Source organism: Bubalus kerabau, chromosome 2, assembly GCF_029407905.1.
Source record: "Bubalus kerabau isolate K-KA32 ecotype Philippines breed swamp buffalo chromosome 2, PCC_UOA_SB_1v2, whole genome shotgun sequence".
NCBI classification, from domain to species: Eukaryota; Metazoa; Chordata; class Mammalia; order Artiodactyla; family Bovidae; genus Bubalus; species Bubalus kerabau.
The window spans coordinates 53323870-53599895 of record NC_073625.1 but is presented as its reverse complement, the minus strand read 5'-3'; the positions used below and the strand labels follow the sequence as shown (position 1 = coordinate 53599895).

At 40.3% G+C, this 276026-nt stretch overlaps 5 protein-coding genes, 2 long non-coding RNA genes, 2 other non-coding genes and 1 pseudogene across 21 annotated transcripts; 6 read left to right on the top strand and 4 right to left on the bottom strand.

Moving 5' to 3' along the window:
* Nucleotides 1-13604: 13604 nt before the first annotated feature.
* Nucleotides 13605-72764, bottom strand: LTN1 (listerin E3 ubiquitin protein ligase 1). Its single transcript, XM_055567746.1, has 30 exons — nucleotides 72610-72764; nucleotides 67008-67211; nucleotides 66308-66406; nucleotides 65069-65299; nucleotides 62746-62798; nucleotides 61814-61994; nucleotides 56827-57000; nucleotides 55696-55886; nucleotides 54483-54618; nucleotides 52805-53614; nucleotides 52044-52085; nucleotides 49275-49464; nucleotides 48366-48605; nucleotides 47597-47750; nucleotides 46655-46799; nucleotides 46005-46191; nucleotides 44234-44393; nucleotides 43167-43271; nucleotides 39421-39563; nucleotides 35055-35190; nucleotides 34720-34864; nucleotides 33606-33819; nucleotides 32872-33109; nucleotides 32243-32317; nucleotides 26105-26291; nucleotides 21599-21770; nucleotides 20293-20513; nucleotides 18564-18758; nucleotides 17029-17196; nucleotides 13605-16127 (listed from the first exon to the last, which is right to left on the bottom strand). Exons 1-30 carry the CDS (start codon nucleotides 72649-72651, stop codon nucleotides 16065-16067), a joined length of 5301 nt encoding a protein of 1766 aa, XP_055423721.1. The 5' UTR covers nucleotides 72652-72764; the 3' UTR covers nucleotides 13605-16064.
* Nucleotides 72765-85110: 12346 nt separating this feature from the next.
* On the bottom strand, nucleotides 85111-97809 carry RWDD2B (RWD domain containing 2B). Of its 5 annotated transcripts, XM_055567744.1 has the most exons (9): nucleotides 97648-97809; nucleotides 93767-93937; nucleotides 93630-93694; nucleotides 93103-93156; nucleotides 88965-89191; nucleotides 88808-88875; nucleotides 88329-88691; nucleotides 86259-86416; nucleotides 85111-85698 (listed from the first exon to the last, which is right to left on the bottom strand). In XM_055567744.1, the coding sequence occupies exons 5-9, from the start codon at nucleotides 89169-89171 to the stop codon at nucleotides 85550-85552; spliced, it is 945 nt and encodes a 314-aa protein (XP_055423719.1). In that variant the 5' UTR covers nucleotides 89172-89191; nucleotides 93103-93156; nucleotides 93630-93694; nucleotides 93767-93937; nucleotides 97648-97809; the 3' UTR covers nucleotides 85111-85549. The 5 variants fall into 5 exon arrangements, with proteins under 5 accessions (XP_055423719.1, XP_055423718.1, XP_055423717.1 ...); XM_055567743.1 differs by lacking the exon at nucleotides 93630-93694; XM_055567742.1 differs by lacking the exons at nucleotides 93103-93156; nucleotides 93630-93694 and adding an exon at nucleotides 94555-94675 and having other exon boundaries at nucleotides 97648-97785.
* Nucleotides 97810-100262: 2453 nt separating this feature from the next.
* Nucleotides 100263-125931, top strand: USP16 (ubiquitin specific peptidase 16). 4 transcript variants are annotated; one of them, XM_055567734.1, is made up of 19 exons: nucleotides 100293-100443; nucleotides 101233-101422; nucleotides 103506-103607; nucleotides 105657-105835; nucleotides 108763-108866; nucleotides 110061-110164; nucleotides 111348-111535; nucleotides 112107-112202; nucleotides 112762-112892; nucleotides 113172-113259; nucleotides 114561-114639; nucleotides 116064-116155; nucleotides 116493-116549; nucleotides 117499-117675; nucleotides 120071-120734; nucleotides 121824-121918; nucleotides 124942-125028; nucleotides 125470-125626; nucleotides 125736-125931. In XM_055567734.1, the coding sequence occupies exons 3-19, from the start codon at nucleotides 103547-103549 to the stop codon at nucleotides 125858-125860; spliced, it is 2484 nt and encodes an 827-aa protein (XP_055423709.1). In that variant the 5' UTR covers nucleotides 100293-100443; nucleotides 101233-101422; nucleotides 103506-103546; the 3' UTR covers nucleotides 125861-125931. The 4 variants fall into 4 exon arrangements, with proteins under 4 accessions (XP_055423711.1, XP_055423710.1, XP_055423708.1 ...); XM_055567735.1 differs by lacking the exon at nucleotides 101233-101422 and having other exon boundaries at nucleotides 100285-100443; nucleotides 111354-111535; XM_055567733.1 differs by lacking the exon at nucleotides 101233-101422 and having other exon boundaries at nucleotides 100285-100443.
* Nucleotides 125932-127138: 1207 nt separating this feature from the next.
* On the bottom strand, nucleotides 127139-140912 carry CCT8 (chaperonin containing TCP1 subunit 8). 2 transcript variants are annotated; one of them, XM_055567739.1, is made up of 16 exons: nucleotides 140711-140912; nucleotides 138250-138340; nucleotides 137479-137558; nucleotides 135783-135932; nucleotides 135137-135317; nucleotides 134962-135023; nucleotides 133933-134070; nucleotides 133042-133220; nucleotides 132262-132328; nucleotides 132105-132192; nucleotides 131901-132016; nucleotides 131283-131354; nucleotides 131037-131201; nucleotides 130626-130745; nucleotides 127690-127794; nucleotides 127139-127367 (listed from the first exon to the last, which is right to left on the bottom strand). In XM_055567739.1, the coding sequence occupies exons 1-15, from the start codon at nucleotides 140768-140770 to the stop codon at nucleotides 127702-127704; spliced, it is 1662 nt and encodes a 553-aa protein (XP_055423714.1). In that variant the 5' UTR covers nucleotides 140771-140912; the 3' UTR covers nucleotides 127139-127367; nucleotides 127690-127701. The 2 variants fall into 2 exon arrangements, with proteins under 2 accessions (XP_055423714.1, XP_055423715.1); XM_055567740.1 differs by lacking the exon at nucleotides 127690-127794 and having other exon boundaries at nucleotides 140711-140910.
* Nucleotides 140913-140926: 14 nt separating this feature from the next.
* On the top strand, nucleotides 140927-151823 carry LOC129643350 (uncharacterized). Its single transcript, XR_008710248.1, has 3 exons — nucleotides 140927-141077; nucleotides 146121-146279; nucleotides 150038-151823. It is a non-coding gene; the product is annotated as an uncharacterized LOC129643350 (long non-coding RNA).
* A 6067-nt stretch (nucleotides 151824-157890) lies between these two features.
* On the top strand, nucleotides 157891-249205 carry MAP3K7CL (MAP3K7 C-terminal like). 5 transcript variants are annotated; one of them, XM_055567732.1, is made up of 6 exons: nucleotides 200799-200987; nucleotides 201519-201572; nucleotides 203034-203142; nucleotides 219179-219240; nucleotides 231549-231664; nucleotides 248092-249205. In XM_055567732.1, the coding sequence occupies exons 2-6, from the start codon at nucleotides 201537-201539 to the stop codon at nucleotides 248270-248272; spliced, it is 504 nt and encodes a 167-aa protein (XP_055423707.1). In that variant the 5' UTR covers nucleotides 200799-200987; nucleotides 201519-201536; the 3' UTR covers nucleotides 248273-249205. The 5 variants fall into 5 exon arrangements, with proteins under 5 accessions (XP_055423703.1, XP_055423707.1, XP_055423706.1 ...); XM_055567728.1 differs by lacking the exons at nucleotides 200799-200987; nucleotides 201519-201572; nucleotides 203034-203142 and adding exons at nucleotides 157891-158057; nucleotides 179215-179240; XM_055567731.1 differs by lacking the exons at nucleotides 200799-200987; nucleotides 201519-201572; nucleotides 203034-203142; nucleotides 219179-219240 and adding an exon at nucleotides 229484-229630.
* On the top strand, nucleotides 196386-200641 carry LOC129643347 (uncharacterized). Its single transcript, XR_008710247.1, has 2 exons — nucleotides 196386-196437; nucleotides 200237-200641. It is a non-coding gene; the product is annotated as an uncharacterized LOC129643347 (long non-coding RNA).
* TRNAC-GCA (transfer RNA cysteine (anticodon GCA)) lies at nucleotides 235152-235223 on the top strand. The gene has a single exon. It is a non-coding gene; the product is annotated as a tRNA-Cys (tRNA).
* Nucleotides 243811-243882, top strand: TRNAC-ACA (transfer RNA cysteine (anticodon ACA)). The gene has a single exon. It is a non-coding gene; the product is annotated as a tRNA-Cys (tRNA).
* Nucleotides 249206-273886: 24681 nt separating the features above from the next.
* LOC129644421 (ubiquitin-conjugating enzyme E2 C-like) lies at nucleotides 273887-274311 on the bottom strand (annotated as a pseudogene).
* Nucleotides 274312-276026: the final 1715 nt, after the last annotated feature.

Below are 276026 nucleotides of genomic sequence, written 5' to 3'. Positions count from 1 at the left end.
AAGTTAGCTTAAAGCTCAACATTCAGAAAATGAAGATCATGGCATCCGGTCCCATCACTTCATGGGAAATAGATGGGGAAACAGCGGAAACAGTGTCAGACTTTATTTTTCTGGGCTCCAAAATCACTACAGATGGTGACTGCAGCCATGCAATTAAAAGACGCTTACTCCTTGGAAGGAAAGTTATGACCAACCTAGATAGTATATTCAAAAGCAGAGACATTACTTTGCCAAGAAAGGTTCATCTAGTCAAGGCTATGGTTTTTCCTGTGGTCATGTATGGATGTGAGAGTTGGACTGTGAAGAAGGCTGAGCGCCAAAGAATTGATACTTTTGAACTGTGGTGTTGGAGAAGACTCTTGAGAGTCCCTTGGACTGCAAGGAGATCCAACCAGTCCATTCTGAAGGAGATCAGCCCTGGGATTTCTTTGGAAGGAATGATGCTAAAGCTGAAACTCCAGTACTTTGGCCACCTCATGCGACGAGTTGACTCATTGGAAAAGACTCTGATGCTAGGAGGGATTGGGGGCAAGAAGAGAAGGGGACGACAGAGGATGAGGTGGCTGGATGGCATCACTGACTTGATGGACGTGAGTCTGAGTGAACTCCGGGAGTTGGTGATGGACAGGGAGGCCTGGTGTGCTGCGATTCATGGGGTCGCAAAGAGTTGGACACGACCGAGCGACTGATCTGATCTGATCTGAAGGGTATTTACTGTCTCACATTTAGGAGTAAATATAGTATCAATGAGGGTCTCTGCTTATGAATTAAAATGCAGTCACTTCTGCATATTGTCCAAAGTTATACTGATGAATTTATCTGAAAGAGAGTTGGAGGGTGTGGACAGTGAGTCACCTATCATTCAGAAAGCCTTCACACTGGTGAGCATTTGGGAGAAGAAAAGAAACAAAGTTTAACTCAAGGATTGACTTGGTATATCTGTGTATGTTCTTACTCTGCAAAAGTCTGAATATTATATAGTCTCTTAATGTGAGTCACTTTGTAGACACAGAATCTACAAAGTATCCAGATGAAAAGACTAACCTAAATTCAAACTAAAACACAGTGAAAGTTCCTGAACCAAGACAGATCAGATTCTAGTTTGAGATCAAATAAAAAGGGAAAGTATGATCTATAGCTCGCTTCACCAGTGTTTCTACCACACAGCCTCTCTCCATCCAAGCGTGAGATGGTGAAGGCGTGTGAAAGCTCTACATAGACCGAGACATGACAGAGCGATAAGGGGTCCTGAAAAGTGCTCAAGCAGAGATACCAAAATGCTATGTGTGTATATAGTATTGCTTTGAAGGTTATAAAGTTTCTAAAAGGAGAGGAGAAAATGAACAGAACTGATATTCTAGGAATAATCTAGGTAACTGCTTTCCCCTAGTGGGAGCTTTGGTCACGCAACAGATTGTGGGGACATCTGATTTTGGCTATTGTAGACTAACATTTTATCAGGCCAACTGTCCTGGCCAAATATTAGATGTAGTTATAGATACAAAATCCACCTGCAATGCAGGAGACCCAGCTTCAGTCCTTGGGTTGGCAAGATCCCCTGGAGAAGGAAATGGCAACTCACTCCAGAATTCTTGCTGGGGAAATCCCAAGGACGAAGGAGGCTGGCGAGCTACAATCCATGCAGTCGCAAGAGTCGGACATGACTTAGCAACTAAACCAGCACCATACATACCAATATAAAGATGGAGAAATCTTTATGGTCTACTTGAAAAGACCAGGGCTACCGAAGCAGTAAGGACTGAAGGCTCAAGACCATGCCCAGAAGGGAAGTACAGAAATGAGGCTATTTAGCATTTGTTTTCCCCTTATGGTAACTGCCAATTCATAAGCAGTGGCCCAAGACTGAAAAGTATGAAAAGGCAAAAAGATAGGACACTGAAAGATGAACTCCCCAGGTCAGTAGGTCCCAATATGCTACTGGAGAAGAGTGGAGAAATAGCTCCAGAAAGAATGAAGGGGCTCTGAGCCAAAGTGAAAACAACGCCCAGTTGTGGATGTGACAGGTGATGGAAGTAAAGTCTGATGCTGTAAAGAACAATACTGCATAGGAACCTGGAATGTTAGGCCCATAAACCAAGGTAAATTGGAAGTGGTCAAACAGGAAATGGCAAGAGGGAATATTGACATTTTAGGAATCAGTGAATTAAAATGGACTAGAATGGGTGAATTTAATTCAGATGACCATTACTTCTACTACTGTGGGCAAGAATCCCTTAGAGGAAATGGAGCAGCCCTCATAGTCAACAAAAGAGTTCAAAATGTGGTACTTGGATGCAATCTCAAAAACGACAGAATGATCTCTGTTCATTTCCAAGGCAAACCATTCAATATCATACTATGCCCCAACCACAAAGCTGAAGTTGAACGGTTCTATGAAGACCTACAGGACCTTCTAGAAAAAGATGTATTTTTCATCATAGGGGACTGGAATGCAAAAGTAGGAAGTCAAGAGAAACCTCGTGTAACAGGAAAATTTGGCCTTGGAGTACAAAATGAAGCAGGGCAAAGGCTAACAGTTTTGCCAAGGAACACACTGGTCATACCAAACACTCTTTTCTAACAGCATAAAGAACGACTCTACACGTGGACATCACCAGATGGTCAACACCAAAATCAGACTGATTATATTCTTTGCAGCCAAAGATGGAGAAGCTCTATACAGTGAGCAAAAACAAGACTGTGAGCTGACTGTGGCTCAGACCATGAACTCCTTATTGCAAAAGTCAGACTTAAATTGAAGAAAGGAAAACCACTAGATCATTCAGGTATGACCTAAATCCAATCCCTTACGATTATACAGTGGCAGTGAGAAATAGACTCAAGGGATTAGATCTGATCGGCAGAGTGCCTGATGAACTATGGACAGAGGTTCATAACACTGTACAAGAGGCGGTGATCAAAACCATTCCCAAGAAAAAGAAATGCAAAATGGCAAAATGGTTGTCTAAGGAGGCCTCACAAATAGCTCAGAAAAGAGAAGCAACACACAAAGGAGAAAAGGAAAGATATACCCATTTGAATACAGAGTTCCAAAGAATAGCAAGGAGAAATAAGAAAGCCTTCCTAAGTGATCAATGCAAAGAAACAGAGGAAAAACAATAGAATGGGAAAGACTAGAGATCTCTTCAAGAAAATAAGAGGTACCCAGGGAACATTTCATACAAAGATGGGCACAATAAAGGGCAGAAATGGTATGGACCTAACAGAAGCAGAAGATATTAGGAAGAGGTGGCAAGAATACACAGAACTATACAAAAAAGATCTTAATGACCCAAATAACCACGACAGTGTGATCACTCACCTAGAGTCAGACATCCTGAAGTGCGAAGTTAAGTGAGCCTTAGGAAGCATCACTACAAACAAAGCTAGTGGAGATGACAGAATTCCAGCTGAGGTATTTCAAATCCTAAAAGATGATGCTGTGAAAATGCTGTACTCAATATGCCCATAAACTTGGAAAACTCAGCAGTGGCCACGGGACTGGAAAAGGTCAGTTTTCATTCCAATTCCAAAGAAAGGCAATGCCAAAGAATGTTCCAACTACCACATGATTGCACTCATCTCACACGCTAGCAAAGTAATGGTCAAAATTCTCTAAGCCAGGCTTCAACAGTATGGGAACTGTGAACTTCCAGATGTTCAGGCTGGATTAAGAAAAGGCAGAGGAACCAGAGTTCCAATTGCCAACATCCATTGGATCACAAAAACAGAGAGTTCCAGAAAAACATCTATTTCTGCTTTATTGACTATGCCAAAGCCTTTGACTCGGTGGATCACAATAAACTGTGGAAAATTCTGAAAGAGATGAGAATACCAGACTATCTTGCCTGCCTCCTGAGATATCTGTATGCAGGTCAAGAAGCAACAGTTAGAACTGGACATGGAACAACGTACTGGTTTCAAATTGGGGAAAGAGTATATCAATGCAGCATATTGCCACTCTGCTTATTTAACTTATATGCAGAGTACATCATGAGAAACGCTGGGCTGGATGAAGCACAAGCTGGAATCAAGATTGCCGGGAGACATATCAGTAACCTCAGATATGCAGATGACACCACCCTTATGGCAGAAAGTGAAGACTAAAGAGCCTCTTGATGAAAGTGAAAGAGGAGAGTGAAAAAGTTAGCTTAAAACTCAACATTCAGAAAACTAAGATCATTGGTATTGGGTCCCATCACTTCATGGCAAAGAGATGGGGAAATGATGGAAATAGTGACAGACTTTATTTTCTTGGGCTCCAAAATCACTGAAGATGGTGACTAGAGCCATGAAATTAAAAGATGCTTGCTCCTTGGAAGAAAAGCTATGACCAACCCAGAGAGCATATTGAAAAACGGAGACATTACTTTGCCAACAAAGGTCCGTCTAGTCAAAACTATCGTTTTTCCAGTAGTCATGTATGGATGTGAGAGTTGAACCATAAAGAAAGTTGAGCACCAAAGAGTTGATGCTTTTGAATTGTGGTGTTGGAGAAGACTCTTGAGAGTCCCTTGGACTGCAAGACGACCCAACCAATCCATCCTAAAGGAGATCAGTCCTGAGTGTTCATTGGAAGAACTGATGTTGAAGCTGAAGCTCCAATACTTTGGCCACCAGATGCGAAGAACTGACTCATTGGAAAAGACCCTGATGCTGGGAAAGATTGAAGGCAGGAGGAGAAGGGGACGACAGAGGATGAGACAGTTGGATGGTATCACTGACTCGATGGACATGAGTTTGAGCAAGCTCCAGGAGTTGGTGATGGACAGGGAAGCCTGGCATGCTGCAGTCCATGAGGTCTCAAACAGTCTGATATGACTGAGCAACTGAACTGAATGGAACTGAAGACTGAAAAGCTAAAGGTGGGAAAAGCTGAGCAGAAAATGGTAGTCCAGAGGTTGATAAGGTAAATAGAGTTGAACACAGTCTTATAGGTATGGGGATAAACCAAAACTGAAGTTCAAGATCAGCTGAGGTGAAAGAATGCTGGATGAAATGTAACTATACCAACCCTCAAAAGGACTGAAAATCAGTCATGAACCAGTTAATTCTCCCAGTGATCTGTTTTTATGCAAACTACCTGCTGCTGGAGTCAAAAAGTAAATCCTTTCTGGACTTCCCTGGTGGCACAGAGGATAAGAATCCTTGTGCCAAAGCAGGGGACATGGGTTCAATCCCTGGTCCAGGAACATTCCACATGCCACAGAGCAACAAAGCCTGTGTGCCACAACTAATGAGCCCACGTGCTAGAGCCCATGGTCTGCAGCAAGAGAAGCCGCCACAGTGAGAAGCCTGTGCACTGCAACAAAGAGCTGGCCCTGGCTCACCACAACTAGAGAAAGCCCTCACAAAGCAAGGAGACTTGGTGCTGAGTGTAAAGTACCCAAAATGGCTGGAGCCTGAGCAGGCACCTTGGACAATGGAGTGGAGTCACATGTTGAGGATAGTGGAGCAATGACATAAGAAACCTAGGTCTATACACATACATAGGAAACCTAGGTCCATCTTCATACACAAGAAACCTAGGTCTATACACATACATAGGAAACCTAGGTCCATCTTCATACACAAGAAAGCTAGGGCCCCAAACTGCTTATATTTAGACTTCATTTACAAAAGAGAGAAATTTCTTTCTTGTGTAAACCACATTTATTTTGGATTTTTTGTCATGCAGAACCAAACCTAATCAATACTGAATTCACAAGAACTTCTCCTAAAACTGAGGAATATTAATATCCTTCTAATACTAAACTAGATCTTGTCTAGTATCCAGAGAATAATTTAAAAAAAAATGTTAACAGCAACAACAAAATTTTATCCCAATTTAAAAATGAGCAGGGCTTCCCAGGTGGTCCAGTGATTAAAGAATCCGCCTTGAAATGCAGGGGATACTGGTTCAATCCCTGGTCCAGGAAGATCCCACATGCCACAGGGCAACTAAGCCTGTGTGCCACGACTGCTGAGCCTGCACTCTGGAGAGTCCACAAGCTGCAACCACTGAGCGCATATGCCACGACTGCTGAGCCTGCGCCCTGGAGCCCATGCTCTGCAACGAGAAGCCACCGCAAAATGAAGCCCTCACACTGCAACTAGAGTAGTCCCTGTGCACAACTACAGAAAGCCCACGTGCAGCAATGAAGACCCAACCGAGCACAGGCAAAAATGAATAAATTTGAAAAAAGGCTAGACAAGGGTTTAAATGAAATAAAAATGAATAAGATATTTCTCCAAAGAAGATACACAATCAACAAGTATATGAAAAGATGCTCAACATCATTAGTCACGTGAGAAATTCTATTCAAAACCACGAGATAATACTATCTACCCACTAGGACGGCTATAATGTTTAAAAATGCAAAATAACAAGTATTGGAGAGACTGTGAAGAGAGTGGATCCCTCAATGACCTTGTTCAAGCAGAATGTAAAATTTGGCAGCTGCTGTGGAAAACCGTTTGGTATTTCCTTAAAAAGTTAAATACAGAATTACCAGCAATTCTACTTCGATGTATGGACTTCCCTGGTGGCTCAGAGGTAAAGAATCTGCTCACAATGCAGGAGACCTGGGTTCGATCCCTGGGTCAGGAAGATCCCCTAGAGAAGGAAATGGCAACCCACTCCAGTATTCTTGCCTGGAAAATCCGATGGACAGAGGAGCCTGGCGGGCTATAGTTCATGGGGTCACCAAGAGTCAGACACGACTGAGCAACGAACACTTTACTTCACTTTCCTACTCCTATGTACATACCCCAAAGAACTGAAAACAGATAATCATAAGAATAATTGAACACAAGTGTCCATAGATGAAGCACTATTCACAACAGTGAAAAAATAGAAACAACCCAAGTGTCCATCAAAGAAGATTGATAATCAAGTTGTGGTATATACATGCCATGGAATGTTATTCAGCCATAAAAAAAAAATGAAGTACTGATACATGGTACAACCTCAAAAGCATGCTAAGTCCAAGAAGACAGGCATAAAAGGTCACGTGTTGTACAATGCAATTTATATGAAATGCCCAGAATAGGTAAATCCATAGAGACAGAAAGCAGGTTGGTAGTCACCAGGGGCAGCGTGGGAGGTTGGGGAGTAATTGTTTAATGTACCAAATGCTACTAAACTGTTCATTTAAAATAGTTAATTTTATGTTACATGCATTTTGCTTTATTAGAAAAAGAAGTAAATTCAGCAAAAGCTATTTAACTAACAAATCCAGTAAGAATAAAAAAGCCTCTCTCTCCACAGTCCTGATAAAAGACTGTTCTACAGCCAGTAAAAAGTGAATTAGAACCAACTCAGAATCTATTTAATCAACAATAACTTGATCAAGTAACCTTGCCTCTGGAAGCCAATCATTCAGTGAGTCTCACACTTTTGAAAGTCAACCAGTCAACAAGCTTTTCAGTAAATCTTCTGACAGCCAGCTGGCCAATGTGTCTTACCAGAATAACCATGTTTGTAAGGGTGACGTCAACCCACTCCACCTCTATAACCAACATAACACGAAAACAATACCCAAATCAAAAACCTTACGTAAAATTAGCAGTTGGATTTACTCAAAATGACAGGCCTAACCAGCATAACTTTCCCTTAAATAATACAGATTTTGTTTCAGATATCAAGTGGTAATCTTGACCTCTCCCTTGGACAACCCTCAAATCAAGATTTTTTTATAAGACCTCACTGACAGTATCCCAGGGGACCGTTGGACCAACAAGGAAGACCAGTGGCCTCTGGAATCCCAAACTCCAATAGTTCTCACATCTGTTGCCAGGTGAGTCCCTCAAAAACAATCTGAACTTTGACTAGGTTCTTCGAGATCCAACTGCTGCATTTATCTAAGAGTTTTAAACAAATAACAGATCTTCGTATAAAGTTACTGAGTACATTTAGATATGAATTTATGATGATCAGACCCACTGCTTGGTTTGGTTTCACTTTCTTGTTGATCTATTTATATACATTCTTATCTTGTATATTCTTATTTTGTCCCTTACTGTCTTGTGTCCATCGAACATACAAGGAAGTGCTTCAGAGGGAACAGATGGAGGCGTAAGCTAGGTCTCCAAGTCAACACAAGTTGGCCCTAAAGACTAATGGTTCATTAGTTGGATGAAAACAGGCTGCTAAAATGACTGGGTCAAACTTTGCTTTGAGTCCCTGATGAGATCCCCTTAAGAGTACTCTGCAAGGCCTGGCAATTTGTGAAAGAAGTTCATTTTGTTTAGTCCGTATTTCAGGACCAATTGCTGGGATCCCTGATCACGTGGCTCCTTCCTATCCTCTGCTTCACTGAATTAACAAGCAGCGCTGTTAACTGGCAAACACACCTCGCTGTCATTAACAAACGCGCTTGACTGACATAGCGCCTCTTCCTTGCTGTCGTTGAGTAGTCTACGTCAGAGGCATGGCGTTCTCCTGGCGGCATTCTCACAATAATCCAAGCCCCTGTGCTTACCTTGATAAAGGGAGATTTTTGCTAAAACTGTTTTAGAATTACAATAACCATTATAGGGAACTTCTGATAGGTCAAAGTTTATATATTTCAAAGGAGCTCTAGAAAAATCAGGGGGGAAAAGGCTAAAGCATTCAACAGTCAACTGCTGAGGCCTCAAATGAAACAAAGACTCTTAGAAAGCCTCTCTGAAAGAAATACCAGTTAATTCCTCTTTTAACCTTCTGAAACCCACCCTGCTTGCACCTTTCTCTCTACCCAGCTGTATCTCTACCACTAAAATCCGTTCTATCCTTCTGCACCTTCTTTTACCTCCCAAACAAGTAATCATTTCCTGCAAGTTTTTCTTAACACAGATCATTTACATTATACATATCCCTTCAAAACTAATACACCAGAATACAGATCTAAAGAAACTGATCTTTGAACCTTGATCTAGAATCAAGTTGAGAGCTTTCATCAAGGATTTTTCTTAACCTTAGAAAGAGAGGTTTATACAAAGTTCAGATTTTGTAAGCTTTTTATTGTCCTGGACTACTAAGTTTGTACCAAACAGTTCACTTAATTATCAGCCAGCCCCTAAGATGAGGGCAAAAGAGTCAAAACCAGCAAAAACAATGACAACAAAAACAACACAAAAAGCTAGGAGATGGCTTAAATATTCAGCTCTTCATAATTCAAGGAATGACCTGGAAGGAGAAAGCAAACAGGAAATGTATGATTAAGGCATTTCAGGTGCCTTTGCTTTAGGAAAAGTCTTAATGAAAAGCAAAACTATAAACAAACAAACATAAAACGATGAGGTGAGTAAGCAGTAGATTCCAAAACAAATCCAGAAAAAATTTCAAACAACATTCTAGAGTATCCTCAAAAGCAAACGTGAAGACAGGCTTGCCTATTTTTTGAAAATCGACTCCAGAAGTACCAACTGCGATGATCTTCAACATGTCACTAACACGTCAAAAATCTAGAAATCAAAACAAACTTCTGACCTTCAAGATAAAGCAGATGATATACAAAACAAAAATAAGACCAAAAGGTTCTCTGTTCTATGAGAAATGGGCAGCTGTGTTAATAATACCATAAGCAGGAAGGCCAGGGGAAGAATTCACGTTCTGTAATGACTAAAAAACAGGACAACTAGCCAAAATCTCCCCAGTAACTTACTCCAGGAAACATTAGTTAGTGTTAATCCCTCAGTCGTGTCCAATTCTTTGCGACCCCATGGACTGTGGCCCACCAGGCTCCTCTGTCCATGGAATTCTCCAGGCAAGAATACTGGAGTGGGTTGCCATTCCCTTCTCCAGGGCCCTGGCCTTTTAAATATAGATGAACAACAATATACAGATATGGGTAACTTTACATACTAATAATTCTAGAACCACAGAACATCAGATTCCTCGGAGTACTAAAACCACTCAATAGTGGAAATGCCCAACAATCTTTAATGATTATTTTGGGACCGTTATCAGAATTTAGTACTTTCCTCACGATACAACAATTTAATAGGTAAGGTTTTGTTTCATAAATGAAACTGCCACGTAAAATTTACCACAGAATTATTTTTCAAAATTCTGGAAAATGCTACGTATGACCAAAGTATAGCTGGTTTTGACATACAACTACACTATGCATGATTCAAAAATTAACCAAGGATAAGCTACAATCCCAGAATTTTATGGGCAAAAGGCTCTCAAGACACAGGTAAAGTATTTGGAGGTGAATTTAAGGGTCTAGGCTGATTCTTTCTCGAGTATCATAAGCTGTTCTTTTTGTGCAGACATGTAAGCTTAAGCCTGTACTGTCCAATGCAATAGCCACTAGCAACATGTAGTTAGTGATCTCTTGAAATGTGGCAAATGTGATTGAAAAACAAAATTTCAAATTTTTATTTAATTAATGAAAATATCAAAAGGGACACCAGATCCAGTTATTGGAAGACCTTCAAGTGCATTTGGGAAAAACCTGGGCACATGAATTTATTTTTTAACAGTAAATTTTCTGAAATCAAATAAAGGATTTCTGATGAAAATTTCCTATCTAAATTGGAATGTGCTATAAATTTAAAATACATTGAATTTCAAAGACAATGTGAGAAAAGAACATAAAGTACCTAATTCTTATTGATTAAATATTGAAATAGTACTATGGATAGCAAGTTAAACAAAATGTGTTTTTAAAATTTCACCTATTCTTAAATTTTAGGCTACAAGAGAACTGAAAATAGCATATGTGGCTCACACTGTATTTCTATTGAATGGTGCCTACTTAGTCCATGTTATAAGGCAATGACTGTCACCGAGGGACAATTTTACCACCTGGAGAACGTTTAGCAATGCCTGGACATTTCTGGTTCTCAAAAGGATGGTGCACTGGCATTGAACAAATATAGAGGCCAGGGATGCAGATAAACATCCTACAATGCCCAGGACAGTCCCCAAAACAAAGAATTTTGCAGCCCAAAATGCTAACAGTAGTGAGGCTGAGAATTTCTGCTCTAATGGTTTTTCAAGAGCATGACAAAAATAAAAAATCTGTTGCCTCCTACAGCCCATCCTTTGAGCCACCAGCTTATTTTCTCTTGCACCAAAAAACTGCAGCCTAGATTAATTAGTTGAAGTATCTTCAGAACTTGTACTCAGGTCACCTTTAAGTTTGACTGTATCAACCACAGCTTAGCATCATAATGCTGAAAGACTGAAAGCTTACCCTCTAAGATCAGGAATGAAACAAATATTATCTGTTCTCCCCACTGCTATTCAATACTGGAGTTTCTAGTCAGATGTCTAATAAAAGGCATCCAGACTGGAGAAGAAATAAACCATCACTATTGCCAATGCTAAGACCTTATATATAGAAAATTCTAAGTTATAAACACACACACACACACACACACACACACACACACACTATTAGAACTAGTAAACAAGTTCAGCAAGGTCGCAGGGTACAAGATCAATGTGCAAAAGTAAATCTGATGATACTATATAATGTATATCTTCACTTTCTCCTTCTCATTTTACTATCAACTATACACTAGAAATGTATGCCTTCTCATATTGAGAAATTCTCTTAACTTTAGCTGATGAAATAAATTCCCATGGTTATACATACACAGTTAAAGAAACCCACGCTCAGAATAGACGTGTTGAACGCTCCACTCCTAAGTTCTTATAGATAACCGATTGTTAATGGGTCTTAAAGAATGAAAAGGAGCAATACCCTCTGGCTATACAATAACTACACTAGAGTGTTTTAGTATCCAATACTTAACTAGGTAGACTCCAGTGGTCAAACTTATGGTCTTCTATAGGGTACATAATATTCCTAAATACAAAAGAGTAAATTGTATACTGCAGCCAGTATTTTTGAGATAACACGTCAATTTGGAATGCCATGGAAACTGAGGTTTCTTAACCTCCTCAGGTACCTCCATAAAATCTGGACAACAAATATACAAATTATTCATGCTTTTGTGCTACCCAAAGAAGTTGCTCTCTTTAAAAAGAAAATCAGTTTAAAAAAAAAAAAAAACACTGTCAAAGCTACTGGAACTAGCTGACCCTCATGCTAAACACTCTCCTTGGCCCAAAAGTCCTTTTGCAGAAATTTGTGTAAAACAGGTATCAACCCACTCCAGTATTCTTGTCTGGGAAATCCCATGGACAGAAGAGCCTGGCAGGCTACAGTCCATGGCATTGCAAAGAGTCAGACACAACTACACGACTAAAACTTTCTTCTTATAAAACAGAAAGAAAAATTCATGGTGAGGTTCAAGGATTTCATTCATAAACATACAAAATTTTTGCCTAATTTTAAAAACCATACAGAGAATAACTGGACTGTAAAACCTTAAATATAAAATTTGGCAAAGCCAAAAGAGCCTCCTGGTCCCACCAGTTAAAGCCTAGGGTGGACACCTACCAGATTCTTCCATAAGATGACTCATTATAGTAAGGGCAAATTGGCCATGAGAGAACACAGCAGGGGAAAAGGGAGTTAAGAGAGTTCTTGGACAGTAGAGGACATGTCTATCTAAGAAAAGTCTTAAAGAAGAATAAGACTAGACTACTCGCCTACTCTGCAAGATTAACTGTAAAGCTATTTTTTAAAGAAAAAATATATATTCATAGAATTAATACAGATAAACAGACCAATGGAATAGAATAGAGACTGGAAACTAATACACATACAAGATTTGGTACTGTAAATGAGGAGGCACTGTGAAGTCAAAGGGTAATGGATAGACTATTTAATAAATAATATTATGAAAACTGGCTACCAATATGGGATAGGATTTCTAGCTAACAGTCACAAAATTGCGTTTCAGGTAAATTAGGTATATGTTGAAATTCGTAACTTTTAGAACAAAATATGTAATATACACATATATATTTTTAAACCTCAGGGAAGGAACCAGTTTTTAAAAACGAACACAGAAAAGCCTCAGTCATAAAGAAAAAGAATGATCAATCTGACTAAATTTAACTGAAAAATTCTGTATAATTACAGACAGCCAAAGACCATGTTAATGTCAAGCCACCTGCCAGAATCCCTGTAAGAGATAAAACATTAGGATCCATAACGTGCAATCTGCAAGGAAAACAGGCATACAGATGATATATTCACAAAATAAGGACCAATAAACATATGGAATAAAGCTAAGATTCATGGTAGCCAGGGAAATACAAATGAAAACAAAGAGCTACTATCTCACAGCTCTGACTGGAAAACTTTAAAAGTGATAAGACTAAGTGTTTTGGTGATGACCTGGGAAAACCAGAATCCTCTTGTACTGCCTTTGAGAGCACAAAGTTACACGCCACTTTGGAGAGCAATCTGTCAACATGTACGAGTCAGACACAACTTAGCGACTGAACAACAACAAAGTCACAGAGCACACATCTAAAATCAGAATATCTATTACCTGAAATTCCATTTGGGGGCATGTGTTCAGAATACCTAGCACGTTTCATCTGCATAAGAAAATATTATCAAGAGTGTCCACTGGCAGCGCTGTTCAAAAGGGCAAAGAGTAACAACTGAAATGACCATCAGTGAGCGAAATGATAAGCAAACTGCCATAGTGATACAAAACAGCAGTAATGTTGAACGAAAAGGGAAACTACAAAAGAACACATCACAAAATTTTGAAAAACTGCTGTATTATTTATGGACAGAAACGTGGTAAAAATATAAAATCTTAAGCAGGAAGGAGTCATACCAACTTCAGGAGGGTGGGTGAGCACCAATGAGGGAAGGAGGAGATGGTCTCAGGGAAGAGTACAAAAGAGTAACATTTTATTTCTTTAAAAATCAGAAGCAAATATGGCAAAATAGTTTATGAAGAGTACAAGGGCATTTATATTATTATTAGTTATGTATATTTGAAATATTTTGCAATTAAAAAGAATTTTAATGGGCACATATGGTATTGACAATCAAATAATTATTCACACCACACAAACTCAAGTAATGACATTGCTTTAAGCCACAGAAACTTATATACATACATTACAGCATGTGATAAATAAGAGTTAAAAATAAATTCTAAAATTTGCAATTTACATCAGGGCTTTAAATTAACAATTTTACTAATGGGCTCTGAATTTCATGCAATTTTAAAATGTCCTTAATGCTAGAATTTTAAGGGATGCTCTCGAGTTGTCAAAGCTATATAAACAAACTTTAATTATAATGTGATATTCTGAATTTCAGTTTTATTTTGGAAAGCTTCTTCTTTAATGTATAAACAATAACAAGCTTTACATTTGTATTTACAAGTCTAAAAGAAATGTGCCAAGTGTCCTAAGTATGACGAGTAGGCATCTCACTTAATTATACTCTTTCACCGGAGAACCTGATGCCCTGAAGAATAATGTGGAAAAACAATGCTCCATTATTCCCTTTTCTTTTCTACTTGGGGTATGGGTCAGAAGCAAGATGTACCAATACTGGAAAAGTTATAAACAAAGCCTTACTATAAAACAATTTTAAAGGAAAAGTGTGTAATTTTCACAGAGGAGTAACACAATCTTTTGGGTTTACTATGTCAGAGAGAGACATAGGAAAAAGAGAGAATATTTTAAGAAAGGGGTTAAGAAGAGGTAGTAGAATTTTGCTATCTGTATTCCTTGAGCCTAAGGCTATAAGGTAATAAATACTACAGAGAAAATTTTAGGAGACAGATAAAACTGGGCAGGACACTGCATCTACAATACAACTCAAGATCTTTAACTCACACAGAATACTTCAGTCTCCACTACAATGCTCTGACCACATTCATATTATTTCAATAATAACCGTTTTACCCAGCTGATAGTATACAGTAATTTTATTTAACACGAGTTGCTTTTTGCCAATTAAACATTTGCAATAGAGATGATTAGCTGAGTCTTCACGTAACCTTGCAATGAGATAGGTTAATTATTTCCCATGTGATGGAAGACTGCAATAAAATTATTCCAAGTTCCAAACTTTCACACTTTTATATTTTGGGCACAGTTTTTAAGGGCAGTAATGCTGTAGCAAAACTCAGGTCTTCACCTACCTCATTTCAGCCTGTTATACTGAATTATACTTAGTATTAAAATGTCTAACTCGCACTTATGAAGGCTAGAAAAAATTAGCTCCCCTCAACTCTCTCTAATTTAGTGTAATTCTGACCAGTAAGAATAGCAAAATTTGCTTACAAAATTTAAAGCCTCCTACAATGTTTTTATATTTTTTGCTTCTTCCACCACTCTTAAGTTTCAGAAATAACTATTTCTTTGCTCTTGACAGAAGAATAGAAACCACTCTGCTTCATGAATAAAATAAGGTGACTTCTGTTTCTCTCAAATTCTCACCCTCTGGAGACTCACTGCAACTGAGTAATAAATTCACTGACACGTCTGCAATCCAAATTTCACTAGCACAAGGAAATTCTTTTACAGTAAAAAGGTCAGTGTTCTGAATTTAATTTTCTGAATTTCAAAACCCTTAGTAAATGGAGGCACCTTAAAGTTCAGTTTATACTCTTTTACACAGGCTTTCAGAGCATGCTTTAAATAGCTTAAGATAAGCTATATTAATAGCTTAATGTCATTTTATCATTAAAATAATCTACAAATATCAGAATACTAATTACTTTTGTTGTTGTAACTAATAAATAAGTCTCAAAATATCTGTGGATGTAAATCAACCCTCTCAATTCATTACCTCACTCGGACTGTTCTAAACATAGATAAACTAACTGAATGAGTTTATCAGTATAATACACTTGTGCAATGCTTTCACCAATTCCCACTCTGTACTTTAGGGTTTTTCCACATTTATTTTTAAATGTACAAAGCGATTAAACTATTAATATAAATATTTTTCTCTCCAATATGTAATATTTTTATGTAAAAGAAAAGGTTTCCAAACATTTACAAAGCAATCTAAAGATAAGTAAACCTGATTTTAGGATCATTACATGAACAAAAATAATTTTCCAGAGAAGGCCCTATTTGAAAGTAATGCTCAGCTGCCTCCTCACATCAGCACTTCAAGATGAATCCAAATCCACCGCCTTTGCTTGAATTTCTTCAGGGATCAATTCCATTGAGGGGGAAAAAAAAAATCTCAGAAAAAGGTCTCGCGACAGAGTGGACAAGTGGATTTGTTGCTGGATGTAAACCATTTGTACTGAAAAAGAAAAATCTAAGTGTTAAAAACGTTTTACACTGCCATTTTACATATACGTCTAAAGTAACAATTTTTTAATATAAAAATTTACTTTAGTAATTACACAAAATGGAAGTTAAAGCAAATGTTTCTTATCAAACTGGCCAAGTTGAAAAGACAATATTATCTTTTTTAAAAAATAAAACAAGATGAATACAGCAATCCTTTATTGAACAATGATGCTCAGCTTTGCATATTCCATTTAAATAGTGGTAGGTTTTACATAAATCTTCTTCTTTTAATCCTTTCAACAGCCTTCAGAAAAGTATTATTATCTCCATTTTACAGATGAGAAAACTGGAACTCAGGCCAGCAAGCTGGTGCTTTGCAGACTAAAGTAACTTTAAAATGATTAAAGTAAGAAAAGGGAGACTACTGAAATGTCTGTTCTTTACATTCATCTCCAAATCAACACGGTTCAGTGCTCCTTCCAAAGGCCAGTGGTTCTCTGCACTCAGGCTCACGCTCACAAAAACGGAGGAGTGTAAAGAAAGCTGCTGGGATGGACTGAGCACAGTGAGATTTCCTTTATGATGTCTGAACAGAGCAAAAAGCTCTGATGCCAGACAGCTCTCAGTTCCAATTTGTTCAGTCTCCTTTACTGTATACCTCTTACAAAGCCATCCATTTTTTAAGTGCCAAGAGCTATTTTAGAAACTTCCATTTATTAAAGTGCTTTGATGCCACCAGTCTCAGTAAATTACTAATTTTATTTTACAGATTTTGAAAAATCATTTTTAATATGTCTCCCATTAACCACAATTAAGAGTTTAACATCCACAGTTTTCTAAGGTTAGATATCATCCATATATAATATTAATATATGTAAGATATAAATAAGCTAGTTTCTCTTTAGACTTACCAAACAAGCTGAATGGAACTTTTTTTTGCATGTTCTACAGGCTTTTTTGGGAAGAGAATAGTTGAAACCGTGAATGACTGAGAAACAAATCATGCAATCTTCAACACCCTCAAAACGTTTGTCTACATTATTTTTCCATAATGCTAAGCCTTCCATAATACTTCCATTCTGTTAACAAGGAAAAAATAAATAAATAAATAAATACACACTTTAAATCACCAATATTATCTTTATTCAATTTCACAAATTTTAAAATTGTATTATAATCTGGAAAGAAGAGAATCAATCTGCTTGGCTATATCACAATTCTAAATTTTATGAATACTGGTTTTCAAAATGACCTCCCACGTTTTAGGAACCAGGTATGTTTCTTCCTTAAATGTCGACTTGAATGAAAGGCTTCTGACCCAATTTTCAATTTTTATAGTCTTAGCTTGTTATTTGATGAAACTTTTTAAATAATTAAGTTGTTTGGATCAGTTCTCCTAACTTTTAACTAAAAATGATGAGATTAACTATCTCACCTACTCAAATGCTGATTTGTTCCAGCTCTACAATACTAGTGAATAGACCTGTTTTAACATACTTTTCCTGTACTATAGAATGCCTGACAAACAAAAACTAGAGAAGGTGCAAACAAAACTAGAGAAGACTTAACAATTTGTTTAAAATGCAAAAAGGTCTTTGAAAGTACTGGGATTTCTCTAACCACAGGAGGAGAGGTGAAATGTTAAAAGTAAAAGTAGCTCAGAAGACATTCAGCTGTCCGAGACTTACAAAAAGATTCCCTCTCAACTTTAATACCAGGTATTGTTCTATAACACCTACAAGGTCAATGAAGAAGAGTCGATTCTTTTCAAACACCAAGGAAAAACGCTACAGAGCCTTAAAAATTAAAATAAGCTTGGCAGGGTCAAATAATTTAGACATATATCTGTTTCAGTTTCTGTTCAGTCACTCAGTCGTATCTGACTCTGTTAAACCATGGACTGGAGCATGCCAGGCTTCCTTGTCCATCACCAACTCCTGGAGCTTGCTCAAACTCATGTCCATCGAGTCGGTGATGCCATCCAACCATCTCATCCTCTGTCGTCCCCTTCTCCTCCTGCCCTCAATCTTTCCCAGCATCAGGGTCTATTCAAATGAGTTGGTTCTTCGCATCAGGTGGCCAAAGTATGGGAGCGTCAGCTTCAGCATCAGTCCTTCCAATGAATATTCAGGACTGATTTCCTTTAGGATTGATTAGTTTGATCTCCTTGCAGTCCAAGGGAGTCTCAATAGTCTTCGCCAGGACCACAGTTCAAAAGCATCAATTCTTCAGTTCTCAACCTTTCTTTTTGGTCCAACTCTCACATCCATAATGACTACTGGAAAAACCATAGCCTTGACTATATGGACCTTTGTCAGATTTAACAAAATATAGTATCCATTTCTACTTAAGCAGAAGAGAGAAAGTTTTACTGCCCTTTCACACAGTATAGCAGCGACTTCTCTCTAGTTCATAAAGCCTAACAAGCATGTATGTGGACACTTACTTGATGGGTAAGGTAAGTGCTCAGCTGAAGCATCCAGTTTCGCCACTGCTGCACGGCCACTCCAACTCTTTTCCCACTTTCCACTGTTATTGAGCCCAATGGATAATTTGAAGGCAGCTGTATTATAAGTTCAATCACTATATCCTCAATACTGTAAGTGGCCATGACTTCTCGAGTAGTAGCTCGAGCTTTAACCTGCAACACATGAAAAGTAATTTTTTTTTTTGCCAATTTTCTTTTCTTCCCTTTTATTCAAAAACCATCTTGACAGGTTGACAGATAGCAGCCAGTCCTCATTCAAACAAAACACGGGTTAAACATATTCACTTATCTAATGTGAGATATTTAAGAAATAGATTCAAATAGCTGACATGTTTCATAGTGATGTTATGACAAAGATGTTTTAAAAAGAAATGCACTGAAAAAGTATGTTTTTATTATACTAGGTTTATCATATTGTAGTTTTTGAATAGAAGTGTATAGAATGGGTTATTATTAATTATCCCTTCTCTTCCAAAGTCAGTGTATCAAATATCACTTCTATTTAGATGTCTTCCAAGTCTTTCCCTACCACAGAATTCCCCTGAGCTTTAGAACCAACCATCAACTGCCAGAATATTTATACCTGATCTTGATTTTCTTCCTAGCACTGCAAACTCAACAGAGAATACAAATCACCATCCTTTAAAAATTAATTCTTCTGACTTTAGTATTCTATGCTATAAAGTGTAGCATCATCTTAAATTTCTCTTTCAGATATTAATTAGCTGTAAGTTTGGTTAAATCACCACAGAATTTCTCACATCCCTCCCCTTTTAAGGACTAGTCTCACTGTTTCCCGCAGGCCCTCCTCATAATGTCTACACCTTATGAGCCTCTCTAACTACTCACGTGAACCCACGCCCCGCACCAGCAGCCCATGCTGTAGGACTTCAGTCAGAACAATTTCACTGTTTAACTCTGACACCGTCACTGCCTCAGAAGAAAAAATACAGTGGCTACACAGCACTAAATATTTTAGAATGTTAGTTGATGCCTTTTCCAGTATGGACTCAATTCATCACAGAAGCCATCTGTTCTCTATTTACCTTCATGAAAACTACTCTATATGAATACTGGGCTACTCATTATTTCTTAAGCAATCACAGAAATTATTAATACATTCTCATCTTCAAACTTTTTGCTTTTGCTGTGCTGTTTTCTCTATATTAAATGCTGTAACCCACAGCAGCATCCTGCCAACCTCAAAATAACCCCCCCTCCATCAAGTCTTACCTAGGCCCCCAAGCCGGATGACCTTTTCCCACCCTGACTGCAGAACACTCTTCCTCTTAATGTGCCACTTTCCAGTCTCCAATGCAAAATACATTACCAATATCACCCTCTTTCCTTTATCGGACTGTATGTTATTACACGACAGGAATGAGACCCTTCTAAGCTGTCTATTTTGCAGGTGACTGGCACAAAGCGCCTGGCATCTATAGGTATTCCAATGTATATTTTGAATTAACTAATGAATGTTCAAAAACTATTTAGCATAGGTAAATGAAATTATAACATCACTTCAATCAATGCATTAATTTGAGATCTGATGTCCAAGAATCAGAAAATAGACAATTTCTTTAATTTCTGAACCAAGAGCTACAATTGTGATCATACTGACTACAACGGATAGGCATAACCAATACTGAGACAACTTTTCTAGAAAAAAATTCAAGATAATACTAACCGTCATGCCATTAAACAGCTGTGTACTTGTTTGCACAGAAGATATTTCTTGAAAAGAAAGAACACTGCTAACATACTTGCTGGTAAATCTATCTACGATATTGAACACACGCTTCTCACTACTGTTCCACCACAGCCTAACCATGGCTGGCAAGTCTTTTAGTGTCATGTGATAGACTGAACAAGCCAAGTGTGGAATATGGTAGGGAAGAGCTGAGGTATCTGAGGAAAAAACAAATTCTTCGTTAGTAACATGTATCTCTTACACAGAACACACTAATATGAGTACTTTCCTTGGAAAATCATTTTCAGTTCCTTAACACTAGCGCTAGAGCTCATAGAACAGACATGCCAAGGAAACCAGAACTCTGTAGAATATTAGCTTTTTCTCCCACATTCAAAATGAACAATTAGAATGGTAGAAAGAAGATCTTGAAGGATATGGAAAAATCTGCCCCCAAATAGCACTATTTTGCAGGGAAGATCATAAATAAAATGAAGCACACACACTTCAAAGAGGAGGAAAAATTAAAGATTTTTTTTCTTATGAAAGTGGAAGTGAAGTCGCTCAGTTGTGTCCGACTCTTTGAGACCACATGCACTGCAGCCTACCAGGCTCTTCCATCCATGGGATTTTCCAGGCAAGAGTACTGGAGTGGGTTGCCATTCCCTTCTCCAGGGGATCTTCCCAACCCAGGGATCAAACCTGGGTCTCCTGCATTGCAGGCAGAGGCTTTACCATCTGGACTGCCAGGGAAGCCCCAAATTATGAAAAAAAAACTGGCGGCCTTTACTTTCCCCAGAGCTCACTGATGTGTTATGCAGAAGTTCTAGAGTCCTACTGTACTACCCACAAGACAAAGCTCCAACCTCAGATCTCCAAGGCATTTAAAACAATTCCTATTCTCAGGAAATCCTTTTTAACACTGAGGCGTAGCTAGATGCATGCACGTCTACCCCTTCAACTAAAATGTGAGCTCCCGGAGTGAAAAAATAATACATTTTACTCATCTTCGTTTCCCCAACAGAAGACCATCCACGGGCCTACAAAACATTATTGTCTACAGAGTAAAAGATAACAGTAATCTAGAAACTAAGCTTCAAACATGAATTAAATTCCTAAGAACTTTACCCATAAGATCTAATTACTTATTCTATGTAGAGAAATAGGGAAAATCTGGCACTTCAACAATGTCATAGAGGGGACCCACATTTGGGGTTACTCTCCATGTCCTCATGGTAAAGAGTCATACAACCTGAGTTGAGCCTCGTCCCCGGGAAGAAATACACACACACATCATACTGACCTCTAATACCCAACTGGAGCTCTTCTGTAAAGAAAGTTCGAGGGTCCTTATTGGAGAGCTCAACGGCTGTCTCTGCAAAGGCTGGATTTTCTGGCATAAGCCTGAACAGGTGATAAAGCAATTTATTCAAACTTTTTGTTTTTCGAAGGTACATTGAATACAGAGCTCGAAGCTGGTGGAAATGAGAGAATTTTTGTTAGTAAACCCAATTAAATAGGACATTCAGCAGACTTGGAACGAATTAAAGTATAAACAGATTGGGACTTCCCTGGGAGTAGTCCAGCGGCTGAGACTCCGTCCTCCCTATGCAGGGGGCCCAGGTGTGATCCCTGGTCGGGGAAACTAGATCCCACATGCTGCAACTAAGATCCAGCACAGCCAAATAAATAAATAAATATTTTAAAAAATATATATATATTACCTATATATATAGTACAATGTATATGTGTGTGTGTATATATACATATATAGTACAAGAACACAATGAATGGAGAAGGAAATGGCAACGCACTCCAGTGTTCTTGCCTGGAAAATCCCAGGGACAGGGGAGCCTGGTGGGCTGCCGTCTATGGGGTCGCACAGAGTCGGACATGACTGAAGTGACTTAGCAGCAGCAACACAATGAAAAAATGCATTTATCTGAACACTGAGAATGACATGGAAGAGTCTTACAAAATACATGGCACAGTGTCACTCTCCAGGCGGGCCGTCTGATGACACTGCTCCCCCTCTCATACACTAGCAGAAGTTCTCACCACCCCTTCGTTACTAGACATATGCCTCTAACATCTTTCCCAAACTGTCTCCTGTTGATAAGTTCACTGCCACTTGGGAGTCTGAGCTGAGAAAAATCTATTTGCCACTGCCCACAGATGCTTCACTCATTCTCCTCCCAAATCTTCCACACCACAATCTCTAATCTTTCAAATTCTGCTCAAAACTAATCCCATTGCTATGGCTGCCCTCACCCTATACCAAACATTCCAGCATCCCTTTATGACAGCACAATCCGCTGGCTCAAAACGTCCTGGAGTTGTTTTATAAATCAAGAAATTTCACATAATAATATGGCTTTTTTTTCTGCTTTCTTTCTTAAAAATAGGAAAAATCTGGCACCACTGGGTATACTACAGGTATCTACATGAGACATGTGCTTTAGAAACTCGTTCCTCAATAATGTAGTTTTCATTTGTTCATATTTACCTTGCAGTTCTTTGGTATTTGTACCTGTTTGAAAATTACTTTTTCCACTATGCCATATTGTCTCCTCAGAGTACACAGACACCATTTTCTGGACACAATGAATGCTCAAATACAAAGATCAAGCTATAGGATTTGGCATTTGGGATTCTTAAAAAATTGACCACGAAGAAATCGGGAGGACACTACCTTTACCAAGTAACCAAACTTAACATCGCCAAATAAGAGGACACATGATATTTTGTGCTCCTAAGGTGACCGTAAAAACACAGCACCACTGTGCAATAAATCCCCTTGCTGAAAAATAACTAGAATATAACTACGAGAAAACTATCAGACAAATCCCAACTGGAAGACAGTTTACAAAATAACTGACTTGGTGAATGACAAGCAAGAAAAGTAGAGGAATTATAAGCTAAGGAAATATGATAGACAAATACAAACATAATCCTTGACTGAATCCTCAACAGAAAAGGAAATAAAACTATAAAGGACATTACTGGGAAAAATGGGAAATTTTTATTTTTTTAGGGGGCAAATTTTAAATACAAATTAGATAATATTATTGCATCAAAATTAAAGTGTAATATCTGTATTACATTTATGATAAACATGTTCTTATCTTAGGAGTTTATGTGTATGTAAATGTGTGCTTGGTTATGTCTGACTCTTTGTGACCCCATGGACTGTAGCTGGCCAGGCTCCTCTGTTCATGAGATTTCCCAGGTAAGAATACTGGAATGGGCTGCCATTTCCTACTCCAGTAGATCTTCCTGACCCAGGGATCAAACCCGAGTCTCTTGTGCCTCCTGTGTTGGCAGGCAGATTCTTTACCACTGCACCATCTGGGAAAGCCATTTCTAGCATATTCATGTTTAAATACTTTTGGCAAAGCATCATGATGTCTGCTGTCTACCATCTCTGTAAATCTGAATATTTTTCAAAATAAAAAGTTGGAAGGAAAGTAGAATTTTTTTTAAAAAATGTATTGCATATATCAATGGGCTTTTAAAAAACACATGTCTACTAGCCAGCAGTCCCACTCATAGGTATACAACACAAGAGAAATGAAAATAAACGTACACACAAAAACTAAGGCATAAGCCTTCATAGCAGCTTTATTCACAATAGGCAAAAAGTAGAAGCAACCTAAACGCCCATTGGATGACTTGATAAGCAAAATGTGTTATAGTCACACAATGAACTATTTTTCGGACATAAAAAACAATGCATACTAACACATGCTGCATTATGAACAAACCTGGAAACCATTGTGCTATAAGAAATAAGCCAGACACAAAAGGCCATGTATGTGAAAAGTCCACAGTGGGCAAATCATAGAGACAGAAAATAGACTAGTGGTTGCCAGTGGCCAGGGGGTTTGAAAGGAAAAGGAACAGCAGGTGGGTAAGGGTGTTTTTTTTTGGGGGGGGGGGGGGTGGTTGGGAGGGGAGCTGGGTGTTGATGTGTGTAGATACTGAAAATGTTCTAAAATTAGATGGCAGTGATGGTGTACAATTCTGTAAATACACTAGAAACACCAAACTGTACTCTTTATCTTTTTTTTTGGCCACACTGGGATCTGAAGTTCCCCGACCAGGGATCAAACCTGCACCTCCTGCAGTAGAGGCACAGAGCCTTAACCACTGGACCACCAGAGGAGTCCCCAAAACTGCATCCTTTAATTAAGCAAATTTGATGATATGTGAAATACATCTCAGCCAAACTATAAGACACAGACACAGACACACACACACACACACACACACACACACACACACACACTTGTTTTCAATTCAATTTAATTCACTAATTCTTTTGAGACGAATGTTAAAAACAACCCAGATTAAGGGCCAAAAATTTATTTAAAAAATGGTCTGCTTTAGGATTCTTCTAATTACTGTTATTTACTGAGTTATGATGGTTTACTTGTTGACAGTTCAGTTCAACTTCTAGGCTCAATAAATGCTGATCTAATTGTGCCCCTCCCCCACTCTGGCTTAATGAAAAAGATGATGTATTCATAATTTCTGCATATAAGAATTACATAATTATTCCTAATATCTGAGCATAACAAGACCAAAATTCTTAGATATAAGGCCTCAATATGCTGCAATTTTTTAGAGATCAACAATATTCTAAGAAACAAATGCAGAAGCCTAACAAGTAGTTCTTGAAATACATAATCAGTGAATTAAGACAACCTCAAATCACAAACCTAAGTGGTAAGACTGAAAATAAATACAACAATCTGAACATCTAGATCAGTGTTGCCTCTGTGATTTCATTTTCTCCTTAGATAAACAAATGCAAAAATGTATATGTTGATATATTTGTACCAAGAAACTAGATTATTGAGCTTTCCTGGTGGCTCCGGGGCAAAGAACCCACCTGCCATCGCAGGATACATGGGTTTGATCCCCAGTCCGGGAAGATCTCCTGGAGAAGGAAAGCAAAACCCACTCCAGTACTCTTGCCTAGAGAATCCCATGGGCTACAGTCCATGGGGTCGCAAAGAGTCAGGACTAAGTGACTAAACAACTACATGGGTTATTAGTAACAACGTAAGTTATAACTTAAGGATTCTGAAAAATCACATTGAAAATGAATGCCATGATATTTAGTCACACTTTAAATATGTAGCGATTTAAGTCTTGTTGTATTAACCTGACAAAGAAGTGACCTACTTTATTAAACTGATTCAATGTTTGAAACTTTTTTAAAAGCAGGCATCTGTCTAAAAGAATTTTTTAAACTGGAGCAGAGCTTTCCAGCTTCCTTGTTAAACGTGAGACAACAGAGACATCTAGTGGCTGCTAAAATAATTTGGGCAAAATAATTACTATAGGATATTTTCATTATTTAGTGATAACAGCTTGAATTACATATGGTAATATTTCATAGATCTTTCTTTAAACACTGATTTTCAAATAAGGTGAATTTCCATTGATATTCCCACAAGTCAGAAGTTGACCAAAGGGAAAAAGAAAATAGCAAGATCCGGTTCTTTAGAAACTGTTGTTATGATAGCACAAAAGTAAATTATAGAAACCTGGTTTCCTGCAATAAACAGACTTGGTGGATACATTCAGTTAGAAAAAAACTGATCCAAGCATAGAACTGTGGGAGGGTGACAAAGTAAAGACAGAAATAAATTTAGCAGAATGTCTGCAATGAGCCAGATAAGATCAGATTAAAATGTGAGGCATGTCCTCATTTTACTCCAAAACGAGGGGAAGGAAAGGGTTTAAGATAGTAAGAGAAACATACTTTTGACAGAACTTTTTTTGGTCTCATTTTATTTACCTGAGATGAAGCAGCTTTGAAGAAAGTAAGTATTAATTTCCAAGTGAGGAGGTACCCCAGAACATAACAGAAGTCTTCACTCAGTGGCTTGATAGTAACTATCTGTCCAACAGGAATACATCCCAAAACATTTTCTAGTAAGTCCTCTTGAGTGCCAAGAAGAGACATCAGTGCAGCCGGTGGCGACCTAAGAATCAATGATTAAACACCACAGTTTTCTTCATAATTTGTCCCTTAACAAACTGACAGCATGTATAAATTTGAAGCATTTTAGAAAAATCTTTCTCTTCCTCTATTTTCCAAAAACCATTTTAAAAGTTCCCCTTTATAGGTTCAATTTTGACCCTTAATTTTATATAAAGGCAATTATAGAATCTGAAAGGCATAAAATGATATAGAAATACATATACATGTTTTCATATTTATAAATATGTAAGATATGCTATAAAATTTACTCTAGAAATTAGTACTTAAAGGAAAAACTTTTCAGTTCAGTGTGGTCGCTCAGTCATGTTCAACTCTTTGCAACCCCATGGACCATGGCATACCAGGCCTCCCTGTCCATCACCAACTCCTGGAGTTTACCCAAACTCATGTCCATTAAGTCAGTGCCAGGCAACCATCTCATCCTCTGTCATCCCCTTCTCCTCACGCCTTCAGTCTTGCCAAGAATCATGGTCTTTTCAAATGAGTCAGCTCTTCACATCAGGTGGCCAAAGTGTTGGAGTTTCAGCTTCAACATCAGTCCTTCCAATGAATATTCAGGACTGATCTCCTTTAGGATGGACTGGTTGGATCTCCTTGCAGTTCAAGGGAATCTGAAGAGTCTTCTCCAATACCACAATTCAAAGGCATCAATTCTTCTGTGCTCAACTTTCTTTACAGTCCAACTCTCACATCCACACATGACAACTGGAAAAATCATAGCCTTGACTAGACAGACCTGTTTTTTAATATGCTGTCTAGGTTGGTCATAACTTTCCTTCCAAGGAGTAAGCGTCTTTTAATTTCATGGCTGCAATCACCATCTGCAGTGATTTTAGAGCCCCCAAAAATAAAGTCAGCCACTGTTTCCACTGTTTCCCCATCTATTTCCCATGAAGTGATGGGACCAGATGCCATGATCTTCGTTTTCTGAATGTTGAGCTTTAAGCCAACTTTTTCACTCTCCTCCTTCATCAAGAGGCTCTTCAGTTCTTCGCTTTCTGCCATAAGGGTGGTGTCATCTGCATTATCTGAGGTTATTGATATTTCTTCCGGCAATCTTGATTCCAGCTTGTGCTTCATCCAGCCCAGCATTTCTCATGATGTACTGTGCATATAAGTTAAATAAGCAGGATGACAATATACAGCTTTGATGTACTCCTTTTCCTATTTGGAACCAGTCTGTTGTTCCATGTACAGTTCTAACCGTTGCTTCCTGACCTGCATACAGATTTTTCAAGAGGCAGGTCAGGTGGTCTGGTATTCCCATCTCTTTCAGAATTTTCCACAGTTTCTTGTGATCCACACAGTCAAAGGCTTTGGCATAGTCAATAAAGCAGAAATAGATGTTTTTCTGGAACTCTCTTGCCTTTTCAATGATCCAGCAGAAAACGTATATTTCTACCTTTCATTTTATAGATGAAAAAAAATCATACACCCAGAGAGGCTAACTGATTAGTCTGAAGTCCCTGCCTAGCCAGGGGAACAATTAGGGCTAACAAATCCTATCAGGTCCTTTATCAACCAACAAAGGGTTAGAAGATCATAAGACTATATTGTCTTTCAATACAGTTAAAGGAATGTTAAAGGAAATTTAACATTCATATTAACTCATGGCAATGTAAGGTAATTTTCTTCTTTATGGAAGCAGTGTACTTATTAACACTTTTAGACAAGCTTGTAAGAGTCTCAAGAAGTGAAATACTTGTGTGTGTTGTTGCTGTTCAGTTGCCAAGTCATGTCTGACTCCTGGACCCCATGAACTGCAGCATACCAGGCTTCCCTGTCCCTCATCATCTCCTGGAGTTTGCCCAAGTTCATGTCCACTGAATCAGTGATGCTGTCCAACCATCTCATCCTGTCACCCTCTTCTCTTGCCTTCAATCTCACCCAGCATCAGGGTCTTTTCCAAAGACTTGTGTGTATCTCCAGTCAAATTCTCTCTGACATTCTGACTTCAGTCTCTTCTTTTACCTCTGTGATCTTTCTTTCCTTGTGGTTTCCTACTACCAGCCCATAAGTAAAAGTTCTCTCCAACTTCTGTCCTTAAGTTTTTACCTTCAGCATCACCATCTCATGTACCAACCCTTCTCCATTCCATACCAACCATCAGCAGATTTTACAAAGAACAACTCTCCACTTTACACACTAACCTCCATTCACTTTGGAACTTCTAGAATGGCCTCCAGCTCTGCTTGCTACCTGTACAGTTTATGCTTCAGACTTCTGCCAGAATCAGCTGATGGTATCCCACCTTCTACCAAACAATGCCCCGATCTCTAGAAAATGTCATTTTGAAGGCCCTTCATTACCCTCCAGCTTTATCTTTCACTCTACCCTCCCTGCCTACTCTGCACATACTCATTTATTTGGCTGCATTGGGTCACAGTTGCGGCACGTGGAAACGTCACTGCATCTGGTGGATCGCTCATTGTGGCACAGGGACTCTCTAGTTGTGGCACGTGGGCTCAGCTGTTTCAGCACGTAGGTTTAGCTGCTCCCCAGAATGTGGGATCTTAGTTCCCAAACCAGGGATCAAACTCACATCTCCTGCATTGCAAGGCAAATTCTTAACCACTGGATCACCAGGGGAGTCCCTCATTCATTCTTTTACTCAACAAATGAGGATTATTTATAACTATTTAAGGCCAACAACTGGGTGCTGGGGAAAAAAAAGTCAGAAATAAAAGACTGAAAGCCTCACAGAGCTTATATTCCAGTGGAAGAAGATCTAGAAAATTAAAAAATATGTCACATGGCAACAACTCGATATTCCCCAAGCATATCATGAGCAGTCATGCCTCAATGCCTTTGCACATGGTGTTCCTGTAACTTTCCCCTGCCTGCTGAAATGCTCCCTAATCTGAAAAGTCTTCCCTTTCATCAATGTCTTCCCTTCTTGGCACAGCAGTTGTGTCTCACTAACATCATCCTTTTTCTTAGCACTTGTCACACACTGTCTTCTATTATAGGGTGGTTGTTTAGTCACTTAATCGTGTCCCACTCTTTTGTGACCCTATGGATCATAGCCCACCAGGCGCCTCTGTCCATGAAATTTCCCAGACAAGAATACCAGAGCAAGCTGCCATTTCCTTCTCCAAGGGATATTCCCAACGTGGAGATCAAACCTACATCTCCTACATTGGCAGGTGGATTCTCTACTGCTGAGCCACCAGAGAAGCCCACTCAGTTTTAGGGCAATACATCTAAATTAGTTTATAAGCTCCTTAAGAAAACAGCTTACTTAACACTATATTCTCCCCTCACCATTTAATTAACACTTGCACAAAGGGGTGCTCAATACATTTTTGAACAGGTATACTCTTTCCCCAGTTACTATGTGGCCAAAGAAAGTTTTACTAAACAGTAGCAAACTGAAAATGACTTAGAAACAACTAGAAGAGAGAGTAACTATCTCTTCAAGTGAGCTCTAAAATTCATTTATATCTTACAGATAAACGTACAAGATTTGTGGAATGAATGTATTCACTAAATTTAGAGCTTTTGCATTGCCTCAGTCTTCTAAAGTCATCATGATGGATTATGAGAATTTAATGAAGCAATCCCAACTTATGATGGTTTGACTTTTAATTTTTCAACATTACAATAGTGTCAAAGCAATGAGTGTTCAGTAGAAACTATACTACAAATTGTGACCTTTTCCCAGACTGGCTATATGCAGAATGATACTCTCTCACAATGCTGGGCAGTGGTGGTGAAATGCAGCTCCCAGTCAGCCACGCAATCTCAAAGGTTTAACAACCAAACCACTCACAACCATTCTTACCCAGACAACCATTCTGCTTTTCACATTTGGTACAGTACTCAATAAATTACAGGAGACAGCTAACACTTTATCAATACAAATAGCTGTAAAAAGAAGAGAAGCGAAAAGCAAAGGAGAAAAGGAAAGATATAAGCATCTGAATGCAGAGTTCCAAAGAATAGCAAGAAGAGATAAGAAAGCCTTCCTCAGCGATCAATGCAAAGAAATAGTGGAAAACAACAGAATGGGAAAGACTAGAGATCTCTTCAAGAAAATTAGAGATACCAAGGGAACATTTCATGCAAAGATGGGCTTGATAAAGGACAGAAATGGTATGGACCTAACAGAAGCAGAAGATATCAAGAAGAGATGGCAAGAATACACAGAAGAACTGTACAAAAAAGATCTTCACGATCCAGATAATCATGATGGTGTGATCACTGACTCACCTAGAGCCAGACATCCTGGAATGTGAAGTCAAGTGGGCCTTAGAAAGCATTACTACAAACAAAGCTAGTGGAGGTGATGGGATTCCAGTTGAGCTAAAAGATGATGCTGTGAAAGTGCTGCACTCAATATGCCAGCAAATTTGGAAAACTCAGCAGTGGCCACAGGACTGGAAAAGGTCAGTTTTCATTCCAATCCCAAAGAAAGGCAATGCCAAAGAATGCTCAAACTACCGCACAATTGCACTCATCTCATATGCTAGTAAAGTAATGCTCAAAGTTCTCCAAGCCAGGCTTCAGCAATACGTGAACAGTGAACTTCCAGATGTTCAAGCTGATTTTAGAAAAGGCAGAGGAACCAGAGATCAAATTGCCAACATCCGCTGGATCATCAAAAAAGCAAGAGAGTTCCAGAAAAACATCTATTTCTGCTTTATTGACTATGCCAAACCCTTTGACTGTGTGGATCATAATAAACTGCGGAAAATTCTGACAGAAATGAGAATACCAGACCACCTGACCCTGCCCCTTGAGAAACCTATATGCAGGTCAGGAAGCACCAGTTAGAACTGGACATGGAACAACAGACTGGTTCCAAATAGGAAAGGCAGTACATCAAGGCTGTATATTGTCACCCTGCTTATTTAACTTATATGCAGAGTACATCGTGAGAAACGCTAGGCTGGAAGAAGCACAAGCTGGAATCAAGATTGCTGGGAGAAATATCAATAACCTCAGATATGCAGATGACACCACACTTATGGCAGAAAGTGAAGAGGAACTCAAAAGCCTCTTGATGAAAGTGAAAGAAGGGAGTGAAAAAGTTGGCTTAAAGCTCAACATTCAGAAAAAGAAGATCATGGCATCTGGTCCCATCACTTCATGGGAAATAGATGTGGAAACAGTGTCAGACTTTATTTTTCTGGGCTCCAAAATCACTGCAGATGGTGACTGCAGCCATGAAATTAAAAGATGCTTACTCCTTGGAAGGAAAGTTATGACCAACTAGATAGCATATTCAAAAGCAGAGACATTAATTTGCAACAAAGGTCCGTCTAGTCAGGCTATGGTTTTTCCTGTGGTCATGTATGGATGTGAGAGTTGGACTGTGAGGAAAGCTGAGCACTGAAGAATTGATGCTTTTGAACTGTGGTGTTGGAGAGGACTCTTGAGAGTCCCTTGGACTGCAAGGAGATCCAACCAGTCCATTCTGAAGGAGATCAGCCCTGGGATTTCTTTGGAAGGAATGATGCTAAAGCTGAAATTCCAGTACTTTGGCCACCTCATGCGAAGAGTTGATTCATTGGAAAAGACTGTGATGCTGGGAGGGATTGGGGGCAGGAGGAGAAGGGGACGACAGAGGATGAGATGGCTGGATGGCATCACTGACTCGATGGACGTGAGTCTGAGTGAACTCCGGGAGTTGGTGATGGACAGGGAGGCCTGGCGTGCTGCGATTCATGGGGTCGCAAAGAGTCGGACACGACTGAGCAACTGAACTGAACTGAACTGAACACTTTATCATAAAACAGACTTTGTGTTGGATGACTTTGCCCAACTGTAGGCTGATGGAAATGTTCTGAACACGCTTCAGTAGGCTAGTATAAACTGATGTTCAGCAGGTTACATGTATCAAATGTATCTTTGACTCAACATGTGTTCAACTTACAATGAGGATGTAACCCTGTAAATTGAGGAAGACTTGTATTAAAAATAACTTACAAGGCTGGTTCTTCTTCTTCATCTCCATATGACTTTAGATTATCTTGATCATATTGTGGGAATTCAGGCATCAATCTGAAAGTCAGAATATTAAGTTACATGAAATGGTTCACTGTTAAGTCATGCTTAGCAATAGAAAGTCCAATACTGATTTTGTAATGAGTATATCCTTTTACTGAGCTTATTCTGAAATAATCCACTATGGCCAGGACTATATAAATGTAAACTGTGCATGGAGAACCGTGACCATTCCTGTTACTGAAACGCTTAGTCAAGCTTACTCTGTTGCTTTGACTTTTTTTTTTTTTTTTAATTTTTGGTAACTTCTTTCTTTTTGACTTTTTTTTAATGACCCAAAATTAAAACTACATATGTGAAAGTGAAAGTCACTCAGTCTTGTCCAATTCTTTGCGACCACATGGACTATACAGTCCATGGAATTCCCCAGGCTAGAATACTGGAGTGCAGTCTTTCCCTTCTCCAGGAGATCTTCCCAACCCAGGGATTGAACCCAAGTCTCCAGCACTGCAGGCAGATTCTTTACCAACTTAGCTATCAGGGAAGGCCAAAACTATATTTCATTTTTTAAAAAACCACCACAATACTGATTCAAGTGAAAGAATTCTTACTTGTATAGCATATGATAGATAGCAATTTGCACAGGCCGAGCTCTATAAAGGAGTAATGGGGCTAATGTATTTAACAAAGTCTGGAGGTATTCTGGCAAGTTTGTTTTCTGACCAGCAATCAATCTTGCAGGGAGTTTCTGACTCAATAGCTGATCCTTTGGGATATAAGTTAATGTTTCACACATGGGCTTCAGCATTGCATTCTGAAATGATGTTTCAGATGTATCTCTGTTTTCTCCTGATGACAAAAAGGAAAAAAAGAGTCATACCCCAAACAAAGTGAGTAATACAACTTGACCGATTCACAGACAACCAAATGTTATTTAAGAAAATGAAATAAAAACTTGACAAACATTAAAGCAGTCCAAACTAGAAGCATGAACTGAATATATATTTCAGATAATCTCAACTATTTGATGACTTCTATTATCTCATCCTTTTAAAAAAAAGAAGTTTGAGTTAAAATAATTTATTCATATTCTCTGAATTAGTATGATTCTAATTTTCAGTGGTCTTTAGGTATCTTGTGATGTTTCAATTCTTGTCTGTAAAGCAGAAGAATATACGATGATTCTGAGATGCTAAACTTTCTCTCTGGCTCTTTTACTATTTTGTGTTGTGTGACCTAAACATCCAAAGTTGATTTTGGGGTGTTTTGTGTTTTGTTTTGTTTTTTAATTTTTCAAAACAAGTTCCTTTCAATGACTCTCACTATTACTCCCTTTTTCACTTGCCTGTAGTAGTCACCAAAAGAGGTAAAAGCAAACTGTGGATGCCAGGAGAAAAAAATTCTTTCCATTCGCTGATTAGATTTACAGGAAGGCTGCCAGTGGTGACCAGAGTTGTGGAATCAAAAAACGCGCTGAGTTCACAGGCCAAATCACAGCTGACATAGGCAAACAGTTGTACAAGTGGAACAGAATACAGTGCCTGATTCTCATTTGTTGTCTGAGAAAACAAAAATTAAATAGGTAAGCAGACCTCCTGTAGAATATTACAAGTCAAGGCAATAAAGAGAAGTCCCTTTCATTTCTCTAAATGTGAAAATAAAAAACAGTTTGAATGTATAGTCTCAGGAGACATTTATATCAAAATAACTTATTTTCAGAATTAAATGTTAGGAATCAGAATTAACCCACTTATTGTGAACTGTTCTTTTTTATTTCTGCAACCATGAAGGAAAATAATATCAATTACCATATACCAAGTTAAATATATTAAAAGCACATTTATAATCTTCTCAGGAGCCCTACTAATTGGGCATTATTAAGTTATTTTAAAATGAGGGAACTGAGGCTCAATTAGATAAACTTTAATACCCTAAGCCACACAGTAAACAGCAGGCAGAGTAGAGCTTCAGACCAATTCAACACTGACTGACTTGCTGCATGACTTGCTACCTAATACCCATAGGTATTACACAGCTGGTTGCTTGGGGTCATAAAAAGAACCCTAATTCCCTCTGAATTTGTTTAACCTTTACTGCACTGGTCTGGCAATAATGAAACAGCACACTGTAAGAATAGAAGCAAAAGACCAAAAACCTTGTCATGAAAAGATAAAACCTTAAAGGACTATGCTACAAATATTACATTAAAATGAGCTAACGGAGAGACCATTTTAAAAGCAGTTAGCAGAATGGCTGCTGAATGATATTGGCAAACATTAAACCTCAGTCATTTTACTGATCTGTCAAGCAGCAGTCGGCAAGGACTATATCTATAAAGTGTTCAAATGTTTGCAAAGGAGCTAACTACAATCATTACTTAAAGAGGATGAGAAAATACTTCTGGCACACAGATATGCACAAAAACCCAACAGCAGTGATGATGCAGAAGGTTAATTTACCTCCAACCAAGCCAACATGGAACACATGATGAAGTCCCATTCGCTCTCTGCCAAAGGAGATGAGCAGTATTTCAGAAACAGGGAAAGGAAACGGATTATTTCTATATTTACAGCCAGTATCTCTGGACTTACTTCTGACAGATTACTGTGATAAAGACAAAAACAAAACATTGACGAATTATACAGACATTCAATGAGAAAAATTTAAATCTTATATACTTATAACAGACTGACTTAAATGCCTACCATCCTATTACTCTAAGAAATAGTGACTATAAGATACATAATCTGAGTCCACATCATACACAGAGGGAAAAATATAAAGTATTACCTACCAACTGAAAAGAAAAATATCTTCGTGATCTTTTTTCCACGTTATCAGAATTTTTAATAGACCATGTAATAGCTCTCCATCATCTATGCTTTTGGTCTGCAGACAAGAATTGAAAATGGCAAGATGTCCAAAACCTCCTATAGCAAAATTAAAACATTTTTAAATTGTATTGCTACTATAAGAAAAGAAAGCCTATGCTGAGATAGGTTAAAAACTTTCTTCAAAAGTGTCCAGGATGATAATTCTAAAATTAGGGCTTGTAAGAAAGAGTCAACAAATGAGCTTATAAACTCCATAGGCAGGGACCTGCCAATATACTCAGCACCCAACACAGAGAAGAAAGTGTGGCAGGGCAGGCAGAGGGAAGCAAGTGAATGACACTGCATTAAACTAGCCTATGCCGTTATTTTCTTTGTTTCCTTACGTATAGGACATATTCAGCATACCCACCTCTCAAAAAACAGACAAATCTCTAGCTAGAGTACAAAGTTAAATAAAGTTGGAAAATAGAGCATACTGTTTTATAATTCATACGTTCACTCAGTAAGCATCTATGTTGGGAAAGCTCCTGTGGGTTCCCTACTCTTTAGACTCCCTGATTCCTCCTTATTCTTCAATTCTCAGCTTAAATACTGCCTCCACTCTGAAATTCCCAAGTACATCAAGTACGCCCCTCCTCATTCCTCTAGTATCACTTGTTTGTTGCCTTTACAGCACTAATGTTTGTTATTATCTCATCAGGAAGTAAGCTCCATGAAAGCAGGAACCTTGTCAGTTCTACCCATCACTGTATATGGCCCCCTAACACAGTGCCCGAGATACATTTATTTTGACTGACTAAATAAAGAACGAATAAATGAATGCATACAAGGTACACTGCTAGACAGATACCAGGGAGAAAGCTGGACAAAATCCAGTCCCTGAAGGGTCTTATTCAGCAGTACTGGTAGACTTAAAAACAAATTAGAATAATATGGACAAAAACTGAGAACCCAGAGCAGGAAACTATACTGAGTTAGAAAAGGCTTCCCAAAGTTGGTGTGTGAACGGGGATTTATCAAAAGATGAAAGTCTGCAAGACTAGAAAAGGGATGCTCCAAGGAGTGCTAAGGCACAAAGCGGTAAGAAAGTATGGACTGATCAAAATTCATGACAATTTAGCATGGTCAGGGTCCAGAGTGGAAGCAAAAGAGGTGAAACTGGAGAAATTGGTTGCAATAAAATTTTAAAACATCTTACAGGCCAAACTAAGGACTTAGGTTTTTATCCTGTAGGCAAAAGAGAACCAACAAAGAAAGCAAAAATTAATTAACTAATAACAATGTAGTCTTCCTTTAAAGGCAGAGGAAGAATTTTTTTTAAATCTTCCTGACAAAATATCAATAGAAGAGGCTTCAAGTTTAATCAGAAACAACTCATGTTCTAATAACTGAAAAGTATTCGTTAGCTAATTCTGCTTCATCACTTGGGCTAGAAGAGAAAAACCGATTGTCAAACCTTAAAAAAAACACTCCTCTTCCTGGGCCTCTGCACAGCTGGGTACCTTGTGACCTGTGTGAACAGCACACAGCTGTGTGAACACAGTCCTGTCTTCAGCCACCTTTCAGTTGTAACCTGTGCTGGAGATACCACCTGCTCTCCCATTAGGTAATCCTCTCTTCCATGAACAATTCATTCAACTGCATCCCTTTCCTGCAAATCCCATCCCAAGCCCACAGTTTAACTATGCAAGTGAACTCAACAGTAAAGCTTAATGCCACAAAAATTTATTTTGATATCATGCTATCAAGGCAATTGTTTCACTGCGTTTGCTAATGGCATATTCTTCTTCCACTATCTCAAACTTTCACTACCTTTCTTAAAAAACACAATCCCATTGCCACTCATCAGACAACCTAAAGAGACATGATTCCATGAAGTTCCCAACCCCTTCTATACTCTCTGTATCTACATCTGCATCTGCCCAACAGCTCTCCTTACCTAAGCTCCACTTATACATGGTTGATATCTTCTTTTTTCCCTTTATTTATTTAACATTGTATGTCACATTGGACTACAGTTGATTAACAATGTTGTGTGAGTTTCGGGTGTACAGCAAAGTGCTTTAGTTGTACATGTTACATACGTCTATTCTTTTTCACATCCTTTTCCCTTCTAGGTTGCTACGTAATACTGAGCAGAGTTCCCTGTGCTTTACAGTAGGTCCTTGATGGTTATCCATTTTACATACAGTGGTGTGTTTATGTCAGCCCTAAACTCTCTCCCTCCCCACCTTTCCCCCTGGTAGCCATAAGTTTGCTCTCTAAATCTGTCTTCGTCATGGTGATTTTTTTCTAACTGCTCTCGATCCAATCCTACACGCCCTCCTCTCTTCTTCTCAGTGGGAACTACCATACATTATTCTGTCTTCTATTCCTCCCTCTCCCTCTTTGACTGTATTCATGTCCAGCTTTCACTTCTTTCCACTTCCCCTCCTTTTTTTTTCTTCAAATTTTATTTGTTGCTGTGCTGGGTCTTCATTGGGGCACAGGCTTTTCTCTAGTTGCAGTGACTGAAGGCTTCTAATTGCTGTGTGTGGGCTTCTCAGTGGGTTGGCTTCTCTTGTTGTGGAGCAGGGGCTCTAGGGCACGCAAGCTTCAGCAGTTGCAGCTCCCGGCTCAAGAGCACAGGCTCAACAGCTGTGGCACATGGGCTTAGTTGCTCCGCAGCATGTGGGATCTTCCGGGATCAGGGATTGAACCCGTGTCTCCTGCATTGGCAGGCGGATCCTTTACCACTGAGCCATCAGGGAAGCCCCCTATGTCCCTTTCTACCAAACCCTTAAGAACAGACATGTGGCCCTACTTTTTCACCACTGTTCATTCCACATTTCAGTCTCTAATTTCATCTGAGCTGTGGCATTTAACAGGTGATGAATGTTACCTAAACTCTTGCTTCCATTTTTTTAACCTTCAGTCCTTATTCTCAAGTGTCCCTTTACCTACATACCTCTTAAATCTACATACTGGTGTTCCCTTGATATTCTTTTCACGCTTCACTCTCCCCAACAAGCTCTTCATTTACAGATTATACTACCCCCTACCTGGCATGGACTCTGAAAGCAGTATTTCCATCTAGCCAACAGCCTACTGCTTACTGACAATCCCCATTTGAGTCCTTATTCCATAGCGATCTTAATCGTAATCTCATGCGTCCAAACCTTAACATCAGCTCCCTTCACACTCCTTCGCCACCCTGCGTCCAGCCCTGAAGTCTCCTGGCAGGGTTTCCTATAAGGCCTCATGGTACTTCCATCTGCCCAATCGAGAAATATAACTACAGAACCCCAGCAATTCTACTTCCTACCTCTCTCAATTCCATCTCCACTCTTCCATCTGTGCCTTGACTCAAGAGTTCTTATCTCTCATTTTGATTATTCGAATGGCTCTCTATCTATATAGTCTTCTAACCCTAATTTCTCTCTTCTCCCATATCCACCCTTCACACAGCTGTCAAGATAATCTTTCTAATGTGAATATGATAGTCTGACTACTTTCCTACCTAATTTGGGCCAATAGTTCCTTACCTCCTACCGCTTAAAGTCCAAACTCCTTAACTGACAAAATGAGGCCTTTATGATCTGTGCCCTACCATTCTCAAGATCCATATTCTTGTGCACCCTAATACTCTTTGTCCCAACTTTCTACCTTAAATCCAACCAAAATGAAGCTACCCGCACTCTTCTAGTTTCTGTGAACCTGGAATGCCTTTCTCTAACTTTAAGGAAAAGTACCTTTTACCACTACTAAAATATTTCTTTTTGTGAAATAGCCACTGCTATCTCAAAGCAAAGTGGAAAATCCTTTTCTGCACTTCTGCACATAAGATGTATTTTTGCTATATCAGTTATCATATAAGTTTACATCTATCTTGTTCTCTACAAAAGAGACTGCCACATGGTCAGGGCTCAATAAGTGCTTGTTAAATTAGCAAGTAAAGGAACTAAGAAGAGTACAGAACGTCCGAAAAGTTTAAAACACAACAAAAGCTGTTTCCTCTTTTGCTTTTGTAAGTTCACTCATCGATTGACTAGGGGGAAATGACGTATAGCTAAGAAGAGCTACACACAACACAGAAATCATGAGACGGTACCTGTGGTTATACACCTTCCCTTAGGCTGCAGCATTTCCATACTGCAAAGTAACAGTCACTCTCCAATGAACGACACTTACCCTATTGAGTCAACTTGTTCTGTAGCAAGAATATTAACTAGGAAAAAAATAAGCTATAATTTATCTCTGTCAGATTTGGATTTGGATGTTAAGAAACACTTCTTTCATCTCAAGCAATAATTAAATTAATGAAATGTTTATTACCAAGTAACTAACCATTAATATGGCAAACATCTTCCTTGGTCCAGGCCAAAAGGGCAGGTATACACTGAGCAATGAATTCTTTCTTGTCTTCTTTTGACAAAAATGGACAGAGACTTTGAATAGTATGCATATTACCTTCTGTTAGTGGAAAAAAACTGTTTAAAGAGGGGAAAAAAAGGTGTGAATTATATTTATCTTAAATATTTAGTTATTTCAGAAAATTCCTTATTCATACAATTTAAAAAGACTAAAATTTCCACTATATAAAATAACTGAATAGAAAAAGAATAAAAGAAACTATGAAAGAGGTTGACACTTGCTGATTCTGTTTGATGAAACTGTGGACAATTATTTTTTTCTGCTTCTCTTTTTCACGTTTCTGATTTTCAAAAAATAAGCATATATAACTTTCCCCAAAGATGATTTTTTAAAATTATACAAACAGTACATGATTAAGCTGTCATTAAGAGCCAACTGATTCAAAGAGGACCAGTTACATACTGCTCATATGAAATGATACTCATATATATGCATATATATACTTGGGTTTTATGTATCTAAATTTTATATTACCTGATACTTATATACTTTCTAGACCACTTTACAGCAGAACATATAGGTACAAAGTATTCTATTTTAAAACTACATATCTAAATAAAAAACAAAACCAAAATATTTCATACAATCATAATTTAACTATTTTTCTATTAGTGAACATTTAGGTTTTTTCCATCAAATTTTTGCTCTTACAAATAACACTATAATAACTGTCCTTGAACAAGTACTATTCTGTATATGTGCAAACACCTCTTTAGGCTAGATTCCTGGAAGTAGAACTTCAAAATCAAAGGATCTGCATGTATTATATTTTGATAATCTCAAGTTTTTCTTCAAAGAAGAATAATCAATTCACATTTTCACCAAAAATGTACAAGTTTGACTTTTCTGCTGCACACCTAATAATCCTTTTTAATTCCTGGCAGTAAGGTAGATAAACTATATACTCCTTTGTATTTGTCATTATCAACAAAGCAAATCCTTTCCTATTCCACATTTCATAAATGAATTACCTTTGACTATTTCATCTATGAATTACTTGTTCAAGTCCTTGACACATTCTTCAGTTTGACTAGTTTAATTACTAGAAGCTATTTATATTATGAACATTAATTCTTTATTAATTAACAAGTATTTTCCTCTATTTTTCCACCTATCCTTTATACTGTATTTTTATCATACAGAAGTTTTCTTTTTTAACTGTGGTAAAATATGTAAAATTATGTAAAATTTACCATACTATTTTAATTTAAAAAAAAATTCTTTTTGGTCATGCTGTGCAGCATGAGGGATCAGTTCCCCGACCAGGGGTAGAACACATGCCTCCTGCATTGGAAGCATGGAGTCTTAACCACTGGACCATCAGGGAAGTCCCCCAGATTAACTATTTTTAAGTCTACAGTTCAGTGATGTTAAGTTCATTCACACTGTTGTGCAACCAACCTCCAGAACTTTTTCATTTTACAAAACTGAAACTCTGTCCATTAAATAAGAACTCCCCATCTTCCTTCCATTCAGCCCCTGACAACCACCATTTGACTTTCCGTCTCTATGAATATGCCTAAGTACCTCATATAAGTGGAATCACACAGTATTTGTCTTTTCGTGACTGCTTTATTTCACTTACATAATGTCCTCAAGGTTCACCTACATTTCAGTATGTCAAAATTTCCTTCCTTTTTAAGGCAGAATAATACTTCATTATAATGCATACATTTTTGTTTATCCATTCATCTGTTGATGGACACAAAGGTTTTTGTTTTACAAAGTCAGGTACCTACTATTTCTTCTATGGATTCTGGGTTTGTGCTATGCTTAAGATCTTCCCTGTGCCAAGGCTATAGTTTCTTATTTTCCCAAAAACTTTTATAAGATTTAATTTTCATCTGGACCTTACTTTAATGTATAATGTAAGGGACTGGGTCTCACTTTTTTTTTCAAACATAGGCCCAATTTTCCTATCTCATTCATCTGAAAGACCACCTGTATCAAAAACTAAATTTTCATTTACGTGTGCATTGGTTTTTGGACTCCATACTTTGATCCAAGGATATATCTATCCACCAATTTCATACTGCTTAATCACTGTGTTGGTAGGGCAAGTCCTTTTCACTTTTCTCTTTCATAAATTTCCTAGCTATTCTTGAGCATTTTTTCCTTTAAATGCATACCATGTTTAGAAGAGTTTGTGAAGTTTTTCAAAAATTGCTGCTGAAATTTTGACTAACATTACACTGAAATTAGATACAACAATTTTTACAATTTATCTTCCCACTTTGTTTTGTGATCTTTATTTAAGTTTTACAGTTGTAATTTTTCGTTAAATTTATTTCTAAATATTTACAGTTTTGTCGTCAATGTGAAAAGAATCTCTTTTTCCCTATGGCATTTTTAAATTGATTATAACTGGTGAATAAGAAAGATACTGACTTTTGTATGTCAAGTATATATCCATCTCACTTGTAATTAGTTCCAGCAGTTCTTTAGTTAATTCCCTATGACTCATGTAAACAGAAAAAAATTTTTAATTATGCTGAATAAAAAAAGCTAAATATCAAAAGATCATATGCTGTATGACTCCATTTATATAACATTCCTAAAATGGTAAAAATTATAGAAAGAATAGATTACTGGTTGCCAGAGAGGAAGAGAATGGCAGGAGGGCAGGTGGCTGTGGCAAGAAAGGGTACCACAAGGGATCCTTACGATACAACTATTCTGTGTCTTGGAATGTGGTGGTAACACGTGTGTGCTCTGATCTACAGAGCACACACGTGGGTGCAAGTTGACCCAGTCAATGAACTATATCAATGTCATTTCTTGGTTGTGAAATTGCACGAAAGTTATTCAAAATGGCACCGTTTGGAAGAAACTAAGTGAAAGGTACACAGAATTTCTTTGTGTTTCTTATAATTGCATGTAAACCTATAATCCACATTAACTGAACTCAAAACAGTAAATTTCAAAAAGACTTAAAAATCAAAATTTAGCTTACAATTTTACTGTGCCAGAACATATATATATATATATATATATATATACACACACACACACATATACATATATGTATACACACACACACACACACACACACACACACACGTATAAACATATATATAGTTTCCAAATTCTTTTTGATAAATCTGTAAATTCAAAATGCCTCTTGGTAAATTTCAGGTAAGTGTTTAATCTGAATGCTCAGCTTCTCTAATATAATCAACTCTAGTAAATCTCTAGTATGTCCAACCTCACTATTTCTTTGCCTTAGGAATATATTTATTGTCTTTTTAGAATTCACTTCAGTGGGATGATCGTTCTTTTGAAGAGTAAGTAACTTTCCTTATCACTTCCCTTTAGCTAAATAAAGGGATAGAAGGATGTTAGAGAGAGGGAAAAAGATTCTACCCGATAGATTTCCGAGTAAAAGAGAATAAGCTATCAAACGCTAATTATTTAAAGCACATATTAAATTCTTCAACAAAATGTTTTAAGGTTAAAAACACCTATTAAAAAAGTATGGGTCCTAAACCTAAAATGATTGGAACTGTTTTATACTCTTTAAGTCTCATATTTTTTCATTTAATTTCCTCATGTCCTAAAACCTGTTTTCCTGATTCATTACACACTGTTTGTTAGTCAAGGGTTGGCAGAGTGACCAATCATAATAAATTTCAAAGTAAAAGCATTTAAAATAAAAATACCCGTCTTTTCTCCTATAATGCTGTTTTACTTCATCAGATGAAACACTTCGGGAAAGGATCAACTTAGCAATAATAAGAGACCAAAGGGTGCCGTTTTTCCTGGATCTAAAAAAGAAAAAAAAATTCTGTTTTGAAAGTATACTTAATGTTTTGACACAGTTGCTTACCTGGAGTCCTTTTACAGAACTAAATAAAACACCTTGTCAGGGTATCAATCCACACAGTACTTTTGCACGTAAATAACTGCCGTTACCAAAAGGACTGGCAACTTAGGCTTCTGAAACTCCTTTACTGAGCTCTCATCAAGGCAATCCCAAAGCCCCTTCGTCCCAAAAGGGGAAAGGACCTTAAGGATTAAGCTGGAGCATCAGAAGCTGCAGCCGGAAAGAGGACAGAGAAGACCCAGAGGAGACCAAGGATTGCTGAAGCTGAGGAACCGAGGAGGGTATTAACATCCACTGAGGAAAGTTCTGCGAGTCAAGTAAGTGGAGGGGGACTGGAGAAGAAGACCTGTTCAGTCTGAGGCTTCTGATACTGCAAAGCATATGAAAAATACTACAGGCAAATGTAAAACTCTTCAGGAGAAAGCAGTTCAACAGGATAATTTCAACCAACTAAACATCAGACCACTATAACCTCTATGGCGACTCTGTTTTCATACCTATTTCCTCATCAAGGGGCAAGGGTTTTGTGGTTATGATATTAAGCCAAACCTGCAGGAAATAACATACAAGGTAAAAGGCTAAATTTTACCTTGGAAATTTTAAGTGGAAGGATGGGTCACATATGACAAATTAAAACAACTTCTACAGGACTCTCTCTCTTTCACTGTCATCTGCCCCTTGCATCATATTCATGGATTTAATAACACAGGCAAAGTACAAATATCTCCCAGAGGCAGAAATCAAGTACTTAGTACCCATAAAGTATTTATCATCAACAACTGGGATTAATTTACAACAACCCTCTGATTCAAAGATTAGCATGAAGTGGGCTTACATTTTACAGACACAAAACCATAAACTAGCAAAATACTCATGAAATAGAAATTGAAAAGAGGTTCCCACCTGTCAAATAACAGCTGCAGAAGGCCAGAAGTATTACCAAGTCCACGTAAGTTATCATACGTGATATTCATTTTCTGAAGCATTTCACAAAATCCAGTTAGGAAAATAGGTGGATTGTCTAATTCTTCATACCACTGCAATGAATAGAGCAGTTCTGCAACTAACAGAATGGAGAGCACATTATCGGGTGCACTTTGTGAACAGCACTTCCAGTTGCCCTCACTTGTCTACTGTTCTCTAACACCGCTGTGCCCACCAATTCTAAAATATCTATGAACTGATTTCCAGCTCCTTGATATACAATTATAATGAAAACTGAGCATATCGGATACAAAATACCACTCCTCTCCCAAACCTTACTTGGTCCCTTTTCTGGCGAGTTAAGAAAGTGACAGGAACCGAAGTTATCAGAGATGCTACAAGAATCTTCCTACTGTTTTTGCCACAAATGGTAAGAAGCTGCATCCAGGATAAACAACTACAGGACCCAAGACCTGAGAAGTTCAAGTCAATGTGTTAAGGAAGAGAGCATGACCCAGTACACAGGGAAGGGCCTCGGTGACAGACCAGTCTGGATTCAAAAGAGCTGCATACACTGTTATCAACCAGGATAAGATAAATCTACCTCAGGGGACTGCTGCGAGAATGACTGAGTCTCACGAAATCTGGCCATACCACAGGTTCTTAATACATAATCAGTCACAACTCTCCAGGTATGGATTTTGGAGTCGAGAGACTTGAAACCTGGTTCAAAATCTAACCCTGTCCCTTGAAAGCTCCAGACTAAGAAAAACAACAAAAATTATTACCCTAATTCCCAGTGTTGTTTTTGGACAAATTCACTGAGTAAACAGCAGGCTAAGCTCCTTGATCTTAACTGCACGTGGAGCTGGCTCACCATAAAAGGTGTTTCCAGCTCTCTTTCATAGGCATATATTCTCCTCTGCTAGCAACCGTACTCCATTGAGGGCTTACAACCAAGCTTGACACAGGAATTATTCAAGTCCTCCACCTTTCAAATTATTTTGTACAGGTCACATGGCTACCTACAATGCTATACCATTTCCTAGAATGGGGGGGATTTTCCAAATTCTTTTGAAATTCAACATCTGAATGACCACTTGCCAGGGAAAAAATTTTAGCCCTATACAAAAGGACTGATCCAAAAATTAACTGAAAAAAAATTAACTGAAAATTCAGAATCCCTGATGAAACACCAGACTTGTTTAACCATTTTCCTCAGGGTTATGTGCTACAGGGTTTGCTTTTATTCACCTCATGCCAGCTAAAGGAACTGTGGTGGTGGTGTACTCGCTCAGTCGTGTCCGCCTCTTTGCGACCCCATGGGCTGCAGCCTGCCAGCTCCTCTGTCCATGGGATTTTCCAGGAAAGAATACTGGAGTGGGTTGCCGTTTCTTTCTCTAGGGGATCTTCCCCACCCACAGATCGAACCTGGGTCTCCCGTATTGCAGGCGGATTCTGTACCGACTGAGCCACCAAATTCTGCTCTACTGATAACAAGACTGTAGCAAGATTTTTTGGTATGATTTCATCTGATTTGCAATTTAACATTCATCTCTTGAGAGGCCTCAATTTCTCATCACTGAAATAATTAAAAGGAGCTGAAGATTTTTCGTTCTTTAAAAACTTAAAGTATAATCAAAATTATTTCAAAATTTTAATTAATTTTAATTAAATTCAAGATTTTAATTAATTTAATTTTAACTAATTCGACTTATATGTATTTATCTGAATGCTCATATATACTTACTTATTTTCTCAAGTTCATTATTTTCTAGGACTGTTTCCTTTTTCAGTGCAACTAATATCATTTTGCTCAATAATGCTGAAGTACACAAATGGCTGGGAAGTTTCTTTGTATCTTGCTCTTTAAAATCTGTTTTGAAACCCTCATAATTCAAACTCAATCTTCCTTCTAAAAGAGGCCTATGCAACCACTGTAAAAAAAAAAACAACAAACATTAAATTATATACAAAATCATTCAACAATCTAAATTATTTACTACCTACACAATTAAGGCAGGGAACAACAATGAAGTTAGTAGACTATCTTCAAAATGTTCTTAGAATAATTTCAAAAAGGAAGCTATTGTTAGTTTACTAGTAAAAGCACAGAAGCCTAGAAATTCGGTTTCTACTAGCAGAAATTATCAACGTGTATATTTTAGGGTACCTTCAGGACAGAACTATGTCCTATTCACTGTCAACTGTCAACTGTCGTGTCAACTGCTGTCTTGTAAAGATCAAATGTCCAATATACGAGCATTCAAAGGCAGAAAGGGAAAGTAAGATACGCATTTCATTTACATTTTTTCTTTCCCAGAATAAAAATAAAATATTTAAGCCTGCATGAAATACAAACTTCAGAATGATATGAGCACTCTCCAATATCAAACACACCTGTACGGGAAGAGACTGTCTCATTTTTTCCCATTCACTGTTGTCTGGCATTACACTTCCAATATAAGCTCCCAGGAGATTAGCATCTTTACTCTCTAGAAGAGCATTTAGCAAATCATCAACAGCAGACAAAAGCACCTGAAGACTGAAAATAAAGCAAGGAACTTAACTGCTGTGGTTATGCTACAACCAATCGGAACACCCAGGTAAACATTAAATACCCTATCAGATAACAGTTTACCTTAGCAAAAAGACAAATAAAAATAAAGGTAAGTGACACCTCCACCCTCCTGTCGTGAATGACACACAATTGAACAGGGGATTTCATCCAACATTCATAATTTGAAATTAAGTGCTGTTTCTATTTCAGAATGAAGGAGACCTATTTCAGATCAGGTATTTCTGAAATACAGATACTTCATTTCATGAAAAGAGCATGATACTCAGAGAAAGATTTAACCCAACCATGGCAGCTCTGGACGTGTTCTCTTAATTTTCATTTTTTTATATATTTGTGGATTTAAGTACGAGATGTGAAAAACACCTGCAATTTCAATTACTTACAACAGTGTCTATCAGACCCCCCCAAGAAACCAACAATGAAGGACAATCAGTGTCCGTGGTGGCCATGAGAAGTTACAGAGTTACAGTCCACACCAGTGCAAGACCAGGACAGAAACCTATCACATCAGTGACCGTAAGTCAGGAGTTCGGCAGGTAAGTGAAAACAAATCATTCTTCAATTACTTGAGTTCAAACGGATGTTCATTAAAACAAAATCCTTTTGGAAAAACCTATTTGGATCTTCTCTTAGAATCCTGTAGGTTTCTTACGTAACAAGTCATTTTTCACAGGTACTCACACTAATCATGAAAACTTATTTAAGGACAATGATCAGTTATTAAAGAGATATTCTGCAAATGAGCATCAAAAAAAGGTTACCTTATGACATCCAAAGTCGAAGACTGAACTTGGTTCTTCAGCCACAGAGCAGATAAATGTAGGAAGGTGCTCTGTTTAAATGTGTCACCAGTTCGATGAACCAATAAATTCACACCAGAGAGCCAAGTATTTTTCAGTTTACTGATGATAAAGTCTAAAATCAAGATGTCAACAGTAATTTGTAGTCCCTCTAAACTAACTATAAGCAATACAAAATGCTTTAAAGCACTCACTGCAGATCTGAGATTTTTAAGGTACCATTAAGAAAACATAAAACTATTATTTGCTTGCCAAAACAAAATAACTATGTCATAAATATGTGATGATACAAGCTAGTTCATGCCATACAAATGTAAAAATGGTAAGAACCTCAATTTCATTTTAATATATACCAAGATTCAATGTTTCTAAATATTAAGAGAATGAGATATTAATACATCCCTTTATGAATATGGAAACTGAGGCATCAAGAAATTAGCAACTTGCCAGAGATACTGAGTGAAGGGGTAAGGACTAATTCATCTATCACAGCTGCTTCTAAACGGTTCCCTCAACATCAAGTCAGAACTTGAGACAAAAGGTCTACATTCATCTTGGTTTAGAAACCTGGGTTTCTAAAGCTCAAAATGTTTTAAGATTTGTAGCCCTTTACTCGAAATGCTTTCAACTCGCAAACACATTATTATTCAATTAATAAAGCCTGGGCACTTACACTATGAAGGTCAGAGCCGGAGAATCCCAACAAAACATTTGAGCAGTAGGCTATTACCTGGCAAATGTGTTTTTTCTTTGCTCTCAGCACATAACTGAAAGAGAGTTAATAATAAATCTTCAGATGATGGCATTAGCAAGCATCCTTTCGCTGAGCTGAAATAGTTATAGGCCACATCACAGATAAAAGACACTGATGAGTCATTATTTTCAGCTTCTGACAATTTCTTTGCTTTGGATAAAGTTTCATGAAGTTTAACAATAATTCTTTCAACATAAACTTCTCCAATCAAGTAATCTAGGGAAAAAAATTCAGACAGACAAAATAAATAATATGAACAGTGAATTTTCTTTTTTTCAATTTTCATTTTTAATTTTCCAATCGGTGTATTTTAGTACTTTACTTTGGGTTAACATTCCACCTTGTCTTTCCATGTGTTTTTTAAAAAACACATCGTTGTTTTAAAAAACAAGGTATTTATGTATTAGATAGAATAAAATTACATCAATAAATCAATCTGTTCCATCACACATAAAAGCCTTCACATAAAAGTTTTAAATTAAGGAAAAAATACAAAATTAGAGTGAACAGTTAAATTCAAATCCCTTTAAAATATAAAAGTAAAAGCATTAAACACCTCAAATCATGTTATAAAGGAGAAAGGGACGACAGAGGACAGATGGTTGGATGGCATCCCTGATTCAACAGACATGAGTTTGAGCAAACTCCTGGAGATGGTGAAGGACAGGGAAGCCTGGCGTGCTGCAGTCCACAGGGTTGCAAAGAGCCGGGCACAACTGAGCGACTGAACAACAACAGGGTGTTTACAAGATTAAGATATCTGAATGAACTAAATCCTGCTATTCTCAACTAAAACTATGCTAACTAAAAACATGGAATCCCCCAAAAAAGGTGAAAAAGAATGACTCCCTTCCTACTGAAAAAACAAGCCATACTTTTACCTACCGTTTTTAACATGTTGGGATAACACCATGCTTAAAAGAGTCCATCTTTCTGAGAAGTAAGGTTCAGAAGATACTGTGGATTCCAAGTCTTTGTTACAAAGATGCTCTGCCATGGTTACCAATTTCTCTCCAAGGATATCTCCTTTGAGCCAAGGTGTTACTAAAGCATGATTATCTGAACTAGAGCATGCCTAAAACCATAAAAATTGTACCAAAGATTAGGATCAAGATTAAAAAAACAAAGTGCACCTGCCCAAAATATTACCTGCAACTTAGTACCTCCCTTCATCAGCATGGCCCCAACTTTATCCCCAACTCCTCCTCCTCAAGTGCTTAAGAAAGCTGGTATTTTCCCTACTCCCCACTACGTCTCGCTTATGTACACTTCCATGCTTTGTTCATGCTAGCTTCCCAACCATAAATATTCCCTCTCTCTTTTATTTATCAAAATTACATCCGTTACTAGATTCAGTATAAATCCCACCTGCTTTGTGAAGTCTCCCATAACAGCCCACACTCATCATTGTTTTTCTCTGAATTTCTAGAGCAAATAATGTTTCATCTGTGTATGTCTTGTTTCCAATGAAACTGTAAGTTCCTTGAGAGCAGAGACTGTCTTAAACTTCTTTGATACCTGCTATCAACACTGTAGATATGTTCAACGAATAATGAATGGATGAACTTTAAAGACAGATTTTAAAATGCTTTACAAATATTAAACTGTTGTTCATTAATTTTGTTAAAATTAAAGAATAATTAACATATAATAGTGGCAAATTAATTCAATATGAACAATGGGACTTATTATTTGCCCAAATTTTATGAAATAGTTACTGAGGCCAGATATCTGACAGCAACTGGTTTATTTTCAGGGGGTGAGGAAGGCAAGAAAAAAAACTGTAAATCCACCCCCAAAAGCATGGTGATCCATGTTCCCAGAGCTTCTTTTGGTATAAGGGCTGAGAAGAAAGGAATTTGCAACCTGGTTCATTTCAAAGCAATCTGGAAAAAAAAATCCAAATGGAGATTGGGTAGTGTCTGAAAAACTATTTTATCTCCTTATTTAAAATATTGTAGGTAACGAGAGCTTTTATTTTAGCCCAAGCTTTATCACTATTCTGGCTTTATGACCTTATACAAAGCTCTTAACCTATTTCTTAATTTAAAGCCGGACCTATTTCTTAATTTAAAAAATAAACATTAACTTAGAAAATCTCTAAGGTCCTTTCCAGTTACAAAATTCAGGTTTGTTTTTAAAGAAGCTGGCTTTAGGATTCTGCTCATAAAGTATGAGATTGCATAAAAACATAAGAAAAACTAGAATTTAGATGGATATTAATATTGGCTTTCCTAAGATAGCTTACCAAATAAAACCAATCTATAGAATTCTATAGAATCCAGAAAGTAAAATCCTGAATAAAAAGTCTCTCAGGTTATCAAGACATGAAGTCCAACTTCTCAATGTTTTAACACTTTCACAGAAAGAATCTGACCAGAGGATAGGGAAGCTAGTCAGGCATGGAAGTACAGAGGTTAACACTGGCTATGAACTCCCAAACCCTGCCCAAGCCTTCCAAACAGAGATATCTGAACTATGCCACAGGTACCTCCCTAAGTTGGAAACAGATGTATCAATCTTCTCTTATCAAATTAACTACTTTTGCTCTGATTTTAGACTTATCCAGAAGCTTTATCAGAATTTGGCTTTTCATGTCGCCTACCTATAGGGAAAGAGGTAATGGATAAAGTAATTCAAATGGTGTGCCTAATAAATTATATTTCTCATTGAAAAAGAGTAAATCAACACTCAGTGTTTATTTTGTACAAAATAAACTGTTGGGGGAAATGGGGAGTTTTTGCTTAATGGGTATAGAGTTTCAATGTTGCAAGGTGAAAAGGTACTAGAGATTAGTTGCACAATAATGTAAATATTAACACTTAACACTTCTAATATTCACTTAATATTAACACAACACTTCTAACACTACTAAACTGTACTTAGAAATGGTTAAAGATGATAGAGTTTATGTGTTTTTTTACCGTAACTTTAAAAGACAGGAAAAAAGAAAAATTTTCATAAACTAGAGTTATGTATGTAAAATTTTAAAATAATGGAAAAATGCTTTTAAAAAAGGAAAACTTTTAGGTAACTAGTCATAATATTTCTTTGGTTGGAAAATGTTACATCATATAATTTACAACTTCATTAGGAAAGAATACTTAAGTCATTTAGAAAATTTTCTAAATTGTTTATGTTCCTTGACTTCTTTTTATTATTCTCATCACTCATTTTCTTCCTTAGTCAAATGGCAATTAAATAAAAGTGGGAAGACTTTAGTTTGCCTGTATAGTACTCTAGGGCAAAACAAACTTAATTTACTGGTGCGTTCTACTTAAAGCTAGAAACACTCAATCCATCTCTATAGACGAAAAAATAACTAGGGCAACAAGAGAAAACCTTAGCTTAAAATATAAACTAAGATAAAAGATAAAGCATTTAACTCTTCCTTTGTTACCCACTAGGGAAGAAACATTAGATTTTCAGGAATCTGATCATTCTTCCCTGATATTCCTAACCAGAAAAATAATTCTATAGAAAGGTGAACACCGTTAAGTCTTCCCAAATTATGAGAAGAAAGTTACAATAATAAGCAAGTTCTTTAACAGAGACACCTGATCACATACTAGTACATGAATATGGCTGTAGTGTTTGTTTTTTTTCTCCCCCTACACCTATAAATACAGAAAAAGGAGAGTATTTCTAAGGTACCTTTTCAATGATCTGAAGAATAGAGTTCCATTTCAGCTCCACCTAAAAGAAGAAAAAGAGAAACAATCTGCTAGAACAAACAGTAACTGGTAAAACTTTTTACAAGTTAAGTGAATGTGGAATCACTACAAAACTAAAATGCTTTTTAGCTAGTCCAAACTAAGAGTCCAACTTTAAAGACTCCAAGAACCTACCCTTTCATTTACAAGTTTTTGTCTTCCTAACATATTTACTCTTAACTGGACAGCGACCCAGAAGTCTCACATACTTCTTAATCCCAATCAAGAAGACACTGTCGGCAAACTGACATTCACAGTCAAAGAAACGATTCCAAATACCCCCATCCGGGCCTCACCTACTCACACGCTATCAGTGCGCCAGTGTAAACCACCACAGTTTAAAGAGAACAGGAGCTTCCCAGGTGACTCGGCGGCAAAGAATCCACCTGCCAATGCAGGGGACACGGGTTCCCTCGCATCTAGGACTCCACACGCCGTGGAGCAACTAAGCCCTTGCACCACAACTACTGAGCCTGTGCTCTAGAGCCTGGGAGCCACAACTGTTGGGCCCGTGAGCCACAGCTACTGAGGCCCGAGTGCCTAGAGCCTGTGCTCCTCCAGAGAAGCCGCTGCAGTGAGAAGCCCGCGCACCACCAGAGAGTAGCCCCTCCTCCCCGCAACTAGAGAGAAGTCCGCGCAGCAATGAAGACCCAGCACAGCCAAAAATAAATAAAATTTTTAAATGGTACAGAACAGTAATACCTCAATAAGATCATCCAGAATAGCTTTTCTTTCCACATGACTATCACAGCAACAGAGGGCACTGTACAGAATGTCCACCAAGAAACCGGCATCCTTCCTTTGATCTTCATTTAGCCAACCTGTTATTTTCTGGTATAGAAATTGTACCGCGGGATTTTTTTGTACAAGTTTGGCTATTTCAAGACGCTTGCCTTTGACAGTGCTCTGTTTTTCATCACCTAGCAGCACTTTAAACACTTGGGTTGACGAGAACGAGTTGAGCAGGGTGGAAAGAAACCTGAGATGTTGCTCCGACTTTTGTTCATTGACGTAATTAATGCTCACCTCTGCCAGTTTACAGACTAAGTCTTCCAAAGGTTTTTTCCTCAGCGGGGATATAACGTCGGAGCAACTCGGAGAGACAGAAGGTTCAGCCATTAACTCAGAGCCTTCACTGTTCTCTCCCTCTGAGGAGACACATTTTTCATTCTCCTTATTATTTTCAGGCATCTCATCAGCAAATCTAACCTTGCCAACTTTTTTTTTATTCAACTTCAAGGAGCTCTTCGGCTTTTGAAGGACCTGCAATAGGTTAGAAACACCCAAAACTGACTTAACATCGGCTTCCGGCTCATTGATTTTCTCAACACAGATCTCGGATAGTTTTTCCCAGAAATTCAGCAGCACTTTCTCCAAGTTGCAGGCTGTTTTATCATCTTTTTCCAAATCGGCTCTGGCTTCCCAGGAACTTAAAGTTTCTGCCAAATGGTTAAATAGCTGCACATCTTGCAACTTTGGGTCTTTGAGAACTGCATCAATAAAAGGAATCAACTGAAAGAGAGGGCAGAAATATAGAAGTTCACTTTTCAGGAGAAATAAAATGTGAACCGTATTTGAAAAGCATTATAAATTTTCTTATTTAATAACTGAAAAACATGATTTTCCCCCCAAACTCTGACAAGAGTTAAGCTGAACTGGAAAATAATTTTCGCATCATTCAAAGAGCCTAATGATTTCACTGTTTCTCCTGTGAATTGCTTTTTATGATATAACTGACCAAAATTATTAGTCATCAACAAGTAATACAGTTTTCTTTGTATCTTCTGATTTTACTCAAGTTTTTTGCTTTTTTCTAAACCAATATGAAAGAAATATAGGACCTACAGAATTCAGAATGCTTTCCATTAAATTACAAAGGTAAGGAAAATTAAATATCTGAGATCAACTAGAACTGGGCTTCTATAATCACAGTAATTAATTTCCTGCCTTAAAGAACCTTATTCCAGAGCCTGCTCTTATCACTAGCTCTAAAAGCTAAGCACAATTATTCACAAAAGGATAGATGTACTACATATTTTAGAAGGAACAAGATGATTATTATATAATTTAAACTAAAACACAAAAGACTGAAAATCAAATCTTCTAAATTGTTTTGCATTTCAGCTCTCTAAAACAGGGTTTGCACAACCAGAGAATAACTAGCCCTTAGACATTATGGTATTATGCTTGTAACTAATAATACAGAAATTTTTATTTATCTGGTCAGTAATACACATTACTGTATAAAAATATGCAAATCATAAAAAATGAAATCTTTACAAGGAAGGCTAATTAATAAAAAGGACAGAAACACACACAATGAGCTTGATTCTTTACACGTAGTATGCAAAGGCACTGATGAGTTTTACAATATAAATACCTGATCATTGACAAGCATCTCTTCTATCTCTTCCTCCCCTAAGTTTTGTTGCATTATAAAACGTAAGCATTCAAAAAAAGCAGATATCACTGCTGAGCACTCTGAAAAGCTGGTTTTGGTTCTTTCTGTTGATAGCCTAAGAAATAATAAATATGTGTGGCTTATTCTTTCATGAAAAAGAAAACAAGCAATTCAAAAACACCAAACTAAAGACATGGAAAACAATTTCCAAAAAATAAAATTCTTAAATGAAAAACTAAGGCCAACCAACCAAAATATAGCCCAACTAGAATATAAACTTAAACTGAAAAAAAGCATATTTTCAAAAATAGGGCAACAGAAGATAACATTTATTTTCTATTCATGAACCAACCCACCTGCAAATTTCAAAGAGAAGACTTAACCAAATAAAGATAGTAGTATTGTGAAAAAAAAATGTTTAATCATGAATAAAACTGGGTATCTTTTACTAATTTCAATAAACACACTGAAATGACATTTTAAGTGTGAGTTTAAAGAGCTATTATATTTAAGTTAATGGAAAACCTGTCACCAGTTGATTTTCTGCATTTGGGCATTTGTATTTATCAATATACAAAAAAATGGGTCATTGACAAAGCGCCTATTCCACCTAAAGGGTCTTACAATACTTCACCTCACTTTCTGCTATAGTCTATCACTGAAGACTTGAAAGCATCACAAAAAAGAATTCCAATTATAACTGTCTGAAAACTTCAGAAGTGTTTAATGAACAGCAAAACAATTTGAGAAAATTTAAGTATGACAATAACTACGTCATTCTGTCCATTTATAAAAATAAGAAAAAAAAAATCTATTCAGCTTTAAAGGTCAAGAATTTAAATTCCTGGGGCTTCCCTGGTGGCTCAGTGGTAAAGTATCTACCTGTCAATGTAGGAGACACAAGTTCGATCCCTGATCCGGGAAGATCCCACATGTCGCAGAGCAATTAGCTTGTATGCCACAACTGCTGAGCCTATGTGCTACAACTGCTGAAGCTGGTGCTCCCGAGAGCCCACGCTCCGCAAGGACAGAAGCCACTGCAATAGGAAACCCACGCACCACGACTAGAGAGTGGCCCCCACAACTAGAGAAAAGCCTGAGCAGCAATGAAGACCCAGCACAGCCAAAACGAACTACATAAACAAAATTATTAAAAAAACACAGACACACACACAAAACTTAAATTCCTTACCCTGCAACTAGGGAGGTGAGAAAATTCTTGAAGAAATCCAACTTTGGATCTGTAATGGACTGAGGGAGTTTGCTGATGAAGGGCAGAAGATAAGGATATATGACAGTAGCCAGACCCCGACCTCCTTCACGAACCACAGCTGACAGCTTGGGAAACACACTTTTTTTTGCATTTACATGAAGCCAACAGTCCTTACCAAATTAAAAAAAAAAAAAAAAAAGATTATAATAGTAATTAGATATCATAAACAGAGAGAAAAGACACAGAGACTCTCAAAAATAAAATTCAAGTATTTTACCTAAAGGGGGTAAAAAAATCTATCCTACAAACTAAAAATTTGAAATTATATAAGAAATTTATTATATATGGTAATCAGGTATCCAACATGCTTCCAGGACAATATGGATCAAAAATAATTATTTAACTTGAAAGATTCCTTAAAAAGCTGCTTTCTAAACAACGTAAGAAAAAAAAAAGCTGCTTTCTAAAAGTGACAGCAATTATTGTTGCTGTTTAGCCTCTAAGTTGTGTCCAACTTTTGCGACCTCATGGACTGTCGCAAAACAGGCTGCCCCGTCCTTCACTATCTCCCAGAGTCTTAAATGTAAGATTCAGATATGTTGACTTCGTTAAGCCGTATAAGAATTGATATTGACTAAACTAAAAATAAAATAAAAACTCTATTTCATTTTATACTCAGTTTAAGATTTACACCAAGTTTTGGATTAAAGTATTTGATGTCCAAAAAAGCACTTTTCTAGCAAGTTTAAAAAATTATAACCTGATAGGCTCTCTTGCATGGTATGTAAGGCTTCTAAAACACAATTAAAGGAACTTCCCCGGCGGTCCAGTGGTTAAGACTCTATGCTCCCAAAGCCAAGGACCCAGGGTCCCATCCCTGGTCAGGGGACTAGATCCCACAAGAGGCAACTAAGAGTTCATGTGCCTCAACTCAAGATCCCAACTAAAACACCTCACATGCTGCAACTGAAGATCCTGCGTGCACAACAAAGGTCAAAGATCCTGCATGCTGCAACCAAGACCCAGCGCAGCCAAATAACTATCTGAAAAAAAAATATAATTAAGAAGACAAGTATTCCCGGATATACTAAACGTACCTCTCTTACTTACCTCAACGGTTGTAAGTGTATAAAGTACAGCTTCCCAGAGAGCTGGGCATACAATGGGGTCACTGTCATCGATGCTAAGAAGAACGGACGGGCTCACTTTGGATGCTTCATCTTTCATCAACTGTGGAATACGCTGGCACAAAGCAGAAACCAACTCAAAATAGGCTGAACGGATCTGAAAGAAAAAGTGGAAAGCTGACTTAAAGTCTAGTAAAGATATGACAAAAAATTTTTTTATTTACGGCCATGGCAGGTAGGTTATTTATACTAACCTTCCATATATAAAACTAAAAGGGTTAGAAAAAACTTTTTAAGAATCTTAACATTAAAAAAAAAAGCCTTAAGGACACCACATGGCTGAAAAGACATTAGGATTTACCAAGCCAAAAGTGAAGGCACAAAGAATTCAACTTTCTTCTTCGTTGGCTCAAGCAAATAGAAATCTTCTCCAGTCTCAGAAGCCTTCATTTGGGGACTCATATCCTACGAATATACTAGTCAGCAAAAAGTTGAATACAGCCAAACGAAAAATAAGATACTATAAGCCACTATGAGCAGAAACAAAAGATAACACAGAGACCTGAGACTTTAAAGTTTAGAATTATCTGTCAGTTACAAACTTCGTATCAACAACCTTTGTTACATTTAAAGAAACAAAAGTTTAAAGAAATTTGAGGGGAAAAGGATCTTAGAAAAAGCACAGCAGATCTGGAAAAGAACCAAGTACAATTTCTAAACTAAAAGTAAATACACAAATAAATAGTGCATAATTCATAGTTTAAGAGCATCATGCCACCACCACTTCTATTCAACACAGTACTGAGAACACAATAAATACAGAGGAAAAAAGGGGGCGGGGGGAAGAACTGGAAAGCAACCCAAGTTACTATCTATAATCATAGTAAAATAATAGGCTATAAAAATATCTAAAAAAAGAATTTAAAGGCAAGAGTTGCTGGATACAAAATTAACAAAACCACAGCATTCCTATACAACAGTAGAAACAAAACAGAATGTGGAATTAAAAAAAAATTCACAATAGTAACAAAAACCACATTCAGTAAGCAGCGTATTATAAAATATTATTCCAGGATGCCAAGGGCCTTATATAGCCTAAAGAATTCTGAAAAAGAAGAGCAAAGTTGGAGGGTTTCAAGACTTACCATAAAACAATAATAAGAGTATGGTACTGGTATAAAGATAGGCATAAGATGTAATGGGAGAAGAGCCCAAAATTAAAATCCCACACATATGTTCAATTTAATTTTGACAAAGAAGCCAGGGCTGGGGTGGGGGGAAGCAGGGAGTTACTAGTCTTTCAACAAATAGATACCTATACAAAAATAAATCTGACTCTCACCTTTATGCCTATACAAAAATTAACTCTAAATGGACCTAAACTATAAAACTTCTCGAATAAAATATTAAAAAATCTTTGTAACTTCCAAGTAGGCAAAGATTCCTTAGATAAGACATCAAAAGTATGACGTGTAAAAGAAAAAAAATTGATAAAAGGACTTCAAAATCATCTACTCTACAAAACCATGAAAAAAGTGAAAAGGCAAGCTATATACTAGAAGAAAACATTCATGATGTTTTATCTGACATAATACTTGTATACAGGATAAATAAAGCACATTCATAACTCAAAAATAAAGACCAAAAACCCAACTTACAAATAGGCAAAAGAATATGGAATAGTGAAATTGATATGATCTTCCTGCAAAGAACAACTACAGACTCTGTGAACCAGACCCAAAAAACTATCTGAGGTCTCTGAAGACTGAAATACACATTTTGGAGGAGGAGACATCACTTGGAGGAAGCAGTCCACACATACTGAGTTCCCATTTTGTTCAGCTTTGCCCTGAAGGTGGTACAGTCACGAGCACAGAGGCACAGGGGCAGCTACAGCTGCCTGAATCCCTCTGGGTGGAGGAACTGAAGGAACTAGGAAAAGGAGCCCAGGGCAAACAAGACGCCAAGAGAGCGGCAGGGAACTGCAGAGAGAAGACAACCCCCTCATTCTGTGTTTAAACAGCCTGAATCTACAGCTGACGCTTGAACCACGCCCACTGCAGGCAGGAGTTTGCTGTTGAGTCTGACCAGGTTGATTGCCCACTAACACAAACGTATCAACACCCTTTGGAGCAATGTAACATAATCCTGTCTCCAAAACATAATATTCAAGGCTATAATCTAAATATTTATATCCAAGATAAAATCTAACATCACTCAACATACAAAAGTCAAGAAAATGCGATCCCATCTCAAAGCATAAGATAATTAACTGATGCTAATCCCAAGATGATCCCTATGTTATTATCAGACAGGGACTTTAAAGCAGCTATTATAACTATACTCAGCAAGGTAAAGGAAACTCTAACAATGAACGGAAAAACACGAGGTAAATGTCATTATACATCTGTCCAAACCTACAGAACATTCAGCATCAACATGAACCTTAATGCAAATTATAGATTCTGGGTAATAGGTTCATCAGTTGTGGGAAAAAAAACAACAACAAAGGTTTCACTCTGGTAAGGGGATGTTGATAATGGGGGAAACTATGTATGTGAGGGTCAGGAGGTATATTTGAAATATCTGCACTTTTCCCTCAATTTTGCTGTGAACCTAAAACTGCTCTTTAAAAAGTATAAAATTTCATCAAAGAAACAATATACAGAAATCAAGTAGAAATTTTAGGTATAAAAGATACAACATATTAAATTTAAAATGAGCAAAATGGTTAAAGAGACACCTCAAAAAAAAAAAAAAAAGTGGAGGCGGGAATTTCCTGGAAATCCAGTGGTAAGGACTCAGCACTTTCACCGCAGGGGCCTGGGTTTGATCTCTGGTTACAGAACTAAGATTCTGTAATTCTTTCCCACTTGCCACATGATATGGCCAAAAAAAAAAAAAAAGATATACAATGGCCAATAAGCACATTAAAAGATGTTCAATATCATCAGCCCTGAAGGAAATGCAAATTAAAACCACAATGAAAAGTCTCTACTCCAGAGGTCAGCAAACATTTTCTTTAAAGAGCCAGAAAAGAAACATTTAAAACTGTGCAAACCATATGGTCTCTGTTACTACTTTGCTCTGCCATGGTAGCATAAAGCAGCCACAAACAATACAAAAATGATTCACAAAAACAGGTCAGCTGTACCAGATTTTGATCCATGAGCTCTAAGTTGCTGATCCCCAATACCACATCTGAGAGCATGACTTAAAATAATGGACAATATCAAAGTAAGGAGATAGAACTAAAAACCTCATACACTGCTGATTAGAGTGGAAACAGTACAACTACTTTGAAATACTGATATAAACAACAACAAAGAATCTTCAAAACGTTATGCTGAGCAAAAGAAGCCAGATAGAGGGAACTCCCTGGTGGTCTAGTGGTTAGGAACAAAGTGCTCACTGCCAAGGGCCCGGGTTCAGTCCCTGGCCGGGGGAACTAAAATCCAACAAGCTGTGTGGCATGGTCCAAAAAAACCCTAGCCAAATACAAAGCAATAAATAAATAATTAAAAAAAATTTTTTTAAGTGAGAAAGGACTTCATAAGGCAAAACCAGTGGTTTTGATTATATCGAAATTAAGATTTTTAAATAAAAGAGGACACATGAAAGGTAACAGGATGGGAGATAATTTACAATGCCTGAAAGTGACAAAAGGACTAATACTGAAAATATACAAGGAACTCCTGTAGAATAAGAAAAAGAGAATTCTAGTAGAAAAAAGGGGAGAAAGATATGAACAAGGAGTTTACAGAAGATACACAAACATTTCAAAAGCTTATGAGAGATGGTAAGTCACCAGTCAGCAGAGTAATGAAAATTAAAGACAGCTTCATTTGAGACTGATAAAAAAAATAAGAAGTTGAATGATGCCTAGCCCTGGCTACAATATAAGATACACATTAATAGTATTCATCATGTATTGCTGGTTGAGCCTAGAGCAATGCAGCCCATTAGGTGAGCACTCTGGTGCTACTTTAGAAAATTAAGTATGCATATACTCTCTGACTCAGCAATTTAAAAATTAAGAGGATTTCAGAAAAAGAAATTCTCACAGATCCGGGGATACATAAATTAAGATGCTAACTGCTGCCTTATTTGTGGGAGCAGGGAGTCCGAGGCAACCAGGGTGTCTATCACTGCGGAAGTGAATAGGTGTAAAATGGAACAAATGCAAACTTCTGAGTACTTCCCATCAGTGAGAAGCCACGGACCAACTATACACATACAGGAATGTGAAATAGTCCAGTACTTTAAAAAAAATTACTAAGTAAAAAGCAATAAACGAGATGAAATATAACACAGAAATCGTTCATGTGAATTAAAAACACATAGGTTGGGACATGCCTAACAAAGATTAGATAAACTTCATTCAGGCATGAATGCTGTGAGGGAGTTCAAAGTTAGCAAACTAACAATGTATATTAATTAAGGTGTCTTTAAACAGACAAATATAAAATAAGGTAATGTACTGAACAATTACCAAAACTTTTGTGACCAGAGACTCACAGGAACCCTAAGACCAATACTTCAGTATTCAGGGTTTGTGCACTTCACAGAATGTAATTATCATAAACAATGAGACAACTACCCAAGCAAAAGCACACAGATTAATCACAGTTAGAATGGTCAGCTGGTGGAGGCGGAGAATGGAGAAAGACAAAAAGGAAAAAAAAAATACATTAAATGAAAAAGCCTTACACACACACACATAAAAGTTTTAAGGTGCCATGAACAGAGGAAAACGATGATTCAACTCTGCATCTGAGGTCCAAATAACTAAGTAAAAAAATGAAAATACAATTAACATTCTAGTAAGAGAGGCGATTCAGTCCCAGCACAAAAATGTGTTTGCAGAGTTTTAAACATAAACAATAAACATTAAGCATAAATAAAAACTAACAAGATCAGGGGAGAAAAAGGAATCAGAGAAATGTCTTAAAACCAAAAGTTTAAGATACCTGAGGTATACTATGTTTTCCATACTTCCAAAACTTATTCTGTGATAAAAGAGACTTAAATTTCTCCTCCAGCGAGTCAAGCTCATTATCAGGTAACAGGCAAAGCAATTTCTTTAACGCCAGTAAGGAACAAGTTACGACTCGATAGAATTTAGCATCTCTCTCTTCCTCTGGAACAGTTCTTAATGTAAAAAGAAAATAAATATACATAAGGACTGAGGATAAGACAAGCTATGTATGCAGCACTTCTATTTTAAATGTTTTATCACTGAATATCTACCAAAGTTACTTTATTTCTATATTCATTCTCCCTGTGTCAAACCCCCACACAAAATACAAATACACATGCAATTTTAATCACATATTTTTTTAATAATACCAGGTTAAAGCAGATGAAAAGGAGTGGCCTGATATAAGTGTATATGTATATATCACTCTCAGCAGCAGTTAACTGGATGTTTCTGGAGAATAAATAATACTGTATCTAAGGTTGCTCTCCCTTACAGACTCTTAATAGCTTGATTAGAACACAAGAGTAAAAAGTAAATGGAACATCTCAGTATCCTTTCAATAGAACTATTCACAGTTCTTCAGTTATTTTCATCCAGACCTTAAAATGATTCCTGCTATGACTGTCAAAAGGCAGATGTGGAAAAAAAAAAAAATCTAAAAACATCTCTTCGTAAAAGAACCAAACGTGTGAGCTCCCAGATAATTCAAATTAAATACAGGGACAACTTGCAAGTAAAAACACTTAAAATTGCACCTGACAAATAGTATTGCATTAAGTATCTTCATCTCTACATTCCGAATCCTTTTTCTTTTTTTAAAGAATCCCTTTTTTCAACTTCACATTGAAATTATCCTCGTGTTACCTATGAGTGCAACAGAGTTTCACTTAACCTGAGTCACACAGACACAATACAACTTACTGTGGGTCACTGAGGGTAGCAGGTGTTTCTTTGATAAGATGATCCTGTAGCACCTACAGAGGGGGATTGAGATCTTATTGAACTGTCGATGGTGAAGAGACAAGAGTATAAACCACATCTTACATAAAAGTTCTTAATCCTCTTCCTCACAAAAGAAGCAAAACTAAAAGGTCTGAATTTCACCAATTTTTTCCCCTTACTAATTCCCAAGGTTGGCAGCTGTTAGGGTGAAGAAGGATAAGGTACTTCTTTCAAACATCTCTAGTTTCTGCCAAGAGGACTTTCTCCCTAAATACTCTTGTCCTCTTGCGTTTTCATTCCTCTCTGCACGGAGCTGTGAGGTGAAAGGACCCCCGATGAGCAGGTCTGGGACAGAATCAGGCTTTGCTTCCCTCGCCCCGCTTTTTTGAACACCTCCCTCCTCCCAGGAAAGAACACACATCGTGTCCTGCTCCATCACAGAGGAAGACCTAAGGTTCTATTTGAAATGCAGAGGAAGGCTGCTTATTTCTGGGGTGGAGTACAGGCAAGTCCACTGCTCCAGTATCAGTTTTATCAGCAATAACAATAGCCAGCTAAATTTACTGAGGTTTTCCACCCACCTTGTAGCCCACGCATTAACTAAATGAATCCTCACAGCAACTCAGTGAAGTACCAGTGAATTCCTACTTTAACAGATGAGGAAATGGAGGCACAGACACTTGCTCGTGGCCAAACACCCCAGCTAACGGCAGAGAGGGGCAGGGCCCAATGGTGTGAGCCAGAGCCCATGACCTCTGCCAGACACTGTCTTACTCCTCTCTAATACACTGATTCTGAACTCAGAAAAGTTCAAACCAATATCCGTATAGCTGTGACACAACCAACTAAAGGTGAAATAATACAGGAGCTAATCCACATATTCAATGATCAGTTATCCAATCATAACAAAGCCAAGGAAAAAAAAAACTATGAAGAGCCAAATTAATTGTCTCAAAACCCATTTTCTAAAACTCTTAAGTGTCCAAACTCATGATACTTCACTCATAACATTTATGCTTGATATTTTAAATAAACCAATGATTCCTAACTTACAGTTGGGTCAGAGAACTCCCTTTGAGAATATGATTAAAGCTACAAACCCTCATCCTAAAAAAAGAACTTTGGTACCCCAGAAAAATAAACAATGGAAGAACCAAGAATAAGGAACTAGAATGCATATGTGTGCCTGTGTAGAGATATGCTGGGTGAAGAGAACAGATATGTAATAAGAGATCATGCAGAATCCTGTAGGCCAAGAGAAGCAATTTCAATTTGTAAGGGTACTGGGAACCACAGAAAGGCTGATTAATTTAAAGAAGGCAGGAAGGGAAGGAGGGAGGGAGGTAAGGAGAGGGGGGATGTTTAAGTAGGATTATACACAGGGTGCTAAACAAGAGTACTAAATAGGGGAATGAATGAAAGCACGATTTTTTTTTTAAACATCATCTCTCCTCAATGGACTCACAGCTCATTCTTACTTCTTGCTATAAAACTAACAAGTCTGGAATTTACTTTTTCTAGTTCATATTTTAGGAATGGCAAATGAGGGAAAAAATGAAAAAAGGGACAGTATTACACACGAACTGGAAGTCACAAAAGCTACAGCCATTATCAATTTGGTAAAGGTGTTGGCCAAGTGTTGGAGAAATGTATACCTGTTAATGGGAGTATAAATTTGGATGGCCTTTTGAAGGGCAGTTTATCCATATCCATAAAAATTCTAAATGTTCTCATCCTTTGACCCAACATATTGAATTACTAGAAGTTCTTGTAACTCCCATCCCTACAGAGTATGAAGAGATCTATTAGAAAATGTTCACTGAAGCAGTGTTCGCTACCATAAAAAACTGGGGAAAAACCCCAAATGTATACTAATGTGAAAGATGTTAAATAAACTGTAGTATATTAATACAAAGGATTATCAGGATTAAATATATCTGTATACATGTACTGATTTGAAAATATGGGAGAAAAGAAGTTTAGTTTTTAGATGGATTCTTTTTTTAGTTTATATATTACAAAGCACATACCTCAAGTTTTTTAGACGTGGTAAGTTAGATATTAAAATAAAGAAGGGAAAACCTAAATAATATAAGAATGGTCCAATCTGAAAAGTTAATTAAGTTTAAAAAGCCAAAATGGTCAATTTTGTTATACACCATTTAAAAAAGGCAATATTCCACTGAAAATGTTTTCATTTCTCATTCCTTCACAATGCTGGGTGAAAGAGGTACCTTTGTAATATGCCTCATATCCCTTAAATACTTTGAAAAACAGGTATGGAATGGTTCCCAGGACTTACACTTGTGATTTCATCCTTACAAAATGCTATGGCTTCAGGTTGCTTGCTCGGAGGGAAAGCTGCTTCAAAGGCATCTTTTGCTGCAGAGGCAGCTGGTGTGTAAGTATCACACTGAGCCATCAGCCAATAACCCATTAAACTTTTTAAATAAGGAGCCAAGTGTTTCTTTACTTTAAGGATAAGTTTTTCAAAAGCTTGCTGTGTGGCTTCTCGAACCCGGCGGTCATGATCCTATTGAAAACACAGTAAGGTTTAAAACAGTTCTAACCCATAAAAACAAATACAGACATTTCTGGGTATGCTATGAAGACCCATTAATAAGAATTCACCTATGTGCAGAGCTAAAGGAAAATCCATAATTATATAGAAAAATTGATTAATTCTTCCTTTTTCCCAATGAGATAAAAAGAACTACATTCAAGATGGAGTCAAGGCTACTCCGGGGATAATGAAATAATTCATTCTCATTCTTCCAGAGCAAGTACACAAAGAAATTACATTGTCAAAATTTGTTGCTGTTTAGTCACTAAGTTGCCTCCAACTCTTTTGAACCCTGTGGACTATAGCCCACTATTCTCCTGTCCTTGGGATTTCCCAAGCATGAATACTGGATAAGGTTGCCATTCTCCAGGGGATCTTTCAGACCCAGAGATCTAACCTGAGTCTCCTTCATTAGCAGGCGGATTCTTTACTGCTGAGCCACCAGGGAAGCCCTGTCAAAATTTACTATGACTTAAAAGTGTCTAGGGGGGCTTCCCTGATAGCTCAGTTGGTAAAGAATCCACCTGCAATGCAGGATACCCTAGTTTGATGCCAGGGTTGGGAAGATCCGCTGGAGAAGGGTTAGGCTATCCACTCCAGTATTCTTGGACCCCCTTGTGGCTCAGTTGGTAAAGAATCCGCCTGGAATGCAGGAGACCTGGGCTCGACCCCTAAGCTGGGAAGATCCCTTGGAGAAGGGAAAGGCTACCCACTCTAGTATTCTGGCCTGGAGAACAAAGATTTGGACATGACTTACATTTTCAAAAGTATCCAGGTAATTCTATAGTAACGACCTATTTTCTGAAAACACATACTCCTTTGCACAACCTACATAATCTAATCTGTTTAACCATACTGACATAACAATCCATAACCCTCAGCAAAAATGAATCATATAAATTTGACAGTCCTCATAACTTCAAACAAAAACAAAACATCAACACAACAGAAATAAAATAGGAAAGTCTGAATACTTACAAGAGAAATTTTGCAGAAAATTCTTGGCCAGTATGGAAGAACTCCTTTTACAATTTCTGTGTCTCTCTCTGTACACATGGTTCCAAATTCCTGCATAGCCTAAAAGTAAATTATTAAAATCATTAGCCAATGAATCAACAGCCATAATATTAACTACTGATTATATTTCTGGTTTTTAAAATTGCAGAAATATTTTATGTAACATGAGAATACTTTGTTTGTTTGTGCCATATAATACTAATCTTAGGACTTCCATCACAGATTACTGTGAGAGAAACTTCATTTTTTTTTCCTCTTTTTAAAAAATATAAAACATATACAAACAAAAAAACCCATTTACAATTATGGGGTCAAAATTACATTATCTAATAGGAAAAAATGTAAAGCCAGAATTCCAAAGTGATTCTAAGTGCAGAACAAGAAACTAACTTATAATCCAGAAGACAAGTATAAAATGTGTCAGAAAAAAAGTACAATTGTAGAAGTATTTATTAGTGGTAAATGATTTCGCTGTTCTTTATATAACATATGCTAATGATGGAAATTCCCTGGCGGTTCAGTGGTTAGGACTCCATGCTTCCAATACAGGGGTCACAGGTTAGATGTCTGGTTGTGCAATTTGACCAGGGGGAAAAAAAAAAAACCAATGCCATCTTAACAAAAAGATTTTCTTGATCATTTTAATGAAAACAAAACTTGCTTTTAGTTTTGTTGTGACATCTTTCTTAGAAAGTTTCCGCAGCACCATTCGGAAATCAGAATCCACAAGACTGTCTATTTCTTCAGCTCCTTGAATAGCAGGAACATAGCCTAGGTCACTGTGAAATGTTCCAAAACCAATAAATCCAGGCACCGTTCCCTGTTCCTTGGCAAGGAGTTCTGCAGCTCGGCCACTGTTTGAAGGCTGGTAAGAGAGTAGGGAGAAAAACAGAGTTCAGGAAGAGTTCAAAATTTAACTTTGAGTTCTTTAGAATAATTCCCTGACAATTCCCACAAGGAAGCAAACTCATTTGAGGACATTTTCCCCCTGGCCTATGCCTCTATTGTAATGTCCCCCAAAGAGGAATACTTCTGTCACAAGTACTTAATGATCCTAGGAGCTATTTCCCGGTTTCCTAAACATCAGAACAATGTTTTTTAAGTTATGACTTATGACAAGCCATTAGGGGCTTCCCAGATGGCTCAGTGGGTAAAGGATCCGCCTGCAATGCAAGAGACATGGGTAGACATGAGTTTGATCCCTGGACTGGGAATATCCCCTGGAGGAGGGCATAGCAACCCACTCCAGTATTCTCGTCTGAAGAATCCCATGGGCAGAGGAGCCTGGTGGGCTACAGTCCATAGGGTCGTAAAGAGTCAGAAACACTAAAGTGACTCAGCATGCACACATACCCAAGTCATTAGAGGTTCCCGATATCAACTTAACAGCCCGTACGTCATTTTAAAGAAACAGAACAAAATTTTAAAAATCAGAACACATCACATGTGGTAAGGATAAGTACTATTTTGTGAAATTTTTTATTTCAAATTTTTTTATAAATAGTATGTATACACATATGTGTGCTGTGTAGTGATGCAAAACTAACTCATAAATGGATTATATCTTTTCATTCATTCACTCATTCAAGAAATAACTAAGCAACTATCACAGGACAAGTCTAATGACAGCAACTTCTAGACCAGGAGTTCCCTGTGGGCAGACACAGGCATTTCCACATACCAAAGCCTAGCCTAATGGGCTAAAATGGTTACAAAGTACATTAGTTATGGACATAAAAATAAATACAGTGGTCAGGATATAAGATACATTCTTTCATTCTGAATGATAGTCAGTGGTTTGTTGGAAGCTACATAGTATGGTAGCTTCCAGTAGGATTCTTTGTACAGATACAGAAAATATCTAAACTGATGAAAGAAATTAATATATTCACTGTCATCTAATAAGAAAATGCCTCAGTTCAATGTCCAGGATGACATCACAACCCATCTAAACTCATCTGTGTATTTCTCTGTTAAGAATGGCTGAAAATACAAATATGTGATTTAGTTTGCTGATACCCAGAAAAACTGTGTTTGGGAAACTCATTTATCAAGAAATTATTATCTGGACTACTTTCTGAACTGAAATGAGTGACCAGAAATGAAAATGATGGACTCATTTTTTTCCCCCAAACAGAAGCATTTAAGACTAATTTCAAAAAGGTTCTCTATTTTGAGACTTTATTAAAATGAACTAACATTATTCAGTCCACCTTTCTCAATACTGATACATGAATAAAGAGCTACAGAGAAGGACTTAAGCATCCACCTGCCAGTGCAGGGCACATGCGTGCATTCAAGCCCTGGTCCAGCAAAAGCCCACATCCTGCAGGGCAACCCAGCCTCAGCGCCACAACTGACCCTCCGGTGAGAAGTCCACCTGGGAGAACTGGGAAAAGCCCATGTGTAGCAGCGAAGCCCCAGCACAGCCAAAAAGAAAACACAAGTAATTAATTTTTTAAAAGACCTACAGAGGAGGTCAGTGAAGTACAATTCTGAAAACCAACAGTGATGACACTAAGACACTGGAATTTTCTCTATTATCTCATGAGTGAAGTTTCATTGTGAAACACAATAATGAAGTAGTATAAAAAGCTGAAGGAGTCAAGGCTGAACTGACCTTAAGGTCAGAGCTGACAGTGCAGAAGGAAAGGTATCAGATGTCTAGTTTCAAAAATAACAAACTATTCTTAACTAACTATATCTTTTTCAAGGTCTACTTTGAATTTAAAATGTAGTTACTGTTTCTCATTACTTTCTCCATTGTGGATTAGCTACTTGTACCCACAGTTCAAAAATTAAGAACTGGGATTCTATTTCTGGCAGTTCATTTTCTTATACCACACCTACTTCATTCTTTTGTGCCCGGCTTCTAGAGGCATTTGAGGTGGCAACCTGGAGTCTACCGTTTAAAGACCAAATTCAAGATGACTTTCAAGATTTTCACCATCTGGACCCAACCTCTCCAGTCACCTTCTTGCCACTCTTTTCTTCCCTCGTCCCACTTCCCTCCTCCCCTCTCTTAATTTTGTTCCCACCATGTGTGTTCCAGTCCCAAATTCAATACAAAGGTCCCTGCATATGTCATGCCTTTTCACAATTTGATCTTTTTTTTTCTTAACAGCAACCTTAAAAAAAAAATTCTTTTTTATTGGAGTATAGATGATTTACAATGTTTTGCCATTTTCAGGTATACAGCAAAGGAAATCGGTTATCCAGTTTACTCGCTCAGTCGTGTCCTACTCTTTGCGGCCCCAAGGACTGCAGCATGCCAGGCTTTCCTGTTCATCACCAACTCCGGGAGCTTGCTCAAACTCATGTCCATCAAGTCGGTGATGCCATCCATCTCATGCTCTGTTTTCCCCTTCTCCTTCTCCCTTCAATCTTTCCAATGAGTCAGTTCTTCACATCAGGTGGCCAAAGTATAGGAGCTTCAGCTTCAGCATCAGTCCTTCCAATGAATATTCAGGACTGATTTCCTTGAGGATTGACTGGTTTGATCTCCTTGCAGTCTAAGGGTCTCTCAAGAGTCTTCTCCAACACCGCAGTTCAAAAGCATCAATTCTTCGGCGCTCAGCTTTCTTTATGGTCCAACTCCCACATCCATACATGACTACTAGAAAAACTATAGCTTTGACTCAACTCTTCGAGACCCAATGGACTGTAGCCTGCCAGGCTCCTCCATCCATGGGCTTTTCCAGCCAAGCATACTGGAGTGGGTTGCCATTTCCTTCTCCAGGGCATCTTCCCGACTTAGGGATCAAAGCCAGGTCATCTGAATTGCAGGCAGACTCTTTACCTTCTGAGCCACCAGGGAATGTGGCTTAAAATGAGGTAACAGTAACTAAATCATTACTTAGGGTGACCATGGACGGAGGAGCCTGGTAGGCTGCAGTCCATGGGGTCACTAAGAGTTGGACACAACTGAGCGACTTCACTTCACTCCATGATTAAACATAAAGTTTTCAAACTACCATAATAATAATTGATTCCAGCAAGAATCATCAAAGGATGCTCAAAACCATTAAGTGAAATTCTGTAAGAGGTTAGTCCTAATCTCAAACTACCATTCCACAGATTATTTGTTGTTAGTCAGTGGAAAAAGAAACCTATACAATGAACATCAGCTTAATCAAGTGACTAAACATATACCACCCATAATGGGACAGGCAGGCACCATGTGTCTCCACAGTGTGAGAGGCACTAAGAAAGACACATCACCAAGGAAGTATTTCTGTCAAAAACTGTTTAACCTGAATCTAATTATGAGGAACAATTAGACAAATCTAAGTTAAACAAGTCAATTGCCTACATTCTGCCAAATTGTTCATACTATGAAAGAATGCTCCTCCAAAAAAACAAACCAAAAAAAGGCACTAAGAAAATGCCTAGATCTAAATGGAATGAATGATCCTTCAATGGATCTCCAATGTTTTTAAAAGTGTTGTATCTAAAATAAAAGTTATAGAGAACAATACTGAGATGACTACAGAAACGTGAATATATTATTGTATATTATTAGATAATAGTATTATATTGAAATTAAATTTTCTGCATGTGATAATTTCTCATGGCTATGAAGAAGAATGTTGCTGTTTTTAGAATGTACACGCTGAAGTATTTAGGAATTAAGGGTCATGATTTCTGCCCCTAATTGTCATATGGTTAGGCAAAATACATATATTTAGAAAGAGAAAGCAATCGTGACCAGATTACCAACTGGTTCGTGTGTGTGTCTTAAGCTGCTTCAGTTGTGTCCGACTCTGCAACCCTATGGACTGCAGTCCGCCAGGCTCCTCTGTTCATGGGATCACAGGCCAGAATAATGGAGTGGGTTGCCATGCCCTCCTCCAGGGGATCTTTCCTACCCAGAAATCGAACCCGCATCTCTTGTGGCTCCTCCATTGGAAGGCCGGTTCTTTACCACCAGTGGCACCTGGGAAGCCCTACCAATTGGTATTTCTAGGTAAAGAATTTATGAGTTGTTGCTCCAATATTCTTGCAACTTTTCCTCATATTTGGAATACTTCAAAACTAAACATTGAGAAAAAAATTTAAATAAAAAATTAAAATTAAATGAGGATGCAAGTAAAGTATATAAGAGTACTGACACAGGCTAGTTACTGTTATTATTGTTGATATTATTAACCACGAAAGAAGACTGACAGATCTAAAGAAACCGTGGTACTGAAATCACTAGAACTGGATCAGAAAGAAGCATCTTCATGAAATTAGGCTGCGCCATTAAAAACCTAAAGTACCATAAAAAAATCTTTATAAAAAATACACCATTATGACATTCTCAGTCTTGTATCTTTAGTCCACTCTGGAGTTTAAACAAGTATTTAGAGAACTTCTGCTATATGCCAGTCCTTGTTCTAGGTTCCAAAGATAATAAATAGCAGCAGATAAAAACACCTACCTTCATAAAATACTTATGTCCTATACTAATATTCTAACGAAGCAAGACAGTAAATGAAGCAGGACAATCAACAAATAGTATGTGAGAAGTCAGATATGCAATGGGATAAAATAAAGCAGGAAAAGAGAACAGGGAGCGGTGGAGGGGGTGGGGGTGGAGGGGAAGGCTATAGCTGAAAATAGGGTGATCATGGGAGACCTCACTAAGCTGTCTCGGGCAAAGAGCGTCGGGAGCCTGCCATGCAAGGTCAAGGTTCTGGAAGAGATCAGTGTGGCCTGATGGAGTGAGAGACAAGGAAGCTGAAGATGGGGTCGGAGATGGAAAGGGGACGGAGCAGACTCCATATCCCGTATATATATCATCGTAAGAGCTTTGCCTATACCCTGATGGATGTGGGGAGCCACAGCAGATTTTTGAGCGAAGAAGCGACGTGATCCGAGACTCCGTGCACTCCAGGCTCACCTTAACTATCTCCCACTCCACTCCCTTGTTCACGATGCTACCCGCTGCTACCCTGGCCAGGTAACCTTCCAGGGGAAGCTGACACTGAACCAATTCTTAATGAAAACGGGGGGGAGTGGGGGGTGGCTAGGAAGTGTGCTCAGCTAGGGACAGCTGGGCACGGTAACATCTTTCCTCTCTGCTTAACATCCCCATTCTGCTCAGAGATATCCCACCCCGCCCGCAGGGACGCACACACAACAGAGAGGTCACACTGGACACGCAAACACATGCCACTCCACAGTCGCGCTCCACACAACCTCCGGCCACGCGCCGGGCAGACAGAGCCAGCCGCAGCGATGAGAGGATTCCCGCGCCGACTGGCTCACCCTGCACTCACCCTCAGATTCCCCTTGGTCCTCTGCTTGTTCTTCCCGCCCATGGTCGCGGTCTCAGCCGCACTCTCAGCCCGCAGCTCCCGAGTTGACACAGCCGGGCCACAACTTCCGGCCCCTGGCACCGGAAAAGGGTTCACAGGAACAACCTCCCCCGGCCCGCCCCTTCCGCCACCCACCCCGCCCATCTCCCGCCCTACTCCACCCCCGCCACCTCCAGCCGCTTCCGGGACCATCCGCTGCGGGATACGTCACACTTGGAGCCACGCCCATCCTAGTGACGTAATTCCTGCGCAGTAGGAAGCCACGCCTTGGAGACCCAAGGCTCCAAATGCTGCTATTCTCGCTTTGCTAAGACAAGATTTGTTCCCTCCTTAGCGGTAGGAGAATTTCTAAAATTCCTGCATGTTCCCAACTCCTCTGATTCTAGTCAGTTCTGCATTTAATTTTGCTTTCTCTTATCCCCACCAGCTTCCTGCTTATTTAGAACTTGAAAACACGTGTTTCATACCAGTAGTCATATATGGATGTGAGAGTTGGACCATAAAGAAAGCTGAGCGCTGAAGAATTGATGCTTTTGAACTGTGGTGTTGGAGAAGACTCTTGAGAGTCCCTTGGACTACAAGGAGATCCAATCAGTCCATCCTAAAGGAAATCAGTCCTGAATATTCATTGGAAGGACTGGTGCTAAAGCTGAAGCTCCAATCCTTTGGCCGCCTGATGCGAAGAGCTGACACATTTGAAAAGACCCTGATGCTGGGAAAGATTGAAGGCGGGAGGAGAAGGGGACGACAGAGAATGAGATGGTTGGATGGCATCACTGACTGGATGGACCTGAGTTTGAGTAAATTCTGGGAGTTGGTGATGGACAGGGAGGCCATGGGGTCACAAAGAGTCGAACACGACTGAGCGACTGAACTGAACTGAACACTAAAGCTAGGTACCATTTATTGAAGGCCTGCTGAGTGCCGTGTGTGTACAGTTTTAGGACATTTGCAAACGTCTCGTTTAATCTTTCCAGCGTCCTTTGAGATAAGCACGATCCCATCCATGTTTATAAACGGAGCGAGGGTCAGCAGAGTAAAGCCTCTTGCCCTGGCTCCTGCTGCCAATGCACAGTGTAGACAGGACTCGAATGCAGCTTTTTCTGACTCTGCTCCTAGATGTTAACTACCTGCGCCCTGTCCCAAGCAACACAGGGCTGAGAGCCACTCGGGCTTACTTGTATTTCCAAGTGGCCTCACATCACAGTGGCGGAGTTCACTCTGGTGACGTCCACTCTGTAAGGATGTGTTCCTTCCCTTTTCCCCTTTTGCTTAAGCAAAGGAAGCTGCTAGAGGAGAGTCTGAGCCCTTGATCCTCCATAACTGCTCACTTATAAGTAAAATGAGGGCTTCCCTCGTGGCTCAGCTGGTAAAGAATCTGTCTATAATGCGGGAGACCTGGGTTCGATCCTTGGGTTGGGAAGGTCCCCTGGAGAAGGTAATGGCTACCCATTCCAGTATTGTGACCTGGAGAATTTCATGGACTGAATAGTCCCCGGGGTTGCAAAGAGTTGGACATGACTAAGCAACTTTTCACTAGCAGTAGGAGCCAAACGGGAGGTATTTGCACACAAGGGTAGCAATAGAATGACATGGTAGTGGCTGAAGGAAGATGGGAAAATGTTCAGTTCAGTTCAGTCACCCAGTCATGTCCGATTTTGAGACCCCATGGACTGCAGCACACCAAGCTTCCCTGTCCATCACCAACTCCCAGAACTTGCTCAAACTCATGTCCATCAAGTCGGTGATGCCATCCAACCATCTCATCCTCTGTCATCCCCTTCTGCCTTCAATCTTTCCAGCATCAGGGTCTTTTCCAATGAAAATTTTCCATTTTGAAAATGTTAGACCTTTCAAAATGCAATTATCACCATCTCATCTGGATGTTTTTAGAAATGAAGACTGTCAGGCCCACTTTGGGGCTATTAAATGAGATTTTGCATTTTTAACAATGTTCCCAGGTCTTGTTCAAATTTGAAAAGGACCAGAGTGATTAGCTATGTTTACTAAATTCTACTTATTCTTACTTCAAAATAACTAATGATTTTATTTCTATTTCCTTGACACTATCCACATTTCATAACAAGGATCCATACCTCTTGATGTGGACCTTCAAACTATTCCAACCAACACAGGACAGGTCTCTGTTTGATTTTCCTAAAGCACCATTTTATTATTGATTTGAGCGTTTGAAAAGAGTTTACATTATGTAACAGTTCCCAGTGCTCGTCTTTTTCAGCATTACCTAATCTTTTTAAGAAAAGACCCTTTTAAAAAAGAGTTCTCTAAACAGTCCCTACCAAAAGAGGTAATATTATGTCATGGTCAATCATTTCAATCATGTCCAACTCTTTGCGACCCCGTGGACTGTAGTTGCCCAGGCTCCCCAGAGTCCATGAGATTCTCCAAGCAAGAATACTGGAGTGGGTCGCCATTGCCTTCTCCAAATATTATGTCAATTCCAATCAAAATATCCATAACTAATGTAATCCAAAGAATTAATGAACTTTGGAAATATGATTTAAAAGTTTACTTGGAAGAATAAAAGAATTAAAAGGATATTTTTTGTAAGTAACAGAAGTTTGCCATGTCAGATTATAACATCTATTTTGACATTATCAAATAATAAACAAGTTTTAAAGTAAAAGACCTAATTAAAAATAATTGTCTAATCCAAAATGCATAAAAATTAAAACAATGTAGATGCAGTACCTAGGGGAAAAAGGCTACAAAAACTTAGGCTCATAAGTAGAAAGAGGATGGGAAATTACAGTAGCGGAGATGTCAACTCTCAAAAGCTAAGTTTGAAACCTGTATACTCCCAACAGCATTCTCAGTGAGATTTTTGTTTTCAGATATCTCAAAACTATCTCAAAAGCTCATATGAAAGAATAAGGAAAGATACTTTGGAAATCAGGCATAATAACGGTTTGTCCTAATAAACTTCAAAACTTAAGATATTGCCAATACAATCCTAATGGTGGTGTTAGGACTAAACTGAAATAGAATAGCAAATCTGGAACTCACACTCAGGCTCTGATGAAAGTGGCATGTCCTATGTCTGAAGAATATAGATTATTCAAAAAAAAATATCACTGAAACAACTGCTTACCTTTTGAAGAAATAATTTGAGTACGTACTTCATGAAAGTGTTAGTTGTTCAGTCCTGTCTGACTATTTGCGACCCCATGGACTGTTATGTAGCCTGCCAGTCTCCTCTGTCCACGAGATTCTCCAGGCAAGAATACTGGAGTGGGTTGCTGTTCCCTTCAACAGGGGATCTTCCCAACCCAGGAATCAAACCCAGGTCTCCTGCATTGTAGGCAGATTCATCACCTACTTCATGCAGCACTCTAAAATGAATTGCTGATGACTGAATGTTAAACATAAAGCCATAGGGACTTCCCTGGGGGCCCAGTGGCTATGATTCCGAGCTCCCAATGCAGGGGCCCAGGTTCGATCCCTGGTCAGGGAATTAGATTCACATGCTGCAGGTGAGACGTGATGGAGCTAAATAAATAATTTTTTAAAAATGAAGCCATAAGATATGGCATAGGAACACATACATTATAGAAGTACAAAGAGATATATGGGAATGATAAATTCCTTAGGGTGGGGTTAATATTGCCAAGGAATATGATTGTAATCAGCAAAAGTACACAAGAGGCTTTCATCCACACTTGTGTAATAGAATGGTAAAGTTTTGCTTGTCGGCAAAGTTCTCTTAAAGGAGTTGGTGACTATGACTTCATTTTTTACTTCTTTTTACCTTTTTCAATAAGGTAAATGTTCATAGTAAAATAAATAGTGTGGATGTTACATATCAAATTCACAATAAGATTTTTTAAAACAAACAAAAAATTATGAGGTTCTATAGATACATTTTCAAATTATCCTGGAGTAGGGAAGTATTCTTCCCAGTCAATGTGCCAAAGACAGAAGACCATAAAGAAAATGAATGATACATTTTAGTAACATTAATTTGAAAGTTTTTTTTTTCTATGTCAGAAAAAAAAAATAGACAAACTTGGAGGAATATCTGTAACATTAACTAGTTGTTAATAGGCTTACCATTAAAAAAATTCTTACAGGGAGCTCCCTGGTGGTCCAGGCTTAAGACTTGGCCTCCCAACACAGAGGCTCTGGGTTCAATCCCTGGTTGGGGAGCTAAGATACTTGTAGGCTAAAAAACCAAAACATAAAACAGAAGCAATATTGTAGTGAATTCAATAAAGACTTGAAAAAACAAATGGTCCACATGTAAAAAGAAAATCTGAAAGAGAAGGAAATAACTAAGGTTAAAATAGTTCTATTTTTAAAATTCTTACAAAAAATATTTTAAGGCTGTCCATTTAAATAAAAATTAAGTAAGGCATAAACAGGCAATTCACAGCAAAAGAAATATAACTGACCAGTACACATATAAAAAGTTATTAACTCACACTAAAAGTCAAATGAGGTGAAGTGCTAAGTCACTTCCTTCGTGTCTGACTCTGCGACCCTATGGGCTGCAGTCTTCCAGGTTCCTCTGTCCATGGGATTCTCCAGGCAAGAATATATGTACCTTACCTGGGGGCATATGTATACCTATTGCTGAATCATGTTGATGTTTGACAGAAAACAACAAAATTATGTAAGGCAATTATCCTTAAATTTAAAAATAAGAAATTTTTTAAAAAACTAAAAAAAAGGAATACTGAAGTGGGTTACCATGGCCTACTCCAGGTGATCTTCCTGACCAAGATCAAGTGTCAAATCAGTTCAGTTCAGTTCAGTCACTCAGTCATGTCTGACTCTTTGGGACCTCATGAATCACAGCACTCCAGGCCTCCCTGTCCATCACCAACTCCCAGAATTCATTCAAACTCACATCCCTCGAGTCGGTGATACCATACCCAGCCATCTCATCCTCTGTTGTCCCCTTTTCCTCCTGCCCCCAATCCCTCCCAGCATCAGAGTCTTTCCCAATGAGTTAACTTTTCACACGAGGTGGCCAAAGTACTGGAGTTTCAGCTTTAGTATCATTCCTTCCAAAGAACACCCAGGGCTGATCTCCTTTAGAATGGACTGTTTGGATCTCCTTGAAGTCCAAGGGACTCTCAAGAGTCTTCTCCAACACCACAGTTGAAAAGCATCAATTCTTCAGTGCTCAGCTTTCTTCACAGTCCAACTCTCACATCCATACATTACCACTGGAAAAACCATAGCCTCGACTAGATGGACCTTTGTTGGCAAAGTAAAGTCTCTGCTTTTCAATATGCTATCTGCTGCTGCTGCTGCTAAGTCGCTTCAGTCGTGTCCAACTCTGTGCGACCACATAGACGGCAGCCCACCAGGCTCCCCCGTCCCTGGGATTCTCCAGGCAAGAACATTGGAGTGGGTTGCCATTTCCTTCTCCAAAGCATGAAAGTGAAAAGTGAAAGTGAAGTTGCTCGGTTGTGTCTGACTCTTCGAGAACCCATGGACTGCAGCCTACCAGGCTCCTATATCCACGGGATTTTCCAGGCAAGAGTACTGGAGTGGGTTGCCATTGCCTAGGTTGGTCATAACTTTTCTTTCAAGGAGTAAGCGTCTTTTAATTTCATGGCTGCAGTCACCATCTGCAGTGATTTTGGAGCACAAAAAATAAAGTTTGACACTGTTTCCACTGTTTCCCCATCTACTTCTCATGAAGTGATGGGACCGGATGCCATGATCTTCGTTTTCTGAATGTTGAACTTTAAGCCAACTTTTTCACTCTCCTCTTTCACTTTCATCAAGAGGCTTTTGAGTTCCTCTTCACTTTCTGCCATAACGGTGGTGTCATCTGCATATCTGAGGTTACTGATATTTCTCCCGGCAATCTTGATTCCAGCTTGTGTTTCTTCCAGTCCAGCGTTTCTCATGATGTATTCTGCATATAAGTTAAATAAGCAGTGTGACAATATACAGCCTTGATGTACTCCTTTTCCTATTTGGAACCAGTCTGTTGTTTCATGTCCAGTTCTCACTTTGCTTCCTGACCTGCATACAATTTCTCAAGAGGCTGGTCAGGTGGTCTGGTATTCCCATCTCTTTCAGAATTTTCCACAGTTTATTATGATCCACATAGTCAAAGGCTTTGGCATAGTAAATAAAGCAGAAATACATGTTTTTCTGGAACTCTTTTGCTTTTTCCATGATCCAGTGGATGTTGGGAATTTGATCTCTGGTTCCTCTGCCTTTTCTAAAATCAGCTTGAACATCTGGAAGTTCACGGTTCACGTATTGCTGAGGCCTGGCCTGGAAAATTTTGAGCATTACTTTACTAGCGTGTGAGATGAGTGCAATTGTGCAGCAGTTTGAGCATTCTTTGGCATTGCCTTTCTTTGGGATTGGAATGAAAATAGACCTTTTCCAGTCCTGTGGCCACTGCTGAGTTTTCCAAATTTGCTGGCGTATTGAGTGCAGCACTTTCACAGCATCATCTTTCAGGATTTGAAATAGCTCCACTGGAATTCCATCACCTCCACTAGCTTTGTTCATAGTGATGCTTTCTAAGGCCCACTAGACTTCACATTCCAGGATGTCTGGCTTTAGGTGAAATAAAGATAACATAAAACAATATAGATTTTTTTTCCATCTATTGGCAAAAGGATAATAACCAGTGTTGGTAAAAATCTAGGGCAAAGGAAATTTTATGTCTTTGCAATTTTCATTTCTCAACCTTTCACAAGTACAATTGGCAAGACAAATCCAGAATTTCAGAGTGAAATTCCACTTCTTGAAATCTAACTTGAAAAGATAATAATGGATGCTCAAAGCAGCTTTGTTTTTGAAACTACACCAAACCAGTGAACTGCTGAAATCAATTACAGTACACTCAGACAACTGAATACAATTCTTGAAAATATTTAATTTCATGGGAATGTTTATAACTGATTGTTTTATCAAAGAAGGCATATAACAAAGCAACACACAGACACTATGACTTTTGTAAATAAAACAAAGACCACATATACAAAAATAATATACTAAAAAAACAAAACAAAAATTTTTCTTCCTGGGCACAAGGTTCGGAGAAGGCAATGGCAACCCACTCCAGTACTCTTGCCTGGAAAATCCCATGGACGGAGGAGCCTGGTAGGCTACAGTCCATGGGGTCGCTAAGAGTTGGGCATGACTGAGTGACTTCACTTTCACTTTTCACTTTCATGCATTGGAGAAGGAAATGGCAACCCACTCCAGTATTCTTGCCGGAGAATCCCATGGACAGAGGAGCCTGATAGGCTGCAGTCCATGGGGTCGCTAAGAGTCGGGCACGACTGAGCGACTTCACTTTCACTTTTCACTATCATGCATTGGAGAAGGAAATGGCAACTCGCTCCAGTGTTCTTGCCTGGAAAATTCCATGGACGGAGGAGCCTAGTGGGCTGCCGTCTATGGGGTCGCACAGAGTCGGACACAACTGAAGCGACTTAGCGGTAGCTGCAGGGCACAAGGTTATGGGTGAGTTTTATATCCAGTTATTTGTACGTTTTATACAATGGTCACATTTCCAGTAAAAATGTATTGCACAGATTTACTTGCATATATTTTGGGATGTGGGGAGAAAAGAAAACAAGTTTACAAAACTCAAAATGCCAAATACCCCAGAGGAAAAAAATTAAGTCTCCATATTGCATGAGCAAAACTTGTATATGTAATCATCCAAAGCAAATGATTCTTCAGGGACTATTTGAAAATAGATAGTCTGAAAATATTTTAAGAAAAGTGATGGTCTATCAAAATTTACTTTTTCTAAGAAAGTATATATTTGTATAATTGTATCACTTTACTGTAATAGAGTTCACACATTGTAAATCAATTATATTTTGATAAATTTTTTAAAAAGAACTCCAATAAAACAAACTTTAGGTCAATAAACAAGAATTTTTTTTCTAAATAAATTACTTTTTTCTATCATATTTTAGTTTTGATTAAATTTCGTGTTATTTAAAGAATCATTAATTCAAACTTCAAAATATCTCAAGACGACAATATTGTTGAACACTCGGGTCATTTAAATTTCTCTGAAACGACTTCGATTTGTTTCAAACAATAGAGTATTAGTTTAAAACGAAATAAAAATATTTTTAATATTAAAAAAATAGTTAAGCCTCCATTTCAGTAATCCCTTGGTTAAGATCTAGGGACACCCTGGTCCTCGAAGACCCCATTCAGGTCCCTGGAGCATCATGCCTCCAATTATTCCAGCTGTTAGCAACACCTGGGTAATCCCAAGAGAATGTGGATCGATGCCATTTTTTTCCCCCAAAAGATAAATACTAAAAAGAAAAAAAGCGCATCTCAACATCAGAGAAGCCGCTGGCAGGGTTAGAGGATGCCCGCCTGAAGGACGAGCCCACAGGCAGGACAGGAGCCAGGGTCAGCACCCTGCCGACAGATCAGAAACCAGCGACCCCTGCCAGACAGCCTCAATACGCCTTTGCCCCTAAGAGGGAGCGTGCTTCCGGGGCGCATGCGTGAAGTCACCGTAGGGGCAGCTGCACAGGCAGAGGTCCGGTGACTGAACGCTGCGAGCGTGTGAGCGAAGCGCGTGAACTCTGTCCAGGTGCACTTGGGAGCATCTCGGGACCCTGGTGTCCGTAGGTAGCCAGTCACCTGCTTTACGCCGATGAGCAGGAGTCTTCCCTCCCCGGGTTCTGCTCCTCCAAGGAGCAGATGTCTGCCTTTGACATTTCGTAGAGATGGCAGAGGCAGAGGACTTGAAGGCGTACATCCCTTCTACGACACGGTGGGGTCAGATTGCCAGATGGTGCTAAAGGGGAAGGCTCCTGGTGATCCTTTGCAGAATTTTTGTGGGCTTGGCTCTTCCCTGGTGGCTCAGGAGGTAAAACGTTTGCCTATAATGCGGGTAGAGCCGGGTTCAATCCCTGGGTCGGGAAGATCCCCTGGAGAAGGAACTGGCAACCCACTCCAGTATTCTTGCCTGGAAAATCCCATGGACGGAGGAGCCTGAAGGGCTACAGTCCATGGGGTCGCAACGAGTCGGACACGACTAAGCGACTTCACTTTCTTTTTTAAAGTAGTTGTGATCATTGTTTCAGGGGGACAGGGGACTGGCAAGTAATGTGCCTGTCCTTCAGTTCAGTTCAGTCGCTCAGTCGTGTCCGACTCTTTGCAATTCCCTGTCCATCACCAACTCCTGGAGTTCACCCAAACTCATGTCCATTGAGTCGTTGATGCCATCCAACCATCTCATTCTCTGTTGTTCCCTTCTCCTCCCGCCTTCAATCTTTCCCAGCATCACGGTCTTTTCAAATGAGTCAGCTCTTCCCATCAGGTGGCCAAAGTATTGGAATTTCAGCTTCAGCATCAGTCCTTCGACTGAATATTCGGGACTGATCTTCTTTAGGATGGACTGGTTGGATTTCCTTGCAGTCCAAGGGACTCTCAAGAGTTTTCTCCAACACCACAGTTCAAAAGCATCAATACTTTGGCGCTCAGCTTTCTTTATAGTCCAACTCTCACATCCATACATGACCACTGGAAAAACCATAGCCTTGACTAGACAGACCTTTGTTGGCAAAGTAATGTCTCTGCTTTTTAATATGCTGTCTAGGTTGGTCATAACTTTCCTTCCAAGGAGTAAGCGTCTTTTAATTTCATGGCTGTAGTCACCATCTACAGTCATTTTGGAGCCCCAAATAACAAAGTCTGACACTGTTTCCACTGTTTCCCCATCTATTTACCATGAAGTGATGGGACCAGATGCCATGATCTTCGTTTTCTGAATACTGGGCTTTAAGCCAACTTTTTCACTCTCCACTTTCACTTTCATCAAGAGGCTCTTTAGTTCTTCTTCACTTTCTACCATAAGGGTGGTGTCATCTGCATATCTAGGGTTACTGATATTTCTCCCAGCAATCTTGATTCCAGCTTGTGCTTCTTCCAGCCCAGTGTTTCTCATGATGTACTCTGCACAGAAGTCAAATAAGCAGGGTGACAATATACAGCCTTGACATACTCCTTTTCCTAATTGGAACCATTCTGTTGTTCCATGTCCAGTTGCTTCCTGATCTGCATACAGATTTCTCAAGAGGCCGGTCAGGTGTTCTGGTATTCCCATCTCTTTCAGAATTTTCCACAGTTTCGGTGATTCACACAAAGGCTTTGGCATAGTCAATAAAGCAGAAATAGATGTTTTTCTGGAATTCTTGCTTTTTTGATGATCCAGCGGATGTTGGCAATTTGATCTCTGGTTCCTCTGCCTTTTCTAAAATCAGCTTGAACATCTGCAAGTTCACAGTTCACGTATTGCTGAGGCCTGGCTTGGAGAGTTTGAGCATTACTTTACTGGCGTGTGAGATGAGTGCAATTGTGCGGTAGTTTGAGCATTCTTTGGCATTGCATCAGTTCCTTTTATGTTCTATTAACTCTTGGCTGCCTGGTAGCTTTAGTGGAATTTCACGAATGATACATTGTTAGGTTTCCCTGATATACATTTTCTTTAAAAAAGAAATCTGTGCTTGTTACTTTTATATAGGTGCCAAAAGTAATCATCAGTTCTGCTGGATAGCAGATAAGTTTTTTGCTTTTTTAATGTACTCTGTGAAATTTCCCTGATATACAACTTCCTTTAAGAAAAAAATCTGTGCTTGTTACTTCTATATAAGTGCCAAAAGTAATCATCAGTTCTGTTGGACAGCAGATAAGTTTTGTTTTTTTTTAATGCACTCTGTCAAATTAATATACAGGGGGTAGGGCTGGCTTTGACTTTGTTAATCCAAACTTAGTTTGGTTTTATGAGGTTAAATTTAGAATTTTTGATTCTGTTTTGACTTAAGAAAACTATTGTTTGTACCAGAATTACTTTTACAAATAAAAATGGCTATGTAGCCAATGTTTCCTGCCAACACTGGTGCTTTCTATAGAGTCTACCGATTATGTTAAACATAACTTGAGACTAAGACTTTGTTTTAAAGATTTATCATTTCTTTATAGATGATTTCAGTTCAAGATATTTTTCAGATTAATACATTGACAAACTCTTATTATGGAATAAACATCATGCAATCATACTGAATAATTTTATGTTTGCTGCTGCTACTGCCAAGTCACTTCAGTCGTGTCCAACTCTGTGCGACCCCAGAGATGGCAGCCGGCCAGGCTCCCCCGTCCCTGGGATTCTCCAGGCAAGAACACTGGAGTGGGTTGCCAGTTCCTTCTCCAATGCATGAAAGTGAAAAGTGAAAGTGAAGTCGCTCAGTCGTGTCCGACTCCTAGCAACCTCATGGACTGCAGCCTACCAGGCTCCTCCGTCCATGGGATTTTCCAGGCAAGAGTACTGGAGTGGGGTTCCATTGCGTTTAAGGATGTCTATATACATAGTACATTGGTTTGGTTGATTAGTCACTAAGTCATGTCTGACTCTTGTGACCCCATGGACTGTATCCTGCCAGGCTCCTCTGTCCATGAGACTTCCCAGGCAAGAACACTGGAGTAGGTTGCCATCTCATTCTCCAGTGAATCCTTCCAACCCAGGGATCACACCTCTGTCTTGGCATTGGCAGGCAGGTTCTTTACCACTGAGCCACCCAGGGAAGCCTGTAATCATTGGTAAAAGTCTAAAAAACCTATATTGCCTATTACATTTAACTTTAGTTTCTTAAGTTTTTACTGTGTCTTTTACATAATATAATGTAGGCAGACTATCTAACTTGCTGTTTTCTTTATTGATGACTAATACTTCGATTCATTTTCAAAGAAAATTTCTTACTTATGAGGTTGAAAACTCTGTACTTCTCTTGGCCACTGTGTTAATAGTTCAATGTCTAAATTTGACAGTTGTCTGTGAAGAAAGCTTATAAAGCTACATTATTGTAGTCTATGTTTTTATATTACACTTGAGATCTATATATTTATATACAATGTGTTTTTCATTAAAATAATATACAACGATTAAAGAAGTTTTAGCAGTTTGGCCCTGCTGAAAGTAACATGGGCATCAGCTGGCCCCCTTGGGGCAACAGACAAAGCCTGTTGCCATGTCGGTATCACGTTTGGTGGGGTACTGCATCCAAATCTGGAAGTGGCTGGGGAAGTCAGAAACTAAGGTACAGCTGGCCCATCCAGCTGTGTGGTGGCAACAGAGGAGGGCCTGGCATTTTCCAGGCAGCTGACAGGGCACCAGGGAGGTGGGCAGCAGGGAGGGAACCTGAGAAGGCACGTAAGACTTGTATCCATGCATACATTTGGATTCTTCCTTGTGTGTATATCCAAGATCTATCCACGTTTCCTTGTAGTTCTACTTTATCCCTTTTGTCTTCTACCTAGCACTGAGTAATATGTAGCATAATGTACTTATTGATTGGCTTAGTGATGGCCACATAAGTTGCCTCCGACTGTTTTACTAAGATAAACAATGTATTGTGCCCCCAACTCCCACCCGTTCCTCTATCCGAGTCTGACTCCTCAAGGAACACCCAACACACAGGATCAACCTGAGTGGTAGCAATTAGTAAATATTTAATCATCACTTTTGAAACTGGTTTATGCAGGGTCTCGAAAACCAGGTTGTGTGTTTATTTGAGTGGGTCAACTTGCTGAAAGTAGATTTACAGAAAGCCACTTGCAGAATGAAAAAAATTTGTCAAAATCCAATTTGCCAAAAACGAATGCTCTAAATTACCAATTCCATGCACGCTTGAGACCTATTAAAAAGTCTTTAAAGCCTTCTGTGAGGTAAGCCAAGGAGCAGGGGCAGAGCGTGAGCATACAGAAATAGAGATGAACTGCAAACTCTGTTTAAGAAAAATCCCCCCTGTCTTTGTACCAAATGGCTGGGGTACATGCAAAACTAATGCTCTGAAAAAAATCTAACTGGCAAACTCACTTTCAGCTGCTAGTAACAGGCACAGAAATACAAATAAAACTGGTTTTATTTCCTAATAAGCTGTCTAGAGATAGGCAGGTGCTCGTGTTGGATCAGTGGTTCAACTGCTTGAGGACTGGCATCTCTGTGGCTCTCTTCAGCCCTCCTTCCTTCATGGCTGAGGACTACTGCAGCTCCAGTGATCACTTTGATGCCTGTGACAGAGGAGAGGGAAGAGGTGCCCTAGTTGTACCTATCACTTTAATCAGGGAAGCAAAAGTCTTCCCAGAGGTTCCATGCTCAAAGCTGTGTCCCCCGGCCACCCTAGCTGCAAGAGAGTCTGAGACAGTGAGCATTTATAGCTTTTCCAGGTTCTTTAGTGGAGACAGATACAGGGGATAGGGGTTGGGAATGGGTGGCAAGTTGGACCACCAATGTTATAATTAAATATAATTAACTTCTCTTTCAAAATAGGTAGCTTGTAAGTCAAGAAATGTCTATCAACAATTTTAAGATTATAACTTAAAACAGTTCTAATCATGACATATTTTTAACAGATGCGTTTCCACTACATTGCTTTTCCTTTTTTTCCTCCCTAACATTCTAGAGTGGGACTAGAGTCAAATTAATCTTTCAAGCAAAAGAGAGGAAAAATCAAAAGACCAACAGTGGCAAAACGCTTTCAGCCACTCCCCTGCTCACTGTCCTTCCACACCAAACAACATCTGGAAAACATTCCCACATTCGTTGGCATTCAAAAACTGATACAGCTGACCAAAGTCCATGTGGTTTCCTCTGGCTCCATTGACACTGAATACTTTTTCTTCAAAACCTGAAAATTTTCTTTGTCTCTCCATGTCCTCACTTGTACCATCAAAAGGAATGTCTTCTCGATGGCGAATTAAAATTCTCTTCCAGTTTAATTTTCTGAGCCTGAAAAGAAATTTTCAGAGTAGAAATTGTGAAGATGTGTATTCTAAAGCCCTGAAAGTACAAGTTATAAAATAGATTTATCAATGCTTTTTCCTAGAAGAAATGTCCTTTAATCTCACATGGATTTTATTTTAATCTAATATGATTCCAGTAATGCATGATCAGTCATGTCTGTTTTGCAATGCTATGGACTGTAAGCCCGTCAGGCTCCTCTGTCCAAGGGCTTTTCCAGGCAAGAATACTGGAGTGGGTTGCCATTTCCTCCATATCCCATCCCCAAACTCATTTACTGCTATTATCACTGCCTGGTATCAGCATTTTACAAATGTACGAATTCCTGAATCTCAACCTCTTGAAGGGGCTTGTCATTTAGGGCATCAGTAGAGAAATAAGGTTCCCTGGTGGCTCAGACAGTAAAGAATTTGCTGCAATGCAGGAGACCCGGATTCAGTTTCTGGGTCAGGAAGATTCCCTGGAGAAGGGAATGGCAACCCACTCCAGTATTCTTGCCTGGAGAATTCCATGGACGCAGAAGCCTGGCAGGCTACAGCCCATGGGGTCGCTAAGAGTCGGACATGACTGAGCGACCGATACTTTTCATTTCTCACTTTCAGAGAAATAAAATTAGAAATCTTGTTCCACAGGGTACACACAACTTACAGCATCGCTAAGATGAGAGAAGAATCAGATCCATAGAAATGGAGGGGACAGTAGACAGTGTTGTGGGCAGGGGCGGGATTTAATGTCTATCTACAGAACATCTTCTCTGTGCCATGTGTCAGGTGAGGTGAGTACGCTGACCAAATGTGAGTGCTGTTTTAGACTAAATCCTGTTATGACTTCAGGGACACACAGATTTCCACATCTCTAGTATCATGTGATACATGACACAGTGACAGACTTTTTTCCTGGGCTCCAAAATCACTGCAGATGGTGACTGCAGGCATGAAATTAAGAGACACTTACTCTTTGGAAGGAAAGCTATGACCAACCTAGATAGCATATTGAAAAGCAGAGACGTTACTTTGCCAACAAAGGTCCGTCTAGTCAAAGCTATGGTTTTTCCAGTAGTCATGTATGAATGTGAGAGTTGGACCATAAAGAAAACTGAGTGCTGAAGAATTGATGCTTTGGAACTGCGGTGCTGGAGAAGACTCTTGAGAGTCCCTTGGACTGCAAGGAGATCCAACCAGTCTATCTTAAAGGAAATCAGTCCTGAATATTCATTGGAAGGATGGATGCTGAAGCTGAAGCTCCAATACTTCGGCCAACAGATGCAAAGAACTGACTCATTGAAAAAGACCCTGATGCTGGGAAAGATTGAAGGAAGGAGGAGAAGGGGACGACAGAGGATGAGAGGGCTGGATGGCATCACCAGGTCTATAAACGTGAGTTTGAGTAGATTCTAGGAGTTGGTGATGGACAGAGAAGCCTGGCGTGCTACAGTCCATGGGGTCGCAAAGAGTCAGACATGACTGAGCGACTGAACTAAACTGAACTGAGTATCATGTTGCATACTGTAATAATTGACAAGGCATACAGAAGTTGTGAAAACCTTGGACTTCTCTGGTGATACAGTGGATAAGAATCCACCTGCCAGTGCAGGAGACATGGGTTTGATTGCTGGTCCAGTGAGATTCCACGTACTGTGAAGCCACTAAGCCCATGAGGCACAACTCCAGAAGCCTGCATGCTTTAGGGCCTGCAAACCACAACTCCTGAAGCCCCTGCCTGGCGCCCTAGAGCCAGCAAGTCACAACTCCTGAGCCCGTGTGTCTAAAGCCTGTGCTCTGCTACAAGAGAGCAGACCACAACTAGAGAGTAGTGCCCACTCGCTATAAGAGGAGAGAAAGCCCGCACATAGCAACGAAGACCCAGCGCAACAACAACAAAAAAGGTTGTGATAGCCAACCTTGACCAGAATTCTTCACAGGTGCTCTGTGGGCCTTCCACACAAACAACACCAGGTTTCCCAGGCATGCTGAACCCAGAGAGGGAAAGCTCCTTTGCCCACTCGAGAATACTCTTTCTTTTGTATTTGTTGTAGATGTGATGGCTGTAGATCCAGAGCCTTGTGAGAACGCAGTCGCCTGGCTGGACTATACTTCCTGGAGCAGGGGATGGGGTGACGTCTTTGCTGATGTAGCCAGAAGCACGTTCTCGAACCCACTCTGTGGCATTCAGGATACAGACATCTCCGAGACAGTTCTTTTGTAGGTATGTAGTCAGATCCATATTCAGCCGAGCCTGCTCGGATCTACTTAATAATTCTGACCTGATGGAAGACATATGGGATTAAACATTAAATCAATTTTCTCAGAACAAACTTGAGAAGTGCTTTTGTTCTCAGATTAGTTTTTCCTCTAAAGTTGGCCAGGGTCTGTAACGTACCTGACAGTAATTTCAGGCAGAACTGCAGGGTATTTAAAAGGAAGAATACAGGCCAGAGAAAACATCACCTGATTAAAAAAACAGAGAGAAAAATTGCCCTAAGTGCTGTTTTAAGTTGAGACATATTTCAGTGCTTCCAAAAGTAACACTGAATTACCATTGCTTCCTCAGATACGTCCAGGTTCATACTGATTGTAAAGTAAACTTTTGAAGATCGTCCTTCCATGGTCCTCTTTTCAATGCATTCTTTCAGTTCTGCTAAAGCCAGCTGGTCATTCACGATGAGCTCGTTCTCACTGGGGAACATACTGGCCAGCAGGTCTAACTCAGAGAGTTGGGCCTCTGCCTGTTCAATCTCAGTCATTTCGCGGTACCTGTAAGTTTCTAAGAAGGTAAGGATAAGAGAGACATTTATAAATACAGTCTTGGGAGAACTCACCATCGGTACATATTGAATATGGGTACTTAATGAAAATCTGATTTCTTAATAAAATATGACATTTAATCAGAATACCTTCTGTGTTACTTTCAGATGTAATATACTAAGGATCAAAAGGGGTTTCCCTGGTAGCTCAGTGGGTGAAGAATCTGCCTGCAATGCGGGAGACCCAGGTTTGATCCTTGGGTCAGGAAGATCCCCTGGAGAAAGGAATAGCAATCTACTCCAGTATTCCTGCCTGGGAAATCCCATGGATAGAGGAGCCTGGCGGGCTACAATCCATGAGGTGGCAAAAAGTTGGATGCGATTGAGTGACTAAACCACCTCCAAGGATCCAAACTATAGGACAACCCAATGACAGTGATAAAACTCCAAAGAAACCCAGGCACCAAATTTCTCTATATGTAGATAGTTGATGTGGCATCTTGAGATACCACAATGAGCAATTACATGGAAGTAAACATGGAACAACAGACTGGTCCCAAATAGGAAAAGGAGTACATCAAGGCTGTATATTGTCACCCTGCTTATTTAACTTATATGCAGACTACATCATGAGAAATGCTGGGCTGGAAGAAGCACAAGCTGGAATCAAGATTGCTGGGAGAAATATCAGTAACCCTAGATATGCAGATGACACCACCCTTATGGTAGAAAGTGAAGAGGAACTCAAAAGCCTCTTGATGAAAGTGAAAGTGGAGAGTGAAAAAGTTGGCTTAAAGCTCAACATTCAGAAAACGAAGATCATGGCATCCGGTCCCATCACTTCATGGGAAATAGATGGGGAAACAGTGGAAACAGTGTCAGACTTTATTTTTTGGGGCTCCAAAATCACTGCAGATGGTGACTGCAGCCATTAAATTAAAAGACACTTACTCCTTGGAAGAAAAGTTATGACCAACCTAGATAGCATATTCTAAAGCAGAGATATTACTTTGCCAACAAAGGTTTGTCTAGTCAAGGCTATGGTTTTTCCTGTGGTCATATATGGATGTAAGAGTTGGACTGTGAAGAAGGCTGAGCACTGAAGAACTGATGCTTTTGAACTGTGGTGTTGGAGAGGACTCTTGAGAGTCCCTTGGACTGCAAGGAGATCCAACCAGTCCATTCTAAGAGATTAGTTCTGGGTGTTCTTTGGAAGGAATGATGCTAAAGCTGAAACTGCAGTACTTTGGCCACCTCATGCGAAGAGTTGACTCATTGGAAAAGACTCTGATGCTGGGAGGGATTGGGGGCAAGAGGAGAAGGGGACGACAGAGGATGAGATGGCTGGATGGCATCATTGACTTGATGGACATGAATCTGAGTGAACTCCGGGGCAGGGAGGCCTGGCGTGCTGCGATTCATGGGGTCGCAAAGAGTCAGACACGACTGAGCGACTGAACTGAACTGAACTGAACTGAAACTAATTGTGTAGTCAAAAGTCATATCAATGATATAACCAGTAGAGAGGCTCTGATTGGTTACCTTGGAAACTCAGAATTAAAAGAATAAGGAAGAAAGTTAGATGTGTGGTCATTTTTTTTTCTTCATATTCATTAGTTTTTTAAAAATAGAAGAATGTGAAAAACAGAAAATAAAGGCTAATTATCCCACAGCTCAAGTAACACAGGTCAACAACAGCAAAAAATTTACAAGATTATAAAATTCAAATGACGGAGAAAGGTTTAAAAAGTGAAGACACAGTTTGCTGCTGGTGACTGCTTCCCCTAGCTAGTCCCCTATCCAAGGCAGAGATTTTGGTGTTTCAGAAACATTTTAGGTATTACACATATACATATATGGAACACACATGGTGGTATAATGTGTAAATAAAGGTAGAGAATGAAATATATAATTAAAATGTATCTACAAGGGGTGATATTTACAAATCTTTTGTCCTTACTTCCTAACTCTCTCCCCACCAAATATATTTTGGAGATCTATTCACTGTCAGCACATGGATTGATCTATCTCATTCTTTCTGGTGGTTGACTATCATAGTGAATCAGATAGATATGTCATAATTTATTGCATTCCTTATCTACTGATGGCCACTGGGTTTTTTCCCACAGTTTTGCTATTACGAACACTTCTGTAATGGAATTTTATGTATACACACACCCACACAAACACACACCAGTTTGGTGAGCTGTGAATAATATATACACAAGAATAAGTTTGCAGAGGTGGCTGACTGGTACAGCATTTTAAAAGTTTTAGGCATTTAAAAGTTTTAGACAATATTTAGAATATTGTCAAGTTGCCTTCCAGAAAGTTGCTACATGGAAGTTTAAAATTTTCACACAGTCCCCTGCTTTAAAAAAAATTCTTGGCATAAAGTCTTTATATGGTGTTCCATATCTGTGTGAGCCATTCATTAGTTTTTATTTTTAAGGAGGCAGACTCACCAGCCTTTCCTTTCACAGCTTCTGGACTTTGAATCTTTGTTGGAAAAGATTCTTCCCCACTCCAAGGTTATAAAGATTACAAGATGCTAACCAAAATAGGATTTTAAAACATTTTTTAGAATTTAATAACTTGATTTTCATTTGCAAGAAAGTGCTGCTGCTGCTGCTAAGTCACTTCAGTCGTGTCCGACTCTATGTGACCCCATAGACGGCAGCCCACCAGGCTCCCCTGTCCCTGGGATTCTCCAGGCAAGAACACTGGAGTGGCTTGCCATTTTCTTCTCCGCAAGAAAGTGCAGGGCCATCTAATAAAACATGGAGGCTGAGCACATGTATTTGTTTCTCTTTCTCTCTTTTCCCTCCATTAAAATTAGAGTAAAGGAATAGATTCTTAAATATAAAGGGACAGGAAATGACAGATAAAAGCTGTCAACAAAATACGGGAAGATGGAAAAGGGGTGAATGAATCACAGCTAACTTAGATTTCAGCTTTCTTCCCTTTATTAACTGCTTGGTTGGGTGGGGAAGGGAACTGCAGAACTTCAGAAGGGCTCAGAACTGTCAACTCCAGCTACTTTGGAAAGCTGCTCTGTGTATGCCATAGAAAACATGAATTTGTTGAAACTCTAGAGTCTAGACTTTAGACTCTCTTTCAGGGTTTCTTAATATTGGCACTACATATCTGATGGCTGAATCACAAATTATAAGACTGTTGTTCTAAATGTATGTAGAAGAAAAATTTAAGATTATTATATCATTGAATTAAAAGTGACAAGGTTTCTGTATTTTACTGACACCGGTAAAATATGACACCAGCAGACTATAGTGGGTTGCTACTTCTTCAGTGTCAAGTCTGGGCTATTTGAGGCAAAAAAAAAAATCCAAAGGAGTGATCATCATGTCCTTTCTTGGGTCCTGAGGTCCTTTGCTGATCTGCCACCCTCTCTCCACCTTTCAGAATATTTTTGTGTTTTTTATATATATATATATATATATATATATATCACGATTCTTTTGGGGAAGACTAGGAAAAATATCCTGAAAAGTGGAAGTCCCTCTAACACAATATTTTTAATTTATCAAGTTGGCATTAAAAAAAAAGAAAAAGGGGGAAATGTTGTTATAAGGAAAGCTGATCTAAAAATGCCAATCTTATGAAGCTGACCTGAAGAAAAACAAACACATAAATATGTGTTTCTAAGGATGGTCACTGTTAATAATAATAAAAAATTTCAGAAATGGCTTAATTGTTCAGCAACAGTACAGTAGTTAAGTAAATACATAGGCATACCTTGGAGATACTGCAGGTTTAATTCTAGAACACCATAATAAAGTGAGTATCACAATAAAGTGAATGACACAAATATTTTGATTTCTCAGTGCATATAAGTCATGTTTATACTACACTGTATTCTGTTAAGTATGCAATAGAATTATGTCTGAAAAAAAAAAAACAATGCACGTACCTTAATGATAATCTTTTTGTAATAATGACATCAAAGATCACTGGTCACAGATCACTATAACCAATATAGTAATAATGAAAAGTTTTAAATATTGTGAGAATTACCAAAATGTGAGAGCAAGACATAAAGGGAGCAGATGCTGTGGGAAAAATACCACCAGGAGATGTGCTCAAGAGTTGCAACAAACCTTCAATTTGTAAAGAACAAAAAAACATACTATCTGCAAAGTGCAATAAAATGAGATATGCCTGTACACCCAAACAGTAGAATATTATGAAATAACTTAAAAAATGGGTATTGACATTGATGTTCATGATGTATGGTTACTTAAAATAGTATATTGTAAAAATAAAAAAAAATGAAAATAGTAGATTGTAGAACAATATAAATAATCTTAATCAATAAATAATATTACTGTTCCTTCTTATACCATCACACATACATGAAAAAAAAAATCACAAAGAGAATTCACAAAACAATTAACAATTGGCTAATGTGGGTTGACAGAAGAAGAGAAGGATTTTCACCTTTTAATTTGTATGCTTCTATATTGCTTGAAGTTCATGATTAGCATGTAGTACCTCTAAATTCACTAGAAAGGAATAAGAGTTATGCTTCTGAATGGCAACCTGAAACCCACTGATGCAGAGGAAACACGGCTTACCTTCTCAACAAGAATTTACTCTGGGGAATCAAACACCATTATTTCAGTTGGTGGTGTCTTCATGGACTTCCTTTTCATCTTTGGTAAAGGTTGTTTGGGCAGCTATTATCTGTAGAGCTTCATCCTTCCTTCCTTCCTGGAACTATTTAGTTTGAAGATCAGGACTTATATCTAATAAAATATAGAAGAGTGAAGGTAAAAAGGCCAAGTGTTCAGTGACCAGTATTATCACAAGGATTAAAATGAGGACATGATCAATAAAATGGGTCATCAAAAAAAGATTTGAGGAAAGTGGCACAATTTGACTTGAGTCTTAAAGGAAGGGTAAGACTTAGACACGGAGAAGGCAATGGCACCCCACTCCAGTACTCTTGCCTGGAAAATCCCATGGGTGGAGGAGCCTGGTGGGCTGCAGTCCATGAGGTTGCCAAGAGTCGGACACGACTGAGTGACTTCACTTTCACTTTTCACTTTCATGCATTGGAGAAGGAACTGGCAACCCACTCCAGTGTTCTTGCCTGGAGAATCCCAGGGACGGGGGAGCCTGGTGGGCTGCCATCCATGGGGTCGCACAGAGTCAGACACGACTGAAGTGACTTAGCAGTAGCAGCAGCAAGACTTAGACAAGGGAGGAGGAGGCATAATGTGGTAAGGGAAGAAAGGTGTGCAGGGCAAAAAAGCACAAGAAAAACAGCAAGAGCCTGAACCTGTCCCTTCTTCCCAAGTCCAACTGCCCAGGTATAATTCAGGGAGTCATCGTTTGGAATATTTTCCCTTATGCTACTTACTGTTTGTCCTCTAAACCCATCCTTGGTCCTTCTTTACCCTTCCCTGGACTCTGGACAGCTGACCTCCACAGCCTATAGCACCCAAGTCTTCTGCATTTCTTGTGGTTGGCCAATGCTCTGGCTGGAAGTGGGAGGATGAGAGGAGAAAGAGGCCAGGGTATTTCTTCATTATTCTTTCCCTGCTTTGGTGGGATTCTGACAATGACCTATGACCAAGCTCCTGCAAGCAGCCCTTCACTTCTTTAGCTTCAGTAGAGCTTTCAGCCTAGAGAAAGTCAGAGTTCCTTTAAATCTGGCCATACCTTGGGACCTCCCCTGGTGGTCTAGTGGTTAAGACTCTGTGTTTCCACTGCAGGGGGTGTACGTTTGATCCCTGGTCAGGGAACTAAGATCCCCTTGTACCGTGCTGCTGCTGCTGCTGCTGCTAAGTCGCTTCAGTCGTGTCCAACTCTGTGCGACCCCATGGACAGCAGCCCACCCAGCTCCCCTGACCCTGGGATTCTCCAGGCAAGAACACTGGAGTGGGTTGCCATTTCCTTCTCCAGTGCATGAAAGTGAAAAGTGAAAGTGAAGTCGCTCAGTCGTGTCTGACTCTTTGTGACCCCATGGACTGCAGCCCACCAGGCTCCTCTGTCCACGGGATTTTCCAGGCAAGAGTGCTGGAGTGGGGTGCCATTGCCTTCTCTGCTCGTACCATGTGATAAGGCCAAAAGATATATATGTAGGTGTGTGTGTGTGTCTGTGTGCACTTAGTCGCTCAGTCATGTCTGACTCTTTGTGACCCCATGGACTGTGGCCCACCAGGCTCCTTTGTCCATGGAATTTTCCATGCAAGAATAGTGGAGTGGGTTGCCATTCCCTTCTCCAGGAAATACACACACACATATATCTTCAGAATATATATATATATCTTCAGAAATATTTAAAATCCCTGGATTATTAGAATTCCTTATCTTTTCTAGTCCTGTTGGAGTTGGGGAACTAGGAAACAACTCGTTAGATGGTTATTAGAGGAGGTGAATTTACTTTGGATTTATCATAGTGGTTAAGTATACTCTGTTGCCAGACTGCCAAGATGCAACTCCTGGCTCTGCCACTTTCCAACTGTGTGACCTGAGGCAGGTGGCTTAATTTTCTGTGCCTTACTCTTCCCATCTCCAGAATGGGCATGACAGGGCTGCTGTAAGTTATTAAGTGAGGATGTGTGGGAAGTACTTAAAATGATGCCTGGCAACAGAGTAAGTGCCATAAAGAGCTTGCTATTTTTATATTCAATCAACAAATATTTCTTGAGCACCTATTGTATGTCAAGCACTAAGACTGCAATGATGGACTAAAGTAACAACAACAAAAAAATCTCTGCTGTCAGAGATTTAACCTAGTGGGAGCAGCCTATGTTAACAGAACACACACACACATTGCCATGCTCTCTTCCTCTTCCTGGGGATCTTCCCGACCCAGGGATTGAACATACGTCTCCTGCAGCTCCTGCATTGCAGGTTGATCCTTTACCACTGAGGCACTGGGGAAGCACCACATACATTGCTCCCCCACACCCCACATATATGTCCAGTGAATAACTGTTATGAAGAAGATAAATAAGAGAAGGTGCAAGTTGCTGGGAGCGGTTCAATTATACACAGGCTGGCCAGGGACAGCCTTTTTGCTAAGGTGACTGTGGGGGAACGAGACCTGAAGGCACTGAAGGAGAAAGCCATGTGTTGAAATGAGCAAAAAGTCTTCCAGGCAAAAGGAACAGCATGTCCATAGGCCAGGAAGCAGGATGATGCTACACGAGGTGTCTGGAGCAGTGAGCCAGGGGCAGGGTTTTAGGACAAAACGTTAGAGAGGAAATCAGGGGCAGTCATGTTGGAACTCAGGGAATGGCTAGGATTTAGGATTTTTTTTAAATATATATCTATTATTTATTCAGCTGTGCCAGGTCTTAATTGCAGCACTGGGGATCTTGTAGCATTTGATCACCAAGGAAGTCCCAGGATTTGGGGTTTTATCCTGACTGATATGGAAGGCCATTGAAGGGGTCTGACTTATTAAAGGCCCACACTCACTGCTGGGAAGAAGGATGGAAGCAGAGTTAGCAGGTAGGCACTACGATGATAGGAGAGATGATGGTGGCTTGGATTAGGGTATGGTGGAAATGGTGAGCAACTGTTCGTGTTCTAGACATGTATTAAGAGTAGACACAACAGGATCATTTTTGAATTATATGTGATATGTAAGAATAACTCCGAGGCTTCGAGAAAACTCGAAGAATGGACCTACCATTTACTTGGATGGGGAAGATGGTGTAAATCTGAAGCTTGGTCTTAGACATTCTAGGTAATGAAATGTCTGTCAAGTCACCTAGTAAGTACAGACGTCCAGCAGGCAGCTAGATGAACAACTACGGTGTTTATAAGAGATCTGGCTGAAGATGTAATTTGGGGAGTACTGAGCATTTCTCTAAAAGCACGTTTGTTTAGTCAGTGAGGGAGTGAGTTAATTCGGGAACAGGCCTCATTGAGTTTAGAGGTCTGGGTCTCAGCGACACATGGGTGGACAGCTACCGGAGTGATGTCACAAATAAGTGATTTGTCCAGTTGTTTTCGTAGACGAGGCTTCAGTCCCAGAAACACCTTGAACAGGATATTCTGACTCAAGGTTTTAGTGAATATCACTGTAAGAACGTAGAATGACACGACCTTCCTTTTTCCCTTGCAGTTTTTTTTCTTTTTATTTTGACTATTAACTTACTTAGAAAGTTTCCCCTGACCCCAACCTTAACGACAGACCATGTTCAGGATGCGTGTGGTGTGTTTGTGTTTGGGGGGGGGGGGGCGGGGCGGGTGTTTGGAGAGGGGGGGGCGGGTGCGGAATGGGGATTACGGGGGGTTGGGGGCGGTGGGGCGCGCGGTGGAGAGGAGACGAGGGTGGGCGGGGCCAGGAAACGCGAAGCTAGTTCTAACCAATGAGCGGTGAGAAGTTGGTGGGAAGTCGGGGCCACCAAGTCGCCGAGTTACCGAGCGACGGACTGGGCCGCCGCAGCCCAGGAACTCCCGGTCCGCAGGTGCCACCGGTGGACAGAAGACTCACCTCGAGCCATGGACCCACTCAGTGCTGTAACCCCGCGTTTCCTGGCTGCACAAACGTCTCGATTCTTATTCGGAGACACCCTCAAGGATCCCAGGGCTAGCGAACCGGAATCCGACAAACAGCCTAGGTCCGGCCGCCTGAGTAGAGTGAGACACCTCCCTCCCGGACGGCCGCATGCGCGTTCTCAAGCCCGCGCGTCCCGGAAGTCGGAGCTGAGAAAACCGGGATCCCTGGGCCTGGTTTCGTTTCTGTCAGCCGGATAGTTTTTGTTTTTGCCTATTCGCGTTTCCCAGCTGCTGCCACTGTCAGTGAGAAGCATGGCCGGCAAGTTTCCTGGGTTAGGATATGGTCCATTGAAGTAACGCTCCTCAAATTCGAACTTGCGGCGGAGTCCTTCGGGGATCTTGGTATAACGCAGATGGGATTCGCAAGGTAGCCTTGGAGTCCCACGTTTTGCATTCCTAAGATCTTCCCAGGTAGTAGCGGTCCTGCTGGCCCCTGAACGACGCTGAGTAGCTAGGCAGTAGGGACAGGTGAGCGTGGATGGTGGCCGTGGCGACTCTAGAAAGGACCCTGTGCCAACACAGAAATTTATCTCCGCGAATCAAGGACAGTTTTAAGCTGACTCCCCAACACGAGAGTAATTAAAAGATGTTTTTCTTAACCAACTAAATGTACGCAATGTACCTTTTCCTCTATGTTACACATTCATTGTAGAAATCTCATAAATAAGATTTATCGCCTGATATTGGGTCTTCCCTGGTGGCTCAAACGGCAAAGAATTTGCCTGCAATACTGGGGACCTGAGTTTGATCCCTGGGATGGGAAGATCCCCTGGAGGAGGGCTTGGCAACGAGCTCCAGTATTCTTGCCTGGAGAGACCACATAGACAGAGATGCTTGGCGGGCTACAGTCCATAAGGTCGCAGAGTTGGACACGACAGCGACTAAGCCCAGTACAGCACAAGCTGGTATTGATATTAGGTACTATCATTGCTGAATTTTTTTTTTCTTTTTACAAAAATGTGTTTAAAGGTCTTCATAGCTGCATCTTCTACATGGTGTTTTGTGAGCATTTTTCAGTGTCAATAATCTTTCTCCAACTTTTATGGGACATTTCAAGCATTACAGCAAAGTTGAGAGAATTTCACAGTGAAGCAATTCACAAAGAAAGGAGAAGGAGGAAGTTGATTTTGCTCCCCAAAGGATTTTTGGAATGTCTGAAGACGTTTTGAGTTGTAACAACTGGAAGCGTGTGTGCTTTGGGCACCTAATGGGTAGAATGTGAGTGATAGGGTAGCCATGTTACCTATGTTTTTCAGACAATTTCTTTATGTCAAAGTGACTTTTAAAGTGTGAACAGAATTAAAAGATCAAAAGTGAATGGCATTCTAGGTGTGGTACAATGGCCCTAAGGCCATTTTAGAAAAGAGGGGAAAAAAACAAGGCCTTTGTGCTAAATGATGAAAACTTAAAAAATTATATAAGCAGTATAGAGCAGGAGAGCCATTTACCCTCCAAATTTAACCATCATTACTCTGGCTAATTCGACAGGTTAGGGTGCCACTTTCTTAACCTACTTTTATCAGATTACTAATAACGATGACTATTTATTTGTATCATGTTTTTATTGTGAATTACTTGTTTATATCCTTTGCCTGCTTTTCTATTGGGACCTGCATCTTTTCCCCTAGCGATTATTGTGTCTTCTGCATAGGACTAAACTCCAAGGCGACGAAAGCCTATGTTTATTTCACTTTACAGAGGGCTTGGCACTTAACCTATTTCTAACGCATAAACAGTAAATATTTGTAAATTTTACCTTGTCAGCAAGGTTAGTTCAAGACTATATACTTAACTTTAGAAGTCGGCTGGTCAGAATTCGAGAAAATGAGTAAAATATAAACGTCCCCCTTCAAATGTGACGTGTTTGAGTAAGGTAACCATCCAGGAGACTACAAATGTCTGACCACGCCCAGGTACCCATACTTTGCTGCTAAGTCGCTTCAGTCGTGTCCGACTCTGTGCGACCCCATAGACGGCAGCCCATCAGGCTCCCCCGTCCCTGGGATTCTCCAGGCAAGAACGCTGGAGTGGGTTGCCATTTCCTTCTCCAATGCATGAAAGTGAAAAGTGAAAGTGAAGTCGCTCAGTCGTGTCCGACTCCTAGCGACCCCATGGACTGCAGCCTACCAGGCTCCTCCGTCCATGGGATTTTCCAGACAAGAGTACTGGAGTGGGGTGCCATTGCCTTCTCCGACCCATACTTTAGAACTATTTAAATAACTCAATAACCACAGTGGGGCCAGTGGTAAAGAACCCGCCTGCCAATGCCGGAGACACAAGAGACATGGGTTTGATTCCTTGATTGGGAAGATCCCTTGAGTAGGAAATGGCAACCACTTCGGTATTCTTGCCTGGAAAATTCCATGGACGAAAGGAACCTGGTGAACTGCAGTCCACGGAGTCGCAAAGAGTCCACAGGACTGAGCGCACATGCACCTAATTACCGGAAGCGGGGGGGGGGGGGTGGGAATCATTGAGAACCAAGTCAGTCACAAGCCACCGCTTTCAGACTTCCGGCGCGAGTCCCGCGCAGGCGCCGATTAACTAGCGTCAGTTCCGCCGGGCCTCACAGCCGCTTCCCATAATGCCGCGTACCGGAAGTTGTTGCTTTCCAGGGGTCACGCTGGCTTCTGCTCCGTCGCTCTCAATTCGTCACCGGGGAGGAAGACGGAGCAGGCTGCCCGGCCCGAGGGCCCAGTAGGTGATGCAGCAATGGGCGCTGTCGCCGTGGGTGAGTTCCGCTCCCACTGCCTTCGCAGTCACCACTCGCATGACTTCCTGCGCGCCCGGGAGCCCGAATTTTCCTGCCCCGACCTCGTTCTCTCCTCGAAGGCCCCTCTGCCTTTAAGCACGTTACCTGGCCTCGGCCCAGTACCGCGTTCTCATTGGCCTCACGTCCTGTCAGTTCCAGGAGCTGACCAATGAGTTGTCGGTGCTGGCGCCCTCCTCGACCCAGTGGACCCCGAGGTTCCCCCCGTGGGTGCGGAGCAGTTGAAAGGGAAGGGGAGGTGTGGCGGACTTCGCGCGGCCGGGGACTCTTCTTACGAGTTGGCGCTGAGTTTGCCACCGCGTCCGCTTGTTGGTTATTAGGACAGGCAGGAGCTGTCGTCTAGACGATTCAGTGCTCCCAGGGTAGGACACATCTTCGCGAAACTTGAAAGCCCTGTTTTAGCCCCGCTGACAGAAGTTTTCCAAACTCATGCATGTTTAATGGATCCCAGGCAGGCGTGGGAAATACTTGAAGGGCGGAGAGGGAAGGGAACTGGGTTAATAGGAGAGCCGGCAAGACCAGCTATGATTTATGTTTTGCGTGGAGCCCTGCAAAGAGTAATTTGGCCCAGAAGGTAACGCTCATCTGAAGACTCGCCTGAAAAATTGAGATTTATGGATGTTTTATAGATGATGATGCAGTACTGTTTTCACAACTCATTAGATGCCCTTTATAGTTGTCAGAAATTTATTGGGAGCTCTTTTTTTCCCACATCATTGAAGCAGTCCCCCTACTGTCCTCTGCCTGCAGCAATTACAGTTCGTCTTTCAAGTTTTCCTTTGGCGTCTGAGCGACTAGCAGGTCCAAAACCAGATTTGCTAGTGCTGTCTTCACTGCTGCAGATTTCTTCGTTCTTTACCTTTTTCTTTCTCACCGGAATTTGTGTGCTTCATTCTTGTATACCTACCTTTGCACCTTATAATCATCCTTAATGCCACAGGTACTATTCTCTTTTTCTGTTTCAATGCAAGAAGTATTTCTGGATCTGCTATATGTTAACACTATTCTAAATGCTGTAGGTGATTCAGAAGTAAGGCCTAAAACACTTTCTTGCTCTTAGAACTTTAGATTCCAGGTAGAGAAATGACACATGTCCAGGGAAAAGATTTAAGAAGCAGCTCACTTAGGTATCTGATTAGGGTACAAGATGAATAGCACACACTGAACGCTGGGAAAGCCGAGTTGAGTGGTTTATTTAAAGTCAACTGGTTGCGTAAGGCTCCATTGAAATGAACATCTTGGAGGAATTGGGAAAATTTGGATAGATGAGCGAACTCCCAGCTAGAGAGTAAAGGCTTAGAGGTGGAAGGCAAGGTGTTTTGGAGTGGAGGGTACAGAAGAGTCCGTAGGATTCTGCTTTGGAACCAAAAGATCTATGATTTAAGTTCCATTTCTGCCACCCTGTGATCTTTCATCGTTTTGAGTTTACTTCTTTAGCACAATACTTCATGTAAAGGCTTTTGTGAAAATCAAATGAGATAATATTTAGGAAAAGGCTTTGAAAATCCGAAGCACTGTATGACTAAAGATTAGTGGCTCTTTTCTGAGACATAATGAGAGTCAGGGTTACCAGGGTGTTGAGGACAATTTATAAGGGACCACGAGTGCACGGCACAGGAGAGTGGGTTGAAAAACTGTCAAGTGCTTAGAATCAGGAGAGTGATTTGATGAAAATGGCATCATTGGAAGATAATGTCTGTACTAGAATGCAGCACAGATTAGAGGGAGTTGGATTGGAGTGAGGCAAGAACTTGGGTGCTGTTCCTCCCCCCGCTCACCCAAATCAGAATACACCCTCATTTTGTATATAACTATATAGTGTGTTCTGTTAATACATACATTGGTTTTGTAAACATGAAACTTTGTTAATGTTTTATCTTTGAAAAGGGTAACAGTTAATGATTTGGCACTCATTTTTCTTATAAACCTTGTGGGATTACCTTGAATTACCCTCACATTAAGAACTAAAGGAGGAATATTTTTAAGACTGTAAGCCAGAGCAAGATGACAGCTACCTTTCAGAAATAATTGGGAAGTGTTTTAAAAATATATGTCCCACATCCTACTTTCCACTTATGCAATCAGAATTTTCATAAAGCATCCCAGGTAAAATAATTATTATAGTCATTTAAGTAATTTTGACACTAAGTTATTCTAATGTATGTAAACTATAACTTTTCAACATCATTATTAGGTAGACTTATATGTACTTTCAGTATTTTTCATGTTTTCTGATTTTTAATTGTTGACTAAAGAGGTGATTTGATATGAGCTAGATTTGTCATTCTTGCCTGGAAAAATCCCATGGATGGAGGAGCCTGGCAGGCTACAGTCCATGGGGTCACAAAGAGTTGGACACGACTGAGTGACTTCACTTCACTTGAGATTTGTCATTATTTCAAACTGATTTTGTCAAGAATATGATAATGTAAATGGTCAAGAATACAGATGTAGTCAGTTTTCAGTTAACATCTGTAGGAAGTTCTGGTGTGGGAAGATGCAGAACAGTGTATCATGCTATGTTACTTGGCTTTGAAACTATTTTGCACATTTTCTGACTCCCTCTAGGAGATTGTTTTCAGAATTATTTTAATTTTCTTTGAGAAATTATAGATCTAATTGCATTGCCTGCAAGAACTTTCTTAGATAGCTTTGAAGAAAGGGAAATTAAAGTTTCAAAGTGCTACCACCATTCCACATTTATGGTGTGAGAAGTTGAGTTCCTAATAGTGTAAAGTGTTAAGACTTCAAGATCTATGTAAGAAGATACAGATTCTTTACAGACCTTTACATTTATTGAAAACCTCTTAACATTACTAAGAATCAGTTTCCTAACCTATGAAAAACAGAGGTAATACTCTACTTACGGGGTTCTTATTGAAAACAATGATACATATGAATGGTCTTTGTAACTTATAAAGTATGATAGATACACAAAATGATGTGGTTTAGTTACGTTTCTGTATCCTAGAGAACTGTAAAACTTTTTTTTTTGGTCAAGCTAACTTTATCTTGTTTTCTAGATTGTTATTTTGTGTCAGTAAGTAACCCCTAAAGTGCCAACATGGGAAAGAAACGGACAAAGGGAAAAACTGTTCCAATTGATGATTCTTCTGAATCTTTAGGTATATTTCACCAATTAAATCTTTAAAGTAATGTTTGTATCCCTAAATGGACATCTATTTTAATACGTAAAAATGGGATCAAAGTGTTTTGATTATGTTATTTTGTAATTTGCATTTTAACTTAATGTTTGTATAGACATGTAATTTAATAGTCTGCACAACATTTTTATGGCGTGATATTTATTCCATTGATATAAAAGACTGTGGGTGTGTATTTCATGATTTATTTGGGCAATCCTCCACTGTTATAAATGTAGGTAATCTTCAACTTTTCAGTGTTATGAATGGAGTGATACTGAATATTTTTGTAGCTCAAACTGTGCACATCTGGTTATCTTCTTGGTACAGATCCTATAATTAGAATTGCTGAATTAAGAGGTATAAATATTTTCTAGATTCTTTTGGATCTATTGCTATTCAGAGATGTATTACTAATGTAGAGGCCCCCTAGCAGCATAACAGAGTACACATTTCTCTGAACCTTTATTGACACAGGTTGGTATCATTTGTAAAAATCTTTGCTGATTTGCTAGTTGAAAAAGAATATTTTCTTTTTTCAGTTTGTGTTGTTTTTGACAACTTACTGGGCTTTAGTAGTTTTTCACATGATCTCATTTGCATTTGTATTCTCTTGGTGCATATTCATTGGACATAAAGCTAATTGTACCACTTGATGAGTTTCTAAACCTCTAGGAGCCCTGAAAGAACTGAAGCCCTTTAGAGTGGCTTACATAGCCTGTTACTGATCTGGCCCCAGTGGGGTTTTCAGTCTCAGGTCCTGCTGCTCATTATTTCACTTGTGACTGCCATTCTGAGAAGAGAGCATGCACTTTTACATTTTATACGTCCATCCCTTTGTTAATGGGATGTGGCCTTTTCTGGGTCAGGAAGATCCCCTGGAAGAGGAAATGGTAACACGTTCCAGTATTCTTGCCTGGAGAATCCCATGGACAGAGGAGCCTAATGGGCTACCGTCAATGGGGTTGCAAAGAGTTAGACACGACTAAGCAACTAAGCACAAGGCCTTTTCAGATTGTTTACTCCATGAAGTCATAGTTTAAACTATGAGCTTGAAATTAAAAAGACTTAAATCCAAATTCTAGTACAGCCACTCAGTAGTTATGTGACCTTGGGCACTAACTTTAAGGTTTCTCATCTATCATTGGGGGTAGTACAGTCTGCTTTTCGTGGTGGTTGTGTAGATTAAATGAGATAATGTGTGTGAACGCTTAGCACAGTGTCATGCTCATAGTAACTGCCTAATCAGTATGAGAAATTTTTATGACTATACATATCTCCCCAGATTGTACAGTCATTACCTCTTGTGTGAACTTCCGTTGACTTTAGCCTTCTCTTCTTGTGCTGCTGTAGTATGTCTATAGCACTGCTCCCTAGGTGGTGCGGTGGTAAAGAATTCGCCTGCCAGTGCAGGAGACATAGGAGATGGGTGTTCAATCCCTGGGTCGGGAAGATCCCCTGGAGAAGGAAATGGCAACCTACTCCAGTATTCTTGCCTGGAGAATCCCATGGATAGAGGAGCCTGGCAGACTACAATTCAAGGGGTCGCAAAGAGTTGGACGTGATTGAGCAACTAAACACCCAAGCATATGTATAGAGCATGTCTAGAGATTCTTGTGCATTCACTTATTTGCTTCTGCAAGAATGTGAGCTGCTCAAAGAAAGAGCTGTGAGTTGGTCACTTTTTCAGTTGTATTGTCTATTACAGTGCCAGACATGCAGCAGTTGTATTGTTGACTGAATGAGTGACCTTCTCTGCAACCTTATAAAATAAAGAAGATAATAGATACAATTAATAAATTGAAGTGAATTTAGGGTGGTGGTGGTTATACCTAGAACTTCAAAGCTTGTATAAGATCTTTCTTACATAATCATCTCATAATCAAATATCAGGCAAAAATTTAAGTTTTTAGGTTATCTAACAATTAGTTTATAGAGTAAATTCATTTTTGAAGTTCAAATCAGGTGTAAGTTTTGAGATTAACTGAAGAAAGTCATATTCTACCTCATATTTGTTATTTGTTTTAATAGAACCTGTGTGCAGACACATTAGAAAAGGATTGGAACAAGGTAATTTGAAAAAAGCTTTAGTGAATGTGGAATGGAATATTTGCCAAGATTGTAAGACGGACAATAAAGTAAAAGATAAATCTGAAGAAGAAACAGAAGAAAATCCTTCAGTTTGGCTGTGTCTTAAATGTGGCCATCAGGTATGCTTAGATTCTGATCGATTCGGGATTGTATTAAACTCTCTGAACTTATTTTAGAAGATATTACCTAAAAGCACGGTATGGGTGGCCAGAATATGTGTTGGTGTAGTTTGTGTTCGCTGGGGAATAGGTACTGAGACTCACTCGTATGTAGGGAGTTTATTGGGGAGTATTCTCTGGTACTGTACCAGGAAAACAGGGAGAGAAGCAAGCTTAGGCGGAGGCAGTGCTTCAGGGCTTCAGCTGAACCCACAGTGGAGTCTGGTCTTCAGAGAGGTCCTGAACTGCGGCACGGGGCGAAGCCTGTGTCCTTGTGCCTAGACCAGTCATTGGATGTTGGTTGCTTCTGGGGAATGGAACTGATGGTGAGGAAGGCAGCTTCGTTCCACTGAGGATAATTCTTGGGGATGGACAGACAGAGCAGTGACCTGTCCCCAGGCCACATTTCTGGCCTCTGGGGAATGAATACCTTGGGTCTGGTGGTATCTGGGTGGCAGAACGGCTCACAGGTATCATCATGATACTAAAGGTCAAGAGGGCCTCTTAATCAACCTTGGTGGTGGTAAGTTTACCTGTTAGGAAACTGGACTGAGCGGTGGTAACGTTTTCTAAAACTACAATGTAGTATCACAACCAGGATATTAACATAGATACAATCCAACAGTCTTAATCAGGTCTCCCCAGCGTTATTGCTCTTAGTTTGTGTGGGGGTGTATGTGTGTAGTGTATGTATTAAGTGCTGTTCGGTTCGGCACCTGTGTAGATTCGTATCCACCACCACAGTCAAGGCATTGAAAAGTTCCGACATCACATGGAGCTGTCATGTTGCCTTTTAAAAATCATGCCCACCTCTGGACTGCCACCCTTCCTCCCAGCCCCTCACAACTTCTAGTCTGTTCCCTATTCCTAAAATTTTGTCGTTTCAAAAATGCTGCATAAGTGGGATCATGTGATACACAACGTGTTGGGACTGACTTTTTTTACTTACACTTCTGAAGGTTTTCCCAAGTCCTGTGTCTCAATGGTTGCTTCTTTTTATTGCTAAGTGGTATTCCATGGTAGGGTGTACCACGGTTTGTTCACCCGTTGAAGGACATCTGGGCTGATCTCAGTTTTTGGTGATCATGAGTAAAGCTGCTATGAACGTTTGTGTACACATTTTTGTGTGAATTTAAGATTTGATTTCTCTGGGGAAAATGTCTAAGATTGCAATTGCTGGGTAATATGATAATTAAATGTTTGGTTTTTAAGATACTTCCAAGCTTTTCCAGAATGGCTGTCCCATTTTGTATTCCTCCCAGTAGTGTTTGAGTGATCCACTCTCTCCATCCTTGCCAGCATTTAGTATTGTCACAGTTTTTTATTTTACCATTCTGATAGGTAAGATCTCACTGTGGCCAGACAGTTACAAAATTTTATGTTAGCATTTTTATTTATTTGTATTTGAAAAGTTGTCATTTAACCTGTTTGATACTTATGATGAGCATGAATATATTTTACTACTACAAATTTTCCATAATGCATTTCCTATTATAAATTTTATTTATTTTGCTAGTTTTTTAATTCCTTGGGGTAAGACAGTATCGGTATTAACTGTTAACTTTCATCCCAATAGTTATGCTTTACAGTGTTAGCACAGGATTCTCAGTTATTAGATACCTCACGTTTGTTTCAGATAGCCTCAGTTGGTATTAGAATTTTCAAAATCAATACCAAATTGCAGTTCATCTATTTTAGAACTAAATGTTGAATGGGATAAATTAATCAGTAGGTTTGATATCATAGTTAAAGGGTTAGAAGCCATTGATGGATATTGCACCCCCAAAGTAATATTTTTTAGTAGCTGCAGTAGAGACAGGACCACTTATGGTAGTGTTGTCGGAGAGTTGAAGGCCTGGTTCACATAGATACACAGTGAAGCTGTGCTTCTTAGCTGTGGCTGATCAGCTGCAGGTGAACAATCTGGTCATGTTCTCCTGTGAATACGCCTATGCAGATGTAGGTGGAAGTCTCTCGCTTAACTTGTTCAGTTAATGCTTGTTGACCTCCCTCATTTTGCTAGTCTTTGGTAATAGATTCATTCAGTTTTTCATGCCTTCAGGATTTACACTCCTGCAGAAGGGGTGTGAAAGGGAAGAAAGGATAGCAACATTAACAGCTTCACTGTAAGGTAGAAAATAAGGCATGCCCTCAGGAACCTACACCATATTTTGTGGGAGTTTGTCTATAGGAGGAACAGTGTTTTCTCATCTGGGAAGCTGGGCATAGGCTTCTAAGAGGAAGTGGCCTCTGAGCAAGATCCTGAGGACCAAGTGGGATTTGATCCACGGCAGTAATGGTAAAGAATTTCAAGACAGATGGAATAATGTGAACAAAACTGTATTGTGGAAGCGAGGTGGTTTTAGCTACTAGATGGTACTCAAATAGGAGAATATGGGCGCTAACCCTGGAAAGGTGGATTGGGGTCCGAAGGTATCAGGTTTGCTGAGTAGGTTTGCTGAGAGCAGTTCATCACTTTTGAATTGAGTATATTAACAGAACTTTATTTTAGGACTATTAAACTGAAAAAATAAGTATGTGAAGAAAGGTTGAAGTTAGGAAAATATTAAGGAAGATGTTAAGGAGTCTAAACTAGAACTAGTGAATGATTGCATTAGCATGGTTTAGCTAGGACTGGAAAGGACAAGCTGGAGCAAGAGAGTACTTCTAGTGTGTGGTTTTCTAAGTACCTTCTTCCTTAAATGTCCTCAGATGCCTCTTTGTATTTAAGTTCTAACGAAGTCTGGACTCGGCCACAGTCTAAAGTTTTAATTTTAAAATTGTAAGAATGGCAGGATTTCTTGATCCACTTCCTTATTCATTGTAGATTGTGAATTCTCTCCTGGTGAGTTTTTGTGGCTTTGAGTTTTATGATTATGATTCTCTAGGGCTGTGGCAGAAATTCTCAGGAGCAACATGCTTTGAAGCACTACATGAAACCAAGATCAGAACCTCATTGCCTGGTTCTTAGTTTGGACAACTGGAGTGTATGGTGAGTTTCAACTCCTGTGCCCATTTGCTGGAAATTATTTGAAATGTTGGGGAATGGAGGTGTTTGAACTGTTTTAAAGAGCAAGAAAGTTTAAATTTTTTAGTATTTGTTTACATACCGTCACTTTCAGGCTTCCCCATTGGCTCAGTGGTAAAGAATCTGCCTGCAAGCCGGAGATGCAGGAGACTTGGGTTTGATCCTTGGGTTGGGAAAATCCCCTGGAGAAGGAGTTGGCAACCCATTCCAGCATGCTGGCCTGGAAAATCCCACGGACAGAGGAGCCTGGCAGGCTGCAGTCCACGGGGCCACAAAGAGCGACACAACTGAGCTACTGAGCTGACACGCACGCATCACTTTCAGAAGGCTAGAGAGTGTGATGTTGTGAGAAGCTCTTGCTTAGTATTGTACAAACACAACAATTACAATATGTAGAAGACATAGGAATTTTTACCCTTTGTTTTTCTCTCGTGATATTACAAAGCATATGGTAGAGTTGGGACACTAGGAACAAATTCCAGATAAACTGAGATAATAAATTTTGGCAATGAATTTGCATGAAAATGTTAGGCTGGTATTTTTTGTCTTTTAACATCATTAAAATTTTACATCTTTAAAAACCATTTACATAGCACTGTTCACTGAACGTGCACGTGTGCCGTCACTTCAGTCGTGTCCGACTCTGTGACCCTGTGGACTGTAGCCCACCAGGCTCTTCTGCCCATGGCATTCTCCAGGCAGGAATACTGGACTGGGTTGCCTTGCCCTCCTCCAGGAGATCATCCCCAGGTCTCTCATGTCTACTGCCTTGGCAGGCAGCTTCTTTACCACTAGCGCCACCTGGGAAGTCCATTCACTGAACATCATTTGGCAGTTGTAAAATTTATTAATTTTGATAATGTAGATCTGTAATTTAACATATGATTAGAAAAAACTTTAATGTTATAAACAATCATTTCTATAACACGTTTGGAGTATTTTCACAGTATTTATATGGAGTTGTAATTCAGGCTAACTCTAACAGTACAGCAGAGTTAATATGTATAGTCTTCTTCAAGAAAACATAGCGTTTTATTTTCAGTTTCTTTACTGGAGTGGTTTGAGGGTTACACATTTTGGGCCTCCTTTATTAAAATTAGCCTCCTTTTGTGGCTGTCAGTCTGTCACTTTTCTTCTCTGGGATCTTTTGGGACACAGGTGTTACCTATGTGATGATGAAGTCCAGTATTGTAATTCAAACCGATTGGGTCAGGTGGTTGATTATGTTAGAAAGCAGGCTGGCAATACAACTCCAGAATCAGGTAAAATCATTTGTTTCTTAATATAGACTGTAATGTTGATATATATTATCTGTGGGTATTTAGTTTCACTTACTGTATCATTGCATATAGCTGAATACCATTATTAATGATTGATTTCAAACTATGAAACTATCTTTGGTTAACAATGTAAAACAGTAAGAACATAGATAATTATAAGGAGTTAGAATTAGAAGGGAATCTGAGAAATAATATAGTCATATGTGATGAAGAGTCTGGGTTAGTGATGAGCAGTAACGCCACACTCCCATACCCTGGCACAGGGCTTAAGGCAGACCTGCTTTATAATGGATTTTTCTTTCTACATCATTTGGATGATGTGAAAGTTGGTGATGGACAGGGAAGCCTGGCATGCTGTAGTTCATGGGGTGGTGAAGAGTAGGACTGGACTGATTGAACTGAACTGAACTGCTACATTGTTCGGATGACGTGAAAGTAAAGTGCCTATGATTCCTTCAAAAGGCCAGATACTTCTTGGGTTTTTTTTCATTCATTATTAAGTTAATAGGGTTGATTTTCATCATCTACTTTAAAGGCTTCTTTAGATTTTTACATTCCCAGAGGTATCTTTTGTGGAGCCAGAGTTGTTTGTTCCTCACTTGAAGATTAGTTTTTTTAGTTAATGTAATTGGCTGCACCGGGTCTTAGTTGCGGCATATGGCACCTTTGATCTTGGTTGCACTATGCTGGAACTTGTAGTTCTGGCATATGGGATCTAGTTTCCTGATCAGGGATTGAACCCAGGCCCCTGCATTGGGAGTGCAGACTCTTAACCAACGAACCACCAGGGAAGTCTCCAGGGTTAGTTTTCCACTCTCAGACTTCATTTAAAAATTTACTTTATGTCCATGTTCTTTGCTTGATTGCTTTATACTCTGATTTCACAGGGTAAGATTGCTCATTTGTAAAAAACATTTGTTCAGGTAAAAGGGGATTTATACTGAATACTGTTTGGTTTGCCTATGTCAGTTCTGAATATTTTTGGTTTATTGGTTTTTTCTCTTGATGGTAATTTATTTGTAATAAAACATTTAAAATCAAACATGTGGCAAATCATGTTATTACGTAAAATTCACAAATTCTGGTCCCAAGTATATCTTTGCATTTGGTTTGGGTGTCGTGCACATTTTGCTAAATATTTCTTTTTCTTCTTTTTTTTTTTAAGGAGCAGAAGATAATGGTAATATTGAACTTGAAAACAAAAAGCTAGAAAAGGAGAGTAAAAATGAGCAAGAGAGAGAAAAAAAGGAAAACATGGCGAGAGAAAATCCTTCCATGAATTCGACTTCCCAAATAACTGTGAAAGGACTCAGTAATTTGGGAAATACATGTTTCTTCAATGCAGTTATGCAGGTGCCAATGTTAATATTTCTCCTCTTTAAAAAGATCTTAGTATTTTCCTCATTACGCTAGGATGTTTTTGCATATTTGCTACTGATGACATTGAGCTCTTCCCTCACACGTAGTTTCTTCCTGTGTTTTCAAAGAAAATTCAAGGGAATGTTTACTTTGCATGACAGTAAAACCCTGTGCTAAGCACTGGCATGCGAAGGGGTTCAAAACAACCATGGCCCATGCCCTCATAGAACTCTCACTTGGGTGTTAGAAGCACAAGGGAACCAAGTACAGAAATAAATTCCTGGTTGCATGTGGGGGGGTGGTGGTGGTGGTAGGGGTAGGATAGCTATCATAGTAGGTGCTTGCGAGAAGGACCTGACGTGATGACTAAACTCAGGACTGAAGTACTTGTGAACCAGTTAGAGTGGGGGGAAGAGCATGATGTTACTTTGCGTGTAACAGACACAATAAAAGTTGCAGTGTTGATGGTGTTTTTCTGTTTTGGAAGAATAGACACTTAAAAGTATTTGACTGAATTGGTTTGCCTGTAAATAATTTTTCCTTTCTTTTCCATCCTGCATTCCAGAATTTGTCACAAACACCAGTGCTTAGAGAACTATTAAAAGAAGTAAAAATGTCCGGAACAATCGTAAAAATTGAACCACCTGATTTGGCACTAACAGTATGTACTTTAAAATTTTCTTTTTTTCTTTTCCTCTCTGAGTAGCAGCATTTTAAATTATTTTTAAGAACTGGTGCTCATTTTCACCTTTTTTGTTTGTTTTAAGCTACCAAGTTAAATTTTCAGGCTAATGGATATTTATGAGGGGCCTTTACATGTGTTTGCTCCTGAAAGCCCTTCTGCTGTGCTGAGTGTTTGGCTTCCTTCTGGGGAATGCTGCGTATGAAGCTCTGAGCACGCATTATCATTTTGAACTTCTTTTAAAGTGACTGATATGCTATGTAGCGAAATGAGTTTTACCTTCTCCATTTTTATTATTTACATTTTGATTTAGCTCTTTCAGTTCCTAGGCAGTAAGTTCCTGATAAGATAAAACAGTAAAACTGAATTCTTTATCAAAATAGTTTAGGACTAAAAAGTTTCTCCATCTTTTGATGTACATTTTGAACTTTTAATTGGAACAGCTCTATCAGGAACAGGAATATAGGTTGACGAGTTACATTTTGATAAACAATTCTAAAGTTTGACTGAAGAAAGTAATTTTTATTCCCATATTCAGGAACCCTTAGAAATAAATCTTGAGCCACCAGGCCCTCTTACGTTAGCCATGAGCCAGTTTCTTAACGAGATGCAAGAGACCAAAAAGGGAATCGTGACACCTAGAGAACTCTTTTCTCAGGTCTGTAAAAAGTGAGTATCCATATTGATTGTGCTTTCAGTGCATCAGTAAGAAGCTGGGAAATAATATGAAAAATTAATAGGATTAGAGTGAATTCAGTAGATAATATTAAAGCATGGTTTAAAAAACATATACTTTGTGTGAAAATTAAATCTGCCAAGAGTGTTGTTGGACTAAACAAAAATTTTGAGAAACTGAAACATGCCAAAATTTGGGATATGATCCTAAGATTTTATAAAAAATAGTTTCATTTTAGTGGACTCACCATAGTTTTTCTTTCTTCCCTGTAGAGCAGTGCGATTTAAAGGCTACCAGCAACAGGACAGTCAGGAGCTGCTTCGCTATTTATTGGATGGAATGAGAGCAGAAGAACATCAGGTTAGCACATTTTGACGAGTGTATTTTGTAATCTCATCTTCATTAACTTGTCTGTCATTTGATGTTTTAAGGGTTATTAGAGCAATGAAAACTAGTTGTTGAGGCCATTATATTAAAGTTTTTTTTCTTCACCAGCCTTTCAACCAGTGTATTTTCTTTGCTTATTTATTTATTTTTCTTTTCTTTTTCTTGGCTAGTATATTTTAATTATTAAATGAATGAAGGGAATTAAAAATGATTCTTTTCATGATGCTTTATTTTGCTCGCTGTTTGCATCATTATTGTTCTCTAAGGGTTGACATTGTAGCCTGTCAGGAGAGATACAGGTATGGAAAATATTCCTCCCCAGACGATTCCCAGTTGCAGTGCAGCCTTACTCTTACTCTGAGTGTGATTTAACACTTTTTATTATGGGAAGTATTTTTATTTTGTAAGAGTCAGGGAGCATTTGTTGCATTGTAAAATTTTTATTAATTGCCAGTATGTAAAGTAATTTTGGGGAGGGTGTGTGTAGATATAATTAGTAATAGTAATAACAGTGATAACGATACTTATTTTGCTTTTATGTTTTGTTAAGCACTGTTCTCAGTATTTTATGAATTACCTTACTCAGTCCTTACAGCCATTCTGTGAGGTACATGCTACTGTCATTTTTCTCACTCCATAGATTCTGAAGCTAGGATATCTAGAAGTTCATTGCCTGGTTCAGGGTCACCCAGTAGCGATGGAGCTGGGCTTTGAGCACTGGAGTCTGTCCCTATAGTTCTCTGCTTCTGGGATTTCAGGTGGCTCAGGAATCCGCCTGCCAATGCAGGAGAGGCAAGAGATGCAGGTTTGATCCCTGGGTCTGGAAGATGGCAAAATTTTGCATGGGAATTTTGCACAAGTATTCTAGCATGGGAAATCCCATGGACAGAGGAGTCTGGCAGTCTGTAATCCATGGGTTCACAAAGAGTCGGACACAGCTTAGCAACTGAGCACACGTGCACTCTGCTTCTAGAACATGATATTTCAGTGGTCTTTTTCAAAGGAGGTGGGCATGTTCTGAGAAACTTTGGTTAGAGTAGGTTAAAATCTTGAAATGATAATACAATGCTTTTGCTCAAGGGTTAGTTATTGTTTTTTAAAGTATATTTCTTTTTAGCTCCTGGAATTAATTTTGAAAATGTGATTTAAAAAATACCAATTTTTATTTGGTAATTTTGGGGTGCTAATGTTTGATCATTTTCTTTACTTGATTACATATTTCTAAGGAAAATAACTATATTTAATAGTATATATATTTATTTTATTACTTTTAGAGAGTGAGCAAAGGAATTCTTAAAGCATTTGATAATTCTACTGAAAAAGTGGATGAAGAACTGAAAAATAAAGTTAAAGGTAATGTCTGACTTCTTGAACTAAAACAGTATAGTTGAAATCCTGTGTACATTAAAACAGGATTGCTGACACATGTATTTCAAATCCACAGTTATTAGTGTATAATTGTTCTTTATCTCTGTTGATTTAAAAAGATTATTCAGTACTCCAAAGGTAAATAGGAGAATTTAACCTAGGTGTATTCTTTTTATGTAGTATTATGGTAAAATTTATAAACACAGAGCTAAGATGATAAGATGACATCCCAATTTTATTTTTTAAAAACTTAGACTTTATTTATTTGGCCCCGCCACGTGGCTCAAGGGATCTTAGTTCTCCAACCAGGAACTGAACCCAGGCCTCAGCAGTGAAAGCCAGGGGTCCAAGTCCTAACCACTGGACTGCCAGAGAATTGCCTCAAAAGCTTAGACTTTAATTTTTAGTGATTTACACTTGTCTTTGCTAGTTGTCAGCTGGTTTATTAATCACGGAACTGACTTGATTCTTATCGTTGTGTAACATTTAATGATTTAGGAAAGGTTTGTTGAGTAGAACTGTCTGTGATGATGGATTACTTCAGTATTTCTGCTGTCCGATACAGTAGTCGTATGTGGCAGTTGAGCACTTGAAATGTGACTGGTGCAAAAGGAGCTGAATTTTTATTTTCATTTGATTTTAACCAGTTTAAATGGCTCCAATGACTAGCAACTACTGAATTGTGAAGCATAGCTTGGAATCTACACAGAGCAACTGTTTGCCTCCTCAGGGCCCTTGGTGCTGGCCTGGCCATTAACGGAGAGAATCTAGCCTGCTCAACTGTCTGTCATAAAATGTGTTTCTGTATAAATGACACGTGTCGTTTGAACAAGGCTTATACATTTCATATAGTTAGAAAATTGGATGACTAGGTAGTAAAATTCCATCATCTTATGCGAAGCTTACCAAGGTTGTTTCTGGGGACATAGAGAAAGAAAAGGAGGATTTTGTCTGAAATACTTTCCTAAGGGCTTTTTGTTTTTGTTTTGATTTTGAATGAAGTTCACAAAGCAAGTTACTCTCAAATTTGCTGGCAGTGTTAGAATACTAGAGCTAGAAGTGAGCTAAATTATTATCCTGTGTAGCCCAGTCTGCTCATTTTACTTTTGATAGTTAAAATATTGATGCACAGAAAGTCTCACTGACTTGCACAATTCATTTTGCACTGACTAGACCTTAGATAAGAATTTTTGTGTGTGTGTGCAAGATGTGTTAAATTGTATCCTGCTTAGAATGCTGGAGTACATTCTGCCGACTGTAGTATAAAAATAAAATTATGGTAATTATGAGTAGAGAAAAACAAGTCAATAGGAAATTAAAAATAAAATTTCAGGGTTAGATAGGTAAGTAAGTAGTTTCATCTTCATTAATTGTGTACAGGTAATTGATAGCCTTTTTTCCCCTTATAGAGTACGAAAAGAAAAAATCAGTACCAAGTTTTGTGGACCGAATATTTGGTGGTGAGCTGACGAGTACAATCATGTGTGATGAATGCAGAACTGTAAGTAGATGCAGTGCAGACTGGATTTATGCATATTAATGGAGTTCATGAGTTGTTTCTTTTGGAAACAGAAATATCTGGTTAGTTTTGTAAGATACTCTTTTTGAACTAAGTATGCATAGTTTTTTGCTAGAACTATGAACATTCCTTAAATCAGGAAGAAGTTAGTGTAATATTTTAATTGCTTATACTTAACCCAAAGTCCTCAACACTGTGTAGTTTTTCATATTCTTAAGCCTTTATTTTAAAATTTAGCTCCCCTCCCCAAGATTTTACTATATGATGTTTAAAGTGAATCTTTTCCTCCTTTTTTCATCTTCTTTTTTGGTTGGTTAAGGTCTCCTTGGTTCATGAATCTTTCCTTGATTTGTCTCTACCGGTTTTAGATGATCAGGTAAGATTATTGAGTTTATTTTATGTAAGTAGATAGTTTTCTTTCCTGAGCTAAATTTTGTGAGGGAGGGCTTGTTACCGTTTCCAGGTTGGTACTTTACTAGGCCTTGCATGAAAAAACTTTTCTTAATATATGTGAGATAGAAGAGTTTTAAGATTTGAAAAGATAATGAATAAATATATGTATTTGTGTGTATATATATTTTTTATGTGTGTGTATATATGTGCATTTTAAAGACTATGTTTTGAATTGTTTATGGATGACTAACTTGGTTAGTTTGTATATAGGGAAGTATTTACTTCATATAAGTCATTATTTTCATTATTTAAGACTAACCACAAATCCCTTAAAGTTTAAGTTCATAAATATTAACAGAGTAAGCCATATAAATTTAGTTCTTATCAAGTAATAGTAGGGAAAAAAATAACATTATGAGTATTGGATAAATCATTATTCAACTTAATATGAATTGGGGCGGTCCCTTTAAATCACTGTTACTAAGTGATTACCAAATTTACTATGTGTTACCAAACATACTCTATTTTTTCTTTTCTTTAAAACTGTCGCTTGCATGAGAAGAAAAGAATAGAAAGGAATACCTGTAGTTGAACATGTAAATCACTTACCAACAGAAAGTGCATTTAGAAATAGACGTAATTACAGCATGGTACAGCATGTATCTATTACAACTCACTGTATTCCTTTCTGTTACACTCATATGTTAAATTGCCTTTTTTTACCATTTTGTTTGTTTGCTTGTTTTCTCAGTATGTGAAGATTGTTTTCTAGTGTCTCAGATGAATGAATTTTGTCCTGGATATGTTTCCAAACAGTATGAAAAGTAAATCTGGTGTAAATTAGGAATAGAAAACTGTTTAGGTAACATGAAATCTCTTTACAAGCAGTAATAAAGTTTTATTTTTGGTCCATATTCTCTCCATATTTTAAGAGTGGTAAGAAAAGTATAAATGATAAAAATCTGAAAAAGACAATGGAAGATGAAGATAAAGATAGTGAGGAAGAAAAAGATAATGACAGTTACTTAAAGGAGAGAAACGATATTCCTTCAGGAACAAGTAAGCACTTGCAGAAAAAAGCAAAGAAGCAAGCCAAGAAGCAAGCCAAGGTGGGTAATTAGGAGGAAAACCATCCTTGTCTAATTTTAACTTTTGGACTATTGAGTTTGAAGTCTGAATGACAGTGGTAGACATGTCTGTTATTTTATATATAGCACTTTAATTTGACAGGCTTCCCCGTTGTCTCAGAATCTGCCTGCAATTCGGGAGACCTGGGTTGGGAAGATCCCTTGGAGGAGGGCATGGCAACCCACTCCAGTATTCTGGCCTGGAGAATCCCATGGACAGAGGAGCCTGGCAGGCTGTAGTCCATGGGATCACAAACAGTCAGACACGACGTGACTTTCACTTTTACTCGATTTGGCAGTTATAGAATTAGCTCATGTGATATTCTCTGCAGTGAATTTCTTTGAGAATATGTGAAGAAAATGTTGTGCTTTAAAAAAAAACTGCATTACTTGTTATGATTTAAAAAAAATTTATTTTCAAGAATTTTTTAAGTTTCTAATACATTAACATTTAAAAATATATAAAGGTGTACAATAAAGGTCTTCCTCCTTGTATGATATAATATTACTCTCATTAGTGTCTTATTTGTGCTGGAGATTTTTTGGGAAAATACAATCAAGTACAAATACGTGGTTTTGTGTTTTCCTGGTTTTAAAAATTATGCATACTGTTCTGGTCCTTTTTTTTCCTACTTAATTAGATTCTTGGAGATCTTTACATTTCTTCATGTTTCAGGACGCAACGATTCTTTTTTTTAAACAATCATATAAAGAAACTACTTGATGCTCTGTGGTGACCTAAATAGGAAGGAAATCCAGAAAAAAGAGATATATGTATAGCTGATTCACTTTGCTGTAGGATTAAAACTAACCCAACATTATAAAGCTACTATACCCCAATAAATTTCTTTTTAAAAAGTTATGTAGAATTCTGTTTTAGTAGTAAATGTTGTTCAGTCACTCAGTCATGTCCAACTCTTTGCAACCCCACGGACTGCAGCATGCTAGGCTTCCCTGTCCTTCACTATCTCCTGGAGTTTACTCAAACTCACGTCCATTGAATCAGTGATGCCATCCAACCATCTCATCCTCTGTCATCCCCTTCTCCTGCCTTCAATCTTTCCCAGCATCAGGGTCTTTTCCAATGAATTGGCTGTTTGCATCAGGTAGCCAAAGTCTTGGAGCTTTATCATCAGCATCAGTCCTTCCAGTGAATATTCAGGGTTGATTTCCTTTAGGATTGACTGGTTTGATCTCCTTGCAGTCCAAGGGACTCTCACGAGTCTTCTCCAACACCACAGTTCAAAAGCATCAATTCTTCAGCACTCAGCCTTCTACAAAATACAGTTTAAAAGATGTACTCTTAAAGGATGTGCTATAGTTCATCTAACCATTTCTTTATTGATTTAGATGTACAAACACGTATACTCTTTTGCTATAATGGCCAGTGCTTCTCTGAATAACCCTATACATATGTCATCTATAGGGTATATTTTGAGAAGAGGGATTGTATTTGTAGTTTTGCTAAAATAATTGCCCTCCACAAAAGCTGTACCAATTTATGTTCCCACCAGCAACATATGAAAGTGAAGTTAAGCATATTTTTATGTTTAAGGGCCATTTGTGTTTCTATTCCTTTGAAGTATTCGCTCATCTCCTTTCTTCATTTTTCTTTCATGTGTAACTATTTTTAACTGAAGCGTCTCAGAAAATGTTTGTGTCCAGGGCCCTGGATGTGGCCCTTTAACTTTCTGGTATTACAAATTAGCCTCATGGGACTGTCCTTTTATGACAGCTCAAGTGCTAACCCTTTGAGTCTTCAGCCATTCCAGTAACAGGAATCTCAGTGAAACCCTCCCTCCAGCAACCCCACACCCCCGTGCTGGGACAGAGGCAGCAAACAGCAAAGAAGGTGGTTAAGTGGGTAGTGCTTTAAATGTCCTCTGCACGTGTCGTTTCCTTGCTTCTCCTCTGATTTGGGGCTGTTTGTTTCCTGGAATTTTATCCTCCATCCCTCTGCTTGTCCTTGAGTTTTCAGTTTGTTTTTTATCTCTTAAGTGAAGCCTTGATTGTGTAATTATAACTCACATGGATACATCCCTTCCTGATGTATGTGTCGTCACTTGCCCCCCGCCTTCACACATGGCTGCTTGGGTTCAGCAGCCTCGCTGCTCTGTTTAGATCTAGACTGCTCTGTCTAAATCGTGCCCATTTTTATTTGCCCCTGTGTGACAGTTTTTTGAATATTGGTGATGGTTTACCCCTCCTTTCAAAGAACTTTTCTTCATAATTATTTAATCTCTGACAGTAAAGGAACTTTTCTGGGAGTGAACTCTTCCTTATTATTTATTTTTGATTGATAAATAAGAAATCTAATGTGGTACATGTATGCTTTTTTTCTCTCTCTCTTTTTTAATGTTTTGTACTTTTTACACAGAACCAACGAAGACAACAGAAAATTCAAGGGAAAGTTCTTCATTTAAATGATGTCTGTGCCATTGACCATCCTGAAGATAATGAATGTGAAGTTGAAATGTCACTTCAGGGAGAAGCAGATACTAAATCCAACCATATCTCACAAGAGGAAGTTGCACCTAAAGAATATTGTGTTAATCAGAAAGATTTGAATGGCCATGAAAAAATGATAGAAAGTATAACTGACAATCAAAAATCCACAGAGGAAGCAGCTATGAAAAATGTCAGTGTGGATAATGATCTGGAGGTTTTGGCATCGTCTGCCACTGAATGTCCTAGGAATTTAAACGGTGCCTACCTGAAGGAAGGGAGCAATGGAGAAGTGGACATTTCCAGTGGTTTTGAGAACCTTAACTTGAATGCTGCTCTGCAACCTGACGAAATAAATATAGAGATTCTGGATGACAATCCTACTCCCGGGACGAAGGTATATGAGGTTGTAAACGAAGATCCAGAGACTGCTTTCTGTACACTCGCAAATAGGGAGGCTTTCAACACCGATGAGTGTTCAGTCCAACATTGTTTGTATCAGTTCACTCGAAACGAGAAACTTCGGGATGCTAATAAACTGCTTTGTGAAGTGTGCACGCGGAGACAATACAGTGGACCAAAGGCAAATATGAAAGGTATTTAGATGGTTTCACAGAAAGTAAAGTTAACGTTCAGGGGAACAGTTTGCACTGCATGAGTAGACTGTTCCTGTTTTAATTGTGTCGGGATTTGGATGGAGTCACTTAAGTCCTTTCCTGTGTAAACATTTTCACAGAAGGGTGGGTAAGCGGAGCTCACTGGCGTCCCAGCAGTTGGGTGGGGCAGTCCGCACTCTGCCAGCAGCCGCTCCCTGTGAGGAAGGCGTCCCGCTGAGGTGTCTCACAGGCCCCTCACCAGGGGCTGTTTCTGTGTGTCCTCGGCTCCCTCTCATTGTGATGGCCCTCATGCCCCCGCGCCCAGGAAAACACACCTGAACTCTTGAGTGTGGTGACATCCCAGTGCACGGTCCTGAGGCGCAGTGCTTCCTTCTTACAGGCTGCTTCAGATACAGACAGAAAGATACTAGTAATTCCTCTCCTACCCCAGCCCCCACCTTATTTTGTTTTTATGGATAGGGTAAGTAGGACAGGGAGGGACCATAGATGCCTAAGGATTCTCACTTGAATTGTTGAAACACTTGACAAGTCTTTTTCTCTATGTTGTTTTTGTTTTATTTATTTACAAACAGTGAATTGTGTTGATTTTACAGCATTTCTTTTTGCTTTAGTGCAAAAAGCATGAAGAATAAGGTGAAGAATGCTTTAATGCTGGTGTCAGTGGACTATGGATTGTATTCTAAACTTGGCTCACCTTTTTTTGTGATCTCTGAGCTAAAAATATTTTTTATAGAACATTTGAAAATGATTTTGATAGAAAACGTTAACTTTGAACTCCAGTTAATTACCTCTCCAAAAATAAGTCTATTCTTCTTTTCAGTAGACTGCAATTCTACTCAATTATAATAGTAAAAATTTGTGGAAATTTTCTCTTGTGTATTAATACATATAAAATATCCTTGATTTTTGCTTCTTGGTCCAAAAACCTAAAATATTTATTATTTGGTTCTTTCCAGAAAGCTCACTAATCTTTGATTTAAATGTTTTGAAATGATTTTATAGAAGGTGAAGAATGCTAAAGAAGTCTAAAATGATGCTCACACTGCTAACATTTGGTTCTTTCTATAGGCGAAAGGAAGCATATTTACACCAATGCTAAGAAGCAGATGCTAATTTCTCTTGCTCCTCCAGTTCTCACTCTTCATTTCAAGAGATTTCAGCAGGTACCCCTTGTTTTCTTACAAAAACTTTGTTTCAGATATGTAACACCTGCTTTATCTGTTATTGTCTCTACACGTTAAGTGTGGTGTGTGGTTTTTGTTTTCTGTTATTCTTAGTTCTGACTTCAAAGAGGTAGGAAAGTAAAACAGTACTTATGTGTGCGTGCTAATTGCTCAGTCTTGTCTGACTTTTTGTGACCCCATAGACTGTAGCCCATCAGGGTCCTCTGTCCATGGGCTTATTCTGGCAAGAAGACTGGAGTGGGTTGCCATTTCCTCCTCCAGGGCATCTTCCCACCCCAGGGATTGAAACTGAGTCTCCTGACTCCTACATTAGCAGGTGGATTGTTTACCACTGAGCCACCTGGGAAGCCAAAACAGTATACATATGGGTAACACAAAAGGGTTTGATGAAGATAATGTCAAGTTGGAAGAGAAATTTAGGCACAGTCCCTCCTCAGTCTTACTACATGTTGCTCTTTTTAGATATCAGTTCAGTTCAGTCGCTCAGTTGTGTCCGACTCTTTGTGACCCCATGGACTGCAGCACACCAGGCCTCCCTGTCTATCACCAACTGCCGGAGTTTGCTCAAACTCATGTCCATTGAGTCGGTGATGCCATCCAACCATCTCATCCTCTGTCATCTCCTTCTCCTCCTGCCTTCAATCTTTCCCAGCATCAGGGTCTTTTCCATTGAGTCAGTTCTTTGCATCAAGTGGCCAAAGTATTGGAATTTCCTCTTCAGCATCACTCCTTCCAATGAACACTCAGGTCTGATCTCTTTATGATGGACTGGTTGGATCTCCTTGCAGCCCAAGGGCCTTTCAAGAGTCTTCTCCAACACCACAGTTCAAAAGCATCAATTCTTCGGCGCTCAGCTTTCTTTATGGTCCAACTCTCACATCCATACATGACCGCTGGAAAAACGATAGCTTTGACTACGTGGACCTTTGTTGGCCAAGTAATGTCTCTGCTTTTTAATATGCTGTCTAGGTTGGTCAAAGCTTTTCTTCCAAGGAGCAAGTGTCTTTTAATTTCATGACTCCAGTCATCATCTGCAGTGATTTTGGAGCCCCCAAAATAAAGCCAGCCACTGTTTCCACTGTTTCCCCATCTATTTGCCATGAAGTGATGGGACCAGATGCCATAATCTTAGTTTTCTGAATGTTGAGTTTTAAGCCAGCTTTTTCACTCTCCTTTCACTTTCATCAAGAGGCTCTTTAGTTCTTCTTCACTTTTTGCCATAAGGGTGGTGTCATCTGCCTCTCTGAGGTTATTGGTATTTCTCCCAGCAGTCTTGATTCCAGCTTGTGCTTCATCCAGCCCGGCATTTCACATGACATACTCTGTATATATAAGTTAAATAAGCAGGGTGACAGTATATAGTCTTGATGTACTCCTTTCCCAGTTTTGAACCAGTCCATTGTTCCATGTCCAGTTGCTTCTTGACCTGCATACAGATTTCTCAGGAGAGAGGTAAGGTGCTCTGGTATTCCCATCTCTTGAAGAATTTTCCAGTTTGTTGTCATCCACACAGAGGCTTTGTTGTAGTCAATAAAGCAGATGTTTTTCTGGAACTCCCTTGCTTTTTCTGTGATGCAAAAGATGTTGGCAGTTTGATTTTGGGTTCCTTTCGGGTTCTTCTCCTCAGGTTTTTTCTAAATCCTGCTTGAACATCTGGAAGTTCTCGGTTCATGTACTGTTGAAGCCTTGCTTGGACAATTTTGAGCATTACTTTGCTAGTGTGTGAAAGTAAAGTGAAGTTGCTCAGTTGTGTCCCACTCTTTGTGACCCCACAGACTGTAGCCTATCAGGCTCCTCCATCCATGGGATTTTCCAGGCAAGAATACTGGAGTGGGTTGCCACTTCCTTCTCCAGAGGATCTTCCTGACCCAGGGATTGAACCCGGGTCTCACGCATTGTAGGCAGACACTTTACTGTCTGAGCCACCAGGGAAGTCCACTAGCGTGTGAGATGAGTGCAATTGTGCGGTAGTTTGAGCATTCTTTGGCATTGCCTTTCTTTGGTATTGGAATGAAAACTGACCTTTTCCAGTCCTATGGCCACTGCTGACTTTTGCCAATTTGCTGGCATGTTGAGTGCAGCACTTTCACAGCATCATCCTTTAGGATTTGAAACAGTTCAGTTGGAATTCCATCACCTCTGCTAGCTTTGTTCCTAGTGATGCTTCCTAAGACCCACTTGACTTTGCATTCTAGGATGTCTGGCTCTTTGAGTGATCACACCATCATGGTTATCTGGGTCATTAAGCATCTTTTTTGTATCATTCTTTTGTGGTTTTGCCACCTCTTCCTAGTATCTTCTGCTTCTGTTAGGTCCATACCATCTGTGTCCTTTATTATATTAGCATCTTACTCTAACCTTAATTTCAGGTATAACGAAAAAAGACCACTTTACTAGTTGTATCTCACACTTGGGAAATTTAGCAATATGTGTGTAGTATCTTATTTTTACTGATCCTTAATAAGGCATTAGTACCTTGGATTTCCATCTTTTTGATGACTCCATCTTTTCTGAAAAGGCTTTTAACCATGAGCAGTTCCAGTTGTAAATTCAGTTCTAGATTCCCTAAGTATTTTCAGAGCATTTTCTCTTCTGTGCTTGGTGTGAGTTTGACTTACCTGGGTGCGTGTTTACAAATAGTTTGCCAGGCTTGGTTAGAGTGAGGCTGAGAGAGTGTGCTTCACAGAATTCTGCTATTGCTGAGTTTTAAGCACTCAGTCTCTTGTCTAATTTGTCTTTTCTGGATGGTTGAAGCAGAAACATTGAGAATGTTCTTACAGGAACAGTTTACTCAATCTGGACTCTGTGTGGATCTGGACTGTGTGTAGGTACACTTAGCAAAAACCAGTCAACTGGAAGTCAGCAGTGAGGAACTAGAGTTTTCTGAGACAGCTGAACTGGGCCTGGGTTATTGTTCTTCTGGGCATTGTGGTGGGTCGACAGTTCTCTTATGTACAGTTTTTCCGGGAAAAGAACTTAAATCTACTATCCTTCTTTTTCAGGCTGGTTTTAACCTTCGCAAAGTTAACAAACACATAAAATTTCCAGAAATATTAGATTTGGCTCCTTTTTGTACCCTTAAGTGTAAGGTAGGTGAAACTTGCCTTTTTGGGGAAATCTTTGAGGAAATCAGCTTATTACCAAATACTTATGTATTGGTAACTCACATAAGTATGAAGTTGATTAAGAGCTGCTGAGTACACTGAGTCTTTGTACCTTTGTAATTTCAAGATCTGTGATCAATCATCTTCAACATAGGTTGTTTCTTCAATATATTTTTAAACCCCCATTTGGCCAGGAAACTGATTATAGCAGGTGGCCTCTGGTTTATGGTTCTTCCAGCAGGGCAAGGGCAGTGGCAGCTTTCTAATAAAATCTTAAGTGTGATTCCACAGAGTAGGCTGAGAAAAGGGAGAAAATTCCAGTTCAGACTCAATGATTTCTGCATTCTCAAAGGTTAGAGACCTTTGGCATAGTTTACAGTTATCTTGCCCAGAAATAACTTTTCTGAATTCTGTTCACCTTTAAAGAATGTTGCTGAAGAACATACACGGGTACTGTATTCCTTATATGGAGTCGTCGAACACAGTGGTACCATGAGGTCAGGGCATTATACTGCCTACGCCAAGACAAGAACTGCAAACACTCATCTCTCTAACCTTGTTCTCCATGGTGATATTCCACAAGGTAAAAGGTTTTACAGAATTCTAGTATTCAGCAGATATTTATGGCAAAACCAAAAAAGGCTGAACTTGAATTTTTCCAGTTCTATTTAATTTTACATTTCTTTTGACAGATTTTGAAATGGAATCAACCAAAGGGCAGTGGTTTCACATCAGCGACACTCACGTGCAAGCTGTGCCTACAACTAAAGTACTAAATTCACAGGCTTACCTCCTATTTTATGAGAGAATACTGTAACAATTTCAAAGTGCTTTCTCTGGAAACATTTATTGCTTTTATAATTGCTATAATAAAAAAGTAAAGACTAACTGTAAATCATGTTCACTTAAAATTAAATACATGCCAGAAGAAATCACGTTTACTGAAATACTGAAAGGAGAATACCTAAAAATTTAGTGGTTTTGTGTTGTCACAGTGGTTTTTATCCCTGCTTCCAATTTCTGGAAAGGATTCTGAATTACTTTAGTGCTCAATAATATATGTCTGCGTGGTGGTTTGCAACACATCAATAAAATTAATTACCCCCAAAATTTGCTTTATCAGTTAAGTTGTACTGACATACACTACTAGAAAACATTAAAAAAAGTTCCAGACTGGCTAACAAAATTTGAAGTGTGTTAGTTAAAATGAAAACTATTAATTTTATAACCATAGGATATTTGATTTGGCAATAACATACATGTAGTTCTTCTGATGCCAAGCAGTATGCATACGCTGGGGTGTTGGTTGAACTCAAGCCAGTTTCCAAGGCACATACAACCCATAGAGCCTTAAGAACACCAAAACTGTCTAAATTTCCTGTAAGGTTCTCTATTAGAATTTCTTTTGATGAGTTTATATAAGGCCCAGTCAGCCATATTGCATCTAAATTCCTTTGAAATGCCAAAAAAAGTATAAAAGTGTTATTCAGTGACCTCATATAACCAACACATAGTAGCACATGTTCTGTAAAGTAAGTTTACTTTTTACAGTGTTCTTTGCTTTTTTCAAACCTCCATGGTATAAAAATTGACTTGCTTAGTTTATACGTCAAGAAGCATATTTTCAGTTGCATTTTAAGTATCTTTTGTTCTCTGCTGCTAAAATATAAGTATTTTAAGTCATCCATTCAACACATCATTCAGTGCTAGTGAAACAAGTTACTTGTCTTAGGGATTTTCTGAGCTGTGAAAAAATACTAAAAATCTAGTCCAGGGACTGACAGACTTCCTATAGAGCACTTCCTATAATTAGTAAATGTCTCAGAGGCCTTGCAAGCCACTTCGTCTCTGTCATAAGTCTCCAACTCTGCCTTTCCCTTGTAGAAAGCAGTCATAGACAGGATGTAAATACCTGATCACATCTGTGTTCCAATAAAACTTACATAAAAAGACAAAGAGCAGGCCAGATTTATACTGCAAACAGACCCCCTGATAACTTGGGTGACTTCCCTTAAGTGCCACAGTTTTTCATTAACAAGGCTGAGACAAAACAGGTCATCAAGATCTAAAAACAGTGGTCCTCAGACAAAGAGGCTTCGATAGTAATATGTTTATTGCATCATCCATTTAAGGATACAAGATACAAACACACAACACTTCTTAATTTAAGGAGAATATGAAAACATCAGGCAATTCCTATAGTACTACTACAAATACAACCTTCACCTACAGTAAAATGAAACCATTCAGTCATTTTGGTCTTCATCCCAGTCTTTCTTCCCACTTGGAGGCTTGGGCCCACCCGCTGGTTTTGCCATGATGATCTGCAAAACAAAATTCACAAGAGTACACTTACAAACTCAAGCTTTAGAATGAAGAGAATATTTTTCTGAGCCTGCTTTGTTATTAAGCAATCATCATCAATGAGCAATCTGTTATTACATTGCATATGGAACACTAGCGTAATGTTGGTTATCATCCAGCAGGTGAGCTTTCTGTTTTGTGGACATTAACAGCGACAAAATTCACATTCAACAAAATTCACATTCATTAGCGGGAGGCCTTCTAAGACATGCATTTCAACAACCCAATGTGCGGAATGTGAGCAACATCTGCATGCATCACTGTCATCAATCAGTTTGGCACCTGATTTGCTATTTATATATGAGATTCATCTTGCCAACCATCTTTATCCCAATTTCCTTGTGGTTTAGGAGCTTTAGGTCCACCTGCCAGTTTTGCCATTATAATCTAAAGTGGTCGATAGGTAAAATATATATATATATATTAAAGTTCAACAATGGTATTTCCTAGTAACCTTCAAGTACAAGAATTGTGTTCATAAACAAAAGTCCTAGCACCTAGCTGCCTAGAAACTTACACGCCAGAAGCCTCATTTATCTAGAATGCACTAACCCACCATTTTATAAGTATAACCATCTAGCGTTTTTAAAGGATTTATGTTTGGATAGAAAAAAGGTGGTGGTTGCAGCTTTGGGCTTAAATGAATTTGGTAGAAGTTAGTTGGCTTTCCACAGAGTAGAACTTCTAAAACCCTGAGAGAAAGAGAGATATATATAAATAAAGGAATTTAGCTTGAGTCTCATGCAACACAAATCGTATCTTCACTACAACCTTCAGTGGAGTCCCCACCCCTTTTTAGAAGCTGCTTTCATGAAGAACTTGAAATTCCTGCAATAACATTTTACCAGTGAGTTAAGTGTTAGTTGCTCAGTCGTGTCCAACTCTTTGCAACCCCATGGACTGCAGCCCATCAGGCTCCTCTATCCATGAGATTTTCCAGGCAAGGATACTGGAGTGGCTTGCCATTTCCTTCTCCAGGGGATCTTCCCAACCCAGGGATTGAACCTGGGTCTTCTGCACTGCAGGCAGATTCTTTACCTACTGAGCTACAAGGGAAGCCCTTATAACTACTGGGGATAAATTCAGATTGTATTAAAAGCAGTAAGTATAATTTTAGAACCTAAGTATACTTCAGTTAAGAAAACAGACTGATGGGCCTCTTTTCAGAGTTTCTGATTCAGTGGATCTGGGAATTTGTATTTTTAACAAGTTGTGAGTTGATGATGATACTATGGATTAGGGAACAATTTGAGAACTAGTGAATTAAACACCTGAACAAACACTAATCTGGCCCTACTACACTGTCCAATGCTGAAAACTTTTCTTTTCTAAAATCCATACTATGCAAAATTAGGTACAACTATACTTAAGAGTACAAGCTCGTTACAGTTGGATGGGTTCCTCAAGATGTATGTAGAGTGCTAACGGCAAAAACAATGAACATCCTCCCTTAGGGTAAAAGGTAACACAACCTTCCTAGGTTAAACCCCCAAATCTAAGTACCTGTGTGAGAAAGGCACTTGTTATTAATACTACTGTCTTGCTTGGCTAACTGGCATGCAAAATATTCCTTAGAAACTTTTACTGTGAGACTTTCTGCTTATCTCATGCTTCAGTCTATTTAGCTTCTCCTGTCCCCTTCTACTTTTTCTTGGGGCCCCCATTATCTCTGCTTACAAACTCCAAAACCATTTTTTTCCTAAAAACTGTATGATGCACTGACGTAAAAATGCAGTTACTAAATCCAGTCCATGGATATCCAGTTCCATTTCTGGTCATCTCACATAGGAAAGAGTTCTTTACTGAAGTGAAATCTGTTTTGCTATAATTACAACCAACTGGTCCTTGCTTAGAGTAAGTCCCATCTCCTTTCCATTTCTATGTAAAACTCTATTTCCTTTCCATTTCTACCTAAATTTGCTTCTCCCAAGATTAATTTGGCATGATCTTCATTTAATGGATTTACACTATGGCTCTAGCAATTAAAATTTTCAACTCAGTATTTAAAAATTATTCATTGGTTAATAATCACTCCTAGAATTCTAGAAAAAATAAATTTCATTAAGTCTACTAGAAAACACTTTTGAAAAATTGTGTTTTCTGATTTAACTCAATTCGAAATAGTCTTCACTCCTTTTCTTCTTTGCCTAATTCCTCAAAAATATTAGCAGAAATACTATGATAATTTTAACACCTGAGGACCTTAAAACCCCCAAGACAACATCTGTCACAGAAGAATGCTCTTAACCACCAGGCCGGCCCTGTCATCTTCACATTTCCTTGATGGTAGTGCAGATAGTGGTCCAGACCTTCCAAGAACCTGAGTGGACGCCTGAAACAGCACAGTAAGAACCCTATACATAACAACACCCTGCTTTTTCTCACCCTTACAAGTTTATCAATCAGGTACAGTAAGAGTGTATTCAAGTTGGCAGCATCACTACTCCTCTACTTTGGGACTGTGTGCTAAATCACTTCAGTCATGTCTGACTCTTTGCGACCCCATGGACTGTAGTCCACCAGGCTCTTCTGCCCACGGGATTCTCCAGGCAAGAATCCTGGAGTGCGTTGCCATTTCCTTCTCCAACTTTGGGACCAGGAAATAAAATATGTTGATCTGATCACTGAAATGGCTGAGAGACAGTGTACACAGCGTGGATATGCTGGATGAAGGGACAGTTCATGTCCTGGAGCAGGACAGCATGAGATTTTTCATCATGCTACTGATAACGGCGTGCAATCTGAAATATATGAATTACATTTTTCTAGAATTTTCCATACAGTAGTCTGGCATAACAGATGACTTGTGGGTAAAATGAAACCACAGAAAGCAAAACTGCAAACAAGGGAGAGAATACTGTAGTCTGTAATGTCTGCTTCAGGGTTTTATGACCCTTCCATATTCCATATGGAACTTCCTCTCTTAAAAAGGGTTTTAAGATAAAAAGTCTTGAAAACTATGAATCTAAATGAGATTTATTTTACCCGTTTCAGTTCCCAAGTGGCAAAGGAGTCTTTCATTGGAAAAATAATTTTAAATTAGCTGAATCAATAATTTCAATACAATGTATAACAGAAAAACTTTTTTGGGGGGAAGGAAGAGTACTTTACTTTGAATAGAAAGAGAATATATTTTCATGTTTTAGTCCCATTAACATATACTTTGAACTACATAAAAATTATTATTTTTAAAGATCAATATTTCATTTCTGACTCACCTGATCCACTCGGAGAACAGTGACAGCAGCATTAGTAGCCAGTTTAATAGCCCAGTATTTTCCCAGGTAAGTATCTAGAACACCAGCTTCCAACATGTCCTTTACAGCAGGAACTTCAGCCTGTCAACACAGAACTGTTTTTATGCTTTCATTCTAAAGGTTTATGTGAAAATATTTATATTTAATAACAGAAACATGGCTACTTAAATAAAACTAGAATAAGAGCTAGGCAAAGTACTACCCTATGTACACAATAAAGCAGGATAACTAAATTCTCTATCAGACAAACTGAAAAGGCTGTTAAGAAAATCCTGTGCTCACAAATCAGAACATTTTCTGATTTTCCTTTTAATGTCTATTTTTACATTGTACATTCACAAAATAAAGTTCACTTTTTTTTCTCCCAAATACCTCAATATCTAATCCAACGTTTTTATTTCCTTCTTGATGTACTGCATAGAGTTTAGAGATTACTTCATTGGCCTTAACTCCAGAGTTTTCTGCCAGTGCCCGGGGAATAGCTTCAAATGCCTCTGCAAACTTCTTAATGGCATACTGTTCAAGTCCAGGGCACGTCTAAAACAAAAATGTACTCATTACTCAATTTTAATTCAAACAAAAACAAGACAGTCAGTTTATACACAGAAAGCCATGTACCTCTCCATACGATGTGATCTGTTTGGCTAATTCAATTTCTGTTGCTCCACCTCCAGGTACAAGACGTTTATCCTATAAGATATGGTTAAAAAAAGTCACCAAGAAGCAATGTCCAGTTTCCTAAATCTTTTCAGATTCCAGCACTCCACCAGACTTAGAGGGTTAAATCTGATTCAATTACAATTTTATAAAACTTGAATTCCAATTAAAAAATGGAGTGGTCTGGACAAGCTATCTTACCTCACCGTAGGGTCTGGCATACTAAAAAGAAGAATCAAAGTGAAGAATGGGAACAACTGTGCAGTTATCTACATTTTCACAGATCCAGCACCAATAATTTACTGAATAGAAGCTGAAGTGCAATGGAAGAAAAACCACCATAAACTCTTTTAAAAGACAGTTAAAAAAGGAAGCCTTGATTAGCTACTCCTTTTCATATTCCATTTTAGAAAATTCATCAGCAACAAACACTTAAATGGAGTCTTAAGGGAAAAGGTGCTGTGCTTTACACAAGCCACTCATGTTTTTCATTTTGAAGTTCTCAGGATGTTTAGGACTCTGCCAACTGTGTTTTTGAGGACTTAAAATTACTAAGTTATGATGAATGCTAATACTGACCCTTGTTAGAACTTTGAAAGTATTAACACCATCATCTACTGCCCTCTCTATATCATCCATCAGGTTGTCTGTGGAGCCTCGAAGCACTATGGTAGAAATGGCACCATCTTCCTTTTCTGTCAATAAATTAAATATGTATTAGATTAGTAAAAGAAAATGAACTCCCTACACATTAAATATGTACATTTTACCATGACTACTCACCATGCTTAAACACAACCACTTGTGTATCTCCCACCTCTGACAGGTAAACACTGTCACAATGCCCCATTTCTTCAAGGACAGGAGGATTCTGTGAGAAAATGATTCTTGTAATAATCTAAATAGGTTCAACTATCTTAATAGTGCCCCAAATACATACCAATCTAGGAAGAGCTGTAGCACCAACTGTTTTGCATAATCTTCTGAGATCCCATTTTGAGTTCAGCCTTTAAAAAACAAAACAAACACCTTAATAGAAGGAGATACCATAGTAAAACACCAGAGATTAAACAGGAAACTGTTCATAGGGCCTCAAGTCACCTTCTTTCTTCCATGAAGGTTCAAGCTCAGAACAGGTTTGGACTGCACTGTGCAATCCAGCCACTTATGTTTATGGAATTATTCTAGAATTGAGAAAGTTTTCAAGTCTCCTTAGGATGTCAAGGGTTTGTAGTTGTAAAACACAAAGGAAGCCCTGGCACACAGAAAACTTATGCTTTACTTTGGGCAACTGAATGTTCTGTGAGAAAGAGAACAGTGATTTCCTCTGCCCATTATATTAAGAAAGGTGGGAACGGTTAAGTTGTCCACTGTAATCCATAAACAAAGTTTGTTCCTAACCCCACACTCTAGCTAACAGTGTGTACCAGATTTGTGTCTGGTCTCTTAAGCTCTTCCTCTTGCCTGGAACACTCTTCCCTTGCTCTCTTCAACTAACATCTGTTAACTGGTCCTTCAGCTCTCAGTCTAAAGGTAGGTTTTCTCAGAGATATTTCCTATTCCCCTAGACCAAGTGAAGTCCACTTGCTACATTATCTAATACCTCATACTCCCCCCTTTTAATATGCTTAACAGTCTTTATGGTGTGCTGAATTTATTTGTTGTTTCACCACCCAAAGTCATTTACAGTCTGGAATAATAGAATGCAGTCCTCTCTTACCTCACCAACATGATATTGTATTTGTTTGCATAGTGAAGAGCCATGTCTGCCACTCTGCCACCTGTTACTACGACATTTGCACCAGTATCAGCAATAGCTTTGACTTGCGCATCCATGAGATTTTCTTCTCCCTTACTAAAATTCATCAATTCTTCAGCACTCTTTATCAACACCGTTCCCTAGCAAAATAAGCAAAGATTTTCTTTAAAACCATTTCATCACTTTGGTGTTCAAAGTCACAGAATAACATTAAAGAAACAATTTAAACATGCACATATTATGAAACAGAATACAAAATCTGTACTAAACTAACAGAAATGCAGCTTGCTCCTAGACCAACAACCTCTCCCTCCGCCACACTCAGCACTAATATATTTGCTCTCTGACAGGCACTTTTCATGGAAAAATTAGAGAAACTATACTATGAGAGATCAAGCAGGTGTCCTGACCATCTGTCTTCTGATGTCAACTAGTGTACTGAAACAACACAGTGATTCTCAAACTTCCTCTAAAATGTGGACTAAATGACCAGGCCCATCACCCCAAACCTGTGTAATTTTAAAAGCCACCAACTGCTCAAGATCTCAAGAATTGCAGGGATGAAATCAACAGTGACTTATAAACTTCAGACTTACTATGTATTTTCAAATACAAACTCCCAATTATAACTGTTACTAACTTCAAATTATGTTAGCCTATTTTTGTTTCAGGATGCTCCAGAATTTCAACGTTATTTAAAAAATTGCAATGAACAGCACACAAATACTCATTTTTTCATTGAACATTTAACCTGGTGAATGCCATATTCACTGGATTAAGAGCAAACTCCACCTCAATGCTACTGAAAAGGAAGCCCAAATTTTTACCTTCAAGATTCTGAAATCTACCTACCTTAGTTTCTGTTATCATGCCATCAAAAGGACAAGAGTACACTGCTATTTTTGCATCTTTGACAGATGTTACATCACCTTCAGTCTCCTTCTTAAAAACCATGCCATGCAGTACCGAAGAGGAATGCACACCAGAGCCCTGAGGAGTTAGATATCAAAATCATCAATGATTTCATGAAAATAACATCAGGGCTAATTGACTGCTTCTGCATGTACCAAAAATATTCATTACTAAATAATGTACTACAGCAAGGCAGGGACTCTCGGGGATGATACAGTGGTGGACAGTAAAGCACAGCAGTCTGTCCATTGTAGGGATCACTGTGGCAATGAGCCACAGTTACGGACCGGGATCCTGCAGTATACTTGGGGAAAAATCAAAGAACAACTGCTCAAAGCCATTCATTCACTCAGCACCAATATACCAGGCTGGACTGTCAGCGACAGGGACAGAACAGGGATCAACGCCAAGTTTCTGATTTTACACGCACACCAGGTAACAGAGAAGGGGAGGCAGTGCATAGATGGTCAGAACACACAGCATGTATATCACAGACACAGCTAGCGCATGTACTTTTATGTAAGTTAAATTTGACTATGTTAACAATCACATGTCAATGTGTAAAACCAATAGTTACAGGTTTTACTGTATCAATCATAATTTTTATCAAGTATATACCTTTTAGATATTAAAAGTATGAATTTTATTATAGAGCAACAGAAAAACTTGAACCACATTCAAAATTTCCTTCTAAGCTCATTTTTATAAGTCAGCATATATGAAGAATACAAATATTAGTATTTTGTTTATGCACTAAACCTTCCAACTGTTAAGTGATGACAAGAGTATGTTGATATCCTTTTAAATTCAAAGTATTACAATCTAGCAATATCAAAATCTTAAATGAAGCCAGGAAGTCTTTAAGTGTCTAAAACTTACAAGGTAAAATTTAGATTAATCGTTTTTGGGGAGGGGCAGGAGGAGGAAAAAAGACCTATCTAGGTAACACTGATGCGTTTCTAAACTTACCAGAATCTTACAAACTCTGATGTTATCAACATTGAAATGGCCAGAGTCAGGAAAAATGGATACTGTTAAGAAAACAAAGACATATCAAAAGATATATTGGGAAAACAGAGAAAATATCTTAGCCACATGAAAACATTTTAATTTTGGATTTTTTCATTTACTGATATATACTCACCACATGCCTGAGCTATAAGCTTGGCCAGAAACACTTCATTACCATATTGTTTACTCATTACAGAGGTATGAAGTAGAGACGACACTTCATCAACATCCCGTAGATTTTTTGCAGAACAACATACCAAGTCAGGAAGAATCTCATGAGCTTTTTTGCAGGCTATTTCATAACCTTCAATGACCTTAAATGTAAAGAGCAAAAATACTTCCTCAAAGGACATAATTTTGACGTGTCTTAAAGTATCTCATTTTGGTAACCCAATGGATACGGTATTTTCAATAGAAAAAGACAAAGCACGCTCTCAGAGTAACATTCATGGCAAAGCCTACTATTTAAGAGCACAGGCTTTGGTGACAGCCCACATTTGAACCCCAAATGCCATTATTAGCTACTCGAGCAAGGTTTTTCTAACTTAAGGCTCACTTTCCTTATCTGAAACAAATTGGGATTACTTTTAATAGGCCCCACTCACAGGGTTCTTGTAAGGACAGAATGAGACATTGCATGGGAAGCACATGTACTACAAACCCTGACACAGAGAAAAGTGCACAGTACTAGCTATTCCTATAGTACTGACTTAAGTTTCAAACAGTAGGTATACATACACAAATTTGAAACAGGGGTAGGTTATAAAATGGACAGTCACCTCTGAAACTGACAGGCCAAGTCTGAGAAGCTCTTCAGCTAATTCCAGAAGAGCTCCAGCAAAAACCAGAACAAAGTTTGTGCCATCTCCAACCTCTTGCTCTTGCATGTGAGAGGCCATTACAATCATTTTTGCAGCAGGATGCTGTACCTGGTAGAAGGGGTTCGAATTTAAATAGTAAGTTAAACATTTGACCCTTAGAGCAATATGAAAATTTTCCTTTCCATTTCTTCTTAAACTAACAGACTCCAATCTCCTATGGGTGAAGTAACTCTTCTGATCTCACCTATAGTGTGGTCACAAAAAGACAATCCAGGTCCCCTTATACCCATCAGCACGAATGCACCACCATAAATGACAGTAACTTCGCAGGGCACTTTCTTTCAACGGTCAGTCACTCAGTATGTACACTGTATACATAAGGTTCCTAACACTATTACAGGTTCACTAAATTAAAAAAGTAATTCCAACCTAAGGCACTTTTAAAAAAAGGCTTAAGGGGTGCTAAAGTAGATGTCATTTAGCTTGGTGATAAGTCTCAATATTTATGTATCTCCTCATTGAAAGGGGTTATCAATTATGGTCTAAAAAAAGAAAAATATAAAATATTTCTTGAAGTGTATCAAAATTTTAAGTGGTCCTTCCCTAGAATTTAAGAAGCTTTTTAAAGAAATAAGCAAGGAGTGACAACTGACAGCACTGAGAAAACTAAACAGCTGACACTGGTTTATTATGAAGACACTATCCCCATCATACTTAAATAACTCCTGAGAACATCATGGAGTACAATGTTAACCTTCATATGACAAGTCGCTCTACAAATACCTCGTCCATCTGTTTGTTCAATATTATTATTTTAACACTATATTATTATTTGCGCTTCCCTTGTGGCTCAGATGGTAAAGAAATCTGCCTGCCATGTGGGAGACCCAGGTTCGATCCCTGGGTTGGGAAGATCCCTTGGGGAAGGGTATGGCAACCCACTCCAGTATTCCCGCTTGAAGAATCCCATGGACAGAGGAGCCTGGTGGGCTATAGTCCATGGGGTCGCAAACAGTCGGATACAACTGAGCCAGTGACACTCTCATATCATTATTTAAGAAGCTGGAGAAACGTTAACTTATCTATGGAGTTCTGACTAAAGAATTAATCCTGGTGCTTTAAGAAAAATTCCCTAAGACTGAACATATCCTTCAATCAGCAGCTGGCTGAGGAGTGGTTCTCCATGTGTGATCAGGCGCCAGACTGTCCTCATAAACCCGCTGGCAGTTATCTATTCTACAGACTCTATACCATCAAAACTGTAAGTGAACAAAATTCCACCAACTGATTTCACAAACACAATTAAAACAAACCCATCTTAAAATATCAGCAGTTTCTACATTATAGAATACTTCACTTTAGTGTCACGCTCTAAAGACAACATTCAATTTGATATTATCGGCAAATATATATGTATATTTTATCACAACCAACCTCTCCATAAATAATAGGAGATTTTAACAGGAGCAAAGATGTTAAACATAAAGAAGATTCTCTATAATTAGGAATATCTATATAATGAATTTTCAAGTTGGAAATAAAAAAAAACCCTTATTATCCAATGTGAATGAAATAAAGGTTATTCGATGTTAGAATACACTGAATTTTTGACATCATCAAAACATTTCTTGGGTTTTTAAAAGAAATAACTTACTTCTAGCTCTCTTAAAATAGTCGCTGCATCATTTGTCACAAACAATTTCTCCAGGTGGTTGATAACCATTTTGTTCATTCCTCAAAAATAGTTAGAAAAAGAAATCCATCATCACTCAAACCCTTCTCCAGACACCAAAGAAAATCCAGTGAAGAAACACAAATTTGTTATCCGTTCTCTGAAATAACTTTGTAAGAACTCAAAACATATTACCTATGCTTAAAGCCACAACCCAATGGCTTCCCCTGGCCTGCACACCTATATTATTTCTTTCCTGCCAATTTCATCATATTTTTGTTCAATCAATTCAAATTATATTGACATGTACAAAGACTAAAATTATTTACTTGAAAGTATATTTGTTTTGCTTATTCCATAAATTTGTATCAATTAATTCAGTTGATGGTGGGAAGCAAGAGAGAATTTTTCTCCCTTAAATTATGTCATTTTACATAAGAGAACTGATCTACAGCTCTAACAATGAACACTAGGTACTACCTCAAAGGTGAAAGCACCATAACTTTTCTATCCTCTCAGTAAGACAAAAAGTAACATTTTGATTCCTACTTTTCTAAAAAGATCTGAACTGCTGATTTAAGATTAGGAAAACTGTACAAAAGTTACTGAACTGTGAAATAGTTTTCAACACCATACTGTATTATGGCTAAAACTGTCAATTTACATATAATATCCTCAAACAAGTCTCAAAGAACTACTACACAAAATTCTATTATAGTACTGTATTTTTTAAAACATGAATTTAGAAATTACCATTTGGTCCATACGCTGTACGAGTTGTTTGGGCCAGCTCCTTGCAAGCCTGTATGTTCCTGTACACAGCCTCTTCTAATCCTGAAAAATGCTGTAGAAGAAAACTTCTGATTAGGCAGGACAGTGAATCTCAATAATTTCTTCATCTTTAAAATGGGAGTAATATAATAGTACCTGTCTCAAAAGACTGTTGATATTATCAAGCAAAATTTATGTACGTAAAGCATGGTGTTTGGTGTTCCTATGATACCACAGATACCATCATAATCTATGATCCATAGATTTGTCCACAAATTGAATGAATAAAGCATGACATTTTTAGGGACCATGGGTACCTACTTACACATCAAAACATAAAGCCTAATTTTTTTCAAGTGTAGTGAAAAGTGCAGAGAAGAGTGCTAAGACTGATTAGAGAAAGCATATGAACCATTGCAGATAAAAATACCTTTCCAGAGTCTACCAATTCTTTCTAAAAGCTGAAATGTGGTATGAATGTGATAAAACCTGAGCACTGTAGAGTCAACAGGTCTATGTTCAAAGGGAATTAACGTATTTGCCTTATACATTTTTAGAACTAAAGCATACAGATTTTGAATTCTTATTTGAACTGAAACAAACTGCTCGTTTGTACATATTAATTTCAGCATGTATATACTGAAAACTGAACTGCTCACAGTACTCAAATTTTCAAGTTTTACAATGAACTTCTTTTAGACATGGGATTTACTTGTGAGTCTCAGATAAATTTCAAGAGCCTACTGTTCATGTGAACATTTTTTAGAGCCGCTTTGCCTGACAAGAGTAGGCATTTGCCACAAGTGGTTATTTAAAATTTAAGTAATTAAAAACTCAGTCCCACAATTGCACTAGACACAGTTCAATTGCCCAGTACCTACATGTGACTAGTGGATACCACACTGGATAATGCTGATACAGAACATTTCCATCACAGCAGACAGACAAAACTGCCTTACACTCTCCTTTTTTCCCTCACTCCCATTCTCTGAGGAACAGCCACTCTGATCATAAATCAGATCCTACCCAACAGTTCATTGACTTCCCCTCACTCTGAGGATAAAATGTAAATCCCCTGTAAAGGCTACAAGGTCCTACACCCTCTAATCCTTGCCAACAACTCTTCTAATTTCATCTCTTACCATTCTTGTCTTCCCTTGCTAAGCTTCAGTCTCATCTTTTGTCTTACTGTTTTAACAGTCAAGCTCACTTCATCCTCACTGAGTTTGGTCCCTTACTGGTCCCTTGGCCTGAAACATTTCTGCCTTTAATCTTGGCCACTAAGCACAGAGCTGAGAGTTCTTTCCTTAACATCTTATTTATTGTTCTACCCCAAACTTTCCCTTTTAAATTTTTTTTAGAGGCGCACTTTCAATTTCCTTTATCATTATTTGAAATTATCCTTTTGCTTATTTGGTCAGTTATTTCTGCCTCAGAAGAAAAAAAAAATATGGACACTTCCCAGCCTTTTAATAAAAGTGAGTTCATGTCATTTTCAGCAAAGCTCTTTCACCAATACTTACAGTAAACCTCCTTACCTACTAGAGTCACGTTATCCCCAAAGTGCATCCTTGCCAACAAGAAACCTAGCTTCCTCCAACTGTTACCACAAAGGGAACCACACTACCTACATTCCTTTAAGCACAGAAAGTCCGGGGGACAATAAGGGAACACAACTATTTGAACATAAGAGACAGACTTACAATAGTGTGTCTAAGACATTAAAAAAAAAATGCTGTTCAAATTACTTTCAGGATCTCGCCATAAAACAAAAGCTTTACTTAGGTCAGGGGGTCCCTTACTCTGTTGGTTACAACTATTTCTGTCCAATCTCCCCAACTGAAAGATGAGGAAAGTTAAGACCCAGAGGATTAAGTTTTACCTCAAGCTGGCTAAGTTCAGACCAGAACCCACTGGGATTGTAACTAAGGTTTATCCTATTACAATGCACTATTTCTGCGAACTAAATGGGGAGCCCGCCGTTTCTCATTTGCAAGAGTTGCCTCGTCCCTCTCCTCCCCGGACCACCCGCTCCTGGAGCCGTTTCGCAGTACTCAAAGCAACTTCACCTACGTTATTTCACCTACTTCGCGCCCGGCAAAGGAGAGCCTCCTCACTCCCGTTTTACTGACGGAGGAAAAATGCAAAGAGCGGCCTTCACACCCTGTGCGGCTACAAAGCACAGAACACGCTGCCTGAGGCCTCGTCGCCCACTCGCCGTTTCTGGCCGCTTGTCCCCTCTCCTGGGTTCGTTAAAAAAAAAAAAAAACCGAAATGCCCGCGGCCCTCGGCGGCCGAGCGCTCCCGAGAACACCTCCCTTTCTGGAATCTTCTTTCCCTCCGACCGCTATGTCGGGTGGGCACGCCGGGCCCGTTCGTAGGTTTTTCTTGGCTGCGGCCGCCGCGGCTCTCCCACCTCACTCTCCCTTCTTCCTTTTCTTACCTTCGCTCCCTCCTTGAGCATCTGGGCAAAGCCCGGGGCCTTGGGGACGTGGAGCGCCATGACCAGTCTGCAGGGAGCCGTTCACGCGCCCTCGCAGAAGATCCTGGAGGAAGTGAGAAGCGCGCACAGCTTCCTGGGAACGTAGCGTGCGGTCGGCTCACACTCCTCCTCTCTCTTCAGCCGGACCCGCCCTTCCCCCGGCGGCCTAGTCTGTGAAGTCTCGCGAGAAGGAGCAGTTCGCGCCGCCAGAACTGAATTGACGATTCTCGATCTGGTCGATGGATGGGGCGGCTCGATCGGGCTGGACCTTCTGTCTTCCGGCCGACGCACGCGTAGGCTGCCTGGCGGATGTGGCTCGCTGGCGGAGGTTTGTTCCCTTCGCTTAGACTCACAGGCTCTGTGCTGGGGACTTTTGAGTTTTGTCAGTTTTGTCCTTGAGTTTTGCCACTCCTTCCAAGAGTAGCTTCTGTGTAAATCTTCCAGAGCTTCCCACGATATCAGCCAGCTGGGCACCCCTTTTTTTCCGAGTCCGACCACCTGCCTTCATCCTCCAAATCTGTGGTTGAACTTGCGCTCAGACTTGGGCCCTGTAGCAGCTCTGGGGACTTGAAGGTGATAAATGAAAAGCTGAAAGGAAAACTACGTACTGAGTGCTCATATGTGCCAGGCCCCGTTATTTCCTTTATGTGCGGTATCTTAGCTAGTGGTCAATCTTTTATTAATTACTTCCTTTTGCAATTTACAAAAGGTAGTTTGTACAAGAACACAGCGCTAGTAGTGTTAAAACTAGGATTTCTACCCAGATTAGATTGCAAAATGCACGTTGTTAGACAACTGTATTCCTCTTTTCCTCCTTTTCTTTTCCGTCTGTTTTTTGGCTGCCCCTGCAGTGGAAGCATGATGTCTTAACCACTGAACACCTGGAAAATCCCTTTTCTGCTTTTTCTTGGAAATATAAACCCCTTTTACTTTCCCACAATCCTTTAAAACCTGACCTCTGTGTCATCCCACATCAGCACATGACTAATTTCAAAAGACTGAATGATGACAGAATACTTTAAAGAATAATTTCACACAGTGAAAGTAATCCACTCTCCTAGTAGAAAATATAGACAACTGAGTAGAACGTTTGGCTTGTCTTTTGTTCCTTGGTCAGACACTTGCAAATGATTTATTTTCCTTAAATCGGGACAGATTTAATGTGTCTTAAGGAATAATCAAGTGTGTTACATGTACTATAACTTTTTCTAATTAGCACTTAAATGCATAATTATTAAAAAACATTTTTGCCAGCCATCTCAAACAAACTGTATGTGAACCACCTTTTGGGAAACATTCAGCGATCCTCAAAGGGTGGTCCAAGGACAACAGGAGATTTCCTTATGGTTTAGCCAATAAATAAATGAAAACTAATTCATCTAACTCAAAGAGACCATTGCTTATAAACATAACCAGCAACAACAACAAAACTGAAAGAGATTAAAGATGACACAATAAAATTTTAATAATGATTGAGGTATCAGGTCTTGGTAGAGACCGTGGTAGATAATTTGAGGATAAAACTATTGATGAATCAAATTTTCATGGTAAGTTTTAATAAAACATTGATCTGGGGACTTGCCTGTCAGTCCAGTGATTAAGACTCCACTTTGACTGCAGGGGGCATGGGTTTGATTCCTGTTAGGGAACTAAGAACCTGCATTCCTTAGCAACACTGCCAAAAATAATAATAAAAATAACAATAATAACAAAGTTTGAAAATTGATATTAATTTTAGTAAATTAAAAAGGAAATGGGAAGGATTAAACCAGTTAAAATCTTCTGTATGGTGATTGATCAAGAATTAAATTGATTTAATTGCTAAGAAGAATGCTTTTTAGATAAAAATTCATTTTGTGTTACTTGGAGTAGATGGTGTATTCATAATTGTGGAATTAAAAGCTCAAGGGCAAAATTTCCACTGGATCCAAATAGTTAGCCAAATATTCCTCGCCCAGACTAAAAAGTAAACACACTCAGTATGGCTCGGGGGCTGGGTCCTGGTCCCTGCTTATGGCACCTGTATCTTTGCCCTGTTGGCCTTCCTTTCTGTCTTCTGGCCACAGAAGCCTGAATAGTTCATCCTGTCTGCTTTACCTCCTCTGCTTCAAGGTCTCAGGCTCTGCTGTGCTCTACCTAGAATGCTCACCTGCTCCCTTTTGGCTGAGTTAGTTCTACTTCAGTAAACAAACGCTTACGTTAGAAAGCCTTTGATGACTCCCAAGACATTCCCTGTGAGTCATTTTCACAGCTTCTGTGCTTCTCCTTCATAGCACTTATCCTCGTTATGACAAAATTTGTTGCAATCTTTCCCAACTGGTAGGTAGGCACTGTATTGCCAGCGTATATCACTGAACATTGCATGAAGCAGAGACTTATCAAATGGCTAAATGGGTGTCTGCGTGTTACTGAAAGGTGTGGGGTCTGGCTGCTCACTGCTCAAAAGCCAGTAAACAGGCCAGGTTGGTGGAAAGGAAAGTTTGCTTTATTTCAGATGCTGACAGGTGGGCAGGAGGGTGGACCTCTATCCCAAGGCCGACTCACCTCGCTGGCAGCCGGTGGGGCAAGAGCTTTTATAGACAGAAGAAGAGGGCTACGTACAGAAACATCACAGTCAGCTCTGACAGTCATCTTCAAGTTGGTCAGCAGTGGTCTGACTAGTGTCATCTTGGTGGTTTTAGGTACAATTAATATTCAGTTCTAGGGCGGGTTGGTTTCCACTGTGTTGAGGCCAATTCTTGGAATTGTGGCAGCCCATGTCATGGCTACAGTCTGGTCATCGGGTAATTAACTTCTCCACCTGGTAGGAGTTTCAGAATCTATAAGACAGTTCACAAGATATGGCTCAGAATTTTCTCTACAGTGCTAGAGAAAGAACTAAAGGTCCTTGACTATGCTTAATGAGTGTATTATTATTATTTGTTCTCCTTTGACTGTTTCCCTGTTTCCACATGTTCTCATTTCTCTGATTAAACTTATGCTTTGACTAAAATTTTCCACAAACAAAAGTCAGGCTGAGGACACGGGGTTGGGTGGGGAAGGCCCATCACATCCTGCTCCTTTTTATGAAGAGAAGACCAAAGAATTGGGAGATGAGGTTTCTAGTCATCTCTACATGCTGTGAAACCAGAAAACAACACAAAGCAATCAAGAGGGTTTGCTCAGGAGCTTGCAAAGGCCAGGGAGATACAGTTCGGTCCCTAGCATTCTCTGTGCTCATAGGAACATTTTTGTCCTGATTACTTTAGCTGATAAATCAGATGAGATTTGCCTTGATGAACATATTGTCCTTATCGGATCAGCTCCTGTCAGCTTAGGTATTGGACCACCTTTCTGTCATTTGAGGAATTTATTCTGTGGATCCCACAGTAGGAAGAACTGTTCAAACATCTGGTCTGTTAAAGAACAAATGAAGACATTCCTTAAGCCCCAAGTCACCAGGAGCCACTTTTATGCGGGCATGCTGAATGGTAAATTTGTCACCAACTTGATTTGCATCTAGAGGCTGCTTTTTCACATGAGGTGAACCTGGAGAGGTCACTTCCCTCTATTCTGAGAGTAGTGGTCTATGAGTTAGGCTCTGAGGTTGCAAGGAAACAAAATGCTGAGATCACTTGGGGGGGGGTGGTTATTAAGAATCACAAAAAAGTAAGAAATTCACAAATATCTAAGAGCCAGATGACTTTTCATGTATACAGATAGGGTATCTCTGAGTTACCAATCTCATGTCTTAGTTTATCGCTGTTTCTATGCATTCCACCAAGCTGGCATTTGATTCTCTTTACCTCTTTCAGCTGATTTTTCTTCTTTCTACATCTTAGCTTTGGCTGGCATCCTTTTCTCTATGTCTTTTAGTTTTCCCACTCCCTTCAGAATGAGTCTCTGTGTGTTTCATTCGTAAACATCCCCAAAAAAGGGTCTGGTTCATTCAATATATTGCTATCTAACAACTCTCCCCCCACCCCAGGTTTGACTGAATTCTCATCAAGGATACTACAAGCTTCTGTGGCTGCCTAGGCTGAAACACGACTTCCTGGTGCACTTAATGCTGACCAGTGGACTAGGATCATCTGTGACTTTAGTATAAAGAAAGCTTTGCTGCTGCTTTGTGTGAAAATGAGCTCTGCATGTGCCTGACATTCAGAGTTTCATCACTAGTCCAGTCACTTTGTCCAAGGCTAGGCTGTAGTTAGCGTCTCCCTTAAAGCCTTTCTGGATCCAAGCAAAGTAAAAAGAAATGTATATTTAATTGTAGTCTTCCCAGGTGGCGCTAGTGGTAAAGAATCCACCTGCCAATCCAGAAGAGTCAAGAGACAAGGGTTCAATCCCTGGTTTGGGAAGATCCCCTGGAGGAGAAAATGGCAACCCACTGCAGTATTCTTGCCTGAAAAATTCCATGGACAGAGGAACCTGGCGGGTTACAGTCCATGGGATTGCAAAGAGCTGGACACGCAGCACACACAGCACAACACACAGTTAATCGCTTCTTGGTTATTACCATTCTGAGAATGGAGCTCGTGGACTGGATGAAAGTAATCGTTTCCCCCTCTACTGTAAATGTTGGCTTAGTTGTCCCATGACTATTTATAATTGAACTGGTTCAGTTACAGGGATAAGAAAGGTGAAATGGAGTGAAACAATGTATTTAAATTCTGTTCTGAGGCCTTAGATCTCTAGAGATTGATGAAATCTCTTAGATGACTTGAGAGAGAAGTTCCCCTTCAGCTGTTATGAATGGATTGTTGATAAACTAAAACTATGTTTATCAGTCCCTCTCTTAGTAAAATTAGAAGTTACTGCCTTAGTTCTGCTAGATTGGCACACTGGTGTGGTTCTCAGACCAGAGAACGGAAACTGTATGTCCAGGTTTCCTTGCAGTTATATACACATGTGAGAGTTGGACCATAAAGAAGGCTGAGCACTGAAGAATTGATGCTTTTGAACTGTGGTGCTGGAGAAGACTCTTGAGAGTTCCTTGGACTGCAAGGAGATCCAACCAGTCCATGCTAAAGGAAATCAATCCTGAATATTCATTGGAAGGACTGATGCTGAAGCTGAAACTCCAGTACTTTGGCCCCGTGATGGGAAGAGCTGACTCACTGGAAAAGACCCTGATGCTGGGAAAGATTGAGGGAGGGTGGAGAAGGGGGCACCAGAGGATGAGATGGTTGGATGGCACCACCAACTCAAAGAACATGAGTTGGAGCAAACTCTGGGAGATAGTGGAGGACAAGGAAGCCTGAGTGACTGAACAACAACTGGCAGTTATGGTTCAGGATATAAATAAGTCTCCACCAGTCGGAGACCTTATGTGAGGGTTGGAAGGTGGTGGGGAGACAGAGTCTATCTTCATGCTGCTTTGTTCTTCCAGCAAGCAGAGTCATGAGCCGATGCTGTTTTGGTGTTACTGGTCCACTAGTTACTCTGCGTGCAGGGGCAGCTGTGGTGACGGCGAAGGCGTCTTATCCTGGCTTCCTGCTCTTTGCATCACAGCTGCAGTGGTGTGTTCTTGATCTCAGGCTGTCCAGTGGTGAGTTCTGATTCCAACCTTTCTGATCATACAGGAAATATAAGCTCCCAAGGTGGGTCAGTTCTGAGACACCTAGGATTTATTCCTGGAGGCCCACCTGAGAACTTGCTTCTCCATTCGTCCATGGTGGACTTCTGAAGCATCTGATTCCTTATATGAAAACCTTTTCTGTTTCTGATTCTTAGAGTGGTTTCTGTTTCCTACGTGGAATGCAGATGGAAACAATTGCTGTGTTTGTGATAGTGGGTGTGCCGAGGGCTGATAGGTTAGGAGTCCTCAACTGAGACAATTATTATTCTCCAAGAGGCTACCAGGATTCAAAATCTTGGAAATGAGGGTTCCAAGAAAGCAAGCAGAAATGGGCAAGTGCCTTGTCAAATCTGCTGCTATCACACTGGCCAAAGTAGGTCCACGCCCAGGGTCAGTATAGGAGGGCAGCCTCAAAGGGTGTAGACAGAAGGAAGCATGAAAATTGAGGACAAGCGTGTAGTCAGTGTACCAAAGGAACCAATTTACTGTGTAGGATTTACTGGAAAGCAGCATTGCTTAAATTAAAATTTTCTTTTAGTGCACAACTGGTATTTTTTGTTTCCTTGAGCCGCAGTGAACGGCTGATAACATCTATATTGAAAAGATTAAGCCTGAAAATTAGCGTGGTAGTTCTTTGCACTGTAGAACTTTGGTGTCTTAGTTCAGTTTAGATCAGTCACTCAGTTGTGTCCGACTCTTTGCGACCTCATGAATCACAGCACGCCAGGCCTCCCTGTCCACCGCCAACTCCCAGAGTTCACCCAAACTCATGTCCATCAAGTCGGTGATGCCATCCAGCCATCTCATCCTCTGTCGTCCCCTTCTCCTCCTGCCTCCAATCCCTCCCAGCATCAGAGACTTTTCCAATGAGTCAACTGTTTGCATGAGGTGGCCAAAGTACTGGAGTTTCAGCCTTAGCATCATTCCTTCCAAAGAACACCCAGGACTAATCTCTTTTAGAATGGACTGGTTGGATCTCCTTGCAGTCCAAGGGACTCTCGAGTCTTCTCCAACACCACAGTTCAAAAGCATCAATTCTTCGGTGCTCAGCTTTCTTCACAGTCCAACTCTCACATCCATATATGACTGCTGGAAAAACCATAGCCTTGACTAGATGGACCTTTGTTGGCAAAGTAATGTTTCTGTTTTTGAATATGCTATCCAGGTTGGTCAAAACTTTCCTTCCAAGGAGTAAGCGTCTTTTAATTTCATGGCTGCAATCACCATCTGCAGTGATTTTGGAGCTCAAAAAATTAAGTCTGACACTGTTTCCACTGTTTCCCCATCTATTTCCCATGAAGTGATGGGACCGGATGCCATGATCTTCGTTTTCTGAATGTTGAGCTTTAAGCCAACTTTTTCACTCCCCTCTTTCACTTTCATCAAGAGGCTTTTGAGTTCCTCTTCACTTTCTGCCATAAGGGTGGTGTCATCTGCATATCTGAGGTTATTGATATTTCTCCTGGCAATCTTGATTCCAGCTTGTGATTCTTCTAGCCCAGCATTTCTCATGATGTACTCTGCATATAAGTTAAATAAGCAGGGTGACAATATACAGCCTTGATGTACTCCTTTTCCTATTTGGAGCCAGTCTGTTGTTCCATGTCCAGTTCTAACTGTTGCTTCCTGACTTGCATATAGGTTTCTCAAGAGGCAGGTCAGGTGGTCTGGTATTCCCATCTCTTTCAGAATTTTCCACAGTTTATTGTGATCTACACAGTCAAATGCTTTGGCATAGTCAATAAAGCAGAAATAGATGTTTTTCCAGAACTCTCTTGCTTTTTCCATGATCCAGCAGAGGTTGGCAATTTGATCTCTGGTTCCTCTGCCTTTTCTAGAACCAGCTTGAACATTGGAAGTTCACAGTTCACGTATTGCTGAAGCCTGGCTTAGAGAATTTTGAGCATTACTTTACTAGCATGTGAGATGAGTGCAGTTGTGCAGTAGTTTGAGTCTTACTTTTCCCTTTATTTATATTTTGAAGAGATGCAGAACTTTTAAGAAGGCCCAATATTGGTGCTTCCTGAAGATATTGAGATGTTTGCCTTGGTTAGTTCCTCAACTTTCTCAGCTTTTACTTTACTACACAGACTATCTTCACCCTGGATTCTTGTTTGAGAATATAACTTTTAACCATCTTTTATCAAGTTCTTATCAAAAGCTTAGTTGCAAAAATTAACATTTGAGGGAAATTCCATTTAGGTAATAAGTTTTGCCCTGGGATCAAGCCAGAGCATCAGCATTCTAGTTCTTTGGAGGACTGAGTCTGACAAAATGCATTTTTGGTATCATACCATTATCTTATATGGGTTGGCCAAAAAGTTCGTTAGGTTTTTTTCCATAATATTATCATGGAGTAGCAAAGGAATAAAGAATAGTAAAGGAACAGCCAATTGTAACAGCCTCTTAACTTTATTCTGGGCCTGTTTTTGTGGATGTCAAGCATTTCATTACACAATATCCTTTTTATATGCATGCGTGTTTAGTCGTGCCTGACTTTTTTTTGGCTGTATGGACTGTAGCCCACCAGGCTTCTCTGTCCATGGGATCTTTCAGGCAAGAATACTAGAGTGGATTGCCATTTCCTCCTCCAAGGGATCTTTCCAATCCAGGGATTGAACCTGTGGCTCCTGCAGCTCCTGCATTGGCAGGTGGATTCTTTACCACTGAGTCGCCTGGGAAGCCCTTTTTATATGACCTGTGGGGAAAATTAATCATTCAACCATTGTTTTTATCTTATGATCCCAATGAGTCTTACAACTTCTTCATTTCTCTGTTAAATTACTAGAAACTTTGAGCCAGTGTGTAGCACAGCTCTACCAACTATATGGTGTGACGTTTCTGTAGTCACACTAGTTGGTTTTATTGTTTTCTTGCTTCTTCTTTCTTATTTTGCCCAGACCATCTCAACTTAAAAAAAAAATCTTTATCAGTGTTATTTATTTTTATAAGTCACATCAAATCCTTTATGGTATGAGCTGAGTATTTTTTAAAGTGCTAGTTTATGGGTTTACAGATACATTAGGGATGATTAAAGGAGTTAGAGGCTTTATTGCAGAATGACCTTTTCCCTTTCTTCCTTCGTTTCTTTTCTTACTAATTTAAATAGAGAAATTGACAGTTTTGCTAGAAACACTACCACACTATAAGTAACACAAAACCAAAGTGTAAAACAAGCTTGAGACCTTCTTACATAACCATACATTAATTCCATTGAAAACAATGAAGGGCTGGGACTTCCTTGGTGGTCCAGTGGTTAAAACTTCGTGCTTCCATTTAGGAAGGTGCAGGTTCCATCCTTGTTCAGAGAATTAAGGTCCCACACGACATGGGGTGTGGCCAAAAAAAAAAAAAAATAGTAAAGGGAATCAAGGATGACTGTAGAATTATTTTCTTAAGATACACACATTCATTAATTCATGTAAAACAGGGCCCAATTTTGTCTAGTTATTTAGCACATGAGCTAGTACTTATTTCTGTGGCTGGATTAGCAAGGTTGCTTGATATTTCAAATGCTTATTGGCCATCATCATTCTCACTGGTCCTATTCTTAATGTTTTGGCTATTTTTGTTACAATGATTTCTACTGGGATTTTCATTAGGATCAGTCATTAGTCTCAGGGAAATAAAATTAAGAAGGATCTATGTGTCTATTTATGAAATGGTTGGGTAGAGCAACTACATTTTCTCCTTGCTATCTGACGGAGCTGTTTTCTCTTCCTTAACAGACATTCAGTCTTCTGAATCTATTCCAAGCTGCACTGCTGAGATGAAAGTTAAATTGCTTCAGGAATCTTGATGAAGAAGAAGGAGACAGGCTACCAAAAGTCCCTTCCAATATATATACATATATATATTTTTGTTTTGGTCCCCCTACGACATCATCCAGGGATCTTTGACAACTTAAGAAAACAGTTTAACAACAGTTAGAAATTAACTTCCTGAGATGAATAAGGAAATGTACTTAGAAAGGCTAGAAAGCAATATGTGTTAGAACATGCAAGGCAAGGTTTGCAGCATGTGAAAACACACAATCACTCAAGATGATTCTCATACTTCGCAAAAATTACAAAGGAAAAAGGAAAAAAAAAATAGCAAGGAAAATACGTGTCTCCAAGCCTATGCACTTTCTCCTTACTTGAAATCTGGAATGACTCTTAGGCCTTTGCTTGGGGCCTTTGGACTGAGAATTGTGAAATAATGCAGCTCATTCCTAGAAGCTTTATCTTGTGGTTTCTCAGACAGATAAATGCCAACAGGTGTGGGCAAGCACAAGCCAAGAACAGTCAGACCAAGTGACAGATAACAGCCAGACAGACAAGGACATGACATACTTAAAGGAAATTTGAAAAACTAGAGAAACATAATTGGGGCTATTTAGTGAAGCCATTGCATATATCAGTGTTTTAAAGTGATCATTGGCTATAAATAAAGAAAATAACAATTCTTGCATTTCTTTAAGTGGTCATTGAGTATATGAAATACATTTAAGTTCTGTCAAAAACAATGGCAAATTTTGGAACATTTTCTGATTTTGGTTCTTGATGGGGGAGCTTCACTTGTCTGGAAAATTCATTTGTAAAAACAACCTCATTCCTCTCATATTATATATGACTGAAAGGCCATTATATTTAACATTGTGTGTGTGTGTGTGTGTGTGTGCGCGCGCGCGCACGCGCGCACTCAGTAGCTCAGTCGTGCCTAACCCTTTGTGGACCCCCTGGACTGTAGCTCCTCCGTCCATTAATTACATGCTAATGGCATGGTCAGGCTTCCCTGGTGGCTCAGGGGCAAAGAATTTGCCTGCCAATGAAGGGGACACGGGAGACACAGGTTAGATCCCTGGGTTGGGAAGATTCCCTGGAGGAGGAAATGGCAACCCACTCCAGTATTCTTGCCTGGGAAATCCCATGGACAGAGGAGCATGGCAGGCTACAGTTCATGGGGTTGCAAAGAGTTGGACACAACTCACCATACGGAATAATAACAACAACAAATGGCATGGTTAGTATGTTGATTGAAGTAATGTCACAACTGTGATGCAGGATCATAACTCTTTATCACTCTATGTGAAAGACAGCTACGGTAGTTAAATTCTTTCAATGCAAGGCGACTAGACAGTGCGGATAACTCAACCGTCAGCAGTCACATGGGATGTGGTAGCAGATATTACACCGTGCCCTCCTCCAACCTCTTCCCATAAGACCGACAACTGTGGTCCTGTATTTCATCAAAAATAAGGTAGGGAAAAGGTAGAAGAGCAGCAGAAAGAAATCAACCTTGGAAATCTCTGCGCCAGCTACTGCCACTGGCAACCTCCGAGCACTCCGGGGCAGGTCAGTCACCTATTTGCCGAGGTGCTGATTGAAACTCTGGGACACTGGTTCTTTCCCTTAATACAAAGCCAATTTTGAGCCAAGCCATTTAAGACCTTTTGAAAATGGACTCGAAAGTAGCATGTGATATCCAGAGGAAAAAATAAACCATGATTTAGTAAACGAAATGATCCTCGGAGTAAGGATTGCTTTATACGGTGTTCTCCCAGAAACGAAGCGCACAGATGGTCAAGTGTGGCCAGGAAAAAAAAAAAATCCCTGATGCACCCGTGTGAGTTCCAACCTAAATGCGTTTCTCAATGTTCCCACCTCAGTGTTGGCTGCTCACCTGCTTTGGGAAGTAGGTAGAGGGAGTCTCAGCAGGTGTGGGAAATAGGAAATCCACTTACCCAAAGATGCGCCGGGAGAAAGTAAGAAATGTTTATGTCCTTTGTGATCATGGTGCTTGGGATTGCCCTTTCAAATTCACTTTGCCATAGGCAGATGGCAAAAATCAAGAATGGTGGACAGGGCTGGCCTAAGATTTGATTTCAGTTTAGTTGATGATAATGATGATAAGGAAGATATCACAGTAAAACATGCCCCACGGTGATGAGAATTTGGCTTTATGGTGATTGACAATTGAGCCCCGTCCCCTGGTTGGGCCTCGTTCTTTCTACAATAATCTTGACCCTGAATTTTATAAGAAGGAACATTTTGGACCTCCCAATATTATACACCTGGGTTTAAGGGTGATGTTGTCACCTCTTGCTGAGTGTTTACTCTGGGCCATGTCTTCTTGGTACTGAGCCCTTCACATTTTTATCTCATTTAATCATCATAGCCAGCCTAATGGAAAGCCTCTAATGCCTTCACATTGGACTTAAAATAAAAACGAAGCTCTATTACAGGGCCTCGAAGGCTCAGCATGATCTAGTCCCTATCTACTGCTTGTCCTGCTCTGCTTTTTAAATGTATCATTTATTTATTCATTCATTCAAATTTTTGGCCTCCCTTGCAGCGTGGGGGATCCTAGTTCCCTAACCAGGAATCAAACACACACCCCCTACTTTGACAGCGCAGAGTCTTAACCACCAGACCAGCAGGGAAGTCCCTGTCCTGCTTCCTTTTCACTCACTCTGCCACAGTCACACAGGGCTCTGTTTTGTTCTTGGAACATGCAAGCTCACTCTCACCTTTCCACCAGCTGTTCCCTCTGCCTGGATGGCTCTTCTAGACCTCAGCATGGATGGCTCCTCTTGTCATTCGGGTCCTGGATTAAATCTCACCTCCCAGGAAAGGTTTCTTTGACAGCTCCATCTGAAGCATGTACTCAATACCTCTTTCACATCACACTGTTTTATCATGACATCTAATATTCCCTGAAAATTTTTGTGTTAATTAATTAAAACTGTCTCCAACAATGTAATATGAGAATTGTTATTATTCAATCACTCAGTTGTGTCCGACTCTTTGCAACCCCATGGACTGCAGCACCCCAGGCCTCCCTGTCCATCACCAACTCCTGGAACTTGCTCACACTCATGTCCATTGAGTTGGTGATGCCATCCAACCATCTCATCCTCTGTCATCCCCTTCTCCTCCTGCCGTCAATCTTTCCCAGCATCAGGGTCTTTTCCAATGAGTCAGTTCGGTACTGGAGCTTCAGTTTCAGCATCATGTAATGTAATCTTCCTGAGGATTTGGACCAAACATGTTCTTTATTATTATATTTCCAGATCTTAGAACAGTGTTTAGCACATGGTAGGGATTCAATCAATGAATGAACTCCAAATTTTGGATCAGGAAGCTGAAGCACAAAGAGGTTAAGTTATCTGTTTTATGCCACACAGCTTCTAAAGTCTTGTGCAGTATCTATTCAGGCTTAATTCCAAAGCCAATTTTTTCAAACCACCCCACTTTAAGACACTGATTACGAGATCTCTTTACAGAAAACCTGGACTCATGTAGGGGTAAGAGGTGAAGACTAAACTGAGATGCCCAGGAGAGGGATTCCGGTTGTGTTTAATCTACTAACTAAGTTAATTTGTCAACTTATTGAGCCACTCTATTGAACCACTTTATTGAACCACTATGCATTAAATAGTGCCCATATTTCTCAAAAAGTGCTGAATTTCAAGACTATGCACTCAGGAGAGAGCAAAGTGGGAAAAATATTTCAATTTTGTTCTAATAGTTTTGATCAAGATAGATGCTTTTATTTTTTCCAGCAGTTTAACTATGAAAAGTGAAGTTTAAATAGACAAACAACTCAGGCTGTTCTAAATATGCTTGATTAAGAAAGTTAAGCATAAGCATAAATATCAAATAAATACTATCACTTTTTATTATGCTCTCCTGCAAGTGTTTATTTTAAAATATGTAATCCATTTTTCACAAAAAGCAAACAAGTTTGCAGACTTGCATTATATTTTCATCATGTTTTGAATTATGTGTAAGGGATAAATATAATTTCTGGGTTCTTGTAAGCTCTTCTCATAAGCTCTCCTTAAGTTATTTCACATCCTGCAAAGTTTAATCTAAGCACGTTAGTTTTATTTGATAGTCTAAAAGGAATGAAATTGGTTTTAAGATAAATTATGCTGCAAATAATAAAAATGCTAATAGGAAATGTATTCCATAACACTAATGCTATATTTCTTGAGGCTACTGAAGCCCAGTTACTACTATCATTACAGACAATCTTAGGCTACAGTTGATCAATTTAGGAAAGGAGTTTTGGTGACCCAAGGGAAAGTGCCTGTGTGTGTGTGTGTGTGTGTGTGTGTGTTGAAGAAGGCAGGGCCAGTCCGCCTTTTGTGATCCTGCTTTCTCGGATCTCATTATGACGTGAACTTTCCTTCGTTTCCTTTTTCTTTAGTTTGGAATCTTGGGGTGTGACTGACTGTACCAGTGAGTCAGTTACCTTTTTCTTTTTTTTTGCAACAGAGAGAACTAACAAGATACTGGTGCTGGGAATACTGGGCCTGGGTATCCCATAGGAACCTCTTCTCCCTAAATGAAGAAGTTGAGGAAGGCTGCTTATTCTCGTTGGGGAAAATGAGGTGGGCTCCTGAGATTCCAAGTTGGAAGTATTATGGGCCTTTTCCTATAAAAATACTGTTACATATTATTTTGATAGAGTAGAAATAATTGTATTGTTAGTAGTCTGTCGCAGATCCATTTTAGGTTAATGCATATTTGTATAGTTGCAAGCTGGTCCAGGAACAAATGAGAAAAGATGTCTAATTCTAAACAACCAACATATCACCTGCCTCTGGGAAGATAACCCATTCCTAAGTCGACAGCTGCTTATCGTTCTGAACTTGACACCATTAAGTTTCTAGCTGATGAACGTTTGTAGTCTTAAAAGTTCTTGACCTCATCTGCTAGGTTGGTCTTAGACACACGAACGAAGTGTTAACCTCATAAAGAAATCGTACTGAAACAAACAGCATAGATCTCTAAATTAAATCTCACCTTGTGCTGTCTTCACATAGGATTTATAAAAAGGGTGTTTCTGAGCTATTCAAAGGGTGAAAGAAAAAAAGATGGAGGGAAGGATGGAAGGAAGGAAGGAAGAAAAAGCAGAGGGAAGAAAAGAAAGAGTTGACATGACCTAAAAATAGCTTTCACATTATTAAACCTGTTCCTTTGCCCTAATTTCCATCCTCACTGAATCCATGGTGAAAGTTGTAAGTGCAATAATGTGAAATGTAACTCATTCATTCATTGTTATTTTTAGACTCCTCTGTGCCTATTTTTCTTACAACGTTAGTAAGTAGCCAGCAGAGGGTGCTCTTTCCCTAATTTAAGTCTTTCCCACGACGACTTAACCAAAAAGTGAGGCATTGCTTTATAAGACCAAAAACTGTCCTTCAGGGAAAAGAGGTGAAGGACCTACAACCTCTCTTTTCTTTCCTCTTCCAAATGTTACAAGATGGAATATATAAAAATGCATAGGAAATGCAGTCTCTTTTAGCTTTTTTGCTAATTGAAAAATCTAATCTTGATGGTTTCTGTTCTTCAGTGGAACTAGGATTATCAAGCCTGTTCCTCTCTCGTAAACGGATGATTTTTCAATTTGCTGCATCCCGGGAGCTTCCTGTTTCCTCAACCTGTGTGTGTGTATTCTTCCCTTCTTCCTATACCATTACTGTCCAAAAGAGATAATACAATCTGCATGCATAATTTAAAAAGTTTTCCATAGTCACATTAGAAAAGTAAAATGAAACAGGTGAAATTAATTTTAAAATATATTTTATTTATTCCAATGTATCCAGTTTTAGGGCTTCCCTGGTGGCTTAAAGGTAAAGAATCTGCCTGCCAATGCAACAGATGGGTTCAATCCCTGGGTTGATCCCCTGGAGAAGGAAATGGCAAACTATTCCAGTGTTCTGGCCTGGGAAATCCCATGGACAGAACGAGCTTTATGACCATGGGGTCAAAAAAGAGTCAAACATGACTGAGCAACTAGACAACAACAAAAATCCAGTTTTTATCATTTTAATGTGTAGCTATTATACAAATGGGGCTTCCTTTGTAGTTCAGTCAGTAAAGAATCCTCCTGCAATGCAGGAATCCACCTCGAATGCAGAAGACCTGGGTTTGGTTCATGGGTTGGGAAGATCCCCTGGAGAAGGAAATGGCAACCCACTCCAGTAATCTTGCCTGGAAAATCCCATGGTTGGAGGAGCCTGGTAGGCTACAGTCCACGGGGTCGCAAGAGTCGGATATGACTTAGTGACTAAACCACAGTATGAAAATATTAACAAGACATTTTTTATTATTTTTTGGTACTGAGTCTTTTAAACCCAGTGTGTATTTTACACTTACGGCACAATTCAACTTGACCTATCGCTTTCAACTGCTCAATAGTCACATGTGATCAATGGTTACAGTATTGGACAGTCCAACTCTATACCTTCCCCGTTTCTTTCATCATTTCCCCATCCCTAACAAAACTGGTAGGAAATAGTATATTACAAAACGATGCTATGTCTGCTAGGACTCTTTATGTCTAATCATCTACGAAGGAAACATGACAAATGACTTGCATTGCTTTGAGTGACGGTCGTTTACGCATTCTGAGATCTTTAAATAGAAAGTAAATAATATTTCCTAGCCTGTCATTTTTTAAGCGGCTCCAATAGGAGGTGTAGATTTGACTCAAAACCTTCAATTTTATTTTTCTGAGTGTCTGTTTTCAAATATGTAACTACAATCTATTGTGTATTACCTATAAACCAGGGTGTGCGTGCTCAGTCACTCAGTTGTGTCCGACTCTTTGTGACCTCATGGACTGTAGCCCATCAGGCTCTTCTGTCCATGGGATTTTCCAGGCAAGAATACTGGAGTGAGTTGCCATTTTCTACTCCCGGGGATCTTCCTGCCTCAGGGATTGAACTCACCTCTCCTGCATTGGATTCTTTACCACTGAGTCACCTGGGAGGCCCTCATGTACCAAGGACTTGGTGCAAATTATTTATCTGGATGATTCATTTAATTGTCACAATAGCCCTTTGGGTTAGTTACTATTATTAATATTGTTACTTCTATTTTAAAGATGAGGAGACTAAGGACAGGAAGGGTTAGGGAGTCATCCCAAGTGACCAGCCAGGATATGGCAGAGAAGGGATTTCACGCTGGATCTGCAGGACTTCAGATCCCAGCTTCTTTAACTTTGTGCTTGGTATTTCCCAAGTTGTGAGTATATTAACTGCAAGTTTAGGTTGTTGGTAGGGCTTCCCATGTGGCTCAGACGGTAAAGAATCTGCTCCGAGTGTGGGAGACCTGGGTTCAATCCCTGGGTCGGGAAGATCCCCTGGAGAAAGGAATAACTACCTGCTCCAGTGTCCTTGCCTGGAGAATTCCATGGACAGAGGAGCCTGGTGGGCTATATAGTCCATGGGGTTGCAAAGAGCCAGACTTGACCGAGTGACTAACACGTTAGGATGCTGGTAAAGAGTAGAATTCTACAGATGGAAGTAATCCTAGAGTTCCTATAATCAGTTTTCTGTTTTATAGGAAACACACACATACACATACTCAAGAACCCAAACCTGAGGCTGAGGAAGACTGAGTCATTTCTCCTTTGACTATTCAGGTCTGGAACCTAGGCTTTCTGACTCCAAGCCCAGTGCTCTTTCCTCGGATTAAAATATCTCCAGAGTTAGACCCCAGTCTATCCATCCTCTCTCAAAAGGAGGCAAGAGGTTTCAAATTCTTGTCAGGATGAAACAGAACCGATATCAGAAGGTTTGTTTGAGGTCATTCGTCTCATGGTGACTTTCATTTGGCCTTGGTCTTTATTTAGCACTTCAGTTTTATGCTCTGTGACAAGTTTGGCCATGTCAGAGGACCGTCCAAAGGTCAGCAAGCTGGCTGCTGGCGATGGGATGCTCCCTCAGAAGCCAAAGTCTATTACTGTGCCGTGGAAATCCCCAGCTCACCTCTGCAGGACGATTGCGTCTTCTCTCTGGAAGTTGTGGGCGTTGCAGGCTTTCTGCACCCTGCCGCCTGGAAGCCTGATGCCAGCCATTCAGCACTTCATACTGTGGGGACCTGGGTCATGGCAGGTCGAAAGCTCTCTGGTGTTCTGAGCATCCTCTGATTTGCTTTCATTTTCCTGTCGGGGGGTTATGGTCTAGAGGAGAAAGACTATTCTTGAATTGGTTAATCGTGCTATTTTTTCCTTCTCTGATTTGAGTACAAATCTCCCCGACATCTTGCCTAAGGCTCATGATAATGCCCAGATAGCTTTTATTTCCAAGTAATAGCTCATGCCAACATCTGTAAATAGGCTTCTTCTAATCTTAGATGTATGACACATTTTTCATATTAAACAGAATGTTGAAGTATTCCTACAATGATAACTTTTCAGCTAATCTTGAATTTGTTCCAAGAACAATGATACTGTTCAAGGCTAGACACATCCTTTCCATCACCTGCTTAAAAAGATAATTTTCTATATCTATAAAAAGGGAGGATATGGGTTTAAGTTTCAGCTGTGCCACTTAGCAGCAGTGACCTTGAGCACACTGAGTGACCTCTATGAATTTCATTTCCCTTACCGGGTATACCAGGTATATGAGAATGACGATAGTTACCTTCCTCATAGGATTAAGGCGAAGAGCAAATGACACATATGAATGTGCTTTGTAAAGCATAAACTATTCAAATCTTCAGCTCAATTCAGTTGCTCAGTCATGTCTAACTCTTTGTGACCCCATGGACTGCAGCACGCCAGGCTTCCCTGTCCATCACCAACTCCCGGAGCTTACTCAAACTCATGTCTACTGAGTCGGTGATGCCATCCATCCATCTCATCCTCTGTTGTCCCCTTCTCCTCCCACCTTCAATCATTCCCAGCATCGTGGTCTTTTCCAGTGAGTCAGCTCTTTGCTTCAGGTGGCTAAAGTACTGGAGCTTCAGCTTCAGTGTCAGTCCTTCCAATGAATATTCAGGACTGATCTCCTTTAGAATATACTGGTTGGATCTCCTTGCAGTCCAAGGGACTCTCAAGAGTCTTCTCCAACACCACAGTTCAAAACCATCAATTCTTCGGCACTCAGCTTTCTTTATAGTCCAACTCTCACATCCATACAGGACTACTAGAAAACCCATAGCTTTGACTAGACGGACCTTTGTTGGCAAAGTAATGTCTCTGCTTTTTAATACGCTGGCTAGGTTGGTCAAAGCTTTTCTTCCAAGGAGCAAGGGTTTTTTAATTTCATGGCTGCAGTCACCATCCGCAGTGATTTTGGAGCCCCCCCAAAAATAAAGTCTGTCGCTGTTTCCATTGTTTCCCCATCTATTTGCCATGAAGTGATGGGACAGGATACCATGATCTTAGTTTTCTGAATGTTGAGTATTAAGCCAACTTTTTCACTCTCCTCTTTCACTTTCATTCAAACCTTAGTTTATGACATATTATCACTTATCTGTGAACAGATGAATGCATATATAGTTATAGATGTGATTGTTTCTATGCCATGATATAGACTTGGATCAGTCTCAGTCATAGTTATCACTCTAGAGCACTGGTTCTCAACTGAGGGCAAGTTTGTATCTCAGGATGTCTAGCAATGTCTGAAAGTGAAAGTGAAGTTGCACAGTTGTGTCTGACTCTGTGACCCATGGACATGGGGTCTATAGCCTGCCAGGCTCCTCCATCCATGGAATTCTCCAGGCAAGAATACTGGAATGGGTTGCCATTTCCTTCCCCAGGGGATCTTCCCAACCCAGGGATTGAACCGGGGTCTTCCGCATTGCAGGCAGACTCTTTACCCTCTGAGCCACAAAAGAAGCTCTGCAATGTCTAGAGATCTTTTATTTTATTAAAAAATCATTTATCTCTATATATGTCTGTATTGAGTCTTAGTTGTGGCAGGAGGGCTCTTTAGTCGCAGCATGTGAACTCTTTGTTGCAGCACATGGGATCTAGTTCCCTGATCAGGAATTGAATCCCGGCCCCCTGCATGGGGAGCTTGGAGTCTTAGCCACTGGACCACCAGGGAAGTCCATGGAGATGTCTTAGAGTGTCACATGAGGGAGATGGTGTGGAAATGTAGTAGGCAGAGGCCTGAGACTCATCCAAACATCCTACCATGCACAGGGTAACTCCCATCCAAGACTTTTCTGTCTGAGAAAACTTCCTTTAGGGCATTACTTCTCAGACTTTAGCATCCATCAGTGTCACCAGGGAAGCTTGTTAAAACACAATTGCTCTTGTGTTTTAATTCCATCCCTACATTTTCTGATTCAGAAGGTCTAGGGTGGGGCCCAAGAATTTGCATTTCTAAGATGGTTCCAGGTGGTGATGATGCTGCTGGTCCAGGAACCACACTCTGAGAACCACTGCCGGAGACAATTCCATCCATCTGCATTGGTTGATTTCAGAGCCTGCTTTGCTTAGCTTACTGAGCAAGCTAGTATTTTTACTTGTTAAATGGCACCTAACTGGGACTTCCCTGGTGGTTAAGAATCTGCCTTGCAATCCTAGGGGCACAGGTTTGATCCCTGGTCAGGGAATTAAGATCCCACGTGCAGTGGGGCAACTAAGGCCACATGCCCCAATACTGGGTCCTTGGGCCACAACTAGAGCGTCCATGTGTTCAATGAAAGATCCTGCATGACCCGACAGAGATCCCACAGTACTACTAAGACCCGATACAGCCAAATAAATTTATAAATATTAAAAAAAAAACACGGTACAAAATTTGTACCAGCTAGTGGAGGAGTCCGACTCCAGGTCCAAATCCCTCGTGTGATCTGTCTTTATGTGACTGGAAGCAATGACAAAGCTTTGCCTGGTGGGCCTTGTGGAGGGAAGTGGGCCTGTGCACTCCAGACTTGGTACATTGCGGTTTTCCGGAGGGAGTGGCTTGTAAGGACTCAGGTGCCCCCACCCCTCCCTGATCATAGACTTAGCTCCTTCCAAGCTGTGTCTTGCTCCTTGGTTGCTTCCAAGCTGATGCCTCTTTACTGAGAGCCTTTGCTGAGATGCTTCTCCCCCTGACTCATGTCTCCATTTCTAACCCTCTCCCTTCCCTGTTTCCCCAGCCTATGGGGTCCATAAAGGGGGAGGAGCCTTTGGTTTACAGCTCTTTTTGCTTGTGGATTGGTTTCTCTGACTGACCTGCGCTGCTTTTTTAAAAAAAAAATTTTTATTTTATATTGGAGTATAGCCAATTCAAGCTTCCCTGGTGGCTCAGTGGTAAAGACTCTGCCTGCCAATGCAGAAGACACAGTTTTGATCCCTGGATCAGGAAGAGCCCCTTCCCTTGGAGAAGGAAATGGCTACCCACTCCAGTATTCTTGCCTGGGAAATCCCATGGACAGAGGAGCCTGGCGGGCTACAGTCCATGGGGTGGCAAGAGTCAGATGTGACTTAGTGACTAAACAACAATAATAGCTGATTCACAACCCTGTGACAGCCTCAGGTGCGCAGCAGAGTGACTAGCCATACGTATACATGTACCCATTTTCCCCTAAACTCCCCTCCCATCCAGGCTGCCACATAACATAGAGCAGAGTTCCCTCTGCTACACTGTAGGGCCTTGCTGGCTATCCATTTTAAATACAGCAGCATGTACATGTTGATCAAAACTTCCTAACCATTCCTACCCCCTTACCCCACCCACTGCTCGCCCCAATACTTGACCCTCTGGCAACCATAAGTTCGTTCTCTAAGTCTGCTTACGAGTGCTCACGTGTGCTCTTTTGTGAGGGAAAATGGAACGAGGGGGAACTGGAGCCTTTATTTTTTGCCTCTTCCTTGCACTATTGTATGGGCTTCCCAGGTGGCTCAGTGGTAAAGAACCCTCCTGCCAAGGCAGGAAACACAGGAGTCACCAGTTCGATTCCTGGGTCGGGAAGATGCCCTGCAGAAGGGAATGACGACCCACTCCAGTATTCTTGCCTGGATAATTCCAGGGACAGAGGATAGAGTCCATAGGGCTGCAAAGAGGCAGACACGACTGAGCACACACACACATACACTATTGTGTAAGTGAATAAAGCCTTGATTATCACTCTCAGTTTGATGCATTTTCCTCATTGACCTCCTGGAGACCTGATTGTTTGACAGTAAGTATTGAGTAGTAGTAAGAATTTTCCTATACCTGTAATCGCCCCTCAACCTATGTGCTGTCAATACAAATTTGATGGTGAAAAATATCTGGTGTCAGTGATTGCTCCAGAGCAGTGATTCTCAACCTTGGCTGTATGTTGGCTTTGCCCTACCCAGGGATCTTATTAAAATACAGTTTCTAATTCATTAGATCTGAGGTGGAGCTGGAGATTCTTCATTTCTTCAAAACTCCGAGATGATGTCAACTCTGCTGGTCCAGGGATCATATTTTAAGTGGCAAGACTAATGTTTCAAGGAACTAACAATTCATTAAGAGAATAAGAATAAATACACAGAGACCCGCAAAGCAGTTAAAGTGATACCACTCTGGTGTCAGCTGTTTCTAAGATGGAAAAAATGAGGTGAATTATAAGACACAGTGCTGCTCAACCCAGGGTGCTGCTGAGGAGTTTACAACTTTTAGTAAAGAAATGTTGGAAGCAGTTGTTTAGGGTGAGATGTAAACTGAATCAGGAGTTGAAATCTCATAGTTCCAGATTAGTAATTGCCATTTTGAACTGCGGGTTCTTAGAGAAGCTCACGTCTACCCATCACGGGCAAAAATCACAGGCCTGGGCTTCTCAGGGAAGGATGCAGATTCTGAAGAAGGAGGATCTCTAGACAGGGGGCATTTTTACAAAGAAATGATGGAGCAGTCAAAAGGTACAAACCTTCAGTTCTAAGAGGATCAGTTCTTGGGAGGTAACATAGCGCATGATGAATATAGTTAATGACACTATTATATATTTGAAAGTCTCTAAGAGAATAGATCTTAAAAATTCTTAATGTATTGATACAGCCATATGGAGAGCCGTATGGATATTCTTTAAAAAACTAGGACTAAAACCACCATATGACCCAGCAGTCCCACTACTGGGCATATATCCCAAGGAACTCATAATTGAAAAAAGACACATGGACCCCAATATTCATTGCAGCAGTATGTACAATGACTAGGACATGGAAGAAACCTAGATGTCCATCTACAGATGAATGGATAAAGAAGTTGTGGTACATACATACAAGGGAATATTACTCAGCCATAAAAAAGAATGCATTTGAGTCCATTCTAATGAGGTAGATGAAACTAAAGCCTATTACACAGAGAGAAGAAAGTCAGAAAGAGAAAAACAAATACTGTTTATTAATGCATTTACGGAATATAGAAAGATGGTACTGATGAACCTACATACAGGGCAGCAGTGGAAACGCAGACATGGTGAAGGGACTTGCAGACACAGTGGGGGAAAGAGAGGGTAGGGTGAATTAGGAGAGTAGCACTGAAACATGGACATTACCGTGTGTAAAGTAGACAGCCAGGGGGAATTTGCCATGTGATGCAGGGAGCTCAGATCCAGTGCTCTGTGACAACCTAGAGGGGTCGGACGGGGTTAGAGGGAGGTTCAAGAAGGAGGGGACACATGCATACCTACGAGTGATTCATGTTGCTGCATGCAGAAACCAACACAATATTGTCAAGCAATTATCTTCCAATTAAAAATAAGTAATTTTTTTTAAGTATCTTAAAAAATTCTTAAAGTAAGAAAGCAAATTTGTAACTGTGTGAGGTGATGGATGTTAACTAAACTAACTATGGTGAGCATTTCACATACATACATCAAATCATCATGTTGTATACTTTAATACAACATAGCATGCCAATTGTATTTCAATAAAACTAGGCAAACAAAGAAATGGTGAATCTAATATATATATACACTACATATGGAGAAGGCAATGGCACCCCACTCCAGTACTCTTGTCTGGAAAATCCCATGAATGGAGGAGCCTGGTGGGCTGCAGTCCATGGGGTCGCTAAAGAGTCAGACACGACTGAGCAACTTCAACCTTCACTTTCACTTTTCACTTTCATGCATTGGAGAAGGAAATGGCAACTGACTCCAGTGTTCTTGCCTGGAGAATCCCAGGGACGGAGGAGCCTGGTGGGCTGCCGTCTATGGGGTCGCACAGTGTTGGACATGACTGAAGCGACTTAGCAGCAGCAGCAGCAGCATATATACTATGGCTTGACAACACTTAAAGATTTGTCATTGGTTTCAAATGAGAAACTATGAGAGAAAACACCATTCACTTATTTGTTCATACCAACTACGCATTAGATGCCTACTCTCGGCTCCAAATTATGCTAGGTTCTGGGGAATACATCAATGAAAAAAGGGTATAGTCCTTGACCTCATAGAGCTTGGAGTCCAGTGGTGAAAACAAGCATCAGAGAGGAAATAATAGTAAAGTTGGGTGAGTGTTATGACAGAGGAAGCACAAATTACTGGTGGAGCTCATAGCAGGTGAATCCCCTTCATCTGAAAGTCAGGGAGGACCTCTGTGAGAATGTAATATTCAAGGTGAGATTTGAAGGCCAGGACTCTAGGCAGAAGGATAAGTCCAAAGGCCCAGCAGTGAAAGAGAATAGTAACCGGAAAGAACGTTTGAGTGTGGCTGGAGCATGGAGAAAGGAGGAGAGTGTGGCTCCTTGTGAGGTTGTTTAGGTGCTATATTCAGGACACATTTGGTTACAGGGGGTAGAAGCCCAATTTTCAGTAAAAGTGAAAGTCACTCAGTTATGTCCGACTCTGCAGCCCCATGGACTGCAGCTGGACAGATTCCTCTGTCCATGGAATTCTCCAGGCAAGAATGCTGGAGTGGGTGGCCATTCCCTTCTCCAGGGGATCTTCCCAACCCAGGGACTGAACCCACATATCCTGCATTGCAGGCAGATTCTTTATCATCTGAGCCACCAGGGAAGCTTCCATCTTGTAGAGCTGAAGTATACGAGGGAAATTGTTGGCTGGTTGAAGTCCGTGAGTGGAGCTGGTCTCAAAGCGAGTGAAATGAGATCATCAGGTCTGCTTCTGGAGTGGGTTGCTGGGCCCTCTTCCAGGGGATCTTCCCCATCCAGGGATCGAAAACTCATCTCCTTCTTCTCAGGTGGATTCTTTACCAATGAGTCACCTGGGAAACCCTGCGTTCTGGTCTTACTCTCCTCCATTTCAGAGGCACTTCCTTCACATGGATGGGAAATGGAAGGGCATGATTAGAGACAGCTCAAGATGTACAGATCCCAGTGCGGCTACTACAAAGGAAATGAGGTCTCCTTTCTTCTAGAATATGTACAAAATCTCAGATGAGAACGCTGATTGCATCATGTATTAATGCCATTCTAGCCTATGATTGTGGCTGAGGGATCAGAGGGTTACAGTGATTGGCTGTCCCACCAAACTCACAGGTAGGGGAAGGGATATTACCTAAATGAGAAAAGAGTTGCTCTTATCAGAAAAAAAGGGGGCACAGGGAGGCTGAACAGACAGAACCAAAAGATATTCATTTCAAGTAACTAGTTGGAATATGGAGGGAGTATGCATGCCACAATAAGACCTTGATCTTTTCCCTAAAGACAGCTTAGATGAAAGGTTTAGTTTTGAATACATTGTTGAGATGTATGTAGACTATGTGGTAACCAGCAGTTATTTGGAACTCACCTAAGGATAATGAGAAAAGAAAAGATAGGAAGAAAAGAAAATATAAAGATTTCCAAATTGAAAATATTACAATCACACACAAAATAGGAGATAGAACAAAATTAAAGTTTATTTTAATATCACCCCTGCAATTCCCCTTATGCTGACCTTGAGATGTCTGCTAAATACCTGTGGTTTGATGACACCTCCAGTTCTTAGGTTGGAAGAAAGTCAGATTTATTACCAGTGTTTAGGTCATAGGCTTTTTTCTGAGTCCTTTTGAAATTTATCATTTCTCCTATAGACATTATGGTCAAGTATATGGTATATAAGTTACCACAACAATTGATTTCACATGAATTAGGCAGAACAGCAACATTCCAACTTAATTAAAACATGCAAGGATATAATTTATATGATGTTTACAATTGGTCAAAACGGGTTACCCATTAATGCCATAACATTGGGATTAATAGAAGCAGAAGAGTCTTTATCATTTTTTTTTTCAGGCTTTTAGCTCAGTCACCAGAAACTAGGCAAGCAGTTAAGATTAGATAAAGTCATAAAAACGTTATGTGAAAGCAAACTGTAGTTTCTTCAAACTGTGTCTGTGTAACTAAGGAAATCAACCCTGAATTTTCATTGTAAGGCCTGTTGCTGAAGCCGAAGCTCCAGTTCTTTGGCCACCTTATGCGAAGAGCCAACTTTACAGCCAAAAGACCCTGACTCTGGGAAAGATTGAGGGCAGGAGAAGGGGACAACAGAGGATGAAATGATTGAATGGCATCACCGACTCAATGGACATGAGTTTGAGCAAACTCCGGGAGTTGGTGATGGACAGGGAAGCCTGGCGTACTGCAGTCTGTGAAGTCGCAGAGTCACACATAACTTATCAATTGAATGACAATTTGAAAGGATTATGGAGGAAAAACATCTAGGTGGGTCTGTTATCTAGATTTGCACTGTCTAATATGGTAACATAAATACATAAATTTGAATTGTTATATTAAATAAAATTAAAAATTCAGTTCCTAGTCACTCTGCTCACACTTCATGTGCTTAATAGGCACACGTGGCTACTATCTAACACATTGGACAACACCTATACAGAACACTCCCTTTATCGCTGAAAGTTATACTGGACAAAGCTAATCGAGACACCATTGAAGGGTCAGGTTCCCTTTCTTCAGGACGAAATAAACTAAATACAAATTTTTAAATGGGATTTTTCTCTCTTCTCATGCCCCAGAGTAAATTCTGTCAACTGTACCTTGAAGACACACTCCCAGATCTACCCTCTTCTTTCCTTTTCTGCTAAGTCGAAGTCATTATTATCTCTCATTTGTACAGTTGCAGTAGCCTCCTGAACCTACCTCGGTTCCATTCATTCCATTTATATATGGTCTCCATAGGGCAGCTGGGGTGATTTTTAAAAAATAGATCAAATTTAAATTTCTTTAAAAAAAAAGAATGCAAAAGAAGAAAATCAAACATGTATTGAATTCCTACTATTTGCACCACTCTGTGCTGTTAAGTGAACTATTTTCTTTAATCTTCATAATAATACATGAGGGAGGAACTCCTCTGGTGGTCCAGTGGTTAACAATCCACCTTGCAATGCAGGGAATGCAGGTTCAATCCCAGGCGAGGGAACTAGGATCCCATAAGCTTTGGAGTAACTAAGCCGCAGCACCGCAACTACTGAGTTTACCTAGCAAGTGGCAAAGCTGTCGAAGAAATGAGTGAATGATCAGACAGCAAAGTCCACACGCTTCCAACGAGACTGACTTGCCAAACATTGTTAAACCCTGAAGGAAATTTGTTATTGGGCTTCTTGCTTTTGAGGAAAAGAGGGACTCTGTATCTTTATCTGCTCTGTTTATTTATCTGGACTTTGCATCCTTAGTTGAGGACAGAGCTCTCCTGATCAGATTAGAGTTGAGTGAGTTCTGATGTGGCTTATACTGAAAGGGTTCCCTCTCTGACATTATCCTAGACTTTAAAGCAGTGGCTCCCCACTTTTTTGGGCTTACTGTGTTTCGTCGCTTCAGTCGTGTCTGACTCTTTGCAACCCTATGGTTCCCCTGCCAGGCTCCTCTGTCCAGGGGATTCTCCAAGCAAGAATACTGGAGTGGGTTGCCATGCCCTCCTCCAGGGGATCTTCCCGACTCAGGGATTGAACCCGTGTCTTTTGTGTCTCCTGTATTGCAAATAGACTCTTTATCACTGAACCACCCAGAGACGCCCTTTTGGAGCTTGAGTCATAGTTTAAAATACAAGAGTTTTAGAAGGCATACAAAAAGAGCTTGAGAGAGTAAAAATAGCACACACATAGAAAGCCAGTAAAAATGATAAGGAAGCATAATAAAGTAAAACAACATCTCAGTATAGATCCACAATTATCACACTGTCAATCATGGAATTTCTCTCTGAAACCATGCCACCCCTGTGTCTGCACTGGATGGCATGTTCTGTCATATCACTGTGTTCAGAGTATGTAGACTGCAGCAAAATGTAAGTCTTAAAACTTTTATTATCTTTGTTATTGCTGGGGGAATCTCTGTGAAGAGACTGCCACATAGCAGTTGGTCAGAGTGGAAGGTTCTTTGTTTTTTCCTACGAAATAGACCTCACCTCCCTTTTATCCTCTGAATGGCAGACTGGGATGGACAGGAAGTTGTCTGCATCAACAACTTTAACAATGGAGATTCCTGAGCTTCAGAGGTTTTGAACTTCATATCTTGGGTTGGATTTTAACTCAAAACAGCTCCATGATTCTTTTCTCTTGCATAAGGCATCTCTTGCTTGCTTTCCTAGTAAGTGACCCTGAGATCCAGGGGTCACAAGATAAAATCAAGGTAAAGAGGATATTTTTGCACGTCTCTTGTAGGCCCCTTTGCTAAATTCCTCTGTATTACGTAGGTTCTCGTCCTTCCCAGGTTTCTAACCCTCTGGCCATGCAGCGGCTCCAATTTATGTTGAGGGTTCCCATCAGCACAAATTCATGCCATAATGTTGTTTATACATTTTTTTTTTTCTTCTTGATGCACATTTTCCTGCCAGCCAGTCTCAGGTTCTGTATGTTTCAGTTCAGTTTAGTCGCTCAGTCGTGTCCAATTCGTTGTGACCCCATGAATCGCAGCACGCCAGGCCTCCCTGTCCATCACCATCTCCAGGAGTTCACTCAAACTTACGACCATCGAGTTGGTGATGCCATCCAGCCATCTCATCCTCTGTCGTCCCCTTCTCCTCCTGCCCCCAATCCCTCCCAGCATCAGAGTCTTTTCCAATGTTTCTGTATGTTTCAAGGCCATGCTATTCAGAGGGTGTCAGCATCAAGTTGAATGATCCTTTAAAAACAACAGATAATTCCACTTCTGAGTATTTATTAGAAGGAAAAGAGAACACTAATTCAAAAAGATATCTGTGCCCCCACATTCTTTGCAGCATTATTTACAATAGTCAAGACATGGAAATAACCTAAGTGCCCACTGATAGGTAAATGGACAAAGAAACTGATATATACAATGGAGTATTATTCCGCCACAAAATGAAGGAATATTGGAGACATCTGTGGCGGTCCAGTGGTTAAGACTCCATGCTCCCACTGCAAGGGGTGCAGGTTTGATCCTGGTCAGGGGAGTAAAATCCCACATGCCTGGCAGTGTGACAACAATAAAAGAAATCTTGCCATTTTTGACAACATGAATGGACCCTGAGTGCATTATGCTAAATGAAATGTCTGAGAAAGACAAATGCTGTTTGATCTCACTTTTCTGCGGAATCTGAAAAACAAGCCAAAAAACAACTGAGTTCATAGATACAGGGAACAGACTGATGGTTGCCAGAGGCAGAAGCAGAAAGGTGGCTGAAATGGGTGAAGGTAGTCTAAGGTACAAATTTCCAGTGACATAAGAAATACGGCCCGGAGATGCGATGTTCAGCATAGCAACTAAAAAACATATACTGTGTCGTGTATTTGAATTGGAAAGTTTCTAAAAGAGTGGGTTTTAAATGTTCTGTCACACACAAACAATTGTAACCATGCAAGGTGATAGATGTTAACTAGACTTCCTGTGGTAACCATTTCAAAACATATATAAATAGCAAATCATGTTGTGTGCTTGAAACTAACATCATGTCATATGTCAATTACACCTCAATTTCTTTTAAAAAAAAAACAAAACAAAACCTTTTTTCCCCTCAAATTTCCTTCTGAGAGGAAACATTCAGAAACATTCTCCAGGGCTCCTCCCAGCAGTTGTGGTTTACATTTAAACTAGTAGAAAGACCCCGCCCACATCTTTGAATGCATTCACATTGCCCGACCCCGTGGAAGCTGGCAAGTCCACAGCAGTCATTGCATTTCCAGCGGTGGGCGGACTGAACCGTCAGCGAATCCTCCACGTGGAGGCGAGCTTTGCTGTTCTCCACGCTGTGCCGGGCAGCCTTACCCACATACCGCTAATTTGAGAACCTCCTTTGCCCAAAGAGAGAGCTTGTCTGGATTAGAAACTTGACACTGTCCTGGGCTGGTAGTATTTGCACTCGCACACAGGAAAGGGTTGCGTATTTGTTGACCTGCCTACACGACAGAATCCGTGTGTGGCCATCTCTAATTACAGCCGTCCCGGAAGCATCACCCCCAGAGGGCGAGTGCTTGTAATCTTCATTAACCGAGATGGAGGTTCTCTTTCTGTCTCTACCGTCTTCTAAATGGTATCCTTCCTGCAGTCTTTTTTTTTTCAATATTTATTTATTTTGAGTGGGACAGGTCTCAGCTGCAGCACACAGGTTCTTCATTGCGGCCCCCAGATTCTCTAGCTGTGGCACATGGGTTTAGTTGCTGACCCGGCATGTGGGATCTTAGTTTCCTGACTAGGGATGGAACCACGTCCCTTGCATTGCAAGGTGGGTTATTAACCACTGGACCAGCAGGAAAGTCCCTTCCTGCAGTCTTTCATGCCTTGGCAGCTCACTGGGCCATCCTCTGGGGGCATGTGGGCCTAGGTTTGCCCCTGATCAGATACACTCAACAGTTATCCAATCATTTTTGTGAATAAACAGCTCTCCTTAGACCCTGGGTCCCACACACATGGGGGCCTGGAGAGCCCCAGGTAGGATTTCTCATGTGAGAAGCACCATTTCCAAGAAGGGAAGCAGCTCAGCTGTAGCCATTTGATTTCTACCCAGGTCTCAGATCCCCTGGAGGAGGGCATGGCAACCCACTCCAGTATTCTGGAGCCTGGTGGGCTACAGTCTACAGGGTCGCAAAGAGTTGGACACGACTGGAGTGACTTAGCACACTCACACTCCAATCGGTGGGATCCCACTGCTGATTGGGTTTCCCAGGTGGCCCTAGTGGTAAAGAACCCACCTGCCAACACAGGAGACACAGGAGATGCAGGTTCAAATCCTGGGTCAGGAAGATCCCCTGGAGGATGGCAACCCACTCCAGTATTCCTACTTGGAGAATCCCATGGACAGAGTCCGACATGACTGAAGCTACTTAGCACACATGCGCTGTGGTGCTGGAGAAGACTCTTCAGAGTCCCTTGGACTGTCAGGAGATCAAACCAGTCATTCCTAAGAGAAATCAACCCTGAATATTCATTGGAAGGACCGATGCTGAAGATGAAATTCCAATACTTTGGCCACCGGATGCCAAGAGCCAACTCATTGGAAAAGACCCTAACGCTGGGAAAGATAGAAGGCAGGAGGAGAAGCGGGTGACAGAGGACGAGATGGTTGGATGACATCCCCGACTCAATGCACAGGAGTTTGAGCGAACTCCAGGAGATAGTGAAAGACAGGGAAGCCTGGTGTGCTGCAGTCCATGGGGTTGCAAAGAGTCGGACACGACTTAGCGATTGAACAGCAGAACAGCAGCTGCTGATTAGCCTCTGGGCCTATCCTGATCTTTTGCTTTCTGTCTCTAGGACCCCACCTCTGGAAGCAGGACTTGCCCTGGGGGATTTCAGGCCTAAGGGAGGTTTTTCTTTCTGATTCTTCTCAGTCCTTCTGTGGGTGGTTTATCTTTTCTCTTCCACCCCTCCCCCACACCATGCTGATTATTAACCTTCCCAAGATGAGGTGTTGCCCTTCTTGCTGATCCTGGCGCAATCTAGAGAGCTCCTTGTGCTCTGAGCTGAGCTGAAAAGATAAGGATGAGGTCTTTGGCTCCGGGGAGGAGTTTCCTGCTCCTCTGTTGAGTCATACCTGTAAACCTGTAATATATCAGTGAAATCTGGTTAATGATCTGAAGGACATTCAAGTTGCATGCTTGAGGAAGGAGCTTGGAATTGTTTACCTGGAGGAGGAGTGGGGTTCGGGGAGAGATCCCAAGTTGTGGGGATAAACATCAAATACATAGATAGAAAAATAAGTGGAACTCAGTGTTCTAGCCTGCCAAGCTCCTCTGTCCATGGCCTTTCCCAGGCAAGAATCCTGGAGTGCGTTGCCATTTTCTCCTCCAAGGGATCTTCCTGACCCAGCGATTGAACCCACATCTCTTGCATCTCCTGTAACGACAGGTGGATTCTTTTATCACTGAGCCACCTGGAAGAGCTAAAAGAAGTTCACTTCAGGGACATTCTTTTTTTTTCTTTTTTAAATATTTGTTTGTTTATTTGGCTGCATAGGATCTTAGTTGTGGCACACAGGATCTCCATTGCGGTGCATGGATTCTCTAGTTGCTGTGCATGGGCTTAGTTGTGATTGTAGGATCTTAGTCCCCCAACCAGGGATTGAACACATGTCCCCTGCCCTGCAAGGATTCCTAACCACTGGGCCACCAGGGAAACCCCTTACAGGGATATTCTTATCGTAGCTCTTATTCTGGAAGTTCTGTGCAGATAGGCCAGTGGGAGAACAGGAGAAGTGATATTCAAGAGTGCTTTAAATCATCTATCCCTGATACATACGAGTGAGGGTGAATCCTGTCTGGTTACCCCTTGGCTGGGAAGCATATGACCATGCACTCTAGCTTTGCTGGAAGAAGACTACATGAAGGGAGATTCCATTTTAGGATATCCCAGAAAGAAATTTTTTCCTTAAAGTATTGTTGAAGGTAGCTCGTGAAAGCAGATTCTAGGCAGTCCTTACCTGGCTCCTGGCCTTTTCTCCCCATAATTGGGGTCCCTGCATCTCCTTGCTTTCACCTCTGTAGGCTCATCCCAGTCCCCAGGCTCTAGGATCAAGCCAGACAGGGCTACAGGTAGCCCAGGTGGAATCTCCACTTGTATTCTAAATAGGCACCTTCCCGTGGGTGGTCCAGGGCTTGGCAAGCCCAGTGCAGCTTTGTGAGTGCCAGAAAATGGCCCTTCTGAAGAAGAAGATGCTCACTTCTTCAGGTAGATGGGGGCTCAGAAATAGGGTCACGGCTTGGAGAGCAGAGGTGAGCTGGGTTTCGGCCCCTTCCCACTTCCCTGGTAGCACAGTGGTAAAGAATCCATCTGCCAATGCAGGAGACACAGGAGACGCAATTTCAATCCCTGCGGGTGGGGAAGATCCCCTGGAGGAGGAAATGGCAACCCGCTCCAGTATTCTTGTCTGGAAAATCTCAGGGACAGAGGAGCCTGGTGGGCTACAGTCCATGGGGTGGCAAACAGTCAGATACTACTGAGCAACTGAGTGCAAGGAACACCCACGCACTCCTTTTAGTCTAAGGCCCTTGCACTGATCACAATCTACACAGCACACGAGGCAGTCCTGAAGCGCAACCTCTGGTGGGGAGTCTGGAATCGCGAGATTTGGAGTCGGATCTCGCCTGCCACTAGTTCCCCTTCAGACTCAGCTCTGAGCAGGATTTTGCTCTACGGTTGAGGGTAACTGGGTGACCCAGTTCTGAGGAAGTCTGAGGACTTCTAGGGAGAATTTCCTGCCCTCACCATTCTCACCTAACTTTGGTAGTTGTCATGTGGGGATGTGATCTATAGAGTTGTAGCAGCCATCTTGAAACTATGAGGAAATAAAGTTATAAAAACAATAAGGGGACATCCCTGGCAGTCCAGTGGTTAAGACTTTGCATTTCCACTGCAACAGGCATGGGTTTGATCCCTGGTTGAGGAGCTAAGACTCTGTATACTGAAAGACACTGCCAAAAAGTAAAAACAATAGGAAAGCTAATAGAAAGCCCTGACTTTACTGAGAAGCTAAACTAATTCTGCTTCTGGACTTCTTGTTATTTGAGAGAATAAATGTCCATTGGTTAAGCCATTTTTGTTGAGTGTTCTATTAACGGCTAATGAAAATGTCTGATAAGGAAACTATGGCTTGCCAAGTACTATACTAGGCCTTCATAATATTCATAACAAGATAAGCGGTATGGACTGCTCTTCTCGTTCTTTTTGAATTTGAATTCCAGAACATAATGTGTTTGCACAACAACACTGGATTTCTGTTGCCCCTTAGTTGGTGGTATTTTGTTATGGCAGCTTCAGCTAAGACATTTATTTATTTACTTCTTTCGGCCATGATGAGTGGCTTGCAGGATCTTAGTTGCCGGACCAGGGATAGAACCCAGGCTTCTTCAGAGAAAGCTCCCAGTCCTAACCACTGGACCACCAGGGAATTCCCCAAGACACCTATTTTTAAGGCATTTGATACCAACTGCCAAATTATCCTCCAGAAACATTGTAGCAGTAGGCACCCCTATCAGTAGCATATAAAAATATACATTCCTTGTTTTTATACCAGTAGACACAGCCATATGTGCATGTCTGCTGCTGCTGCTGCTAAATCGCTTCAGTCGTGTCCAACTCTGTGCGACCCCAGAGACGGCAGCCCACCAGGCTCCCCCGTCCCTGAGATTCTCCAGGCAAGAACACTGGAGTGGGTTGCCATTGCCTTCTCTGTGCATCCTTAGTTGTGTTCAAATCTTTTTGACTCTACGGACTGTAGCCCATCAGGCTCCTCTGTCCATGGGATTCTCCAGGCAAGAATACCGGAGTGGGTTGCCATTTCTTCCTCCAGGAGATCTTCCCAACCCGGGGACTGAACCCACGTCTCCTGCATTGGTAGGTGGATTCTTTACCACTGAGTCACCTGGGAAGCCAATACTTACACCAATACTGCATGTACTCTTAGAAGACCTGAGTATGAATGCAGTCCACCTTTCGGCGCCTGGGTAAGCCACTCTCCCCTCTGAGTCTCAGTGTTCCCACTCATCAAATTAACATAACAATGATTATCCCAGCTTTATTGGTGCCATCTCACAGGCCCATTGACAGTGTCAGTGAGAGGAAGAATAAGAATACGTTTTGTAAACTGTAAAACACCAGCGATAGTGGTTATGTTTATTATTCATCTTACTGCCCCAGTAGAATGAAGTATAGAATGTTTTGGAGGTTGAATGAAACAGTCTGAAATAATATTGCAGTGTTAAATGGACTCAAATTGCATGTAAATTAGTTAAAATGATATATGCAAAAATACATAGAGTCCCAAAGTTCAGGTTGAATCTAAATTCATTGTAGACTGGGCCCAAACCATTTTCTAATCCTAGAAGAGTCCATGAATTTCCTATTCTTCATTGCAAAATTGTATTCCTGTGCCGCTAGTTTGTATCTTCCTTTGAGGTTGATGGGCTTCCAGAGTGGCTCCATGGTAAAGAATCTTCCTGCCAATGCAGGAATTTCCAGTTTGATCCCTGGATTGGGAAGATCCCCTGGAGAAGGAAATGGCAACCCGCTCCATTATTCATGCCTGGGAAATCCCATGGACAGAGGATACTGGTGGGCTGCAGTACATGGGATGCAAAAGAGTTGGACACAACTTAGCAACAAAAACAACAAACAGTAACAAACGAGGCTGACATTCTTTTTTTCTTCAATTGGAGTATAATTGCTTTACAATGTTGTGTTAGTTTCAGCTGTACAATGAAATGAGTCAGCTATATGTATATATATAAAACCCCTCCCTCTGGGACCTCCCTCCCATAAACAAGATGAAAAGACAACTCTCAGAATGGAAGAATATCTGCAAGTGAAGCAATTGACAAAGGATTAATCTCCAAAATATGCAAACAGCTCATGAAGCTCAATATCAAAATAACAATGCATGCATCCTATGTCGCTTCAGTTGTGTCAGAGTCTTTGCGATCCTATGGATTGTAGCCCACCAGGCTCCCCTGTCCCTGGGAATCTCCAGTCAAGAATACTGGAGAGGGTTGCCATTCCTTTCTCCAGGGGATCTTCTCCACCCAGGGATCGAACCTGGGTCTCCCACATTACAGGCAGATTCTCTAACATCTGAGCCATCAGGGTAATGAGCTCAAATCTTGTCTCTTTTAAGAGAATTTCTTTCCTTTTTTTCTTTGCTTTCTCCCCTCCTCCTCTCTAATGTCCCCACATTACACACTTCTCCTCCCAATCCATGTTAACAAAAATGTCCTTTAACATTTTCTTCCAACCTCACACCATCCGCTCAAATATATACATGCAGAAGCCCACATATTTCTAGGTAAATATTTTGTACAAAGAAATCATGCTTTTTTGCATCATGCTTCTTTTCACTCAACAGCTCCATATACTAATCCCTCCAAGACAGTTTCTATGGCTTGGATTCATTCTTTTGAATGTCTGTGGGCCATTCTCTCATATGAAAACAATATCATTGCATCAACTGTTCCACCACTGATGGACAGTCACTTTGTTTCTGTTTTTGCCATTATGTTCTGTGCGTCAATAAACTATCCTGCACATAAATCCTCTGCACTGCAGCATTCAGCTTCAAAGTGTAGACTCCCAGGAGTGAAATTTCTGGGCAAAATGTGGTAGAATTTAAATTTTAATTGATATTGTCATATTGCTCTCCAGGAAGACATTAATCTAGCAACACATAGCTGTGTGTTTTCCTCAAAACCCGGCTAACAAGAGATGTTATCTGTTTTAAAAGGTTATCTGTCCAATGATGTATAAAGTGATATTGTACTGTGTATTTAATTTGCATTTCTTTGATGCTCAGTAGATTTGAGCATATTTTTACTTTTCTTCAAACCTTCTCCTACTTGTACACATTCACATTTGTTTCCTGTTACTGTTTTCCATTACATCCTAGAACAAGACGCTTTACTTTAAACAAAAAGGAATCTATCCCTTCACTAAAAAGCACATCCATTATATGAACATATGTTCATATATCACACCAATTATATACGTCAATCACACGTATTAATCACAAATTTTAACTAACATCATTAACTTTGAGTTACATTTTCTACTTTTTCATCTTCACTTTCACTCTTTTATTCAAAATCAGTGGGAGTAGTTCTTGGATTTTCTCCTCTTCCCCCAGGCCCACTTTCCATTTCCATCTCTGTGCTCTATCTGCTGGTAAATAATTAATTTTCTATTCCACCCCAGAACTGAGTTCTTCCATTTCTACTTTCACGTTCCTCATTTCGAAAGAAATCTTCCTTCTCTGAATGTTTCTTTTCTTTATGCTACCCATTTTGTTTCATGGGTGCAATATCTTCTTTTAAATCCAAATGTGAATATACAGAATATTCTCTCTCTACGTATAATCTGAATGTGTATACATATTTTTAATTTCTAAGTTTTTAATTGGAGGACAACTGCTTTACAATGTTGTGTTAGTCTCTGCTGCACAAGATGAATCAGCTATATGCATACATATCTCCCCTCCCTCACGAGCCTCCCTCCCACCTGCCTCATCCCACCCCTCTAGGGGGCAACAGCGCACTGAACTGAGCTCCCTGTGTTATACAGCAGCTTCCCACTAGCTATCTATTATATAGATGAATGGATAAAGATATGGTACATATATGCAATGGAATATTTGTTGTTGTTGCTGTTCAGTCACTGAGTCACGTCTGACTCTGCCATCCCATGGACTGTAGCATGCCAGGCTTCCCTGTCCTTCACCATCTCCTGGAGCTTGCTCAAAAGGCATGTCCATTGAGTGGGTGACACCATCCAATCATCTCATCCTCTGTCGTCCCCTTCTGCTCCCACCTTCAATCTTTCCCAGCATCAGGGTCTTTTCCAACGAGTCAGTTCTCATCAGGTGACCAAAGTTTTGGAGCTTCAGCATCAGTCCAGTGAATATTCAGAACTGATTTCCTTTAAGACTGACTGGTTTGATCTCCTTGCAGTCCAAGGGACTCTCAATATTCTTCTCCAACACCACAGTTCAAAAGCATCAATTCTTCAACACTCAGCTTTCTTTATGGTCCAGCTCTCACATCCACACATGACTACTGGAAAAACCAATGCTTTGACTAGATGGACCTTTGCTGGCAAAGCAATGTCTCTGCTTTTTAATATGCTGTCTCGGTTTGTCATAGCTTTTCTTCCAAGGAGCAAGGGTCTTTTAATTTCACGGCTGCAGTCACAATCTGCAGTGATTTTGGAGCCCAAGAAAATAAGGTCTCTCACTGTTTCCATTGTTTCCCTATCTATTTGCCACGAAATGATGGGACCAGATGCCATAATCTTCGTTTTTTGAATGTTGAATTTTCAGCCAGTTTTTTCACTCTCCTCTTTCACCTTCAAGAGGCTCTTCAGTTCCTCTTTGCTTTTAGCCATAACGGTGGTGTCATCTGCGTATCTGAAGTTATTAATATTTCTCCCAGCAATCTTGATTCCAGCTTGTGCTTCATCCAGCCTGGCATTTCGCATGATATACTCTGCATGTAAGTTAAATAAGCAGGGTGACAATATGCAGCCTTGACGTACACCTCTCCCAATTTGGAACCAGTCCATTGTTCCATGTCTGGTTCTAACTGTTGCTTCTTGACCTGCATACAGGGTTTCTCAGGAAATGGAATATTACTTGACCATAAAAAAAATGAAATGGAGTCAGTTGTAGTGATGTGGATGAACCTAGATCTGTCATATAGAGTGAAGTAAGTTAGAAACAGAAAAACAGATATCATGTATCAATGTGTGTATATGGAACATAGAAAAATGGTGCTGATGAACCTGTCTGCAGGGCAGGAATAGAGACGCAGACGTAGAGAACGCACTTGTAGACATAGTAGGGGAAGGAAAGAGCAGCATTGACGTGCGTACAATACTAAGTGCAAAATACATATATGTGTGTGTATGTATTTTAAGTAATTTTTCCTCTGTCAGCAGTCTCTGTTTCTTCCACAATGCTTTCTTTGGTCTTTATTTCCACATTAGAGATGTTCCTTGGGTGCCTGTTAATCCTTCCTAGTGAGGACCTGAAATCCTGGAGGGGTGTCAGAGTGCACAGATAGGGTGGTAGACTGGAGGTGATGAGGCTGTGGAATTTGTTGGGAGCTCCTCCTCCTCCTGATATCTTTAGTATCTTTAGCTCTGTCTTCCTGGGCCTGTGAGGTTCCCCCGAGAAGAATCTCCCAGTCTCCCGCCGGTCTGAAGAGCAAGACTCATCAGCCTTGTGGAGGTTAGGAAGGCCAGGAACATTGCACTTTCATTTAATCCCCCCTGTTTCCAGCTGGTGCACCCACACAGTTTCTCTTCCCCCTTCTCCAGAGAACAAAGCCCGGCTCTTCCCCTAGGTGAGGGTAGGAGTTCGGAGTGGAAAAGGGACTTAAAGGCTTGTTTGTGTCTCAAGCTGATTTCAACGGGCTTCCCTGGTGGCTCAGTGGTAAAGAATCTGCCTGCCAATGCAGGAGATGCAGATTCAGTATTACCCTGGGTTGGGTAAATCCCCTGCAGGATGAAATGGCAACCTGCACCAGTATTCTTGCCTGGAACATTCCGTGGACAGCAGAGCCTGGCAGGCTACATGTAGTTCATGGGGTCACAAACAATCAGATGTGACCGAGTATGCATGTAAGCAGATTTCAGCACATCCTCCTTATTTCATTTTTAATTATTCTTTAAAAAGTTATCTATCTATCTAACTGGCTGTGGCAGGGCTTAGTTGCAGCAGGGATCTTTAGTTGCAGATCTTAGTTGCAACTCTTAGTTATGGCATGTGGGATCTAGTCCCCTGACCAGGCATTGAACTCAGGCCCCCTGCACTGGGAGTGGGGGTTCTCAGGCTCTGGACCAGCAGGGAAGTCCCTGGACGCATTAGTTTAGTTTCTCACTTTGTTTTCCAGAGCTATCTGCTGCCACCAGCTCCTGAGTCTCCGGGGGATTTTGCATTGTATCAAGTCGGTCCTTGATCTTCCTTGCTGGTGGCTTACAACCTCCGTGAACTAAGCCATCTGTCATTCTCACATCTGGATACTGCCAAACCCAAACTCTGCGTCGTCTCTTCTCCAGGTCTCCATCTCCTTAGGGTTCTGTGCTCATTTATTAAAAAATCTTTTGCTGTAGTTTTGGAAGAACTGAAATGAAATTCAATCCTCTATCCTTACAGAGACAAACCTTTATTATCACTTGGTGTTAAGTGACTTTCTTGTAATTAGTATGCAGTTACGATTTCTTTTTTTAACCCTATCTGACCATCTCTGCTTTGTAGTTTAATGATCGTGTGTGTCTGTATAGTCGCTTCAGTTGTGTCTGGCTCTGTGCAACGCTATTGACTGTAGCCCGCCAGACTCCTCTTTCCATGGGATTCTCCAGGCAAGAACACTGGAGTTGGTTGCCATGCCCTCCTCCAGGGGATCTTCCTCACCCAGGGATCAAACCCAGGTCTCTTACATCTCCTGCATTGGCAGGTAGGTTCTTTACCACTAATGCCACTTGGGAGCCCTTAATGATCAATGCATTTCAGTTTATTCCACATTTGATTTTATATTTTTAAATTTATTTTTGACTTCTTTTTTTTTCTTTTTCCTTTATTTGGTAGGTCTGGTATTCATTCTTTCTTTTTCATAATTTCTATACTTTTCCACTGTATCTTCTCATTTTGATCCTCATGACTATATAATGTATTTCTCTACCATTGTTGGAAACAAGATACCACTTATTTCCCTTATCCTTTATACTTTGCCATCATCCCTCCCATCTTGAGTAGCTGACTCCCCCAGAATACCTTTACTCTTCCTTCCATCTTCCCTCCCAGCAAATGAGACCTTTGGAACTTTTACTCCAAATCCTCCCTACCTCCCAGCTTTCATTCTCAACTCCACTACTTTGCAGTGAGATAGTGGAGAATTTTTGATTCTGCGCTCCTGTTAGAATTTCTTCGTATATTTTTTCTTCAAGAGTGCCATTATGAGAACAATTCAGGGTTGTGTTTAAAGAACATGAGATCTGGAGCCAGACCATGTGGGTTTGAATATGGGCTCTGCCCCTTCCCTGTCTTGTGAGTGTGGCAAAAGTCACACGTTAAATAAATCTAATCAGTCTGCACTTCAGTTTCCTCCTTGGTGAAGTGGGGTTAATATTAGTATTGTTCTCATAAGGGATTTCGTGAATGTTTAGTTACTGAATTACCGGAACTTAAAACAGCATTTCTTTTATAGTTGAGTAAGTGTTAACTTATTAATGCTTTTATACACATTATTAGATATTAAGTCTTTGTTCACGTACATATATATTATCAAGATATATATGTGTATAGCTACACTACATGTGTGTGTATATATATATATATATATATATATATATATATACACATACATATATACACTTTCTGGGAGTGAGATGGTAAAGGTGGGTGGGATATTTAGAGGGTCTGAAGTAAGGTGGGTCTTTCAATATGGCAGAGGTTGACTGGGCTTGGGGAAAGTTTGTAATATAGTAATTGGGAGACATAAGGAGAGTTGTAAGGCCAGTCAGGAAGCATACACACTCATCTGATAAATTGGTTAATGGAAATGTTGTTCTGAGAAGGTGGTGTTTGCTCTAATGAGGTCTGGTGAGTGGTCTAGTGCTTGGATAAGTGACTTTTTTTTTTTTGGAGAAGTTTCCAGAAATGCCTAAGTTACTTGCAACTTCATCTTCCCAGTTTCCTGGAATAGTAGAGGGATGTTAATGTAGATAGTGAGCTGTGTGGTGATAGATGGTTCCTGGGTTTGGGGGTCAAGGTCAGACACCATTCTCTCATGTTTGTCTGCTACCAACCATAGTCTTCAACAGGTGCATCTTCAACTCTGCCCTTTGAGGGTCAGAGTTTCTGACTTTTGGTTGCACATAGAGCAGTGATGCCACTAAAAGGAATTCGGGACAGATTGGAGGGACAATTTGTCTCACAAAAGACAAAGGCAGAATGGATTTGAGGATGGGGAAGACTCTTTGAAATCCTTACTTGGTCCCTTACAGTTCTAAGCAGGGAGATAGGTTGGGAGACCTTCTAAAGGAGACTTGTTGGTTAACTGACTAAATCTTTAAAGTCATAGAGACTCATACGATTAAGCAGAAAACCATAATAATCTAAGAACTCTGGGATCCTGTTGGCTTTACCAAATCCAATTAGAAAATAATATGCAGGTTTATAGTGAAAGACAAGAAAGCCTGGCATGCTTCAGTCCATGGAGTTGCAAAGAGTTGGACACAACTGAGCAACTGAACAATGACAACAACAAACGCAGGTTTATCAGAGAATCAGTTCAGTTCATTTCAGTCGCTCAGTTGTGTCCAACTCTTTGTGCCATGCCAGGCTTCCCTGTCCATCACCAACTCCCAGAGCTTGCTCAAACTCCATGTCCATCAAGTCAGTGATGCCATCCAACCATCTCATCCTCTGTCGTCCCCTTTTCCTCCTACCTTCAATCTTTCCAAGCATCAGGGTCTTTTCCAATGAGTCAGTTCTTTGCATCAGGTGGCCAAAGTATTGGAGTTTCAGCTTCAGCATCAGTCCTTCCAATGAATATCTAGGGGCTGATTTCCTTTAGAATGGACTGGTTGGATCTCCTTGCAGTCCAAGGGACTCTCGAGAGTCTTCTCCAACACGACAGTTTAAAAGCATCAATTCTTCTGTGCTCAGCTTTCTTTATAGTCCAACTCTCACATCCACACATGACTACTGGAAAAACCATAGCTTTGACTAGATGGACCTTTGTTGGCAAAATAACGTCTCTGCTTTTTAATATGCTGTCTAGGTTGGTCATAGCTTTTCTTCCAAGGAGCAAGCATCTTTTAATTTCATGGCTGCAGTCACCATCTGAAGTGATTTTGGAGCCCCCCCAAAAATAACGTCTGTCACTGTTTCCACTGTTTCCCCAACTATTTGCCATGAAGTGATGGAACTGGATGCCATGATCTTAGTTTTCTGAATGGTGAGTTTTAAGCCAGCTTTTTCACTCTCTTCTTTCACTTAGTTCCCCGACCAGGGATCAGACCCACACTCCCTGCAGAGACAGCGTGGAGTCTTAACTACTGGCTGTGCTGTGCTTAGTTGCTCAGTCGTGTCTGACTCTTTGCGACCCTTTTAACTGTAGGCTCCGCTGTCCCTGGATTCTCCAGCCAAGAATACATTGGCACAGGCTGCCATTTCCTCCTCCAGGGGATCTTCCTGATCCAGGGATCAAACCTGTGTCTTCTGTGTCTCCCACATTGCAGGCTGATTCTTTACCCGCTGAGCCATCAGAGAAGCCCTTTAACCATGGAATCACCAGGGAATTCTCGGAGTAGCTTTTCAAAAATTTTTTTAAAACTTAACTGACCTATATTTGGGAAATAGTTTTACAATTAATAAAAACAAAAGATTTTTATTCTGATATTTAAAAAGTCAAAAGCAGAATGCAGAGAGAAAACTAAATAGCAAATATGATGATAATGATGATAACTCTCAGAGTCTGCATGATACGGCTCTGGCCCTGGACTCACAAGGAATGTCTGCAGTCCATCCCCTTGAGCTCATAGATTTTTGTCAAAGCAAAACACCCACGGTTCCCTTAGATAGAAGACAGAGATGGGAAGGGTCAGGCAGGAACTCTGAAAGCCAAAGGAGGCAAGATGCTTCTCTCAACGGGGGACTTGACATTTGACTCTGGGCCTTCAGGAAATCTTGACTCTTTTCTTTAGTATTTGATCCTTAGCTGATGCGAGCCTTTTATTTATGTTCACCCATTGGCCATCAGGGCCGCTGGGCTGTTTTCACGTCTATAAAAGGCAGTGCAGAGCGTTTCCTTTGATCTGACCCGCCCCTGCTGTGGCTTCGCCATTCCCAGCTAACTTGGTCTTCCCCATGTAAGGGCTCTGGATCCCACTCCTAAAAGCTCTAATTTGGGGATCAGAGCTTGAAATAGCCCCAAAGGTATCCTGTTTAGCTTGTCATTTAAATAGCTAAGCCCCTGCCATGGCCATTTAAAACCCTCTCACCTTTCATTTAGCTAAGCAGTTCTTTTTTCAAATTAGGCTTGTTTGTGAATACAACATCTCTTTTTCTTGATCCACTGCAATTCTGCATCTATAAAAAGCATTGATTGAGGGAGGAGAGAGTGAAATCAACACTCCTTTTAGTAAACGACCTTAGCTGGAATTGTAGAACTAGCTGGGAACTGATCATAATGGCTTCCAGCATCTCCCCTGTGGCTGCAGAGGCATGTAGGGTGTAACTCCTGGCTCCAGGAATGACGAGCTTTTTGACTTTGGGCAAGTTACTTAACCGCTCTTTGCCTCAGTTTCTGCACCTGTAAAATGGGAGTGTTACTCATCTGTAGCTAAATCGTGTCTGACTCTTTGTGACCCAGTGGACTGCAGCATGCCAGGCTCCTCTGTCCTTCACTGTCTCCCGGAGTTTGCTCTAACTCATGTCCACTGAGTCAGTGATGCCATCCAATCATCTCTTCCTCTGTCACCCCTTTCTCATCCTGCCCGAAATCTTTCCCAGCATCAGGGTCTTTTCCAATGAGTCGGCTCTTCACATCAGGAATGACGAGCTTTTTGACTCTGGGCAAGTTGCTTAATCTCTCTTTGCCTTAGTTTCTGTACCTGTAAAATGGGAGTGAGAATAGAGTTAATCACCTACCCGAAATTGGTTTCATAATCTGTAGAGCTCCTTATTTAAATTCTAATGTTATAAGAATGGTGGGCCAAGTTTCTGGATGGTGGGAGCAGAGCATTAAACCAAGCGTGGGGTCCTTCTGATCATGAAGACTGACGCTGCCCCGGAAACTGGCCCTGCTCCTAGCACAGTTGTGAGGATTAAATGAATTATTGCATTTAAAGTCCTTAAAGCAGTGTCAGGCACATATGCAACCTCTGTAAATGTTATTTAAATCTAAAAATAAAGCAATGGATGAAATGGGAACTGAAGAGCTTATTAACAGCTCAGGAAACAGTGAGTTGGAGGTAAAGTGAGGCTTAGTCTGGCTCTGTTCTATGTAGGGCAGTTGTGCTCATTGGTGTCTGATTCTTTACAATCCCACGGACTGTAGCCTGACAAGCTCCTCTGTCCATGGGATTTCCCAGGCAAGAATCCTGGAGTGGGTTGCCATTTTCTTTACCACCAGGTCCTATGGTTCCCTGCCTAATTTATTTATTAATAATATACTCCATGCTTTCTCCAGTGAGGTTCATTCAATCAGTATTTTTTTTTTAACGATTTTTATGTTCCCTACACAGTGATAGGCAGTGATAATACGTAGCTCATGAGTTTTATTTCATTTACTTGTTCTCTTTATTTAAAGTGCTGTAAAACTCTAGAATAGACCTCAAGATATACCAACTTTGTCATTGGACAAGACATGGGATTCTTACCTTATTAAGCCATAAGAATTTAGAAGAGTCAAGAAAATGATGTTGCAATCTTGCTATCAAAATATGAATGAAACTTGTGAGTATAAATTATTTTAAGAAGATATTGGGAGATTGGGATTGACATATACACACTACTATGTATAAAATGGATAATTAATGAGAACCTGCTGTGCACAGCAGGGAACTCTGTTCAATGCTTTGTGGAACCTTAAATGGGAAGGAAATCTAAAAAAGAGGAGAATCATGTGTATGTATAGCTGGTTCCCTCTGCTGCACAACAGAAACTAAGGCAACATTGTAAAGCAACTATACCCCAATTAAGAAAAAGATAAATGTAGATATAAATATAAATTACACATGAGTTTTCTCATGGGGTAAACCAGGCGATAATTTAGGTGAGCCAAAAGAAATCTTCTAGTTCTAACATTAGTAATATAATTACGTGTATCCCAGTTCTTCTTTCTCACTGCCCATGTGGACACAACTTGAAAGTCCTAGTTAAAATTATTCTATTTTTCATTCTTAATGTGCCCTTAAAGAAAATTATTAAAACATCTCAGATCAATGGCAGATAAAATTTTCTTAAAATCTTAGTTAAAAAAAACCTAAATGGAGTACAAAATACTATTCAGTTGATATTCTGATTCATCTTCATTTACTTTTTCTTGGTAGAAAGGGATGTCATTCTTCATTGTGAATTTCAGAATCTAAATGTGGAAAGAGAATTCTAAAAGCATGCTAATTAGGCTCTGAAGATAATTCTTTAAGATTTTGAATATATAAATAATTTTACCACTCAAAGTATGAATTAGCTATAGTTAGTCCAGAGGACTTTTTAAAGCAATTCACTTTTTTTCCTGTTCAGCAGTGTTTTTCTGCCATTTTCCCGGAACTCAGACCAGAAAGGGCCCTGTAGTACAGACTTGTCTAATTTGAATTGTTTGGATTAATTTGCCAACCCATGAAGTATCCCTTTGATTCTTATCTCTGTCATGGTAACCTTGGAGCAGGTTTTTTGTTGGTTAATAAAGCAAGCTCTCCTTTCATACACAAAAGCACTTGTGAACTCTGTCCTAATTATTGATAGATTTCTTTTATTTAACATATTCTCCAATCTCAAAAGGAGATAATCTCCTGTCCTTCACTGGGATTTGTCTGTTCCAGGAAAACGTCAATTTCTATTTGTAGACTCTTCTAGGAAATCTTCATTCTCCTATAGCTGGAGCAATGGTGGGAAGCTGCTCCTTCTCTGATGGGCTTGACAATGCTATTTCTGTATCTCATTTGAGAGGCTGGGCAGCCATTCATTTGTGGTTAATACTGTAATTCTTAAAATGTATTTTTAAGAAGGGGATGGAAATAGCTGAAAGCTCCATTTTAGTCTGAATGCTATCACTGCTCAGGCACATTCAGAACTGTCAGCAAAATGCTGTCTGTGTTGAGCAACTCTCATGAATTGAAAGTAGCTAAGCTAAAAAAAGGGAAATTGACAGGTGTCTTATTAGGCCTTAGCTATTAGTCATTTTTGTATCTGCACAAGTAATTGACACTCCACTTCTAAACAAGGAGGGTGCATTTGCATGCTTTCAGGAAGAAGTCCTGCTGGGTGATTCTAATACACTATTTTAGGATGTCATGGCTTAATTTGTAAAATGTTTTGGTGAACCAAACATGATCTCTTCCTTGTCACTTTTCTGGACGTCCTCAGGGTTCACAGTATAATCAAGGACTGAATGGATTTTGCTCGGGTATGAAATATCTGATGACTCAGGGAGTTTGGCAGTAAAATTGGGGGTGGTGTTGGTAACTGGCTTCAACAGGAAAAGAAGAGGGATTATCTCCCTTCTGTTCTTTTCCTGACAATTGCTGTAAATATATTTTTGGTTCATTACACCCCAGTTGACTTTTTACTGAATCAAAACTAGGGAATGAATTCTGAGGATAATTCTTTTTTCAATTAGGGGTTGTTCCATTTCCTAAAATGAAAAAAATTTAGAATTGTAAGGAACTTTAGAGCATCAATTTTAAATCTCTCCCTTACAGATGAGAAACCTGTTGTTCAGAAATGTGAAGTGGCAATCTCAATGTGGCTAAATGAAATAAAGGCAGAATGGAGATGAAAAGGTTACTAAAACAGTTTGATAAAATTTATGCAACTAGATTCCTCTTTCTTCTATCTTTGTGTTAGTGACTTTTTCCACAAAGAGGTGAATTGCTAAACCACATCATGCTCCCCACTCCTACATTTTGGAGTCACTTTACTTTTGACCCTGCCTAGGAAAACATGGAGTATGTCTAAACTGATAATCCAATGGCAAAGTCTGAGTTGGTGATTTGATGAATTAAACACCACCACCTCAACAATAAAATGTTTACCTACCAACAGCTTCTCATTTAGGTGATTGCTGTAACTTCTTAAGCTATCCATCTTTGTGACATTATTCAGGAATAGTGTAAACCCAAAGTGACTGTGCCCTTTGGGTAAACTCTATTGTCTCCCTGTAACCAAAGGGAGTTACTCAAAGACGGGAAGTGGGTCAACCGGGAAAGAGTTGAGAGCAGCACTACGCACAGCTAAGTGCTTTACATGCAAATGATCAAAGAGCTTTGGGAATACCAAGAGTAGAATGATTATGCAGAGGAGGTGACAGCAGAGATAGCCTTGATCTGTAGAAGTACAAAACTGACACCAAGACTGAACACTGAAAGTTATCCTCTAGGCGGGAGCGAGTCAACATGGGGATCTTTCAACATTCTAATTGCTATCTCACTTGTACATGGACTTTGACTTACATTAAAGAATCAAAACCCAAACAAACAAAACAACCCTGCAGGGCTCAAGCTTCCTCCTTGCCGTATTGAAGACTAGTTCCATTTCCTTGCAGTCTCCAGTGATATTTGTGAGAACTACAAAAACATTTCTGACTACTGATTCATTTTTTTCCCCTCATTTTCTGAGAAGTGTAATCTGCTTTGATACTCAGCCTTCCCTGCTTGTAGTTTGATTCAGCCCTCTCAGGGCTACTACTAATAATCCTCTCCTACCACTCTCCCACCTGCTTTCCAGCTCAGATAATTTTGTTTCTATTGTCTCCTTTTCCATTCTTCACTTCCTTGTGAATTTATACCTAAAAGCACAACAAAACCCCAAACAAACAAAAAATACAACAGCAAAAAGTTTATTATTTTAGTAGAAGGATTTTGAAAACAGAAATATGTTGAGGCCACCATATTTACCTGGAAGTTTCTTTAGAAACAGAGCTATGGATCTTTTTAACAAATTTTTAAAAAAATTTGTTTTGAGGTATAGCCGATGGTGGCTCAGACAATAAATAATCTGTCTATAATGTGAGAGACCTGGGTTCGATCCCTGGAGAAGGGAATGGCAACCCACTCCAGTATCCTTGTCTGGAGAATCCCCATGGACAGAGGAGCCTGGTGGGCTACAGTCTATGGGGTCACAGAGAGTCAGACGCGACTGAGTGACTAAGCATAATGCAGCATGTAGCCGATTAACAATGTTGTGATAGCTTCAGATGAACACTGAAGGGATTCAGCCATGCGTATACATGCTGCTGCTGCTGCTAAGTCGCTTCAGTCGTGTCCGACTCCGTGCGACCCCATAGATTGCAGCCCACTAGGCTCCTCCGTCCATGGGATTTTCTAGGCAAAAGTACTGGAGTGGGATGCCATTGCCTTCTCCGTGCATATAGATGAATGGATCTTAATTAGTAGCTTTTGAAGTTCATAAAGTACTGTTGGAAATAAAGGCTACAAAATTACGAATGCCCTCTAGAACACATTCATACCATAAGCTGATTGATTGCCCTACATCTGTGAACTATATGAGTTAGCACAGTGGGCAGTGGGGTTATCTTGGAAGTGATTTCTACACTAGATTGACCAGCAACACACTTTATACTGAGACAGAGAACCACATAAATATATGATTGGTAAATGTAGTTCCAACGCAACTTCCATTTAGCCAAATTCTCACAACTGCTCCATTTCCACTCAAGTGTGGAAATGTGACAGAGGGGAGGTTGGATGGTAAAGGACAGAAGTCTTAACAAATACATTGAAAATAACCTGATGTCTTTGTGCTTTTGGATAAATCCATTTTGAAGCAAAAAGCCTTTTGGATTTCCTAGTGATATGAGCCCATAAATACTCTTTGTTATCCAAGCCAACATTGCATTAGTTTTTGACTCTTGCAATGATAAGAAGACTAATTTAGATCTAAAACTTCTTTTCCCCTTCCTCTCATTCACACGGGAGGTTTGCCTGGCCTTTGGTCTTCTCCTGCCCAGAAGGCTCTCAAAGAGAAGACATACACTCAAAGGGCAGAAAGGCGCTATACTTAATGCATCATGAAGCTCAGTGTTTGGGATTTTTAGAAACAGTTCAATAAGTTTCCTTAATAATTTTAGTGAAGTTGTGACCTTAAAATTGAAGTTCATTTGAGAAATGTGTGAAAGCCACTCAGGATACATTTCTTTAGGCCTTTAAATTTTAACAGGCTTGTGTTCATGGGTTAATAGAGTACAAAAGAAGCAGTTGTGGTTAGAACAAAAAAAGGTCAACATTTACAGACGCCAGATGTTCAGCATTTTTCTCAAATCCTGCACGAAGGCCAAGGATGTCATGGACACCACTCAAGCATGAGTTTCAAAGCAGGTCACAGAGGGGAAAGTCCCACAACGCATCAAGTGTCCTGCATGTGGCAATGTGGACAGGAAGAACCCTAATGGACCAGTACCAGAGAATGAGGAGTCCTATGTTCAAGCTGTGTGGACTTGTTTATTCTCAGGAAAGCAATCTGTCATGTTAAATTAATGTGGTCAAACAATAGTTTAACTTTGGTACTTTACTTGTATTCAATTTGTAAACCTAGTTTTATAAGAGTGTCATAAACTTTTATAACTCTAAAACTCTTTATATAAAGAGTTCCTTAAGAAGCTTACACACAGTTTTAGGCTGTCCTTAAGTAACATTGTTATCAAAATCATCTAAGTTAATATTGGAGAATGTTTTCTTTAAGAATAGAAAACACACATATATTCACTGCCTATGAAGTAGTCCTCCAAAAAACAAAATCAAATTTGAACCTGATCAAGTTTCTTGAGCTCATTGTTGATTTACAAGTAATCTAGAAGACAGAGAAGTGTGATAAATGACATAATGGGGATACAGTTGTGGGAAACTATGGTTTTGGAAACAAATAAACTGCCCCAAATTAGTTGGGAGTGGTACTTACAGATTTTTTAAAATGCAATAAAAATAGCAATCAGTTCTATATTTGAAACTTGTTTGGGCCTTGATTAAAAATAAACAATAAGCTAAAAAATAATATACGACATTCGTGAGAAAGCCAGAAGTTTTGAATGTTGTCTGGATGTTTGATGGTGTTGTTATTGCCATTGTGTTGTTTGGCATGAGAGTACTCTTTGGTTGTGTGAAAGAGGGGCGTGGTTTTGCCTGTTGGGGAATTTTACAGACAATAACTTTTTGTTTTCTTTAAGATAACATGAAAATGATAAACTAAATTTATCTACACTATAGTAACAAGTTTTAAAATTTTGTCTCAGCAATCCTTCCAGATTGTGTTCTTAGAAAAGATGCAAATGTTGAAATGCAAGATCAATATGACTTCTCATAGTCAAGAATATTAAAGGAAATTTCATTCTCTCTCCAAGAGCTTGATGTTATTTTAGTTACTTTAGAAATGGGAACATGTAAATCAAATCTGTTGTTTAATTGCTAAGTCATGCCGACTCTTTTGCAACTCCATGGATGGTAGCCCACCAAGCTCCTCCGTCCATGGGATTTCCCAGTCAAGAATACTGGAGTGGGTTGCCGTTTCCTTCTCCAGAGGATCTTCCCCACCCAGGGATAGAACCCGTGTATTCTGCATTGGCAGGTGGATTCTTTACCACTGAGCCATCAGGGAAGCCCAAATCAAACCTAGCCAACTATAAATAATATGTGTGAAGTGTGAAGTGTTAGTCATTCAGTTGTGTCTGACTCTTCACGACTGTAGCCTGTCAGGCTCCTCTATGCCTGCAAGAATACTGCAGTGGGTAGGCATTCCCTTCTCCAGGGGATCTTCCTGATCCAGGGATTGAACCTGGGTCTCCTGAGTTGCAGGCAGATTCTTTACTGTCTGAGCCAGCTCATATAGAATTTGAATAGTTTTTGTTATAACCTTATAATATATAAGCTTATATATTGTAATTTGAATGGTTTTATATTATAAGCTTATATAAAACCATTCAAATTCTATATGAGGTTGGAAGGCAAAACAATGCCCCCCTGCCCCAACACATACACTATATTATCCCAGTTTGGGAAAACTTAACTTTTCCTTTGCTTGCTTGTCGGCTAGTTCTATAGGTTAATAGTGTGAAAACTATGGACCTTGGTTCAAATCTGTCCCACTACCTGTTTTGGCGTGGTCCATATAGAAGGCAATGGCACCCCACTCCAGTGTTCTTGCCTGGAGAATCCCATGGGCAGAGGAGCCTGGTGGGCTGCAGTCCATGGGGTTGCACAGAGTCAGACACGACTGAGCAACTTCACTTTCACTTTTCATTTTCATGCATTGGAGAAGGAAATGGCAACCCACTCCAGTGTTCTTGCCTGGAGAATCCCAGGGACGGCGGAGCTTGGTGGGCTGCCGTGTATGCGGTTGCACAGAATCGGACATGACTGAAGCGATTTAGCAGCAGAATGAACTAAGAATATTTTTAAAATTTCTAAATAATTGACAAACATTAATAAGAGAATAATATTTGGTGACATTTGGAAATTGTATGAATTCTAATTTCAGTGTCTATAAATACAGCTTTATGGGAACACAGATGAACCTGTTTTTACTCTTTTTGTAAATAAAGTTTTATTGGCATCCATCTATCCATTTATATCTTGTCTATTGCTGCTTTCCATGATAGAAATGACAGAGATGAGCGTAGTCATTACTCAGTGGTGGATTGGTTCCAGCAAGCCCCATGGCCAAATCCATGGATGCTTTAGCCCCTTCTATGAAGTAGTGTAGTACAGTGTTCTGTATCTACAAGTTCTGTATCTCCAAATTATACATCCATGGATTCAAGGAGCCACAGAGGTTGAATCCATGCATGGATACAGAGGGTCCACAGTAAATGCCACAGGGACCGTAGGGCTTTCTAAGCCTAAAATATTTACTCTCTGGTCCTTTACAGCAAAACTTTGCAGACCACTGGCATAGGTGAAAACACTGAGGTCTCAGAAATGTTTGGTCCCAACTTGCACAGCTTTCTGAAGGCAGAATAATAATTCAAACTTAGATCTTCTAAGTCTTCCAGTGCTGTTGGTTTTCCCTATATTTTGCCCCCTTGAAATAATAATTTCTACTCATATAGTGCTTATTATTTTTCCAGCATTGTTATAATTACTTTCCTTATATTGTCTTTTAATCATCAAAATCACTGATAAGATAGGCACTATAGTTATTCCCCATACTTGATTTGTTAACTAGTTTTATGAAAGTCCCACATCAGCAAGAGACAGAGCCACATTAGGGACCCAGGAAGCCTGGCTCTTAAACACTGAGTAGTGGGAAGGAGGCTCAAGAGGGAAGGGATATATGTATACTTATAGCTGATTCACCTTGCTGTACAGCAGAAACCAATACAACATTGTAAAACAGTTATCCTCCAATCAAAAAAATAAAAAGAAAAAAACACTGCATAGTATCCTGTCCCTTTCCATGAGAAAAACGCTTTTGAACTGTGGTATTGGAGAAGATCTTGAGAGTCCCTTGGACTGCAAGGAGATCCAACCGGTCCATCCTCAAGGAGATCAGTCCTGAATATTTATTGGAAGGACTGAAGCTCCAATACTTTGGCCACCTGATGTCAAGAACTGACTCATTGGCAAAGACCCTGATGCTGGGAAAGACTGAAGGCAGGAGGAGAAGGGGACGATAGAAGATGAGATGGTTGGATGGTATCACCAACTGGATAGACATGAGTTTGAGCAAGCTCCAGGAATTGGTGAAGGACAGGGAAGCCTGGCGTGCTGCAGTCCATGGGGTTGCAAAGAGTCGGACATGACTGAGCAACTGAACTGAACTGAACTTCCGGAACCTTTGTCATTATAATCATAAATAATGGCCTGCCTCAGAGAGTCCTCTCCCACTACCCAACTGTTAAACTAAAATGCCTTTGTTCAGAATCCTGTAGGCCTGTGGATGGCAGGAAGAAGGAAATGAACACATCCTTTGCCTGAGTCTTGCCATTCTAGGAGATACTTGCAAGATGAATGGCCTTTTTACTTTGTTTCTTCACCTCCCCCCATCTCTGATCTGTAAAAGAAACTGGCCTCCAGACTCCAGTAAGAGGGTTAGTTTGAGACATTTATCTGCCCTCTTCTATTCCTTGCCCCAACACCTCATCTCCAATTCATTGGCCTGTCATGGGGTGAAGAGCTTGGACTTGGTAACAAATCTATACAGCTTTAAAAAAAAAATTAATTAATGGTTGTGCTGGGTCTTTGTTGCTCGGCGGGCTTTCTCTAGCTGTGGCAAATGGGGACTGTTCTTTGTTGCAATGCAAGGGTTCTCACCTTGGCGCCTTCTCTCGTGGAGGAGCACAGGCTCTAGAAGCATATGGGCTTCAGAAGTTGCAGGAGGTGGGCCCAGCAGTTGTGGCATGTGGGCTCTAGAGCTCGGGCTTAGTGCCCTGTGGCATTTGGAATCTTCCTGGACCAGGGATCGAACCTGCATTGGTAGGCGGATTCTTACCCATTGTACCACCACGGGAGTCTTACACAGGTTTTTTTTTTTTAATTTAAATATTTATTTCTTTATTTGCTTCTGCTGGGGCTTAGTTGTGGCATGCAGAATCTAGTTCCCTGACTAGTGATCAAACCCCGGGCCCCCTGCGTTGGGAGTGTGGAGTCTTAGCCACAGGACCATCAGGAAGTCCCTTTACAGCTTTATTGTTGTGTGTCTCGTAACAGATTTGCATTCACTAGCTCAAAGCAGCCTGCTAAAATCCTTGTACTCTCTTGCTTACTTAAGTATTTATTCCCTCAGTTTGTTTCAAGCAGATGTACCAGTCCTTTATATTATAGAACAGTAGGGTTCAGAAGGAGCTTGGGGGCTTTTGTGTGATTGATGGAAGAAAAGTCTGACATACAAGAATTTTTTGTGGGGATGGAGTTGGGAGGGATGAAGAGAGGCAACTGAGAGTGGCAGAAAAAGAAAAGGAATTTTCTCCAAGGAGACTGCTCCTGCCACTCTGGGGGAGCCATGTCTCCTGGAGCTTCAGATTGCAGTAAGGTGAGGCAGGAGCTGGTAAACTATACCCTGCGTGCTCAATGTGTCCGATTCTTTGCGACCCCAGGAACTGTAGCCCGCCAGGCTCCTCTGTCCAAGGGGATTCTCCAGGCGAGAATACTGGAGTGGGTTGCCATGCCTTCCTCCTGGGGATCTTCTCGACCCAAGATCTGAGCCTGCGTCTTTACGTCTCCTGCGTTGGTAGGCGGGTTCTTCGCCACTAGTGCCAACTGGGAAGTAAACTGTGGCTGTGGGGCAAATCTAGGCTGCTATCTGTTTTTGTCAATAAAGTTTTATTGGAACCCAGATACGTCCATTTGTTTCCTGCTCTTGTAAATCAAGTTGGAGGTCCTCCATTCAAATAGATCTTTTTTTAAAAAAATAGAATTATTTATTTTTGTCTGTGCTGGGTCTTCGATGCTGCATGCAAGCTTTCTCTAGTTGTGGTGTGCAGGCTTCTCACTGCAGTGGCTTCTCCCATGGCAGAGCACAGGTTCCGTAGTTGTGGGGCACTGGCCTAACGGCTCCTTGGCATGCGGATTCTTCCCGGAGGAAGGATTGAACCCGTGTTCCCTGCGTTGGCAGGTGGACTCCCATCCACTGCACCACAGGGAAGTCCCAAGCACATCTTGTCTGTGGCTGCTTTTGTGCTACAGCAGCAGAGCTGAGTTGTGGCAGCGATCACAGTAGTTCATTCAGTGTGAGACATGTCTTATTTGATCCTTTACAGAAAAAATTGCTGACTGATGGTTTTAAGGGAAGACTAATTACTTCACTATCATGAACCATTTCTTTTTTGGAGATTATAGGTTGCATATGTCAGATAGCAGGGGGAAGCTAACTTTAAATTATTGATGAAAATGTCTTTTAAGGCATTCTCTAAATGCTGCACAGAAATTTTTAAAATTTCTGTTTAAATTTTAAATTTTTAAAAATGTTTAAATTTATAAAACCCTGGACCCAATCCTAGCCATTGCAGAGCCATGGGAATGGGTATTTTTAAAAGGCATGAACCCAGAATGAGGAAGTTTGGGAAATACTAGCCTGGTACATAGCAAGTCTCCCCAAGATGCCTATTGAATTGTATCAAGAAATTGAGATCGCATTAATTGTGACAACAGTCTGTACGCTGAGCTGCCGTGTGTATTATAGACCACAATTCAGAAGCAAGTCAAGGGTTCATTATTTGAAAGTCTCCTTGATTTCTGTTAAAAATAACTTTCCAGGACTTTCTTGGTGGTACAGTGGATAAGAATCCGCCTGCCAAGGCAGGGGATAGAGTTTTGATCCCTGGTCCTCTATCCCTGGTCTGGGAGGATCCCACAAGCCTTGGAGCAACTAAGTTCTTGTGCCACAACTACTGAGCCCATGTGCCTAGAGCCTGTGCTCGGTAACAAGAGAAGTCACTGCGATGAGAAGCCTGTGCACCGCATGCAGAGTAACACCTGCTCGCTGCAACTAGAGAAAGCCCGCAAGTAGCAACAAAGACCCAGCACAACCAAAAAGTAAATAAACAAAAAACCTTACAAAAAAAAAAAAACTTTCCATGTAACAATAAAAACCCATCTACTGCTGAAAAGGAGAAAACAAAAATTTTACATGTTGCTCCTAGCCAGAGACATACTGCTAATCTGTTAATATTTTGAGGTACACACCCTATTCTTTCTGGATTGAATTAGTATAATTCTATTGAATTCTTAAAATACCATGTAGTTATTTTGGGTTACAATTGTGGGAAGGGATTTCACTTGGGTTTCAGATTTGTTACCCTCTTGGAAGTGTTTAGATAAAGAGCCAAGAAATACATCACTGCTCCCATGGGAACAGAAGAACTGGTGAATATTCTTATTTAAAGCCTTGAATTTGTGTGATTGGGCTTGGACAGAGCACATTTAGAGTATTTAGATGTAGTCTTTTTGTTCCTTTGTTGTGATTGTCATTGTCCTTTAATGACGTCTTTTCCTTTGTATTTCTTTACCAACTGGGCATCATCACACTGCTGCTAATGTCATGAGAATGTAGCTGGACATAGCAGACCACACAGTAGGTGGTCCCCAGGACTGCTATAAAGATGCTGGAGAATTCTCTGTATAAAAACCTATGTTACATCTGTCAGGTGCTTTTGACAACATCATAAGAGGTGATATTTCTGTTGTGTCTAGTGTGTAACTGCCTTTTTCTTTCTCTGGTTGGCTCACCAAGGGCTTTGATGATCAGGGCAGAGGAAAAAGATGCTACCTCCTTCTGAGTCCTTCCATTATGAAGGGTCAGTTTCACTGGACTCCAGATGCCTTCAGTTACTGATTCCTTTGGCAACGTCCTTGTCGCCACTAGTTTTCCCTGAAGGCACACCCGGATTTGGGAGCCCGTGCAGAATTGGTGTCCACTTCCTCATCATTGCACACGGGATCCACAAACTTCAGTTTCCTTGAGGTTGAACTTAGGTGTCACGGTAAAGATGGTGTTGGGGGAACCTAGATGCTAGACCATGAAGAAAAGTATACCTTCGTCTCCTTCAGACCCAAAGTTGAGAGTCAGGCATTGTTATTTGCTTGCTTATTTTTGGCCATCCTGGGCCTCCGTTGCTGCTCATGGGCTTCCTCTAGTTGAGGTGAGCCGGGGCTACTCTTTGTTCGGGTGTGCGGGCTTCTCGTTGAGGTGGCTTCTTTTATTCCAGAGCACAGCCTCGAGGTGCATGGGCTCAGTAGTTGTGATGCACAAGCTTAGCTGCCTTGCAACCTGTGGAATCTTCCAGGACCAGGGATCGAATATGTGTCCCCTGCATTGGCAGGTGGTATCTTAACCACTGGACCACCAAGGAAGTTCGAGAGTCAGACACTGTTAACAAAACAACCCAATCTGATCTTTCTTGTAGAGTGCCTCCTGGTACAGTGGAAATAGTGTGAACCCGGGGATCGAATCCAGGTCTCCTGCACTGCAGGCAGATTCTTTATCAGGGAAGCCCCAATATGAGAGAAACTGAATCTTTCCTGGGTCATTATTTCCTAATGATCATTTCTCCCTGAACCTGTTACTTAAATCGTCTGAGTCTCAGTTTGCTCATCCATTAAATAGAGATGACAGTATTGACCATGTTTATTTCAGGATTATTGGGAAGATGAAGATGAACCTCTTTTGGATAAGACTCTTTAATAAATTTTAATGCAATAGATAAATGATGTTTCCATAAAATAACATCAAACAGTAATAAAAAATTTCTGGAAAGATTTGCCGTTAGAAATGCAAATAGGCTTATATGTGAATGCTTTTAATCATTTGCATCTATACCCCTTATTACTGTTTATGGGCTTCCCAGGTGATGCAGTGGTAAAGAAGCTGCCTGCCATTGCAGGAGATGTGGGTTGGATCTATGGGTCAGGAAGATCCCCTGGAGAAGGAAATGACAACCCACTCCAGTATTCTTACCTGGGAACTCCTATGGACAGAGGAGCCCGGTGAGCAAAAATCCATGGGGGTCGCAAAAAGTCAGACACAACTGAGCATACACACACACACTGTGTATAGCATAACAAATTAGCCTTTTATTCATTAGAGCAAGGAAACTTTCTATATCCTTTTACTTATTTATTTAACATTTTTTGAGCAATTTAAAGTTTACAGGGAAAAATGAGGAAATCATGCAGCTCCCATCTATCTCCTCCCTCCACTTCTCCTCCCCTAATTTCCCCAATTCTTAACATCTTGCATTAGTATGGTACATTTGTTACAATTGATGGGTCCATATAGACACATTATTATTAACCAAAGTCTGTAGTTTGTAACTGTTGGTGTTGTACATTTTATGGGTTGTGACAAATGTATAATGACATAAAGCCATCATTCGAGTGTCATACAGAATAGTCTCACTGCCCTAAAACCCCACGCGCCATCTATTTATCCCCCTCTCCCTCTCCACCCTCTCCCCTCTCCCCAAACACCGTCAACTGCTGGTCTTTGTACTATCTGCATAACTGTGCCTTTTCCAGAATGCCTTGTAGTGGGAATCATACAGTATGTAGTCTTTTCAGACTGGCCTCTCTCACTTAATTATACACACTTAAGCTTCCTCCGTGTCTTTTTGTGTCTTGATAGACTTATTTCTTTTTACCACTGACTAATATTTCATTGTGTGGATATACAACAGTTTGTTTAGTCATTCACCTATGAAAGGATGTGTGGTTTGCCTCCAAGTTTTGGCAATCATGAATGAAGCTGCCGTAAATACCTGTGTGTAAGTGTTTATGTGGACACGAGTTTTTAGTTCCTTTGAGTAAATACCAAGCAGTGTGACTGCTGGATCATATGCTAAGACTATGTTCAGTTTTGTAGAAAACTACCAAACTGCCTCCCAAGTGGCCACCCCACTTTTCACCCTTAGCAGTATTTGGCATTGTCAGTCTTGTTGTTTTATTTTTTAGATTCTGGCCATTCTAATAGCGTATCTATTAGGGTATCTCATTTTGCTTAATTTGCAATTTCCTAGGGGTCGCTAGGAGCCGGACACGACTGAGCAACTTCACTTTATTTTTTCACTTTAGTGCATTGGAGAAGGAAATGGCAACCCACTCCAGTGTTCTTGCCTGGATAATCCCAGGGACGGGGGAGCCTGGTGGGCTGCCGTCTATGGGGTCGCACAGAGTCGGACACGACTGAAGCGACTTAGCAGCAGCAGCAGCAGCAACGACATATGGTATTCAGCATCCTTTCATGATTATTTGCTGTCTGTATATTTTTGTTTGTGAGATGTCTATTCGGAGATTTTGCCCACTGGATTGTTTTCCTGTTGCTGAGTTGTAAGAGTTCTTTTTATGTTTTGGATATCTGTCCTTTACCTAGTATGTATTTTGCAAAGATTTTTCTCCCAGTCTGTACATTCTCTCTTTTTTATTTATTTTTAATTGAAGGATAATTGCTTTACAATGTTATGTTGGTTTCTGCCAAACAGCAACATGAATCAGCCACACAGCAACATGAATCAGCCACAGGTATACATATGTCCCCTCCCTCTTGAACCTTCCTCCCACCTCCCACCCATTCCACCCCTCTGGGTTGTCACAGAGACCAGGCTGAGCTTTTTGTGTTAACAAATTCCCACTGACTATCTGTTTTACATATGGTAATGGCTATGTTTCCGTGCTCCTCTCTCAATTTGTCCCATCCTCTCTTTCCTCCACTGTGTCCACAAGTGTGTTCTCCATGTCTTCATCTCTATTGCTGCCCTGCAAATAGGTTCATCAGTACCATCTTCCTAGATTCCATTGCTGCTCTGCTAAGTCGCTTCAGTCATGATCGACTCTGTGTGACCCCATAGACGGCAGCCCACCAGGCTCCCCCGTCCCTGGGATTCTCCAGGCAAGAACACTGGAGTGGGTTGCCATTTCCTTCTCCAATGCATGAAAATGAAAAAATAAAGTGAAGTCCGCTCAGTCGTGTCCGACTCCTAGCGACCCCATGGACTGCAGCCCAGCAGGCCCCTCCATCCATGGGATTTTCCAGGCAAGTGTACTGGAGTGGGGTGCCATTGCCTTCTCCCTAGATTCCATATATACGTCTTAATATACGATATTTGTTTTGGTGCATCCTCCTAATATTTATCTTTCATCATTTAAACTCCAACATCCGCCTCTTCTGAAGTACTTCTGACCTCCAGGTTGATGGCTGTTAAAAAGTTTGGACAGTTTGAACTCTCCCGGCCTGTTTACCATCGACTCTCCGTTGCGCGGTCAGTTGCATCGTAGATGGGATCAAGTCATCAAGCCCAACAGCAGCTCAACCGCAGCCCTCACGTTCTTCCGCGGAATCATCACTCTATCATCTCCTCCGAGTCGGCCGGTGGCCCATCCAAGTTGGCCGGGTCCCGGGGAGCCGATTGGAGCGGCCGAAACATTTTTGCTGACTGCAGTCATGCTCTCCCGGCCCGTTTGCTGGAATAGACACAGACACCGATTGGGTCACGCTGAAGACATTCCTGTCTTGTGAAGCAAGTCTGTTTGTATTTTAGGTTTGCCAGGACTAATGAATTAAAACATTTGGACGCTCCGCAACTTGCTGTTTATCAATGCCTCTTGACAGGAGGAGGGTTTTTCTTTTGCGCTTGCTTTTTCTAGAAGCATGACAACATCCTGGCTGCGGGAGAGGCAAGGAAAGGAGAGAGGGGTCGTGGAGGGAAGCGGAACAGGGAGAGGCCCCGTGGGACGCTGGGGTCTGGGGGACAGCAGGTAGCAGCGAGCCGCCCTCCCAGCTGTCACTGCTGCTCAGATTGTCACGCTGCTATGTGGCAGGTGCAGCCTGGTCTGCCACTAGGTCTCTACTCCACAAAGGCAGCGACCGGCCAAGGCAGTGGCTGGCCCTGGATTACACGAGTCCAGACACTCGACTAAGTGAGGTAAGGCGACAGGTGTGAAAGGCCAACGAAACGCTCAGAGCACCAGCAACTTCACCAAAGCTCTGCTACCGCCCCGAGGAGGAATCAGCCCATTTCCCCCAGGCGGTGTGATGAAAAGGCAAGTGGGTGCAGGGGCTGACACCGTGTGGAACTCCAGATCCACCCAACTTTGCCGCCCGCCATCCTTTGGGAGGCAGACAGATGTTCTCCGTTGTGTGGAGGGGAGGGGCTCTAATTAGCTGTGTTGATCAATTTCATTCTCTCCCACCCCTTGGCTGGAAACCCTGCCAGGGATCTATCTACAAAACCCCTGGAGGCAAATTTCCACCCCTTGTGGTTTCTGTCTTGGTGCAAGAAAGCACTGGGAGATTTAGCCAAAGGAGGAGTGAAGCTTTTCACCCTCAGATGTTCCGATAATATGGTTTGGTGATGGTACAGGGTGTGATGATAAGACTTTCTTTTGGCTGCAACTTTAAGGGGATTTTTATTGTTTGTTTTGTTTAATTTGAGACAGTCTGTTCTATTCCCTAGGAACAGGTGGCTAACGAGATGGTTGATTCTAACCAGACGAGACTACACACAAATGTATGTCAGAGCTAAGATAAAGCAAATTTTGAGTCAAGTAACAGTGATTTTATATTACCCTTTTCTTGAGTCGAATGTTTCATGTTAATACTTTTTTCTAACTTAGAATGACATGACTTGGAGTGCTTTATGGTTCATTGCTACTTGTAGTGTTAAATGAATGGGCCGACTATGATTCTAACTGGGTGTTAAACAGTCGCTGGTTTTTCTCCAAAGCTATGCTAGGTGTTTAATATAAGCCTGTTCTCTTTTCATGTACGGGGTAAGATGATTCCATATGTATGTATGTCTAAATATACATATATATATATGCATTTGCTTTGACTCTATAAATAATTGTAAAAACAAAATTCAGTTTTCTAGAACACTATTTTTAGATAGAGAAAAGTTATGGGAAAGAATCAGAAACCTTGCTGTGAGAAAATGCCCTGCTACAGCAGTTCCCAGAATCTCACTAAGGATGGGTAAATAGATGATTTATATATTGCCATTTTTAGAAACATTTTCCTTAAAATATCATTCAGAGTTTTTGGTTTACTGTCTCCATGAGAAGGAAAATAGAAGGCTTAGGGGGATGCTTGATTAAAAATAGAGACCTTAAATATATGGGTTTAAATGACAAAGATATCGTGTATTTATAATAACATCTTTTCCTAGTTCCATTGAATAAAAACAAATATCTTTGCTAAAATGTATTTGGGCTAAATTCTCTTATTTTAACAAAGAAATATTCATATATTTTCACCCACCCCAGTCCATCTTATCTGTAGTATGTTTTTCCATTCATTTCTATCTTAGTTTATTAATTCAATGATAATTTAGTTGGTGGGGTGGAGTATGCGTAGGATGTTTTAGGATTTGTCTTTTGCTTATATTATATGTTGTCTTTTGCTTTTATCATATATGCTTTAGAAATGTTTGATAGACTTATAGGTAATCAGATATTTAAAGCACATACTATTCATAATATAATGGGGGAATGTCTTTAAGTAGTCTTTGGTATTGAAATAATTAAGTAGTCAATGAAATAATTCCATGATATGATACTCATTTGTTACCACTCCCAGATCAATAATTCAGATCCAGTTCAGGCTTCTGAGTGTGAAGAACTGTCTGATGCCTTATTAAGATTCTTAATCCCCCTCAATTAAAAATAAAGCACTATGTAAGACCTCAAAGGGCCAGGGCTGGATGGGTCAGTATAGGGGATATTAAAAAAAGTGAGGTGGGTGGAGATTTTGCTCCATCCTGTAAATCTCACTCTAGATGTATTTCCAAAGCAATTTTTTTTATAAGCCAGAAAAAGAATTTTAAATGGAGCAGGTGTAGGGAAAGGAAGCTAGGAGCTAGAAACAGCTTTAAAATAAGAAAACATTGCTTACTAATTTTCTTTTCTAATTTCCAAAGGGCTCTTGGGACGATGTTGGATAAAGTGACCATGGCTCTGTCTTGTCCTTGCAGCTGGAAGACCCAGAGGAAGGCCAAGGCTCAGGTGCCCACATGATCAGCACAGCCAGGGTACCTGCAGATAAGCCAGTACGCATTGCCTTCAGCCTCGATAATGCTGCAGGTATGCTCTGCTCTGAGGAAAAGAGCCCCCCTACCACCACCCTGCCTCCTGCCTTCTTACCATCATCTTTTTCATGAAGGGTATTTAAAAATGCTTGCCTGGGGACTTCCCTGGCAGTCCAGTGGTTAGGACTCTGCACTTCCTCTGCAGGGGCCACAGGTTCGATCCTTGGTCAGGGAACTAAGATCTTGCATGCTGCATGACCTAAAAAAGAGCATGCCTGGTATGACCCAGTGATGGGGAGTATGATTTTTTTTTTTTTATCACGCATTGTTGAAGTATGGCTTCCAGAAATCCCTCTGGTGATATTTCCATCTCCAAACCTTAGGTGGTTGGAGCACATTTCTTTTTCACATTCTCCATTTTCGCTTTCTTTTATTATAAAATTCATGGAGCTATAACAATTTCAAAGGAGAGCAAATTATGTCATTGTTCAAACTGCATGAGGAAACATGTACTAAGAGCTGGCAATTGGCTAGGTAAGATAAAAATATCACTGTCTTGGTTCCAGCAGCATTTCCTGAAGCCCAGTTCTAAATGCTGGTTTCTTGCTGGTGCTCCCACACTTCCGGCTAAATAGACTCCAGCGGGAGTGATGAATGGGACAGGTGAGGCAGACCCTCTTGAAATAGTTCGGTCTGAGGTGAGGCTGCCATACTTAGAGCCCTGTGTCATGGCTTCCTTCAGTGACCTCTTAACACGCATATTCAGTTGCACCCCCTTTGACAGGGGACCCCAGGTGGTGTGAGGTCACAGCCGTGAGGAAGGGAAGGCTTGGGTTTCTTCCACTGGCATCAGCTTTTGCTTGCAGTCTAATGTCATCCGTTAAAGTCACATAATCATACACTTTAAACCACATCATCATTGAAACCTTAGATCTTCTGAGAATTGATTCTTTCCTTCTCTCCTTTTCTTCCTTCCTTCCTTCTTTCTTACGGTGCTCCTGGAGGAAGGAACACTTTAAAAAGTAGTGATTGAAAGGGGACGAAGTAAAACCAGGTAAGGATCTGGGCTCTGTGATGTGTGACATTATACAGCCCATTCAGACTTGACCACATGCGCGCAGTCGCTCAGTCTTTGCAGTGCCATCGGCTGCAGCCCACCAGGCTCCCTTGTCCATGGAGTTTTCTCGGCAAGGATACTGGAGTGGGTTGCCATTTCCTCCCCCATCAGACTTTATTAGACTGCATTATTATGGTGGTCACAATTACCCTGGGGTTCCTAGACTGTGCAGCCCCCAGTGGCGGATTGTTCCAGAGGTGAAAGAGGTGAAGCCTTGATTCTTCATCACCTACTCTTCTGACACTTTTTTCATGGCTGCTGTTATGCTGTATTCCCGCTCAGTGTTGCCCTGAAAGAAATCCACCCAACTGGCGAATCAACCCATCCCAACTTAGAAATGACAATGACTATCAGTTGCATGTGTCTTTTCATTAGACTTTCATTTATACTATTTCTGATCTTTGGAATAACCATGCTATGTACCTATTAGTATTCTTAATTTGCAGAGACAAAGACTGAAGTCCAGAGACCACACTGTTAGTAAATAACAGAGTAATGATTTAAACTCTCATCCCTGGACTGGACTGTTTAAACCCTCTCCATTATTCCAAGCTGCGTCTCTAAGAAGAAAAAGAAAACTACATGTGTAGGGAGAAAGAGTCTGTAAGAACTCTTTATACTTTCTACTCAATTTATCTATAAACCTAAAACTGCTCTGAAGAATAAAGTCTCTTGTTAAAACAAAAAGAAAAACCAAACAACAAAAAAAGAAAAGCTCCTTCTGTTTTTATGCACTTTATAAATTCAAGATTTTGAGGAGTAACAAGTGCTTGATTGGCTGGCTTTCAAGACAGACACATGTAAACCCAAACTCCAGGGAGAAAGCAAATGTACAATTTTCTTCCTTGTGCTCGTGTTCCACATGAGCAAGACAAGTCCTGTTATAATCAACAGAGTTCCAGAGAAATTGTAGTGTATAAAGCTTGTTTGTTCTAAATAGTATGATTATGTCATAATTTGGGATGACACAAATAAATGTGCCCTCATTTTCATTTTAACAAAAGTAATGTACAGAAAAGAGCCATGGAGAGAGGAGGCTCTTGCTCTCTGGGTTGCATGAATAGATTCTTCCTTGAAATACAAGATGTACAACTTGTAATTAATTTACCATCATCTTTTGAGCACTGAGAATTCCTGCATATTTTTCATCAGTCAATTTTGATTGGTTTGTTCCAGTCTCTTTCAAATGTCCCAAGAATGTCCACTTCTGAAATTCATGGGGTTTTTTGATATGGTAGCTTCCAATAAGGGTTGTCATTTATTGCAAGTAATTCCTGCCTTTTACCCCTACAGAAGGACGCTTATGAAGTTTTATGAACAACCTTCTAAAATTAAATTTTAAAAAGGATCAGCGTATTCCCATAGATCTAGATAAAGCACCTAACTAGAGAATCCAAGACAGGAGTTAGAGATCCCTGTTTCTCAATCTTTCTTAAAATAATCATTGGAGAGCACTCATCAAAAATGTATGTTCCATGGCCCTACTCCTATTGCAGTAAGTTCCGACCGAGGTCCAACAATCTGTATTTCCTAATGCACCTGAAGTTACAAATGTACAGAAAGATGCTTTGCAGACACTTGGGGACACTCCCTCTGAATTCTTGAGTAAGGAGTGTGTCACACCACGCAACACTTGCCATCACACGCACTGTGCATGCCTTTTGAATTCCAGTGCATGTGGTCTATAGACCACACATGTAGGGGGGAAACAAAGGAAAACATCTCATTTATAATAAGTGAGAAAACCAAGTAAACTTTTAAAAAGTAATTCCATATTACTGAATTTATTATAGGGAGTAAGGAGAGTCCACGAGAAAAGGAGACATCTTTGTCTGTGAATGTTGACTTGTTCATTTCTCATAAGCCTAATGCAGTGCTTATTCCTCTAGTCATCTTTTATTTTTCTTCATATTTTTCTGAGACAATTTAGTGTAAAAGTTAAGGGCCTAGGGCTTTGGAACTAGTGAGGGGTGGTTTCCAGATTCATTTCCATCACTGTTATGATCTTGCATAAATCACTCAACTTTTCTGAACTTCAGTTTCCCATATGTGTTTAGTAATAGCTCATAGAGTTGTTGGAAAAATTAAATAACACTATATAGATAAAGGGGGCTTCCCAGGTGGCTCAGTGGTAAAGAATCCACCTGCAATGCAGGAGATGTGGGTTCGATCCTGGGTGGGGAAGATCCCCTGGTGAAGGAAATGACAACCTACTCCTGTATTCTAGCCTGGGAGTCCCCCTGGACAGAGGAGCCTGGTGGGCTACAGTCCATGGGGTTGCAAAGAGTCAGACATGATTTAGTGACTAAAACAATAACAGCAATGTCGATAAAGCATTTAGCATCATGTTTGATACAAATTAAGGACTAAACTAGCCCCTGTGTTAATGATGACTGATTCTGGAGAATTAAGCAAAGTATAAACCACGAAGCAGCTCTATGTTTCACCTACATCTCACACTTCTACCTCATGTCAAGGTAGGGTTTATAGGATAAATGAGCTGCAACTATTTAGTGACTCCTTATCCACTTGGTCGGAGAAGGCAATAATGGCACCCCACTCCAGTACTCTTGCCTAGAAAATCCCATGGATGGAGGAGCCTGGTGGGCTACAGTCCATGGGGTCACCACGAGTCGGTCGCGACTGAGCAACTTCACTTTCACTTTTCACTTTCATGCAAGATTGTGGGTGTCTCTGCTTCTGCTCTTATTAATTAGCTAAGCTTTACTTAGTTTCTGTATTTCTAGTGCTCTGTCAAAGTCGGGTGGGCTGTGCAACAGAGAAGTACAATGAGATCTCCTATGGGTTTTAAAAGGCAGAGAGATTTGGGGAAAAATCTGTCACCTGGAGCAGATGGGTACAGCTTCTTGGAAGATGTGATAGTCATCCTGGGCTTGAAGGCAGGTAGGGTATAGAAAGAGAGTGTAGGAAAGATACCATTTCTGGAAATCAGGTGTAAAAAAGGAAGCTACACATCTTCTGGGGCTTCCCTGGTGGCTCAGCAGTAAAGAATGCGCCTGCAATGCAGATGATGCGGATTTGATCCCTGAGCTGGGAAGATCCGCTGGAGAAGGAAATGGCAACCCACTCCAGTATTCTTCCCTAGGAAATCCCAGGGGCAGAGGAGTCTAGTAGGCTATAGTCCAGGGGGTCGCAAAGAGTCGGACATGACTTAGTGACTAAACAACAACAACAACAACAACAACACATCTTTTAACAATTCTTCTTTTCTCCTTCAGACAGAAATCATTAGCAAAACCTAAGTCAGAAAGAGCACAATTTGTTCAGGAAATGCTTAAACTCTCTACAACTGGAGCAGAGGTCTGAACTGTGGAAGAGTAACCAACATTTACTAAGCCCCTCTCTGAGCTGGGCATTTTGCTGGAGTCTTGTGTGGAAAGTTTGTTTGCAGTTCAGTTCAGTCGCTCGCTTTGTTTTAGATAGCAGTAAACTTGCCTGGAAAATCCCATGGACGGAGGAGCCTGGTGGGCTGCAGTCCATGGGGTCTCTAAGAGTTGGATACAACTGAGTGACTTCACTTTCACTTTTCACTTTCACTCATTGGAGAAGGAAATGGCAACCCACTCCAGTGTTCTTGCCTGGAGAGTCAGTCCCAGGGATGAGGGAGCCTGGTGGGCTGCCATCTATGGGGTCACACAGAGTCGGACACGACTGAAGTGACTTAGCAGTAGCAAACTAGCATTACCACGGAGAAGGCAATGGCACCCCACTCCAGTACTTTTGCCTGGAAAATCCCATGGATGGAGGAGCCTGGTAGGCTGCAGTCCATGGGGTCGCTCACTTTCACTTTTCACTTTCATGCGTTGGAGAAGGAAATGGCAACCCACTCCAGTGTTTTTGCCTGGAGAATCCCAGGGACGGGGAAGCCTGGTGGGCTGCCGTCTATGGGGTCGCACAGAGTCGGACATGACTGAAGTGACTTAGCAGCAGCAGCAGCAGCATTACCAAGTCAATCAAGAGAGTGCAATGAAAGAGTTTGTTTTGATCAGAAGCAGCAGAGTGTCAAGAATTCTTGAGCAAGGGAGTAATATGATGAAAATGGTAAGTGTTCAATTGATATAGCCTGGAATGTGAGGATATGAGAGAATGAAAGAGGCTTATCATGGCACACAGATAAAGTGGTAAAAGCCTGGATTAGAGAATGCGATGGGATGACTGAATTCAGACTACATTTTGAAGGAAGGGTTGGAAAGACTTGGTGACAGACTGGCCTGGGAGATGGGGAATTGATCATTGATAACAAAATGAGCCACAAGTCTCCAAAAAGACTATGGACTCCTAGGGGTTAAATAAAGGTAGTCCGTTTTTAGGGGGGAAAAAAGTACCTTTTAAAATACAATCACCATTTCTAGCCTAAGACTAGAATGCTTTATTAAGTAACATTTAGCTAACCGTAACTGCCAGAGGCAGCAATGCTTGTCTTTCTTTTTTTTTTTAAGAATATATTTTATTGGAACGTCCCTGGCAGTACAGTGGTTAAGACTTTGTCTTCCGATGCGGAAGGTGCGGGTTTGATCCCTGGTCAGGGAGCTAAGATCTAACATGGGTCTGGGCCAAAAAACCTGTCATAAAACAGAAGCAATATTGCAACAAATTCAATAAAGACTTTAAAAATGGTCTACATTAAAAAAAAAAAAAAGAATTAAAAAAAAATTTAATTTTAAATTTATTTGGCTGTACCCTGTGGCTTTGTAGGATCTGGGAATCTCAGTTCCCAGACCAGGGATCAAACCTTGGCCTTGTACAGTGAAAGCTTGGAGTCCTAACCACTGGACTGCAAGGAAATTCCCAGCAATGCTTGTCTTTAATAAACCAGTGATATAACTTGTATTGCCTCCAAACTTCGAATTCCAAGAGTTGACTTTCTAAATAGGGACTTTCACGGAGTCAGTTTTCCTCAACAGAAAATGTGCAGAAGAGAAATATGGATCACATCTCTTGGGTTATTAGGGAGAATAACCTGGCCCTTCTCCAATTAGAATTTAGAGTCTGATGGACATGCGGATTTGATGTTAATTACTTGAGAATTTTCCTTATCTTCAGTGGAGCCAAAATCTGGCACACTTTTGAAGAAAATCTAGGCCTCGGTGTTAAAAAAATTTTCTTATTATTGTAGTCAGAGATACTTATTATTTAGAGTAAGAAATATAAGCCCAAGCTCATAGCTTTCAACATTTTTTTTTTTTTTAATCCGGGTATGATTTCATTAGAAGACATTTAGTTAAAAAAATCAAGACTCACTCTGTTTATGTAAACTGTTTTGTCCCCACAAACCAGGTGTTTTGTGTGGCAGTGGGAATTATGTGGAGTAGCTGAAACAGCTATCCTTGAATCCAATTTAACTGGATATTATATGAATGTCTCTTTGGAAGCAAGATTTACACGTGCAAAACTAGCTCTCAGCAAAACTGTGATACACATGAAGTGTCTCTTATCATTGTTTCCTTCCTTTGACTTCTTCTACCTTTGGTATCTTTTGGTGTTATTTCTCTTTTCCTCCTCAGGGTCCCAAAGTTTCCATACTCCCTTCTCTTCACATTTCAATCCTTGTTTTCAGGAAAGACTCTGGAAAACCTGATTCATGCTAAGCAATAAGTAAATGTCAAGACTGACCCTTTTCTCTCTCTCGGTGTGTTTGTGCGTATCCATGGGGGAATCGGTAGGAAGCCTAGGGATCAAGTTCCTGTGGGAATTCTACCAGCCAACTTGGTAAGGGTGGCATTTGAGGACATGAGCTGGGTGAGTCTCTTTGCATTTTCCTGAGTCACATTCTGTCCCAATTCTGACCCCACTTTGAGTTCATCTCTGCATGAGCTGACAACAATCGGCTGAAAACCACTCAAGCTCTTAGAAGTGGGGGTGTGATCTCCTATATTTGTATTCTTTTCAGCAGCAGTCCCCAAGCTTTTTGGCACCAGGGACCAGTTTCGTGGAAGACGATATTTCCACAGAAGGAGGGGTAGGTTTTGGGATGATTCAAGCACATCACACTTATTGTGCACTTTATTTCTATTATTATTATATTAGTTCCATCTCAGATCATGAGGCTTTGGATCCCAGGTGTTGGGGATCCCTGATCTATAGAGCACAGCATAGAGAACCCTAGTTAGAACTTAATGAATACTATAAAATCTATAATACAATATCGATAACCCCTTTGAGTTTGTGCTTCTGATACCAGGTGAAGATTTTTTGAGACACAGCTGGATTTATTGGTTGGAATCCGTTGCTTAAGGCTGTAAAGAAAAGATCAGAGTGGAAATGAATGCTTATGGAGTTCCTGGTGCTTTTGCTTGTACTATCTCATCAATTTAGTCCAAGTGACAACTCTGCTGAAAAGATGTTATTATACCCATTTTACAGAAGTGGAAATGTTGGCTAAGGAAGGTTAAATAACTTGTGGAGGCAGTAGTGGTAAAGAAATCACCTGCTAATGCAGCAGACAGAAGAGGCACGTGTTTGATCCCTGGGCAGGGAAGATCCCATGGAGGAGAACATGGCAACCCACTCCAGTATTCTTGCCTGGAGAATCCCATGGACAGAGGAGCCTGGTGGGCTACAGTTCATGGGGTTGCAAAGAGTTGGACACGACTGAAGGGACTTAGCATGCAGGCACTCTAATCAAGTCTCTGATAAATAATGGGAAAAGATTCAAAGCCAGGCCCTTGGGGTTAATTTTACTTTATTACCCATTTAGAGGTAGGGTCCAGGTAGCACAGTGGTAAAGAATTTGCCTGCCAATGCAGGAGACACAAGAGATGAGGGTTCGATCCCTGGGTCGGGAAGATCCCCTGGAGGAGGAAATGGCAAGCCCCTCCTGTATACTTGCCTGGAAAATTCCATGGACAGAGGAGCCTGGTGGGCTATAGTCCATGGGGTCACAAAGAGTCAGACATGCCTGAGTACAAGCAAGAAAAGAAGGAATCCAAGTAATAAACAAATGAGTGTTCCTGTCAGCAGATGGCTTCCCTGGTGGTCCTGGGAGATGATGAGGGAAAGTTCGTTCGGATACGTTTTCTTAGAGTAGGAAAGAAGAAAGGGAGAGGTAAATTCTATTTAGTGGTGTGCTGAGAAATAAATATATTTCCAAAGGGTTCTTGGAATACAGGTTTCTGAGTGAGTGAATATGTTTCTAAGCTGAAAGTGAAAGTCAGATCACTCAGGCGTGTCTGACTCTTTGTGACCCCATGGACTGTAGCCTGCCAGCTCCTCTATCCATGGGATTTTTCAGGCAAGAGTACTGGAGTGGGTTGCCATTTCCTTCTCCAGGGGATTTTCCCAACCCAGCGATCAAACCTGGGTCTCCAGCGTTGCAGACAGAAGCTTTACTGTTTGAGCCACCAGGGAAGCCCCTTTCTAAGCTAAATAAGTCCAAAAATTCTTACAAAAGGATAAATCAATAAGATTCAAAATGATAGCTACAATAATAGTGACTAGATGAGTGTTTCATAGAAACATAAAATCTATGTTTAAACTTAAAAAGGTCTTTCCATGCAGAGAAATATCACTCAGTCTATTTGGTATATGATCTTGTTTGCCTGATAGTTTTAGGTACTGGTTATGGTAACATGGTGATTTTTACTAATTGACAACCTACTAGATATCATACCAAAGCTGTACCTTTATCCATATCTGTATCTCTAGTCCTAATTTTATGGGCCCTGAAAATTCAATGTGTATTAAAGCAGTCTCATCTCGAAAGTTTAACAAGCAGAAAGCAAAGTTTAAAAAAAGGATGAAGTGTTTCAAAATGATATGATGCTCTAACAAGAACCAAGCTATCTATAAATCTTAAAATAGCTTTTTGATGTATTAGTAATGTGAGTTGGCTGCCCTATGTCATTTACTTATTTCTAAAAATAATGTGAATCTTTATTTAGATTTCAAATGAAAGTACTCAAAAGACTTTTCATGTGTAAGTTAAAATTTTTTTTAAACATTATTTTATATAATGTTTGCTTTGATAGGGAAGTAAAGACAAACCCTTTTAAAATTCAGATTTGAATGAAGAGATTAAACCTTAAAGACGCGAAGTTATGGCCACACCAGGGAAATCTTTAACTTGGCATCAGATCAGATCAGTCGCTCAGTCGTGTCCAACTCTTTGTGACCCCATGAATCGCAGCACGCCAGGCCTCCATGTCCATCACCAACTCCCAGAGTTCACCCAGACTCACGTCCATCGACTCAGTGATGCCATCCAGCCATCTCATCCTCTGTCGTCCCCTTCTCCTCTTGCTCCCAGTCCCTTCCAGCATCAGAGTCTTTTCCAATGAGTCAACTCTTCGCATGAGGTGGCCAAAGTACTGCAGTTTCAGCTTTAGCATCATTCCTTCCAAAGAAATCCCAGGGCTGATCTCCTTCAGAATGGACTGGTTGGATCTCCTTGCAGTCCAAGGGACTCTCAAGAGTCTTCTCCAACACCACAGTTCAAAAGCATCAATTCTTCAGCACTCAGCTTTCTTCACAGTCCAACTCTCACATCCATACATGACCACAGGAAAAACCATAGCCTTGACTAGACGGACCTTTGTTGGCAAAGTAATGTCTCTGCTTTTGAATATGCTATCTAGGTTGGACATAACTTTCCTTCCAAGGAGTAAGTGTCTTTTAATTTCATGGCTGTAGTCACCATCTGCAGTGATTTTGGAGCCCCCCAAAATAAAGTCTGACACTGTTTCCACTGTTTCCCCATCTATTTCCCATGAAGTGGTGGGACCAGATGCCATGATCTTTGTTTTCTGAATGTTGAGTTTTAAGCCAACTTTTTCACTCTCCACTTTCACTTTCATCAAGAGGATTTTGAGTTCCTCTTCACTTTCTGCCATAAGGGTGGTGTCATCTGCATATCTGAGGTTATTGATATTTCTCCCGGCAATCTTGATTCCAGGTGAGTTAAATTACATAGAGTACTGAATTACTCTAATTCAGTAATTAGAGCGGGTGATCTTGATCTTACCTGTTCTCTTTGGATTATTCAAATGATGAAGATAATACCCTTAATCCCCACCATTATACATATACTCACACATGCCTGCACGCACACACACACACACACGCACACACACACACACACAACTTTGGCTCTCACCGTTACAACTTTGGCTGAGTTTATGGTGAAAAGATGGAAAGTAAACGTGATTATATTAAGCATTCATTATTACTACTGATTATTTCCTAGGTGCTAGGCTTTAGGCTAAATGATTGACATATGAATTCCTTCACTAATAATAAATTTCTGAGACAGAGAATGTCACACCCATTTTGCAGAGGAGAAAACTGAGTCTCCAAGAGACGTTGATCTTCCACTCTTCACCACTTAAAGAGTGGCCAACTCGAGATTTAAATGCAGGTGTGTCTCTCTTACCGAGTGGCACTGACCCATGTCCTTAGTGGTTAGGAGTCTTCACAGGCAAACAGTCACCAGGAAAGGTTTTAGATGAGCCTATGCACTGTGGGCACCGCCCAAACTCTTGCCTCTGCACCAGGGGTTGTCCTGTAGGTAGGACAACAATTTGTGGAGGCACAGTACAAAAATTCTGGGGCTCTTTGTTCAAAAATTACTAAGAATTTCAAGACAGCGTACCCAGATCATTAAGCCAAGTGTGGACCGCCTGGGTGAAGGGCAATTGCAATCGCGTGGGTGCATTCCCAGGAAGCCGGCTCTGACTGCCGGACGTGTAGATGCATTGAATGGATTCTATGCCAGCTGTCTCTCAGCTTCTTGGTTGGGGAGTGGAGTAAGGCTTGGGAATATTCTCTGAACGTGACTTCTTCCTCTCCTGAGGTCATCTTCTCTGGGTGGAGAGCTACACTTGTTTTACCAAGGATTTAGAGTTTGGAAGGCTAGATAGACTTAGTTGTATGTAGGATTGGGGGTACAGGGGTTGGGAGGTAGGGGGAGATGGTTGACTCCAGAGTCCAGTCAAGATGTTGTCTAGAGCAGTTGTTCTCAAACACTGGTTCATAGACATGCTTTGGTTTTGATGAAGTTTTCCTCTCTGATGTTAAGAGAAGTAAGAACATGGTAGTGTGTGTGTGTGATTATGTGTGTCTCTAAAGCTAAATTTCTCCAATGTTATTGTTGTCGTGGGGCTTCCATGGTGGCTCAGATGGCAAAGAATCTGCTTACAGTGAGGAGGCCTGGGTTCCATCCCTGCGTTGGGAAGGTCCCCAGAGGAGCCTGGTGGGCTACAGTCCATGGGGTCGCAGAGTCAGACACAACTGAGTGACAGACACACACACACCCCACACACAAGGGCATGACTCCCAGTGTTTTGGGGAATGTGTTCCTGGCTCATGAAGTACAAAAGTATGGGAAACTGTGGAGCGGAAGGTGAAGCAGCGCAGGGCAGCATGAGAAGAGCCCTGGGTGGGGTGGCACCGCTTATGAGGCTCCTTGCCCTTCTTGGGGCCCTTTGTCTTCAGCTCTGCTCTGAGAATCTGGGACCAGATGATTGCCCAGTCCCTTCCAGCTGCAGCATTCTCTGAGAGCTCTGGCCGCATAGCTCTAATTACTAAATATCAGTGAGGATTTGGGTTACAGACCCAATGGGTCTTGCTTATCCCATTCATGGAGAATCACAGAGCAGACAATTTAAGGAAATCTGAAACAGAATAACCACCAAAGCAATCCAACAGCTGCTAAATAGATGCTTAGACAAGCCCATCATAAAATGTACTATGGTATGTCATAATGGTTGGGATACCAATCAGAAAGTTCTATCTTAAGTACCATTGACTTAGTCACATTGTGCTTGCAAAACAGGCAGTGAACATCTGTTTATTTTAAAAAAAAAAGTCTCTTTCATTCTTTCCTTTATCTTTCATCCTTTTATAAATTCCTGGGGCTACATTTTGCTTGATACATCAAGCCCACAGTGCCATTTTGAAAAGGAAGCCTATGAATTATTTTCTTAGTGCATTAAAAATGTGATAAAGTGGTGTGCCAGTTGAGCACAGAACCTCAGTCCCTGCCTTGAATATAACAGGTATTCAATAAATATTTGGTAAACAAATACATTTTAAAAGATGTACTTACATTCTGATTTTTATCACATTATACACATATCTAGCAGCTACTCTCCTTTTTTTTTTTTTTTTTTTTTAAACAAAAGCCAAATTTGCCAAGGTAGCGTCTTACATAGCTACTGTACACTCTTCTTTGTGCTTCTGGAATTGTCAAAACAAACCTAACTGAACTTACGAACTCCGATCTGATATCACTGTCAAAATGTTTTACAATGATTTGGCCAAATGTTTGTGGAACAGCTGTGCTCCTAGTCTGCCTGAGTCATTTTTCTTCTTTCATTTTGGCCCGATCCAGTGATTCATTATTCTGCTTTTAGAATATTTGCCTATTTTTAAAACCAGTCAGAGAAGGCAGCCACTGTTTAAAAGTAAACACACCACACATCAACTTGGAGCAGCTTTGTAAGCAGCTTTGCAAGCCCTGAAATTTCTGGCTGGCAGGGATGCCAGCTAAACCAGATGGCATCAGGCAGTGAAATACAGGACTGGCTTTCAAACACAGCCAATTCCTTACATCTGTCTTTGGTTTTCTTGTTTCCGCTGCCATTTCCTGCTTGGATTAATCCAACCTGATCCATTCCTTAACAAAAATCTTGCCTTTATTTTCTAAAATATTTTTTATGTGTTTATTTCTATGTCAATCAATCAGACTTTTTTTTTTTTTCAACTCTAGGAATTCAGTCTTAAGCCTTTACTTATCTACAAAATTGTCAACTTGGTTCCATGTATGTGCTTCTATTATATATGGTGTGAGTATCAATAATGACAGATTTTTATAATGGGCTTTATTAATTCTGAATCACACCAGGTATTTGCTATTTACTGTAGTAATAAAGATGAATAATTCCCCTCTCCCCTTTTTATAGTTAAGTAGGAAGGAGCGTGATTTCACAGGGAACAAGGGGGATTAAGTCCCAGGAAGCCTTGAGTTCCATTCCTGGCTTGTCTTCTAGAATTCTAGAATGCACTGTCTACTCTGGTACTTCATAAGAGTGGTTTCTCCTCCTAACAAGTGCCTGCTCATCTATGACTATTAGGTTTGGGGTGCCAAAGTAGAGTAGGTTCCCATTTACCCATGCCAAACAGTGTTGCTGGCCTTGAGCTCAATGAGCTGAAATAATCATGATTTGGGTTATTGTTGATGTTTTATCTCTGTGCGGGGCTTCCCTGGTGGCTTTGACAGTAAAGAATCTGCCTGCAGTCAGGAGGCCTGGGTTTGCACCCTGGGTTGGGAAGATCCCCTGGAGAAGGGAATGGCTGCCCACTTCAGTATTCTTGCCTGGAGAATTCCATGGACAGAAGAGTCTGGTAGGCTATAGTTCATGTGATCACAGTCGGACATGACTGAGCGACTACCACTTTCCTCTTTGAGTTATTGATGTTTTACTGAAGTCAATTTAAATGCACCTTAAACCAAAATCTGTTTTACAAACGATAGGTTTTATAATAAAGGCTACCTCCAAAGAGTCAATAGAAACAAGGACTATTTCTTTTTTTAAAAACCCTGTTTATTGTCCAATTCTTTGCGAATGATGAGATGGATTGAAAAAGTCACAAAATATTGGGCAGAAGTTGTCACTTCTGAGTAGGAAGAGTCCATTTGAAGAATCAGGGGATTGACTGTCCTCATTTCAAGGTGAGACGGCCCTCCAGCCTGCAGCGAGGGTCTTGGGAAGAAGGTCCTCCCATTTCTACTTGCTCTCTGAAGCTGCATAGTGTCAGTGGACATGGGGGCATTGTCTGGTAGGTACAGGCGCAGCTGAATTCACAGTTGGTACCGCATTGTTATTGTCTGAAGCCACTCTTAAGTGGGGGTATGTTACACTTTCGTTGTTGTTTATACTACTTTTGGATAAAATGTACCAGATGCTCCTGAGGCATTTGGCAAGGATGAATCCTGTCTTTGTTTGAATCATCTTTCTGGTGATTATCTTTGGTGCCTTGGAGGAAATGTAATCCCTCAGAAACCTGGACTCTTCTTCTGGATGAAAGTGAAAGTCACGTAGTTTTGTCTGACTCTTTGCGACGCCGTGGACTATAGAGTCCATGGAATACTCCAGGCCAGAATACTAGCCTTTCCCTTCTCCAGGGGATCCTCCCAACCCAGGGATCAAACCCAGGTCTCCCGCATTGCAGGCAGATTCTTTACCAGCTGAGCTACATGGGAAGCCTTTGTCTGCTCTTTGTCTACTGCATTTTATTTGGATTGTGTTGTCAAGGAGTGGATAGAGGATGCTGGCTTTTGCATTGTGTATGGCCCATATCCCTTCTAGAGTTTCAAACAGAACTTCAATGGTTTTTATAAATGAATTTAGTTATGGAAGTGAGAACATAAAAAAAAACCCAGGATCTTTCTTTCTTATAATTTAAAATAGACTTGGCTTTTCAATTATTCGTTTAGCCTGTATTTCATCTTATTCTCATAGTCATACCTGGGTTAGGTGTTGTCAGCGAGGAGAGGACTGGGAATGAATGGTGAGTGGACCCACAGGGCCAGAAATACAGAGGTTCTGCTGACAAGAGAGGTGTCCTTTTGAACCATGGCTAAAGGTCAGAAGTATGTTCTTTGTTATAGAAAACCTTTAAGACAGTCTTTATTAATGCTAAAATACTTAGTTAAGCCTCAACTGGAACCACTACACTTCTGTCTTTTTTTAAAAAAATATTTTTTCTGTTCAGAATTTTCTCATTTTTTTGTTTGTTTATATTTTATGTATTAATTATTTTTGTCCACACCTCAAGACTCATGGGATCTTAGCTCTCCAACCAGGGATTGAACCTGTACCCCCTGCGTTGGAAGTTCGGAGTCTTAACCACTGGACTGCCAGGGAAGTCCCCTATAGTTCTGTCTTTATCTGTACAGAATAATAGAATGGACACCAATAGCTACTCACTACTCTAGATCCCGTAACTCTTTTAAACTTTCTAGTAAGGGTCAAAACGCTCTGCTTCAAGGTCATATTATTCTTGAGAAGCACTTTCTTCTGGCTCTATGCACAGCTTTTCTTACCATGTGAATCCAACTGGCATGAATTCTTTCAGAAATTCTGCTGTAGAAAACCTTTCCTCCTGCCCAGTGATTGCCTGGTACAATTCCCATAGTCTCTTTGTCTAAGGAGATTAGCCTTATTGCAAGGATAGCAGCAGCAGATTCTTGAAGAGATTTGGGTAAGCTTATCAGGTTTCCTCTGATGCTTCTGTGAACCGCCTTTTGATCCAGCAGCACCTGCCTCTTTAAATGTTTTTGGCTGTACTGAGTCTTCCTCGTGGCGCTTGGGCTTTCTCTAGTTGCACTGCATGGGCTTTCTTGTTGTGTCATGGGCTTAGTTGGCCCCTTTGGCATGTGGGGTCTTAATGTCTTGACCAGGGATTGAACCCACATCCCCTGCATTGGAAGGTGGATTCTCAGCACGGGGCCACTGGGGAAGTCCCAACACCTGCCTATTGCCGCCAGCCAGTGGAGGGTAGTCAGTGGAGAGTTGTGGACTTTCCTGCATCAGGGCAGTGGGTTGTGGTAAGGGCAGAGGGCAAACCCATCAAAGCTGGCCGCCCTTGGAGTCTTTCAGGGCAGAAGTAACACTTCTCTTTTTCACTCACACGTTCTTCTGTTCTATTGGCCACCTCATTATCACCTTATTAAATAAAGTACTTTCCTGCATATCATATGTTTTGGTTTTGGCTAACGTCAGGGTATTGAAAGACAAGCAGTGCTTCATTGGGGAACTACCAGACTGAGCATTTGAGGATTCTGCTTGCAAAATTTTGGGACAGAGAGAGCACAGTGTTCCCAAAATGAGCAAAACTGCCTTCTGCATTCTTTCTGTCCCTAACTGATGTTTACAGGGCCAAAGATCGTAACAGCAGGACAACTCTCCCTAGAGAAAGGGCTCCATAGTGAAGGATTTTTATTTTCATGTTTTAGATGATACACCACCTGAAGATGACATTCCTCTGGTCTTTCCAGAATTAGAGCAGCAACTACAGGTAAGCATTTTTCTATAGAGTCTTTCACTTTTCCTCCTTAGTTTCATAGAATACAGTGAATGGAAAAGTCATCTAATTGGGAGACTGATTTGTAGACAGAGTGGAGATTTCACATCATCGAGGTCTGTATTTCTAGGACTCCATGGTCATGAACTCTCAGGTAATGTCCCTGTCTGTTTATCTGGCTATAGCACAAGCATATTAAGAACTCAGGGTATAAACAAGTTCTTACATTTAAAAAAAATTTATTTATTTTAACTGAAGGATAATTGCTTTACAACGTTGGTTTCATTTCTGCCATATATCAGCATCAGTTAGCTATAGATGTACATATGTCCCCTCCCTCGTGAACCTCCCTCCCACCTCCCACCCTTTCCCAGCCCTCTAAGTTGTTATAGCAAGCTCCTCCTTTGAAGGCATTTTGGAGCGTGGGGGTGGTCTGGTCCCTGCTCTCGTTACCTGTGGATGTTTCTGGGCCATTGCAGTTTTGGCCCATGGTGGGTTGGTGATTTAGTGATAAACTACAAGGGAGACTTGGCATGTGTGGCAAGATTCAGAATAATTTTCATTTCTCAACTCCACCCTTATCTCCTCCCAAGTTCTCTGAGAATTCTTAAAAATAGAATGTAATTATTTTAAGCTAAATCTTCTGAATACTTTATGTACTTATGGAAAACCCTAATGAACTTTTTGGCCAACCTGATATTTTGTATGCATAATTTATGGATGCTCTATCAAAGATATCCTCTTTTAATACACCAGAATTATTTGGAAGGAGCTAATTTATGACACATTAATTTTCTTCAGATGATATATGATTTCAGAAAGATGACTTTAGGAAGAGGTTATGCTGAAAACACTGGATACTGGCCTTGGGTCAGATGTTCTCTTGAGTACTTCACTTTGCAGTCACATTTAGACCAGTCTAGTAGGGGTCTAGAATCCCATTACAGATATTTGTTTAGTCACCACTTTTTTTCCTCTGAATACCAATTCTGAAAATCTTTGATGGGGGCAGGGGATCTCCCACCTCCAGTTAGTTCCCATCTGATGTTTCTCCTTGACTTATACTTGGTAGTTTTCCCATTTGTGGATGTGCCTGGTATCCTAATGCCATTTGAATTTGGGACCCCCAGACCAGAACAGCCCTTGACAGAGGTGGAAAGAACCAAGAATGAGTCCTGTGCAACCCGAGATAGGGTCCTTTTTTTGTAATCTGGAAGCACCCAGGTTGGGTCTGAAGAGTGGTGCCCCACTGCTGGGGTGGTCCCCTGAAAATGTACCCAACATGGGTATATGTTGACTAGACGTGGTGCTGACCCAACATGGGTCAACATCAGGCATGATGAGACCTCCTGGAGGAGCCCTTACCTCATCTCTGCACAGTCCTGGGCATCATCCCAGCCCTCCAATAGCAAGGCTGCCAACAGAGCCATATCAATAATGTAGAGATTACTGAAGGTGGTCCAGGAGGTGGGAGGTTATGACCACACAGCTGTCAAAAGACAGCTCCATTCTCCTCTAAAATGTCTTCTGCAGCTATTACCTACAGTGCCTCCTTCTTCTCCCATCCTCATGTGGGGTCTTCCACCCAGCTCTCCTGATTCCTGAGATATAACCCCACCCCCCAGCCTCTCTTCTCATCGTGGAGGACAACTCAGCCGTTCCTCTGCTTTCCAGTCTGGCACGTTCACATAACATACAGCCTCCTTTGCTTAGGTTCTGTCCTTCCAGAGGCCTGTGTATGTGCTACTCGTGGTGTAGTTGGGATTGCAAAATAATAACTCTATTTTTTCCCCCAGTCACAGCTTTTCTCCTTTATTTTACTGTTACCTCAAAGCTATTTTATTATCATAGGAGTCAGCTGAAATTAAGGAGTTAACACGTTTTGAAAATAAAAGAGTGAATGTGGGTTCAGATTCTTATTCCCCCATCAATAGTGTGGATCATGAATTCTACTTTTTTGTATTGACAATTTTTTTTTCCTTTGGGAACATTAATGGTCTTCTCTGACTCGTGGATCATTCTTCACAGGATTCATAGCACCCCTGGAAGTTATCCAGATAAGTCTTCTGTTAAAGTATTGCAAGATCCATTTGAATTTTATAGCTTTAATCCCATTTGACATATACTAGAAATTAAGTCTATTTAATTATTTAATCCAGTGAGACTATTTCATCTTCATTGAGCTTTAATGAATTAGTCAGTTGAGAGGCTATCTTCTGCTTCAGGGGTTATGATACCCCCAACTTTCCAACCCCTCAGCTTTCACACCCTCAACTTTCCCACCCTAAAATATGGCATTGCTTTTTCATTTTTTTTAAAGAGTTTTTGAAGTGGAACATTTTAAAGTCTTTACTGGATTTATTACAATATTGCTTCTGTTTTATATTTTGTTTCTTTGGCCACGAGGCACACAAGATCTTAGCTCCCTGACCAGGGGTCAAACCCACAGGCCCTGAATTGGAAGGCAAAGTCTTAATTAACCACTGCACCATCAGGGAAGTCCCTATAGTATTGTTTTACCACTTCATGACTAGAGAGAACGTTCCCAGCAGTACAACTAAAAGCATTTAAGTAAGGGCTTGTTTTTGGGGTGAAGGATCTGATTGAGTTTGTTATAAACATTTACCATTAGTCAAGCCATTTGGTTAGGGTTGCCGCTGTCTAAGACTGTTGTCTGTTACCTTTATTATACACTCTAGGGTATGAGTGACTAAAATATAAGAAGGTAAGCATTGAGAGGGGAAAGATAACACAAAGCTATATCTAAAAGCAGATTCTTATTTCCATGCTTAGCATAAGCATATAAATTTAAGCCACTCTGCAGCAGAAAGTCTCTATATTGAAAGCAATAAAAATGCTTTATGTATGAAAGGAACCATCGATTCTGTGGAGCAAGCTGTCTTTACAGTCAGTTCCTTGTGCTTTCATCACATAATAATGGCTCTTGGAATTTTACCGACCATCATAATCCTCTACAGAAGAATACAAGTTAGGTTACAGAGGTATATGAATGCTTTGTGGTTGTAACTGTTTGCTTGAGGATGAACTGATTCTTACTTGTTTCTGAAAAAGTGTAAGTGAAAGTTTCTGACTCTTTATGACCCTATGGACTGTAAACTGCTGGGCTCCTCCGACCGTGGAATTCTCCAGGCAAGAATACTGGAGTGGGTAGCAATTCCCTTCTTCAGGAAATCTTCCCAACCCAGCGATCTAACCCAGGCCTCTGTACTGCAGGCAGATTCTTTACTATCTGAGCCACCAGGGAAGCCCTCAGTTCAGTTCAGTTCAGTCGCTCAGTCGTGTCCGACTCTTTGCGACCCCATGAATCGCAGCACGCCAGGCCTCCCTGTCCATCACCAACTCCTGGAGTTCACTAAGACTCACATCCATGGAGTCAGTGATGCCATCCAGCCATCTCATCCTCCGTCGTCCCCTTCTCCTCCTGCCCCCAATCCCTCCTAGCATCAGAGTCATTTCCAATGAGTCAACTCTTCGCATGAGGTGGCCAAAGTACTGGAGTTTCAGCTTCAGCATCATTCCCTCCAAAGAAATCCCAGGGCTGATCTCCTTCAGAATGGACTGGTTGGATCTCCTTGCAGTCCAAGGGACTCTCTAGAGCCTTATAAATATGAAAAGTAATTGATGCTAGGTGATGATTGCTAGCCCTGCTCTCTGCATACCCTCACATTTAAATCACAGACTTCCCTTTCACTTTTCATTTTCATGCATTGGAGAAGGAAATGGCAACCCACTCCAGTGTTCTTGCCTGGAGAATCCCAGGGACGGGGGAGCCTGGTGGGCTGCCGTCTATGGGGTCGCACAGAGTCAGACACAACTGAGGCGACTTAGCAGCAGCAGCAGCAGCAGCATACATATAGAGTGTTACTTGGACAAGGGATGTTTCACCACAAATGATCTCATTTGATCCTTGCAACACTTGTATAAACTATTATGTCTCTGCTTTAAGGATGAAACATGTGAGTCAAATTTTGGTCTACATAAATTTGCTATTTCTGACTAGATCTCTGATTCTGGATCTAGGTAATATTTTTTTCTTTTCAACTGTGGCAGAACCTATGGGCTGCTTAAATTACATGGATAGGTGGAGAATGTTTGCTGTGTGAGGTTGCTATACTGTGGTTGTAGAACAGACTTGTAAAATCTGTTCTGACTTTCAGATGTCCATTACACACTCTTTCATAGTTTATAAAATGTAGCTATCAAGTATTTGGTAGTTACTCTACCACCAATTTGACCCCCAAGATTTTTCAGTTGCTTTGCCAAGAATCTGGACATGTTTGAGCATGTAATTCATGGTGCTTCTATTTTCACAGAAGCCAAAAAAAGCCTTGGGCAAGAATAGCAGTGACAAACATTTCTCTTGATGTCTCTATTAATGCGAAATGTTGGGCAAGAGACCTTGAGGGTAAGGTAGGTGTTAAAATGAGCAACTCTATATAGGCCTCAGCCCAGTGGCAGATGGTAGGTTGATTCTATTTTATGTGGATTCCTTTCCTGGAACTTGGTTTCTAAATTCTTCATGTCCATTAGGGGCAGTGTTTGGGCAGAGCTAGTTTAGACCATACTGTCAAAAGAAAGGAGGTTCAACTCTATGTCCACTTGTAAGAATGAATGAAAAACATGACATTTCTTTAGGCTTCTGTTTCCTTTTGTAAGAAGAGGCTGTGACTGACCTCCCTCTCTTTTCTGAAGGATGGCACAATCTTTTACAGTCCCAGGGTCTGGTCAGAACCAAATTTGTCTTATTAGTAAAATTTAACCACGTTGTTATATTTTGGAGATTGTAGTTTGACCTTTGGAAGATCCAAAGCTAAGCTTTGTGATCTTTTTCACCCTGGGAAGATTATGCTTTTATAATCAGGTGGAGGACATGCCAACAACTAGATTGTAATAAACTTGTTAAGGGGAGTGACAACCACCGGGGTATGCACAGTGGCATCAGGCTGACCTGAATTTGGACCATAGCTCCCCATCTACTAGTTTTGTAATTTGGAACATGTTATTTCCTTTCTGTAAACCTCCCATTTTTTTTTTCAGTTTCTTTCTCTCTTTTTTTTTTTTGGCCATGCCATGGAACATGTGGGATCTTAGTTCCCTAACCAGGGATCAAACCCACGTCCCTTGCATTGGAAGCCCCGAGGTGTTAAACACTCGACTTCCAGGGAAGTCCCAAACCTCACTTTTTTGACCTGCAAAGTAGAGAAAATATCTCATATCATTGTGCAAATTAAATGAGATGATGAATAGATATAGCACAGTACTTGGCAAAATAATTGCTCAATTAATGTTAATTTCCTGCTTTAGTGAAATTGTTTATTGAATGAACTATTGAAGTACCAGTATCTTCATATGTGTAAAATGAAATGAGAGAAGCATCTCTTTGGATTTTTAAGTTAGGAATAGAAATGCCCTCTTCTTTAAGATATTTGGAAAACAAAGACTTTTTTTTTTTTAAATCAAATTGAGCAATAGCTTCAATCCCTTCTAAAGTCCTCCCATCTAATCTGAGAAGACAGTAACAGGTGTCTCTGCAGTACACATTGAACTTGCTTTTTTCTCAGACAGAGTTTGGTAAGTCCAGAAACTGATGTCACCTCCACAAATAACCAATTTCTTAGCTTTGGTTGTGTACTATAGTGTCTTGTTATCCTAGCAGTCTCTCCTGAAACTTCTTTTAGGTCTTGCATCAGTGTATCACTTGCTGTCTGGGAAACAAAGATGGTATAAAATGAAGGATGAGCATTCCAGGATTCTACTACAGTGCTCTTGAACATCCAGATAAAGCACTAAAAAAAGTTCTGCCATTTTCTCTCTCACACACGTATTAAAAAGTATATTACAGCTTTTTTTTTTTGGCTGCTGTGACTACACAGAAAACATATATAGATTACTTGGAGCTTTACAATGATACCTTTATTATTATTATTTTTTGAGCAGCCCAGTTTTTAGGCTATGCATTCTCAGAAACATTTGGGATACTCGACTTATCTGTCCCTCTAATACTGCTTATGTTGATAGAATTGACCTAAATATCCTTCATTCCAATATTATATAATATAATGTTATATAAAATTTTATGTGTAATGTAAAATTATATATGTATAACAATATATAAAATTTTATGTGTTTAAAATATTGTATATATGTAATATATAATGATATAATGTATTATATAATGTATAAAATATGCTATAATTATTACTTAGTGATGACTTTGACCATGATGTAGATACTATGGAAATGTCAATTTTTAAAATGCTAAAAAAAATATTTACAATTCCGAGATAAAAGAGTTTTCAAATATGGCAGTTAGTCCTGACTGTGGTTTTCCACTTAGTTATAACAAATTACACTTGCTCATTTGGGGGCATTGAAATGAGACAAGATTTAAACCAGACACCTCCTGTGCTACCCCCAAAATAAAGATAACACCGAGAATCAGGGAATAAATAAGAAGTCTGCTCAGCAACTGTAGAATATTTATTTCTCTAAATATATCTTCTGTATGGGAAGCTGGGAGAGGAAAATTAAATTCTTACGTTTTTTAAGTGGATGGAGCCAGTAGTATTTGAAGAAGCCAAGTAGAAAACGGAAATGCTTAAGCTGGCTTTGCCCCTTGCGGAGAGATGCTTGGCTTGGTCCGTTCCCACGGGGCTCTTTCCAGAGGACAGAGTCCATTTCGGGAGGAGCTAGCTATAAAACGATGGATAGGATGGTGTGGCTCAAGCCAGCATTCTTGGAACAGGAGCCTGTGGTTTCTCTCTTACTTCATCTTGTTAAATTGGTCCTGATGATTGGGGTGGATACCAGAGATCGTAGTGGTTCACTCACGCTGCCGTGTAATTTAAAGCCCTTGCAAACTCGATCCTTAGGCAGCGGCAGGATGAGGGAGGGGATGGGGGTGAGGAGGAACTGCTTTCTCCTGGGCTCTGACTTCATCCAAACCCCAATCTGTGTCTTGGGAAAGTGTGTTTCAACGTTCGCTTGAGACACTGTCAAGGGAAGGTCTTAATTTAGCCTTCTTAGAACTGGCTGTGTTGTGAGCAGACCAGAGACCACATATTGAGTGTATCGGAAAAGTTGTTTCTGCAGTTTTGCAGAGTTTGTGCTCTAGTGCCCGAAGAATACTTTTATGTTTTCATTTTCTTTTCTTTTTTAAATTTTTTCTTCTTTGCAAATGATGGTATATTTGGGGTTTTTTTTTTCAAACTTAAATCTTTTATTTTATATTGGGGTATAACTGGTTGACAGTGTTGTGATAGTTTCAGGTGGACAATGAAGGGACTCAGCCGTACATATACATGTATCCATTCTCCCCCAAACTCCCCTCTAATCCAGGCCGGCACATAACATTGAGCAGAGTTCCCTGTGCTATACAATAAGTCCTTGTTGGTTATCCATTTTGAATATAGCAGTGTGTACGTGACCTTCCGAAAGTCCCTAACTCAAATAGGGTATCTTTGGCTTCTGTTTCTTTGAAATTCCATATTTTGTTCTTTAAATAAGAATGTGCAATACATGCATCCAAACCAAGGGAGAATTTAGGGTAACTGCGGAGAAAGTAACAAGGAAAATTGCTCTTCATGAAGCAAAAAGAAATTCACTGTCAACATGGAGTTTACTTATTGCCTGTCCATTCCTAGCATGGGAATATAAGTATGAAAATCTCTTGACGGAGAATAGTCAAAACCAAAGAGAATTGAAATAAAAAATAAAAGTGTTATAGATACATGAGAATTTACTGTATAGCACAGAGAAACGTATTCAATATATTGTAATAACCTATAATGGAAAAGAATCTGAAAAAGAATGTATATATATGTATATGTACACTTATATAACCAAATCACTTTGCTGTATACATCTGAAACTAACACAAAATTATAAATCAACTACACTTAAAATTTTTTAAAAATGTGTTAATTATTATTCCAAGAAATTAATAGCTGTTTTTCATCTGGTTACTACAGGCATTCGTTTACATTATGTTTTAGGTTTTTATTTCTTTTAATGTGAGCACCTGCTAAATAGTATCTTAAACCAATGTGTGACTGATTGATTCATGAGTGCCAGTGTTTTAACTGTCACCTGACGTAAGCCTGCTAGTAGCTCCATTTTAAAATTGGAAACCTGATTCCTGTGCTTGAATTTTAGGAACCTATTTCCTCAGGCGAACACTTGATTCAGTGAACTCTGTTGGGTAAATATTGTCTCCTATTTTGAGGGCTTATCAGAAGGGAAGAGAGACTCACGTTTGGCGAAGGCCGTATTGGTATGATGCGCACACACACACCCACATTATGCCATGAAACAGTGAGAGTGGGCTATGTCATGCTGGGCCACACACCCCATTACTCTGTAGTTCTGTTTAGTATCAGGTAAATTCCTGTTGGGATGAGAACAATATGTGCTTAGAAAACTCTTGGATTAGTTTCCTGAAATGGGGTAAATGAGCAATGATGTTAAATGCCATTCCAGAGACAGTGGGTCCTGCTGACCAGAGGGCACTTCGGTTTGTCCAGCAACATTTGGGTTAGTGGTACACAGTTTCAAGTTATAAAGGGGTGGGAAATGTTAATTCCCTGGGGAGAAATTTGGGAAGGAGAGAAAGATAGGGTGTGAACAAAGTGAGTCTCAGATGGGGAATCCTGCAAGCGATGCTTGGAAGATGGGTTGGGGGCAGCAGAAGGATCTAATGACACTTTTTTTTTTTTCCATTAACTTTTAAAAAAATTGTGGTAAAAACACATAACATAAATATTATCATCTTAATCAGTTTTAAGGGTACAGTTCAGTAGTGTTAAGTATATTTGTATTGTTGTGTAACCAATCATCAGAACATTTGCATCTTGCAAAACTGAAACTCTATTCTCATTAACCAATAATTCCTCATTTACACGCACCAGCCCCTGGCAACTTAAAAAGATAATTTTATAATATTGTGGTGGTTGTGCAATATCACTTCTCACCTTGCTTAAAAAAAAATCTATTTTGCTCTTCAGTGCTTTTATGCAAATTGGAAGAATGTGTATTGGTGCTGAGTTACAAGTCAGGCTGGGTGAAGACAGAGCTCTTAGGGGCAGGAGATTGACGTGAACCCTGGCATCATTTTACTCCCTAAAAACCCTGAACACTAAGTATTTTTGGCTTTTTAAAAAGTTAAGAAAAACGTCTTAATTGTGGGCAGACTTGAAAATATTGTGATATATAGCATGGTCAGCCTGCTGAGAGCATGTGAGGATATTGAATATATCTTGAAATGCTCCCTTTCCTCATGTCCCTTTAGCATGATTGATCATGCTACCAGGACATAAAAACATCTTCAAATTTCCCACAGTTAAAAACTGCCAACAGGGACTTCCCTGGTGGTCCGGTGGTTAATACTTCGCCTTCCAGTGCGAGGGGGTGCAAATTCAATCCCTGGTCAGGGAACTAGATCCCATATGCCTCGTGGCCAAAAAACCAAAACATAAAACAGAAGCAATCTTGCAGCAAACTCAATAAAGACTTTTTAAATGGTTCACATAAAAGAAAATCATTTAGAATATACAATGGATTACCTAGTTCTGACTCCGCTGGGTTTTTTTCCTTAAAGTCATGATAAACCAAGAAGACACATATATTTGAACAATTTAAAAATGAATCTAAGGACTTTTCTGGTGGCCCAATGGTTAAGACTCCTCGCTTCCAATGCAGGGGGCACACTTTCGATCCCTGGTCAGGGAACTAAGATTCCACATGCCAGGCATTGCAGCCACAAAGTTAAATAAATTAGTTTAAAAAAAGCTTTTAGAAAAACAATGCCAATAAAAAAAGAAGTCATGAAAACCTTGCCCCTTTAATAAAAAGCATTTCATGTTGGCAAGCCAAGGGGGAAAACAGGCCTCTTGCCTCTTAAGAAAATTATTATTTGTAATTTTCAGTGTTCCTTTTAAACCATAGCAGCAAAGGGCATTTCTCCCTTTCCATGACTTCTCTCATCTGTATCCTCTTTGGCATGCAAGCATGGAGTCCTACAATTTTCTGGCTGTCACATAGGTGGCTATGCTGAATTCATCGTGCAGGTAGCTCCATGTGGCAGCTTATGGGCTGAGCTGAATATAGTTTATGAGTGTTCATAAGGGCAGGAAATAGGATGCGTTGAGTCTTAGGGCTTTCCAGTAGGCAAATCCTTTAACAGGGCACAGGTGATTTAATAGCAGCTTGGCAAGGGTACCCAGAGTAAATTGCTTTCATTACTCTTAACTCTTACACCTGGTCATTTGCCAGTGTAACAGGTGAAAATTGAGGAGGGGGTGGTGATTTCTAGGACTAGAGGAGCCAGGAGTTCTCAATGCCTTTGGCGATGGCTTTATCTCCTGGGGTGAGTTGTACTGTAATACTCCTGGGCGCTACTTTGCAATTTATTTCACTATAAAAAAGCATAATTGTTCCAACAGGCTGAGTTTATGCTGTGAATGTGTCCATAGGGCAGTGAGGAAAGATACTACATAATAGAATTATTGGATGAATTTCCATAGATTAGAATACAACAGATGTTCCACATAAAGGTTAATTTCATCCACATCTACTTTGAATTTTATTTCCTTTAGAAGATGTCTACTCAGAAGGCTACATGACAAATAGGAAGGGTTATCTTATTTATCAGTCAGATTTTATAGAATTTTGTAGAACTTCCTAGAATTTTTTTTGGCATCTTGGGTGAGACTGCTAAATATGACACCCAAAGAAATCAGTTTCCTTGAAGAATATAATGAGAGGCACAAGTAGTAAGGAATTCATTATTTCTCATTTACTAATATAAAATTAGTGAGATTGTAACCTAGTCAGACACATAGAGTACATATTTAAGAATACTGTGAAGAGAAGATTAGACAGAAGAGCCTGTATAACAATTAAGTCATCTTTCTCAGATACTGGGCTTCCCTGGTAGCTCAGATGGTAAAGAATGCAGGAGACCTGGGTTCAATCCCTGGGTTGGGAAGATCCCTGGAGAAGGGAATGGTAACTCACTCCAGTATTCTTGCCTGGAGAATCTCAAGGACAGAGGAGCCTGGCGGGCTCGAGTCCTTGGGGTTGCAAGAGTCAGACACAACTGAGCGACTAACACTTTCTCAGATATTATGCAACATTTTTCTATTAAATAATTGAAAAGGGTGATTACAAACCTCTTTAAAAGAATATTAACTAGTTTTTCTCAAAGTAATGTGTTTAATAACATGCTGCTAATTAGAATTGCGAACTGAGGGAAAGCCAATTCTTTAAAAATAAATTCTAGAAAGAAGTCAGCATGTTGTGGTTAGAAAAACTTGTGTGCTGGCTGTTGTACCCCTCAAGGATGGGAGAAAAGCACAGACAGGAATCCTTGTTCTCTTTCCCTGCACATGTTGTAAGCATCGTTTTATTTGGGATTTGGTCCTTCACATGGTTTGTTAATTGTTGCAAGCATTATTTCCAGGCCAGCATCATTTCTTCAGTTTGGCTTCCTTTCTTTCTCTTTTTTTTTTTCCTCTTGGAGTATAGCTGATGTACAATGTTGTGTTAGTTTCAAGTGTACAACAAAGTGAATCAGTTATACACACGCATCTTATTTTTTTTAAGGTTCTTTTCTCACAGAAGTCCTTACAGACTACTGAATAGTGTTTCCTGTGCTATACAGTAAGCACTTATTAGTTATCTATTTTATGTATAGTGATGTATGTATGTTCATCCCAATCTCACAATTTATTCCTCCCCCTATTCTCCCCTGGTAACCATAGGTTTCTTTTCTATTTCTGTGACTCTATATATTTATTTTTTTTTTTTTGTAAGTAAGTTTATTGGATTCCTTTCTTGGAGGGCTCCTCCTCTCTACAAGTTGCATTTATGCCTCTGGGCATCAGGAATAGAAATCAAGAGGTGATTGAAACAGACAACCGAAATATTCTCTAAAGCAGAGTTTAAGATTCTTAGAATTATAGGGGACTTATTTTTCAGTGCACGGCAGGTAACTGACCTGTCATGGGTCTCAGGGCTCTGGCCTGGGCCTGAGGGTGCCCTGGAACAACACTGGACAACGCATGCGGCAGGGGGTGGGGGGGTTGGGTGGGGAGTTATGGGGCCACTTCTCCATTTGTAGTCAAATAGAATCAGCCAATCCCTGTCCAGTGTGGATCGACAACGCCATTCTCCTGCAAAACCTCTCCCTCTAAAGATCATCAGGATATCACGGTGGCTGGTAATTTATTCTGCTACAAGGAAATGGACTGATTTCTTTTTTTTTTTTTTTTTTTTTTGTGAAGCCTCTGCCGCCTTGTCATGACTCCATGGAATCCATGCAGGTGTACAAGCAGCACTGCCAGATAGCAGAAGAATACCGCGAGGTGAAAAAGGAGATCGCCCTGCTGGAGGAAAGAAAGTAAGCAGTGTGCCGCCCCCGTGTACCCTCATCCCTGACCGCTGACTGCTGCTCATGGACTGTGGACGGTAGGGGAGGACAGGCTGAGCGTGGGGCGAGAGGGAAGGAGACAGGTGGGCAGGAGAACTTTCTGTGGTTCAGGGTTCTGTGCTTTCATCTGTGATTCTAGGAGTGATACAAGCGGAACTGTGCTAGATGAAAGAGAGTGGCCAGAGGAACCAGGGGAGTGTGTCCTGCTCAAAACTTAACTTTTTAATGAGCATTCTTTAATTCAGGAAATCAAAGATGCTAAAATACCGCCTGGAGCCACGTGGTGTTCCCTGAGAACGTGCTCAAAGGCCCAGGGCACTTTGTCTTAGGGTGGATTTTAATTAATGCTTGAATGCTGGCATGCCCACCTCAGGTAGAGAAGCCACTGGGATGGCTCCTTGGGATAAGGTAAATGTATTAGTTGATTAACTGCATTTTATAGCTCAATAGTCCAGTAAGTTTTCTTTTTCTTTTTCTTTATCTTCACAGCTTCTATTATCATTAAAGTTCTGCTGAAGGGAGTTAGGCAGTTTATTAATTAAAGCATTCTCACTTTACCTACTCATAACTTTATGCTTCTGAATTCTCCTCCTTTTTTTATATTAAACTTTTTGCTTCGTATTGGAGTATAGCCGATTAACAATGTTGTGAGAGTTTCAGGTGGACAGCAAAGGAACTCAGCCATACATGTATCCATTTTCTCGATTGCACTAACTTCTGCCAATATCAACTCGGTGATCCCCATTCTTTCATCCTTTCAAAGCATCAGACACTTTTTCTTCATAGCTTTGGTCAGTGTGTACTCACACATTTATTAGGGAGATCTTTTGATGAATATTTGCATCTCCTGCTAAATGGTAAGTGTCCTAAAAAGGGAGGATAGTCAAGTGTTTCCCACCATCATTTTCCTGAAGCACAATACATAGCATGTAGATACTGAATCAATTTTTGGTGAATGAGTGACACATAATCCAAACATATTGTGAGTCTTTAAGTTTCTGCTCTTCTTCTTCCTACTGGAGTGATACATGGTATCACAACATATTTATATTTATACTTATATAAAGCATAATTTTCAAATGACTCTAAGGGAAACAAACATATTTTGTTTTGAGACATTTATGAAGCTCTTGGGGCCCTTTGAAGACTCCTCAGAATGGTAGCTGGACAGGATAATATGGTGGGGAGCAGCACTGGTTTTAGGGTTGGACGTCATTTATGCTAAGACCAGTCGGCATGTTGCAAATATCTTCTTACTTCCTTGAAGTGAAGTGAAGTTGCTCAGTCGTGTCTGACTCTTTGCGACCCCATGGAGCCCACCAGGCTCCTCCGTCCATGGGATTCTATAGGCAAGAATACTGGAGTGGGGTGCCATTTCCTTCTCCAGGGGATCTTCCCGACCCAGGGATCGAACCCAGGTCTCCCACATTGCAGGCAGATGCTTTAACCTCTGAGCCACCAGGGAAGCCCTCTTACTTCCTTACTTTCCTTCAAACATAAAGTCATACCTGGACTTTTGGCTATAGGGTATTGAAAGATGCTCACGAGGAGATGAGAAACACAACTTTTCCTTTGTATGTCTGAGACTTTCTTTTTGGTCTAAGAGTTTTCACAGATTGGTTGGAATGCTTCGATTGTACATTTGCATACAATCTGAGTCCTTCAAAAAGTGTCATAAAGGAACTGAAGATGCCTATCAATAATGTAACCAGTGATGAAGTTAAGAGAGGACTTGTATTATCAGTGGCTTATGAGTGTATCTTCCAGTTGGTGTGGATGTGTGTGTTAACTATGGTGTTGTGATATGAAAAAAAGCCCCAGGTAAATTATGTATTTATTTGTAAATAATAAATATTTTAGACTGAAGGTATCAGTTCAGTTCAGTTCAGTTGCTCAGTCGTGTCCGACTCTTTTCGACCCCATGAATCGCAGCACGCCAGGCCTCCCTGTCCATCACCAACTCCTGGAGTTCACTCAGATTCACGTCCATCGAGTCAGTGATGCCATCCAGCCATCTCATCCTCTGTCATCCCCTTCTCCTCCTGCCCCCAATCCCTCCCAGACTCAGAGTCTTTTCCAATGAGTCAGCTCGTCGCATGAGGTGGCCACAGTACTGGAGGACTGAAGGTATAGTGTTATTTAAATTAGCCACATGTGTAGCTTTTTTGGGGGATGGCAATACAAGACTTGCCCACTAAATTATATGTTTTGTAAGTGTATATTTTTATATGCTGCATCAAAAAATACAATAGGACAACAATATGAGAGTGATTCATTGCTCTCTTATTGAAACATATTCTAGGTGTTTCTGTAAAATTCTTCTCATTTCCTCTCTCAAGCCTATTTGGAAGGGTTTGGAGTTTTCTTGAAATCATGATGTTGTCTTTTTTTTTTTTTTCTCCCTAAGTAATTCACTAGATTTTAAACAAAGGCCAGATTCTTTGATTATTTTTTTCCTTTCTTTTTGGTAAGTCTCTCAAAGTCCTTTTTATTCATTCCAGTTTCTGCCATTTGGGATTGGGACTTACTACTTCAAATCTTGGTCAGTGTAATATTCTAACTGGTTTCCCTGCCTGTGGTTTCACGTTGCTAGAGAAGGACATGAAGTTCTCCGCCTAGATGGTGAGATCTGCCTCAGTATGGTCTTAGTTCCTCTGCAGAATGTTTCAGCTCATTCTCACTTTTCCTGCCTCAGTGCCCTTGCTCACACCAGGCTCAGTCTAGAGTCTCCTTCCTTCCTCATCTGTCCAAATGCTACCCTTGAAAAGAACTTAGCCTGTATCTCTCCCCAACCATGCCACCATGATCAGCGCTTTTCCTGGGTGAAGAAAAACTTACTGGAATGATTCTTTGGGCACTTTTTGTAGGCTAGTGTTATCAGTAGTTACCCACTGACTGGGCTCAGATGGTAAAGAATCTGCCTGCAATGCAGGAGACGTGAGTTTGATCCCTGTATCATGAAGATCCCCTGGAGAAGGAAATGGCAACCCACTCCAGTATTCTTGCCTGAGAAATCCCACGGACAGAGGAGCCTACAGTTGGCTACAGTTCATGGGTCACAGAGTCAGACACGACTGAGTGACTATCACTATCACCGAACTGTACGTCCTGTCTTTCTGATTCTGTCTAGCTCCCTGCAGAGCTCGATACCCTTTAACCTCTCTTTGTATCCCAGTCACTGAATAGGGAGTTGAGCATAGGATAAAATATGAGTTGGGGTGATTTACAGTGGCCGATTATAGGAGATTGTTATATCCACCATGTAGCATTTTTTATTTGTAATTTGTATGGTCTGTATTTAAAATATGAAGTCAGTATCAGAAGTAAAGAATTGCTAAGATAAATTGTTAAAACTGGAAGTATGGTTATATTTTATATTTGTAGAAAAATGAGCTTGATCCTACAAAGGCTTTGTGCGGTTCATGTTTTTTTTTTTAACACTTTACTGAAGTGGGCTTCCCTGGTGGCTCAGATGGTAAAGCGTCTGCCTGCAGTGCAGGAGACCCGGGTTCGATCCCTGGGTTGGGAAGATGCCCTGCACAAGGAAATGGCAAACCACTCCAGTACTCTTGCCTCGAAAATTCCATGGACTGAGGAGCCTGGTAGGCTGTAGTCCATGGGGTCACAAAGAGACGGACACGACTGAGTGACTTCACTTTCATTTTACTGAAGTAGAAATTCATTTTGCAACAGATATTTTCCTAAATGGTCTTTGTGTTTAGGCAAGATTGTTGTTCAGTTGCCAAGTTGTGTCTGACTCTTTGTGACCCCATGGTCGGCAGCATGCCAGGCTTCCTTGTCTTTCACTGTCTCCTGGGGTTTGGTCAAACTCATGTCCATTGATTTGGTGATGCTATTCAACCATCCCATCCTCTGTCGTCCCCTTCTCCTCCTGCCCTCAATCTTCCCCAGCTTCAGGGTCTTTTCCAGTGAGTTGGCTCTTCGCATCAGGTGGCCAAAGAATTGGAGCTTCAGCTTCAGCATCAGTTCTTCCAATGAATACCCTAATTTCCTTTAGGATTGACTGGCTTGATCTCCTTGCAGTCCAAGAGACTCTCAAGAGTCTTCTCCAACACCACAATTTGAAAACATCAATTCTTTGGCACTCAGCCTTCTTTATAGTTCAACTCTCACATTCATACATGACTACTGGAAAAACCATAGTTTTGACTAGATGGACCTTTGTTAGCAAAGTGATATCTCTGCTTTTTAATACACTGTCTAGGTTTGTCATAACTTTTCTTCCAAGGAGCAATTGTCTTTTAATTTTGTGGCTGCAGTGCTTTTGGAGCCTGAGAAAATAAAATCTGTCATTATTTCCACTTTTCTCTCTTCTCTTTGCCATGAAGTGATGGAGCCGGATGCCATGATCTTAGTTTTTGGATTGTTGAATTTTAAGCCACCTTTTTCATTCTCCTATTTCACCCTCATCAAGAGGCTCTTTAAAGAAAAAAAAAAAAAGAGTCTCTTTAGTTCCTCTTTACTCTCTGCCATTAGAGTAGTATCATCTGCATGTCTGAGGTTGTTGGTACTTAGTCAAAATAGAGGGGACCAAATGGATTTGACCGAAATAAATCAGCTCTTCATTTTTCAATCATTTGGATGAGAATTTCTTCCCTATTATTTAATAAAATGTGACTGATTATGTTGCTTCTGGTGATTGGCTAGCATAAGCTAGACACACAGAGAGATGCTAATCCAGGTGTTCTATTTTAATTTTTAAACATTTTATTTATTTTTTGTGTCTTTCAAAAGACTTTATTCAGTTCTATCTATCCCATCTGTACATAGCAGATATCTACTCTGTGTCCTACGCTGTCCTCACTTTCACAGAATTTATAGTCTTGCATAGAAGAAAAACCTACACAAGATGGCTTACAAAGCAAGATAAAATGATAGCAAACTTATGCCATAAAGACATGCTGTAAAACTTCTCCAAATTCCTCCTCTGAGAACAGCCATGGACTCAGACTTGGAGAAGGAGCTTATGGTTGCTGGGGGGAAGGATGGGGGAAAGGCTAGTGAGGGAGTTTGGGTTGGATACGTACACACTGCTATCTTTAAAATGGATAATCAGCAAGGACTTACTGTATAGCACAGGGAACTCTGCTCAGTATTATGTGGCAGCCTGGATGGGAAGGGAGTTTGGCGGAGAATGGATATATCTATATTGGATATATATACCCAATGGATATATCTATATCTATATATATATGACTGGATATATATACATCCAGAGAATGGATATATATGACTGAGTTCCTTTGCTGTCCACTGAAACTCTACAACATTGTTAATTGGCTATAACACCAGTACAAAATAAAACGTTAAAAAAAAGAACAGCCACCGCGTTCAGTCATGCAGTGAATGTTCCATACCACACTGAGAAGGGCACTGTCCATATTAACCCAGGTGTTTAAGAGAGAGTTTTTACATGTTGGAGCCATGTGGGCACAGGTTAAACTGAACTTCACTCTCATCTCCAGAGGGGGTCTCCCTGGATCTAGTTTGAGAGACTTCACAGAAGGGAGAGAAGAGTTGATTATATATTATTTTAAATCCTGTCTGTTGGGTGGATAAAGAGAATCAAACATTTTCTAAGATTACAAACTCACAATAGGGTGAATTTAATTTAAAGAATAGTTTCTGGTTTATTGACCGGTGATATACAAACAGCTGCTTCTTACTTTCATTGGAAAATTTTCTCTTCTCAGTTGAAAAACAAAAAGACAATTTTACTGAAAGCTTTAAAAATTTACCAATAATTCTGACAGCTTTGCAAAACTCCTACTATCATTTTTGCCTATTTTTTTCTAACCCTTTTGTATGTGAATAAATATATTTATATAAGTACAAATATAGTAACATAAAATATATACATACTTTTTTCAATAAATATTATGAACATTTTTATAGAACACATATAAAATTTGTGTATGTAATGGAAACCCATAGAAATGAGATATTTTATTTTTTTTGTTGGGCTATAAACTTGAGTTGGTTATTTTGTTATTGTTTTCTTTTTGTTTCCTCTTTTTTTTTTTTCTTGCCATTTCTGTTGTTTTTTTCCTTGCCATCCTGTGGGTTAATTGAACATTTTTTAGGATTTCATTTTTATCTATTTTAGTATTTGTTTTTGAATTTTTATTGTGGTATAGTTGATTTACAATAGCAAAGTGAGTCAGTTATACATATACATATATATATATTCATATATATAAATATACACACATACATATATTCACTCTTTTTTAGATTCTTTCCCATATAGGTCACTACAGACTTATTGAGAAGTCTGTATAGTAGTATACTGTGCTATACAGTAGATCCTTATTAGCTATCTATTTTTACATACAGTAATGTGTGTATGTCAACCCAAATCTCCCACAGATATTTTATGACATTTGAAATTTATCACTGAATTGTCTGCATGTCTTAAAAATGTGTTTTGGGGAATTCCTTGCCAGTCCAGTGGTTAGGACTCTGCACTTCCACTTCAGGGGGCCTGGGTTCAATCCCTGTCGAGAAATTAAGATTCTGCAAATCATTCGACACAGCAAAAAAAAGAAAAGGTAGAGTTAAACTCTAATTAGTTCTAAAATTAAACATAATTTATAATAGTAAAGTTTGTAGCAAACTTAGTATTATTAAATACTAATAATACTATTATTAAATACATATTTTTTAAATATGTTAAAAAATAATAAACTTAAATTTATAATAGTAAAATTTGCTTTGTGTTTTATCTCATTCAGAGGAGAAACCACTTGTTGCTCTATGTATGAGAAATTGTGTCAGGTGCTGTAGTGTTTAAAAGTTTGGCTTAGAGGGGCTTCCCTGGTGGTTCAGTGGGTAAGACTCTGAGCTTCCACTCAATGCGGGAGGGGATGGTAAGGGTTAGATCCCTGGTCGGGGAACTAATATCCCACATGCTGTGGGGTGTGGCTGGGGTGGTGGTGGTGGGAAGATTGACTTAGAATATCAGGAAAAGAGGTAAACTCTTAGAAAATTTGGGTTAGAAAAATGTTATGTAACAAAAGAAACAATTCAGGGGTTTTTGGTAGACTCAGAGCTGTGCAACCATCATCACAATTTTAGAATATTTTCATCACCCCAAAAACGAACCTGATGCACTGAGTAGTCAGTCCCCATTCCTCTTCCTCCTGCCAGCCACTGGCAACCACTCATCTACTTTCTGACTCTGTGTGTTTGCCTATTCTGGATATTTCAGAGAAATGGAATCATGCATTTCTCATTCAGAGACATGGTATGTGGTCTTTTGTGACGGGCTTCTCTCACTTAGTGTAATATTTTCCAAGTTCATCTGTGTTGTGGCATGTGTCAGTGCAGGCAGACGCAGGAGGTATTGCAGGTTTGGTTCTAGACCATGGGCAATAAAGTGAATATCACACCAGAGAGTCACACAAATTCTTTGGTTTCCCAGTGAATATGAAAGAACCCGCCTGCAATGCAGGAGACCTGGGTTAGACCCCTGGGCTGGGAAGATCCCCTGGAAGAGGGAAAGGCTACCTACTCCAGTGATCTTGCCTGGAGAATTCCATGGACTGTATAGTACATGGGGTCTCAAAGAGTCGGACTAGGCTGAGCAACTTTCACTTTCGCTTCACTTTCATGTTTATACTATTAATTAAGTATACTATGTAATCTATTAAATGTGTAGCAGCATTATGTCTAAAACAGTACATGCGTGCATGCTAAGTTGCTTCAGTCGTGTCTGACTCTTTGTGACCCTATGGACTGTAGCCTGCCAGTCTCCTTTGTCTGTGGGATTCTCCAGGCAAGAATACTGGAGTGGGTTGCCTTTCCCTTCTCCAGGGGATCTTCCTGACCCAGATACTGAACTCGCATCTCTTGCAGCTTCTGAACTGCAGGTGGATTCTTTACTGCTGAGCCACCAGGGAAGCCCAAAAAAGTACATATCTTAATATAAAAACATTTTATTGCTAATAAATGCTAACCTTCATAAAATAGTGGTCTTTTTACATAATAGCATCGAAGATCATGGATCACAGGTTACCATTACAAATACAGTAATAATGAAAAAGCTTGAAATATTTTGAGAATTTCCAAAATGTAATACAGAGACACAAAATGAGCAAATGTTAAAAAAAAAAAAAAGAAAAGCAAAATACAGTATCTGGGAAGCACAATAAATCAAAGTGCAATAAAATGAGATAAAACTGTGCTTCATTTCTTTTTATTGTCAAATAATGTTCCACTGTATGGTATTACCACGTTTATTTATCCATTTGTCAGTTGATGGACCTTTGGATTCTTTGCACTTTTGGCTATTACGAATAATGCTGCTACAAACATTCATGTAGAAGTGTTTGTGGGGATGTATCTTTTCAGTTCACTTTTACTAGGAGTAGAATTGCTGGGTCCTGTGATAGTCTCATGTGTAACCTTCTGAAGTAAAAGTCACTTAGTCGTGTCCGACTCTTTGCGGTCCCATGAATTGCAGCACGCCAGGCCTCCCTGTCCATCACCAACTCCCAGAGTTCACTCAGACTCACGTCCATCAAGTCAGTGATGCCATCCAGCCATCTCATCCTCTGTCGTCCCCTTCTCCTCCTGCCCCCAATCCCTCCCAGCATCAGAGTGTTTTCCAATGAGGCAACTCTTTGCATGAGGTGGCCAAAGTACTGGAGTTTCAGCTTTAGCATCATTCCTTCCAAAGAAATCCCAGGGCTGATCTCCTTCAGAATGGACTGGTTGGATCTCCTTGCAGTCCAAGGGACTCTCAAGAGTCTTCTCCAACACCACAGTTCAAAAGCATCAATTCTTCGGCGCTCAGCCTTCTTCACAGTCCAACTCTCACATCCATACATGACCACAGGAAAAACCATAGCCTTGACTAGATGGACCTTTGTTGGCAAAGTAATGTCTCTGCTTTTCAATATGCTATCTAGGTTGGACATAACTTTCCTTCCAAAGAGTAAGTGTCTTTTAATTTCATGGCTGCAGTATACAGTCTGTGGAATTTTCCAGGCCAGAATACTGGAGTGGGTAGCCTTTCCCTTCCCCAGGGGATCTTCCCAACTCAGAGGTCGAATCCAGGTCTCCGGTGTTGCAGGAGGATTCTTTACCAGCTGAGCCACAGGGAAGCCCCATAACCTTCTGAGGGGCTGCCAGACTGTTTCTGAAATGGCTGCACCATTTTATATTCCCATTAGAAATGTATGAATGATCCAATTTCTCCACATTTTGCCAACACTTATTATGTCTTTTTGGTTATAGTCATGCTGGTGGCTGTAAAATGATGTTTCTTTGTGGTTTTGAGTTACACTTCTCTGATAGCTAAAAATGTTGAACATCTTTTCATGTGCTTTGTGACATTTCTATGACGTCTTGGAGAAATGTCTATTTGGATCCTTTGCCCATTTTTAAATTGAGTTGTATTTTTATTATTGAATTGAAGGAAAAAAGATGTACAATTTTAATGGCAAAACATTAGAAAAGGGTTTTCATAGGGCGAATACCACAATTAACATCTCATTTGTGGTTCTTGTCTTTTTTTTTTTTTCTGCTGCTCTGCATGGCATGTGGGATCTTAGTTCCCCAACCAGGGATCAAACCCACATCCCTTGCATTGGAAGTGCAGTGTCTTAACTGCTGGATCACCAAGGAAGTCCCTTCACGTCTTTTTAAAGTATTTAAAATGATGCTTGAGGGAGCAATATCTCATTGAGGGGAATATATCGGGATGGAGGAAAATGGAGTGTAAGCAATATGTAAAGTCAGTTTAGAAACAGCCCTATTTTGATTTGTTTTTAGTTATGGTATTTAATTTGTTTTGAAATTTCCAGCAGCAAGAGGTTTTTCTGTCTCACCAGAAACATTTATTTCTTTGGGACATTCCTGTGTTACATTTTGGAACTCAGAGGTTTTTAACCTGTGTTCTGGGGAAACTCTCAAAAGACTGGGGACAAAGAGGGTGAGGGGCAGGGAAGGGCCAGATGGTGGAAGTTCAGTTTTATGTTTTACTTGCTTGACTTCAGGGAAGTTTTCTTTCCACAGTACCACAGTTAGCAAACACTGAAAACCAAACCTCGCTTTTTTTCATTCCCAGCATATTTTCCTGAAATGTTTACACAGCCCTCAGAAAGTAGGTTTTCAGGGTTATAAAGAAACAGTGAATGAGGCTATTTCTCCACAAGTGTTTGCAAGGTATGTTGTAATGAGAGAATGAAATTCGACCCTCTTTCCTAAGATCTCTAATATAGATAAGATGGTTTTTGGTAAGTTGTAGGATTTGCGTTCGTTTTCCAACAGGGGAGATACGCTTCCTGAGGCTAACTAAGCAATCGAGAATGGAGGACAGGGCTTGGTTTGCAATAGGATTTCAACAAATATGTGTTGAGTGAATGAGTGGAAGTGCCAAAGAAGTGTCTTGACTTTTCACTTTGCTCCAAGAGGCGGAGATGTGGTCAAGGGGATTCTTTCATTTTAGGACTGAGCTTTATGTGAAATCCCAGTATCCCAGATTTCATCCGACTACGAGGTTACACTTTCCACTGGTGCCCCAGTCATAAAGATTTGGGCCTTTAAAGAATCCTCCTACAAATGCAGGAGATGCAGGAGATGTGGGATCAATCCCTGGGTCAGGAAGACACCCTTGGAGAAGGAAATGGCAACCCACTCCAGTACTCTTGCCTGGGAAATCCATGGACAGAGGCACCTGGCAGGCTACAGTCCATGGGATTGAAAAGAATCCAACTGGACTTAGATACTAAACAGCAAAGTGCACATATCTTTCAAGAATCACTACCAGTGCAGTCTAAATCTTTATTTAAACTAAATCTCCCCATGATAGAGATAGCATTGTATTACTTTATTATCTAAAATTAATACTTTAGCTCCTAGGGGCTAACCTGCCAGGATTTTCTTTTCCAAATAAAAATGTTTAGTCAGCTTTGAAAGTTCAAAGAGCCATAGTAGTGGTCTTCACAGAAGCAGAGAAATATTTGTCCTAATGATGAATCTATTTCTAACCTCCTACAAGATAAAGAATATCCTTCATTTTGGAATTACTTTGCAGAAAGTCTTCAAGTTTTTTCTACCAACTCACTAGGATTTCCCCTTTTCCTATTTGTTTTAGCAAATAAAACCTTTGCCAGGCATGCAGCTTAGGATGGAGACAATAGATGATCTCTGGTGCAGCCAAGGTTATGACCTTTTCACTGTTGAGGTACCTCATGTGGAAAACTATGTTACAGGTTCTTGACATCAGAAATAAGATTCCTGTAATAATGATCTTCTGCACCTTTATCAAACTCTTTTGAAGGGAATAATAGAAATGATAAATAAGAAATCAAAGCAAGACCCTATCTAGTCAATTATACATATTGACTTGTTCTTCAGATCATCTATTTATGATTATCTTTGTAGCTTGATGTGCCAGGATTTAATTATGACTTGCTAATGGATGAACATCAATTTGTCTATATAAATGGGAGGCCTGGGTTCGATCCCTGGATTGGGAAGATCCCCTGGCAGAAGGCATGGCAACCCACTTCAGTATTCTTACCAGCAGAATCCCCATGGACAGAGGAACCTGGTGGGCTACAGTCTGTGGGGTCACAAAGAGTCAGACATGACTGAGTGACTAAGCATAGCGCAGCACAATGGATGAGCATCAACTTGTCTATATAACTAGGTCTTGGACAGGAGGCAACAGATGTTTTGACAGTATTCATTAAATAGATTTATAACTGCTTATCAAATACATGAAACTAATTTAGAAACCTATCAATCAAGTCTTCTTGATTCCAGTAAGGAATAAATTATTATTGACTTTCTCCAACGCAAGAAGATTGGATTAGACAATCATGACCATTCCTTTTAGTTGTAAAATCTTGATTTTGTGATTTATTTTCCCTACCAGTTAAAACTGGTAATAAATGTCCTCAGGAGTTTTAAACAAGATCAGATATGGAACCTGGACAGTAGCCACTGTTTGTGTGACACAGTTAATTTGAAGAGATGAAAAGAACAGGAATAGATGATCTGATGGGTGAGGGATTTGAAGGCATGTCTCTTTTTACTTACATAAGTTTTACTGATCAATTTCTTTAAGAAATTTCTTCAGGACTTCCCTGGTGGCTCAGACGGTAAAGCGTCTGCCTACAATGCAGGAGACCCGGGTTCAATCCCTGGGTTGGGAAGATCTCCTGGAGAAGGAAATGGCAACCCACTCCAGTATTCTTGCCTGGAAAATCCCATGGACGGGGGAGCCTGGTAGGCTACAGTCCATGGGGTTGCAAAGAGTCGGACGTGACTGAGCTACTTCACTTCACTTTCTTTAAGATAGTTACATAAGAAACTGTATGTGCATGCTCAGTTGCTTCAGTTGTGTTTGACTCTGTGACCCTATGGACTGTAGCCCTCCAGGCTCCTCTGTTCATGTCCAAAAATACTGGAGTGGGTTGCCATGCCCTCCTTTAGGGTATCTTCCCAACCCAGGGATCAAACCCACATCTCCTGCATTGCAGGTGGATTCTTTACTGCTGAGCCAATGGGAAGCCCATAAGAAACTTAACTAACATTTAAGTATTAACATTTATTGCTTAAGTTAAGTTTAGAGGCAAGAACCTCAAACATTTAATCGGAAGAATAGGTTCGATGCACATCTGTTTCTTAATAGGTGTGTGACTTTTCCCAATTAGATTAAGTACTTTGAGTTTCTATTTATCTTAAAACATGTGTTGACCCTGAGGCACCTTATTCTCCAATTATATTTAATCAACAAATATTTTCTTGCAGACTTTATATTTTTTTTCCCCTCTTTGGCCTCACTGAATCTGATCAGGGATCAAATCCACGCCTCCTGCAGTGGAAGTGTGAAGTTCTAATCACTGGATCGCTGGGGAATTCCCCATATTCTTTTTTCAAACCATTTTTAAAAACCATTTTAAACCATTTAAGTACAGTTAATTTACAATGTTAGGTTAGTTTCAGGTGTACAGCAAAATTATTCAGTTATGTATATATACACATATAAATTCTTTTTCAAGTTCTTTTCCATTATAGGTTATTATAAGATTTGAGTATGGTTCCCTGTGCTCTACAGTAGGTCCTTGGTATTTATCTATTTTATATATGGTAGTGTGTATATGTTAATCCCAAACTTCTAATTTGTCTTTGGGAGCCTTTGTGTTCTAAACACCATGGAAGATTCAAAGATCAATTAGAGCCCAAAGGAACTTTGTGTGTATGCGTATCAGTGTTCAGGTTATCTTCCCTTTGTCCCTGTTGGGGTGTTTCTTTCCAATGCCTGATTTTGCTCAGTGGTCACCAAATTGGGTACACAAGGTAGTCCATTGAATGCAGGAAGAAAATACTAGAACATCTGTTCTTATTTGCTTTTTTGCCCTTTTTCTAAGGCAACTTTATTTTGACAGTTTCAGATTTATAGAAAAGTTGCAAAAATGATATAAAGAACCCCCATATTTCCTTTATTGCATTTACTAGTTATTAAAGGAGAAGGCAATGGCACCCCACTTCTGTACTCTTGCCTGGAAAATCCCATGGACGGAGGAGCCTGGTGGGCTGCAGTCCATGGGGTTGCTAGGAGTCAGACACGACTGAGCGACTTCACTTTGACTTTTCACTTTCATGCGTTGGAGAAGGAAATGGCAACTCACTCCAGTGTTCTTGCCTGGAGAATCCCAGGGACAGGGAGCCTGGTGAGCTGCCATCTATGGGTTCGCACAGAGTCAGACATGACTGACGTGACTTAGCAGCAGTTATTAAAAATTTCCCCAGTTGTGCTTTATTCTCCCTCTCCCAAAAGCTGCACACTGCTGGGGTTCTTTCTCTGTTAGAGAGGTAGGATATATATCTATCTATATCACATGTGTATATACAGATAAATAGTGAAAAGTGAAAGTGAAGTCGATCAGTCGTGTCCGACTCTTTGCGACCCCATGGACTGTAGTCCACCAGGCTCCTCCATCCGTGGAATTTTCTAGGCAAGAGTATTGGAGTGGGTTGCCATTTCCTTCTCCAGGGGATCTTCCTGACCTGGGGATCAAACCTGGGCCTCCCGCAGTGCGAGCAGACGCTTTACCATCTGAACCACCAAGGAATCCCATATATATACAGATATATATGTGTATGTCAATATCAGTATCTGTATCTCTATTATGCTCCTTTGTCCTAAATACTTCAGTGATGTTTTCTAAGGACAAGGACATCCTGTCACTTGAACCTCAGTACCATAATTAAAATTAAGAAATTTAGCATTGACACAGTACTGTTATCTAATTCATAGCCTGTATTTAAATTGCATCCCCTAGTGGCTCAACTGTAAAGAACCCATCTGCAAATGCAGGAGACACGGGTTTGATTCTTGAGTCTGGAAGATCCCCTGGAGAAGGAAATGGCTACCCATTCTGGTATTTTTGCCTGGGAAATCCCATGGACAGAGAAGACTGGCGGGCTACAGTCCTTGGGTCACAAAAAGTTGGACATGACTTAGCAACTAAACAACAGTAACAACAAATTGCATCACTTTCCCTATAATGTCCTTCATAGCTTTTTTTTTTCCCAATCCAGAATTGCATACTGATTTCTCTGTAGTTTTTTTACATGTGAAAGAGTTGTTTTTAACATTTTGAAGAGTACAGGCTAGCTATTTTTTTTAGCATTTCCCTCAATTTGAGGTTGTCTGGTATTTGCATTTTTTGGAAGGAATACCCAGGTGGTGCTAGTGGTAAAGAATCTGCTTGCTAATGCAGGAGATGAGATGTGGGTTCAGTCCCTGGGTGGGGAAGATCCCCTGGAGGAGCATGATAACCCACTCCAGTATTCTTGCTTGGAGAATCCCATGGACAGAGGAGCATGCACGGCTGCAGTCCATAGAGTCACAAAGAGTCAGCCACGGCTGAAGCAACTTAGCACAGCATGCACACACCACAGAAAAGATGTAGGGTCTTTTGTGATGTATGCAACATCTACTGATCTCCTTACTAGAAATGTCAAGTTTGATCACTTGGTTCAAGTGATGTTCCAGGGCTCTGCACTTTTTCCTACAGAGGAGGAAGACATGTGACATACCCTTATATGGAGGTAAAGGAGAATTCAGTTAAATCTAGTTTAGGATTAACCGACACATATAAGGGGAGTGGACCTGTTTTGGGTTGTCATGTTTATTAATGGATTCCTAGGTGGCGCTAGTGGTAAAGAATCCGCCTGCCAATGCCGGAGATGCAAGAGATTCGGGCTCAGTCTCTGGATTGGGAAGATCCCCTGCAATAGGAAATGGCAACCCACTCCAGGATTCTTACCTAGGAAATCCCATGGAGGGAGGAGCCTGGCAGGCTACAGTCCATGGGATCGTGTGCCCCCCACCCCCAATTTATTAAATCTAAACATGGACTGCTGCTGCTGCTGCTAATTCACTTCAGTCGTGTCCGACTCTGTGCGATGCCATAGATGGAAGCCCACCAGGCTCTCCCGTCCCTGGGATTCTCCAGGCAAGAACACTGGAGTGGGTTGCCATTTCCTTCTCCAATGCATCAAAGTGAAAAGTGAAAGTGAAGTCGCTCAGCCGTGTCCGACTCTTAGCGACCCCATGGACTGCAGCCTACCAGGCTCCACTGCCCATGGGATTTTCCAGGCAAGAGTACTGGAGTGGGGTGCCATTGCCTTCTCCCCCTTATTATGTGTATTTATATCAATGAATTACTTACAAATATTTATTGAAAACTGATTTTGTTCAAGGCGTTATCACCACAGGCTCCCTCCAATAACCTTAGCCTGCCTCCTGAATTCTCAAGTCAGACTTCCACCAAATGTGGATACATCATTTTGTAGTTAAAGTGACAAGATATACATAAGGACTAGAGAAAGACATGGAAAATAAATCCTGCAGGAAGCAATTGGAATTTCTTAGTTCAAAGAAACTTAGTCAAGGTTTGTTAAACTCAGAAAACAAAAGAAGTAATATCTGAACTTGGAGGACAAAACTTGTTAATAGATAAAGGACAAACTATAGTCCCCCTACCCTTAAGACAGTAGCATCTTAAGTTGTAAACAAATTTTTCTGCTTTTTTTCTCCAAAATAGTGGTAACATTTACAGTTAGTTGAACTCTTTAAAGGATCACCTTTCTGACTGTTGATGGACTTATTGAGCTTTTCGAAAGTGTATTTTAAGTATTTGGGATATACCTAATAGAGGTGCTGGGATAAAATAAAGGGAGCTAACATCTGTGAACCTGGAAAAATGACCGTAAGTCACTGGAGAAGCAGAGATGGGTCCGATTTAGCAGAGCGGAATGACATATTCGGCTTCCGGTATGCTGTTGCTGTGTAATTTAATTTGTTTCATTACGTTTTGTGCTTCTGCCTCACCTGCCCCGTGCATCTTCAGAAAGGAGCTCATTGCCAAGCTGGATCAGGCAGAAAAGGAGAAGCTGGATGCCGCTCAGCTGGCTCGGGAATTCGAGGCACTGACGGAGGAGAATTGGACACTGAAGCTGGCCCAGTCCCAGTGTGTAGAACAACTGGAGAAACTGAGAATACAGTATCAGAAGAGACAGGGCTCGTCCTAACTCGACATGATTCAATGTGAGCATAAGAGGTTGGTGACTGCTGTGCACTGGCCAAAAGATTTTTTATTTTAAAGGGATAGCGAGTAAAATCTGTTGCTTCTCCTTATTACACACACGGTCAAGGTCTACACTAATGAATTGCATGCTTGCCAGTCTAGTTGGACAGAAGGGCTATTTTCTTTTAAATAAGATAATGAAAGCAAACCTTTACCAGATGTTTTTAGAGATCATAATTCGTTTCAAAACATTTTTTTCCCTTATTTAGCAAGGTATGATCATACTGTATATATCTGGGTAGAAAATGATAGAGAACATTGACTGTTTCTACTAAGAATCACGAGCAGAATTCAGCCGTGAAACAGACTAGTAAGATGCTCACTGTAGTTTCACATCGGAGTATTTTTAAATTTCATGTCTTTAATATTTCAACTGTGCTCCAATGTGAACTGTCAGAAACTTCACTGCATATATTTATGTTCATCAGTTAGGTTTAATCCCTCAATGATTGATTGCACTAAGAATACATTGTTGCATATCATAAAAGCTTTCTCATGAAAATATTAGCAGCAAGCATGTTTGTGTGAGCGCACATTCACAGTGCTAACTTGCTGTTGTAATAAAAAACTGATAAAGGTGCATTTTCTTCATGCCACGTTACCTCCTGGTAAACATTTCTGCCTTTGCTTGTGTGTGTTCTGGGGGAAACAGACATTACTTTGGTGAGTTCCCATGTAAACATCAGTAAAATTCTATGCCTCTGTTTTGGGTTTAAGGAGATGTTTTGGGTCAATGATGACTAATAAGAATACATGAGTAAATTCAGGATTAATATGATCTTCCCTTGTTCTATCACAATGTTTCCCCAAATTGATCTCTTTCTTTTATGTCCATTTCTATTCTTGTAACTTCTTTTTCATTAAACATGGATCAAAATTCTCCAGTCTGTATTTTGTTCCTTTTTTTTAACCTTAATTTATGCTAAAAGTTGGCATAAGCTAACCCTAGTCAGAATTTGCTCTTAGTTGTATTTGCAAGTGCCAAAAAAGCACTGACGTCTCTTTTCTTGGTAAGATTGTGGTTTCTCATATAAATAATTTAGAGCTCTATCCTGGAATGATGCATTAATGTCTTAAAGTATTTGCTCAGAAAACATAAAACAGAATAACTGATTAAAGCACTAAGATGGCCTGGGGTAGACCAGTTGTTATTAACTGGGGTTGATGCCCTCAAGGGACATTTGGCAAATTCTGGTTGTTGTCATGACTAGAAGGGGGAGTGCTACTTGCATGTAGAGAGGAGAGGCCAGGGATGCTGCTGCGCATCCCACCATGCGCAGGACAGCATCACAACAATGAGGAATTGTTTGGCCCAGGTTTCCTTTATGGCTCAACTGGTAAAGAAGCCACCTGCAATGTGGGAGACCTGGGTATGATCCCTGGGTTGGGAAGATCCCCTGGAGAAGGGAAAGGCTGCCCACTCCAGTATTCTGGCCTGGAGAATTCCATGGACTGTATTCCATGGAGTCACAAAGAGTCAGACATGACTGAGCGACTTTCACTTGCACTTGTGCTTCCCTCATAGCTCAGTTGGTAAAGAATCTGCCTGCAATGCAGGAAACTCCGGTTCAATTCCTGGGTTAGGAAGATCTCCTGGAGAAGGGATAGGCTACCCACTCCAGTATTCTTGGGCTTCCCTTGTGGCTCAGCTGGTAAAGAAGCCACCTGCAATGTGGGAGTCCTGGGTTCAATGCCTGGGTTGGGAAGATCCCCTGGAGAAGGGAAAGGCTGCCCGCTCCAGTATTCTGGCCTGGAGAATTCCATGGACTGTATAGTCCATGGGGTTGCAAAGAGTCAGACACGACTGAGCGACTTTCACTTTCAATGTGCCAATAGTGCTCAGGTTGATGTACCTTAGACTAATGACTGGACGGTCGGGCAAATGCCAAGGGGAAACATGATGTAGGGCCATGGGTTTCTTGTCCTGTGCTGTGCTTTCATAAGGTCCTTAGCATCCTCAGCCTCAGCCTTCTCATTTGTAAGTGAAGCTTTTTGACAGATCTCAAATTTGAAATGTTATGCGAGCCTATTCACCCTTAGGCTGCTTTGTAGAGTGCAGAGTGCTCAGCTTGGGGCTCTGTGATGACCTAGGTGGGTGGGATGGGGAGAGAGTGGGAGGGAGGTCCAAGAAGGAGGGGATGTATGTATACATATGGCTGATCTGCTTCATTGTACAGCAGAAACCCACATTGTAAGGGAGCTATACCCCAATTAAAACAACAGCAAAAATAAAATGCCAAAGATAGCAAAAGCAAAACAACAGCAACAAAACAAACATTTAACCAAAGGTGAAAGTCCCTATTATCCTGTTAGAATCTTCTTTTTTCAGTAACCTCAAGACATAAATACTAATATAGAGGAGGATTTGTTCACTATATTTATATGTTTCTAAGGTTAATGGAATGGATCAATGATAAGTTACTGATCTTTATATACAAGGATTAGTTTTTGTTCACTGCCCACCTGAAGAAGGTTACACATATTTACAGAATTCAAGCAGTCATGGCACCTTATAGAAAACTGCAAGGGGGAGCAGGGAAATAAAGTTCCAAAATCTCTCCACTCTACTAGAATGAAAATAATCTTACAAGGTCAAAATACTTGAACACACTTGTTATTATGTTAAGGAGATACTAAGTAAATAATTTTCATATCTCTGCATATCTAAATAGTTTTCATGTCAGTCTCAGCCTGAAATTTTACTATATTCCCAAAAGATATCTATTCATGACTCAAAAGCCAGCATCTCTCTAGGTTTGCGTGTATGTGTTTTAATATTTTTTAAATTAAGTATAGTTGATTTTTAACAGTGTCATGTTAGTTTCAGGTATACAACACAGTGAGTCGTTATAGGAGTGTGAGTTTTAAGTAGATTTTATTTAAAAATATGGAAACAAGATTTCTCTGGTGGTCCAGTGGTTAAGAATCCGCCTGCCAGTGCAGGGGACACAGGTCTGATCCCTGGTCCAGGAAGATTCCACATGCCCCAGGGCAACCTGGCCGGTGCGTTGTGACTCCCGAGCCTGCGTGAGTCCTAGAGCCTGGGAGCTGCCACTACCGAGCCCACACGCTCTGGACCCTGTGCTCGGCAGTAAGAGAAGCCGCCTCAATGAGAAGCCCACGTACCACAACCGAGGAGTAGCCCCTGCTCACCACAACTAGAGAAAGCCCACATGCAGCAATGAAGACCCAGCACAACCGTAAATAGAAACAGATAAAATTAAGGAAAAAATATGCAAGCATCATCTACTTCTGTAGCGTTGCCAGGGAAATCTAAAGGCAAAATTTCTCATTGTCATTTTCGTTCTTTCATTCATTTGACAATTCCCGCCCCCCCAATCTTATTTACATTGCTTCTCGTCTATATAACACAGAATCATTTAAGAATTTTCTCTCTTCAAATATATTTGCAATGTTCTTGTGATTAGCAGTAATGAAAAGTTTATAGAGCATTAAAAATGAGCACAGCGGTTCTGTTAGTATTAAAATGAAGGTACTTGAATGCAAGAAAAATGTAACCCACATTATACTCTGTAATTGCTCTGCTAAAGAATTTGCTGTTTGTGAGCCGTTCAGTTTATGTAGACATGAGAAGAATGTGGTTACAGGTGACTGAAAGTCCAATCTCTAGTCACTGGTGTTGGTGTCTCGGTCACTCTGGTGCCTGAGCTGGCATGTATTATTAACTTGGTACAAACAAGGAACTAAGTGGGATCTGAAATTCAGTTCCACAGAAATTTACTATTTACCAAGTGCAAGGCAGAGTAGCCACAATAGGAACCCCAAAGTGAATGACTCAATGCCAGCCTTCCACCCTTTGAGGAGCGGCGGTCTTCCCAGAGGGTATATCGAGGGCGTTAGTGAGAAATGAAATTGGGAAGTTCCACTGGGCCCTGTTAGTGGGAGGGTTTCAACAAAACAAACACTTTCAAAAGGGAGTGAATGATCAGGGCTGGACTTGAAGATAATGAATAGGGTTGCGGGGCACAGACTGCGTGGAACTAGAGACACAGGGAATTGTTAGGAGGTCAGTAGGAAGGGTGTGTGGCGGCAACAGCAGGGATGCAGCACAGACTAGGAGCGTTGGGACAGACATGGTGAGAAGGGGAATCCAGGTGCCTTGGGAGGGAAGGCGTGTGTCGCTGAAGGTGAAGAGAAGTGACATTTGATGAGCCCCTTCCATGCAGACTTCCATGCAGAACCATCCAGGTTCATCACATTGGCTGTATTATTTCTCAGAACAGCCTGAGAGGCAGCCATAATTATCCCCATTCTCCAAAGCCAGAAATAAGGACCCAGAATTTGTACCGTGTTCAGTGTTCACCAGGGCTGGGATTCAAATGAAAACTGACTTCTTCCCTCCCTCTCGCCACTCGTTCCTTCACTTCTTCCCTTCCCTTTTCCTTCCTTCTTTGTTTCTTTTTCTCTCCCTTTCTTTCCTCCTTTCCTTCTCTCTTTAATTGAATCCTTGTACTTTGCCAGGCATTCTGAAAAGTGCCAGAGATACACAGTGAACTACAGAAATGTGGGTCCAGTGCTCAAGGAACCCTTAGTCTAGTAAAAGAGGTAACCATTTACTTAAATACCTACTGATGCATGCATGTGCCCTAAGTCACTTCAGTTGCATCCGACTCTTTGTAACCCCATGGACTGTAGCACCCACGAGGCTCCTCTATCCATTCCATGGGATTCTCCAGGAAAGAATGCTGGAGTGGCCTGCCAAGCCAGGGATTGAATCTGCATCTCCTGCATTGGCAGGTGGGTTCTTTACCTCTACTGCCACCTAGGAAGCCCCCAAAATACTTACCCTGGGTAGTCTTAAATCTATCCCAAAATTCCCTCATTAGGTAGAACCTAACTGTCCTCCCCCTGAACGTGGACAGCAAGGAGATCCAACCAGTCCATCCTAAAGGATATCAGTCCTGGGTGTTCATTGGAAGGACTGATGCTGAAGCTGAAACTCCAGTACTTTGGGCACCTGATGCGAAGAACTGACTCATTTGAAAAGACCATGATGCTGGGAAAAATTGAAGGCAGGAGAAGAGGACAACAGAGAATGAGATGGTTGGATGGCATCACCGACACAATGGACATGAGTTTGAGTAAGCCCCGGGAGTTGGTGATGGACAGGGGAGTCTGGCATGCTGCAGTCCATGGGGTCACAAAGAGTCGGACCTGACTGAGCAACTGAACTGAGTGTGGGATGGACTTAATGACTTGTTTCTAACAAAGAGAATAAAGCAGAAGTGGCAGTATGTGTCCTCTACGCAAGGTCATGAAGAAACACGGCTTCCTTCTCATCTGCTCTGTCTTGATCGGGAGCACTAGGCAAGCCGGCTGCCTGGTTCTGAAGAGACTTGGGAAGCTCGTGGCAAGGCACACGTGATAAAAAGCAGGCCACACGGAAGCAGGTCCTCCAGTTCCCGGCGAGACTGCAAATAGCGGCAGCCTGGCTGACCTCTTGCCTGCAGCCTCATGAAAGACTCTGAACCAGAATCAGCCACCAAGCTGCTCCTGTTTCTTGAATCTCAGGATCTTGGAGATGATAATGTTGTTTTAAGCCATGGGGTCTTAGGGTGATATGTTATGCAGCAATGGATAAAAAATACAGCAAATAAATGAGGTAAGTGCCAACCAGAAAAAAAATATATAGTCTATGAGTTCATATGGGCTTTGCAGATGGTGGTAAAGAACCTGCCTGCCAAAGCAGGAGACATGAGACATGGGTTCTATCCCAGGGATGGGAAGATTCCCCTGGAGGAAGACATGGCAACCCACTCCAGTATTGTTGCCTGGAGAATCCCATGGACAGAGGAGATTGACAGGCTACAGTTCCATGGGGTCACAGAAGAGTTGGCCGTGACTGAAACTCCAGTACTTTGGCCACCTCATGCGAAGACTTGACTCATTGGAAAAGACTCTGATGCTGGGAGGGATTGGGGGCAGGAGGAGAAAGGGACGACAGAGGATGAGATGGCTGGATGGCATCACTGACTCGATGGACGTGTGTCTGAGTGAACTCCAGGAGTTGGTGATGGACAGGGAGGCCTGGCATGCTGCGATTCATGGGGCCGCAAAGAGTCGGACATGACTGAGTGACTGAACTGAACTGAAGCAACTTAGAAGGCACATACACATGAGTTCATGTAAGAAAAATAATCTAATCGAGATAGGAGTCTGGGATGCTTTCCTTAAGCTGGGACTACTGAGCTAAGATCTGGTGGATGAGTAAGAGCTGGAGAGGCAAAGAAAGCAGGAGGGGGAAGGAGTCCAGATGGAGTGAAACACGTGCAAAGGCCCTCTGGCATGTTCAAAGACTTGCATGGAGGCCTGTGTAGCTGAGCATGGGGAAGTATACAGAGTCTGGGATGAGATGATGTTGCAGAATAAGGCGGGACCTTGATGTTCACATTAAGAATTTTGGCTGAAATCCTAAAAACAGTAGGAAACAATGAAGACTTTAAAGCACAGGGGTGACATGTTAACACATTATCTTCTAGAGAAACATGTTTTACGAGTTTCTTTGTTAAGTTACTTCATTTTAAGTTGCTTAGAGTGCTATACTTTAAAGAGTCATTTTTGCTATACAGATTTAGCTTGCTAAACAGATGATAGGATTATTCGTATAGGGTTACCTCTAACTTGAGGTCATTTCAGAGAACATTTTTCTCCTTCTTGAGTAAGTTAACCCTTAATGGTATCACGTGGCCTGGCTTAGAATAGGAGACAGTCTACCTCCGCTGTCATCACTAACAAATATAATTGAATGACACTCAAAATCCTGCTTTTCACCAAGATTTCTGTGATCTACCTGTTCTTTTTGGGGGGCGGGCGCTTACTTCATATTTCAACACTTTCACTCATAATTCAAAGTTGCCAAACTCAGAGCTAATAAACAAATATAAGTTGGGAGTATGTTAGTTGCTCAGTCGTGTCCAACTCTTTGTGACCCCATGGACAGTAGCCCACCAGGATCCTCTGTCCATGGAATTCTCCAGGCAAGAATACTGGAGTGGGTTGCCATTTCCTTCTCCAGGGCATCTTCCGACGCGGGGATCAAACATGGGTCTCCCACATTACAAGAAGATTCTTCACATCTTCAGTTTAAGTTCAGTCGCTCAGTCGTGTCCGACTCTTTGCAACCCCATGAATCGCAGCACGCCAGGCCTGCCTGTCCATCACCAACTCCTGGAGTTCACTCAGACTCACGTCCATCGACTCAGTGATGCCATCCAGCCATCTCATCCTCTGTCGTCCCCTTCTCCTCCTGCCCCCAATCCCTCCCAGCATCAGGGTCTTTTCCAATGAGTCAACTCTTCGCATGAGGTGGCCAAAGTACTGGAGTTTCAGCTTTAGCATCATCATTCCTTCCAAAGAAATCCCAGGGCTGATCTCCTTCAGAATGGACTGGTTGGATCTCCTTGCAGTCCAAGGGACTCTCAAGAGTCTTCTCCAACACCACAGTTCAAAAGCATCAATTCTTCGGCACTCAGCTTTCTTCACAGTCCAACTCTCACATCCATACATGACTACAGGGAAAACCACAGCCTTGACTAGACGGACCTTTGTTGGCAAAGTAATGTCTCTGCTTTTGAATATGCTATCTAGGTTGGTCATAACTTTTCTTCCAAGGAGTAAGTGTCTTTTAATTTCATGGCTGCAGTCACCATCTGCAGTGATTTTGGAGCCCCAAAAAATAAAGTCTGACACTGTTTCCACTGTTTCCCCATTTTTTCCCATGAAGTGATGGGACCAGATGCTATGATCTTAGTTTTCTGAATGTTGAGTTTTAAGCCAACTTTTCCACTCTCCACTTTTACTTTCATCAAGAGGCTTTTTAGTTCCTCTTCACTTTCTGCCATAAGGGTGGTGACATCTGCATATCTGAGGTGATTGATATTTCTCCTGGCAATCTTGATTCCAGCTTGTGCTTCTTCCAGCCCAGCGTTTCTCATGATGTACTCTGCATAGAGTTAAATAAGCAGGGTGACAATATACAGCCTTGACGTACTCCTTTTCCTATTTGGAACCAGTCTGTTGTTCCATGTCCAGTTCTAACTGTTACTTCCTGACCTGTATACAAATTTCTCAAGAGGCAGGTCAGGTGGTCTGGTATTCCCGTCTCTTTCAGAATTTTCCACAGTTTATTGTGATCCACACAGTCAAAGGCTTTGGCATAGTCAATAAAGCAGAAATAGATGTTTTTCTGGAACTCTCTTGCTTTTTCCATGATCCAGCTGATGTTGGCAATTTGGTCTCTGGTTCCTCTGCCTTTTCTAAAACCAGCTTGAACATGTGGAAGTTCACGGTTCACATATTGCTGAAGCCTGGCTTGGAGAATTTTGAGCATTACTTTACTAGAGTGTGAGATGAGTGCAATTGTGCGGTAGTTTGAGCCTTCTTTGGCATTGCCTTTCACTGTCTTAGCCGCCAGGAAATCTTAAGCAATAACAACTTTGGAGACAATTTTTTTCACCTGTCTGTTATTTTTACTTATTATTTTTTTAACTGAAGTATAATTTCTTTACGGTATTATGTTAGTTTCTGCTGTACAGCAAAGTGAATCAGCCATATATACACAGATATCCCCTCCCTCTTGTGTTTCCCACCTCTTCCCCCAATCCCACCCCTCTAGGTCATCACAGAGCACTGGGCTGAGCTCCTTGTGCTATGTAGCAGCTTCCCACTGGCTGTGTGTTTTACACATGGCAGTGTATATATGTCAACGCTACCCTCCCAGTTTATCCCACCTTCCCGCCACGTTATTTTTAAAGGATGATAATGATAAAAAGTGGATGTGTAGATCGAGTCACACATATGTGAAATGTCCGCAGGGCAGAGATGAAATCACCCACAAAACTGACAGCCTTAACCTTCAGCTTCTTTGAACATCCTTCCAGTTCTTACATTCTATGTTTCAGTTTACCAGGAATCTATTATTTCCCATGGTGGTGGTTTAGTTGCTAAGTCGTGTCTGACTCTTGTGATCCCATGGACTGTAGCCTGCCAGGCTCCTCTGTACATGGTATTCTCCAGGCAAGAATACTGGACTGGGTTGCCATTTCCTTCTCCAATTATTTCTCATGGTTAGAAGCAAATACTCCCTGAAAGAAAAGTGTCTTATATTCAAGAGAGTTTGAAGTTCTAGTGTCAAAATCATATCTACTTCCATTTGCTCCCTGAAACTTTGAGCATATTCCTGACGAGTCCTCATATTTGCATGTTTCTCAGAGTGCTCTGGGGCAGGTTGATAAAAGCAGCAGCTTTTGAGGTGATGGCCTGAGTCACACAAGCTGGAAAACAAAGTTTTCCCCTAAGAGTTTGTCTTTTGAAACCTTCTCATTCCTCTGGACTAAGAAGTTTAAGAGAAGAAATTCTGAACAGAAGGACTGAGCCAGTGTGAACAAAGGAGGAATCATGTTTCGTTTCATTAATTGTTTAAAATTTGTTTTTTAATTGGAGAACAATTGGTCCACAATGTTGTGTTGGTTTCTGCTGTTCAACAACGTGAATCAGTTATATGTATGCATACATTCCCTCCTCTTTGAGAGGAATATATGTATAGCTATACATATATAAACATATAGCTAATATATATATAGGTATATCTGTCGAGCTACGTGTATACATATATTTCCTCCTCCTCCCCCCTCCCCCCACTTCGCACCCCACCCCCTAGGTCATCACAGTGCACTGAGCTGAGCTCCCGGTGCTATAAAGCAGCTTCCCACTAGCTATCTATTTTACACAAGGTTGTGTATGCATGTCAATCCCAATCTCCCAATTTGTTCATTTTCTCCATTCCCTGCTGTTTCTATAAGTCCATCTTCTACGTCTCTGTCTCTACCCCTGCCCTGCAAATAGGTTCATTTTTCTAGAAGGAATCAAATTTTTCAACAGCCAAATGAGGAAGACTTTGCATCTGCCATCTGCTACACTGATCTATTTTATCTGTCTTTGGACATGTCTGGGCAGTGGCTGTTCTCACAAGGTTTGAACCTTGAAAAGCAAAAGATCGAGAAATAGTTGGAAGAGGTAAAATTATGTATGAAAACAGCTTCCCGCCCTGCCACCCCCAGCTTCTTAATTGCCTGCTCACTTCTCAAAAATGGAGTAAATGCTGAAGTGGCTGACTTTCCCCATCATTCCTGTAAATAAGGATATGACTCACAAACCCTGCAATCTCCAGAGTGCCATAGAGACTATGGTGATTTGGTTATTTAAAAATAGCTGAGAAAAAGAGCAAGAAATTGACCAAGGGTAAGTTGGGGCATTTTCATTTTTTCTTTTAATTTAAAAAATTTGAAAATTGAACTTGTTATTGTGCCCAGCACTAAGTATTCGTAGAACATTTGGCCTGTTGGCCAAATTTGGGGGTTTTATGATTTCTGGAAATGAATGCAGTGAACACAGCAAGCAGGTCTCAGACCCCAGGCAGGAAAAAACCCCAATACTTACCACGGGGTCATTGTAGTCTGTGTGCAAATTCTCCTTTTCTCTATAAAGTAGAGATGAGTGTTGATAGTTTGTATACACAGCCCCCCACCCCCAAACTGTTATACAATCATTGCAATATTATCAATACAGAAATGTAAGGTGCTAAAAGAATAATAGTGGTAGGGCTAGCAATAGCTTATATTAAGCCTACTGAGTAGCATTCATTGATGTGTAGCTTGCTGGCCCAGAAATTAAAAAGGAATCTCTTTATTGTTGGCTCAAAACCCCCCAAAGCAAGACTATCTGAAAATCTAGGTTTGAGTTTGAGATTGAAATTCAGGGAGGGCATCTCCATCTGCCTTAAATCTCAGTCTCCCTGGGTTTTGTAAGGAACACCCAAAAGAGGCCGCTAGAAGAGAACTTCATGGGTGGACTATTTTACAAACTTGGGGGCAGAGGTTTCCGATTTGACTCCTGTGTTCTTTCCTTGTCATATCATGAAAGTGAAATTGTTAGTTGCTCAGTCGTGTTTGACTCTGTGACCCCATGGACAGTAGCCCTCCAGTCTCCTCTGTCCAGGTGGGCTACAATTCCATGGGGAGCATACTAGATTCTGCAGGCAAGCATACTGGAGTGGGTTGCCATTCCCTTCTCCAGGGGATCTTCCCGACCCAGGGACTGACCCCGGGTCTCCTACATGGTAGGCAGATTCTTTACTGTCTAAGCCACCAGGGAAGCCCATATCATAAAGCCCCATTAAATGTCTGCAAATACGAACCAGGAGGACCAGAAGCTCCTCCTCCCTAGAGATGGAGCAGGAGTAGGGTTGCCAGACAAAATACAAGATGTCCAGGTAAGCTGGATTTCAGAAATCAGATAAACAATAAATAGATTTTTAATATAAGTGTGTCCCAAGCATCACTGAGCCCACCAGGCTCCTCAGTCCATGGAATGGGATTCTCCAGGCAAGAATACTAGAGTGGTTCTAGTATTCCCTTCTCCAGGGAAGCATTACCTGGGACATACTTACACAGAAAATTCTTTTTTGCAGTTCATCTCAAGCTCAATTTTTAATTGGGAATCCTGTATTTTTATTGGATAATACTAGTACTCTTGCCTGGAAAATCCCATGGATGGAGGAGCCTCGTAGGCTGCAGTCCATGGGGTTGCGAAGAGTTGGACATGACTGAGTGACTTCACTTTCACTTTTCACTTTCATGCATTGGAGAAGGAAATGGCAACTCATTCCGGTGTTCTTGCCTGGATAATCCCAGGGATGGGGAAGTCTATGGGGTCACACAGAGTCGGACACAACTGAAGCGACTTAGCAGCAGCAGCAATCCTAATTAGGGGGAAAGGTGGTGAAGACCGTGCAAATGTAGCCATGTAATCTGCTGTCCCCTGCCCCTTGCCCCCAACCTTGTCCTTCACTGCAGCGTGTTTAGTGCAAGGAAAGTACCCTCTAAGTAGAAAGTGGTATAGAACTTCTGAAAGCATGCTCTTGCAACACTAGTGTTGGAAATGTCAAGTATTTATAAAAAACAGAACCAGAAAAAAAAACAAATCAAAACTTTGATTCATAGTCATACATGTTTGAGAAACACTGGGCTAAATTAAAGAGTTTTTGCAGCTTTAGGATTTCTCCTAGCATTTAATACTAACATACATTGTGGCACCAATAATAGTATTTTCTCACTTTATTTAAAAACCATCACAGCAGGGACTTCCCTGTTGGCCCAGTGGCTAAGACTGCACTCCCAATACAGAGGGCCTGGGTTCAATCCTTGGTCACGGAAGTAGATCCCACATGCTACAGATAAGAATTTACATGCCCCAACTAACCTGGTGCAACCTAATAAATAAATGTTTATAAGCAATCACAGTGAACAGATAACAGCTCAATATCCTTTGGTTCCACAGTGACCATGAGTTTCCATTGAAATGCAGTTTAGATTTGGTTGTTGTAGTTGAGTCTCTAAGTTGTGTCTGACTCTTTGTGGTCCCATGGACTATAGCCTGCCAGGCTCCTCTGTCCATGGGATTTTCCAGGCAAGAATGCTGGACTGGGTTGCCATTTCCTCCTCCAGAGGATCTTCCTGAAACAGGGATAAACCCGGGTCTTCTGTGTCTCCTGCATTGCAGATGGATTGTTTACCTGCTGTGCCATCAGGGAAGCCAAATAAACTCTTTAGGGCCTGAAATTTTTATGCCATTATTTAGGGATGTCCCTTGTTTTCACAGTCTATGATAGTGGCCGCTAGAGGAGGAAGGGACAAGAAGGGGTGCAGTCTAGGAGAGAGTTGATTATCCTGGGAGCCAACACAAGATGCTTCCAGGGACATTCCTGAGATGGTTCATTTTATGTGTCAACCTGACTGGGCCACAGAGTGCCCAGATATTTTGTCAAACATTATTCTGGACAAGTCTGTGAGAGTGCTTTTGCATAAGATTTGCATTTAAATAGGAAGACTGAATAAAGCAGATTGCCCTCCCTAATGTGAGTGGGCCCCTCTCAATCAGTTGAAGGCCTGAATGGAGCAAAAAGTCTGACTTTTCTGTGAAAACTCCTCCTGCCTGGCTGCACTGAGCTGGGACATCAGTTTTTCCTGCTTTTAGAGGAGAAGAGAAATGTTGGCTCTTTCTGAGTGTCAAGCCTGCTGACTTTCAGATAGGAACTACACCCCTAGCTTTCCTGAGTCTTCAGCTTGCACATGACAGATCTTGGGACTTATCAGCCTCTATAATCACATGAGGCCATTTTTTAATAATAAAACTATCTCTCTATATGCCTCTATTGCTGTTTTCTGCAAACTCCGACTAATACAATGTTATTGCCTGGAACTTAGGACCGAAGGAGAGAAGTATACGGGGTGAAACACGTGGGTAAAAGTAGGATACTCTGCTACAGGAGGGAAACTCAGACTGTTCAGGGCAATTGTGAGTAAGCAGTGATGTTGGCACGGTCTTTTTTATTTGGGGAAATGATCAAGGGTATTGCCAAATCAGCGGGTCAAGTTCTCCATTTATCAAATTGGAAGGCCGTGTTTTCCTCTGTCCCACCAGATGGGAATTTTAGGAAGATATTAATCATATCCAGATGCCTTCACTTTGGTTTTTTTTTAGTTCTACCAGTTTATTGCTACCAACCCATCTCCCTCCACCCTCATGCATGCATGCTCAGTCTTGTAACCCCATGGACTGCAGCCTGCCAGCTCCTCTCCCTGAACTTTTCCAGGCAAGAATACTGTTGTGGGTTGCCATTTCCTTTTCCACAGATTCCTTCACTTTTATCGTCTATCCAGAATATGTTAGATACAAATACTTCTACAGATGGAAAACTCTGATGCACATTTGTGTTTATATGAATGTGTGTGTCTATAAAACCTGGACATATTTGTAGGTTATTTGTCTGTCTTAATGCTTGAAATGAAAATCAGTGTTAGTTACAGCAAGTAATACACTCACAGATTGTAGGCAGGTTTTTTCTTCCTTACACCAAGTAAAGTTTGTTATGAGTGAAGGATGTCAAAGGAAGGTTTTGACAATGATGCCGAATTATTTTACTCAGTTCCTAAATTGGGGATTTTCAAGCCATTTCACTGGGGAGGGACCACTGTTACACCATAGTGCCATCCAATTAGTAGAGGTCTAGTCCTTGATTTTAGAAGTGGTTATTCAAGTTCTTAGGAACACTGCTACTTAGCTTGCAACTCTTCTCAAGCTCTGCTCAAGGACCAGTTGTATATAGTTCCTGATGGTTGTTGCTCAAGGTCATCTCTTGCCTCCGGTTCTTTCCATCTGTGGGAAGAATATTGGATGATGGGAATCTCAGTTTGGTTTGCTGTTATTCTTGGATCCTATCATAAGACCATTAGAACAATCAGTAGGTGGAAAGTAGTTTTAATTAACTAGTTGCCAAACTGAAAGAAAAATTTGTTTAGCATCAGGACCAGTTGTATAATTTGCAGGACCAAGGGCAAAATGAAAATTTGGGGGCCCTTGTTTCAAAAATTATTCCGAGTCTCCAGACGGTGACAGTAGAGAGCCAGCGTGCGGGGCCCCTCCGAGCATCCGAACAGGCGGCACGTCTATGATGCTGGGCCTGATTAGCATTGTATGTTCAGCACTTTAGCGTCCTTTAGTCCTTGAAGTCCCCACCAAACTCACTTCATACCCCCATCCCATGTCCTTGCCTCTTTTCTTACTTCTGAAATCTTTACTTTTGTATAATATTGTGGGACCTGCCTGATAAGAAAGCATTAATTGGATTTAACCTAGCTTTTCTCCCCCTTTTATTCCTGAATATCAGAGCTCACAGACACTTCCCTATCTTGTGATCCTAACATGATGCGGTACCTTAGGTAGCTTCATCGTCATGGATACGCAAGTAGTGGACATACATGGTGCTGTTTGTAGGGAATTGAATCCTACCAAGTAAACTAAGAATATTCTTCAAAGGCCCTTGACATTTAATATGGAAAAATGGCCTATAAGAATCAAATCATTCACATGTAATGAAGAGTGAGTTAATTACCTGGGGAGATGAAATGTACCTGGTCATGAAAAATTTATGAGGCAAATTAGAGGCAGATATTATAATCAAAGGAGCTTCTGATTGTCTTATTTCCTATGCTACTGTGTTAGGGCTTTCCAGAGAAACAGTGTATATACTCATGCAGTTATGAAGGCAGGCAAATGACAATGTCTTTGTGGTATGCCTGTAAACTGTAGACTCGGAGAGTTGATAGTGTATATTCCAGTCTGAGTCTGAAGGTCTGAGAACCAGGACAGCCAGTGGCGTTGTTACTGTCCAAGGCCAGCATATTTGAGACCTAGGAGGAGCTGATGTTCCAATTGGATAACTTTTAGGCAGAAAGAATCTCTTACTTGGGTGGAGGGTCAGCTTTTTTATTCTATCCATGCTTTCAACTGATTGAGTAAGGCCCACCAACTTAGGGAGAGCAATCTGCTTTGCTAAGTCTATGGGTTTACTTATTAGCGTTAAAAAAATAATTTTATTTGTTTATTATTTCTGACTGTGCTGGGTCTTCGTTGCTGTGTGGGCTTTTCTCTAGTTGGGGTGGGCAGGAAATACTCTCTGTTTGCAGTGCACTGGCTTCTCATTGCCTGGGCTCCTTGCTGCCATGGCTCCTCTTGTTGTGGAGCCTGGGCTCTAGGGTGCATGAGCTTCAACAGTTGTAGCACATGAGCTCTGCAGTTGCAGGTCCTGGTCTCCAGAGCACAGGCTCAGTAGCTATGGCGCACGGGCTTAGTTACTCTACAGCATGTGAGATCTTCCTGGATCAGAGACTGAATCCATGTCTCCGGCATTGGCACGTGGATTCTTTACCAGTGGACCGCCAGGGAAGCCCTGTCAGTTTAAATGTTGTTACCCTCACCCCCAAACACCCCCACAGACACACAGATGCATAATGATTCACCAACTGTCAGGGCTTCCTGTGACTCACTCAAGTTGGCACAGAAAGCTAACCATCACAAATACCCGTCATCACAAGCTCTATATTCAAGTTCCTAGCTTCACACTTAGTACAGAGAGCTGGCTACTATTTGTCATATTTGTTCAATTCTACCACTTGCCACAACTGAAGATTTAATTAGAACAAGGTCAATGAGAAAATTAGAAAAAAGTAAATTCTTGCATCAACGGTTTACTGAATGCTTGCTTTGTGCTGCAAGCTTGGGCTGTGGAAATGACTAAGAATGGTTGGTTCATCCAAATAGGCATTGTGGAGAAGCAGTTTTATTTAAAAGGGTTTCACTTGAGAACTTCCTCCTTTACTTTTTATCCCTCTTACCAGGGATGTGCTTTTCTTTTCCCCTGTGATTGCACTTTTAAATGTTGGAATCCTACAATTGTCTTGCCACCACTGTGTGGGGTATGGTTATGTTATGTAGGAAGGAGAGAATGAGGAGTGAGCGAAATCACCTAAAGAGGACTAGAAAGTAGCGATGGCCAGAGGCATCAGTCTCCGTGGGGTAACAAGAATTGGAAGGAGTAAGCAGAGGGAAAAATAAGAAAATCTTTGATGGAGCAGAGAGAGCGAGACTGACAGAAGGAAAGTCAGGAAGCCAAGACAGATGGTCACTTTTGGTTCTATGTTCTTTCTTTTTTTTTTTTTTTTTAATGTATTAACATTTTTAAAATTTAATTTTAATTGGAGGATAATTGCTTTATGATGCGGTGTTGGTTTCTACTTTACAACAACATGAATCAGCTATATGTATACATATATCCCCTCCCTTTTGAGCCTCCCTCCCACCCCTTCTTATCCCACCCCTCTAGGTCATCACAGATAGGTTCTACCTTCTTTTTTTTTTAATTATTTTTTATTGGGATATAGTTGCTTTACTTTGTGTTGATTTCTGCTGTACAACATCATGAATCAGCCATGTGTATACATATATCTGCTCTCTTGTGAGCCTCCCTACCACCTCCCCATTCCACCTGTCTCGGTCATCACAGAGCACAGAGCTGAACAACCTGTGCTCTACAACGGCCTCAGATGCTTACACCACAAGGAGAAAAGAAAGAACAGAGGTGATGAGGCGAGAGAGAAGGAAGAGTTGTCATCGTTGAATTCTTTGAGAAAAACTGTCAAGAGGTTTGAGGCCTCAAGATACAGTGGCATCCATGAGAGAGAGCAAGCTTGAACTAAGAGGAAGATTTGATTAATTACTTAGACGTTACTGCCATATTCATTGTTACTTTATGCGTTTGTTCATGCTGCTCTCTCTGCCTGGGGTGCCTTCTCTCTCTGCCATTCCCTGCTGAACTCTTATTAATGATTAGGTCTCCACCTCACTGATATAATATTTCTGCTCAAATGTCTCCTTGGACCCCTGGAGACTGGGTTTGGTGCCATACCCTTGGCTTCTCATCTTATCCTCTTTTAGAACTTATCATACCGATGGAGATACCATCCTGACCTGCCTGTTTTTCTGAACGAGCTGGGAGCTCCTTGGGGACAGTAGCTGTGTCTCATTTAAAGTTGTATCTCCAGAATGTTTTTTAGGGCTTGGCACCTGGTGGGAATTTAATGGATATTTGATAGCTGAAGGAAGGAATGAAAGGTTGAATGAAGACCCTACTCCTGCTCTCTCACTGGCATGAGACACTGTTTGGTGTGAAGCATCAGGAAAGATGAGGTAGAAGTGGTGGTGAAACAGAGGAATTGGACACTGTTCCTGGCCTTTGAGAGCCTGCAGCCTGGATAACACCTGTGACTCATGGTGTAATACAAGTAACATAATACACTACGACAAAGCAAGATAGGAGATTAGAGGTGCTCAATTTACTAAATAAATATACAGAGTGCCCAATTAAATTTGAATTCAAGATAAACAACAAGTAATATGTATAAGTCTCATGAAACATTTGGGACATACTAACACTCAAAGTTGGGCTTCCCTGGTGGCTCAGTGGTAAAGAATCCACCTGCCAATAATGCAGGAGACATGGGTTCCATTCCTGGGTTGGGAAGATCCCCTGGAGGAGGGGGAGAAGTGGCAACCCACTCCAGTATTCTTGCCTGAAAAATCCCATGGGCAGAGGAACCTGGAGGACTACAGTCCCTGGGATTGCACAGTCAGACAGGACTTAGCAACTGAACAACGACACCACTAAAAGTTGTTGCTGATTAACACTAAGATTTGACTGGACCTCGTGTATTTTATCCACTTTATGCGAAAGGAATGTGGCCTATAAGGGATTAGTTTTGTATTTTTATGGGGGAATGCAAGGGAGTATATTCGAGAAAGAGAGATAATTCAGGAAAGATTTTCTAGAAAAGATACCGACTGAGTTGAATTGCCAAAGATGCAAGCCAAAATGTGAGGGAATGCAGTTCCCACAGAGACATCTCAGGGGAAAAGACAGGGGAGATTCAGGACAGGCTGGAATCTGGTTTCGCCAGTGTGAGAAACCCAGCTAGATGGTTGAGTAGGGTTGGGTGACTCCACAGGAGTCAAAGTCTCACTCTTCTGAGCACTCCCCCTTCATCTCGGCCAAAGATTGTGAGGAGACACAATGGAGCCCGGGCGAAAGTTCCAGCCTTACCCAGATGAGCAGGGTTAGGCATTAGTCTCTCTTTCTAAAGAATGAAGAAGAAACACCAGGAGCATTTTGCAAGGGTCATGAATTGCTCAACCATTTGCATTTTTTTCAAACACTGGTGTTAAAACAGCATTTCTAGCGAGGAAGAAGTGAACACTAATAATGACTTATCAAAACAAGAAGAATGACGTGGGAAATACTAACAATACTAACAACTTCAATGGCATTTGTAATGTTAGGTTTTTCCAACCTAACAAATGTTTTTTATTAAAACATTTATTTATAATAGCATTATATAGTAAATATAGTAATATGCTATATGGCAAATCTATAATGAAACAGACAAAAATAGCTTATTCATGATGTTGGAAAGAGGTGGAAATACAATACTTCTATAATCTTTGGGAATTTTGCTTTTGGCCCTACCCTGAGGTATGCAGAATTTCCCTGACCAGGGATTGAACTCATGCCCCCTGCATTAGAAGTATAGAGTCTTAACCACTGGACCACCAAGGAAGTCTTATTTTTATAATCTTATTGAGTACTTACTATGCTCCAGGTAACAACATATGTAATTTCCCTTAATCTTGACAATACTATAATACTATTGCATATATAAGTTCATGGGCTTCTCAGCTGGCTCAGTGGTAAAGAATCCACCTGCTGGTGCAGGAGGTCTAAGAGGCATGGGTTCAATCCCTGGGTCAGGAAGATCCCCTGGAGGAGGAAAATCCCATGGATAGAGTAGCCCAGTGGGCCATAGTCCACAGGGTCTCTATGGTCAAGAGTTGGACATGGTTGAATGACTGAGCATGCACGCATGCCCGTATAAGTACATATAATACTGTAACAAGTTGTCATGCAAATCTTGGTAAGGTTCAAAAGGTTTATTTGTTTATCCACGATCATTCAACTAGCAATTAATTATTTTGGAATTCAATCTGATTTGAATCCAGCATCTAAATTTTTTCCGTTATATCACACTTAGAGTGTTAATCATTGTCATGTCCAACTCTTTGCTGGGAGTTGTAGCCCACCAGGCTCCTCTGTCCACGGAATTTTCTCCATGCATGACTACCGGAGTGGGTAGCCGTTCTCTTCTCCAGGAAATGTTCCCCATCCAGGAATCAAACCCAGGCCTCCCACATTTCAGGCAGATTCCTTACTGTCTGAGTCACCAGGGAAGTGCTCTATCACACTTATAGACTCATATATAAACAATTACTGAACCCTTATGGCACAATCAGTGTGGGAACAGAAAGGAGGGAGCATCTAATTCTGTCTTGTAGACATCAAGGATCATTTTGCAGGGGGAGTGATGTTTGAGCAGTAATGGACAAGATTATTTCACCTTCTAATGAGATTAATGACAGGAAATGTATAAAGAGTACTCACAAGTAAAAGAAGGATTAATAATTAATTCTAAAAACAGATATGGAAGTTCATTCTAAACACCTCTCACGCTTCTGTAATCTTCTATTAAGTGTGCCACATTGACGACACACACTTAAATTTACATACTTGTTCCCTTTTTCTATGAAACACCCACTAATGTCATTAGTCATAGTCATTAAATGGTCATTATTTATAATCTTCAGCTACTTTTATGATTATAGTTTGGTACCAGTTTTGTTAGAAACACTATACTTTCACATGGAAATGTTTTAAATGTCTTTACAATTAACCTACAGGAATAGTTCCATAGTTGAGTTGACTAAATTCCTCCCACATAATTATTTCAATTATATAAAATTTTACTTACATAACTGGAATGATATTATAGTTGTAAAATATTCAATTCTGTAGTTATGTAGGATTGAAATAAGTAAAAAAAAAGATCTGGTATTTTAGCAACCTATTCCCTAGAGAACATCTGAACAGTCCTATTCTTATATTAAAAAAAAAAAAAAAAACAACTGTAATAATAAAACTTGAAAACAAAATGCTTTTCAATTTTTTTATCTCAAGACATTAATTAAACTTTCATTTAAAATATCAGAGTGTTAGTCTTGAATATACTCTTGTGAGATGGGCTAATATTGCTGTTTCAATTTAAATCGGGCTTCCACATCCTCTCTTCAGGAAGTCCTTTCAACAAAGCTTAACTCATTTTGGTTAAACTTTTTGTCTGTTGCCTTAGAAGCTTTGCAAATTTTTTTTCTGGGTGTAGAAGAAGCTATTCAAAAATGCCCAGAGCACTGCTCTTTACTTAGTGAGCTTACACAGCCATATTTGACAGACAGATTTTCTAATAACAACTGTTCAGAAACCATAAGAAGAAGATAATTCTGGCCTTGGCTAGAAAATTTTCAAGGAAGGTAACTTGTTTGGATGTGTCCTCAGGGAGTCATATAAATTTGAAGTTTATACTTATTAAAGGATAAATTTTCAATGATGATAATTATGACTTTCATAAAATATAAAATGAACATGTATCAAATATTTTAACTCAGGAATTAACGAGAGACCAATAGATTCTTCAACCCGTTCAAAAGCGAAGTACACATTTATAGTTGGATAAAGAATGTGAAATGAATTTTTATAAATAGATGCAAAACTGGTAAAACTGGTTAATATTCACAGGAGTGCAGTTTGCATTTTTATGGACAAGAATTACTTGCATTACAGTCACTTTTCTCTAAGTTAACTTCTGTATCTAAAAAGATCTGAAATAGCCCAGTTAGTGGGAAACAAAGGCGTAGATAACCCAGATGGATGAGCTGGACAGGACACTTAGTAAATTTAAAAATCTTTAACTTTTTTTTCTCATGTATTTTTTTATTTAAAAGGTGCTTTTGGTGCATCTGACATCTTTGTATTTATAAATAATTCAAGATTCAGAAATAGCTAGTGAATAAAGTTAATTAATGGGGGTTAAAGATTTACATAGGACTTCTCAGGTGGCTCAGAGGGTAGAGAATCTGCCTGCAATGTGGGAGACCTGGGTTCGACCCCTGGGTTGGAAAGATCCCCTGGACGAGCGCATGGCTACCTGCTCCAGTATCCTTGCCTGGAGAATCCCCATGGACAGTGGAGCCTGGCAGGCTACAGTCCATGCGATCACAAAGAGTCACACACGGCTGAATGACTAAGCAGCAGCAACGAAGATTCACACACAGAATTTGGCACTGAAATTCATTTCGGATAATAACGTAAAAATAAGCATTCTTTTGAGGGTCTGGTATCAACTAATTATACTTTCAAATGCAAACTGAATATCATTCTATTTTCTGTACATGGTTCATGAGTTTCAACATAAGCATGATGAATGATTTGGATCAGTTATCTGGCTACCGCAGGCTCTCTGCCACTCACAGATCCACCTCTATAATAGTAACCAGTGAATAAGAACAATAAAAGTAAAACCTATGACAGCCAAGTCTTACTGATAACGTGTGCCAGGTACTGTGTTTTATCTCTAATTTTTCTTAAGCTGTTTTACCTATAACTGTAAAATTTTAATTTTCATAGGTGGGTATAATTATACTTGTTTTATGGAATAGCAATTCATGCCTTCCTTACTCTTTCTTTTCAGTAAAGAAGAAAAAAATTTCATCAAACATGTTTTGTCGAATGATTTGCATTATTTTATTTCAAAGGCAGCTCAGCAAACCAAGCAAGAGTCCTTTTCTGGCTCTGGCTTCAACAACTTGGCTTCTTTCTCCTCAGTTTTAAACGATGGATAGCATTGTATAATTGCTGATGTTTAATCTCTGTGCAGTGCTTTGAGAAATCTCTCAAGGTATAAAAACCTCAATTATTCCTCTTTTTATGAGTGGAGAGTCCTAGAAAGGACTTGAATGCTTTACCTTAACATACAGATTTCAGGTCTGGAACTGCAGACTTTGAACCATCTGGAGAGAAAACATTTGAATGAGTAATGCAATGAAATTACAAAGCAAACATTGTTTGGGGAACTGAGATACTATCTAGACTGCCCACATTGGAAAGGTAATTTGTGTTCACACTTCTCTTCTTCGCATTCCTTCCTCTTCTTTGCATTCCTTCCTCTTCTTTTTTCTTCTTTGTCTCTTTTCTCTTTACTGGCTTTGCATGACTCAAGAGTCACTTAGTACCTGACTACACACACAAAAAGAAATATGCTGAATTTGCCTTTCTCTTTTGCATACACTGAGGAATTAATTTTAGTATATGCCACCTTTATTTTACAGGTGACTTGTGTTGCCTTAAACTCTATCTAGCCCTTCATTTCAATTTCCCTGCTTTGCATTGTGCTACAAGGAAAGCAAAAACGTGTCGTTATAGCAAAGGCTTCCCTGGTGGCTCAGATGGTGTAGAATCCACCTGCAACGTGGGAGACCTGGGTTCGAATCCTGGGTTGGGAGGATCCCCTGGAGGAGGCCATGGCAACCCACTCCAGTATTCTTGCCTGGAGAAGCCCCACAAAACGTCGGACACAGCTGAGCAACTAGCACACATAGGAAGAGCACCCTCTAAATAAAGACGACTTCCCCCCGACCTGGCTGGACTTTCTCCACCCCATCGATGGAAAGGGTTAGATGAGGAAGTAGCATGAGTCATTACTATTGACACACCCTCAGGAAAACCCCTGTTCAACCTTCCCCCTGTTGCTCTCTCTGGCCAAGGTCCTGGATTACAGTTTTCAGGACACATATTCAGGAGTTTTGTGTAAAAATGCAACATCAGTTTGCTTATAAACAGAAAGAAGGACAGACATTAAAAAAACCAAAAAACAAAAAGCAACTTTGGTCGAAGAACAGAAGAATGGATTTGATTTAAACATTTATTAAACTGATTATTTGCAAGCGGACGTGTAGTTTCCCTCTAAGGTAGTTAGGAGGACTCCTGGATTAGCTCACCCATGCACAGCCTACGGCCAAGTGGCTGAAGTACATGCAGTATTGTTTTAGTGGGGAAGACACATTCAGCTCTCCAGTTTGTTTAACAGGGACATATATAGCAAAATAAGAAGGTAACTTATGAAATAGGATAGAATATGTGGAAACTATATATCTGATAAGGGGTTAATATCCAAAATATGTAAGAAACTCATACAACTCAATAGCAAAAAAAAAAAAAAAGAAAGAAAAATTCTGATCAAAAAAATGGGCAAAGGAACCAAATAGATATTTTTCCAAAGAAGATATACAAATGGCCATCATGTACATGAAAAGATGCTCAACATCATGAATCATCAAGGAACTACAACTCAAAACCACCATGGTATCACTTCACACATGTTAGAATGGCTGATATCAAAAGACGTGACCTAACAGGTGTTAGCAAGGATGTGGAGAAAAGGGAACCCCTGCGTACTGTTGGGGGGAGTGTAAAATGGTGCAGTTACCATGGAAACCAGCATGGCAGTTCCTCAAAATTAAAAATAGAACCGTCATATGACCCATCTATCCCACTTCTCGTAATATGGTCAAAGGAAATGAAATCAGGATCTTGAAGACATATCTACACTCCCATGGTCTCTGTAACATTATTCACAACAGCCAAGGTAAGGAAACAAGTGTTTGTCTACACGTGAATGGACAAAGAAGCCTTAAACACTATATATTTCCTTTGTATATAGTATTCTTTAGCCAGAGAAGGCAGGAAATTTTTGCCATTTGTGACAACATGGATGGATCTTGAAATACTGTATTATCTCATTTATATGTGGAATCTAAAAAAAAAAAAATCAAACTCGTGGAAACAGGGAATGGTGGTTATCAGGGGTAGTGGGTAGAGAAAATGAGAAGTTATTGGTCAAAGAGTATACACTTTCAGTTGTGAGAAGAATAAGTTCTGGGGAATCTAACATACGGCATGGTGATTACAGTTAACAGTATCATATTATATAAGGGCTCTCCTTGTGGCCCAGCGGTAAGCAAGTCAACCTCTATACAGGAGCCACAGGTTCAATCCTTGGGTCAGGAGGATCTCTTAGAGGAGGAAATGGCAGCCCACTCCAATATTCTTAACTGAAAACTCCCATGGACAGAGGAGCCTGGTGGGCTTCAGTTCACTGGGTCGCAAAGAGTCAGACACGACTTTGCGACTAAACAACAACATATTATATGCTTGTAAGTTGTTAAGAGAGTACATCTTAAATGTTCTCATCATAAAAGAGAAGTGGTGATAATGTGAGGTAATGGAGTTGTCAACTGACCCCGCTGTGGTGATCTTTTTACAATACAGAAGTGGTGTCAAATCAAGACGTTGTGCACCTTGAATTTGAACAATCCTGTATGTTAATTATATATCAATAAAGTTGAAAGAAATGAGTATACAATTCAGTAATTTTCAGTAAATACACAAAGCTGTGCAACAATCACCACTATTTAATTTCAGAATGTTGTATTACTCCCCCCGAAGACATTGTAGTCATTAACAATCATTCCTCCTTTTTCAACCCCTAGCAACCATTAATCTGCTTTCTGTTACTATGGATTTGCCTACTGTGGATTTTTTATATAAATGTAGCCATACAATCTGTAGCCTTTTGAATTTTTTTTTCACTTACAAAAATAAGTTTTCAGTTTTTCCATGTTGTTGCATGTGTCAGTACTTCATACTAAATAATAATCCATTACATAGATTTACCAAGTTTTATCTATTCAGTAGCTGATGGACATTTGAGTTATTTTCACTTTTTAGCTATTAAGAAAATGTTGTGGATATTAATTTATAAATCTGAGGGGAGCATATGTTTTCAGTTCTCTTGGGTAGGAGTAGAAATTGATGTATACCTAGGAATTTCTGGGTCAATTTTATGCTTAAGTCTGAGGAACTGTTTTCCAATGTGACTGTATCAGTTTGCATTCCTTCCAGCAATGTCTGGGGTTTCAACTTTTTCACATCCTTCCCAATAGTTCTTTAAAAAAAAACCCAATTGTACTTATTTAATATAGTCGTCACAAGGGCTTAACCTGACACTTAATTTAAAAAACATAAATAAAATGAAAATGACACTGCAGAGAAAAATACAGAGTCCTGTACAGAAATCGAGGAAAGGGCAGACCACCTAAGGAAAAACCATAAAAAGAAAACACAAGGACAGCTGGATATCCCAGGTCAGGACTCTTGGCTGGAGACGTGCTTTGAGTGGTTTTTTTGCAGGCTCTTCTTAAAGGCTGTGGGTGTTTTTCCCAAGCTCAGCAGCGTATGTGTTCAAAGGGCTATGATGTTGGGTTCTGAGCAGACTCTGGACGGGAGAGCAGAGTGGCTCTGATGTCGCACAGGGAGGATCACTTGCCTTTCTGGATGTCCAGGCAGATGTTGCCCTGGGTGTCCCCGCTGGGGTGGCAGCAGGGTGTGAGGAACTTCACCATGAGAGTTTTGTAAGAGTAGCCCCTGGGGAACTCCAGGGACAGCTTATACCTCAGGTCTTCATATACCTCAGTGCCAGCTGTTCTATGAACGGTCTCTACCCATTTGAAAAGGTTATCCAATTCAAGGAAAGCAGAGATCCCTTTATTGTCAGACATTATGAAGGTCATCAGCTCCTGGAAAATTCTTGAAGAGATGAGTACCAGATCACCTTACCTGTCTCCTAAGAAACCTGTAAGTGGACATGGAGAAATGGACTGGTTCAAAATTGGGAAAGGAGTATGACAAGGCTGTATCTTGTCACTTTATCAGTTAACTTCTGTGCAGAGTCATTTCAGTTCAGTCGCTCAATCGTGTCCAACTCTTTGCAACCACATGAATTGCAGCACTCCAGGCCTCCCTGTCCATCACCAACTCCCGGAGTTCACTCAGACTCAGGTCCATCGACTCAGTGATGCCATCCAGCCATCTCATCCTCTGTCGTTCCCTTCTCCTCCTGCCCCCAATCCCTCCCAGCATCAGAGTCTTTTCCAGTGAGTCAGCTCTTCACATGAGGTGAACAAAGTACTGCAGTTTCAGCTTTAGCATCATTCTTTCCAAAGAAATCCCGGAGCTGATCTCCTTCAGAATGGACTGGTTGGATCTCCTTGCAGTCCAAGGGACTCTCAAGAGTCTTCTCCAACACCACAGTTCAAAAGCATCAATTCTTCGGCACTCAGCTTTCTTCACAGTCCAACTCTCACATCCATACATGACCACTGGAAAAACGATAGCCTTGACTAGACGAAACTTTGTTGGCAAAGCAATGTCTCTGCTTTTCAATATGCTATCTAGTTTGGTCATAACTTTCCTTCCAAGGAGTAAGGATCTTTTAATTTCATGGCTGCAGTCACCATCTGCAGTGATTTTGGAGCCCCCAAAAATAAAGTCTGACACTGTTTCCACTGTTTCCCCATCTATTTCCCATGAAGTGATGGAACCAGATGCCATGATCTTCGTTTTCTGGATGTTGAGCTTTAAGCCGACTTTTTCACTCCACTTTCACTTTCATCAAGAGGCTTTTGAGTTCCTCTTCACTTTCTGCCATAAGGTTGGTGTCATCTGCATATCTGAGGTTATTGGTAATTCTCCCGGCAATCTTGATTCCAGCTTGTGCTTCTTCCAGCCCAGCGTTTCTCATGATGTACTCTGTATAGAAGTTAAATAAGCAGGGTGATAATATACAGCCTTGACGAAGGCTTTTCCTATTTGGAGGCTTTTCCTTTTCCTATTTGGAACCAGTCTGTTGTTCCATGTCCAGTTCTAACTGGTGCTTCCTGACCTGCATATAGGTTTCTCAAGAGGCAGGTCAGGTGGTCTGGTATTCCCATCTCTTTCAGAATTTTTCACAGTTTATTGTGATCCACACAGTCAAAGGCTTTGACATAGTCAATAAAGCAGAAATAGATGTTTTTCTGGAACTCTTTTGCTTTTTCCATGATCCAGCAGATGTTGGCAATTTGATCTCTGGTTCCTCTGCCTTTCCTAAAACCAGTTTGAACATCAGGAAGTTCACGGTTCACATATTGCTGAAGCCTGGCTTGGAGAATTTTGAGCATTACTTTACTAGCATGTGAGATGAGTGCAATTGTGCTGTAGTTTGAGCATTCTTTGGCATTGCCTTTCTTTGGGATTGGAATGAAAACTGACCTTTTCCAGTCCTGTGGCCACTGCTGAGTTTTCCAAATTTTCTGGCATATGGAGTGCAGCACTTTCACAGCATCATCTTTCAGAATTTGAAAGAGCTCAACTGAAATTCCATCACCTCCACTAGCTTTGTTCATAGTGATGCTTTCTAAGGCCCACTTGACTTCACATTCCAGGATGTCTGGCTCTAGGTCAGTGA

Excerpts from the sequence above, each read along its gene's own strand:
- USP16 (XM_055567733.1), top strand. The coding sequence starts at position 103,547 with ATGGGAAAGAAACGGACAAAGGGAAAAACTGTTCCAATTGATGATTCT. Across the intron at positions 112,893-113,171 it reads TTTTCTCAGGTCTGTAAAAA|AGCAGTGCGATTTAAAGGCT; the intron begins GTGAGTATCCAT and ends TCTTCCCTGTAG. Across the intron at positions 116,550-117,498 it reads TACCGGTTTTAGATGATCAG|AGTGGTAAGAAAAGTATAAA; the intron begins GTAAGATTATTG and ends CCATATTTTAAG.
- CCT8 (XM_055567739.1), bottom strand. The coding sequence starts at position 140,770 with ATGGCGCTCCACGTCCCCAAGGCCCCGGGCTTTGCCCAGATGCTCAAG. Across the intron at positions 135,933-137,478 it reads CTATTTTAAGAGAGCTAGAA|GTACAGCATCCTGCTGCAAA; the intron begins GTAAGTTATTTC and ends CCCTTCTACCAG. Across the intron at positions 135,024-135,136 it reads GCTTATAGCTCAGGCATGTG|TATCCATTTTTCCTGACTCT; the intron begins GTGAGTATATAT and ends TTTTCTTAACAG.
- LTN1 (XM_055567746.1), bottom strand. The coding sequence starts at position 72,651 with ATGGGCGGGAAGAACAAGCAGAGGACCAAGGGGAATCTGAGG. Across the intron at positions 48,606-49,274 it reads ATCCCAACATGTTAAAAACG|ATTACTTGATTGGAGAAGTT; the intron begins GTAGGTAAAAGT and ends TTTTTTCCCTAG. Across the intron at positions 16,128-17,028 it reads AGTTCCATTCAGCTTGTTTG|TACAAATGGTTTACATCCAG; the intron begins GTAAGTCTAAAG and ends TTTCTTTTTCAG.
- MAP3K7CL (XM_055567728.1), top strand. The coding sequence starts at position 157,906 with ATGGTGACTTTCATTTGGCCTTGGTCTTTATTTAGCACTTCAGTTTTA. Across the intron at positions 158,058-179,214 it reads CCAAAGTCTATTACTGTGCC|AGAACAAAGCCCGGCTCTTC; the intron begins GTGGAAATCCCC and ends CCCCTTCTCCAG. Across the intron at positions 219,241-231,548 it reads AATTAGAGCAGCAACTACAG|CCTCTGCCGCCTTGTCATGA; the intron begins GTAAGCATTTTT and ends TTTTTTGTGAAG.
- RWDD2B (XM_055567744.1), bottom strand. The coding sequence starts at position 89,171 with ATGACTGAGATTGAACAGGCAGAGGCCCAACTCTCTGAGTTAGACCTG. Across the intron at positions 88,692-88,807 it reads CTGCCTGAAATTACTGTCAG|GTCAGAATTATTAAGTAGAT; the intron begins GTACGTTACAGA and ends GTCTTCCATCAG. Across the intron at positions 86,417-88,328 it reads TGTGAAGAATTCTGGTCAAG|GCTCAGAAAATTAAACTGGA; the intron begins GTTGGCTATCAC and ends ATTTCTTTTCAG.